General features: G+C 38.4%; 1 protein-coding gene across 7 annotated transcripts; it reads right to left on the reverse strand.

Annotated features, from left to right (window-relative positions):
• Positions 1-88,798: 88,798 nt before the first annotated feature.
• IKZF2 (IKAROS family zinc finger 2) lies at positions 88,799-234,673 on the reverse strand. Of its 7 annotated transcripts, none has more exons than XM_079783188.1 (8): positions 234,462-234,673; positions 230,725-230,773; positions 229,786-229,890; positions 138,476-138,742; positions 132,241-132,408; positions 107,795-107,932; positions 99,876-100,019; positions 88,799-97,184 (listed from the first exon to the last, which is right to left on the reverse strand). In XM_079783188.1, the coding sequence occupies exons 2-8, from the start codon at positions 230,756-230,758 to the stop codon at positions 96,460-96,462; spliced, it is 1,581 nt and encodes a 526-aa protein (XP_079639314.1). In that variant the 5' UTR covers positions 230,759-230,773; positions 234,462-234,673; the 3' UTR covers positions 88,799-96,459. The 7 variants fall into 7 exon arrangements, with proteins under 7 accessions (XP_079639314.1, XP_079639312.1, XP_079639308.1 ...); XM_079783186.1 differs by lacking the exon at positions 234,462-234,673 and adding an exon at positions 233,876-233,944 and having other exon boundaries at positions 138,554-138,742; XM_079783182.1 differs by lacking the exon at positions 234,462-234,673 and adding an exon at positions 233,876-233,944.
• Positions 234,674-288,358: the final 53,685 nt, after the last annotated feature.

The raw sequence follows: 288,358 nt of genomic DNA on the forward strand, positions 1-288,358 counted from the left end.
TAAGTTTGGTTTTCTTCTGTTTTTAAAGAAGAGTTATTTGCGATGGTTGAGTTGGGATCTTTCAATACCTGTTGCTTGATATATCAATATCTTTCCCCATTATTCTCACAATTGGCAATAATTACTGTTCATTAAAGTCTGCATCAATGGCTTACTTCGGAATCACCTATTGCTGATATGGAGCTTTACCTTTAAGTGACAAATTCCAACATATCTTAACTAGACAGGGACAGAATGCCATTACCATAGGGACAGAATGCCATTACTACAAAGAGAGAATATATCACCAGGATAAGTATGAAACTGACATTAAAAAAAACACAACAAAACCCACTGGGGTGGTCACATACAACTAGACAAACACAGAGATCCAAACGAAGGAACAGGGCTGTTTAGGAAATAATTGAGAGTCTACATTATGAAAACAAAGCAGATTTCCCCCCAACGTATACACCTTTAGAGGGGAAAAAATATCGTGACTTTTCTGAGACACCATGTGCCCATTGTAAACACAAAAGAACATTTTCAAACTTTGTACTGAGCTGTGATTTAATGCCCTTGCCTTCAGGGCTCAGTGACTGGCCTCTTTTGTAAAACTAAACTCAGATTTTTTTCTTGGCTTCACTGTTCTCTACACATCGGAGCAGGGTCACTAATGATTACACTTCTGTGTCATCTGAGCATAAATATTAAATTCACATATGACCAGAAGTAAATAAAGTTGGATGGCAAGTGTGTACTGGGCACGCTATCAAGATATTTAGATATTGACAACATGATATACCCAACTCGAAAAACAGACCAAACTTCAAGAGCAATTTTGTTCCGTGCCAGCATTTTCCAACCTGCTTTTCTTAAAATACACGAGATATTATTTGGTACTGCCAAATCGTTTTAAGTTTGAAAATTGCTGCTTATTCTACACAACCCTTTCTTGGAAATGCGTAATACATATTAGCCTGCTAATTACTCCAAAGTTATGTAGAAGGCAGTAACTTTAACTCCACCTTGCTCAGAAGTACTTAACGAAGGAACATCTATATTTTTTACTTCTCTGGGAATATCTAATAGAAGCTCTCAGACTCTCTGACATGGTTTGGAAAATACTATTCTATCCTTATTTGTCAATTCCTTTAAGGTAGGATTGAATTTCTGCCTCTGCTCCTGCATCTTTGATTCCTTCAACCTATTCTAAAGTATATTTATATTTTAAATACAAATAACTTCCCTATTAGCAGAGACCTATTTTAGGTGTGACCTGGGAAAGGATTAACTGCAATTCCCTTTTCTTCTGAATCTTCTTTTAGAGAATTTGTGGGCAGGCAGCTTCCTCATTTTGATGGTGAGCAAGCAGAAAGTATTTGTTTAACTGAATCAGATCTACCAGCATTAGAAACTTCTATTTTCTACAAGAAATATTATTCCAAAGGGCAAAAAAGAAAAAGTGGATTAGATTGTTTTTCCTTCATTTTTACATATCCTGTTTAAAGAGCATCTGCCGATGATTTAAAACAGGGGTTGGGGGGGGCGGGGTGGGGAGGAGGGGAAAGAATGAAGACAGTGAGGCTTCTTATCTGCAAGTCCCTGTGCGTTGAATGCTGATCTGTCCCAACCATGCAGGTGTCCCTGGAGATGTGACTTAACAGTCACATTTGGAGGCAGCAAAAGCTGGAATGTGGTCTAGCAATTCTCTTTAAAAAAAGAAAAAGAAAAGCACATCAAGTTCAGACATACTTTCCTTGATGAATATTAGTGGTTTTGTTCTTTTCTCACCCTTCCCCCCATTCTAGTCTCTTCCCTTTTCAGCACAATTTGAATTTCTCTTTTAGTTTTGTTGTGAGGTATGATTTTGCTTTCACTTTTTCAGCTAGGATCACAGAATCAGAGTGACAGAAATTTTTAAAAGTTTATTTTTCACATAAAATTTTCTACCCCAAACTCAAATCCTGCCTTCCAAGGAGGCACACACTTTACTATATGCCTCTCATGTATCTTGGAGATGTTAGTTGAGTACTGACATTCTCAAGTGTTCCCGTCCCCATTTTCAAGGTGGAGGACAGAACATAGAGAGCAGATGACTTATGCATTGTCACAGAGTGAGTCACCAATTTCCCTGGAAGAGGGAGCCATCTTTTTTATCCGCTGATCTAAACTCTCCCCCCCTTCCCTCTGCACCCCTGTTGTGGACCTGAACTTTGTATCCATTGTCTAGCATATGTAGATTATTTAGACACACACACACACACACACACACACACACACAGGCACCTTTGTATCACTGCAGCATTATCCTTGAATTTTTTCAACATTCAATTAGCATTTGTACCAGGTCAATGCTAGTTTCCCTGTTATGTAAACCCACACCCATGCTAAGAGTCTCTATGGTTAGGAACACAGTGATAATATGACTATTTGGTTTCGGTGTTTGTGTACAAGGAGCCCCAGGTCATTTCTAGGAAAAAAATTAAAGATTCTAAGGAGAGGTTCACCAATAAAAATGACTGTTCTCTCTCCTTCTCTTGACGAAGAAAAAAAGCAACTATGATAAAGGGTCAAGGAAATATCGAATATCAAAAATAGACAATGAATCAATTCACCAGGCAGTCAAGAAAGTGGTAAAGCTAAATTTGGAGTGCATCGAATAAGTGACTCCATGAGAACTCTGGATGCTTAGGGAGAGGAAGTACACACAGATTAGGAGACATACTAAATCCACGACAGCTGGGGCCACCCTGTCCCTTGAAATTTAGATGATGCTTGTGCAAACTCCCCCAATTCCAAGAACTGTACATTCAGGGCTGCTCCTATGATTTCTGCAACTTTGGACGGGGGTGGGGGGGTGGGGGGGTGGGGGCGGTCAGGGGACCAGAAGCTCTGTGGCTGTGTGGTCTAACTCTGAATTCTGGCTCTGCTTTTCCTACTGTATCACTTGGGGCGAGTCCTTAATCTCTAGGTGCCTCAGTTTCCTCATCTGTAAAACAGTAGAGCCCACCTTGGTCTACAGACTAGATAATATGCCTGGAGCTTTGAAAATGCCTGGCTCCTATCAGCATGAGCTAGTTTGTTTTAACTTGGACCAATGACAGAAGGCTAGGGAAGGGCTGGGCAGAGCACAGACAGACAGCAACAGAGGGTGTTTGGCACAACTCTTCCCCATGGGAGGTAGAAGAGATGGTTGATGTTGCTATTGTAAGAGCTTGGAAAACTCCACTCAGGAATTAATCCTCTTGGCAGGCTTTTTGGCTGTGACTGTTTGTAGCTTAAAATCCTGTAGAAAAGGTAGGGGTCTCTGCAGCCCCAGTATTTAACATCTGGGCCTTTAAAAAAAATAAACAGGGATTTAATTTATTAGAGATTTTGTATATTTTCGTAGAAATTGACCTCAGTTTCAAATGAAATGGATTTCTATATGTCTTGTGTAATAATCTTTCATTTTCTGAATAAAGAAAATTTCTGCGGGGAAAAATTAACTACATCAATTCATATGGTTAACATAGGGCTTCCTCACTATCTCTCTGATTAATGTCTCTCTTGTAATCGCATATTTCTGTAGTGCCTTTTCCATATAGTACACGCTCAATAATTGCCAGTTGGTTTGATTTTCATCTTTAAAAGACACTGAAAGAACTGTTTTAAAAGACTGGCAACTTCCACCCAGGTTCAGCGACAGCAGCAACAGCAGCAATTTAGGTAAGTTTTCCATCCAATTCTGGAGGGATTTAATCCCTTGGGTTCATATGTTAATTTCTGCACTTCTCGCCACCCACGAGTCTGAGATCTGTGAGTAACCAGTGAGGAAAGAATACACTTGTTCTCATTTTCAACTGTCCTTTGATATATTGTATTCTATTCACTGGTGCCAGAAAAAAATCAATACAAACCATAACAGTAAAAATATTCATTATTTGTAAAGGAGAAAAAAGAAAAAAAACACACACAAAACAACAACAGCAGCAAGATAAAAGAACAGGAGACTGGGGACGCACAGAGAGAAAGTCAGAGCCCACCAGAGTCCAGCTGCACAATTCCATGAGCACCATTTGCACAAAACATGTGAAATAGCCCATGGAATTATTCAAAAGGTGTTCTTGAAGAGTACCTTTGGTGCTTTAAATTTTAGGTGACCTGCTTTGTGGTCTTAAATAGTGCATTCGTTTTTCTGTGTCCCAGTGTTCATCAGGAGTGACCACATTTAAAATATGAATGTATATATTTAGCATTTACTGTGTGCCCTGCACCTGTCTAAGCAGTTTATGGACATTAATTGATATGATTTTTGCAAAATCCCATGAGATAGGTACTTTTATGCCCATTTTACAGATGAGAAAACTGAAGTAACTCACCCAGGGTTATACGGCCAGTGAGTAGTCAAATACATGTGGTCAGGGTCTAGAGTCTGAGGTTCCCCAATGCTGCCTGCTTAATTACGCCCTAGTGTATACCAGAGCAACCATGGTATTCATGGCCACTGTGATGGATGCCAACAGTTCCTGGTTGGATAGAATGAGCATGAGCTTTTTAAAATTAGGATTCTGGAGAGAATAATGCAAGAGACATCTTGTCACCAAAGACCACGGAGTGTCTGACTGAAACTGAGAGCTCCAAATAGTTACTCCCTGAACAAATTCAGAAAAATCAGATGTTAAACCTTCTTAACATCCACCTGGGCATTCTGGGAAAGCAGGAACAAAATATGTGGGCTGCTCAGGAAATCTATATTCTATCCAGAGCCATTAAGTGCTGAGAGTTGGGAACTCTTATAAGAACTGGAGTACCTCATATCTCCAGCAGACACACAAAAAAGTGAACCAAGGTGTGTATCCTTTTCTCCAGAGAGGAGGGCTCAGATGGCTTCAGATTCTACCAGGAATCCTTATTCAACATCCTGGATTTGAAGCCATCATATTCCTTGTCTCATCTCCCATGTCCCCTTTGTAGGACAATTAGAAAACAAGAGCCAGGCTTTTTAGGTGCTTTAAGATTCTCATTCTTATGCTTCCTTGTGAATGTGAGGCAGTCATTTTACTTTAGTCATTTGATTATTCCCAGATAAACAACTCTGTCCCATTACAAAATCTTTGATTTGTCATTTGTTTTTCTTCAAAGAGAGTAATTTCAAACAGAAAGTAGGTGAGGGAGTTATCACAAAATAGTTTGGATTATGGGATGGTTACTTTTAACCAAAAAGAATAGGGAAAGCAAAGGAATAAAGAAAGGGGTATTTTAGTTTTCTCAAAGACTAACAAAGCCCCACCTTAGAGAGTATCAGGTCAGAGTAGTTCGGAAAGGATTACCTGGCCTCAACCCTTGGGAATTCTCAGCTCTGTGGTGTTTGTTTTTGTCTCCCAACAGAGGTGTGGTATGAAGGGGTCACAGAGAAGGTGAGCAAGACATTAAATGCTCCACTTCCTCACTGTGAAGTAATACTCTTCAGTCAAACCAGGTGAGCTGAAATAACTGGATGTGCTTCTCCATGGAGCTAATACATTTTATTAAACGCTTCCTCAACAGTTCTTATTTCTTGACTGGAGCATTCTTTGCTACTGCCAATTATAGGAGGATGCAGATAGTCAAAATACCTCCAAAAAAGAAAATGGCAAAGAAGTCGAATAATTTATATTGTCTATAAAAGAGATAATTTGTAGTATATTATCTAGACCAGAATGAGTTAGAGATTTGCAGCTTGATCTAATAAAGAACTAGTATGAATGAGCTTTTAGTTTCTTAAAATCAGATTGGCTTAACAACCATTGGTGGTATGGAGTCAACTGTCACATATTTGCTGGAAAACACCTGTTTAGGAAATCAGGCAATGATCTTGAATAGATTCTAAATCACGATAAGACTGGGTTCCCTAATCTCAGAAATAGGGGACTAAACTAATTTATCTGTAAGAACAATTATCGTGCTGAAAACTGACTGGATCTGAGTATTCTTTAATTCATAAACATATACTATCTATTTAGTCACTGTGAATAAAAGCAATTGAGTAGTATTTATAGTTTACTAGAGTTGCTTTGACAACCTATCCTTGATTTGTTGGCAGCATACAGGAATCAGGGACTTCAAACACAACAGTGTATGGGCAGTGTAAGATCGACCCCAAAGCTTTTGGGGAAGTTCTCCTACATTTTCTCTCTACTTTACTAGAACTTTCTTAATGGCTATTTATTCTTTAGAAGTTTTCATATAAATTACAGACTATCCATAAAAAGATCACCATCATCATTTATTTCCAGTAGAACACTTTTATTTCCTCTATTAAGATAAGCCCAGAAACTCAAACAATCTAAGAAATGGGGACTACTTGGAGCTGCCAATGTAATCAAACCCCCCTTTGTAAGAGAAAACTTGCGTATTCTAAAAGGATTATATCAGTTGGCTGACAAGTTCTTGAGCAAAAAAACTCACTTACGCAGACCTAAATAGAGTGGAATCTATTGCTAAAAGGAATTGATTCACTCAACTCTTTCACCCCCACCCAGTTCACCTCCTACGCTTGCCACACCTTTTCAACCTTTTTTGAAGCTCCTCCAGTTCTAGTTAGGTTTCAAATAAATGTTGGCATCCTCATCCAACAGCTAGTACTGAGCATAATTGGAGCGCAGCCTGGTCCACTGGGAAGAACATGAGCTTTGTAGTAAAATAGATCTTCCTTTGAGTTCTCTACCATTTAATAGCTAGGTGACTTTGGACAAATTATTTACCTTCTCTAGTTCACCTTCTACATAACTGGAATAATAGCATCTCCTTTGCAGGGTTATTGTGAATTATCATTGATTTAATGTAAGTGAAGTATTTAGCATCACAATGGCATTCAATACATAAACTAATTCTAGCTGGAATTAAGAAAGTATCTTTAACAGAATTTTTGGGTAAACATATAATATGATCATGTTGCTTTCTACTTTTATTTTTATTGTTGATACCATTGCAGATGTTTCTGTTCCCCCACCCCAATGTTGCTGCCCCCACCCAGCCTCTGTCCCCCTTTCCCTCTGTCCATTTACACACTGTTGTTTGTGTCCATCAGTTATGCATTTGTTTTTAAACTAATCTCTTTATCTTTTCCACCCAGTCCCCAAACCCCCCATCCCCTCTGACAGCTGTCAGTCTGTTCTCTGTATTCATGAGCTTGTCTCCACTTTGTTTGTTAGTTTATTTTGTTCATTAGATTACACATATAAGTGAAATCATGTGGTACTTGTCTTTCTTTGACTGGCTTATTTCACTTAGCATAATAATCTCCAGGTCCATCTATGCAGTCACAAAAGTTAAGATTTACATGGCCATAAAAAAGAAAAAAAAATCTACTTGAAATTTTTAATGAGTTCTTGTTCTAAAAATGCCAAATTTCTTTAGGTGACTTACAATATCGTTTCTGTTCTGATTCTTATCTCTTCAGTTATGCTATGGGTCCCTATACCTTTCATTACACTCTAGGCTCCACCCATACTGAGGGCACTGTTGTGTTTTTTGTGCCATGCTAAGAGAAAATTTATGCATGCTCTTCCTTGAAACTCATGTTCCCTCCTTGGCCTAAAGCTAACTCCTCGTCACCTCTTGGCTTCATTTAGTCACTGCTACATTCAATGCCTTCAATAGAGTTCCTGAACAGCCTGGATTATGGGTTAGCATAACATCCTTAATTTCTTCTGCCATAGCACTTACCACACTATTTTAGTATTTCCTAGTCAGTTCTCTCCATCTCCTTACCCTATAAATTCATTGAGTGCGTCTGTCTTGTTATCTCACCATAGCTTAGCAACATACCTGGCATATATTATGCAATCACTAAATAAGGCTGAATAAACAAACAACTGATTGTGTAGTCTCCGATTTCCATTTCTCCATGTGGCCAGTTCCACGGCTTGAGGTAGCCATGAGAAAGAGATGAGCTCCCTGTTTCTGTTACCACTCCCAGCTCTCACAGGAAAGGAACATGCGGATTACACAGAATGCTTAATGGTTAAAAGAAATTCTGCAGATTGGCAGAAAACAGGGTAAGATATTCATTCCCAAGAGGTCAGTCTTGGAGATTCAGCCTTGATCAGTACAAAGAGGTGTTTTTTATAAAATTAATTCTTAAAAATATGTAGACACAGGGTGGGACAAAAGTAGGTTTACAGTTGTGAATATGGGAAGCACAGTTTATTTTTGTATTACTTGTTAATTATAGTATTAGTTTACATAGAAACAACTATACACCCACTTTTGCCCCACCCTATATGATATGCTTCCAATTATATAAGTATATATATATACTTATGCAGAGGAAAAATACTAGAAAGAAATTTTAAAAAAGTGGATTAGGCATCTCTATGTGTTTTTTATTTTCTTCCTCGTGTTTTTCTGTATAGGCAAATGTGCTACAATGTCCATGCATTAATGACATAATTTAAAAATTAATTAATGACGATAAAATCTTTTTTCAAAAAAACTCAACTTTTCATATGTGCCAGGTACAAGAAGAGAATTCTGGGAAAACATCCATTTTTCTTTTCTTTTCTTTTCAATCTGTTACTTGCTTAAGTTACTATTTCCCCCAGATGTTAGACTCAACTAGGCCTTATACAACTCCCTCTCAGAGAGCCCCTCTCAGGCAAACTCCATTTCACTGTCTTCAGGATTCATTTCCTTTACAAAGTCTCCCAGATAAGATACTCATCTAATGAGAAAGGTCTTTCTTCACTTCCAATGAAGTCCTTTAGAACTTAATTTGAGGTCTATTTTCTCTATTCCTTTATTGTTCTTTTGGGGGGCTCTTCTGTTCCCTGATTTTCCAACTATATTTTTTGCTCCCTAAAGTTAGGAGCTTGCTTCTTACAGATTTCATGACTTTTAGGATGGCACTGGACATAGAGAAGAATCTTCCAAAATACTATTGATGTAATGAATATTGCATAAGAAGATGCATTCTACAACACATTAGCAAGTCAGAATGCAGGTCTGTTAATTCCCGGCATGTAGGAGATCAGTTCCTAACTTTTTATTTTATTTTTATTTTTTGTTAATCCTCACCTGAGGATATTTTTTCCATTGATTTTCTAGAGAGAGTGGGTGGAAGGGGGGGGGGGGGGGGAGAGAGAGAGAGAGAGAGAGAGAGAGAGAGAGAGAGAGAGAGAGAAATGATGTGAGAGAGGCACATCAATTGGTTGCCTCCTGCATGTGGCCTGCCAGGGATCAAACCTGCAACCCAGGTACGTGCCCTTGACTGGGAATGGAACCCAAGATCTTTGGATGCTTGGACACTCTAACCACGTAGCAACACAGGCCAGGGCAATTCCTGACTTTTTGGGCCATTGTGGGATTTGGAACTCAAGTATGTTTGTGTGGTTTTTTTTTTTTTTTTTTTATGAAGTGCAATAAATGACAAATTTTAATTTAAAAAGCCAAGTTTTCCTTTTTAAAAAACAATTACCTAAAAATGGTCAACCAGATATCTCTGTAACCATTTGGAAATAGTCAGTATTTCTTGGTGCTATCCCTGGAGTCCTGAATTAACCTGAAATAACATGATCATATTTTTTTCTGAGTCTTAAAATGCTTCTTTACCTGAGCAAACTTGCAAAGATAGGAGAGAAAGTAAGTCAACACCACCACTCTGACCCTCATTCAAACCTCAAGGTTTTACAGACTGGCAAAGATTCAGAGTAGAAGTGGATTGTGCCCTGCACACAGTAGGCATTTCAATGTTTGTCTATGTCATACTAAGCAATTGAAAAGCTAACCATAGGAATCCAGCTAATCCAGCTTAACTCACTGCAGTCTAAGACTACAAGCAGCAATATCACTCAGAATAACCAGGAGAGATACTTAGCAATGTGCTCTCTTAGAAGAAAAAGAGAAAGAGGTATGAGAGTAATGTCAAAGGCTCAGATTTCTAGCTACAGATGTGCTCTCTTTTGTCTTTTCCCCTTTCCCTCTGAAAAATGGGAATAATGCCTGTGGTCATTGAGCCATGGGAATGTTGAGGAGACACTAAGTTAGCATTTGAAAAGGATTTAGGGTGAAAGGTACTTAAGTTCAAGGTGTTTGTTAATGTTATTACTCAATCCCTTCTGGCCCAATGTGGAAACAAAAGCAACTTCTATTACAAATAACACAAGTTGCTGAAATAACCTTAGGAAAGAATGAATGCATCTGCAAAGACAAATATTATAGCTATCAGACCTCATGTTGAGGTTGTAAGCTTTTAACACTAAAAAAAAATGTTCTTTTAATGTTCAAGAAGTAATCATTTTGAGAAGTATCTGTCTATGAAAAAATGACATTTCTAGGTGCATATCAACAAATATATTTACAAAGGCACTTTCTATTGAAAGACTATGTTAAGTAGAAGTCTCCTTTTTAAAAGAGGATATTTAAGGAAAGGTCCATGTGTGAAATAAGAAAATACTCAGGACTTAACTTCAGAGATTCATTTAGGATCTTAGAGTCAGAGCCCAAAGATAATATTTAACTTATTAAATATTTTATTAACATGTATAATTATTAAACATTATATATTTAAATATAGAACAGCTATGACATTACTATCTACCTTTATCAGTCTTCTAATCAACTTCTAAAGGCAGAATGCTACATTTCCTGCCCATGGATAGCTGATTATCTTGGGTTTGGGCCATCAGAAATGTCTCTTCCCCACTCCTAACATTTTCTACTATGCAGAGGGCTCTTATTTCTCTCCTCAGAAAAAGAAAGAATAATTCACTTTTATTGAGCCTCTTAATCCCCCAATTCTTCTGGGATCTAGGTGCCTCCAGAAAGCATACATTCCACTCTCCTATTTCAAACCCCAAGTTTGGGGGGAGGACTATGTAGTCCAATGCTGGGAATACAGCAGGTAAGTCTCTCTAAATCTGAAGTTCATTATTAGTAAACCCATTCAGGTTCACTAATGCAAAATCAGCTTATCAGTGAGGAAATTGATAATTTGTTCTTTATCTATTAGACTCTTTTATTTTTCAATGGTTTATAGTCAGCTGGGGAAGGGAGATGCCCTTTGCCTTGAGCCCCCTAGAAATCCCAACAATCCACAATACAATGGAAGGCATACCCAGGTCTTCTAGGCCAAAGGAAAGAAAGCTAAACCTAGGTTTCTAAAGGCTTAGAATAAAATATCATACATATAAGGTCAGGAAAGTTAAACTCAGTCATTAGAAAATGAGCTTAAGTATTTTTCCTTTGGTTGCTATAACAAATCACCATAAACTCAGTGACTTAGAACAACAGAAATTTATTCTCCCACAGTTCTAGAGAACAGAGGTCCAAAATCAGTTTCATTGGGCCTAAACAGGGAGTGGGCAGGGCCATTCTCCCACTCAAGGCTCTCAGGGAGAACCTGGTCCTTGCTTCTTCTAGCTTCTAGTGGCTGCCAGGTTTTCTTGGCTTGTGGCTACATCTTTCCAATTTGTTCCCCTGATCACATTTCTGCCTCCTCCTCTTCTTTGTGTGTCAAATCTCCCCCTGTCTTCCTCTTCAAAGGATCTATGTGACTGCATTTAGGGCCACTCTGATAATTGGAGGTAATCGCATCTCAAAATATTTAACTTAATCACACCTACAAAGATCATTATTTAATTTAAGGTAACATTTACAGATTCTAAAGATTAAGACCTGATATCTTTGGGAACCATGTTTCAACCTACCATACAAATTTAATAGTCACAAATAACTATCATTTATTTTTTTGCTGCTTCCACTATATTCTGGAATTCTACAGTGTAAGATATTAAAATATGTGGTTTGATAACATAGTCTTAGAGAATCAAGAAGATAAGTTCATCCTAGACTTAGACCAACCAAATGATATTGAGAAGGACTATATCATAAAGTGATCACCTTTTCTGTGTATATGGGTGACTCACCAAATTTTCAAATACATATATAATTTTTTACCTGGTCCAGTGGCAAAGTATAAATGTGATAAAATGCAAATGATCCTTACATATATGACTCATATTATAAACTCAGGACCATAGTTACCTAGAACTCTATCTTTAAAATCTGGTTAAAGTGTTTACTGAAACAGTTCAAAAATTAAGAATCAAATCTTTCATTCTTCATGTATATAGAGCATATGATGGAATTATTCATAGACTAATATAAAATTTATATGGCATTTTTAACTGTTAAATTGTAGAAAATATTCACCTTTTAGCTAAGAACCATTGCCTTCTTACATACATTCAATTTCATTTTTCTTTTTCTACCAACATTTAGTGATTTACTTTTGTCATGTCCCACCAATATTCAAAAGACTTGCCACTTGGCGAGAGTTACTGCTTGGCAAGAGTTACAGGGGACAGCAAGTCATGGTGAAGGGCAGGCACTCTGCTTCTACTAAGCACTCTCACTAGTTAAGAAATGCATCCTCAAGACCACACACACAGTGAGGACAGGCTATGCTGTGATGACAAATCCACCTCTAAATTCAACGTCTCAGTGAACAATACATTTATCTCTTCTCTCACATAACAAGCAAGGGTGGATGTGCCCAGCTCTGTGCAGTCCCTCAGAAGATTAGGATGACAAGGGCTTTATGGTCCTTTCAAGAGAGCTGTGGTTGACTCCTTCTCAGGAAGCCAGAAGGTGGACAGGCATGTCAGAGCACACAAGTGCAGAAACTCTAGCACCTGGCCACACCTAAACTGCAAGGGACACTGGGAAACATGGTGTCCTGTGTACTTAGGAAGAAGAGGAGAAGGGATCTTGGTGACCCGCTTGCAGGCTTTGTTGCCTGCTCTACACACATTTCTGTCTTGAAAAAAGTAAAGACGACTGCATATGTGATAATCATGGGCTTTAGGTCTGTCAAAAGGATTCACATATATAAACAGTAAGGATTCATTCTACATAAGCAACCACTTAGGCTTAATTCAGTAGAGGAGAGAAAAAATGGCATATCTATAATAATAAAAGTGTAATATGCAAATTGACCGAATGGCCAAACAGTGGAACGACCATTCAGACAACCTTCTGGAAGAAGCTGAGGCTTTGAGGGCCGAGGCAGCTGTGGCTGTGAAGACCTACTCTTGCACGAATTTTGTCCATCAGGCCTCTAAGTTTTATTATAATTATCTCATATATTAGCTTATATAAATTGTCTCAAATGATGGCAATGCAGAGGCTTATTTTTTTAAGTAAATTCTGTAATTATGTAGTATAGAGGGTGTGGCAAAAGGAGGTTTACAGTTGTGAGTAGGCAAAACTGTTTATTCTCATATTAGTATTTAATTACCGTACCATTTTCCATACAAACAACTGTAAACCTACGTTTGCCCCGCCCTGTATATTGAGAAGCTTTTCTCTATTCAGTTCTTCATTCTACTGAGGAAGAAAATAGGCCAAGGAAGTTAAACTTTTCTCAAGGGGCCTAACTATTGGCCCAGGCTGGGTTCCAAGAGCTGAAACAAGGGATGATAACTGGTGGGGCTGACCTTTTTCTGAAGAAAGAGAAGAAGAGAAGAATTCCAAGTCTGTTTCCCAGGCACAGGAAGGACCAGGAAGCAAGGAAATCCCCAATTTTCAAGTTCACTGAGCAGAATGCAAGAACAGGGTCAAAAACAAAGATTTCTCCATTGAGAACTGGGCGAGATGGAGCAATCAAGTCCTGCAGGCAGGCTGCGCCTGGACAGGAGCCCAGAGGCCAGGGCATGCTTGGAAGGAAGGTTGCTCAGACCCTTAAGAAGCTGAGGCTTTGACATCCCAGCCCTGCATTTTGCTTGAGGTCTGTCCACTCTCTCCATTTGGAGAAGAGTAATCTGAAGATAAGTCACTCGCATTATGGGAATGCTGATCAGTGACAAGTCATGAAGGGGAAACAAACCCAAAACTCGCCCAAAAAATCAGTAGAACTGCCTGCAGGACCTATGTGGAAAGAGAAATGAGCTGTCATGGAGAAGAGATGTTATGGCATGGCATGGAAATGAAGTACACTAGATTTGGATTAAAAAAAGAGTTTGATTAAATTCCTGCCCCAGGAACTAAGTAGCCTGTGACATTGGGCAAGTGATGTATACTCTTTAAATCTTAGTTTCTTTTCTGTAAACTGGGAAATAAAAATAATACCTAAGTCATATGCTTTAACTCCTTTTAATAAATTGTAGAACCTCAACATATTTCAAAGAATGGATTTTTTTTTCTGGGTATGAAACTGTCCCTTATATTTAAAAATCAATCAATCATTCAACCAAATCTTGCTCCCATGACCTCTTTGGCTCTATGGAATATAAGGTGGGGGTTAAGTTGTGACAACTGACATATGTAGCAAAATATGTTAATTTAGGACATTTTCTTTCAGACGTGAATGTCTCCTGCAAACCTAGGTATATTTTTTAAGATATAGACAATAAATACTATAAAAAATAGTATAGTCCAAGTCATGTGGAAGAAAATATCCACAAGGGGTATCTCTTAGCATTCTTTCATACGAGATGTATCATATGCTAAGAATCCATGATTACCTGTAATTTATTTAATATTTCCAAAACAGACCATCTTTTTTTTCATCAGGACTCTGTCCAGATCAGTATAAATGTTATTTCAAGGACTCCTGGTTTTCTTAGGGACCCATCAGCACTGGGCATGCCTGTACAACTTCTGGCAAAGTGTGAGAATGGAATTCGTTGGCAATTGCGAGAACAAAAGAAGATTTCTCCAAAGGTGACCAGGCAAAAAGGGAAAGCAGATGCCCCTGAGGCACAGGGACAAATGTCAAGGAAATCGATCTATCATCTCCGCACCCTAAGGCTGGAGGATGAGGGGGATGAGCCAGTTCATGGCCGCATGAAAAGCCAAGAGGGAAGGATCCAGCTGATTGCTCACTAACGATGACTTGGAAAGGGAACTTGCAAGCTTAGGGAAGAGGAGTTGCAACATAAATTCAGAGGAAGATAAGATTCACTGGTGTGATAAAGAGACCTCCCAAAAGTGCGGGACAAATTACTGGAATCTTTGGGTTATTGCAAAATCATTTTATAGTAATTTTATTAACGAACATTTATTCAGTATCTAGTATGTATCCAGTACTCTCTGCTAAAGTATTTCGCATGCTTTGCTTCAGTTCATGATGTCCCCCTAAGAGGCAGGTATCAATATTGTCCCCATTGAACAGATTGGGAAGCTGAGGTTTCCAGAGGTTAAGTCCTTAGTGTTCAGTAACGTTATGGAACGTACAGTACAGAGCCCAAATCACTTACTCAGAACTTAGCTAGGAAAAGAAGTCTGTTCAATAATGGACTTTTCAGCAGTACTTGAATTCTAAGAAAACGTGGCTCACATCCTTTTGGATGAATTGATAACTACTTTTGTGTCTGGAAAAGAATGTTTCTCTGAGGTCATATTGTAGCACTTTTAAAAGGGTTTCCCTCAGAGGCGTTTTGTCTATTAGTATCAGCGAAAGGATCTCACAGAATGACTAATTTTTAGTAATTGTGACCTGCAAGCCTCTGTTGAGTCATTCTCTTCAGAAATAACAACCTGATTCATCAGATCTGTTTATAACAGTAATTATATTTAACATCTGACATCTCCTTTACCCCTTCTCCACAGTCCTGAATACTAGGGAGAAAATAAGACAAGCCAAACCCAGGTTATGGTTAAAAAAAATAATTATTAGTGATTTCAAGTGAAAATTGAGTAACTTTAATACCTATGAGATAAAATAAAATAAAAAAAATCTTACATTTTATAAGGTAAAAAAGAACATTAAATACTTTTTCTTTTCTCTCAACTCAATAAGCATATCTCGGGTGAGGATTAAAAAACAAACAAAATAAACAAATAAATAAAATAAAATTAGCTGCTTTCCTAAACCCTGGTGAAACTGCAAAAGGACTTACAATGAACAGCTAGGCTTCTAAAAGTGTCACTAATGTTTCTATACTAAAAAGTGCCCTGACATGTAATTAAAAATGGTTAGTATTTGAACCCCTAATGTCGATGTGCAGAAAGTTCGCAGCAGCACTGAATCAGATAAACTTAGAAAGAACCCCCTTTTTTCCCTTAATAAAACCAAGTGCCCGTGGTGAACAGCTGTTCTTAGTGCCCGTCCAGCATCTATCTCTTCCCCTTGATAACACCCCTCTGATCTCTGGGAATCTGCCCATCCCCATCATGTACCACTCTGGTAGGAGCAGCAAGCTATGGAGCAAAGTGCAAGGGGGTGGACTGGCACTTCTCCCCCATTCCTACTCTCACTCGCCAAGACCAATCCCATAGAAATCCTAGAAATGTGGCCCAAGGACAGATCATGGTTGGAGCTGAGTTGATTACAACTCCCCAAAGAGAGTGTCCCTATTTCTTCACCCAGATCTCTGCCATGTTCCTGCCTCTCTGGAGTTCTGTTGGCACTTCCATTTCTTAAGTATTGGGACCTCCACATTCTCCTACTAACTTCTGCTCTTCTTTAAATTTGTCAGTTTCTGTTGCTTGCATTACAATGCAGGTAAATACTGTCATTAATCCCATCTTACCAAAATTTAGGAAGATTAAATAAGTCCCTGAAGATCATACAGCAAGTAGGTGAGAGATACTGTAGGTGAAGCCAAGTCGGTCTGAAATCTGAGTCAGAGCTCATACATAATTAACCTCCAGGGAACTAGGACTGAGTCCTTCTCCCTGATACGTTGTTTCTGAAGCAACCAGCACAGAGTTTGGTACATTTTAGATGTTCAGAAGTTTATAGTAGAGTGTATTTTAATGAAATCAAGACAGAAGGGCTCCAATGTAGTAAATGCTAACACTGACATTCAAATTAACATTCTGTTCATTGTTTCCATTAAACCCATCACTTGAGACGATTCACAGCACAAACACAGGCCCAGCTGTACTTCATCACCCCTTCTTTAGCACAGCTCAGCACTGAACCACAACAACCAAACACATGCACACACGCAGACTGAGATGAGCACACGCCTGTTGTGTATGCACGTGTGTTCTCTTTCCTGGAAACTCCTATTAATCACCCAGAGTCTTCTCTGCCTCCATTTCTCTTTAAAATTACAGTAGCTATACAATTTTACTATGATGCTCTGAATATTTTAATGTGGTCATACGTTGGCATTTAACCTCATTTTTCATTTCCTCATATTTACTATTTAATTTTTACTTTATATCTTATAATATCCTCTTTCTACAAATGGTATGGGTAGAGGACAGATTGTTTATTAAACAAAAGATTGTTTCCAAAGAGACAATCTCTGCTGGATCTCCCATTCACGTGTACTTTACTCTTTTTTTTAATTATTTTTATTTATTGATTTTAAAAAGAGGGAGGGAGGGAGGGAGGGAGGGAGGGAGGGAGGAAGGGAGAGAGCGAGAGAGAGCGAGAGAGAGCGAGAGAGAGCGAGAGAGAGCGAGAGAGAGCGAGAGAGAGAGAGAGAAGAGAGAAGAGAGAAGAGATTTGTTGTTTCACTTTCTTATGCAGTCATTGATTGATTCTTATACGTGCCCTGACCAGGGATGGAACCTGCAATCTTGGCATATCAGGACGATGCTCTAAGCAACTGAGCTGCCCAGCCAGGGCCTCTACCCAGTGTCTTTGTAGGAACACTGCAGCTCCTTATTAGAAAAGGCTTGCCACTTGGCTTCCTTGGAATTCCCATCTCCATGCTACCTCTCCCAAGAGAAAACCTGGTTGAAAGGTTCTGGTTGAATTACCTGAATGCCTTGACCTCTTCCTATCAAGCTTTTACTGAGGTCAATTAATATTAGAGTTTTATAAATAATTACATCAAATGCTTCTCAGAGTTCCCATTTGAACAAGCCATTTCTTTTAATGTTTGAAAAGTGGCTGTTCACATCGTCTCTGACAAACTCACCATACTTACCTCAAATGACATTTTCTGGATGAATATTGATTTCCTCTTAATTTTTGTCCTGTGATTTTGAAAATTATTGACAAGCCATTCCCAGAACAATAATTAGGAGGTAATATGCACAGAACAATTCAAAAACAATTCTGGAATGTACTGTACTCTTGTTTCCAGGCCAGGCCGTATATCTTCAGAGGCTAGGCAGTATTTCTTCAGTGCTCCTGGGTTCAAGCAGCATGACCTAAACAACAATGTTCCTTGCTCAAAGTGTCCTCACAGTAGCATCTGCACCACTTGGGAATACAGAGCTCAGCTCCACCCTGTGCCTCCTGAATCCAAATCTGCATTTTCACCAGATCCCCAGGTGATTTTAAAGGGTTGAATCTAGCCCTAGCCGGTTTGGCTCAGTGGATAGAGTGTCAGCCTGCGGACTCAAGGGTCCCGGGTTCGATTCCGGTCAAGGGCACGTACCTTGGTTGCGGGCACATCCCCAGTAGGGGGTGTGCAGGAGGCAGCTGATCGATGTTTCTCTCTCATCGGTGTTTCTAACTCTATCCCTCTCCCTTCCTCTCTGTAAAAAGTCAATAAAAAAATAAAAATAAAAAATAAAGGGTTGAATCTAGTATGTCTACATTAAATGATTGGTAGCGAGTACTTGAGGAAATAGTATTGGAGAGGAAATCTTTCAGATTTGGGCTCAATGGGAGGAGTGACAAAATGGACCAATGAGAGTGTGATTACCTTAGGCAAGGGGTATGCCCATTGCATTGCCAATCAAACCCTTCTTGCTAACTCTTCTGCATCTTCTACTCTATCAAATCAACTTGATCTTGAACATTTCCACATATATACTTTCTACTTTCTAATGTGGTCAAGCGAAATGTTGCATTATCCTGCAAAAGTTGTATATCTTCACTTATTGTATTATACGGGGTTCTCAAGGCAACAGAATGTATAGGATGAAGATATGGGCTCCGTGTAATTATGGAGGCTGACAAGTCTCCCAAGATCTGCAGGGTGAGTCAGTACTCTGGATACCTTAGTTTAGGTCTAGTCTGTGTATGAAGGCTGAGAACCAGAACTGATGGTGCGAGCTCCAGTCCTTAGGGTGGCAGGCTCAAGACCAGGAAGAGCTGAGGTTTCAGTTTGAATTTGAAGGCAGGAAAAACTCTCTTCCTCAGGGGAAGGTCGGCCTTTTCTTTCTAGTTAGGCCTTCAGCTAATTGGATAAGGCCCACTATTTTAGGGATGGTAATGACCTTTCTTCAGTCTACTGATTTAAATGTTAATCTCATCTAGAAACACCTAGAATGATGTTTGGCCAAATATCTGGGAACCCCTTGGCCCAGTGACATTGACGCTCAAAATTAACTATCACACTGATCATGTTCCCATTTTCTAGAATTCCCCACCCCCACCCCTTCCACCACACATCTTTCCATGCATAGATCAAGAACTGTGTTTTCCAAGAAGCTTTCCCTAACTTCCCTTTGTGAATTTCCTCTTTGTCTCAACTGCCTGTAGCATTTAAAGAGCCAATACCACATGCTAATCTAGGACTATTTACTCTTATTTTCTACTCTTGTTCTTGGTATATTATACTTGCTTCTATCTAACTGGCAACATCATAAAGACCTGAATGTTTTCCTATTTTACTACACCCTCACAGTATTCAGATGCTCCCCAAATCTGGGATAATTTATTTTTATTTATTCTCACAGTTAGAAAATACTAGAATATCCCTTCTACAGGAAGCACTTGCCACTGAAATGAACATTGTTGTCATGTATGCACTAATGGAGACCTCTTTGGAGATAGGCAGGATGTTGAATTTTTATTGCACCATTTTTGAGTACATAAAATGAAACCAATTTAGAATTTGTCTTAACTTGGATTTCCACCCTAACATAGGTTTTGCTGCAAAAGCCTCAGGAAATAGTGTGTTCATGTATGTAACCTGCATGATTTTGAGGAGGAAGCAATTATGTTGTAATGTCCTAGAGCTGGGCAGTTGGGAGAAGGAGGTTGATGACATGAGACAGAAAAGACCATGGTGTTGCCCAATGAAAAAGACAGCCCTGAATCTATGCAGAAAATGGCTATCCCCACCCAAAGGAGTTTAAAATGCCCATGGTTGGTTCCCTTCAGCAAATCACAGACTGCTCCTGGTAGAATAGATGAGGTTAGGGTGACACGAGAGCCCACAGCACTAAGGACCCTGTAATGCCTCCTTTAGGACAGTCTTCTTGAGCACACCTGGAGGAGAGTGAGGCATGCACAGAAGAATAAGGAGGCAGTGAGGAGAAATAAGAGGGTCTCTTCCCTGAAGACCAGACTGCTGCCATTGACGAGTGTTGCTGCTGCTCTGGGCATTGGAGTTTATATGTCCTCATGGCAGCTGCCAGGGCCAGGCTGGCCACAATCTTTCTGATACTAACGTTGGAGCATCAGCTTTCTATTCTTTTTTAAAAATATATATATTTTATTGATTTTTTACAGAGAGGAAGGGAGAGGGATAGAGAGTTAGAAACATTGATGAGAGAGAAACATCGATCAGCTGCCTCCTGCACACCTCCCACTGGGGATGTGCCCACAACCAAGGCACATGCCCTTGACCAGAATCAAACCTGGGACCTTTCAGTCTGCAGGCCGATGCTCTATCCACTGAGCCAAGCTGGTTAGGGCAGCTTTCTATTCTTGATAAGTTAATTCCCATGCCCATGCCTTTTTCTCGGGTACTTTTCCCTGTTAAAAACCTCATCCTTACTTGCCTCGACTGTCTACACTTTAAGGAAAAATGAGAACCTTTTTTAACCAGTTATTTGGAGAAGCCTGCTCTAATATTCACAGAGTCTGGTTCAAAAGTACAAATGAAGGTCCATATACTATATGTCTAAATATTTAAAAGTTAAAGCCAACAGATGTTTAATGAAATCTGTTCCAACCTATGTCCTTGCCTAGGAAGCCAGGTTCAAACTTAGGAGGCATCTTAGCCCTTAGGTATACTTCTATCCACACAAAAAAATCAGCCATTAACCACTAAGTTGTACACCCGAAACCAATACAAAGTAAAATTGGAAGAAAAAATAAAATTTTATAGGCCCAAACTTAAAAACAAAAAAACAAAAACCTCAACCAGCTACCCTTAATCAAAATCTTGGGATAGAATAGTTGACGCTTTGGAGAATGGGCAAGACAGAGAGGCTAATGCAGGTCCAATAGGCTCAGTGTCTCTGGCATCCAGATAGTGGGTTAAGAGGGGGCACAGACTCAGTGGAAAGGGCCACAGCCAGCAGGTAACCAGAGTCAAATGTCTAACACAGGAGCTCAGGGGAGGGAATTGTCTTCCCCCAGTAGGACTGAGACTGCGGTGGGAGCAGACAGAGGCTCTTGGGCATTAGTAAAAGAATTTGTCTCAGCACAGCAAAGAAAATGCAGAAAGTACAACGCAGTGGAAAATTCGCACACGTACGACTCGGGTCAGACAGTTAAAAGCTGCAGTCTCGGGAAATTTCCACACAAACAAATAGGCATCTGGGATTTTCAGCTGATATTGGAAGGAACTCAAGTCCTTCACATGGAGCAATTGGGGAAAACTCCATATATAAAAAGTATACTTGGTGTCAACTGTATAAATAAGAACTCAGGATTTCCTGTGACCTTTTTTTACTAAAGCCGCTGAGATAAGATGCAGACTCTGAGAATGATCAGGATAGGACATGGGGGGGAAAGGGTTGCTAGAATTTAGGAAAAGAAAAACCCAGACTATCCAAAGTCTGAAATCATGTTCCTGGTTAAAGACACTGTGGTATATTCTCATGGTTTACCAAATAGCAAAATCATATATAGTTCTCCTTTCAGAGTCAGGATTCATTCATTCTGAACATATCCCCTTGTTATCCATATGAGTCTTCTGAGTTGTATTATTTGTAGATACTAACATCCGTTCAGGAGAACCAATTGTGCCCATCTCTTCTCACCCCTGACTTCAGTGACTTCAGGATGGTGACTTGAAATTGGCCTTGGTGGGAGTGTTTATTAACACCATAGAAACTGGCAAACACTACAAATCAGGGCTTTCCTTCCCTGGGAGAGTCTCTTTTTAAATAAATTTACCAGCACACAACTCTACCAAGGCCAAAAGTGGGTAACAATATCAGAGCCCATCCAGCCTGGTTCAGTGGTTGAGTGTCAACATATGAACTAGGAGGTCAAGGTTCGATTCCTGGTCATGGCACATACCTGGGTTGAGGGCTCGATCCCCAGTGTGGGGCATGCAGGAGGCAGCTAATCAATGACTCTCATCATTGATATTTCTATTTCTCTCTCCCTCTCCCTTCCTCTCTGAAATCAATAAAAAAAAATGTGTTTTAAACAATCAGATAAATAGCTCTCTTACTTAATCATGCTAATTTCTGAATAGACTACATGTTTATGACACATGGAAGCATAATTTATATACTCGTATCTCAATTTTCAAATACTAATATTTCTTGCTCTTAACCTTTGAAAATAAAATCTAAAGTATGAGGGAGATATATCAGTATTTAAAAATATTAGCATTTTCTCCCAGATTATTTTATCCAAATGTGATTTATAAAACATGACTTATTGCCCAGAAAGGTAATACAATTTAGTTCTGTGTTTAGGAAAAAGAAAAAAAAATATTTCTGCACCTGGTCAGAAAGTGCTACTTAGCTTTTGAGAATAAATTGAACAGCACAAAGGCATTCTCATGTTGATGGTTTTCCTCTGGGGTTTGTTTTCTGGAAATGCCTAAAGCACCCAATCTCCCGCCCCCCCCCAAAAAAAAACAACAACAAAAAAAACCAAAATCAAAACACCCAGGTGTGTGTGCATTTCCAATGGGAGTCTGTCATCCCTTCAGTTCCCTTCTTCTGTAAGAAATTAAAAAAACAACAAAACAAAACAAGTTTCCTCCTTCCATTCTTGCTCCAACATGCCCAGGGCAGACACCGCACACCTGCTCCGCCTTGATCACACGTCACTCATCATCAACGGGAAGGAAGGCCTTGAGAGGGAACAGGGAAAGGAGGGTCACCCGCCACCTGAAGAGCTGGGCATGGACTTTGTTGATTTAGATGTCTGAGGGCATAAAGTTACAAAATCTGGAGAAGTCAGAACTGCAGGGTAAACTTACTACATGACTCCTTGAGCAAGGGTGGGAAGCAGTTTTTATGGTCTGTCAGCTTTCAGCACAGTTTGCAGAATGCTAAACACATATGCATGGCTCCATCCTCGTTCTGATTTATCTGCAACATCTGTGGGGAAATCCACAGACTGGGACGAAATGACCTCAACAACTTCTTTTACCCAAAGTGCTGTTGTATGTTCTCCATATTCTAGTCTACACTTGCTCCAAAAACACAATGGTGAAGTTGAATTGGAAAGTTTCTCATTTGAATTTCCTATAACAGTTCTGACCTGACTGGGTTGATTTATCCAATGAAAAGTAAATATTTTGATGTCTAATGAAATTTTAATGATTCAATATCTTCTTTACAGTAAGCGTTATATTGTAGACAACCATTAAATTACTGTGGAAGGATTAATAATGACCCCTCTCCTGGCCAGCGTGGCTCAATGGGTGAGTGATGACCTATGAACCAGGAGGTCACAGTTCCAATCCCAGTCAGGGCATATGCCCAGGTTGTGGGCTTGATCCCCAGTGTGGGGTGTGCAGGAGGCAGCTGATCAATGATTCTCTCTTATCATTGATGTTTCTATCTCTCTCACCTTCTCTCTTCCTCTCTGAAATCAATAAAAATATTTTAAAAATATAATGGCCCTTCAATCTGTCCACATTCTGATCTCTGGGAGCAGTGAATATGTGATGTTACATGACTCAAAGGACTTGGGAGGCGTGACTGAATTAAGGATCTGAAAGCAGAGAGAGTATTCCAGTTATCCAGGTGGGCCCAATGCAATCAGAGGGTCCGAAGGAGGAGAGGGGCCAGAGAGATGTAGATACTGTGCTGCTGTTTCTTAATAAAGAGCTGCAAAAGGCAAAGGAATGAATTTCCCCAGAGCCTCTGGAAAAACACAGCCTGCTGACATCTTGGTTTTAGCCTAGTGGAAGGCGATGTGGACTTCAGGTCTCCAGAACTGCACGAGAATAAGCCACTGACCCACACTGGCCAGGCAGATAATTTGACTTTTTGATGAGTGAACCCTCACATTCTATGGAAATGGATTATGTCTGTCTGTCTGTCTGTCTGTCTGTCTGTCTCTCTCTCTCTCTCTCTCTCTCTGTGTGTGTGTGTGTGTGTGTGTGTGTAGGGAGGATTGTGGGAAGCAAAAGAACCCATTTTAAGGAAGTTCACCCCCAAAAAGAGTGGAGGTGCCAAGGTGTACGAGGAGGGAATAGCCCAATAGTCACTGATTTGTAAGCTGTGAAGAGCGAAGCTGATCAGACACTGGCAGGGCAATGTCCCTACGAGACCACACAAGTGAGGTACAGCTCACAAATGAGCCAGAAACGTAAAGAAGAATAGAGGTTTTAACTAACTTTTCCCTTACAGGAGGAATCCTAAGACAAAAAAAGAAAAAAGAGTACTGTAATTAAGAGGCTTACCTTGGAGGGAAAGAAGCAGAGCCGGCCTCCTGGGGCAAAGCTGGGTGTTGTGATTTACACACGTGGGATGAATGTGGATCCACCTGGAGGAGTGAGCGCTAGTCAAATGTGCAGCACAGGTGGAACAAGGCATCTCTGATGTTCGCTTGCTGTGAAATAAGCAGAAATGAGGCAAAATCTTAGATGTTAGGTGGCCATTTCTGAAGTCGGCTACCTTGATGGGATTTGGGGAAACCACCCAGATTTGTGGCTGCAGCAGCACCAATCCTGACCCATCACTTTTTCCTGATTTAGTGAATACAGAGCTGTGCAGGGGTCTCTGGATATAAGGCATAGAACTGTGTGAGGAGCCAAGCATAATAGCAAAAAAGGCTGAACCCAGTTGCACCTGAGGTGGAATTGGTGCGTGAGATCCGGAGAGAAGCAGGAATTGCTCTCAGCCTTTCAATGAGCACCAACAGGTAGAAACTTTTGTCTAGGTGCATAGATGAGGGCCTCCTGATGCCCATTCTTGGAGGCGCTACATTAATTTTCTCTGCCTCCACTCAATTGCTCCCAACATACTATTCCTATTCTGCACCAGTGACCAGGGTGCCCTATCCCTTCCTTCCATGTCTACCTCGCTGGCTCTGCTTTTAAAAATTGTGGCTGGCAGCAGCATACACCACGCCAGTGACCTCTTTCCCCTTCCCCACCCACATTATTAAAGCTGCTCAGTTTAGACCCCAAAGTAGTAGTTTGCATTGTTTCACAGGCCCATTTTAAAATCTAATAAAAGATGTTCAGCCCTCCCATACCCCCCAAACAGAAGACTGTATGTATGACCATCATTATACGGCAAATGCCACATGTATTTGCAGGAGTTCATGAACCCCCCCAAAGGCCATTCATGGAAGCCCATGTGAAAAAGCCCTTGACTTAAAAGATGGTTTCACCCTTAGGGTTGCCAAGAGCTTTAGAAAGAGAGAGAGAGAGAAAGCGTGCAATGATGCGTGTGCCTTTTCCTTTTAGATAGCTTGGATCTCTCTACGAGCTGTTGAAGAGTTGAAAAGCAAATAAACGTCAACAGTTCTGAATCCCAACATTGTTTAATGACAACCTTCCCATGTTTGCCAACTTGCTGCTTAACAACAATCCTGTTGACACTGTAAAAAGCTTTCCAGGTCCTCCCAGGTAAATAACCCACTCCTACCGATCACTGGCCGCCCAACTGAATTCTTTCATACACAGAGAGCATGAAGATGAGTCATTCTCTTTGCCAAATGTACCTTGACATAGTATAGATTTTACTTCTTCATGAGATCTTTTTTTTTTGAAGATTTTTTTTTATTGTTTAAAGTATTACATATATTAGTACATATATCTCCTTTCCCCCCCCCCCCCCATTGACCATCCCCCACATGAGATCTTTTCATTTACTAACCTCAGTGAAGACAGTTATAAGAAAGCATTAACTTTCCGGGAAACTGTATAACTAAAATGAAATGAATTAAGTTTCCATATCTGTGAAAATCGTAAATATCAAATTTTTCTGAACCATCCTATTTTGTGTTCTAATATGTTTAGCACCTTACTCTTTGGACAGGTGAAAAGATTTTTAAAAATTTTTATTTGCTGCTGAAATCTCACCAAAAACTATGTGAAATTCAGTGAGTTGTTTGTATGTTACTGGGAATAAGGAGGTAAAATTATGTGATGGAAATTACTACAGGCATCCATTCATTATAAACAAATGGGAGATGTGGTAGGTTTCCTGAGGAAGAAAAAGAGCCACTAAGAGTCAAAGGAAGCAGAACTTTTGATGTAGAAAAGGCTAATACGGAGTGGACGGCAAATAAACAGCATTGTGCCCTTGCTGGCTCTACAGCAAAGGTAATTTAATCACTTAATTTGATCCTCTCAGTACAACCTGGCCGGCAGCCTGAGGCAGGAGCAGAGAGCAAACGCAGGGAAGCAGGGGGTGGGGTGCGGAATGTGTTGGGCTGGCTAACCAGGCCCTTCCCTAACAGCCAAGAAGGAAATGGATTACCTGTGGCTGTGACTAAGAGACCTGCGGCCAACAAGACCAGTTGCCCACATAGAATTCTGCCAAGAAGTATAAGAATAGTTCCAGCTTTCACGGTGGTTTTCCTCAAGTTTGGAAACAGGTGGAAATGTCTGAGAAAGTCAGGTGATAGTTTTAACTATAAATGGCAAAAGAAAATAGAAATATTTCCCCAAAGTCATACATGATTAAGTTGCTAGAAACAACCTTAAATGCCAGAGCTCAGAGTGGAGCTAGACAGATCATCAAGGGCAGGTTCCCAAGATAAGGTAAGAGGAGCTTGGATTGGAATATTGTATAATGAAATTTAGAGGAAGAGGCATGTTAGAAGTAATTGAATCCTCCCTGACTCTCATGTTTTACATATGAGGGGCTTCGCAGAGCTTCCACGCCATTAAATGAGTTACCTAGGGTCCTATAGTTAGTGGCAAACCAAATAGGTTCCAGAGTCCCTAAGGACTGGTTCAGGGACCCTGGAAATGGAGAAATGGATGCAAGAGGTAAGACAATGGAAAACTAGCTGTTGGTTAACAACTGAAGAAGTTACAAATTAGTAAGAAGACATCAATTGTAATTAGGTGTTAGCATAATTTAGAATGAATTTTAGTGCTTTTTGCCCATGGTTCTTTAAAACATTTTTGGAGGAGTTAGGAAACTTCTTTTTGAAAAACCACATTCTAATCACTCTTTCTGTAAGAAAGCCAAAGCAATCGTTTTAGTGAAGGGCTTTTACCACTACAAATGTCAAGAAAGTGACATGATCTATTTGTTCCTCTTATTTAAATAGAAAGTTCTTAGAAATATCATTCAATGATTTGACCATATTGTGAATGACTTCAAGTGAAGACTTCTAATTACTTCTATCTATAAATTGAGAACAAATTTTGAGCTAGGCAGCATTATTAGAATCTAATATCACCATGAACTTTAAGGAGCTGAAGGTCTATAAATGTGCAGTAAAAAACAAGGACACCTTGACTTTATTGTTAATATTTAAAAAAAAAACTCTTCTAGAACTTTCTTCACAGCTTTTTAATATCATATCACACAAAAGTATGAAAAAAAACCTTCTAGTAGTTTTCTGTGGCTTAAGAACCTTCATCACTTGCAATTATTTTTACTATATTACTTGAACCAGGAACAATTGACCAGGTCTCTTTTCTATACATGCAAAATTTACCTTAAATCATTATCTCAGATGTCATTTTCTTGCAATTTATAATAGTAAAAGCTTAGCACTGTAACTATTGTTTTTGGTGCTCTGGATACAGAAAGAGTGATTAAGATATATTTTTAAAAAATGGATCCTAACTCAATAAAAAGCTAAAGAACCATAAAATTAGTTCTGAAACATGGTTAGAATGTGGTGCTTATTTCATTAATTTGTAGTTTCAAATGTTGTTTATCTACAGGTGGGTTTTTTTTAGCCTTGGATTAAAACACATATGCATTTGGCCATCCATGTAATTATGCAAGGCCATGATAGAATTTGCTGGAACCCAAAGATATAACATCCTATTAGGTGACTCCAAAAAGAATGCATGAAAGAAGTGACACCTGTTCTTTTTATTGTCATAATTTTATCTTTATAAGAGACATTTAATTTTGCATGACTATTTAAGTATTTTAATAATAAAAGTAAACTATTTAAAAATAAGCCAGTTCTAGTACCTAAAAAGCATTTTGACACAAAGAGAAAAATGTCTAAAGGATGTTGAATTCCTCTAATTAGGAATATGATAAATGGCAAGTGTTATACCAGTATAATTTGTATTACTCTTAATCACCAAAGCCCATAGGATAAAAACCTTATCCAAGCACTATCTTCATACGAGTCGGAATGTAAAGAAATATCAATGGAATTCCTATAAGCTGTAAACTCAAAACTTCGAGTATTTTCAGAGAACAGCATAGCATACTATATCACTTATTTTTTAGAAATATCATGAGTAGAATATTCTATAAAGTTTGCAATGGGAGCATAGAGAAAGAGGAAGGTGTGCTGTGGAGTTAAGGACGAGGAGAGTAGCTATTTAAGGACTAGGCCCTGTTTCCTAAGCATGAAAAGGCAACAGCAATGACCAAGCAAGTGTTGAATTTGTTCTGCCAGGATTTAGGAATAAACTGATGAAGTTCCAAGCACAGTGACTCTGCATATCACTCCCATCCCCAAGAAACTGCCCCGGCCAAGTGTCTCAACTATGTTTCCAGTTGAATGATCAGAAAATAAGTGTTAATCAGAGCACTAACTTACCCTTCAGAGAACTTCCATATTACTCATGGTATTTAATCCATTTCAATTCCAAAAAAAAAAAAATGCGAAGAAGCCAGGAAGGAATCAGAGTTCACCTTCAGTTGCTGGACCTTGGAACTTGCTCAAGTCAACCTACAAATGCCAAGACCTTTTCTTTTGTCATCCTTCTTTTAAAAAATCATATTAATCTGCACTATTAAAAATCATATTAATCCTCTAAACACAGATTGAGTCTCTCTAAATTAACACAAGTATTTAGGATTTTTGTTTTAACTTGGTTAATGACATTCTAGTCTACATTTCTTGCATACATTAGAGTTCTATACCGTAAAGGCTTCTCTGAGCCTCCTGCTAATGTGGCCACACCAGCTGCAGGTCTGCTCTCTTCTGCTCTTATGTAGTTGTTCTTCTTGATGACAAATGGTCTAGCTGCATTTATTGCCGTAGTACCTAAAAAAAGGGGCAAACCCGCTCAGGGTTTAAAGTATAAATTTTAATAGAAATCTCAGTAATCTCCAGGCATTAATAACCTTAACATTTTATTCAGGTAATACAATGACTAATACCCACTATAATTCCCTTAATGCTATGTATAATTTCTTTTTCTAATTATAAAATAAAGAAATAGTACACATTTATAATACAATGTGAATTCAAGATTAGGACAAGGGTGCTGAAATTATTTCATTGCAAACACAAAGACCCATAAAGAACATAGTCTTTTGAAAGAAAGGAAGTAGTGAGAGAGGAAAAGATTTCCAGTAAAGTTACATAAATGTAATCTTGAATATCACTTTTGTGAGGAAACAGTAGTGTAAAAAGAGTAATGATAAAAGATGTGTCATTAAAAATCAATCTCAATTTTACAAAAATCATTTATAAAAAATGTTATAGTCATTTATAAAAATCATTTGGGATAGTTGAGAGAGCTCCGATGGAAGAGAGTAGTAGTCTGAGTTGAGCATTCACTCACTCACTCATTCCTTCCTTCATTCCTTCAATCACTCAGTCAATCAGTACTAACTAAACAAAGAGGAAGGCCCTTGAAGGGAAGAGTTTCCTTTCCCTTTCTTAGACTTCAACCTCCAAATCTAAGACTAGACCTCTAAAATATTTAGGTACCCACTTAAGTAGACAAACATTTATGCAAACACAATGTTGCCTAAACACACTGTGTGTGTTTCTGTGTTCTGTGTTTCTGTGTTCCCATGCATACTGTTGTGGTTGAGGCATAGAGTGGAACTGTTACCTATACATGCAAAAGCTGAAAGCATTAGGCCAATTCCTCTGAAATGTGGCCAACTCTCAATATGTTTATTAGTTCATTAATTTATTCAATATTTATTTCCTTCAAAGTATTTGCTGTGAATCTACCATATCCAAGCATTGCCCTTAACACGGCTATTCTCTCTTCAAAAAGCTACCAGGCTGGAAAATGAGTTACTGTAAGTCTACAGAGGAAATAACTCGGATATATCTACATTTATTTTACTAATATAAAAAGGATAACTTATAAAATAAATAAATAAAAATTAAAAATGAAAACCTACCGGCAAAGCCTGTCCATTCTAATTTCAAAATATATCCAGAGTTGACCATTTCTCATGATCTCCCCTGCCCTTAATCTGGTTCAAATGATCAACTCTTTCTTGAACAACTGGAGTAACTTTGAACTGATATCTCAGCTTCCACCTTGCTTCCTAAATTATTTTATCCACAGTGGTCCCTTTAAATTGTGACCCATTGTCATGGTACCTCTTTGCTCAAGACCCTGCAATCATCCTCCATCCCTTTCAGAGTAAAGCTTAAGACCTAGCACAACCCATCAGGCCTGCCCCCACACTACCCCTTACATTTCCTCTTTCCCCTCTTTGCTCTGCTCCAGCCACTTTAATGTCTTCCAAAGGCTTATGTACCATCCTGCTCTTGCTAGTTTGTCTTTCCACAAATATCAGGAAGGCTCGCCCCTTCCTTTCCTTCAGGTCTCTTATCAATCCGGCCTTCCTTCCCTGACCACCGTGTGGACATGGCATCCATGTCCCTCCTCACAGTACACTCTGTTTCTTACTTCACTTCACTTGTCTTCCTTGGACATATCACCACCTGATTGTTATCTAGTTATTTGTCTTTCTCCTCCAGATCAGGGACATTTTGTTCAGGCAGCATCCCTGGGGCCTGGAACAGTATCTGACACACAATGGGAGCTCAGTACACAGTGAATAAATGAATAAAATAACTAATGTGTCACTTTCTAAGGATGACTTTGTTGGAACCCTCATTTGAGTGACTGGATTTCCCACTGCAAATGGATTTGCATTTATTTTATGGATCTGAAACATTGTAAGACTGGGTTAAAGGGGCTTGCTTTTTTTTTTTTTTTTTCCTATCATATTTTCCTCCTGAGATTTGGATACTGTTTCTCTTACTCACTTGTTCAGAGCCAATCAATGTCACCCTTTAGTCTGCCAAAGTGGTTGCCGAGTGATGATGAGGCATTTCATCCCTCCGGGAGCTTCAAGCACCACCTGTGTAGCATGTACAGTTGCTGCTGGCTATGAGGGAAAATCTGAGAAAATCTCCTACCAGGGAGCATAGACAAGGAACATTCAGACTCTGGGTCAGCTCAGAGAGCTTTTCAAGTCTTCCCTTCAGTACTCGAGCCGATTTTTAGTGCTCATGAAAGCGCAGTACCCCAGGGAGTTCACTGCACTCTAATGCACTAAAGGATCCCCACAGAGCTCCCACCATTATTCTGCAGAGAGAGATCTAGTTCTCCCTGGTGACGAAGCTCATCATATACTTTTATAACTTAATTTCTAATAAAACGTTATTTGAACCAAGAGAAAAATCCCTTGTGGGTTTTAGCATTAGAACTGGAGCAGTAAAGAAATCAGCTTTTTCTCATGAAGGTGACATTTCTTTTTCATATGGTAGAAGCAATGTAATGATTTTTAGCAATGTGGTGGTATTGGTCTGCTGGGCTCCTATGACACAATACCGTAGACTGGGTGGTGTCAATAGGAGAAATTTAATTCTCTGCAGCCTGGGTAGTCCAAGATCAAGGATCCCACAGATTCGCTTCCTAACTTCTGGCTGTGTGCTCAGATGGCCTTTTCCTGGAGCATGCCTTGGAGAGAACAAAAAAGAGAGCAGCTGCCTTCCTCTTCTTAAAAGGCCACTAATCTCATCCTGAGGGTCCCACACTCATGACCAAATCTAAACCTAGACTTGTATTTCCCAAAGGCCCTACTTCCAAACATCATTACATTAGGGGATAGGGCTTCAACATATGATTTGGAGAGGAGAATGTGCAAACATTCAGCCCTTAACAGTGGACTCAAATCTTGGTTGAGATAATTAGTGAGTTTATGTAGGCGAGTTACTCCACTTTTCTAAGCCTCAGTTTTTGAAACCTTAAAATGGACAATCAATTCCCTCACTGCAGTCCTATTAGTAAAGTACTTAGCAAAGAATCTCCGTGGAGCTAGTTTTAGCTGATAGCTGTCATTTTTATATTTTAAATGCCCCCTTTCCCTTATGTAATCACTAAAAATATTCAGGAAGGTATTCTACTTATAATAAAGCATGGCATACTTTTTATTTCTGATTTATAGTGTATTAACATGTAAAATGTATTATCCCTCAAATGGAAAATGGCTTTATAGGTTCCTAAGCTCTTATTTTAAGGAGCCAATTTTCATATTATGTAAGAACTTTATCAAATATTATTTTACAAATATAAAAAGAAATAAGTATTACATTGTAAAAGTTCAACTGTATAATTATACATAAATACTAAAGCTTATTTATAATTTAATGTGAAAGTAGAAAGTGAACATTTGTTGACTAATATATATTATTTTTCTTTTATTTATAGGAAGAGTTCTAGGCATCCTATATAATAAAAGTCTAATATGCAAATTGTCCCCACAGGCGGTTGTTCGACTGGGAGACCGGGAGTTTGACTGCTCGCTATGACCTGCACTGACCACCAGGGGGTGGTGCAGAACACGGTGGGTGTTGGTGATATGGTGTTGTCAGTGGGCAGCAGTGGAGGTTCTGCTAGCCATGATGGGCCCCAATGAAAGCAGGACCGTGGTGGGATGGTGGAGCAGGTGAGGGGGTGGCGCCAGGCCAAAGCAGGGTGCCAGGCAAGGCTGCAGGGCTGTGAGGCTGGGGGTGCGAGCTGTAGCTACAAGGCTGGGGGCACGAACTGGGGCCCAATCTCTGCAGGCCACCCAGAGGGACCCCACCTGTGCATGAATTCGTGCACCGGGCCTCTACTATAAAATATGTTTAAGAAATTTTAACTCCCCCTCAGCCCTATATCTATGTAAACTTTAACATAATCTAAAATGTTAACATTTCAGTTTTTTAGATATTAGTTTATACTTTTAATATTATTGCTTTGTTCATCTACCTGACTTCTATAATTTCTAGTGCAGACAGTAAGAGGTGATTACCAATATTCTATTATCCAGAGTGGTCCCTGTAAGCTGTCAATCATTGTTATGTCACTCTTTTACTGTAATGTTCACTGCCTGCCAAGATTCAGCTATGCGTTGAGTCAATATTTATGAAGTGTCTGCTCTGTACCAGGTGCTGTTCTAGGTGGTGGACATATAGAAGTAAATAATACAGGTAGTGTCTTTCTCCTGAAGATGATTAAATCCCAGTTTAGAATACAAAAAAAAAAAAGCAAATAAACAACCAGGAAATTTTCATATTTTTAAAAGTGCTAGAAAGGGCTGAAAAATAAGGAATAAGGGTAGTGTATGTTCCTCTACATTACTGTTCAGTGAAAGCCTCCAGGGGTGATGCCATCTGAGCAAAACCCTGAAATTTGGGCTGAAGTAACCAGCCAGGTGAAGTAAGCCAAGGAAAAACATTGCGTTTATAGGAGAGAGCAAACCTACGGCCCCTGAGGCAGATAAGGGTTTAGCATGTTCAAGGACCAATAGACCAGTAGGGCTGGAGGCATAATGAATAAACACATCTGGAAGGAGATGGTGGTTGAAGTAGGCAGGGACCAGTGCTTTACAGTTCAAAGGAGAATGTTTAGCTTTTATTCTAAACTAGAGGCCTGGTGCACAAAATCCCTCAGCCCAGCCTGCACCCTCTCCAATCTGGGACTCCTCAAGGGATGTCCGACTGCCCGTTTAGGCCGATCCCACCTTGGGATCGGCCTAAACGGGCAGTCGGACATCTCTCTCACAATCCAGGACTGCTGGCTCCAAACCGCTCGCCTCCCTGCCTGCCTGATTGCCCCTAACCGCTTCTGCCTGGTGGCCTGATCACCCCCTAACCACTCCCCTGCCAGCCTAATTGATGCCTAACTGCTCCCCTGCCAGCCTGATTGCCCCTAACTGGCCTCCCCTGCAGGCCTGGTCCCCCACAACTGCCCTCCCCTGCAGGCCTGGTCCCCTCCAACTGCCCTCCCTCCCCTGCAGGCCTGGGTTCCCCCCAACTGCCCTCCTCTGCAGGCCTGCCCCCCCCCCCCCCGCAACTGCCCTCCTCTGCAGGCCCAGTCACCCCTAACTGCCCTCCCCTGCAGGCCTGATTGCCCCCAACTGCCCTCCCTTGCAGGCCTGGTCCCTCCCAACTTCCCTCCCCTGCTGGACTGGTCTCCCCCAACTGCCCTCCTCTGCTGGCCCAGTCACCCCTAACTGCCCTCCCCTGCTGGCCTGATCGCCCACAACTTCCCTCCCCTGCAGGCCATCTTGTGGTGGCCATCTTGTGTCTGCATGGGGGCAGCCATCTTTGACCACATAGGGGCGGCCATCTTATGTGTTGGAGTGATGGTCAATTTGCATATTACTCTTTCATTAGATAGGATTTAGTCAGAAGCCAAAGAAGATTTTAAGGAAGGGATGACATAATTTTACTACATATTAAAACTGAAAACTTGGCAATTGTGTGCTTAATCTGCTGCAGAGGGAAACAAAAATCTAGGAGTCTAGATTGGTGGCTATTTCCATAACCCAGGCTAGAGCTAATGTGGTTTATATGAAGGTGGTGGTAGTAGACATGAAGAGAAGGGGGCAAATCATAGACTCTTAGATATTCAACTTGAGCAAATGAAAAAACAAAACAAAACAGTGGAATGGGAAGCTTAGTATAAGATGAAGCATTATCAAGAATTTTATTTTTGAAAGTTAAACTTTATTATATGTTATACTATATAAGGAGAAATGTCAAATACACTGTTGGATATGGGTCAAGACTAAAGACACATTCAGGAGCTAATGGCATCTAGGTGAATGTAAATTCATTGGGCTAGGAGGAAGTATAGCCTCTTCAACATTGAGAGGTCTCATTTATAAGAAGAAACCAGCAAGGAAGAATAGAAATTGTCAGAAGTGGAAGAAAAACCAAAGAATGTGTAATAGAATAATAACAATGATTATTAACAATTCCTGTGCCAAATACTGCTTTAATTGCCTTAAACTAATTTAATTCTTACCATTGCAAGAGCAAGGTGCTATTGTTATACTATTTTATAAGCAGGGAAACTAAGGCACAGTGAATTAAACATTTTGCCCAAGTTCAATATTGCTCTCTGATTTGCAAAAGAAAAGTAGCTTTTCCATCCCCTTCCAAAAAAAAAAAAAAAGATGTCAAATTTTACTGAGAGACAAAATACAATGACAGGAAAGTAGTTGTTGTATTTGTAACATGGAGATGGGTTGTTTCAGTAGAGATAGCTTTCTCAGGGTAACATAGTAATGAAAGATAGATAGATGGAGATTAACAAGTAAGCAGAAAGTAGGAAGTAGAAACCATAGCCTTACACAGCTCTTGGGCACAGTACTATTACAGAGCAGAACAAAGAAATGGGGCTGTAGCAAGAGAGGGATTTGGGACTTACAGTGTGTTGGGTATGTCTGGAAGCAGATTTTAAAATGAAGATAGAAATAGAAGAGATTTGTTGGGGTGATTCCTTTGAAATATAATGGGGAGGGAGCAGGAGTAGGCAGGGAAAGCCTTTAGAAAATGGCACAGGTCTGATACCTGTGGAAGGGGAGGTGGAAGGAAGGGGATTAGGTGGGAAGAGACCATGTGCAGCTCTGAGAGTCTCAGCTAGCCCAGCCAGGGAACTCTGTTATAAAGATTGCTCATAGAGGAGTCCTTCATGAGGTGGAACCACCAGGATTTAGGAGCCTTGTCATGCTCAGTAATTGGCTAGAGTTGTCTGGAAAAAGCCTTGCCTTGGCTTAAATGCTGTGGTGGATCTCAAAGGTGCTGCAGCTTATGCTCTTGGTTAAGTGAACTCCTTGCAGTTGATCAGCAAGATCTTTCTTAAAGGTAGACATGAATGGCAAACCTCCATGCTCATGGCAGGGGGGTAATTTGTTTTGTATATGGGCTTAATAATGTTTGTATGATGATGGGAATCCTATCTAATAAAAGAGTAACATGCAAATTAGCCACCACTCTGCTACACCCACAAGCCACACCCACAAGCCAATCAGGAGCGAGTATGCAAATTAACCCAACCAAGATGGCTGTGACCATGGAACAAACAGGAGGCTTGGGTTTCCCTGGCAATGGAGGGAGCCAAGTTTTCCGCACACCCTGGTGGGCCCAGGCCTCCACTCAAGGCTACAAAGTTTCAATTATAGAAGATAAATAAATCCCAACAAAAATGGTGGCAGCCACAAAGCTGGAGAGAGCAGGAGGCTTGAGTTGCCCCTGGCAATGGAGGAAGCCAAGCTTCCACAGCCCTGGCCTGCTGTGGCCTCCACTCAAGGCTACAAAGTTTCAATTATAGAAGATAAATAAATCCCAGATACCAGGGCCTCCACTTGGGTCACTGGGGGGCGTGGCCGGCCTGCAAACCACCACAGGCCCCTCACCCAGGCTGCCCCATGCCCCAAGGGAACCCGCACCCTGATCCTGGACACCCTTCAGGGAAAACCAGCTGGCCCCCATCCATGCACCAGGCCTCTATCCTATCTAATAAAAGAGTAATATGCAAATTGACCATCACTCCAACACACAAGATGGCTGCCCCCATGTGGACATAAGATGGCTGCCACAAGATGGCCAGCAGGGGAGGGCAGTTGGGAGGGACCAGGCCTGCAAGGGAGGGCAGTTGGGGGCGATCAAGCCTGCAGGGGAGGGCAGTTAGGGGTAAATAGGTTGGCAGGGGAGCAGTTAGGCATCAATCAGGCTTGCAGGGGAGTGGCTAGGGGGTGATCAGGCTGGAAGGCAGAAGTGGTTAGGGGCAATCAGGAAGGGAGGCAGACGAGCAGTTGGGAGCCAGCAGTCCTGGATTGTAAGAGGGATGTCCGACTGCCCATTTAGGCCCAATAAATGGGCAGTCGGACATCCCTTGAGGAGTCCCAGATTAGAGAGGGTGCAGGCTGGGCTGAGGGACACGCCCCCCGCCCCCCGTGCACGAAATTCGTGTACCGGGCCTCTAGTTAAGATATAACAGAGATAACACAACTATTTAAAAATTCACACAGGCCTTAACTTTGCCTTATTGATGCCTCTAACACCAACATTCTGGGTCAAAAATTTTTTCTCAGTGTCCGTTTAAATGGCACCAACAAAAGTATTCTTTTTTTTTTTTTAATATATTTTATTGATTTTTTACAGAGAGGAAGAGAGTGGGATAGAGAGTTAGAAACATCGATGAGAGAGAAACATCGTTCAGCTGCCTCTTGCACACCCCCTACTGGGGATGTGCCCGCAACCAAGGTACATGCCCTTGACCCGAATCGAACCTGGGACCCTTGAGTCCGCAGGCCGACGCTCTATCGACTGAGCCAAACCGGTTTCGGCAGTATTCTTAAGTATATAAAAATCGCCGAAACCGGTTTGGCTCAGTGGATAGAGCATTGGCCTGCGGACTCAAGGGTCCCAGGTTCGATTCGGGTCAAGGGCATGTACCTTGGTTGCGGGCACATCCCCAGTAGGGGGTCTGCAAGAGGCAGCTGATCGATGTTTCTCTCTCATCGATGTTTCTAACTCTCTATCCTTCTCTCTTCTTCTCTGTAAAAAATCAATAAAATATATTTTTAAAAAAAAGTATATAAAAATCATTAACATAGGAGCTATCTATCTCATTGAATATCAAATCTGGACACTCAACTCCTCGAACTCATTAGCAAACAAACAAACAAAAACTCAATTAAGAAATAGGGCCTGGTCGGCTTAGGCAGCTCTTGGGCACAGTTCTATTACAGAGCAGAGCAAAGACATGGGGCTGTAGTAAGAGAGGGAGTTGGGACTCAAGAGAGGTGTGTTAGATATGGAGTCTGGGACCTATGAACCAGGAGGTCACAGTTCAATTCTTGGTCAGAGCACATGCCCAGGTTGCAGGCTCAATCCTCAATCCCCAAGAGGTGTGGGTGGCATGTAGGAGGCAGCTGATCAATGATTCTCTCTCATCATTGTTGTTTCTCTCTCTGTCCCTTCATCTCTGAAATCAATAAAATATATATATATTTTATTAAAATATATATATATATATAAAGAAATAGGCAAATGACTTGAGTGGACATTTTTCAAAAAAAAAAAAAAGACATAAATGAAAATATGTTCAGCAAGAAGGCCATGTAAATAAAAACCACAATGAGATATCACCTCACACCTGTTAGGATGCCTATATTTTTTAAAGTGTTGCGAAGGAATTTGCACACTTGTGTAGTATTGGTGGGAATATAAACATGATTCAGCCACTTTGGAAAATAATATGGAGATTCTTCAAAAATAAAAAAATAAAAAAACAGAATTGTAATCTATTAATCCCACTTCTGGATAGTTATTTAAAACTAGAGGCCTGATGCACGAAATTCATGCAAGGGGCTTGGCCCTCACAGCCCCGGCTGTGTCCGGAATGTCATCTGGAAGGACATCCGAAGGTTGTCCGGCTGTCTGGTCTAATTAGCATATTATGCTTTTATTATTATAGATAATTTAAATAAGGATGTCCATGAGATATGTTCATTGCAGCATATTTCCGGTATTCAAGATGTAGTAACAACCTATAGATGACTGGGTAAAGGCAAGGTGGCATATGCATAAAATGGAATATTATTCAGCCCCAAAGAAGACAATTCTGCCATAGGGACAACACAAGTTTGATGACATTATGCTAAGTGAAATAAGGTAGTCACAGAAGGACACATACTTTATGATTCCACTTATATGAAGATTATGAAATAGTCAAACTCATAGAAGCAGGGATGAGAATGGTGGTGGCCAGGGGCTGGAGGAGGGGGAAATAGTGAGTTGCTATTCAAAGGATATAAAGTGTCAGTTATACAAGATGAATATGTTCTGGAGAGCTGTACAGTATAATAGCTATAGTGAACAATACTGTACTGTACAGTTAAAGTGTTAAGAGAGTAGAACTCGTGTTCAGGTTTTAAAAAATCTGGATTCTCTTGAGAAAAAAAAATGAAGGTTTCTAAATCAGGATTCATCAGTTTGGGCCACCTGATTTGCATGGCCTAGTATATATGCAAAAATTAAAAATAAAAATAAATCCCAAAATAGAATCTGAAGTAGAGCATGTCTACAAACTTAACTCTGTCCCATCACAAAAGTTAGGCCAAATTATATAATCAAATACTAACTTAAAGCTCCTTGTGAATATTTAATTTTATCCAAAGAGTTCAAAACACTTGGTAAATAAATAAATGTTATTAACCCTTGTTGCTCACTGTGTTGCTTACTATGTCCATGAAATGGGATATAAAGATGCAAATGAAAATCTTGGGTTGTAAGAAACAAAAGCAAATTGTGTAAGAGTTCACTGAGCTAAACTATGCTTTAATAAATCTAGAAACTATAGTACTGAAATAATGATAAAGCAGTCATCAAACATGAATCAAAAGTATTGAGAGATTAACTGTACAAAACACTAGTTGCCTGCTCGGTTGAATACAGGGTCAGTTGGATAGGTTGCTAAAACGTTTTTTTTGGAGATTTGAGCTATGTGTGATTTCACTGGGCTGAAAGACTAAATTCCTTGATTGATTGATGTTATGGAACACACACACACACCAAAATTTTTAAATCCTCACAGATTACCAAAACAAGATTTTTCTATACTAGATCAAAGTATATACACATTTTTAAGTCAGCACAGCACTTGTGAAACAAGACTAACGTATTCTTTCTCAGGGGTAAAGGGCTTCTCATTAGAAGAAGAATAATTCCTGAGATATCAATTGTTTGGGGATTCTTGGTGAAAATCATTCTAGTAATCTGAGCGGCATTAAGGCAGTAATACAGCAAGCATACAAAAATATTCACAGCTACTCTCTGTTCCCTGGGAATTTAGATGGGTAATCCCATATGGTTAAAAGTACTTGTTATGCATGGCAGAGAGTGATTCCAAAACAATAGAAATCACTAAGGAATAGCCAAAGGGAGTTAAAAATGAAGGGAACCTTGCTTTTCTGATGAAAAGAGCTGCAGGCAATTTTTGGCCAGTGGTTGCCAGTGGTCCTCTTCACACCATCTTAGATGCTAATTTTGTGCAAGAACCTGACTATGGAAGAATTTAGTTTATTCAACTACTTGTTTCATCACAATAATAATCTCAGCAAATACATCTGACTTCTCTCTTTGCTGCCACGTATTATTCAGCTGCTGCAAGACGATCTGTATGGGAATTACTGGGAGTAGTTTGAGTGGAAACAGAGCGAGGATGAAAATCTCTTGAGTGGCATGGTTGCAGGTACAAGTTGTTGCCTCCATGCCCCTTAGGGGGAAATGACATTGCATGTAGCAGGAACAGCAGCACACTCCTCTTACTACCTTGCATTTGTAAAGGAATTCCTTTTGGGGGAGTACAGGGTGCTGGGCACTACGTCAGCCTCTAAGCAATGCTATGGGTGCTTCGTTTTTCATGAGGACCCTGAAAAGTAAGACAAAGTAAGTCTCAGACTCATAAACTGGGCACAATAACTTAGGGAGCAAAGCTGATTTTGTGCACTCAGGCAATGGGATTAAATGAATGCCATAAACTCTTCTCTGTGTGAAAGCTAAACTTCTCCTGGCTGAAGAGAACAGCCATAATTACTCAAAATTCCTGAAATAGGCCAATCATTTGTCCAGAGGGCGAAGAAATCCTGCTTGACTGGCTCCCACTTGAAACCAGTGTCAGGTTCCTGACCTTATGAACTCCCAGAACAGCATTAGATGGAAAAGGAGGAGCTGTTCTCTGTAACTTCTCTCTCTCTCTCTCTCTCTCTCTCTCTCTCTCTCTCTCTCTCTCTCTCGCTCTCTCTCTCTCTCTCTAAAGCAGGTAATGTGGTGGTTTGTATTGTCATTCACTGATTATCTCTCAGACGGAATTGAATTGTTTTATTTTATTATGGACTTTCATCCTTTGTAGATTGGACAATATTTTTTTAGGTTCCCTTTTTTAAAATGATACTCTTCATTAAGGGAAATCTTTTTTCTCTTACAGTGGGTGTTGCTGGTAGATGAGCATGTACATGACTATAGATGCACTCTAATAGTTCACTTTTAAGAAGACATTATTGTGTTCTTCGTGATCTACCACCTTTTTCTCTAAGTGTTTTCTGAGTGGGACTGGTGACAATAGGTCCCAGAAAACTGGAGAAAAGTGAGGAATGAGACTTCACTGTCTAAAGCAGTGACTCTTACAATGTGGGATTTTTTTTTTAACAGGAGAAAATTAAAGTTTAATACATGTGCATGTAGAATAGACATGAAACATTGGGTATACAAGAGATTTTTAGACAAAAGAGAAAGGGGGAGGGGACAGAGTATTAGATTTCAGTAGTGAGAATGGGCAATTTACAGGTAGTTGAGGAAGAGCAGAATACACATGACAAGGAAAATCCCTGCTGGGTGACTCAAAAACAATGAGACCTGGGGTACCTAGTAAGGGTAATTACTAATTTAATTCAAATTAGGCTAAGGTGACATTTTTAGTTTTTCTTCCTGAACCAGGTTTCTCTATCTAAATCTCTAGGGCAGGAAAAGGTGGGAGGGTCAAAGGTTGTGGGATGTCATAGGTTTCCTTGAAAACTGATAAAAAAAAATCCACAAAAAAACTAGAAAGGTACATTAGAGAGAAAAAAATGTTTATATGCTCACAAAAAAAATCCTATATAATAAAAGGCTAATATGCAAATCGCCCGAACAACTGACTGGAATGACTGGTTGCTATGATGCACACTGACCACCAGGGGGCAGACGCTCAATGCAGGAGCTGCCCCCTGGTGGTCAGTGTGCTCTCACAGGCCGGGCTCATGGCTGGCAAGTGCAGCGGCAGTGGCAGGAGCCTCTCCTGCCTATGCGGCAGCACTAAGGCTGTCTGCTGAGGGCTCCTGGACTGTGAGAGGGTGCAGGCTGGGCTGAGGGACCCCAGGAATTTCATACACTGGGCCTCTAGTATTATATAGGATCTTGGGAATTTCAGAATCCTGCTGACATGCATAATGGTCCCTCACCCAAAAGTTTATGAATATTAGCTAAGTCCTGTATAATGAAAGGGTATGAATATTTACTGAGTTTTGGAAGACTTTGCATGCCCCACTACATCTCAGCCTATGGCTGAAGTCTTTAGGGCTTCCTAGTTAGCCCTATTGCTCTGATCTCTACTATAAAAAAAATACAGGTCGGTCTTCAATAGCAAGGACTGGATTCTTCATAAGTGCTGGTCATGAAGCAAATGTTCTACTCTACCTTCCCCTAAAATTTGAGTTTTTAAAATTTCAACCACAGACCACACATTGCATAACTCACTTGGAGCACTCAGGGATTCACTTATGAGAAAGATGTACAAGATTTCAAAACTGGCTCTAGCTGGGTGGTTTTGCAGTTGCCTATATGAAATGATCTGTCAATTTTAGCTTTGATCTTAGAAAACACATACATTCTTCATAATAAGCAGCTTGGATAGTACTCCTACTCCTGAATTCAAAGATTAAAAGTATCTGGAGAAAGAACAAACCTCTCTCTTCTTGAGACACTTCCTCCAGGGCAGGCCGAAGGTATACTGGGAAAGCGAAGAGGGAAAGCTTGTCATTTTTCTATCCATAGTATCCTGAGCTGTCAATTCAGCAGCTTTCACAAGAACTAAACCAATTTTAAAAAGAGAGAGAGAGAGAGAACTTGAAAGTGTTGTACCATTAGCTATTCTGATTCTAGTCCATACCAGGAAGCAAAGGTTCTTATTATACCTTGTTCTATTTTTGATCTAATCCATATCAACAGCCCGAAGTCTCAGCATGGTAATGCTGGGGAAATTCTTTGATGATAATTGGAAAGTTCACTGCCATGCCCCTTAAGTTATACAATCCGACTGTCACTGGGAGTGTCACTTGGGCTATAAAGAGCCAGGGATAAGAAAAGTGGGCATCTGAAATCAATGTGGGGGCTACAGGAGTCAATGTGGGGGGGGTACAGGAGTCAATGTGGGGACTACAGGAGTCAATGTGGGGACTACAGGAGTCAATGTGGGGGCTACAGGAGTCAATGTGGGGACTACAGGAGTCAATGTGGGAGCTACAGGAGTCGATGTGGGGGTACAGGAGTCAATGTGGGGGCTACAGGAGTCAATGTGGGAGCTATAGGAGTTGATGTGGGGGTACAGGAGTCAGTGTGGGGGCTATAGGAGTCAATGTGGGGACTACAGGAGTCAATGTGGGGGGTACAGGAGTCAGTGTGGGGGCTATAGGAGTCAATGTGGGGGCTACAGGAGTTAATGTGGGGGGTACAGGAGTCAATGTGAGGGCTACAGGAATCAATGTGAGGGCTACAGGAATCAATGTGGGGGCTACAGGAGTCAATGTGGAGGCTACAGGAGTCAGTGTGGGGGGTACAGGAGTCAGTGTGGGGGGGTACAGGAGTCAGTGGGGGGGGGTCTATAGAAGTCAGTATGGGTTACAGGAATCAATATGAAGGCTATAGGAGTCAGTGTGGGGGGGTACAGGAGTCAGTGTGGAGGCTATAGGAGTCAATGAGGGGGCTACAGTGTCAATGTGGGGGCTACAGTGTCAATGTGGGGGCTATAGGAGCAAGTGAGAGCCTCTGTGGAAGTTTTCACATTGGTTAGGTTGGGATATGGAAGGAAGAAGGTGTACTTCCTGACCCTCATATTTTAGAGCCGCAAAAGAACTCAGTATACCATCATTCAAACACCCAGATAGCACTATCTTTACTCTTTGTGCAGACAACACGGTGTGGGAAGAAAAGTCACACTCCACAGCAGTTATTGAAGACAGTTAAATATTACACCAGGCGTTAAAACCTGGTACCTTCTTGTCATGATAAAGATTGTAACAAGAACAGGAAATGGCACAGCACAAATCCGTTTTCATGATAATGATCTCCTGAATGTAAAGAGCATAGGAAATGGAACAAATGTAACCCATTCCATTACCACCTTCAAACGGTAACCTCCTTGTCCTAGTCACATGCCCTACTTATGGTCCCAGCACAAAGGAAATCAAAAGGCTGACTGTGACATTGGGGAACAAAACCGCCCCCACTTTCTTGTGTGCATGTATGTGCTTGCACACACGTGTCTGTCCTCCTTTGACTGCTGATGCACTAGAGAATTCCTTACAGCTGATTCCCTGCCTTTGACCTGAATAAAGCAGGCGAGGCACTGGAGGGACAAAGAAACCTAAAAACCAAGAAGTCATCTGGGAATACGTGCTCTCCTCACCGCCCTTTATGGGATGAGGAAACCCTGACCTGCCCCTAAATAGAAGCAGTAAACAAAGAAGATGACTGAATGCCTTTCTTCCTTCCCAGCCTCAAAGCTTCTCAGCTTCTTGGGGAAAATGAAGCTTCTGTCTCTCTCCCCTATCTAAAGAGGCTGCAACTTGATTAGGGCTCATGTACAAGTACAAAGGGAGGTCTCAGAAACACAAGGAAGCCAGGACTTGAGGTCAGTCAGGCCAGGCCGGAGTCGGGCTGCCATCTATTCCTCTTGGACCTGGCGGTGTTCGGTAGGAGGACCTGCCTCCCTAGGAAAGCTCTTTAAGTCATACGATGTGAAATTCACAATAAATCATCTCATCCCAGGATGACTACTTCGGATAGGAGGGGGAGTAGCGAGGAGCGATGGCTGAGTTTGCCAAAGAAATACTGGAGAAAAGGAAAGCCAGATTGCCTGGAGCCCTGTGCCCACACCCCGCCCCAACCAAATGTCACTCACTCTGCTCAGCTGGCTAGTAACTCCTTCCATGGCATCCAAGCAACTAACTGCACTATACGTTTTCTCCTCCCGGGGATTTGTCCAGGCAAGCCAGCCTGAAGACACTTTACATTTCAGGCATCCTGGCTGGCTGTCCCTTCCAGAGGATATTCCAATTACAAAATGGCCCTGGCTGGTTAAGGAGGAATGCAATAATGTTCCTTGCCCTGGTTATGTGTCACTTGTCAAGTGATGTTGGGAGATTCCCAGGCGATTTCACATCTTAAGATCGCAATTGATGGCCTCCCTATCAGATGCCATGCAAAATTTTCCTGTGGGGCGCATCAGTTTCCTAAGTGTCATATCTTGATCCTCAAGACAGATTACACTGAAATCATATTTCCAAAGAAAAGAATGAAGCCCCAAGTTTCAAATGGTCTAAAATTAAAGTAGGTGATGAGCAACTGAAAAATAATCATTTGAGGACAATGCTACGTGAGAAAAATATACTGGGTAAGTAGTCTCTAACCTCCATTGCCTTCCTAGGAGGTTTTGATTGTATGTGACTTTGATGAATCACATGGGCTTGTTTAAAAACATGATCTTGCCCAGCCAGTGTGGCTCAGTGGTTGAGTGTCAATCTATGAACCAGTCAGGGCACATGCCTGGGTTGTGGGCTGGATGTTCCTGTCTCTCTCTTCTTTCTTCTCTGAAATCAATAAAACTATATTTTAAAAAATACTCTTTTGAAAAGTGATATGATTGAAATAACTAGAATCTAGGTTTAATTATTAAATATATCTCATCCTCTAATTTTTAAAACTGTTTTTATCCTGTCTTCTTCTTTTCCAAATGAGAGTTTATCTGTAGACATACGTTTACAGCACAACCATTTCATGCTTTCACTAGGCTATGGGAGACACTGTGGTTGCTTAAAAAGAGGAATGAAATAAGAGATGAATGAGGAGGCAGACCTCACTAGTTGTGTAGCCTGGAGGTGAACCGTAGGCATTTCTGAGCTTCGGTTCTCTCATTTGTAAAGTGGAAAGGTTGGTCTGTTTGATACTGACTATTCCCTCTAATTCCAAAATCTAAGAGGGGTTTCTATAAAATCTAAACCCATGACACAGACATCACCTGAATTTGTTATTGATGTTTTGCTGTGGATTTTTGATGAATGTATCGGAAGTCTTTCTTTTAGGAGGGCATTACCTTCTCCTTTCATGCCTATTAAAGCTCCAGCTTCCCCATTTCTTACCTGTAGTCCTTTATCTTTACAATGAGAGGTACTTCGTTGTCCTCGGTGTCAACTTGTGTGCTCAGTGTCTATTTCTAAGAGATAAATCCAAAGGAATAGAGAGGAGAATCCTGGAGTGAGTTTCATGGAAAGTTTGCAAAGCACAAGCAGGAGCTAGGTGAAGAAAGGAGGAGAAAGGTTATTTGTTAGGATGCTACATGTAAAACGTCCAAAGCAAGGGAATTATATCATTAAGAACTATAACTGATTAAAGGAGAAGATTAGTGTTTGCATACATGAAGTTCTAAACCATATTTGAGAAGCAGACTTTTAACTGCTGTTAGTACATCAGTTTTAGTTTAAAAATAACATTCTCTGGACATATAATTAGCAATAAAATGTTAGAAATAATTTTCCAATTCAGAAGCATGAGCCAGAAACATCTTTTCTCCTCCCTATAATGGCATCTATGGATAATCCTGAAATATCCCTAACAGAGCTGCCCAGCGGGCAGGGCTGACCCTGCGCTCTGCCGTCCCCTCGGCTCCGGCACTCTCTTGGGTAACTCAAGTCTATTTCAAAGGCTTTCTCACTGTGGGACCAGAGATAAGCCTTGTCTCAGGCTTGTGCAGACAATAAGCACTGACCACAGCAAGGTGCCATTTCCCATCCCAGAAGTGGTATCAACCGAAAAGGGAACTTTCTCTGATCTTATCCAGGGACTTCATGCCATTTTAAGTTACTCCACTTCAGCATCCTATTTCCCAATTCCACAGCCATTTTGGTCAGTTGTTTATTTGAACACTTGAGGCAATTCATTTGACATTATTTCCCCTCTAGAAAAATCAGCCAGGGATTCAGAGCACTCATTTTGTGGAGCACAAAACAACAACAACAAAAACAGGGTGATTGCCTGGTGTGTAAAGACAAACTGGTAACCAGATGTCATCTCTGTTAGCAGTTTGTGACCAGCGGCCTTTCTGTGAATCAAGTGATATCTTCTAATAAGACTTTAGACTCGTGGTTTTATCCTAAATTGGGTTTTAGGGCCAAAATGCCTTTGGCTGATCAAGCAGATGTGACTTTGTTACCAAAGATTAAGAAGACTATGGAAAAAAGTAAGCCAAACACTACAAAAACTGTAACATTACTACGAGTACAGAAATAACTAAAAGAGTACAAAAGAACATAGAAAAGTATTTCTCCCAAAGATAGTATTTTCACTGCCCCACTTGCCAATGTAAGTATCATCTTCCAACACATCTGGGAATCAGATAAATTCTTTAGAAAGATGGGAAACTGAATTACTGTGAGTTGCAGTGGTGATTAGAGAACTGTAGCCAAATAGGAGAAGATTGGTATTTGTATTTGCCAATTCAACTATGGATCTATGCACCTGATCATAGATCTACATAGACTTTATTTATGAACCACATGAAATATGTTTACGTGAGAGCTTGATATTTATATCAATGCATGTGAGTTGTGGTGAGAAGCTTAACATATGTGTTGTAATCTCTACCTTTGAGGTAATCTGAGAAAAGAAAAGTCAATTAATTATACATGATCATGCTCACATGATTGTACATAACAAATCTCTAACCTCATTTTGAGCAGGGAAAAGAGTGCATTGGTCAAGTTGGAAACAGGTGTGCACTGATATCTCTGAAAATGGCCTAAGGGCTCCATTTGCCTTTATAAAAATGAGAACGGTTTTATGACTAAAGTGGATTTTGAGCTGAGTATTAGAAAAAAGTTTAGAAATGAGTGCAGATGAGAGTATGGCTAAAGGCCAGGTCATGGAGAAGAAGCAGGTAGGAAAAATAGAGCAATAGCCAGGTATAACAATGGGAATGTTGATAGATGACCTCAAAACCCAATTCAGGCACTTAAGGGATTTTCAGCGAAGAATTATGTGATCCCAGCAATGGAAACTAGTTTGCAGCATTTAAATGAACAAATCTGTAGCAAAAATGGTCTTAAATATGAATAGTGAACTAAGAAACATCAAAGATAATCAAAACTGAGATGAGAAATGTGACTAAAACAATATAGAATAGCCAAGTATTATAAATGTGATAAACTCTGACATTATTACAAACTAGAGGCTCGATGCACACAATTTGTGCAAGGGGCTCGGCCCTCCCAGCCCCGGCTTCGTTCAGAAGGTCGTCCAGAAGGACATCCGGGAGGATGTCCAGTCTAATTAGCATATTACTCTTTTATTATTATAGATTGGAATTCACTAGGACCTGATATCTCTAAATTTTCTGGGGTCAAAGGCTGGCTCTGTCTACAGTTATCACAATAAAGTAGTCTTCTCCTTTTCCTCTTCTCCCCTACACATTTGCTAATGGATTTCATTCTAATTTTAAATAAGTAATGTATAACATACAAATTTGAATTATATGATATACAATCCTATATTTTTCTGATTCAAAAAGTACTTCAGTTTCTTATAATGCCTTAAGTTTATTATTAAAAATGTTGACAGGGCTGAGTAGGGAGAGTGCCAAATAATAATGTTTAATAATTATTAGGCATCTTAGAAGTTGAGTACTGTGCAAGGAGCTTTCTATGTTTTTCTACATATTGAATTATTGTTCTTTATAGATATTCCAGTGCATCTCTTTCTGTTTTAAATAAAATCTTTACTGCACATTGCATATAACATTGTTCATCAACTAAATTTTTTTGAAAGAAGGAACGATTTGAGACAAAAACTAGTGTGAAATGGTAGCCACATGAGAATGGAGATCTTAAGAAAAAAATAAGGAATTTAGGGATTTGTTGGACAAGTTTAACATTAAAGTATATAGGTAGCTATCTAGATAGCAATTTCATTTTGAAAAAAAAAAAAGAGAAAAAAAGAAAGGAAAGAAGAAAGAAAAGGATCCCACAAAGGATCCTTTTAATTTTAGAATCTAAAGTTCTATAGACATGCATGGTTGGATTTTAGTCACATTAGGGCAGAAAAGCTAATATTTTAAATCATTTGATGATGCAGTTTCCTAGGCATTACTGCAATAATTGTAATCTACTTCTGTTTCCACGGGTGATGAGTACATTTTTGTACGATTAGGAATCTTGAGCAATATTAGCATAGATGCAAGATAATCTTAAGCAAGACTCATATTTCTGTACATGACTGGAAAAGCTAGGCCTATATCTTTAGATATCTTGAACTATATTTTGAGTCCACAAACACATATTGAGTACATAGGTGTGTAGGTCATGGTGCACAGTCCCAAAGAAGCATCAAGTTGAAAGCCCTGAAGGTGCATTTAAAAAAAAAAAAACTTACATTTATTTTTAGAGAGAGAGGAAAGGAGAAAGAGATGCACTGGAATTTGTATAGAGAACAATAATTCAATATGTAGAAAAACATAGAAAGCCCCTTGCATAGTACTCAACTTCTAAGATGCCTAATAATTGTCAATTTCAATTGACAATTGAAATGTGTCAATTACTCCACATTCTCTAGCACTTTTTGAGAGGTCTCTTGATGTAGTTCATGGGATTAGAAAAAGTAATTCCAAGTCATATTAAGCAAGTAATAAACGTTTGCTGTCTTTCAAATTAAATAATAGAAGCTGCCCAATATTATGTTTTAATCTGTCTTAAGTAATAGAGCAAACTAAATTGGAATTTCTAAAATTGCCAAGTGTAAATAAATGGAAAAGAAAAATCATCTATTCTAGGTATATGATATTCTGGTATTTTATTACTATCTGTAGAGCAGGTGTTATATGCTGCCCATTTAGCAGAATATATAATATGGTAATAGGTGTGTAAGCAGGAAATCCCCTAAGGGAAGACTGCAGAGGGCTATGTGTTTACCGAAGTACTCTACATGGTGCATCAGAATCAATGGAGCAAAAATACAAGGAAACCTTGTAATTATTTCTGGTAACATCAAATGATATATTGTGTTGAGAATTACAGGCATATTGATAACAGTCAATATAATGCAGTTAAAAATAAAAACATAAAAACCAATGTAAATTCAGTCAAACCCTGAACTCAGGATACTCAAAACTATAAATGGCATCTGAAACAGGAATGGCCATCCAGAAAACTTCTGCATATCTGATCAAGCATTACCAATGCTTAGCAGTCAGATGAAAAGTCCTTTCTTCAAGTTTTCTTTATTCTAATGCATTCCAGTACCATTTCAACGATATCTCCCATAGTGCTTTCAAGTTTAATAGAGCTTAAATATACCACATTTAAGCACAGAACTCATGATTTGGAAATGCAGAAAAGCAGAAGTTCACAGAATGTGGAGAGAATAGAATATCACTTGGCATTTGTATAAAGGTGTTTTTCCTCCCTGTACTTGCAAACCATTACCTTGTTTTAGTTTGACAACATTCTTATGATATGGGTAAATGTGGCCTTTAGAATTAATCAAATTTCATTGTAGAAAATGAGCTTGCTACCTGCTTAAGGAGAGAAGTATGGAATTTGCATTCAGACAACAACTCTACCACTTTGGTGTTCTTTCAATGAAACTTGCTGCCTGCCTTTTAAAAGGAGAAGCAGGATGGACTTCAACAGAAAACTGGAAATGACCATGAAAAGAAGAAATTACTTTCAAAAGAGAGACAGACAGGTGGTTTGCCAGGTAACGATTATGCGGTTTTATAATACTTCAGGTTGATTTGGTTGGCATTCGTAATCCAACCCCTTACGCTTTGGAGAAATAACATTTTTTCTTACAGTATTTTTTTAATACATGTTACATGCTTTGAAAAGTATTCTTTACTACATACCTCAAAAAGAAGTTTAAAATATCTGAATTTCAAGGAATCATGATATAAATTCCTCCTGATCACAATCCTCACTCTTTTCCCCTAAAATCACCATTGTTATCATTTCCAGCCTGGAGGTATATAACATTTGATAAAATGAAGTGACTATATTTATAATGTCGATGTCCTTCTTAGAAATAGTCTATATGTGCCATGCCTTGTATGTGGCTGTGTCCTGTGAATTTACATCATCTTCTTCAAAAGTAATGGTCGCCAGGCCAGTTACAACAGATACTATTGTGAAAGAGTTCTTTTCGAGGAATTTTTGCTAAAGGTCATTTTAGTTTTTATTTCTCTAGAGAAATAAAATATTTGGTTCGTTACAAAATGTTTCAATCTAAAAAAACTGGTGAAGCCGTGGTGTATATACCAATTTTTGAGAGATGTGTTACTGTTTTGGTATGGGCACATAAACTTCTCTAGTGAGAATTGTACTAAAATTTCAACATGCAACACTTTTAATTTCTGTGTCAAAAATGTCAATTTATTGTTTGAAGTTCTAAAAAGGATGGCTATGTACATTGTTAAGATAAATAATAAATAAATAAATAAAACTCCTTCACTGGTTGCTGGTGTCTTCTAAATGATTCAAGTAATCAGGCAAGTTAAAACTAAGCTAAGCATAAAGATGGTGAACTTTCTAGTCAAGGTTCTAAACCTTTCAAAATTGCTTCATGCAGCAAAATTTTAAGTACTATAAGGGTTAGGAGTGATGCCACCTTCCATTTCTGTCACCCCTCCAACATCACCTATTACCATTCTGGACAAATACTAGATGCTCTACAGATGCCTGATTGTTTCAAACAAATGCTTAAATCACCTTCCTCTTCCTTGCCCTCTTAATGATTTATTTTTGCCAAACCACAGTGATGGGAAGTTATTGCAATGTTTGTCAATGAACACATTTAGAAATTAAACATTGAGTTTAATAGGGGAGGAGGATGCCAGCACTGGCTGATAGGAATAAGCGATTAATTCTGAAATAATGAAAGGGTGCAGCGCTAGCTGCAATCGTCAGTTTTATGCTTGCAAGGAAATGATGAGTGGGGAATTTGTGACACCTGACTAAAAATCAATGCTCCTGGAAGGTGATATAATAGCTTTAAGTTGGGGGAAAAATAAGTACAGGGGAAATCAAAGCTGACACAGTGAAACTGCACAGAGAGAAGTAGGTAGAATAATGACAATGTCAAGCAGCTAATGGAGCTAACGAGGCATAATGTGATGGCACTAAAGAGCTCACGTCTTCTGGAACAACTAGTTAATTTAGCTGGCTGATTTGCCTACTCACCTTTTCTACTTAATCTCTCTACCGACATCCGGTCAGTCCCCTAATATTAAACTTTGTATAGTTTCTTAGAAAATTCTCAAAATAATCTTTAATATAAGAAGGAAAAACGTGAAAAGAGGAAATGGATGTTAAAATTAAGGCCTTCAACTTACTTATTAAAGTGATGATTATTTAACGCCAAAACAAATCCCAAAGTTGTTTCTCTGCAAGTGAAAATATGAAGGAAAGAGACATGAAAATAAATGGCCAGCTCTATTTTTTTTTCTTCTGGCTCCAAGAGGAAAAAACATTAAAATGTAATAAGTTGCACTTTGTGGAGAGAAGCAAGCTTCATAGTTGTTGTGAAACGTCCGCACTTGTGCTATATTTTCTTTATGTTAAATTTGCTCCTGCATTTCTGTTTTGGTTGTAAGGAGACTCATCACATTCTTCTGTCTTGGTATTAGGAGATGGATGTAAAGGTAGCTAAAACAAAACAAAACAAAACAAAACAAAACAAAACAAAACAAAACAAAACAAAACAAAACAAAACAAAACCAGGAATTGAAAGGGATGCTAAAGATGATTGGATCCTGCCCAGCAAACTCCTTAAAATTGCAGTGGACTGTTTTCAAGGTAGCAATCAGCAGCCTTCTACACGATAGGCATCTCTTTTGGTGAGTTAGAGGGTCTCAAACAATGAGATATTTTATCTTGGTTAAGCTGATAATCTGTCCTACTTAAGCACGTAATGCAAATTTCCTTGCAAAGCTGTGTGCTCATTAGCTCATAATTAGGGTAATAAACATGGAATCACCAAACAGATCAGTGAAAACATCACAGAGCTGTATGTGAGAGTAAGTTTATTCTACCCTGCAGGAACTTTAGAGTGTTTACAGAAATCTATTCAAATTCTGAATGCAACCCTACAGGCAATTATCATAAATTTAACCCCTAGGAAGAAGAGGAAGAAACATAAAGCATGGAGACACTTTGGGAAGGGGTATGGATGAAAGAAGGTGAATGGATTAAGCAGGGGAAAAAGCCATATATCTAACACAGTCAGCAAAACAACACATATTGTATAATCACAGACAACAGTTTGGTGCTAGCCAGAAGGAAAGAGATATGGGAGGTTAGGCAGAGGTGCGAAAATGGGGACAGAGACTTTGCTTGGGGTGATGGGCAGTGTGCAGATGAGGTTTACACTCCAAATGCCAAAATTTTTGCTGTAGTGTTTTCATTTTTACATATGAACTTTATTCTGTCCATAGAAGAAAACCACAACTGTACTTCAATAGCATATTGTGAATGGCCCACTGGTAAGACGAAAAACTGGTAAAATGTGTTTAATCCATTAAAGACTATTTTATGTCTGTTCTCATAAAAAAACAAAAACAGTCCACATAAAAACTAAAACTTCTAAGTGTATTTCTGAATATAATGAATACGTGTAATTCTAAAACATGTTTATGAATGACCTTTAAGTGGGCCTTTCACACAATTTTCATGCATGGACATTTTTGCAAGTAAGCACTTACTATGCTGCTGGAAGGAACCGGTGGCCTGGAGGTACTGAGCAATTAGTGAGAATTCACACAGTGAGTCAAAATTCCATGTCAAGAAGACAGCCCAGTAGAAAGCACAGTCTACACTCCGCCCTCAGTATACAGAATTCCAGGGTGGATAGATAACTTGAACTACTCCAGAGGCAAGAGATGAAGTAATTCTGCTTTCTATTTCCTTTAGGACAAAAGGGTTAATTCCAAGCAGCTTATTTGTATGTGTATAGTACACCTTTCATTCTGTCTTGCTTGCAAATTGTCTGCAGCAATTTGCAATTTGTTTACAAATATGTCCCCTCCTCCCTCAAAGCTGATACCAGTCGCAATCACGCCTGTACCTGCTAAGTATTTTCTTTTCATTTCTGAGCTCCACCCAACTTGTTCGTTTTCCTCATTACTCAAGGTTTAGAAAAAGTTGACTCACGTCTTTACCGCACCACCTACATTGACCACGACTAACTTCAAGACAATAGGGTAGAAGTCTCTTCTCTATAGAAGAATCAGGAATTGCTCTTTGCCTCCCTGAGTTTGTCTGTGTCACACTTAAGTTAACAACTGAATTTCTTTGTGGTTGATGTTACCACTGAGAATATGCTTCTTTTTGCTTGGACAGTGGTATAAGGAGACAACTAAAGAACTTAGGAGTTAAATACAAAATAAAAATGCATTTGAGCCCACCTGCTTATTTGGTCTTCTACCTAATTTTCTCCAATCTTAGCAGAGGAGACAAGACAGACCCTTCAGTGATCTGTTTACTCCAAACCAATTGTCATCACTGAAGTAGAAATTCATATTCAATTATCTGTTTGGGTCTCTTTAGGGACTAAAATGCATACTTTTAACTAAAGTTTAACTATTCAATATTTAGAAAATTAGAACTAGGTGTCCTCTATTTGAAAAGACAACAAAAAGCTAAATAAAGCAAATACTACATCTCTTTATCTTTTGTTGTTGTTGTTATTTTTTGTTTTAAATGTATTTTTATTGATTTCAGAGAGGAAGGGAGAGGGAGAGAGAGAGCTGGAAACATCAATGATGAGAATCATTGATTGGCTGCATCCTGCACGTCCCTTACTGAGGATTGAGCCTGCAACCTGGGCATGTGCCTTTGACCAGAATCAAACTCTGGAACCTTCAGTCCACAGGCTGATACTCTATCCACTGAGCCAAGCAGGCTAGGGCCCTCTCTTTATCTTTTATCCTTATGAGGTAAGCTTGTGAAGAAAAGACCCCAGTGGGACCTTCTTGTATGCTAATAGGTAAACAGGAAGAGACTCATCAGGTAACATTAGCTAGAAGGCCAAATAAGCAGGTGGGCTCAAATGTATTTTTATGTTGGATTTAACTCTTAAGTTCTTTAGTTGTCTACCTGCGATTAAAATATTTAGAATGACATATGTAGTCATTGTTAATGAACCATGTTGGAACTTGAATTCTCCTCCAGCTGCTACCTCTTAAAACATCAAGTTAAATATGTCTTTGCTCCCTTCCCCTTTCTTTAATTATCAAAGACATACAGAACCATTATCCCATCTCTATATGTCATATTTAGCAGTAATTTTCATTTTTGCCAATATATTCCACTTTGACTTTTGGTGAAGTCAAAAACTGCTATAAAAGGTAGTATGCTCGTCCACAGCCTAGAAGTCTTCCCAGACAAACTCTATTTAATTTAAGAACCATCAGTTTTTCAAACTAGCAGCAATACCCTGACATTTAAAAAACAAACAAAAGAACAAAACAACAGTGGCAAGCAGCCATGATCCAGTGGTAAAGGGCTTAAGTCCAGAATGATCTTTAACTGGGGAGGCAGGACAAATACATGTTTCCCAGAGCTAATATAATGGAAGAGAGGAACTACCTTTGAATACTGAAGGTTAATTCATACACATAGCAGAAACACAAGTATAAAGGTGATGGAAATGAATTAAACCTTGTGTAGGTTGCTAGGGGGAAAAATGAAAAGGAAAATGGGAAGTAAGACAAGGGCTAACATAGAAGATACCAAGATATTGTGAAGCTTCTAACTTCAGGACTCATCTCCATGCCACTCAACCACACTGCAGGGGAGAGCATGCTGCTGCCAGCTTCATCCTTCCGCCCCTCAGGCGCACATCCCTGAGTTCCAAGGCCACAGTCCTCTCCATACTCCTGTCTTTCCTATGTGTTGTCAGCACCTTTGCTTAAACAAAACGAGGGGCTAAATCCTGAAAATAGACCCTCCTATCCCCAAATACCCACCCCCATCTCAAATGTTCTTTTCTATAGACTGTTTTCCTAGGATGTATTGTGTATCATAAAAAGGAGAACATACTGTGTGTTTTTCCCTCCCTAAATTTAGATGCTTCATATTTATTGCGGGAACTTGGACACGAAGTGAAGAATCATCTCGAGGCTTGTTACAGATTCAATCCATGGCTCTTTTGGCTGCCTCTTCGTTGTTATTTAAGATGGAAAATACTAAATGCATGGGATCCTTTTAGTTTGGTAAACACAAAGAATTGAGTACACTACCTCTGCTTTTAGATCTCAACCCCAATTCTGTCCTCTTTTCTCCTCTTGGGATCTCAGCTGGAAAACTCTCTGCCCCCTCCTCTCTCCTTTACACTTGCCTGGGAGTGTCTAGCAGTGTGCTGCTTTCGTCCGGGGCATTGGCATGTGAACCCTTGCATCCAGTTCTGCATTGTAAAGCTTTTTCCCGAAGACGTTTCAGTTATTGCATGATGTTAACTTAAGAGACTGGCTCTGAAAGTTAACTTCCTTCGTAGAGTCTAAGATAGAGGAAGTGGTAAGCGGAGGGTGATTTTTGCCCTCATCCCCACGTTCTATTTGCATTGGAGGCAGCACAAGAGGCTGCTCCCAGGGTCCCTGCTGCACCCCCAGCTGCAGGACGTACAGATAACAATGGAACTTGGGGCTGGTTTGAAAGTCTTCTGGTCAAAACTGAGACATGGAACTCTTGATGAACAAGCAGGATTTTATTCTGCTTCTAAAGCAGGCCTCACCCTTCTCCTTTTCCCAACATTTTTATTGGATTTATTGAGGTGACATTGGTTCCTAAAATTATATGTTTCAAGTGTACACTTCTATAATACATCCTCTGTATATTGTATTGTGTATTCGCCACCCAAAGTTAACTCTCCTTCTGTCACCGTTTATCACCCTTTTGCCCTCTTCTACCTCCCCACGCCCCCCCCCCCTCCCCAGACCTTACCTCTCTTTGCTCCCTGTCTGGTACCCATGGTCACTCAGATTCTGAAGCAGCTGGGAAAGATGTGGAATATGTGTATGTCCTACCAGGCTGGTGATGCAGAGGTCATGAGCTAGTGTAAGGGACAGAAATTGTCTTTGTCCTTTAGGCCAATTCAGGAAAAACTGTACAGGCCACTTAAACAATTCAATATGAGAATCGCTTCATTTGGTCTTTTGTGAGAGTAGGTGTAGTCACTCAATTTAGATGACTTATTTAATGTCAGTAACAAGAATGGGAGCCACTTTCAGTTACCAACATGTTATGTTTGTCATTATATGGGGCAATTTTCTAATTGCATACAGAAAATAGGTCCTCGATCACATGGAAAAGTCAGGAAGTTTGCAAACCTGAGTCAGGAGTTGCTCATCACGGCCCCGCAATCTGATCCTCTTGAAGGAAGTCATTCAAAAGCCCAGAACAATCAATGTCAGTATTTCTATGAAGGGAACACTCGTTCCTTTGGAAGTGAGGACAGAGTGCTTCAAGCTTGAGTCATGTGAGAAAAGTAGAAATTGAGGATGTGAACCTAACATTTAGTTTCTGACATGAGGGTAGATGTCAAGATTATCTCATTCAACCTCCCAGATTTTACAGACAAGGAACCAGATCGGTTACATAACTTCTCGAGACATTTCTTGGCAAATGCCTGGGAGTCAGACAACCTCAGTGTGATTACTGGCTCCAGCATTTTTCATTGGACGGGCATTAAGCATGTTTACCCCTCTTTGCCATAGCTTTCTGCCTACAGAATTGGGATGATTCGTTGCAAGGAATGCATGAATCTACTCATATATACAAACCACTGAAATCAGTACTTGCTGCTAATCTGCACTTAAAAAAATGATAAACTTCTTTCTGCAACTCTCCTTTTTGAGAGGCATTTTAGTTTTTCCTCGTGACTTTTAGAATCATTTAAAGAACATAGAGATATCTTCCAGGGGTTACAACATTCCTGAAAGAAAGATCATCGCTATAAATTTTAGAATTAAAATGTAAAACAAATCTAATCTTAGTTCTTGTTTGAAATTTCAGTGGGCCTTTAGCATGAGCTTAGACTTGAAAATGCAGTAACTCAGCATATTGGACAAGCATTTCAGATCTGGCTAAGCCTGGAGGAATGGGAAAAAAGGAAGTGAGTTAACCTCCCCCATTCAGAGATAACACCTCCCCACCCTGGTCTTAATTCAGACAGCTCTGCACTTTGAGGAGACAAGGACAAGGGATAAAAGGAAAGATAAGAAAAATATGACTTTTTTTTTTTTTTAACCCTGCCTTTCTTAGAATTCGTCTTTCCATGAATGTCTTCCTTTCTCTTTCTAGTTCCCTGATAATCACTCAGTGCCAAGCGCTTCATAAAAATTTCCCAAGGTCCCAGCCTTCAGTCGCCTCTTAGTCTCATAAAGTTCTGGCATTTGTTGTCATTCCATTTGTTTGAACATTAATCCCAAGCTACATTCTGAGAACTCCCCTGCTGCTTTAATATTTTGCTCTTACGTTTCCCATGTTAATATTTTGTTTCCCAAGTAGATTGTAAGTAGAGTCAAGGTTTTCTCATTTAATTGGTTGACCAAAGAAAGAAGAGGAAAGGTTAGGCAGAAAAAGAAAGTAAACACGGCAACTCTGAAGAATTTGCCAGAACAACTCAAATACCAGCTCCGCTCCACAAGCCCCACCCCAAAACTAAGCAGGATGGAATGGCCGAAACACAGTCATAACAAAGCTCAGTAAATATGAAGCTTGTCTTGGAATATTGCAATAGGTTCCTAACTAATCTTTTTACCTCCAATCTCTCCTGTCCAATACATTCCCCACGCGAAGGTTCAAATGATCTTAACCTATGTTAGGCACTCAATAACCAGTTGTTTTACTGAATTGATTAAGCATGTATTTTGTGCAAAGAAAGACAGATACCTTGGTGCTTCAAATGATTATATCAATCTTGTGCTGTAATAAGAAGGTAAAGCTTTGACAATTTAAAGAGTAAGAAACTCAATTTGGAAAACAAGGTTTGAGTATGAAGTATGTAGGTTGTCTCTAAATTCATCAGTATGACTACAAAGTAGAGCATGTGTTTTTATTCATGGCCAAATAATAATTATTTATCTATCTACACTATTCTATATACGACATACAATTGTGTTACTGGAATTAGACTGATGTTAGGAACTGTAATTCAGGAAATATTAGACATTACATAGATGCATTCCATCAATCAACAAGTAGATACTCAGTACCTACTACATTCCACACACTAAGACTGGAAAAAATGCAACAGGAGCTAAACAAATACGGGGTGTTGTGAGAGCTTTGCTTTTTGTTAACTGTGAAAAACTAAATGCTTACAGGTAAAAACCATACCTGTGGCATTAGTCAGGGTCCAAGCACAACACGGATGGCATATTTGAGCTAGGAAACTTTGAGAAGAGTGTCATGTCCCTTTTATGAGTTGGAAGAAGGGAGACACAGGGCCAGTGTGGTGCACTAGTCCCAGAGCCGGGCTCCCCACAGCCCATAGCCTGAGGGGCAATGGACAGAGGGGAGTTCTGGGACCTGGAGACAAACAGGATGTTCATGAAGAGGCAGCAGGACAGAGCTGAAACCTGGGAAATCCCATGGGGCTGGGACCTGAGTCATCCATATCCCTTCCCTCTCAGCATTCCCTCGCTCTCCTGTCGGGAAGTCAGAGAAGGCAGCTCACTGATGGAGCCCACACACTTCAGCCTTCCAGGCCATTGGCAGTGCTTAGAATGGAGCAGAGACCCTGAGGAGACGTTATTCAGCTCTCCTTTAATACCCTATCATAAAACGGTCAAAGGATGAAGAAGAAGAAACTACCCTGGTCCTTGTGGCTCAGTTGGTTGGGCATCACCCCAGGCACCAAAAGGTTGTTGGTTTGATTCCCTGTCAGGTTGCTGGCTCAGTTCCTAGTGGGGGACGTGCAGGAGGCAGCCAATCGATGTGCTCTCACATCAATGTTTCTCTTTCTCCCTCTCTTAATAAAAATCAATACAAATATTTTTTTTAAAAAGGAGTACAAACTGGTAGTTACAGAATAGTCAGGGGGTTGTAAAGTACAGCATTGGGAATATTGTCAGTGATATTGTATTAACTACATATGGTACCAGGTGTATACTGGAAATATCAGGGGAGGGGGGGACACTTTGTAAAGTATACGATCGTCTAACCACTAGGTACTCTGAAGCCAATACAAAATAATATCAAATGAAAACTGTAATTGAAAAATAAAATTTACATTAAAAAATACTTTTTACCATAATTATCTATGCAGCCAGGATGGGTTGGTGGGCAGCACAAACTCTTGGACGAGCGATTTAGAGTGAGCCCTTTTTAAACACAGCACAATAATATTCTACTGAGATCCCTAAGGCAAGGTGCCAAAGAAGCTGTCAGCGTCCATGCTATTTATGGAAAATGGAAAATTAATGAAGCACGAGGAAAAAGATCAATTCCAACTTGGTTTGTGTAAAACTTCTACTTTCAGCCATACATATGAATTGCTTACCATTTATGTCTAATTACCATGCAGCAGGACTATATGTGTCATTAAGTGGTGAAGTCCTGGTGTGGAGGGTAGGGCGGGCTAGGAGGGCTCAATAGGGGAAAAGGTGACATGTGTAATACTTTCAACAATAAAGATTTTAAAAAAGAAAACATGTGTCAAATTAACTTTAAATACCCACTTTGCAATGTTAACTTTATACAATTAGCTCAGTACAAGTTTGGACAGTTTTTATAGGTTTTTGACTCACGTAGGATAGTTTCCTCTCTTTTCACTCAAAGACAGTATTTGCTTCAATGATATTCTGCCCAATCACATAGTCTCGAGAGTCCCAGGAAAGGAATACAGCATGTTTTTGGTGGCAGAACCTCTAGCAGTAATAGGACTTAATTTAGTCGTGCCTAGCTAGAGCTAACCCAAAGCCCAGGATTGGGTTATCAACTAATTCTAGCCATGATAGAGCACAAGGAAAGGTTCATGCCAGACCCTTTATAGCTCTTAAGTCATAGGACTCAGTATGCAGCTAACTGCCACCAGGAGGATCAGATGGGCAAGGGGTGTGCTATCTTTAGCAGATGTATCCTGATCACCAAGACCACATTCCCTTTCGCACTTGAACTAATGCTTGTTGGTAGCTTCAAACTGGAACTAATTCTTGATGATAGCATAAAACTGACCCACGCTCCAACACCAGTGCTTAAGGTTGTCGTGATGTGTTCATGGTACATATTTGCATTTCCAGAAATGACTCAGAGGCCTGATTACCGAGTCTGTGCACTCACTCTAAGGATTTATCATACAATTTTTTTTTTCTTTTACTTTGGTGAATTGCGAAGAGATATAGTCCACAAATTCTAGATCCCTTAACTTGCCAGGCAGCGAATGCCTGAAATGTACTTCAAGTTGTTCTAAAAAGGCACAGTTCAATTATATCAAAAAGCCATAATTCAGCAGTGGGCCTAATGCTATAATTAAAGTATTTCAAGGTACTATGTGGTGTGCATTTAAAGGATTAATTTACTTTAAAGAGAGGTTCGCTTTGATCCCAGAGAACAGTTGAGTTCTGATCCTTCACTCTGGATCAGGCTCTTATACTCACAGATTGAAAAGTGTGAGCATAGGCCGGGACGTGAGCCGTATTTCATACCCTCACAAAATGTCAAGAACTTGAGGCGTCCACTCCTCCTTAGGGATTCAACTGCTGGGATCAGAGAACTCCCCACAGCTACTGTCCCCTCACTGCAGGGCTTCATTTGTAATAAGAAGGGAGAACGGCTTGCAGTAAGTCTTCGTATGCATCAAGAGAGAAAGCAACTTGGTGACATGGAGAAAGGCCAACTGTTTGCATCGACACTTCATCCTTGTGTGCTGATATGTTGTCTGACCTTTAGACAGTTTGCCACCATTGTTTGGAGAGACCTGCTAAATTAATCACGTAAACGTCAACAGGCATTAATGGACCCTCAATGGAAGACAAATGATAGAAATAAGACAGCTTGGGGTATTATTTTTATGGGTTCAGAACACTTACTATGTAATAGTATAAGAAATATAACTACCCTATATTGCTTGCCTGGTTTCTACTGAATACTTAAATCCAACTGGTTATTTAATTCTTTGAACAACCATGTAAGGTAAACAGTATGGCCAGTACGTAGATATAGATGAGGCAATGAGATGAATGGAAACAATAATATGTACCCATGTGATAGCATATCTAGGAGGAAGAGGCCGATTAGAGACCAAGTCTGTCTAGTTCTAAAGTTCATATCCCTTCCACTCTTCTGTAAGCCGCAGCAATGCCGTTCAGACATCCAGCGATGGCTGTGTTTTTCCTCCATGGAGATTTCCCCATTACCTCGTACACATACGCCCACAGTTTATCCCAGACTGTTTTCCTGCTCTCTGTTTCTTCTAAAACATCTGACTCAGAGTAATCTTCCCGAAGTAGCAAGGCACTGAGATTAGTGAAGTAGAAGCACTATGATGTCACATGGGACCGTGACCTAAGGGCTGTGGTCAGTAGATTACAGCCTGAAAAGGTCACATTTTGGGGGGTCAGAAGTGATGATTAATATAATGTCTTCTTTTATTGAGATCAATTTGAAGAAATGTCAGAAGGTCCAGTCATTCACGTTTTCTAAGAAATCTGCTGGCAAATATTTTTTTTTCCTCCAAGCTTAAAATAATGCACATAGGTGCTCTGTAACCCCTCATTTTGGGAGGCCTGTCAGGAGTTAACAATCACAGATTTCTTTCCAAGGCTCACTCTGGCACTTGTGCCTTAGATCCCGTCACTTCCAAATTCCTCGAGGAACTTGTTTCCACATGTTTTACCTCCATCTCTAGAATCTTCAGTTTTCTTCTTCATTCCCCTTTTATTTATTTTTTTCTGCCTTCAAACTTAACCCCTGCCCCCCACCCCCCCACCCCCCCCCAAAAAAAAAACAAACCAAAAATCTTTGAGTTTGTACTGCTGTCCCTTCTCTCATGCTCACGTGCTGACTTTTAAAACAAGTAGTTTCAATGCGCTACTGTCCTCTGCTTCATGCAGCCTCCCTTTGGGCTCTGACATTCTGGCTCCCACCCCACTCCCATGTCAGGTTCAGTGGCTTCCTCGTTGCCAAGTTCATTGGACAGTCTTCTTCCCTGCTATAGCTGTGTCATGTTGTTCTAACTGCCCACTCCTCTTTCAAACACCGGCTTTATTCTTGGTTTCCTCTTGTCTCTTCCTACAGCTTTGAGTAGCTACCTGTCCAATTTCCCTTGTGTTGTTTTGGCTTTTACATTTATTTTCTTCTATTTTAGAGCTACTATGTAGTGGTGACTTAATGAGTTTATTAATCTTTTTGGCAGCTTTATTAAGATATAAGTGATGTGCAATAAACTGAACACATTTAAAGTGTTCAACTTGATGTTTTGATATATGTATCTACCCATGAAACTATCATCACAGTAGAGTGAACCTTTCCATCACCCCAAAAGACCTCTCATGACCCTTGCGATCACTCTCTCCTCTCTCTCCTCTAACTGCCACCCACTTCATCCCTAAGCAATAATTAAGAGTGAAATGAATACATCACATGGTAGTATATTTACCTTTTAGAAAACTGGTAAACTGACCTCCAAAGTGCAGTACATTTTACATTCCCACCAGCAGTGCATGAGTTTCAGCTCCTCCACACCTTCCTAACACTTGCTATGGTCAGTATTTTAATTGTAACTATTCTAATGTATGTGAATTAGTATCTCAGTGTAGTTTTAATATGCATTTTTTTTCTAATGAATAATGATGTTGAACATCTTTTCATGCTTTTGCTATCTGTATATCTTCTTTGGTGACGTGTCTTTTTTAACCTTTACCAGATTTTTAAAATTGTTTTTGTTTTCTTATGTTGAGTTTGAGAAACTGTTATTTATTTTGGATAAATCATAAAGACATATGATTTTCAAATACTATTCTTCCAGTTTGTGACTTTCTTCTTAAGAACTTCTTTCAAAAAGTTTTTAATTCTGATGAACTCCAATTTATCAATGTTTTTTCTCTGCTGGGTCATGCTTTGGTGTTGTATCTAAGAAATCTTTGCCTAACCCAAAATAAAAATATTTTGTTTCTCTTTGGAAATTTTAATTTTAAATGTTACATTTAGGTCTGTGATCCAATTTTTAGATAAAATTTTTATTTAATATATGAGGTATGAGTCAATGGTCATTTTGTGGCATATGGAAATTCAACTGTTCCAACATCGTTTGTCAAAAAGACTACCCTTTCATCATTGAAATGCCCTAGTAATTAGATTAAAAATCAGTTGCCTGTATGTGAATGGATTTCTTTCTGTTTAATCTCATTGGCTTATTTGTCTATTATTACAGCAATATCACAGCATCTTCACTAATGTAGCTTATAATAAATCTGGAAATCAGGTAGTGTTAGCTTCCAACTTTGTTCTTCTTCTCCTTCCTTTTAAAATTCCCCAACTGTGGCTATTCCTGTTGGTACTATTGTTGGCTTAAACTTTTATCTCTAAATGTGACTAGCCTTAATGAATTCTGGAAACTTTCTCACAATTTCCATAAACACATTTGTTGTGTTTTTTTGCTAAAGCCTCTTAAAAAAAAAAAAAAGCAGAACTACTACTAGGCCTAGCTTCTCCTTTGGGTTCTAGGCTTGTAGCCCTTCCAGTTTACAGACAACTATAGATGAAATCTGATTTCTTCAAGCTCTGAACTTCTCATCTGACATTCCTCATGAGTTATCTCTCCCAGTTTCATACGTTAGCCCCTCCATGATTCTTCTCCTGCCACACAAACGTGAAATTTCATCTTTGAGTTACCTCTGTTCTACTTCCCTAATCTAATAAATCACCATGCACTGGCCTTTTTTTCATTCAAAATATATTTCATGAATCATATCAAGTATCTTCTTAGACCACAATGGTATGAAACTGGAAATCAATTACAAGGAAAAAAAAACCTGAAAAATGCACAAACACATGGAGGCTAAATAAGATGTGACAAAATAATACATGGGTTAACAATGAGAGCAAGAAAAAAACTGAAAGATATCTTGAGACAAAAGAGAATGAAAACACAACAACACAAAGTCTATGGGACACAGCAAAAGCAGTTCTAAGAGGGAAATTCATAGCCTACAACAAGAAACAAGAAAAATGTCTAAGAATCTAACTTTACACCTAAAATAACTATGAAAAAAACAACAAATAAAGCCCAGAGTAAGTAGAACAACAAACAAAGTCCAGAGCAAGTATATACAATAGAATCATATTTGGCCATAAAAAATAATGAAATCTTACCATTTGCAACAGCATAGATGGACCTAGAGGTTATTATGCTCAGTGAAGTAAGTCAGAAAAAGTCAAATACAGTAAGATTTCACTTACAGCCGGGCTGGTGTTGCTCAGTGGTTGAGCATCAATCGGTGAACCAGAAGGTCATGGTTTGATTCCTAGTCAGGGCACATGCCCAGGTTGTGTGCTTGATCCCCATTGTGGGGCATGCAGAAGGCAAGTGATCAATGATTCTCTCTCATCTATGTCTCCCTCCATCTTCCTTCCTCTCTGAAATCAATAAAAAAATTTTCACTTATATGTATAGTCTAAAGGGCAAAATAAATGAACAAACAAAATAGAAATGAACTCATAGATACAGAGATCAGATTGATGGTTGACATAGGGGAGGGGATTGGGAGACTGGGTGAAAAAGGTGAATGGATTAAGGAGTACAAATTGGTAGTTACAAAACAGTTATGGTGATGTAAATACAGCATAGGAAATATAATCAATAATATTGTAATAACTATGCATGGTGACAGATGGGTACTTGAAATATCAAGGGGTCCACATTGCAAAGTATATGATTATTCAACCACTATGCTGAATACCTGAAAATAATACAAAATAATATTGAATGTAAACTATAATTAAAAAATGAAATTAAAAAATATAGAATATATAAAAATATATATTTCATGCATAGTTTCTCTTCTCCATTCTCACAGTTAATGCATAGTCCCACTGTCTCATGCCTGAATGACTCACGGAAAGCCCAGCTGACCATCCCACTTCCAGACTCATCCTGCCCCAAGCCATTTCCTCAGACTTATCTCTCTAAAGCAAATTTGTTCTTGAGTCAAACTCCCACCCAGAAGTTTCCCTTTCTAGCTTTCTTTCCACTTAACTTTCTACTTCTAACTTGCTCCTGTCTAACTGGTTTTCTTTTCTTTCTTTTTTATATTTTGGTACTCTCATTTACACATAAAATTGGCTAGTTTTTTTAGAAAGTATTTTCTAAGTAGAAGGGGATTTTAAGTTACATCCATTTAAAAACTTCGTAGAAATGCTTTGAAATACAGGAACTATCACAGAATTTGATTCCTGGTGCTACTGCTCTATTTATAAACTGTCTTTCATTAGACTAAAAGACACCTGACCATTTGATCATGGATAATTTTATTTTTTAAACATGCCCCTTGCCCTATAGTCATATGAGAACCTACTATTGGTTAAAAAATAACAAAAAAGGTCTAGTAAAAATTATCTCATGTCCCTAAGACAAGAAGCAGACAAGTGGTGACTAGTGTTCTGTAGCAATGAGGACAAATTCCTATGACTGGAAGCAACTAAAGAAGACTTTTCGAAGTGAAAGGTTACTAACGATCCCCTTTCTTCATTTAAAAGTTCAACACATGTAGTTAAGCTCAACTTAGGTAAATGCCCAATTACTCCTTAGATTTCCCAGCCCTAACTGAAAGTCATGGGAGAGTAACATTTATCACAGTTGAAAATAAGCTTAAAAGTTTACTTTCTTATGATATTTTGTTGAAGCGCTGAGAAATAAAATATCTTTAAGAAAATTAATATTTGATTATCAATTATTTTGAGCATAAAAGAAACATTAGAAACTTGTTTGTGGACACAGAGGTACATGAATGAAAAATGTACCCTTTCCTTGTTTTCAATAATGTAGCATCCTGACCATGAGATCATTAATGTTATCAAAATAATGCCTTCTTGCTTAAGGAAGAATATCATACTTGGTTATTCTGGCAAAAAATTATAAAGTCTCTAAAGGCAGGTATTTATCTTTTTCCCATTAGCACCTAACAAAATACTTTATAAGCATACAATATGTATTTTAAAATTTGAATTCAATGATACTTTCCCCCCAATATTAATAATATTGACACAGCTAAAAAAAACTGGCTTCAAAGGATCAATTAGATTTCTAATTTGCTTGAAGAAAATGAAAAATGAAAAGAGGCAGTATATTTCCAGATTCGATCATTTCTAAACTAAGAAAGACCTAAATCAGAGCAGCTCACCTATGAGATAATTGTCTGATGTGTAATATAAATATTTTGTAAAGATTTAAAAAGTAAAAATTAAGAAAAAGGAACCATCAGCATAGCTGAAGTAGTAGCATGACTTTCTTCCAAGAATCACGAGTTCTTTTGGAGAGACTCGCAAGTTTCCAAGGACAGGCAGGTTCAGGTACAGGAGTCAGTGTGGGGTAAAGGTGTCATCACTGGAACATGGTGCTTACAACCCCGGGGCCTGTACAACCTCCCACAGTGCAACTCCACAGCTGTTTCACACTATAGAACTGACTTTCCTAGAATTCTCTGGAATAGAAGGAGACTAGCTTTTTTTTTCTTCTTTCCACTTCATGTATAGAAAAAAAGGGTCAAGAAGGGTAGTGCCCAGTTCACTTCACCTAGCAAGCTAGCCCAAACATCGCCTGACTACTCCAGATCTATACTGCATTAACTTTCACCTGCTCAGGAAAGAGCAGGAAAGTGCAATGCTTTGTTTGGATGAAAACACAGGAATTCAGGTAAGCCAAACCAAACAGCTTAGCCAAGATGATTCAGCTTAATAGGTAAGACTTGGGCAGGCAAATGGGGGGAAAAGGAAAGTAGAAAAATACCCCCACCAACTCTGCTATTCCTCTGACAATCCAACCCCCCTTCGCCAAAAAATCAACAGGAAATGTTAACTGAAACATATATGAGATGATGTGGAGTAGGAAGAGAAATGGTTGAAAAAGAGAGATTTGGAGATAAATTAAATTATATGCTGTCTATGCAACCTGGTTTCTGATCATTTTAGAAAGAGAATTTGAACATGAAGAGGTTTGAAGAGACTTTAAAAGGAACAGAGGGGACATAAGAGAGTGAAATTGTCCATTTAAGCATGTTTTTCCCCCAGTCCGTATTGCTCATCTGAAAACAAGAAGTAGAGCAGGTCAGGAAAGGGGTTATGGTTAACACTGCAAGATGAGAGATAAGCAGCCAGGCAGTTAGAAGCCAAAGCATTTTATCTAGAAGAGCAGGTCTGGCCTTGTTTCCATCTTGATAAGAATTAGATTGGAGAGCTTGTTTGTCTATAGACTAGGATGGGGTGACCGAGCTGAAGAAAGGGGACAGGGAAGTCGGGGGGCTTAGTTATGGAGTTGTGGCAAACCACTAATGTAGTGATAAATCCCTCCTGTGTGTTAAACATCCACCTGAACTTTGAAATTGTTCGACTTGACTGTTTAGATAACGTGGCTGTGTTTCTTTCAAATATGGAGACAGATATCTAGAGAGTTTAGGCGACCTGGAAAGGCTTATTATCCTGGGCTAAAATTTTAACACAGTGACTTACTGGTTGGGTCACTGACTCAAAACGTAAAGGAAGTTACATCTGAACTTAACTTCTCTTTAAATGGTACCTTGAACTTATATTCTGAAGCACACTATATTCTGAGTTTCTTTTTAAAGTTGCTTTCATTTCACTTCACGTCCTTTTTTTAAAAAACAAAACAAATTACAATTGTAGGAACTTCTAGTTTCATACTGCTCTAATTTGATGATAAAACTGGTTCAGACACAATTTTAAAAAAATATAATTATGAAGGCCCTGGCTGGGTAATTCCGTTGGTTAGAGTGTCATCCTGATTTGCCAAGGTTGCAGGTTCCATCTCCGGTCAGGGCACAGACAAGAATCAACCAATGAATAAATGAAACAAGAAATCTACATTTCTCTCTTTCATCAATCAATTAAAAAAACAAAAAATAAATAAATATAATTATTAAAATTGACAAAGTTCTAAGGTCACCAAGTTTTGTTCTTGGTATTCTTGGATGAGAACCATGGCTGCAGGTTTTTCTGAGATTTTATTACTACTTTTACTATCTCAGTTCATCATACAAACCAAGAAATCAGAAATTCAAAATTATATAATTTTTTAAAATATGCCTTCAAAATTATTTTAGTGGGTAATTGAAATGATTTTAATTGTATTAGGTTTATTGTGCTCATGCCATTAATTGCTTAACATGAGTTTCCGGACTATGTAAGATGGTTAGCATAGGAGGATGCATATAGGACGGATATAATCATAACCCTGTCAGGGTTTACAATCTATACTATCTGAGAGATAAAGCAGAACATTTGTAGTCCACGTGGTTAGATACAAAAACAAGTTTTTATAAATGACAGGTGGGAAGAAGGATCTTAAAGCAATTTTTCTTTCTTATCTTAGCTACTTTACAGGTCGTCTGGCAACTTGGATCTTATCTTCTCTGGTCCTGAGGCAGTCCCTATATATAATTAGCTCTGGACACCGCCCTGACCACCAGGAACATTGTCCAGAATGCTCTACTGAAGACTTTTTCCTAGAATGCTCCCTATTTAAAATTTTTCTTTTAGTTCTTGACCTTGGTGACTCAGTAGAGTTGAGTTGGTAGTCAAGACTGAGGCTGGAAAAAATTTTGATGATGATAATAATAACAGTAGTAGTAGTAATAGTAGTAGTAATAATAACAGGCCTCATTTATAGGAAGCCTCCCAGGTTGTTGCAGGACTCTGTTAAGCATTTTATATATGCTGTTTCTACATTGGTTATAATACTCTAGCTACTAAGCCCCTACTCTACTTCCTTTCACAGACAAAATTTACCAAAGAATAATTATCACTTGCTATTCTATATCCTGACCTCTAGCATGCTATTAATTATTTTTTTATCTTAAAAATGATCTCTTCTCTCTCTCTCTCTCTCTCTCTCTCTCTCTCTTTCTCTCTCTTTCTCTCTCTCTCTCGCAGGGGTGGGAACATTTTTCTGCCAAGGGCCATTTGGATATTTATAATGTCTGCAAGCCATACAAAACTATCAACTTAAAAATTAGCCTGCTATATTTGGTCAAACATTTAATTAACTCACTCCTAATGCCTTGGCAGGGCCAGACCAAATGATTTCTGATTTTGCAAGCTTTATACCTTATATGGCCTGTGGGCCAGATGTTCCCCACCCTTGTTCTAGAGTGTCATTCCATTCAGTTGGTTTATAACTTTTTTCTAATAAAAATCTGTTACTATCTTTCCATAATGTTAAATAGTTAACTACATAATTTTTCTTGGTTGCATGCTATCACAAGGCATGGATGCATAAGTTGTTTTAATCAACCTTACCATTGAATATTGATTATTTTTGTCTGTATTTCACAAATTCTCAATATAAATACTTCATAGTATTTGCTCACTTAATTCTTATAAAACATAATTAGGCTGTAATAACATTATTGATAATAGTAAATTGTTTTACTATTTTACAGCTAAAGAAACTGAGGCACAGAAAGGTTAAGTAACTTGCTTAAGGTCACAGCTAGTAAATGGCAGATTGCAACTCGGGTTGTCTGGCTCTGGAGTGAGTGCTCTTAACTACTGAGATATGGTTGCTGTCATAAGCAATGCTGCCATGAATGTCCCCATTTCTCATTTTTCCTTCGAAAAATCCCTGGGATGAAAATGCTGGCTTTTCAAATGCCTTGACAGTTGACCATCAAAACGTTGATACTTTTCTTTCCCACAAGTTGTATATTTCCAGACTATAGAGCAGGGGTGGGAATGTCCGGCCCGCGGGCCATAGAAGGCCTGAGAACTCATTTGGTCTGGCCCTGCCCAGGCATTAGGGGTGAGTTAATTAAATATTTGACCAAATAGAGCAGGCTGATTTTTTTAAGTTGATAATTTCGTATGGCCTGCGAATGATGGTGTAAGTAACAGATGGCCCTTGGCAGAAGAAAGGTTCCCCACCCCGCCATAGGCAATACTGGGTGTTAAACTTTAAAATTAAATCTCATGCTATTTTAACTTGTATTTCTCATTCACAATCCTCTTAATCTAGTGGACTTTTTCAGCCATCTTCCTTGCAACCATGGAAGCAGAGATGACTTGAGTACGCCAGAGCATTTGGTACTTTTGATCACTTCCTTCTCATGCTTTCCAACTCTCGCCTGATTCCGTGGGATTCACCCTGCCCTCTTGCCTTCTAACTTGAATTGCACTGATACCTCTCTCTGACCTCCTTTTTAATTTTAGTGTTTCTTAGCTCTCCACTTATTTCCCCTCTCATGTTACGGTCTACTCTATTCCCATGACTTGAACTATTTAAATGCTAATGCCTCAAAAACTATGCCCTCCCAGGCACCTCCCCTAAATTCTAGACTTATAAATGTGACTATCTACTAGACATCTTCACCAAGGATATTCTCCAGGCTTTTAAAAATAGAAAATGTTTAAAATGGCACTCACTATTTCCCCCTAAATGTGCTCATTTTATATTTATCATCGTAATTTGATGTTATCATCATGTGTAACCTAACGACTAAGGTAAGATGCATTCTAGACTTGGATGCAGTAAGGGTGATGATGAATAGTAATGACTGTGAATCAGTTAAATCTAGGTTTGAACCTTACCTGTGCACCTTAAAATGTGGATGACCTGGGGAAAGTTGCTTGAACTCTCTAACCTCCAGTTTCATTGTTTATAAAATGGGGGTGAAAATACCTGCTTTTCAAGGTTGTTGAGAAGAGCAAATGGGATGATGTAGTGTTCTTATTGGAGTTCCCAATATACTCAAAGCATTTAATACAGAGGATTGCTAGTTTGGGGGATAATGTCTCACCCTTCACATCAATCAGTTTCTGAATCCTGTTGCTTCTAACACAGCAACGTCGATCCCATGTCCTTTCTCTCATTACCATCCCTACTGATCATGCCTAATTAGGGTCCAGTCATCTCTGCTTCCCTGGTGGCAATTTTCTCTAACTTAATGATCCTCAGCTTTTCCCCCTGACATCATCAGGATGGATGATGTTCACATGTGAGTCACTCCCTCAGGCATAGTCAATGCTAAGTACAATTCTAGAGGTTTAATAACTCCGCCTCTTTCTTTCCCATGCTGCTAGAAAACACTGGAATAAAAGTAAGAGTGACATTATTGAAGAGGCTAACTTGAGTCTGCTCCCACTTATGTCTTTAAACCTCATGAAAATTTGGGTTCCTTATTTTTAGTAGCGCACTGCTTGGAGTACATCTGTGTGCCACTGCATCCTGGTCAAAAGCTTTGTGTTAACCAGCCTCCATTGCCAGTTGTCTCACCCCACGCTAATCCCAACCTCCTCACTATTGGCAAAGTGAGCTTGTTTCTATTATGTAGATTTTTACCACTTGCCCAGCGTCTTTTATGGGACAAAGTTCAACCTCCTTTTAGTGTGGCATCCAAGGCCTTCCAGACCTGGCTTTTTTAAGCTTCTTCAGGCATTTTTCTTTCTGTACTTCACCTCACAACAGCAAGTAATTTTCATTTCCCCTTTTTCATCTCCCTCTCCATCTTCATCCCACTATAGTCTGCCCTTTGGCTCCAGATGCACCCCTAAGTGTGCCCTTCATCCTGGGCACCCATGACCTACATCCTGCTAAATCTACTGCACATTCCTCACTCAGCAGCAATGGACAATTTGAACACTCTCCTTCCTCCTAATTCTTCAGCTGCATCTTTTTAAATCACACTTTTGGCTTCTTGTTTTTACCTTATCCAAATCTGTTAAGATAGCCCCTAATTTAAAAGCCTTCAAGGTAAAGTTCAGACTTAACATGATTTCTAAGGTTCTCCAATACCTGGGTCTGGTCCCATCTACCAGTCCAGACTACTTGCCATGTCCACGCTCACCACTCCATGGTCCAGCTACATTGGACTTTATTCAGGACCTCAGGTCTCTCTTGTCCCTGTTTTGCCTGCATGGCATGCTCTCCTGTCCCTACTCCCTTTCTTTTCCAGGCTTACTCTCACTCCAGAGTTCCTATTTTCTAAGATTGATTAGTCTCCCTACTATAGATTTCTAAGTACTTTCCATATCACGACATCGAATTTCTTTATTAGAAACTCTTACTTATATGATCATAATAATTAGAGCACATTAAAATCTATATAAAATGTTACCTATATTCATTAAACATTAAGGCCTTCACCACCTTACTGTCTGGGTTATGTATATATGCATACAAATTCATTGGTTGATCTCTTCTTGCTCACTCACCCTCCTCTGCTTTCCCTCTGAGGTTTGACAGTCTGTTCGGTGTTTCTATGTCTTTGGATCAAACAACAAAACCCCAATATATTTAAATACACAATTGTTCACTTATTTTTTAAATGTATGGCTATGGCCTTAAATTTGGAGATGGGTTCATTGAAGATCCATTCAGCCTTTCTTTACCATAGTGCACTATGTATAAGTTCTAGTTTCACTTTATTTAAAGTGTAATGAAAATGAAAAAAAAATTGCAAACCAATCTGAATGTAGAATTTTCTGGATTATTAAGAATTTTTTTTCTGGGACATTTCTGGTAGTAGCTCCTACATGTAATTTTGATAGAAACATTTTTAAAGATTCTCTTTCTAATATATTCAACTTAATTTTCAAGGAAACAACTCTTTCATTTTATACTCTATTTTATTAAATTATGTAAGCAATGTTTAATTATTATATGGTTATAGTAATAAGTTAACTGTCATAAGTTTGGGCATAAACACAACTAATTCTTGGCAAGCATGCAACTCACCCAGTGAGAGGAGAAGTGTGTAGGCTTACTGAAGTGTAGCCCACTGGCTGTGAGGTTTCACTGAGCTCTGAATATTTCTTTCTTTCTTTTTATTTTTTGTTAATCCTCACCAGAAAATATTTTTTCCATTGATTTTTTTTTTTTTTTTTTTTTTTTTTTTTTTTTAGAGAGCGGGTACAAGAAAGGGAGGGAGAGAGGGGAGAGAGAGAAAAACATCATCAATGTGAGAGAGATGCATCGATTGGTTGCCTCCCATATGCACCCTGTCTGGGGCCGGGGATGAACCTGTAACTCAGGTATGTGCCCTTGACTGGGAATCACCCCTGAGACCCTTTGGTGCTTGGGGCCCGAGCTCTAACCACTTACTACACTGGCCAGGGCTGAGCTCTGAATAGTAATCAGTTTGTTTTGCAGAGGAAAATGGTAGTATTGGTTAATTTTCCAAGTCAGTCAGTGTTAATGGTATTCTGTTAAACTTTGTTCTCTCTCTTCCACATTGACTCTCAGCAATGAAGACAGAAGAAGCATGCATGTCTTAAAAAAGGACCATCTCTCTTTTTATTCACCACTGTATTCTCCATCATAATAAATATTTGCTGAAGGATTGGACATATTATTAAATATGTAGACAGTCTACCCCTCCTATTCTGTTCTTCCTCCATGACAGCTGAAGTGTCAACTGCTCTAAACCGCCCGACTCTCCTGAGGGATCTCTCCATCCTCCAAAGTAAAATGCTTAACTTCCCTTTTCCTGCCCCACTGTACTCTACACCTGCTCCCAGCATACCACTTTAAAGTGCCCCTCCTCACATTCCTTTCTGTTTCTCTTTAATCCATTGCATATGAATGAATGAAGGCAGGAAATCATTTTTATTTGTATATTTTGTGTTTAATATATGAATGGCACATGCTATTTGTCCAAGGAAATGAATTAATCCTCTCTAATAAAATGGTAATATGCAAATTAACCATCACTCCGCTACATAAGCCACGCCCACAGCCAAGCCACGCCCACCAACCAATCAGGGCGAGTATGCAAATTAACCCCAATCCAAGATGGCTACAGCCACAGAGAGCAAGGTTTCCCAGGTAACAGAGGAAGCCAAGCTTTCCATAGCGGTTGCAGGCCTAAGCCTCCACTCAAGCTACAAAGTTTCAATTATAGAAGGTAAACAAATTCAAACAAATGGCGGCAGAATGGAGCTTGAGAGAGCAGGCCAGGGTTGCCGGCGGCAACAGGGGAAGCAAAGCTTTCCGCACACCCTGGCCGGGCTCACCCGCTTAAGGCTACAAAGTTTCAATTGTAGAAGGTGAATTAACTGCCACAGAAATGGCTGCCGCCCCAGAAATGGCTGCTGCCCCAGGCTACAAAGTTTCAATTGTAGAAGGAAAATAAATTCCAGATACCAGGGCCTCCCCTTGGGTTGCCAGGGGGCGTGGCCGGCCTGCAAACCACCACAGGCCCCTCGCTCAGGCCGCCCCACACCCCAAGGGAACCCCCACCCTTATCTGTGACACCCTTCAGGGAAAACCAGCTGGCCCCCACCCTGCACCAGGCCTCTATCCTATCTAATAAAAGAGTAATATACAGATTGATCATCACTGCAACACACAATATAGCTGCCCCCATGTGGTCAAAGATCCTGCCCCCATGTGGACACAAGATGGCCACCACAAGATGGCCAGCAGGAGAGGGCAGTTGGGAGGCACCCGGCCTGCAAGGGAGGGCAGTTGAGAGGGACCAAGCCTGCAAGGGAGGGCAGTTGGAGGTGATCAACCCTGCAGGAGAGGGCAGTTAGGGGTGACCAGGCCGGCAGAGGAGGGAAGTTGGGGGCAAACAGGCTGGCAGGGGAGCAGTTAAGCATCAACCAGGCTGGCAGCAGAGTGGTTAGGGGGTGATAGGCTGGCAGGCAGAAGCAGTTAGGGGCAATCAGGAAGGCAGGCAGGCAAGCAGTTGGGAGCCAGCAGTCCTGGATTGTGAGAGGGATGTCCGACTGCCCATTTAGGCCCGATCCCACCAGGATCGGGCCTAAATGGGCAGTCGGACATCCCTCCAGGAGTCCCAGATTGGAGAGGGTACAGGCTGGGCTGAGGGACAACCCCCTGCCGTGCACGAATTTCGTGCACCGGGCTTCTAGTAAATAAATGAATAAATAAAATAGCTCTTCCATGTAGGTATTCTTGCCACAACTGTCGATGAGGAAACTGAGGCCAGCGAGTTTAAGTATCTTAAGTAATGTTACACAGCAAATAAGTCGTGGGGTCTCCTTGGTCTGTGGACCCCAAAGCTCCTGCTGTCTTTCAACTATATTATGTCTCCTTCTATCACCCAGTAAGATAAAACCTCTTTTAGTAATGGAACTAACGCATTTCCTGGCTCCAATCAATTCTTACTTGCCAGCCATTTGTGAATATTAATATTTTCTCTGCTTGATGTTTTACAGACCCAGTAAACAGCAAGGAGGAAGGGCCGATGAAGAATGCTTAGGAAAAAGGATACAAACCTGAGCAATAAGGAAGAGTCTGTGGTTTGAATTAGAGGAATGAGGAGGCTGAGGTGGGACAGAGATTATAGAAAGCATACCAGACCCAAGTGTATAGATTGGCCCTATGGCAATACTTAACCCGGAGAATGAGAACATTTGTATAAATTACCATGCCATTGTTCCTCTCAGTGGAGGGTACAGTATTTCCCATGTGTGATTTGGGAAGGCTTCCTCGAGTAGATGGGTTCCAAGTGGGATCCCAAATGGTAGGGAAAAATTGAGCACGGTGTTTGCAAAAAGGGATTTAATCTGCAGGCTGAACGGCCAGTGATACTGAAGGATCTGACACAAATAAAAACTAGGTAGATTGTGAGGGTGGGCAGAGTGAAGAAAGAGCCATTGAAATATTGTAGTGAGCAGTGGAGAATCTCCATAGAGTCAAGAGAAGAACAGAACATCTTTTTATGAATGATTTTCCTTGACATCCAACTCCATACCACTGACCCTTCCGATCATCTTTGATTTTGCCCAAATTAGACTTATTTAATACACATAGTAGTTCTACAAACACCATATCTCATGCAAATGTCTTTGATCCCAAACTAGCAATTTCACATTTTAGAAAATTCAGACTTAAAAATCAATTTCCCGATTTTTAAAAAACATTTCTATAACTGATTTTCTTTGTGTCTGCTTAATAATGTAGAGGTTCAACTTTTTAGGTTTCACCACAAATTAATTCTGTTCCATCTGATGAACACACACCCAGGATATACTACTATCCTTCCTGCCTATACTCATTTTTAGTTTTGTCTGGCAAAGATATATGTCCCTGTGGTCACTGTATTCAATATCATCTCCGTAGCATCATCTCTTTTATTGCTCTTCACGAGTCACAAATTCCCTTAACCCACAAGCAAGATAGGTCAGTGGTCTCTCACTTTACCAACTCCCAAATTCACTTAAATCATTTTACCAGATTTTCTCCTCCTAAAACAAAACTGGCTGTCTTCACTTACAAATAAAAATACAAAATCATCTAAAAACACCAACTATAATTATTATTTCGATATTAGAGGCCCAGAGCACGAAATCGTGTGAGGAGGATCCCTATGGCCTAGCCTCCTGCGATCAGGGCCATCTTCTGCCCATTTGCCAGTCCCCAGGCCGCCTCCACCGCAGGGCTGTCAGGCCCTTGGGATCAGAGATGGTGAACGCGGGAATCGGCGTGGATGGCGGGAGGACTGGGCTGGCTGTCAGGCTGTTGGGATCACCAGCTCATCCCCGGCTGCTGGGGGGGGGGGGGGGGCGGGGGTCGGTGGGGGGGGTGGGTTTCAGGCCTGCTGGAAAGCAGGCGCTGGCGACTTCACCTCCATGCACGTGCGCTGGGCCGGCCGCTGATGCAATGCGCTGCCCACTCAGGGCCGCTCACACGGGAGCTGCCCCTGCTGCTGCTGCTGGGGCTTGAGGCGTTGACAGAATCTGCGGGGCACACCCTTGACCTACCCACCCCGGAGTGAGCGGCCCTGAGCGGGCAGTGCATTCATTCCAGCAGCTGCCTGCCTGTGCAAGGGCATGGAGGTGAAGTCGCTGGTGCCTGCTTTCCTGCAGGCCTGAGCCTCCCATCTGATCCATCAGAGCCTGCGGGCCGGGGCCAGGGACCAGGAGGTCAGCTGTTCAGCCCGCTCACCAGTCCCCAGTCCCACCTTGCCCCGCTTGTGGGCCAGGGGTTGGGGGGGAAGGAGGGGGGGAGGGAAGGGACCAAGAGGTGCTCAATGCACCTCATGGTGACCAGTCGTTTGGTTGTCATGGTCGTCACGGACACTGGTTTTATATATATCTACTAGAGGCCCAGTGCATGAAATTCGTGCATGGGGGTGTGTGTCCCTCAGCTCAGCCTGCACCCTCTCAATTCTAGGACCCCTCGAGGAATGTCTGACTGCCTGATCCCAACCTGGATCGGGCCTAAAATGGGCAGTCGGACATCCCTCTCACCATCCAGGACTGCTGGCTCCCAACTGCTCGCCTGCCTGCCTTCCTGATTGGCCCTAACTGTTTCTGCCTGCTAGCCTGATCACCCCTAACCACTCCCCTGCCAGCCTGTTTGCCCCTAACTGCCCTCCCCTGCAGGCCTGGTACTCCCCAACTGCCCTTCCCTGCAGGCTCGGTCACCCCCAACTTTCCTCCTCTGTCAGCCTGGTCACCCCTAACTGCCCTCCCCTGCAGGCCTGGTACCCCCCAACTGCTCTCCTCAGCAGGCCTGGGACACCCCCCCCCCCCAACTGCCCTTCCCCGCAGGCTTGGTCACCCCCAACTTCCCTCCTCTGCCAGCCTAGTCACCCCTCACTGCCCTCCCCTGCAGGCTTGATTGCCCCCAACTGCCCTCCCTTGCAGGCCTGGTCCCTCTCAACTACCCTCCCCTGCTGACCTGATCTCCCAGAATGGCCATCCCTTGCAGACCTGGTCCCTTCCAACTACCCTCCCCTGCTGGCCATCTTGTGGTGGCCATCTTGTGTCCACATGGGGGCAGCCATCTTGTGTGTTGGAGTGACGATCAATTTGCATATTATTCTTTTATATATATATATATATATATATTCTTTTAAAAATCTTCATGTTTGAATACTGGTCTGTCACTTGTTAACTTTGTAGATTTAAGCAAGCGACTGTGTCCTTTCAAGTCTCTTGTTACCCGTTTTAGTAAATGGGGTTGATAATGGCAACTGCATCATGTGACTGTTTGAGGATGAAATAAGGAAAACATGGAAATCACCTCAGTGACTGTGATATGATGAGGGCAGAAAGGGAAGCAGTGGTCATTATTACATAGTTGACTTCAATTACTGGGATGGATCATAAATCTGCTAGTGAGTCCTTGAAATGTAACTAGTATACAAACTGAGGTGCACTATAAACATAAAATACAAACTGGATTTCAAAGACTTTCTGAAAAATGAAGAAGGTGAACTGTTTCATATAATATTATATGCTTACATGTTGAAATGATAATAGTTTAGATATACCGGATGAAATAAAATACATTCAAATTAATTTCACTTGTTTAATGTGGCTATTAATGAATTACATTTGTAGCTTGCATTTGTGGCATATATGACATTTCTATTGCTATAATGATAATCACAAACTCATAAATGGGTTTAATTTTACTTAAAAGTCTGTCCTAACCTTTCTATCTCAGGTGAAATGTCACTCACAATGAGCTTTTATTATTATTTACAATATATATACACCTTTAAAATATTTTTGAAACCTTATATTATAAGATATATAGAAGATCATATCTTAGTATTATAGATTTTAAATGATAGATCAATAAACTATAATTTGAAATTCTTCTGATATCATATTTATCAAATGCCCTCCTTATATAGCCTATGAAAATAACCTGACCAAGTAAATTTAAGATTTACTTGGTCAGCATATATTTATATACACAATAAATTGTGGCTAACTGAAATCTGCATAATAATAAACGGGAAAACTTAGTTTATTTTATGACAAGGCATGCAGGTTACCAGAAGACCAGTAATAACTTTGGTTAAAATGTGGTCCCAGGGAAGCCTCTGTAAGTAACAGAGATTGTCTAAAAGCTGTGTGGAGGTATCGGGCTGTCCTGTGACAGTACATCCTGCCTCTTGGTGTGACCTTGTGCTTTATCTGACTGTGATGAAGCCCCAGTCCAGTCATGTGATTAACCAGTTGTGAAGAAAAAAGGCTCAGATAAATAAATTCACAAGAAGATTGCAATGCAGGCCTCAGTTTCTGTAAATAGAGGTGGTCTCCAATATCTTCTAGCTCAAAATAAGACGATACTACACGGCCTATTCAAATGAGTGTAAACAGACACCTGCTTTTACATTTTGTATGCCACAGATTTTTAAAGAATAATTTTAAATATCAGCCTGTCTTATAGATCACAAAGAGATTCAAGAAGCTCTTCAAATGTCCATGAGAGAAGAGGCAGCAGACTAAACCACCATCCCCCAGCTCGGCGGCGGGAGGGGGCCTCACTCTGTGGCCAAGCAGTGCTCTCTGTTTCTCTTTCTTAGACACATTCAGATTCAGAGGAACTGAAAATTGAAGTTCATTTCCCTTGAAATCCCTGTCACACAATTTCAACCTAACTTTATAGTTGCCTTTTGAAAACTTCCCAACAAAATTTCCAAAAACTCTTGCAAATACCACCTTTACTATGAGGTCATTCTTGGTCCCTAAACCTTCTCCCACTGTGATCCCCCAGGTTATCTGTACCTTTGTTTTGTCCCTTCGGTGATGGCTTTTCTTTATAGGCACTTTTATACATTTATATAGTCTTATTCCTTCCACTGTTTTGTGCTTTCCTTGATGGGATTCTTTTTATACTTTACACTTTACCCACTGTATATGAGTGTGTGTATATACACTGAGTGGCCATATTATTATGATCTCTTGAACACATAATAACCTGGCCACTCAGTCTAGACCGACCACAGAGTTGGGATTTTAAAATAAGGTTTTTCCATGTATAAGAACTGCATTGTGGGTAGTTAGAAGCAGAGGACGTACTAGCCAGAGGCTGGGGGCCACTATCTCCTGGTCCCTTGACATATCAAGATTTGCAAGCTTTCCCTTATACATAAGTACACTGAGTGGCCAGATTATTATGCGTTCAGAGATCATAATAATCTGGCCACTCAGTGTATATTTTAAATGAAATTTAAGTTTATATCCCTCTCCTGATATTAACCCAGTATCTCCAATTTCCTATCAGACATCTCCACTTGAATGCCATACTGGTATTTCAGTCAACATGTTCAATATATTCCTCATCTCTGTACCCTTCAAATCTATTTTGCCCCCTGAGGTCAGTAAATGGCAGCATCATACATCTACTTTTCCAATTCAGAAACTAGGATATTACCCTTATATATTCCTCTTCCTTACTACCTATCTACAATCAATCAACAGTCCAGCATATTCTACCTTTTTAATACCTTTGGGATCTAACCACTTCTCTCCATTTCCAGACCCACTACTGTAGCATGACTCACCCTTATCTTTTTCCTATATTTACTGAAGCAGCTGCTACCTCCAGTCTGCATCCATCCAAATTAATTCCATAGTACTTAGCGAAGTGGCTGCATGCACTAGGCCTCGTAGTCCCTTAAGTTATAGATTATTTTACCAGTGAACACTGGCACAGGAACCAATCATGTAGAAAGAGATAGTATAGAAAGTGGACCAATTTTTAATTTTGGAAACTAAATAATCTGTACATTCTATCCTCTTAAAGTCTCATTCCATAGGCTAATTCCGTAGACATTTGCTTAAACTTCTCCAAGGATACAAAGTGGCATTGCCAAGAATCCCAGAATAAATTAATGTTCACTGGGCCAGAATCCTATGTGAATATGTTGTTTCATACTTGTGAATATGTTGTTTCATACTTGTTTTTTATTCTTCTAGTATTATTTTTGTTTTTTATTCTTCTAGTATTATTTTTCTAGTATTATACTTGTTTAATACTTGTTTAATTAAACAAGTATAATACTTCTAGTATTATACTTGTTTAATTATTCTTCTAGTATTATACTTGTTTAATTTATTCTTCTAGTATTATACTTGTTTTTTATTCTTCTAGTATTATTTACCAAGAAATTTATCCAGGACCTTTAATAGAAAACACAAAAAAACATGTTCAACCTTCAAATGATAGCAATTTACTCCACTTAGCTTGACAGAATCAGGCTTAAATTTAGGTTTTAAATTGGGTATGTTCTTTCATAACTGTATCTTCTAAAACTCTAATATTATTCAATAAAATGATCAAGGGTATTTTTCAGGCTCAGACTCATATGTCGGCTTATTTTACTTGCTGTGTCATAAATTAGGTGTTACTGCATATAAATCAGGCCTGCTTTGTGCATTGTGATAAATGGGGTGGGATAAGTCATTCACTCATACTGTCATTCAGACAGCCAGTGATGTAGCTGTCCTTGTTTCTCCAAATTAGTTGTATTATGGAGTTCTGCCATAATAGCTGGACAAATGGGGTGAATTCAGATCTCACAGAGCAAAACAAATTCAGAAGCTAACGCTCTCTTCTCTTCCCAGACTATTGCATTTATAATTTACACGGTCTCAAAAAGTGAAAATAAGTCTAACTTAAAAATAAGAAAAGTAGAAAACGTTTTTGCTTCTGAAAAATACAAGGGATATTTACTAGTATAACTCAGCATCCAGGGAACTAAAGAACAAATAGCAGATAAACAGGAACCAGAGACTACAGATTTAAAATGTAGTAAGTGAATACATTTTATTAGTTGCATTTTAACCCTGGGCTGGTGTAGGTCACACTCACTGTCCAATAGCAGGCTGGCTGACCGCCATTGCTGACATATGATGGCTTCAGTGCGCTGGGTTTCCATGGGGCACTAAGATCGCCCAGAGCTACTTATATATAAACTTCGATGTGGTGACTCATAATTGTAGTTGTGTTATACACACATTGGAAACATGGCTGGCAAGGCCTACTGATATTAATGAGCCATATATCACAGAAAGGAAAACACATGCCCGTCCTTATCTTGGTCACTTTTGCTGGCAATATTTTTGAACTGGTCTAATTGCGCCACGTTTTCTGAGTCTGATACAAGAGTATAACATAACTAATCCCAAGCATATTGCAACCAAAGAACTTGTATGCATGTATGCATAATCCATGAACACAGACAATAGGGAGGTGAAGGCCTGGTGTGGGGGTAAGGGATGTGTTAGAAGGGGTCAATGGGAGAAAAAAGGGGACATCTGTAATACTATTAACAATAAAGATTTTTTAAAAAACATACTTCATCATAAAAAAAGAAACCACATCATTAAGATAGTTTACATTGATGGAACGATATGTTAGTAAATTTTCACATAGCCCCAAAGTCACCACACCATGTCAGGTTCTTTAATGGTAAATTTTCTGTAGGTTAGAAATGGTGAGCTACCATAAATTACTCTAAGACAGTGATTTTGAACCTTTTTCATCTCATGGCACTCATAAACTAATTACAAAAATGCTGCTGCACACCAAAAATATATTTTTTGCCAATGGAATAAAAAAGTTAGGTATAATTTTGACTCATTCACACCAGATGACTATTGTTGTGCGGGTTGTTGTCACTTTTTCTTTGACAATCTAAGGAAATAGAGGTCAGTGCTCCTGACTAAATAGTCAGGTATTGCATGTTTAAAAATTCTTGTGGCTCACCAGTTGAAAATGCTCTCGGAAGAATTCAAAATACATTAGCATAAATGAGCATTTTATTAAAGCTAAGAGATATCATATTGAGCATGATGGCTAGTCTCTCAAGATGATGATTAATATTTTTTAAAAAGCCAAACACATTTTTATAATTAAGGCAGAACATGTTTTTAAGCATACTATCATTTAAATAGATAATATCGTGTGTCCATTTTAGAGTTTCTATTAAGAGACATTATACCATACAGTTATCTTTGTTTTAAAAGAAGTAGGCCATGACCCACTTCATATCCCAGAGACCCAGGAAAGCTACTAGAATTCTTCTTGTCGAATAAAGTGCGGTCGTCCCTTCCCCCCGGCCTGAAGCAGAGCTGTTCCATGCTCATTAAGTGACCAAGTGACCACAGTTCTTAGCTATAATCAGACTTGTCAAAACACTGAAGAAGAAAGCAGAAGACTCTGGTAGCCTGGAAAATGCATCAGCATTCCAGTATAGCCAAACTGCCATTTGTTAGGATGACTACAAAGTGATTTGGCTAAGAGTTTGGAAAAACATGAGTCATTTGCTGTCCCAGTTTTTCTTTTTTCCCTTGAGTGTTATCAAAGCATAGTAATATCTATGCGTGTTACAATCTGAGGCAAATAAATAAATAAATAAATAAATAAATAAATAAATAAAAACAGTGAAGGAAGGTGGGGCAGGTGATATTTTAACCGAAAATATCAGGTTACTTACATTGTTGAAGTAAGACAAGGAGAATATGATGGCGGGCGTAACTACAGCAACCATCCCTTGAAGACTGGGGGAACTTGTTAGGTCAAAGCCAAGAAATTCCAAATAGTTGTACATGTCTCAGTCCTAAGGGTAGACAACATGAAGTCAGATTTTATTATAAACACTAGAAGCCCGATGCACAAAGATTTGTGCAAGAATGTGCCTTCCTTTCCCTGGCTGCCAGCACCGCCTTTCTGCTCCGGCCCCAGAGCTGCCTCTTTCCGCTCTGGCCCCACCTTCCCATGCTGCCCAGAGGCCCTGAGTGGCTGGGGTGGTGCTCGGCACCTGCATATGCAAAGTAATCCTCCATCTTTGTTGGGTCAATTTGCATACTCACTCCTGATTGGCTGATGGGCATCTCGAAGGTACGGTCAATTTGCATCTTTCTCATTTATTAGTGTAGATATCCCTTCACAATGGATAGAGTTGGAAATGCCCTTATGATACAGAAATAACAGTAAAAAGGTAAGCTAGTTCTGTCCAGGCCACTCACTGAATTGGGAAGATATAATAAAATGACAACAACTTATCATTGTGAACATTTGGCTATCATGTCTAGAGCTTCCAGTACTGATAACTTCATATTACTCATGATGAGTCAGCTCAAGGTTTTTAAATAGAAAGGAATCAGAAAACAAAGTATAAACCCTGAAAATTACATTCTGCAGTAAGAAAAGAAATGAGTATGAGAATACAGATAAAGTGTTTTAGAAATGGGTAAAGAATTCCATCAATTCTGAAGGAAATATTTTGAATAATCTGAAGTCCACACTTATTTAAAACAAGTATAAAAAGGAGTCCTTAGAAGATCTAGTTAGAATAACTTACCTATTTCTTAAAATTTCTGTAGAAAAACTTTAATTCCAGGTGATTTTTGCCCTGCTACTTAATGTTATATTCCTCATCCTTCCTGATTACGCAAATTAGTTTGTTGCTTTGGGATCATGCTGCTTAAAAATTAGAATAATCAAAACATTACTTGTAAGTTATGTCTCTGAAACACGATTTTTTGTTATCTACTACTTTATAATCTTTGCTGTCTTAGTGTGTTCAGGCTACTATAACAAAATACCACAGGCTAGGCAGCTTATAAACAACAGAACTTTATTTCTCACAGTTCTGGAGGCTGGAAGTCCAAGATCAAGAGGCCATCAGGGTCACGTTCTGGTGAAGGCCCTCTTGCTGGTTCATGGCTGGTGTCTTCTCCCTGTCAAAGGTGGAGGGGACCAGGGAGCTCTGTGGGGTCTGTTTTATAAAGGCATTAATCCCATTTATGAGGGCTTCACAACCTAAGAACCCCCAAAGGCCCCGCCACCTAAGATCATTAAACTGGCATTCAGATTTCAACACATGAATTTGGGTGTGGGGGATACAAACATTCAGACAATAGATTTGCTATTCCCCTGTATTAATGTGGTATGTCAATCAAATGCTGAATAAACGTCTTTAGAAAATAAAACACTGGACTAAGTATATTTGGAATTAGATTCTAGTTCTAGCCTTTTCACTTACTTGCAGTGTTCATGAACAAAATCACAACCAGCCTGAACCTGTTCCCTTATCAATAAAATAAAGTATCAGATATGCTACACATCCCATGAGAATTTTGAGAGTGAAGTAGATAAAGCCAGTAACAATTGTGCTGACTTGTCAAGTACCTGTGAAAAAGGGCAGAGTTAAAACTCACATTTATGTTTTGGTTGCATTAAATTACTTGTATTGAAAGAGACTGTATTTCAAATTAGTCCATCAGAATTGTGACAGGGTGAAGAAGAACAGATAGCAAGTGGTACAATAGGTATGTAGAAAAGGGTGGGGGGGAGAGGAGTAAAAGGGTTGATGTGGACACAGATGAGGAGGGGGTGAGAAAGGAGAGGGAAAGAAATGTAGTTACATGATCTGAGGGGGGGAAAAAAGGAGGAAATACAGGGAAGAAAAAAAGGCCACTCACTCGGAGACTGGGGTATTTCACTTCCAAGATATGGACCCACTTTTACTGCTCGAGTAGCCAACCACCCTAGGCCCTCTGCCCTATTTTTGAATGGGGGATTGTTAGAGTTGGAAACTTCTCCACATTTACAATAGCTGTCTTGGCCATAGCCTTTTAAGTTTTTAAATCTACCAACCCAGGGCACTGACATACTAAGAACGTTATTCCCATTCCCTCTTCGTTAAATTCTCCTACTCCCCCATCAAAGTATTTCTCGAAGCACTCCCAGTGCACACAGCTGATTCTGGTCCCAGTCTCCATTAGTCAAGGTAAAATGATAACACTGAATGACTCTTTAGTTATAAGCTTATCTAGGACCCAGGAGAACCCAACACACACACCCTTACCTTACGTCCTTTTTAACCCTCGGTTCTTCCTGAAGCACTTAAAAATCTTGTTTCTTTGCATATGTTTCATTTGGTCAGATGATCAGGGTCCTACAGCTCTTTTAAGGGATTTTAGAACAAACAACTGAACACCAATATGGGCAGGATCTGTTTTTACTGTTTGTTTTTAAACTATTTTTATTGATTTCAGAGAGGAAGGGAGAGGGAGCAAGAGATAGAAACATGGATGATGAGAGAGAATTAATCAGCTGCCTCCTGCATGCCCCTCACAATGGGGATGGAGCCGGCAACCCGGGCATGTGCTCTGACTGGGAATCTAACCACGACCTCCAGGTTCATAGGTCGATGTTCAACGACTGAGCCATACCAGCAGGGCATTTTTACTGCTTTGAGGGATCTGTCCTGTGCCTGACAAAATTTTAAGTTAGAGGTAGCTGGTCTGATCCAAGAATATTCTAGGATGATAGAGCAATAGTGAGGACAAAAAGAAAAAAGCTAATGGTTCCTTTTCTCAGACTGGGCATATTTTTACTTTCTAAGATGTCCCCGTACTTTTGCCCTTTTTTGTGTGGATTATGGCCACACTATCTTCTTAGTTAATTCCTCCTATCTCCCCGTTAGGTTAGGCTTGTTTATGGAAGAACTGTCCCTGCCCCCTCAGTTTTTGTGTCCAATTGGAGAAAAGCAGCAAAATTAAGCTTCATCAGTTGTATCCTAATTTGTATTTTAGTGAGAAGTTAAAAAAATCACACTGGGAACTATTAGTAGGGCTATTAACATAACATGAGGTTTTGTTGGAAGTTTAATGGGTCCATCTTAGAAACCCCTATAGTAAGAGGTAGAGTTGCTAAAATATTAAATGAATTGCCTTCACCAGGTGACTCACACACCAAGGACAACCCTTTGACTTGAGCACATTAATAAAAAGTCTAAAATCATATCAAGATTTCAATTATCTCATTCTCTGACCCTATTGCAATAGAAAAGTCGAGAACATATGGCATGTGTGTTTTTTTAAAAACCTTTTTTTATTTTGCTCTTGTCAATATTATGAACCAAGAAAATTTGATATTTCTTGCTGATCTTGAAAAGATCCCTCATAAACTTAATGCTAGAGAGTAATTTATTAAGCCCATCTTTTTTTTTGTTTTTTTTTTTTTTTTTGGGTCTTGTTAGTTCCTTTGTTTGCACTTTCCCCCCACATGTTAATATTTTGAATTAAAGATTGTCAGTGAAGTAAAATTTCATTTGAATTTGTAATATTTTTATTCTGTGTGGCTTGTGGAAGTAAAATTATTGGAAAATGTGATAAAGATCCATGAAATTCTGTGAATACTTATTGATGAAGAAAAATTCTAACAGCTCTCTCAAATGTGATGGTGGACTTAAAATTGGCATGGGATAAGCAAATAGCTAAAGCTAAAGGAAATGAGTTTGCTAATCCTAAGTGCCCTTTTACAAACTTCTCATGTTAAAACAAACTTCCTTTGTAAAATCTGAAGAGAATATCATGACTCGCCTAATTGTAGTATAACATGAAGCAGAACAGACAACCAGATTTTTGCCAGTGTGATTCAACAATCTCTGTGACTTACACTTTAATCTTGGTCTGAAACTAAGAAATGCTGGTTTCTAATGTGGATAGTGAGCATTACTTGGACAGCTTGTGTAATTCACTGTGTACTTTGGAGCAAGTCACAACCACCTTCCCCAGGTCTCACTTTTTTCTTCTCTAAGTAAGGGATGGCCTCTTAGGTTTGTTTAAGGATAAAATAAGATATAAACTTTCTGAAGAGGTGAGAGATGTCATCCTTCACAAATCATGGGACGAACAACTGAGCACCAATATGGGCAGAACCACTCGGTCCTCTGCTGTGGTGGGCTACACAGTAATGACGGGGGCTACTGAGGCCACACATATCCGAATCTCTGAGTCAGGCAACGTGATACACACACACAATGGCCATGGTCACGCCAACAAGCCAGGTGCCAGTCAACATTTTAATCTTCTGCACGTGCAAGATGTTTGTGAATAGAATTTTCACCAGAAAGTTTTTATAGCAAACTTTTATGTCAGAAGTTTATTTTATTGGTAAAATATTAAATAATATACAGAATTAAAAACTGCACTTACACTTCTGAGAAGAAATAAATCTTGGACAAATTATATGCTTGTTCCTGAGATTCCCTAAATTTATTCCAGTAGCTGTGCACTCAGACAGTACAAACCTTTATAATATAATCCTTTTCACAAAGTATTACAAAGTTTCTGCAGCTTTTTAGTGGTACACACATACAGACACACACTCACACATGCATGTACAACACTCATACACATATACACGGTACCCACATACATGCACAGAACATGTATGTGTGTGCATTAAAAACAAAGAAAATACAAGTCCCATAATTTAATCTGCAGTGACGTCGGAGGTCTCCAAATTGGTGTGTAGCAGAGTGCCTTCTCACACAGCTGCAAAGCCTGTTTCAGTATCTCCATAGTAAACCTCATTTTCTGAGGTATGGTAATTGAGCCTTAAAAAAACTACATTACACTGAGCAAACCTGACATACAAGGTCTGGAATTTCAATTTTACATATATATTTATATATATATTTCTTTTTTAAACAATAGCTTTATTTTCCCAAATTATTAGTTTGAAAAAAAATGAGGTTTACTGGTTTGACCTATTTTTATTTGTATTTTTTTGCTTCTACAACTCAAAATATCCTAGAAACTGTCAAGCAATTAGTTTTTAAAGTAGTCTAATTACCTTTGGTATTGTTAAAGAAAAAAAAATCTAAAATGGCCAAGACATATACTGTACAAATGCAGTAACTGCCTTTAAGAGAAATGCCAAAGAAATGTCATCTTTTAACAAAATATGTATTTACATTACAGCAGTTTCACTACAGGGACACAGGTATAAAAAAAGAAAACCAACAAATGGCATATAAATATGTATGATACGAAAAATACTTCTTACTTAAATTTGTATGAAAACAGGAGTGCTCCAAATATTTCTTAAAAATTTTATCCAATAAGTGATAGGCAAGTGTTTAAAATGGAGCTAAGTGCTTTGCTTTCATTTTAAAGTTCATTTTCAAAAGGAGAAAATTGAAATAAAAATATTATTTTCTTAATTTAAAACATCGAACAAGGGCCTAAGAAGAAAGTTCAGTCAACTCGAGGACACACTTCTCAGGCAAAAAGAGTACCAATTTCAATGGGAATTTAGCCTGAATTACGTGCCATGAGATTAGATCAATGGTTTGTACATTCTCTGATTTTTTTTTTGACTGAGGAGTGTTTTTCTCTTTGTTTCTTGTGTCCTTTAACTAACATACCATGGTTTTCAAGGGTTTCTTTTTTTTCATTAACTAAAGAAAGAATAGGTCAGAAAACAAACAAACAAAAAATAACCATAGTTTTTAAGACTTTAAGGAAAGTATTGCACTTGTACAGAAAGAAAAATATCTTTTAAACTAAAAGCAGAAGCAATCATCCTAGAATTGCAAATAACACATGGTCTAAAAGGTCTGAGTAGTAAGAGCAAATGTGGAGCCTGAAGTGTCCCCTCTAAACCTGGAATAATATTAGAGTACTGTTAAAGCATTTTCTCCCAACTGGGAAAGAGTTAAGACTTTTGCTTTAAATTTTTAACATCTCCCTAAATATTTGCAAAAATTGTTTCACCTCTCATAATATACACTTTGGAAGGAAAACCAAATCAGAATACAAAAATTCAACAAAAAAGGGAAGGCAAACATACCATATGATGATTACATAATCTCTGAAGTCATATTTTAGGTACCCAATATTTCAAAGGGAAAGTAACACAAAGGTTATATACCTTACTATTTTTATCCCAACTACTTTTTTTTAAAATATAAAACTACACTTGAGTATAAAAATATGTCAGCAGATCATACAGCCAACAGAAATCACGCACAAAAAAATTAAGACTTAAGAGACCCATGAATTAAAAATAGGAGTTGAGCTAATCTTCAAACTAGTAGGGGGAAAAGAGAGGCAGAGACATCCAAAGACAATGATGGGAGCGATAGGGACAGAGAGGAGAAAGGGGTGGAGGAGAGCAGACAAAATTGAAGAAGAGACAACAAGGAGAATTTGTTACACAGGAAGGGGACATGATTTATGTTCAAAATCTGAGGGTGCTTGACAGTCATTTTTTAAAAATCACAGTTTCAGAAATGGAACTACTTAAAAAAAATAAACACACAAAAGGATAAAACAACAAAAACAAAACCCAGAGTCCTTCCCTTATTACAGTGTATTCAATGTTCTAAATTCATTTCCAGTAAATTAAATTAAGTAGAATTCTGGTAAGTGCATAGAAGGGGATTCAGTGACCTCCACCCGTCGGAGAAGTTTTTCTTACTGGGTGTCACTTGAGGTAATGTGAAGGCCCAATTAACTGCAAACTGGCTTGTCTGTACCTATACGAAGTTATATGCCATACTTCACGTGGTTTAGCAGAGGGCCTCTATATTTTATAGTTTATTCACAATAAAAAGGACATCGTAGAAAACTAGGCATTCACACACTATTCTCTGTATGGGATAAAGGTTATTTCACAACAAATTTATACAGAAAATATACAAATGCAACGTTACGGGAGAAAAACCCCATAAACAGAATTAAGAACTTATTTCTAAGAGTGCCTGTGAAAAATATCCATAAACTTACAATACAGCAAGAGAAAACTAAAAAGCCAGAAATAGAATGTTACATGAAAACCTTATGGAAATTTCAAAATTTTAGGTTTCTGCAAAAAATGTAAAAATAGTTAAGGTGTCATCATTTGGCCTAGCAATACACTATGAATAAAGAAACACTAGCATATCACAGCTTCTTGGTCATATGACATTTGCTTTGTATAACAAGCAGCTTATTATTACTATTATTATTTTTATTTTTAAAAAGCTGTCATATCCTTGCATTCCTTGCAAGTAATACACAACCATGGCAGGAAACCATTTGAGATTATGCTTTGGAGAATAACAGTGTGATCTGACTGTTCAGTTTTGTTTTGTTCAAGGAGAATTAATTACCTGCTTCTTTATAATATTTCATTAAACATTAACAGATTAGAAGACTGAGGTTCTGAGACTAGCACAATGCTAGTCCTTAGACGAAATTCCAAACAATATACTCTGTTTTATTGAGCAAAAATCCCACTAATAATGCCTTGCATGATATCAGAACTTATTTTTCCTTAAAACAAAACAAAACACATACCATAATGCAATTCACAGCTAAAATTTCCATCTACCTGATATTTCACCAGCATAACCTTGTAATGGCTTTCAGAAATACTATTTAACTAAAAGGACAAAATCTGGTTTCAAAATTTTCTTTGACTTTGCACAGATGAGCTGAAAGTCTCTGTATTGAAAATTCTTTTAACATTGTTGCCTTAAAAATGTGAAGATAAATTATATAGTGCTCAATTTTCAGTGATTTTTAAATATACACAGTAAAAGTGTTGTAGAGGTACAACAGCTAATCAACACTCTCTCAATGCATTTTAAAAAGGCACCAATATAAAATTTTTTCTAAGTATTTAATACATTAAATTCAGGATCTTAAGAGACCAGTTACTGTATATTTTAATTATTTTGCAGAAACTGGAGGTTTAAAAACATTTCTGATACCTTTCCTATATACAAACTACAACTTCTCCACCACTCTTTTTTTCCTGTGCATTTGGGGAATTCCTGTTTTAGAATAGTCTTCATAAAATAGTATTTGCTGCAATAGTACATAAAATGTAGGTAAAGATGATCACAAACGCAACATCCCTTTTTGTAAAATGAACACTTTAAAGTTGAAAAATAACACAGCCAGTACCTTATAATCTAAGTTCTGTCTTGAAACTAAGGCCATACAGATTTTTTGTTTGTATTTTTGCAGCCTTTTCCTTTTCTACTTTAAGGAATGATTTTGGAGATAAAATGAATTAACAGTGGAAAATAAACCAATTTTCATTGAAATGCCTTCAGTGGTATAAATCTTGTGAAATATTTACATAAAATATCAGAAAGACTTCAGGGTGGTTGTGTGAGGTGTACAACACCGACACAAAACAATACCAAGATCACTAAAATATTCTTGTCTTTGTCCATCTGTCAACACATAGCAGTTGAGAATTTCTTTTTTCTCTATCTTCTTATCCAAAAGTAATTTGTTTCCTTCTCTTTGGAGATCGGCTTAAAATCTCTACTTTTTTTTTTTTTAACTGTTTTGATTTCTTCTGAAGTAGATAGTAAAGACCCAACTTTCAATAGTTGCCAAATAGTCCTAGAGACACACTAGTAACTTCTTTGATATTTCTTAATACGATCTGGTAAGAAGAAAGCTCAGGCATTAACAGTAGTTATCTCTCTATATGCTCTTGCAACACAGCCGACCATTCTAATTGCTTCTTTTCATAAATTTTCTTTAAAAGACTGTATGTGTGATACATAATTGCTTGTAGGTATATAGGAGACACTCTCCACTTCATAGCCAAATCTAAATCCTGGTCTCTTATTCTCCCATTTTGTACCCCAGAATATTCTCAATGGAATGTTTCAGCAACTCGAAATTGCTTCCGATCTGCTGATTGGTCACTTCCACTGTTGTAAAAAGTCAGGTTAGAATGGCTTTTTAAGTGATTGACCACCAATAGAGAGAGGCTGCAGATTTCTCCAGCAAGAGCTGGAGAGAAAATGCTGGGCAAAATTAGGGCAATGCAATATGATGAATTTCTGAATTTTTGCCAACATGGAAAACACAGAAACTAACCCATTTTCACGTCCCTTAAATACTCTGTATTGTAAAATCTCAACTGAATAAACTGGGCATAAAACTGTTCTATAAAACATGATTTATTTGGTGTCTGACCCCCATACTTATTTTTAGGTGCTACCACCTTGCTTATTTCCTTTAGTGAAGACGAGGCATGCAAATAGAGCAATCCAGGTTTCCCAGAAAGCACTGTGTCCACAGGAATTCTTCCTCACCTACACACTGGAATCGACCTTGTCCTCATTTGTCCCGGCCACACCCTGAGCCATCTTTACCTCTTTCTGTTCCTCAGATCATGAGGCTAAGAAAGTACAAGCACACACTTGTAGCAAATGCACTTGCATAATTACCAAGTCTCTTTGATAAAATAGATCCCTAAAAAGATAAACTCAGAAAAGGAGAGTGCATGAGTCTTGTCTTCATGGGGCACTATACAACTCGTTAGATCCTCCTAAATTCAGTTTCATCCCAGGACAGGAACATAATTGTTCACACATTTTTTTTTTTTTTAAATCGGAAGCAGGAAGAAAATTGAGACAATGCCAGCAGAAATTCACACACAGCCGAAGTTATGAACATACTGACGGCCATCCAAATGCTTCTTTAAATCGCGGTGAAACAGTTAATCACTAATTTAAATGATTTACCTACCACCGAAAGGCAAAAATAAAATTTCAATTACTCATGATTGGTTAGGGTGGAGGGGGGAGGGTCTCAAAGACAAGCTTTGAGCTGTATAGTAATGCACCCATGTACCAAAGCATGCAAGAGAAAAAAAAAAATGACAGTTGACATTCTATTTAAAACATTTCACATCTCTGTTTTTGTGCTTCTCTTAGATTGAAGGAAACAGTTTGGACATTTCTCCAAGAATAATTACAGCAGGGGCTAGTAAAGGAGGGCTGAATGGGAACCATTTTGCTTGGCTCTGGCTGACAGTGCTCAGAAGTTGCTTAAATAAGCAGATGGTAAACCAGCAAATGAGCAAAGAGCTGCGTCGAGACCAGAGGTGCTTATCTGTCCATCGATCTCTAGTCGTGCTAATTCTCACATCATTCTGTATTAAGACACATCGTTTCTGCATCCTATTTAATGATTTTTTTTTTTTAAAGCAGCTATCAGTGACTCCTAACAGAATGTCAGTATTCATAAATGGTTCTCGGGTAATCCAGTCACCGGCAGGCTTGCCCTCTCTGAACCCAAGCAGCGAGTCCTGCCTCCAAGTGTGTCCCCCACATGACCTGAATCAACCTCTCCAGGTGGCTTCCCTCAAATGCTGGAGGACTGCAAAGAACACACAGAGCACCCACACACGTGAAACTGAAGTCTGCACGTGGACTATGGTAACATGTACTGACTGAAGGAAGAGAAATTCTGTACTAAGGAGTTGAGATGCATTTCTGACAAGGACTGAACACAGAGTTGAAAGTTTTTGAGACCGAAAAAGTGCTGGAGACAGTCACTTTCCCTTGGAGGTGCAGTCACATTCTATACTCTGAGATGAAAGCTTTTTGTTTGTAAAAATAAGCTTTCTGTTTGTTTGTTTGATCTATATCGTCCAATGATAAGTGACACATAAGTTCCCTTTCCTTGCACCAAAAGTGGTAGATGTTATTATTGAAGAAATACTAGAATAAATAGCCCTAGCTCTATAACCTTTGGGGTTCAAGTTATACATTCAGATCGAATCGGGAATTGCTCCACGGAGAGTTTGAAAGACATAGCTTATAGTAAGGTATGTGAGATTTGCCGCTGGAAGAGTAAAAGATGAATGGACTATGGACAGAACACTGGGTGGTCACAGCTTGAAAAACACAAGTGAAAAGAGAAATATACCAGAAAAGGGATTTCTGAGTGGGTTTTTTCCCCCTACTGTTAGCCTAATTATATTTTTCTGCTGACTGGTTAACACTGATTAAATGCTGATAAAGTGATACTGGTAAGCACACTTTCAGAAACAAATATGTATACTATGCGGCCATCACATTACAACGTTAAAAGAAAACTCCCCAAACAAATTTATGAAAAAGTAGAGGTCCCTTCTGGAAACTACAGACTGCCTCGTAGCCACTCTTAGACCATATGTTATTCTGAAAACTAGATAAAAATACTATTCATTAAAGGTGTTAAAAGTAAGGCTGCCAGGGTGTCTATAAAATGCCAGTCATCAAAACTATGGAAAAACAGTGCTTAAGTTTAGAAAAATAAGATCCTAGGACCTCGGATGTATTGGAGGTGTCCTTGACTACCTGTAGTTTAAAAGTTTTGCTCTATGGTACAGTGTACCATCCTGTGTTATAAATTCCATAGGGGAAGTAAACATAGAACCCTCAACAACAACCCGTCCAAGGAGTTATCACCGAAAGTAACAATGTGTTTCTGATCCACGATCTCTAGAGGAAAAACAAAACAGTTTACATTTTAAAACAAATTTTTCTTTGAAGCATTAAATTACTTATACCATTTTAAACTGCGAGTGTCCCACCCAGAAAACTAAACTTTCCTGCCTTCAAACACAATCCTGAACATCAGTGGCAAATCAGAATCTCTTAGGTGAATCTATAGGAATCAATCGATTTTTTTTTTCCCCAAAGCACGATATGCCTTATATCTATGCATGGCAGAAAAGAACTGCTCTTAAAATCCCCACAAAACAAGCCAAGTAATCAAGATCCCCTGTCCCTGTCCCTTCTGTTTCTTCCTAATTGTAATTAGGCAGAGCAAAGACACTGCGTTCACAAAATAAGAATTAATGACAGTAATAATATTTAAAAAAAAAAGGTATGTCAACATCTTAGGGAAGGTGGGACTGTAAGTGCAGTATTTCTTCATGTGCAGTTTGTTACTTCATAGGGGTCCCCTTTGGAATGAAAAGGCCTAGTGGAATGTGTGTTCCCCTCGAACAATGTGTGATGAAAACTCATAACGGTCCTGGCTCCTGTAGCCACAGATGTTGCATTCCAGTGGGTCCCGGTAGCCATGGCAACCCATGTGAATGGTGTACATGACATGGTCTAGGAAAAGGACGCGGCAGTGCTCACACTTGAAGGCCCTAATCTGTTCTCCTTCTCCATTGAAGACTTTGTAGATGTCCTTCAGAGAGCCCTTGGGGGCCTTGGTGGTATCCAGAGCCTTGACATCCTCCTTCATGTAGGCTGGGCTTGGTTTCCTCTTGGGATTTAAGGCAGGGTTTCCTTGGTAGGACTGGTGGTCATCGTGGCTGCTTTCTGAGTCAGTAGAATCCAGGCAGCTATTGCTGGGGGAGGCCTCTCTTTCCTGGGGTCGACTCTTTGGTCTGATGAGAGAGATGGGGCCATCCATGTTGTTCTCATGACTATCTGAGGTTTCCCTGCTAATGGGTCTTTCTATCCTGTTGGGATGATAGACCTGAGAATAAGCTGAGCTCATCACTGGGGCCACCTCAGCGATGGTGCTTGGCGGGTGCTGCATCAGAGGGTGAAGGGCCTCAGCTCCAAGGTAGGTGATTGCATTGTTGATGGCTTGGTCCATCATGTGAGACTGCATCAGCTCAGCCTCCTTCTCATATGTCAAGTTCATATCAAAGTGAATGTCTGGGTAGCTGAATCGCATGAGCTTTTCCCCTGAAAGGGAGGGGAAGGAAAGCAAAAAGGAAAAAAAAAAAGAAGGACACAATGAAATTAGTGGTTGGGTTAAAAATATACAAGTACAAATCAACTAATCAAATCCATGTTTCAGAACATGGTATATCATATTCTTTAGACCAAGGATGTAGGCTCTTTCATTCTGCTGAGATTCATAGACACTCTAAACCTGCAAAGGGGAGTAGTAATAAAAATGGCACAAGCCATTTGTATTTGTTCTAATGCCATCGTGAAAATGCATCCAGCCTGAGAAGTATAAGTGAGTGTTTAATCTTATTTTCATTCAATATTAAAATTTCCACTTGTCTAGAGCTCAGCAAATATAGGAGAAAGAAAAATCTACCTGGTGAAAATAAGTCAGAGACTATGCTTGTTTTTGCATATTTTAAACATCAGTGACCAAGTCACAAAGATAAAAAAAACTAGACTGATCTGGTTATAAAATCTGTCACCTCACTATTATATAGGGCTAATTTGGTTGATTTAGCTATATATTAAAAAACAATTTATATTTTTGTTAATCCTCACTTGAGAATATTTTTTCATTGATTTTTAGGAGGAATGGAAGAGAGAGAGGGAAAGACAGAGAGAAACATTGATGTGAGAGAAACACATCGATTGGTTGCCTCCTTCACGAGCCCTGACCAGGGCCCGGGCCACGTAGGGGCCCGCAACCAAGGTCCATGCCCTTGACCAGAATTGAACCCGGGACCCTTTAGTCTGCAGGCCAATGCTCTATCCACTGAGCCAAACCGGATAGGGTGTGAGATCAGTTATTAATATATTTATTGTGACACCAGTTTGTAAGGCTGTTAGATTTTCCCCAAAGTACTAGCAGCTATGTAGATATGGCTTCACTAGACAGTGGGGTTTTACCAGGAGAAAGAGATAGAAGAATAACAAATCAGGAGAGTCAAGAATATTGGCAACAGAGTAGAAAAAGCGATGAGCCAATGGAATAGAATTTGGATGAGAGGAGACTAACATATATGCAGAAAGCTCAGGGACCACTGGCTGAGAGGGCTTGGCAAGGTCAAAGAACAGTATTGAACTGGGGGACATAGTAAAAAGGAATTTATATTAAGTGTGGAATGATGAAGTCTTCATTTCAGACATGGAAACAGTTAGTAGGCAATTGTTATATATGACTACTAAGGCAGAATACAAATAAAGAAAAAAAAACCCCATCAAATTCCTAATAAAAATCTGAAGTCATTACTTTAGAATCAAAATGTAAATTAAAAAATCTGTCCCTCCTTTCTAAGGAATGTAATAAAATCAAATCGAGAATAGCATTTCTAAGTCATAAAAATGAAAATGTTTCAAAAAGCAAAGCTAAATAAATTCAGAAGACAGAAAAACTAGTAACATATTTCATATTTTCCCAACTATACTAGTGTGTAGTTGAGATATAGGCTTTTAATGGACATCCATCAAATTAGTCAATTTTAAAAATAGATGAACTTCCATTTAAATAAAGAGAAAGAGACAGAAAGGAAAGTCCCTGAGGGCCCATGGCAGGCCTCTGAATATACTCTCAAGGGCTTCACACTGACCTACTATGAACTGTGGTCCTTAGGACTACCCTCAGCCTTCTCTCAATAAGCTCTGTCATTAATCTCTCCAGCTTCCTTAAAGCGATATTTTGGTGATTTGTTAGTTCTCCAATTTTAGAGTGAAAGGAAACCTTCTCTGTGCTTATTGGAGTCATAGAATTTATTACCCTTTCCTCCCTGAAATAACCAAGATTTTCTCCCAATCAACATTCAACTCACATAAGATATTCCACATGATTTTTACAATAGAATGTGAGGACCCATTAGCGTATTTTTCATTTCTTCTAATTTCTACCCTGTATAAGGTTTATAAAAATAGATATTACATATACAATCAATGACAAGTCTTCACTTTGAATCTCTATTATTCACACAGTCTTTAAAAATTAGATACTTTTTGTATCCTCAGAGATACTTTATGACTTACAATATGCAGAATCATGCCCACTCTGAGTATATCAAAGAATATCTATGGGCTTGGAAATGAAAAAGAGAAGTCTAATACATCATATTTAATCTTTTCAGTTCAAAATCATAGGCTGGGTGAAAACAAAGATCCAAATATGAAACATCTTGAATGTAGGTTGCTGCATTATTTTTCTAGTGCAAAATTAAAAAAAAAGAGAGAGGCTTCTCTTTATCCTAGATCAAATACTAAACACATTAACATCATGTACAGAAACAGTTTAAAGAGCTGGTGCTGAAGAAAATTTTAAAACACAATGCAAAACTGGCTAACAGCCTACATCATTTCCCTTAAACATTATTTTTAATTTAAGTGAACATTTTATTTTTACATGCTATGTCAATTTATGTATCATTTCATTTTGAGATAGCAATTTACTACTATCAGTCTTTCCTTTATTTCTCTTTCTTCAGCTCATATACTTAAGTCTGAGTGTGTGTCTGTGTGTGTGTGTGTGTGTGTGTGTGTGTGCACGTGCAAGTATGATACACATGGAGTGGCATAAAGTAGAAAAGAATAATGGAGAAAAGAGACTAACGTTTATTTTATGAACTGAAATACATCATAGATACTTCCAATACACGGGAACATGTCTTTGCCCATTAAAAATCACCTTTTTAAAGAAATAAAAGCATTTGTAATGCTTACCCACAAACTTTTGTGGAGTGGAGCTTTTACGTTTTCCCATATTCCCCGTGAGCTTCTCTATGACAGCAGGTCTCTCAAAAGGCACCAGAGAAATATTGTTGTCCATAATAGGCTCTTGTTCCTTACAATCTTCTATAGGAGGTACTATATAAAACCATACAAAAAATGCAATCTGATAATTTCTTCAACACTTTAAGGGTATAAAGCTGAATTTGCCATCTCAACATGTGTTATACAAACATAAGCTGGTATGCTTGAGTAAAAACAAGTAGAAAGATAACCTCCAGTGTTCAAGTCCCCGGTAGTTTTACTCTCACACACAGAGGATTTCTTTTTATCTGAGTCTCTCTCAGATCAATAGCATAAACTGTTGCCACTATTATGGGTGGCAAACATGTTCATCTCGCTTCTCATCTTATGCCCCTGAAAGTGTTTTTTAACAGTGATTAAAATCAATACTACTTTAAGACTGCACTATTCTCAAGGCTTTTGGAGTTTATTTTTGTAAAACAATTTAAGTCCACTAGTTTGCAGAAAAACTTCAACAGACACACAGAATAACATCACAATATTTGACCAGGTGGTTTTTTTTTTTCATCCATGTATTTTCTTGTAACAATTTTTCTATTTGATGAGCTGAGTGAGCTGGTAGCCCCATGGAGCCTTCTGAAGGAGATTCCATTCTGAACATGCCCTCTAAACTGGCTGCTTCATGATTGTAATTTATCTTAACAAGAGCTCTTCAGCAGGTTAAAAGAATCCATTTCCAAACTGGCATATTTGCTCACTAACCTGCTCTAATGCATTCGGCATAAACTTTCCAATGCTGCTCCCTCTTCATCCCATTTCGTTAAGCTGCTATGGGCTAATATACTAGCTCATAGGTTATACATTGACATGCATCGTGTAGACACAGAACTTGTAAAAAGTTGTTTTTGAATAAAAATATTGTGAAAAAACATTTAACCAAGGACAGATTTAACTAGGTAACATCTGAGGACAGACTGAGATCAGCTGATTAAAACCATGTTGATAGGAAAGACCGTAACTTATTGCTTCTTGATTACTGTTGCTTTCTCCAATTGTACCTGTGCCAATACTGTTTGGAAACCGAAGGGTTTCATATCTTAGGATATCGTTACTTGTTCAGCATGCACTGTATAGTGATTTATTCTGCTCCTTGCATTTGCAAAGGATAGTTCACTGTGCGAAACACAATGCGTTCTCATTTATAAGGGCGGAAGCTAAAATAAAGTGAGAAAGCGAGAGATGAAAGTTAAGAAAATCCAGTGCACAATTCAGGTGACCTAGTTAATAAGCAATACAGGTTGCATATTTTGAAAAAATGAAAAATAGCATCATAAAATTGTTTTCCTAAATTGGATATGTTTAAAGAGTCTGACATTCAATCTAAAGTTTGGGATTAACCTAATGTAGTCTGGTAGATGGGCCAGAAAAATTTAATCTTAAATCTCTGTTTTATAACAGATCCTCCGGTTACTAATGACAAGGGATTCTACAATTATTGGATGTTAGTTTGGAAAAAAAAATTCCAAGAATAGATTCAGAAACAAGGAAATGCTTTGCTCGTTTGTTATACTGATTATAATTAATAATATTACCAGGTGGAAAAAGTATGTCCTACATTATGTATGTCCTATCTTAGAAACAACTAAAATTGAAAAAGAAAAAAAGAACTTAAAAAGTAAAGCAAAGAGAGGATTCAAATATGGGGGTACAAGGAGGATGGAATGGCAGTGGTGACGTGGTGAGGAACCATGCAATTAGCTGCAGATTATTGGCAAAATCTTAACTTTTGTTTTGGGTGGATTCTCAGGCACTTACTATATTATTTAGAAAGTACTTATAAACCAAATAACTATAAATCAAAGATGAAAATATGTCACAGACCAAGATCCCAAATCAAAGGAGAAAAGAAAAAAAAGTTTGTTGTAAATTTTGCTAAAAAACAGCAAAACTGGTTAACAGGGTTTGTCCCAAAATTGAATATACTAATTAGTTTTGAAATGAGTAGTCTAAAATTTAGCAGTTTTGCTCTAAGTCTCACCTTGAATTTTCATATTTGCACACATTTAATATTCAAAACGAAACCTGGGTGTGGGAACTGTCCCACACCACATCCACCTCAATTCAGATGATTTGTCCCAAGTTCAATGAAGCTCGTGTGAACTGAAAACAATGACTTTGGCAGAGCTCTGGTCTAAATTGTGCTTTGCAAAAGTCCTTTACAGATCAGATGTTGATCCTGTTTCTACCATATTGACAACAATAATAACAACAATAATAAGAGCTGACATGTGTTAAGGATTTGCATTTAATAATTCATTTAATGCTTTCAATAACCCCCTGAGATACAACTGCATTCTCCATTTTACAGGTGGGGAAACAAAGACCCAGAAATGTGATGTTTTTTCTTCAGGGTCTACATCTAGTTAGTAAGGAATATGGTATATGAATTGAACCTACGTGGTCTAGTTCCAGGGACTGGGCTCTTAGCCACTATGCTGTAGTATTCTTTTTATTTTTTTATTTTTTTTCCTTTTTAGACATAATTTGAATTTTGACTTTATATAAACAAGATCAACATGTTTTTATGGTCTGCTATTGGAGAAATATCTGATACATTTTCTCAATTACGTAACTAACCTGAACTTTTTGCTTTCACGAATCTGTGCACCTCATCAACATGTTTCTGGATACACAGGGTGGTGGGCAAAAGTAGGTTTACACATGGATATATATTTAGTTAACTCAATGATGTGTTACTCCCATAGTGAGACATTCATCTAGGCTAAGAAAATACCAATATGCTAACTTCACTTGTTGGAGCAAACTTCATAACCAAATATCTTCTTTAGAGTTATTTTTAAAGATATAACCAGGATAAAAGTAGATTTATACTTGCATTATTTTATTATCTCATTTCATTGATAAATCATAAAGACAGAACCATGGTATTCCCAATACAGAGCTCCTGTACTGAACAATCCACTTAAATTTCAAATTCCAAGAATACACAATCTGAGAGACCTAGATTAGGCCATGTGTCCATCCCGTGGCCAGAAGCAGGCCTGGCACCTAGACCAACAGTCCCGCCATGGCTTCCTGCAATGGGAGACAGTTCTCTAAAGGGAAATGAAAGTCTTGTTATCAAAAGAAGGAAGGTATGTAGGGCAGGCAAAAACAACAGATGTCTTCTATATTCTCACACATTTTCTCCATGTTGCTGAAGCTAAAACAAACTTTTCAGTTATCCGAGCTATTTTCTTGAGAACATTGGGCAGTGCTAATACTTGCTTTGGCTTCTGTCAAATCACTCTTTCCATTTTCAAGCCTTCTGCTCTTACTCATCTTTATGGCCTTTTCTTTTTTTTTAAATTTTTTATTCCTGATGTGTTCTTGACCTTCTAGATGTCTCACTATATTCTTAGCTATATAATTTTATAAAACTTGTTACTTCAGGCTACTATCTATGTAATGATGGCTCCCACAACTTTATTTCCTACCCACCCCTCTCTCCAGATCTTTTAAAAAATATTTTTATTGATTTCAGAGAAGAAGGGAGAGGGAGAGAGAGATAGAAACATCAATGATGAGAGAGAATCATTGATTGGCTGCTTCCTGCACACCCCCTACTGGGGATTGAGCCTGCAACCCAAGCATGTGCCCTTGACTGGAATTGAACCTGGGACCCTTCAGTTCGCAGGCCGAGGCTCTATTCACTGAGCCAAACCAGCTAGGGCTCTCTCCAGATCTTGATATACATGCATATATCAAGAATATATATACATATATCTATATCTAATATATATCTATACATACAATATTTGACTTCTTCTTAGATTCACTTGGCTATCTCTAATAGGTACTTAAAGGATAATGTGCGGAAAAACTGAAATCTCCATTTCCCTCCCCCAACTTTCTCTTATTTCTCTAATTTCCAACTCTGTGAATCGCACTACCTAGCTGGTCATCCATGCTAGATAATTATGGCAGATTCTAGATTTCGTCCTTTCACCCAGTCTCCTCTTCCCTACCAGCTCTCCATATATATGGAGAAAGAGGAGGGAGGGAAGGAGGGAGGGAGGGAGGGAGGGGGAGAGAGAGAGAGAGAGAGAGAGAGAGAGAGAGAGAGAGAGAGAGAGAGAGAGAGATCAAGTGTTTTAGATTGTACATCTACAGTTGCTCCCAATTACCTGACTTTTCTGGATATTGCAGGCCTCTAAGCACAACTAATCAGTAGACTGTTGCAATGGTCTACTTGCCTCTATGTCAACTCTTCTGATCTATCTTCCATATTTCTAGTAATGAAATTTTGATGCAATAATGTTTTTTTTTTAGGATAAATTACAATTCTTCACTTAGTACATAGGCCCTTAAATTCCCTGTTCATTGCCTAAATATCTCTTAGCCTTACCACCTTCAAATGCTTCTTGCCCTTACAAACTGGGCTCTAATTATACATGGCTGCTCCTAGGTCCTTAACCTACCCTGCTCTTTTAGATTTATATGTCTTCACACATGCTGTTCTTTCTGCATGAAACACCCTCCTCCACTTATTCAGCTGTCTATATCTCCTTTCAAAAGTCAACTCAAACATAACTTGCCCTAGAAATTCCTCTTGGATACTCAGAGGTGTGCCCCCGTAATGCTTATCACAGTGTTCTCACTAGGTTTACAGGTCAAATCCTTCCAAGTGTTTGTAAATGACCTTAGGGTAGAGACTGCTTTTTATTTGACTTTGTATCTGTAGTACCTTTTATGATGTGAGACAAATATACTAGTCAATGGATGTTTCCTAAGTGACTTAATGAAGGAAATGTTACCCAATGAAAATAGGGTGAAAAAGTGTACTAGAAGGTTTACAGGTTCCCAATATGTCTCCATACTTGCGATAAAGAAATTCTCTTTACCAAATAATCCAAATCATAAATTTAAAAAGCTATATTTTTTCTTTAAAGTCAGCTATCTTTCCAGTTTACACTTCCATTTTTGTCTTTGGGCAAGGGGAAAACTTAATTATATACTTTGGTTTCTAAAGCTTTTTCTTTAAGCTAAATAAACTTGAAAAATGAGCATAAAATAACTTTCAAATAAGATAATGTGCCATAAAACCAAATTCATTATTATCTTTAAAACTATAAGTCATTATTTTTCCCTTTCCATCAAACTAAATAACTTTTTATTCTACCTGCTGAATATGTCTTCAGCGTTTCCCCGTCCTCATCTCCGGCTACTGCCTATTCCTCTTCTCTGTGGCATTCTCACTTCCTTTCTCTCCTAACATGCCAGTAAGGCATCCATCCTATATGCTATCTGGGTGCCATTTTTCTTTAGAAGACACAGATGAAGTTAAAGAATGCTGCTCTGACTTCAGACACTTCCTCGCTAGAAGAGCCAACATGGAAAGAACATGTTTTGGGAAAGAGAGGCTAGGAAATATAATTATGTCAGATATGAAAATAAAAGAATAGTAATTAATTTCAAGGTACTAATGGCAACCATAAGTATAGCAACTGCCATACATACCATAAGAAGAAAAGACCTAAAAAAATAGAGAAGATGTAACAAGATAGTAAGAGAGGGAAGGGGATACAAAGGATTTCATTGTGGCTCTGTTAAAAGGAGACACATGCCAAGCAATGCATATGAGACAAGGTTCATGATCAATTCTAGCAGCATTCACCCATATTTCTCTCTCCTATGGTATTTATTAATTCCTACCTCATACATTCAATTCCCCACTAAGTATGCTAACAGTTATTATTACAATACACCTTGAAAAAGTACTGCAGTAAGTGTCATCAATGTAATCTTAGGTGGTGAAATCAATATCCAATATTGAAGAACAAATATTTGGGACTATAAATGATATTGACACCTCCCTCCACCCCCTCCTTCTTGGCTTTGCTCCTGGTCTTCCCAGTACCTGAGGGTCTCCCTCAACCCCCACTCCCTTCTCCAGTACACTTTCAGAGCCACCTGCAAAGGGCCTTTGCCGTGAAGACATAAGCAAGCTGGAAAGTGGGGCTGATGCTGAGGCTGCAGCTGTTTAGAAAAAAGTCTTTCCCCTTTCCAAAATACACCTGTTTAAACTGCTTGTCAGCACTTACTCTGCAACTGGTTAATCTGCCAACAGATAGTTAAATGTCGACTATATTTATGTAGACCGATCTCCCTATAACAATATAAAGTCTTCTGGAGAGATTCCCTCTCATTCAGATGTGCGTGCGACCTAGAGTTTCATAAATAACTATGATCAGAAAAGTGAATTAATAGAATCACTAACCCAATCAAATGTCAAAACTGTAATAAGAGACCATTAAATGGCGAAAGTAGTAGAGCATAAGGTGTCTTTGGAAATTTGTGGCAAGCTTTGGCATGCACCCAAGCCTCTATAAGCTATCCTGCCTCAAGCCACCTCTACAACCAATACTTCAAACAGAAATAGTGTGCTTCATAGGCAAATGAAACCTCCAATGCCCAAATTAATGCCAGTAAGTAACATAACTTTAAAGGGGATTGAACATTTACTACTTCTTAATATTTAATGCGCAGAAATGTACTAGTAAAAAGAACTATTTATTGGGTGTTTATTGCACACCCAATAACATTTAATTCTCATGCCAAGCCGATGAGTAACATACTCAGACATCACATAGCCAGACCAGGTTTGCTGGACTCACACCTCTTTAACCTCTTTGCTCTGGAAACTATGCTACCCTCATAAGCCCAGGTAATCCAAGCTTGCAATATCAAATTTGGTAAGACTTAAAACAGAGAGGCTTTAAATTGTTTTAGTTAGTAATGATAACAATATAATAAAAAATGGACTTGCAACCATGCACAGATCCTTTATATTATATAAACTAGCCTCAATGCAAAGACATGCTTCAATTATTCACGATAACAGAATATTTTAATTAAAAGGAATTCCCAACAACATATAATCACTAGCTATCCAATAAACACAGTTTCATAGTATGTACCATATAAAACAAACAAAAACCCACAAATAATCTCAGAGCGGTCTATAAATCACTCAATAGATATTTATACTTTAAAGGTGACTATAGCAATCTCCAATTATTCTGTTTAATTTTGGCCAAATCTTTTTATATAACAGATATAAAAATACCAATAAGTTAAGATTTTTATATGTTCTTGTATGGATAATAAGATAAAAAATATAATTAATAGGACAAAACAAGATGCCTCCAAATCTAAAGAAGTGAACTTAATAACTTTCTTGTGTAAGGCTGATTTACTCACATGAATTTTTAGAGTTATTAACTGATAAATCTTAGAGACTGCCTCCCATCTGCTACTGTGTATTCTGGAGATAAGGATGATTTGCTTGGGTTTTGATTTCTGTGCATGGAAGTGGTACCTAATTTTGATCTAGTTTGTGCCCCACCCTTGCAGAAAGAAAATCAATAATTTCAAAGATAATTCACAAGACATTTTGGAGAAAATTCCAATTATATCCACAATCACTTACCTAAGAGAAAGGCGCAAATAGCTAATTAAATCTTTCAGGAAGCCTGTAGACTTATGTGGAACCATCTCTAGCTATTGGAATAAATACTACCTTCCTTTGGCCTATTCAAGGTCACCTGCCATTTATTATGTTAATTCAAACACATGTTATGATAACTAATTGGGGAGTATCACAAAAATTCCATATAGTTTGTTTGCAAAGGGTCCCAAAGCTCAACTCTTTTCAAATGCTTAAGAAGAGAATGCCATACAAAGCTAATGTGATCTAAAATTGTTTTAAACAAGTAAGATTTTTTTTTTCTCTTCATGCTGAAGGGTAGACAGAACTGTTTAACCCATACAAAACTCTAAAAGCAGTAGAGAGGGGTATGAACACTGTGAGTGCCGGTTCTACCCACCGTGGTGACTCATGACCTGCCCCGCGGCCTCCATGCTGACATTCTGGAGATAGTTGTGGCAGCGTTCCTTGTGCTCCTCCAGCGAACTGCGCTGCTTGTAGCTTCGTCCACAGTAGTTGCACTTGTGAGGTTTACCCACTGCGAAGAGAAGTCGAGATGAGTGTGCTGCCAGTCTCCTCCAGAGCAAAATTAATAGCTAGCTCCTGGTGGTGTGGAGGAAGCATTTATAGGCTTTTCAGACTTAAATCTCTTCCTCCTCCACACTCTTAGATAATAAAATCTCCACCAAGACTAAAAGACAGAAAGAAGATAAGGCGGATCGTACCTTCGGCGATAGGGGAAACACTGAATCAAATTCATGCTCTGACTGTATGCTACATGATCCATCTTCAAATTATCTGACTCTTAACACTAACAGTGACTCTCACACAATCCTCTCAGCTTTGACTCATTCACGAGACAAATCAGGAATGCCCTAGATACATGACGAGAATTATCTTTTATTTTTTTGGGGGGTGGTGGTGATAAGGACAGAGAATCTTACTGAAGCAAACTAAAATGTGACAACTCAAAATGTCATTGTTTAATGAGGAAATTATTCATGGGTACCAAGAAGACTAAAAGGAATTCAAGTGATGAGAAAAAGTACAGATAAAAGCAAGGTTTCTCTTTTCTTTCCACCTTGGTAATAGCTATTCACACATGCAAAACTTTGCAGCAGATAAAGCGTATTCTCCCACATCATCACTGTTCTTATATTACCAAGAATTAACCTACTAGGCGCTTTCAGTTAGGATTAACAATAACCACTGAAGCCCTAACACAGTTAGTTATACAATGATAGTAAGTAATATTTTCCAACACATTTCACATTCAGGAAGTAACTTATTTCCTAATAGCCAGAGAGCTGTATTTCAGTATACCTGGTAAAATACTGCGATGACCACAAAAACACACACAACAAAAACAACACTTTACAATATTGATCAAGAAGAAAAAAAAAAAAACACATGGATGGGAAGAGGCATGTTTTGATGTATGACTATTCACCTGGATATCACAGAGCACTCTGATTCTTGGTTTTGAATCGTAAGGAGAAAAACATATGCCCCCAGGTGGTCTGTGCCTAGGCCCTCAGGAGTAAAGGCTGTGAGTCAGGTCAGGAGCTCTCATTGACTCCCATAGGAGTTACTCTGTTTTGCCCACAGGACGCTCTTGTTCATGGCCAAATAGAGCATTCCTGAGTCCAGCCACCTTACGCACCAACGCTAGACACTGGTTATCAGTGGGGTTAAGATACTGTAACAAGGCCAGGTATTCATAGGTAGATAAAAGTGGCACTGTGCTGATTTTTGTTTTAAACAAAACAGATTGTATTTGAGATGCACATAAACTAAAATAAGTTGTTTCATTATTATACTTTTTTTTTTGGTAAACTACCTTAAATAAAAAAGAGTTTCAAAGGCATGATCACTCATTTCTAAAAATACTAGCCAATGTAACTTCTATTATTCAGAACCAAGGATTTCTGAGAAGTCGAAACCAGGTAGCTGTGTATGTCGTGAAGAATTGGTATCACTGTGTAAGAGTTATTTAAAAAATACAAGAAAACGCTTTCAGTAAAAAATATTTCATGCAAATAATACAAATACATGTGCATGTAATTATATTCTAAGACAAGGGGCTACACATAATAAAATGCCTTTGTTTGCTGTAACTGCTACTCAGCTTTGGGTTCTTTAGTGCTGCTTCTTTAGAAATAAGTGAGGGATTTGTACCAAGAAAATCCATCAAGCAATGAATACTTATTAAGCATATGCACTGAAATTAGTTGTCCACTGCAAACGAGTTCTGTCATCTTATTCTTCCTCTTTATTATTCCTATCGCACTGCATCCTATGATACCTGTGTTACTGTGAACATAACCTACTATACTTCCCCTTATTTATATAAGCAAATTTGATACCTTTTCAACTTAACTAAAATGTACTTCCCTTTTACTCCCCCTGGCTCACAATCCTCTATAAACTCCCAATACACCTGACAAGGAGAAAAAGATGACACTTTATACTGCTCTCAAGACTCACTTTATTACTCCCCTCATTTCTGAAGTCTACCCATTTGCTTTATTTCAGCCCCTCCCATTTTGTCCTGTGCTTTAAAACATCACTCTCTAGCCGGTTTGGCTCAGTGGACCAAAGAGTCCAGGGATCAATTTCAGTCAAGGGCACATACATCAGTTGCAGGCTCCTCCCCGGTCCAGGCCTTGGTCAGAGTGTGTGCAGGAGGCAACCAATTGATGTATTTCTCTCACATGGATATTTCTCTCTGTCTTTCCCTTTCTCTTCCACTCTCCCTAAAAATCAATGGAAAAACATCCTTGGGTGAAGATTAAAAAAACATAACTAAAACATCACTCTTGCCCGGCCAGCATGGCTCAGTGGTTGAGCATAGACTGATGAACCAGGAGGTCATGGTTCGATTCCTGGTCAGGATATATGCCCAGGTTGCGGGCTCGATCCCCAGTATGAGACGTGCCAGAGGCAGCTGTTCAATGATTCTCTCTAACCATTGATGCTTCTATCTCTCTCCCTCTCCCTTCTTCTCTGAAATCAACAGAGGTATATTTAAAAATAAATCAAACATCACTCATTCCTCTTCATCCCATCTTTGTTCTTGATGAGTCCAAGGAATTAGAGTAAACTTTTCTAAAAACAGTAACCCCACATTTCCTAATTCTTCAACTACACCCCACTCCAGCAATCCCCATACCGGGTGACACGTTGGACTTTGACAGCTCATAACTATTTTGCTTTGGAAATGCTCCACTTTCCCCCTCTCATTTACTACGCATTGATGAAGAGCTTACTGTGCACCAACACTGTGATGAGGCTGGGTTGTAAAATGGAAAACAAATCTCAAGGTGGCTATCCTCATGCAACTGACAGCTGGCTGAGGGAGGCGGGCATTTAGGAAATACACAGTGTATTACAAATTGTGGTAGACTCTGCAGAACAAGAGAATGCTGTGCTGGTCTAACATAAGGAACTTAATTTAGTCTGTGAAGGCTGAGGAGGGAGGTCTCCTGAGGCAGGAGCATTCAGGCTGATAACTGAAGAATAAGCAGCAGCTAGATAATGGGGGGGAGAGGGTGGAGTGGAGGAGAGGCAGTGTTTCAGAATGTCCCGGAACTGCCTTCATCTCTTTCTATTTGCTCTCACATTCTTAGCGCCTTCAAAGTCTAGATCATGTCCTTACAGGTCTTTTGAACACTATTTTCAAACATCATTAACCATCCCGGCCAAATCTAATGGCACGACTACCTCCACAAGACCATATCCTGTCATCTCTTTGATATTTCTTAAAAATCAAGTCCATAAAAACATTTTTAATATTTATTCTCTACACATGATGAGTTTATCTGTGCAATGCTTACTTACAAACTTATGAATTAATATGTAAGCATGTGTACTCATTGAAGAGGACCAGTATTTTGCTACTTTCATTTTTATAAATATTATTATATATGCTCCCCATCTGTAACATCTTCATTCTGTTATTACTGAAGCATTTTAAAAAGTCATCAATAGCCTGAATCACTAAGTAGAGGGGACTTGAATCAATCCTAAATCTGACTAATTTCTTGGTCCTTATAAACTTGTGTGTGTCTTGAATCTCCTGTTTTATTCAGCGTCTGGGATCAGATGCTGTGGGCTTCTCAACCTCTTCCTTCTGGCTGTCCCCCAAAATGTATACACACAGTTTGAATAATTATAAAGGTAGTGTTTATTAAAGTACCTTTCATTTTCAAAATTGAGCTATCAGCTATTAAAGTGCGTAAACATATTTTGGGGACACCCTGGATATGTACCTCTAGATTTTGTATCTAGTCTCTTTTCCCTCTAGATCAAACCCTCGTTTCTATGAAACATCCAAATTATGCCTAGAATAATTTCCCATAGTTGTAAGCTCCTACTTGTCATTTAAACTTTTTAAAGAATGACCTTGGTGACCCCAAAGACATAGTTCTCTCCTCTGTGTTTTCACAGCATTTTGTTCATGCTCTGTTGATACATATGCTAATTGCTTTGTAATTATCCATTGGGCAACTATTTATTTCCCTGATCCAGACAATGAGCTCTGTCATAGGCACAGGGGCCATGTTTTACCCAATTGTGAACTGACAGTGCTTAGGACAGTTATTAAACATAGGAGATACTCAATATGTATTTGCTGAGTGACTGCACTTGAAACTCCAAATACCTTCCAAGTACTGCCTCATGCATATTCCTCTGAAATCTAAAATGCAACATATCCATTTTAGAATTGTCTTTATTGATGTATAAATAAAAGTAAAAATTTACATAAAATAAAATCCACCCACTTGAAGTGTATTTTCAAGGAGTTTAGAGTGTATAGTTGTGTAACCACAACTAAAATAGAGAACATTTCTATCACTCTGAAAAAATCTCTCTTGCTCCTTTGCACCATTTCCCTTCCCCACACTCAATCCATGGCAACCACAGCTCTGCTTCTGTCACTACGGTTTTGCCTTTTAAGGATTTCACATAAACCGAATCAGGCAGCATGTAGTATTTTGTGTTTGGCTTGTTTCACTCAACATAATGATTTTGAGATTCATCTATGGTGTTGCATGTATTGATAGTTGGCTACTTTTTTATTGCTGAGCAGTATTTCATCCTATGAATATACCACAGTTTGCTTATTTATTCATTAGCTTGGGCTGACTCTTGTTTATAGCTATTAGGAATAAAGCTTCCACTAACATTTGCAGGCAAGCCTGTGTTTTCATTTCTTTCAATTGCTGGGTCATATGGTAGGTATCTGATTAACTTCATAAGAAACTGCCTGTTTTCCAAAATGGCTATATCACTGTGCATCTCCTCAAGCAATATGTATATTAGAGTTAATAATATTCCAACATGGTATTGCCAATCTTTGTATTTTATTTTACCTGTTCCAGTGGGTATATAGTGGTACATAAGAGTGTTTTTGTGTTGTCCTAATATCTCATGAGACTAGTCTTTTGCCATTCACATTTCACATATTTTATTTGGTGAATTATCTGTTCCAATCTTTTGCCTTTTTTACTATGCTATTTCTAATTTTATTATTAAGTTGCAAGAGTTCTTTACGTATTCTACATACAATTCTTTCATTAGGTATATGCTTTGCAAATATTTTCTGTAAGTGTGTTTTGCTTTTTTATTTTTGAGTTTCTGTTTTAATTTTGAATAAGTCCAATTTATCAGTATTTTCTTCAGTGTTTTGTGTTTCTTTGTGCTCTATTCAAGAGATCTTTGACTAACCAAATGTCAGAATAATTTCCTCCTTTGTTTTCTTCTAGAAGTTGTATGTTTAGCTCTTATATTTAGGTCTCTGACTCATTTCAACTTAATTTTTGTATATGATGTAACGTAAAACCGACTGTTCTAGCTCCTTTTATAAAAATTAGCTTTTTTTTCTTTAAATTATCTCAGTACCTTTGTTGAAAATCAATTGATCATATATTTTTGCATATATTTCTGGACTCTCCATCCCATTCCATTAATCTCTATGTGTATTCTTTACCACAAAGTAGGTCTTACAGTTAGTACTCGTAATGTAGTCATCCAACTCTGGTTTTTGTTTATTTTTTTTTCCAAAATTATTTTGGCTATTTTAGGTCTTTTGTACTTCCAAACTGTTTTTTTGAATCAGTTATTCAATTTCTACAAAAATGGCTGCTAGGATTTTTATTGGGATTACATTGAACCAATAGGCCAAAATTCAGGAGAATTAACATCTTAATAGTACTGAATTATTTAAACAATGATCATGCTATTATTACAACATTTATTTAGGTCTTCTTTAATTTCTCTCAGCAGTTTTAAAACTTTTCTTGCATATACTGAAATAAATAAAGCTATTCAGAGTATTTCTATTTGAGGGACCATCAATGATTTCTATGCTTCAATGAATTCCTGTAGTATACTTCCAATGGTTATAGGTGTTTTAGTGAAGCCCGGTTCGTTTCTGATATTGGTAAACTGAGTGTTCCCTATTAGTATTGATTAATCCTGTCTAGAGGTTTATCCATTTTATTGATCTTTTCACAGATTCAGTCTTTGATTTCATTGTGTTTTTTTCTATTATTTTGTCTTCTCTTTATTGACCTCAGCCTTTATCATTCTGATTTTATACACTCTAGATTAAATTTGCTTTCCTTTTGTAATTTCTTAAGAAGGGAGCTTAGTTAATTAGTTTGAGATCTCTCTGTTTTTCTAATATAAACAATACTATACATTTCTATCCAAATACCACTTCTATTTTCATGTTCATGTTTTCCTTTATAGTCTTAAACATATGGAGTGTATTTACAATAGCTGTTTTATCAACTTTGTCTGCTATTTTCATCATTTAGTAATTTCTAGGTCTGCTTCTATTGATTTTTCTGCTGATTATGGGTAATATTTTCCACCTTCTTTGCATAGTTGTTAATTTTTAAATGAGATTCTGGATATTGAGAATTTTACTTCAGTGGGTTCTAAATTTCTTTAATTTGTTGTAGCTCTTTAAAGTGTATTTTTTCCTGCTATGCTGTTATATTTCTTGCAATCATTTTGATCCTTTTGATATTTGCTTTTATGCTTTAAGACAATCCAGAGCATGCTTTAATATAAAGGCTAATTTAGCCTCAGAACTAAGATAATAACCTTCTGAAGACTTTACTCAATGCCCTACATGTTACAAAATCTTTCCATACTGGCTGGTGATAATTAACTATTCCTAGTCCTGCCTAAAGTCCAGGAATTGTTTGACCTTATGCTTTCTGTTGTTCCTTTTCCTAAGCAGTTTCCTCATACATGTAAGTACATAAGTGTTTTGTGAAAGATTTAAGGGGCACTCTGCAAAACTCCAGAGCTTTTTCTGTGCAGCTACTTCCTGTCTGATACTCTGCCTCCCACACTGTAAGCATATAGGTCTCCCTGGATTCCTCAATTCAGCAAAACTGCCTGTTCTATTTGGGTTTGCTGGTCCTGAACTGCGGCCTGGACACTGGCTTCCAGAAGGAAGTTGGGGGTAATCATAGAACTCACCAGCTTTGCTTTCTTCTCTCATGGGTCACAGTCCTACAGTGGCTATTGTTCAACGTCTAAATGTCACTGAATATACTTTGGTATTCTAGTTGTTCAAGGCAGGAGGGTTAATCTGATCCCAAATATTTCATTATGATTGGAAGCAAAAGCCATATTTTTTAATTATTTAATACCAAGAAAGTCACACTAACTTTGTAAGTACCCACACAGTTCAGGTAACTGAAATAAAGTTTCTTAAAAATATAATTCTAAGAATATGTAACACTAAAGACTCTATGACATAGAAGATCAGGGTCAGTGTTCCCAATTATCTCAAAGTTAACTTACAGTCTTTTCTTTGACATATTGTACCTCACAAAATCCAACACCTGTACCTCACAAAAAAAGGAAGAACTACCAGTATAATCTGTCAGCGATGTAGTTGCAGATTGCTGACCTGAGTACTGAATTGTACATTGAAAATGATGTAAAGAAAATGTGACAATCCTGAAGACTATTAAATTAAAAAGATTTGCCAGCATTAACTAGGATTATCTCCATCCGTCATTATAAGGAATTAAAAAATAAGAAATACCTGCCCCTATACTCCTAAGAACTCCACATACCTACCCAAAAGGAAAAATAAATTTAAAAAGCCATAAATAATTTTAAAGTAGGAATGTTTACCATAAATTCATAGGGAGTTATGAAGATAAATAGCACAACCAAGTCTTGTTCACTTATGTTTCCTTGAAATATGTGACTTCAAGAGTTATCCTAGTGAAACCTACAAAACAAATTACAATAGCACTAATATAGGTGGTAAAGGTTTTATTCTTTATATAGATATATAAAGCACATCTATATAAAGAAAATATATTACCATTTACATATTTACCATAACACATATAAAATCAGCAACTGAGCAGTATGCATATATCTATCACATTCATTTTCCTTTAATAACATTAAGTGCACTCACTTTCCTTTATATACTGTACTTACTAGAGGCCCAGTGCATGAAAATTCGTGCACTTGGGAGGCGGGGGTGGGGGGGGGTGGGCGGTCCCTCAGCCTGGCCTGTGCCCTCTCTGGGAGCGGGCCTAAGCCGCAGTCTGGCCTCCCTCTGCTGGAGCCCCTGCAAGTGGCCGACCCCATGCCCCGCCGCCACCACTGGCGGTGGCCTCCCTTTGAGGGAGGCAACCCAGGCAGGCCTATCTGAGGATGGTGCTGGCTGGTGAGCAGCCGGCCCCACCCTTCCCCCAAGACCCCTCCACAGCTGGTTGCTGCTGCCCCCCCGCCCCCCCACCAGTCACCGTCCCCTCCCTCTGCCCACTGGCATGTGCCTTGGTTGGCCTGGCGCCGCCTACTCGCCTGCCCCGCCTCCTGCCAACTGGTCCTTCTGCCATTCGGTCGATTTGCATATTACGCTTGTATTATATAGGATAATGCAAAAAATGGAAACTTGAATATCTGATAGTACTTGGCAGTTGCTTACAGAATTATAAACTAATCTGAAGAAAGATGAGCACTGAAATGTGTAAACGACATTTAACTTTTTGCTGTTTTTAGTACCCATAACTCATACTTTGTCTGAGTTAGTGGTCTGTTTTATTGTATGAACCCACTATACAATTTTGATGTTCTTGATCACTATTGTTATATTGCTGCCTCAAAGAAGGTTTTGCCAATTCATATTCACCCCATTAGCATTCATCACCTTCTAACATACCACACAATTTACTTATTATGTTTGCTGTTGATTGCCTGTCTCCCTTCATTAGAATGTGAGTTCCATAGAGCAAGATCTTTTTTCCTTCACTGCTATATCTCAAGTGCCTAGAAAAATGCCTGTCATGAAGATACTCAAGAAATATGTGTTGAATGAATAAATGTCACTTCATTACTAGAGCTTTTTCAGGCTTCTTCACCTGGTACCAAGAATTTTCAACTGGAAGAGGCCATCAACCATGTATGTTATGCCTACTTTCCAGGTGTGAGTGAAAAGAGCACTCTGAACTACATCTAATTTCACACAAAAAATACCCAAATGTATTATTTATTTTCTGTGATTCACAAACTTGGAAAATATGCATGAGCTGACCTTACAGAAATGAGAACAGCTCAGTGATTTCCTTCCCTTTCCTACTATGGAATTTTTTTAGAACAAGTACATTATACCATAAGACTCTCCTCATTCAATTAATCAACAATTTTTTTTATTACCGAATACGTGCCAAGCACCATTCAAGGAGTTGGAGAATACATTAATAAGACAGAGGAGGCCCCCATCTCGTGGAGCTTACAATAGAATGGCGGGGGTTGGAGGGTGACAGGGTAGAGACAAACAACAGATGCATGAACAAGAAGCCAAGAAAACCGCAGGTTCGGATGGAAGTTTTTAAAAATATATATTTTTATTGATTTCAGAGAGAAAGGGAGAGGGAGAGAGATAGAAACATCAATGATGAGAGAGAATCACTGATAGGCTGCCTCCCGCACGCCCCCTACTGGAGATTGAGCCTGCAACCCGGGCATGTGTCCTTGACTGGAATTGAACCTGGTACCCTTCAGTCTGCAGGCCGACACTCTATCTATTGAACCAAACCGGCCAGGGCTCGGATGGAAGCTTTACATGACCTTATGATAGGGCCAGGAAGCCCTAGCCAGCTTGGCTCAGTGGATAGAGCATCAGCCTATAAATTGAAGGGTCCCAGGTCCGATTTTGGTCAAGGGCATATATCTCAGTTGCAGGCTCAATCCCCAGCCCTGGTCAGGGTGCATGCAAGAGGCAACCAACTGATTTGTCTCTCTTACATGGATGTTTCTCTCTCTGTCTCTCCTTTTCCCTTCCACTCTCTCTAAAAACATCAATGGAAAATATCCTCTAGTGAGGATAAAAAAAAAAAGAGCCAGGAAAATAGTAACAGAGAATGGTTTATAGAAGGCCACTATCTCCAAGGAAATGGTAGTTTAACGCAAATATCTGAAGGATAAGGAGGTAATCATGCCAAACTCTGGGGAAAGAGCTGAAGGGAAAGACTTCTAGGATCATCAGTGCAAGATCCCAAGAGTTGGCAAAGAATAAAAGAACCTGTGTGGCAAAGAAGAGTGAGGGTAGAGTGGTATATGACTGGATAGGTGGGCAGAACTTCCATTGGCCATGATAAACAGTTCGATTTTTTTTTCATTAGAATGATGGAAAGCCATTAAGATATTTTAAGTGGAGGAACCATATTTTATTTATTTATTTATTTATTTATTTATTTATTTATTTATCCTCACCTCAGGATATTTTTCCATTGCTTTTTAGAGAGAGTGGAAGAGAGAGGGAAAGACAGAGAGAAATATGGATGTGAGACAAACACATCGATGGGTTGCCTCCTGCACGTGCCCTGACCAGGGCCCAGGCCAGGGAGGAGCCTGCAACTGAGGTACACATCCTTGACCAGAGTCGAACCCAGGACCCTTCCATCTGCAGGCTGACGTTTTATTCACTGAGCCAAAGCAGCTAGGGTGGAACCACATGTTTTAAAATGGGTTTTTAAATAACTTTCTGGCAGCTCTATAATGAATAAATTGGAAAGTAAGAGTATGGTGACTGACAGCACAGGCTATAGAGTCAGGCAAAGCGGAGTTTGTATCACAGCTTTTCCTGAGTATGTTGGAAAATGTACATAATACACATATATAGTTATAACAGAAAGTTTTACTCTATCAGAGCGTAATTTTTAAAAAGTACTCTCACAAGGGTAATTTATACTATTCTTTTTAGTTTTTATTTTATTCTAAATTTCTATATGTGATCAAGCACTGTGGAACATTTGTATATTTGTGCATGATATGATCTTTAGTTTTATTATGCTGAGCACTTGTGTGTGTGTTTAAAATCTAATCCAAATAATACATTGTTGGCACAATATAAACAAAAAAATAAGGTGAAAATATAATAACCTTAATAAGATAAAGCTTTATATACAGGACCACACACATAATATTTAAAACTCTAGGTTGTGGGGATATTAGTTAGCACTTTCCTCTTTAAATTTGCTTTAAAAATAGTGCTTGTCACAGAATAAGAGACTATTAAGTGTTAGCCATTAACTTTTATTTTTATAATGAATTGAGATTTATCCTCTACTAGAAAATACATATAACCACCACTGACCTCCACTAATATTAAAAAACTAACTTTCTAGTTAATGCAAACATGTTCAACTGAAAGCATCCACAGATTCATCATTCATTCAATTGATACAGCATAAGGGATGTTGATGCAAAATAGAATATAATAAGATCTCTTATTTCAAAATGCTGAATTTAGGCTCTTTCATTATCTATTTGCTTATTATCATCATATTTCTGCACAATGTAAAGGGATACCACTCTGATAGATGATATATACACCTTAAATAAAAATTTAATTTTCTCTCTATACATTTTATATTGTTACTAGAGGCCCGGTGCATGAAATCATGCAGGGGGGAGGTAGCAGGGGAGGGTCCCCTCAGCCCAGTCTGCACCCTCTCCAATCCAGGATCCCTCCCACAATCCTGGACCGCTGGCTTCTAATCGCTCACCTGCCTGCCTGCCTGGTTGCTCCTAACTGCCCCCCACCTCGGCTGGCCTGATCACCTCCAACTGGCCCCCCCCACGCCAGCCTGGTCACCCCACACAGCCTGCTGGTCAGTCGTTTGGTCATCCCTCACTAACCCCCTGCCGGCCTGGTTGCCCCACACAGCCTGCTTGTTCAGTCATTTGGTCATCCCTCACTAACCCCCCTGCTGGCCTGGTCGTAGGCAGCCATACTGTGAGGGTGTGAGGGTTAATTTGCATATTACCTCTTTATTATATAGGATAATGAATGATATTGGTTTTTATGTACCTCCTTTGTATGACTTTCTAATATTTGGGAGTTTACTTACAAGATCTGGCAAGATAGTACAGGTTGTGGATGAACAGGTTTCCTTGACTCACATACAAGGATCAAGTAGGGAAATAGAAGGAGGGTGGAGGTTAGTTTACCCCCATCCCCCACCACAAAAACCAGTGTGATGTGCCTTTTGGACACTAAGTGAGTAATGAAGTTGGCATGCTGCCCTTCCACTTCTGACCTAGAGTTTCAAAGAAGCCAGGCCCGCAGACTCAGCGATGTGAAAGGGAAAATGTGAACTGGCCACAAGTTCAGACTGTCCACCCCAACATCCATGTAGGGTGTAAAACAGTGACAGCCAACTTAGGAATGAGAACCATGTCTGCAGAAGACTGAGAAGGATGAGAAACAGGGCCATGATTCCTGCCCTTTTCTTTAGAACTCCTGAGAACAGGAAAAGGCAAGGAGGAAAGTTTCCAGCAGTAACCTGATCTAATGAATGTTGTTGCACCAAAGTGAAGAGCTGCATCGATGAATACACGCTACAGAAGAAAGGCTTATCTTCAATAACTCCTTCTAGAAATAAGTGTCTGAAATTTAAAGGAGTTTGACTATTGTTATTTGAAAAAATTCCATTTAAAATATACTACCGTATGCTATTTTAAATTTTTATTTTATTTTTTAAATAAGGAACATAGGGTAGACTGTAAACTGATTATTTGTTTGGAAAAAATAAAGTGCTCTACTGGGCCCTGATTGGTTTGGCTCAGTGGATAGAGTGTCGGCCTGCGGCCTGCGGACTCATTGGGTCCCAGGTTCGATTCCGGTCAAGGGCATGTACCTTGGTTGCGGGCACATACCCAGTAGGGAGTGTGCAGGAGGCAGCTGATCGGTGTTTCTCTCTCATCGATGTTTCTGACTCTCTATCCCTCTCCCTTCCTCTCTGTAAAAAAATCAATAAAATATATTACAAAAACAAAAGTGCTCTACTGGGTGCAAATCCCATGTTTTACCTGTTGACCTGACTGACAGTGGCTCTTCCCTCCTGATCACCGTCCAATGGCAGGGCCTTAAGTGTAAGCTTTAAGAGTCAGGAATGAAGATACTAATTCCATCTCCTCTCTTCGGTATTTATTGCAAAGCATATAGAGAAGGCACCATGGGCATCTATTGGGACTCAAGGGGGAAATCAGCATAGCACAGTTATGTAAATCATGTGTGCAACTGACACAGCTTGTGTAATTATCAGTGTAATCCAGGAAGCAAAGGAGGGGGTAGAGGGTGAAGCAAGTTCACACTTGGGAGATCATCCAGAAAGTGGGCCAGGTGCCAGGTCTACAATCAGGTGAGAACAGTTCCTTCCCCTGGGAAGCATACACTTAATGCACCATCGCTATCATGAATGAGTTGCACTAGATTCAACTTCTGAACCTGCATCATATAATCCAGTATGTCTATCAATATATACTGGCCCATGAATTAGTTATTTTTTAAGTGGATCTCTTTGGCAAATCTGGTAGAAAAGTCAAGGTGATCCGGTTTTAAAATACTATCAATATGAATATAACTGATGATAATCTTTTGGCCAAATACCTAATTTTCAGACACTGTTTTTGCTCCCCACCCATTTCACAAAATAACCAGTACTGTTAGTGTCTAGAACCTGTAGTAATTTCACGTTATACAAATAATTTTGTATTTAATATAAACTAAAGGTACTTTTTATGTACTTTTTTTTTTTCAGGCCATCTCCTTAAAAAATAAAGTGAAGTAATAGTGAAGTGAACCTTGAAGGACTGGGGGGAAAATCTATGAGAAAGATGAAAGAGTAGAAGGCAAAAGTAGAGAAAAGAAGGAAGATAATTTAAATAAAACCAGATGGAAAGAGGGGGTGTTAGGAAAGAAGAGTGAGTGATTACAAATGCTCCATGCACTTTAGAACACCTTTTAGTTTAATGGAATTCCTGATCAGCAACAGTCAGCAACTTCAGGAAGCAATGTAGCTGTGGTAGTGAATCCTTTAGTAAGAAGCCACAGTATATTTGAGGGTACTTCATTCTCATGAGGAATTAACAGACTTGCCCATATGAGACTTAAAACTAGAATATGTGACATTAAATCGCTTCTTTAACAATGCAGTCAAAGGTTTGTCCTACCTCAATCCAGGTTAGATGCTACTTTTAACTTTATTTTCAAGAAATTTGAATATGAGGAGAAAGCTATCTCTTCTTACTGGCTTCCTTAGGAGCATGTAGTTTATACTTTTAAAATGCCTGTTGGTTGGTTTAACATTCTACTAGAGGTGAACATCCACGTATATTCAAGAGGAGGTGAGTCACAATATTTTATTTTATGGGTAAGGGCATAACTGAACAAGGCAACTAGAGTTTAAAATAAAATGGAAACTTCTAAGTGAGTTTGCAGCAGTGCCCTGTTTAACTGACACATTTTTAAAAGAATCAATATTAGCAACAAATATAAGCAATCAATATCTCTGGGCTCTTTTTTTATGGATAAAATAAAGTCCTTGGAATTATAGGGTCTTGAAAAATAAAAAGGGAGTCCTTATAAAGAGAACTAAAAATGTACAACGAGGAGAGAGTTGTTGTTTTAACAGATGGACATTTACGTGGTACATCTGGTCCAGTCCCTTTTTTATAGGACAAAATAGCTTTAAACCAACAATAAGACATAAAGAACAAACTTCTTAAGCTGAAAACTATCAAAACACTGAACAGGTTATAAAGCAGTATTGTAAAATTCAACATTCCTGAGGTGTTTGAAAATAAACTAGATATTTGTTCAGAAATGTAGACTTAGTGACCCTAAGTCAAGAAAGTTCCTCAAAGAGCTATTACTCCAGAGTTTTCTGATACATACAGTCCCGCACAGCATGATGTTTCAGTCAATGATGGACCACATGTATGATGTAAGATTATAATGGAGTTGAAAAATTCCAATCACCTAGTGATGTCGTAGCCACTGTAATTTTGCAGTGCAGTGCATTCCTCACAGGTCTGATGTGGTGTAAATGAGCCTGTGCTGCCAGTGGTATAAAAGGATGCACATGAAGTTACAGAGGTAGGCTATACCTTCTAGGTTTGTGGAAGTGCACTCTGTGATGTTTGCACAACTCAATGGCCTAACAACACATTTCTCAGGATGCATCCCTTGTTGTTAAGTGGCACAAGACTGTATAAGATAAACAATTTTTACAAAGTATTTACTTTTAAGTGACATAACCAAATAAAAAATTATATCATGTACCGGTTTCATGGAAAGCAAAGGTTTTACTTTGAATTTTATAGAAAATCTTATTAAAAACATGAAGTAATTCTTATTTTCTTAAAATGAGATGAACAAAAAAGATATATATGAAAAAATTCCTGAACTGATCTGCTTATGCAAGGATATTTTATTTATATATTAGAGGCCTGGTGCATGAAACTTGTGCACTCGAGGGGGTCTCTCAGCCCGGCCTGCACCCTCTCTCAGTCCAGGAGCCCTCGGGAGGTGTCCCACTGATGGCTCTGCACTCGCCAGCCGTGAGCCCAGCTCAGGGCTTCTAGCTGAGAAGCGCTCCCCCTGTGGGACTGCACTGACCACCAGGGGGCAACTCCTGATTTGATCGTCTGCCCCCTGGTGGTCAGTGTGCGTCATACGGACTGGTTGTTCCGCCATTCGGTTGATTTGCATATTAGCCTTTTATTATATAGGATCTTGGTACAATATATTAGTGTTAAAACAAACAAACATCTTAAAAATATGCAAGTGTTAAGGAATATTTGCTTTTTGTTGAATATGAGACAATGAACAAATTTCTTTGAAACAAACATTAGGACTTTTCAATTTTAAATGTTTCTAAAAGATTTCATTTTTATGCAATACATACTTTTTTATAATAATCTGAATCCAGTACAACCCAATGATAACAAATGAGTTTTAGATATGACATAACAACATTTGAGACGGTGTGAGAAACATACTTACTGTTTCTTTTTATAATGTATACAAAGGAATTTATAACTCATGTATATCATGTACGTTTCCATATATTAAAAATACATACTCGTCTATGCTGTTTAACTATTTAATTTAGGCACAGCATTAGTGTATGTGAGAAAAACCTGAAATGCTAATTAGGAAGAAATATTCAATTCTGTTCTTCCTAGATTTAAAAGATAAGGGGTATGTTAATATTACTTTGATTAATAGGAGTCCAGGGCTGCATGGAAAAACCATGTCCCCAGTGCATTGCGTATAATGAAGACAAAAGGAATACCATATCATATGAAGCAAACTAATCAAACTTATAGGAATGAAAAGAACTATAATCACTTGTTAAACTAAAAATCCAAGAGACAAAACTTATTGAAAATCATTTTTAGCAGACACACTATGCTAGGTTACAAATTTATATAAAGCAAATTAGATGATTTGTGTTGTAAATCTTAAGATTAAGGAATAGTTTAAACTAGATACTAATACCTTTTACTTTCTCACAGCCTTATATAATGTACAAAGTTGGGGAATGTTTATAAAAGTGTAGTTTATTTTCTCACCAGACTAAAATTCTCCAGCAGATATACTATTGATGATACATTTCAATTCTTTATTTCTCTTGCCTTTCCCTCTCCTCCCACTCCCTCTTAAAATGTCATTTAAATTTCACATGTAAAAAGATATTTTTACCTCTTTCTCAGCCACTTATTTTGTTTTGAGTGTGGCAAAGGGGCAAAGTAGAAAGAGGGTTGCGATTTCTAGATATATTTAATTTAGCCAACACAATTTCAATAAAATAAAGGAATTCTAATACAATGCTAAGCATCAAGACAAATAAATAACTCTAAATAACCCATAATAAATGAAAATACTTTAAAAATCAAATACTGATGATCACCGTACAAATAAAACCTAGATTGTATCATTTTACATTTTTTACTTCCTGAATGGGAAATATTACAGGATTAAGATACAGCAGTGCCATAACCAAAGCCAGAAAGGTTACGATATCTTCCGTCATCATAGTAAAGAAATGGGGAATAAAATATAGGAGTTGTTGACAGGAATTATCTGCTACTGAAAAAACATCTGGTATTGGTTTGATATATTTCCAGAAATAATAAAATTATACTCTTAAAAAAATATTGCTAGAAAACAAACTTGTCCATGGCAAATACTGGTAAATACTATCAAAGATTTTTTTTTTTTTTTTTTGCTCTTTAAAGGCCTCTGCTGCTTTATTTGGAAAACTGGGCATCCTTTCAAAATTTAAAAATGGTATCAATGAAAATCTAAAACATGCAAACAGCCTAAGTAATCAGGACTTGTACACTTAAACCCATTTTCTATGAGAGGAGGAAAATTCAACACTGTTTGATACTTCTGCTGGTTTTCAGCAAGACAAAGGGAGCTTTAAACACTTATTAAAAGGGACTATATTTTGAGTGAACAAACTATCTGGAACCACAAGTGAAAAACCAGAAACTCTCTGTATCAAGGATCTCTCTTAGATTTAGGTTAGCAGATAGTAGCAGAGAAATCATATTTGCCCTGGGAAGATCATCTGAAAACATCGACTTATTCCATGTAAAGCAAATTTATTTTAAAAGTTAAACTACAGCAAATAAAAAAGTGGGGCATGGGGACTACTCGCTTTAAGGTTTGCTCACAGAGACTGATCAGCAAAGTCATGGGGGAAAAGATAACACTTTGTATTTAGCTTCATATAATATTAGTAGCACAGGGAGACTGAAGATTAAATTGAGTGATTTGTCAAAGTCACAGAGCTCATTTGCAGCGAGCCCATTCTACAACCTAGAAGTCAACATCTTGACTTCCAGATAGTATTCTTTTTTCTTTACCATTTGAATTGATTCAATCGAGTTAGAGTTTTAGAGAATAAACATGGAGCTGTTATTTATCCTGTAGCATAAAGTTCAGAGTTTGGAGTGTGAATCCAGGCTCTGCCTGCATGACCTGTGAAACAGGAGTAGTGATAGTGAGAATCTCTCTTGACTGATGTCTCTCCATGCCCTTTGAGAAGCACACAGATGGGGGGCCTGAGACACTGACTTCCTAATACTCAGCGGCACCTCTCTGGTGTGCCCACATATATACTTCTGGCAGTTGAACTGGATATTAAGGGTTGGTCATGATTCTACCCACACCTATTCATGCCAGCTGAATCTGTTATTATAATTATGTTAATTATTAAAATATCCATATTCTGATAAAATAAGTATAAAAAGAAAGTTCTTTATATAAAAACTAATTTTATCACTTTAGAAAAATTCAATAAAGGTGAGTTGATAAAAACAAATACTAAAGACTTGGAGGTGGGCAAAGATAATAAAAACATTATACAGTATGTCATATACTAGTATTTTTTCTAAGTTTTTTTCATTGTTAAACTGAGAAGTATAAAATCTTACAAAAACTTAAGTGCCCACCAACTCTGGGCTCATTGAAACCAACCTACCAGATGGAAGTTTTCAAATCTAAAATACAGGTTACATAGAACACAGTAGCTAAATAAAACAAAACAATGAACCAGCAAACAGTCATTGCCCATAGTGAGGGGGGTGGAGCAAAATACCTTCTACTACTAATAATATTCACAAAAAGTTAAAATCATTACATTACACTTAGTACCCTATACTAGCTATTTTAAGCACTCGTTCTTAAAGTTTAGTCAATCTGTGGCATATTGATTTGCCTCCATAGCCATTTTCACTCTTCTTTGCTCTGCTCTGCTCCTACAGAAAGCTAATTTCTATTGGATCCTTCAATGGGATCCTTTGTCCTCTGGCTTTTGTTTAGGGTCAGTTAATGTGAGGCACCAGCAAGAGTTAATGTGGAAAGAGTGAGGTCAAGGTGTTTATTCCTCAGTCACAGGTTAACAGATGTGCACTCCCCTACTGAAGGTCAGTGTTCACAACGTGTCCTACCTCGCTTCATTCCAGTGACCTCTCTATTCCCTTGCCTCTTCAGATGTGGGGCTGCTATTTACTTCTTGCTATTGCTAGCCTCTGAGCGCGTCAATCATCCCTTGTTGGTTTCCTTTACGCCTAACCAATTCTCTTGTAAAAATTAGTCCTTTCAAGGGATGTCTCCAGATTTTTCCCATTTGAGTGTCTCCCTGCTTTGCTGTCAGAACCCTGATTGATAGCTTTAGGGAGCAGGAGTGGCCCAAGGCCAAAGTCCATCAAAATGACATTGTGCCAGTGGGTTGTTCATGTTTGAAGAGAACACGATGGTCTCCTTACCAGGGAAATAATAGAATCCTAGTAAGTCTAGGCATGTGTTGGCAGCATGATTACTCAGATTACCACTGGTGGTGGCATGGAATGCAGTGCAGAGGCCAGGCCAGGCATTAGGTGCTGTGGCCTCCATTTTCTGAAGTGTGAAGACTATAGTGTGGCATAACTACGATGACCCTAAGAAAAATATAGAGGAGAAAGAACAAAACGAAGGCCTTGACTGCTCAAATCAGACCAGAGGTAAAATATCAGAAAGTTTCTCAGTCAGCTCTAAGAGAGCCCATATTTACATAAGCCTCAGGGCAAATAAAGCTGCAGATCAACTCCAGAATCTGATTTGAAAGCTTATGGAATTGCCATGCTAAATAAAATGGGTAAAACCAATATCACTGGTCTTGGTAATGGGGTACTGATGAGGAAAGGGTGGAACAGGGGATGGTATTATCTGATCAAATACTGAAGGACTTGCTCCTATTACCTCTCATTGACCCCAGGCTCACAACAAGTTAGATCCTAATATAGCCAAAAACCAAGGCCTGATCCATAAGGTGATGGCCTATACACTGAAGATTTAGGAAACTTTGCTGATTTGTATCAGCAGCAGTCTAGCCAGCATGTAAGGGAATGTAATGGATTGATTCTAAGGGTTTTATACCAAGAAGGTAAACTAAGATGCTAGATCAGGCCAAACTGATCAATAGATGAGCATTCATCTGGGATTTGGGATTTAGCATATTGCCTTGAGCAGGTGGGAGTGACTAATTAATTGATCCTTGATTCAATGATGGCTTACATAGAAAAAAAGTTGAAATGCCAAAATTTTCCTGGCAGAGCAAAGTGGAAGAAGTTCAAAAGCTCAAGTCAGTAAGAATATTGAAAAGGATCTATTATGAATCATCCTGTTCAGCCTGTCCTTTACCGTAGCCCTGGAGGGGCATGTGGGACACTCCCTTCACCAAATAATTACCTGGGTGAGCCAAGAACCTGCGTGTGTGAAAAGCTGGATGGTAACTGTCTTCTCTGGCTGGAGAGAACAGCAATAGATGTACAAATAGGTCTGGGCACCCTGAGTTAAATGTACAGGGGTGGGCAAATGTAGGCTTACAGTTGTTCAGATGGAATGAGACACCCAGATTCTGATTATTACCACAGCTTTATTAACTGTTTCCCATACTCACAACTGTAAACCTACTTTTGCCAACCCCTGTATTTTATTTAAGCAGAACTATTTCAGCATGTGGCACCAGCATATTGAGGTGTTTAATAGCCATGTGTGGCTAGTGGCTACCACATCGGAGAGCATAGCCCCGAGAACTACCACATCTCCCAAGATACTAGCAGTCACTGAAACTGAAAGACTGGGGTGGCGGTCCCTACCCCATCCCCCTGGAAGCTGTGTTTTTAGGCTAATGTGAGACCTAGATGGTTCTGTGGGTGAATGCAGACTTAATCACCTCATGAATGCCAACGGCAAGTGCATTTCTAGGTGCATTATCTTCACTGGATCACATTAAAATAGCCCCTGACACCAGGTATGAAGGTATGAACCATTTTTAAAAAAAATAATTCCTTATCAACAAAGATAATCAGAAGCAGTTTGCCTTCACATTGCAGGAACAGCATACTTTCACTATCTTACCTGAAGGTTAGGTCAACTCTCCTCTCTTTGTCATAATATAGTCCAAAGAAATCTTGTCCATCTTGACATCCCACAGAACATCAAGCTGGAACATTACATTCATGGTATTATACTGATTGGACTTGATGAGCAGGAAGTAGTAAATACCTAAGATACCTGAATAAGATATATGCTAGAGGGTAGGAGATAATCTCCATGAAAAGTTCAGAGACTTGTAGCCTTGGAGAAATGGTACGGGCCCAGTGGTCTGGACGTGTTGAAATTGATCCTCTATAGCAAATGACAAATTGCTGCATCTTGCATGTGTCATCATGAAGAAGGCACAAACATGGTGCTCTCTTGGATTTTGGAAAAGTAAATTCCACATTGGATACGCTGCTCTGAGGCATGTACCAGGAATTCACGGGGCTGTAGGTGTTGAAAGAGGAACTGGGGCAGGAAAAGGATCTGCAGCATACCTCTGCTGTGATGAAAGCTGCCCTATACCTTTGGCTCCAAGCTCTAGCAATGCAATGATTTTTTGGAAATGGCTGTGGTTTTAAAACATCTCTGTCATTAGAAGTATAAGAGTACAGATCTTTTTTTTTTTAAAGTAAAGACATGCAATCTTGTACCAATAACTATTCTCATTTTAAGAACTCCTCCTATCTTAGTACTGGACTCTGTTTAAGACTGAGAGTACTGGGCCACCAGACTCTAAATGACTATGTGGCCCAAACTACAAAAAAATGAACTAGGTATTAGCTGACTCAATAATAACATTGAATCAGAGGTACATAAGAGCATTTCATTGTTAAATGAAACTGGGACCATGCAGGTTTGGGAAGCCAGGTGTATTTCATGAGCAATAGCTCAAGTGTCCCTGATACCTGCTACTACTGCTTCACAATCTCTCCTCAAGCCACATGTGTGACTTCATGGGGTGTCTTTAGTGCCAAGTAAAAATGGAGGGTGATACTGTGAATCTAGTTCATGAATGGAATGCATGGTATTTGGTATGAGTTGTGACCACTGTGTTACAGGCCCACTAAGGGGGGCTAGCCCTGAAATACCATAGTGACAGGATATTCCCCTCGCAGAATTTCAGACTGTGCACTTTGCATGGAAGGAGATACATCTGAGGTAATGATACATGGTACAATCACGGACTTGGAAGAACAAGACTGGAAAATTGGTGATAGAAGGTCTGGGGGAGAGTTGTGTGAATAAACCTCTCAGAATTGGTACCAAGTGTGATGACATGCCCTATGTGAATTCTCTCTAGAAGGTGTCCACTGTGGAGATGGCTTTTAGTAATCTGGACAAGAGTATCTGATGGGTGACCCAATCCAATCAGACAATCTATTCTGTGAATATTGGTTAGATTCTTTACCTAGCTACTCTTGTGCCTGTACAAAGTGGCAGGACCACCAGTGTTGTGAACTTCTAGAAATAAGGTTTGGGTCACCCATCAGATAATGAAACCTGTCCAGCCCAGGTGCTACAAAGAGGGTGAGGGGAAGATAGAATTGGTACTGGAAGAACACTATGATGAGCAACTTGAGCTTTCTGACCATTTAGAAACTTGGACTTTAGCAGTTTTGCTTCATGTTTCCTTTATTATGAAAAGCATTGGTGAAGACTAATATTTTAGAGTCCAATTGGAAGATGACTGAATTGATAATACCCCTTGATGATGCAGTAACATCACTCCAGTAAACTCTCTTTTATTCGCCAGTTTGAGTATGCTATATATTTATAGCTGCAAAAATCATGCCTTGATATAGCAATACCAACATGATTGTAGTTAGTAAAACCACAGTTTTGGTTTCTTTGGAACCTCAAAGTAGCAACATATTTATTTGTAAATATACAGTTTCACAGAAACAGCTTCAATTTATACACACAAACTTGACAATTACACAGAACCATGTACATAATGTTAAGGGTCTGGCCTGGCCAAAGCTAATGAGTGGCCTACTTCTGGAGTGACATCTTTCCCCCCCTTCACTTTATCACCCACCAACCAGGTGCATCAGATGGACCATGCCTAATTTGCATAAAGAAGCTAAGTGCAGATGCCCAGCTCAGTCTAACACAAAAACCAAGATGTCTTGACTTGTGAGACACCACCTACAGGGATAGAGCTGTTAAGAGAACAAACATGAAATCAAGGAAACAGGAATTGAGATGAATATCGAATGTCTCCCAGAGGTGTCCCCAGGCATCAAACCTTCTGAGAATATAGCACATGCCAGGTAAAGAAAATGTGTACACTAAACCACAGTATTAAAAGCAACACAATATTTATAAAGAATAAAACAGGTGTTTAAAATTATTTTTGCTTCAATTTCATGCAATAGATATGTGCACAAAAAGCTATGTCTTATATAACCCTTGGTCAACTTAACCACACTTTAATAAGCCAGAATACATGGCTAGCTTAAGAAAATAACTCATGTCTTAAAAATATTTCCATAAAGAATACTTTATAATAAAAACACCACTTTAAGATCTAGTTTTCATAGCATGATTTCAAAATAAAATATTAAGTGCCATAGTTGGAAATAAGTGAATTACTTTGAGTCAGGAGGAAACGAAAATATATAAAGTATGTTGTTTTAATGTTTGCATTAATTTAATTTTTCTATAACTGCCCCAACTTTGAGTTAATATCTAAATAGTTTTACATATTTCAGACTCATGTTAAAAAACTAGGTAAAGCCTGAAGACTTAACAGGAAAAAATGTAAAGAAAGATAATACAAACATTACCTCACAATCCATAGCACTCTCTAATACAATTTGTCAAAGTAGATGAAAACATCACTTCCATCTTATCTTTATATTAAAATTAAACTTTAATATGCCTCTAGGAATAGAAGGAGCATCTAAAACTAACTTAAGAGAATATTAATTTTCACCTTTAACTTCTTGGTTATGGCAATTCATGCTAAAAGTCAAATGAGACTCATTCAGATTTCTAAGCATTCCTTTTCTTTCCAGTACTACATTCTAGCATTTAAAAAAAAAAATCAAAGTTCTTCAAGATTTTTAATGATGATTTATGAAGTAGAGAAAAGTTCCAGAGAGCATCCAATGACTATAGTTTGAGAGATAAACAGGAGCTAAAAAGGAAATAAAATATACTCTAATAGCCAGTTTTCTAATGAGCATAGTTTCAAGTTTAAAAATAGCAATATCTGACTTCCCACGGAGGCCCCAGCCTGGGTGTTGTAATCAGTCAAAAAAAAAAAAAAATCACAGCTTCCATCTCTTTTATAATATGAGCATGTAACTATAATATTTCCCATTATCCTGGATTAACCATAATTATTATGTTAATAATTAAAAAAATTAAAAAATCATAGAAAACTTATGTAACAGCTGTTTTCTTACTCCGGCGATTTAAAATAAGAGACTTCAGTTAACAGTGCTCCTTTCAGCCCAGTCTATAAGAAGGGCAAGATTTATCAGTTATTCAATGCACACTAATAAAAATACTGTCTAGGTCGTTCCTCGCGATGGGCCAAAGCTGTAAGTTCCTCTGTGTTATTTATGGCTCTCTCCGGCAGTCTGTTTTAGCTCTCTTCTCAAAGAGCTGCTGACACTTACCAGAGTGGGTCCTGAGGTGTCCTGTGAGGGCGTCCCTTCTTCTACACGCATAGCTACAGAAAGGACATTTGAACGGCTTCTCTCCCGAGTGTAGCTTTATGTGTCTCAGAAGATTGCCCTTCTGAGTAAAAGACGCTCCACACTGGTTACAGTGGAAGGGCCGCTCACCTGCGGGAAGAAACAGCGAAGAGAAAGGTCAGGCAGGTTATGTGCAAGTGACCAACTCGCCATCTACTGTTAGCTAGAGCCAGTCCTCATGCAGAGACTATTCACCTCGCTTCTAAGCCCTCCAAACTCTTACCTCCCTAAAGTCTCAAACTTTAGGTCAAGTGTCCCCCTTCATATAACCTTTGCAGGATTTCTGTCATGGACTCAAAAGAATAGCAGTCCTGGGACTGACAGCTGGTGGAACAACGAGATGTCATCACTTTATTGCTGTTACTGGTCGTTTTACATATAATATTTCAGTACTCATAATGACATAATCAGGCATTTTAAATTTATAAATGAAGAAACTGAAGTGCAAGTATCAAAGTATCTGATGAGAGTCACAGAGCTAATAAGTACTCCAGCTGAAAACCGAATCTCGGTCAGTGTGACTATATCTTGCTCTCTTCACTGTACCATGCTTTCTTTAAAAATCACATCAATTTTGAGTTGAAAGCCGTCTTTAGTCTAACTCTCTCATTTAGCTGATAATTTTCTTAACAGGGGACAAGAGAGTTACAGTGAATGAACCAGGTTACTAAGCTCATTACCACAAAATCTCCAAATATAGCTCAGGTCTCTCAATTCTCCTACTCACTAATAGTAAAAGCTTTGGCAAAACTTCCTTACATAATAAGAGCAAGTCCAAAAAATTATTCATTCAGACATTTCTTATTTATTCTCTTTTTATTATGAAAATCATTTGTTTGATAGGAGTCTTTTATTCTATTACTGATATTGCTATAAGACCTTTGAAGCCATAATTATCAGTTCAGTCTGTTGCCATCAACTGTCTGTCATCAATGTCATCAAACATAAAGACATATAGTTGATGAAGTAAAATGGACAAGTGGAACAAACTAATATCATTAATGAAATCATGAAGAAATATTATTTTAATACTGTTATTTTAAGCTTGTCTATTTTCTAGAGATATATATGAAACATATACATTAATACATAAAAGTATAAATACATCATATTAAAGCTCAAAGTTTAGAATAAAATTAAAAAAAAATTCCCTTTTGGATAAACTGGGCCATTTCTGTGCTTGAAGTTAGATAATGATTACAATTTTAATAGTTTAAAAAATTTTTGAACTGAATCATCATGTTTCATAACTTTAACTGAAACAGTCATAATAATAGTGAATGATAAAACCTCGATATTTGGGGGTACCTTTAATATAATTCAAACAGTCATTCTTTTAATTTAAATCATCTAGAAAGCATAAAAAAATAAACTCGCCCTTTCTAGCAGCTGCCACTGAACATTAGATCATAATGATATAAATGCTAAAGAAATTGAGAATTGATAGATCAAGTGTATCTTGAATTCTATAGTACTTGCTCATTTTGAAATTTAATAAAGTTCATACCAAAAATGTGTAATCTGTGGCTGTGTATAGCAAGGGTTAAGGTTTTTTCTTAAGAATTCTGGAGACCTTAGAGCTGTTTACAAAATGTCCAAACTGCTGTATTAGGTTGAAGTTGCCTTATATTTAATTTTAGTTACTTTTTTTAATTCATTTGATAAAACTAACAAATTAAATCAACACTAAATACAGTTTAAAAGAGAAATACTTGACCTAAAACCTCTCATATGCAGTCTTACAAAATAGTCAACAATTTAAATCTAATTTGCTAATATTTATTTTACACACACATGCACACACTTGCACACAAATATAAACTTAACTTGATTCTTTGACTTTTTTTTCCAATGGAATGGCATTCTACAACTTTTTAAAATCAGGGTTTTCTATTACCCACCCCTACCATGGAAATCATAATAAAAAGGAAGAAGGAGGCACTTTCTTTATGAAATTAACTTTTCAGACAGTAGGAAAATAGCAAATTATTTTAAATCATAAGTTTTTACTCCAAATATTTCATTTTTACACTTGAAATCTATCTATGTAGAATTTCCCAAGCAAGTAACAAATCAGTATGCAATAACTTTAAAATGAATTAAATTAGGGTGGTGAACAAAAACATCAGAAATCATGTTTGCCTTTGGAAAACACTCCACTAGCATGTTAATTAAATTTTTCTTGAAGCCTCCCACAATTGAAGTATTTTAAAATCCTGATTGTAGAGAACTAAATTTATCATTTAATATCATGCTTATCTAAAAAAAATAATAATACGGTAACTCTTTTCAAAACAATTTTTAAATTTATCTAATTGAGCCCATGGGTCTTATAGCAGGGTTATTTAGTTTTGTGTTTTTTTTAAATATTTTAAAATTTATTTTTAGAGTGAGAGGAAGGGAGAGGGAGAGAGAGAAATACTGATATGAGAGCAAAACACTCATTGGCTGCCTCCTGCACAACCCCTACCAGGGATCCAGTCTGCAGCCCAGGCATGTGCCCTGAGTGGGAATTGAACCAGAAACTTTTCGGTTCACGGGACAATGCCCAGACAACTGAGCCACGCCAGTCTTAAAGGAGTAGGAGAAACAAAAAAGCGACCTAGGCATATTGGGAAATATTGCCATATTGCCGAGTGTGTAAGTCTTAGCGTGGAGGCATTTGCTATGCTCCCATAGCCATGAGACGTGAAGAAAGATGCATCATGAAAGTGAGTAGTCAGGCTTCCATTTGGGATAAGAGGGAAGAGGCAATGTCAGTAATGCACACTGATTTCAATCACATGAACCTTTGAAGAATACAGATCTGTTTTACATGAATTACCTTGATTTTCTTTTTAATTATCAGATACTAATCATCCTGCATGTGGGTATAAAAGTCTGGATGAACAACTCTGGATCCATTCTGGGTCCATTCTCATTATGTTTTGTTTTTGTTTTTAATCTACTAATCTATTCAAGGACCATATTTAGTTATTCACTGGATGAAGTTATCTATTATTCTTATGGAATAAATAGATTATATTTCAATATTTTATGTACTTTCGTAAATATAATTCTAGTTCTCTGTTTAAATATTCAATTAAACTGCAAGTGTACATGTATCAATTTGCTTTGGTGCATCAAAGACAGAGGGTGTTCCTGTGTTGGATGGCACAATAACCCATAAATAGTAAAAATCAGCACCTGGAGACTGGGCCTTAGAGCAGGAGAAGGGCTCCACAAAGCTGCAATGCACAGAATATTGTGTGGAAAACTTGAAGCTACAAAGATGAGAGTACTTTCCCCCAAAGAGGGGCAAGGTTAAGGATATTCTGTATTTATAATGTTTACACGAGTACATGTTTATGCATGAATTTATTTACTGCCCCTACTTTTTTTCTTCTCCCTGTATTCCCAATGAAGAGTGCCTGGTGTATCCGATGACAATATTACCTGATTGCCTACCAAAGTGGCAATGCCAAAGAAATAACACTAACCCATTAATAAGATACTGGAATTGGCACTTTAGTAGAGCATGAAAGAGAAAGAAGCGAATTTGACCTGATACTCCATGTCATTTACTGAGTTGGGTGGTTGTATATCTTTATTCACTATCAATTTTATATTAGATATTTTATAAGCTAAAACACAGAAACATATGTTTCCAAAAAGCTGTATAAAGATTTAAGGCAGTACATGTTACACTAGCTCTAAATTATTGGTGAGAGGTGGACGTTCTAAAATGAATATAGTAGTTCATGGTATCAAGGAGAAAACCTTTGGTGAGTAGCTAAATTTTGACTGCATTTTTTTCAATCAAATTTAAATAAAAGACATTCAAGTAGACATTCTATTCTAGTACTAAAATGGAATAGAAAATGTCATGACCCACTCAGATGCATAAACCGGGTCAGCAGAAATACAAACAAAAATTGCTATTTAAAAAATATATCATAATTTCAAGGTCAACAATGTGGCAAGTATCCCAGGCTCCTCCATGAATGACTGTTACTTTAACAAAACCTTCCATATCTCAGGAAAGTGTAAGAAGGTTTACAGTACTCTGATAAACATTCATTAACAGTAAAAGTTCATACAATTGCAGAGTACTTTAAATGGTTTATTTAGTCCATTCTCCTTGCCTTTACTAGCTGAGTGAATCTCCTATTTCTAGGACTTGTGGAAATCTATATAACTATTTAGAAACATTTTCCATGTCAATGAGAAGATTTCAGAATCAAAATAACTCAACTCTACTACAGTAGTAAATACCAAATAGACAGAATAGGTATGTAATTATTACTGTTAAACCCAACAATCCTCATGAAAATCACTACAGAAGTGAAACATTGATTAACCTACATTTTCAAGAGAGCATACTCTGTGAATTTTCTTAACTCAGACCAAAAATTTTATAAAAATTGATTTTAGTATCATTTTCAGCCTTAAAATGAACACTATAGGCAATTTAACTGAAAAGTCCTTAGATGGGGTTTTGTTTTGTTTCTGTGTTGCTAGAAATTTGAATGAGTGTCATGTTCTTTAACATGATCAATCTGCGATAATGAATACATTATAACTTTGTGCAACTCGTCTTTTAGAACTGCAGTTAGAATTATTTCATGAGCATCGAAGGTAAGTAGACCCATTATTTTATAGTCTTTCCCTTTTTTATCTTATCAAATATGGTATCCAAGCTTGATCTTTTAACTTTTCCAGGATATTTTTTTAAATTAAAGGGGGAAAAATGTGCACTAGTAATATAAATATTACTATAAATTTTTAAATATAAATATTTAAAAATATAATGCTATTTGAAGGGAAATTCAAAACAAAACATAAAGTAAAAATGTTACTGCCTGTATGTTTGGAGTAATTTTAAACCCTTATAAAGTTGATGATATTAACCTAACACTGATTTTAACATATTAACTTCTCATTATAATTAGAAAAAATATCAGACATATTATAGTAGTACTTCATCATAAATGTAGGTATATTGATATACCAAGCATTGTATATTTGAACACAGCCACTCTGGGCATCATGGAACCTTGGCTCTGGCCTCATAATGCCCTTAACTACATGAGGGATAATGGATAAGTCACAACTGTTTTGGGCTTCAGTTTCTTCCTGTATAAATGAGAGGTTTAGACTAAAAACTTCAATGTACCTTGAATCTATCATGTTTTAAGCACCTACAAGTCATTTACAAATCAACATTTTAAATCAATTTCTTTATTATAATTTATCTCTCTTCTAGAAGACTGTCATATTTAAAGTTCTGGTTGTATTAGTTATTGGTATTTTGCTAAATAACACTAGTTTGCATTACCTTTAAATAAATTTTTATGTGAATTGGCAACTTTTCTTAAGAGTCAGTTATGTGCCACAATCACATTTCTTTTCTGTGTGGTGTGTGTTTTTTTTTGCCAAAGGATTTGAAGAGATTTCAATAAGGCCTTTTCATTGGGCTTGTGTTTCACAATACTCAAATCTCTAAAAGTATATATTAAATTAAACTAAGGTCTTTTTCCTCATCCTATTTCACAATTACAGATTCCTACCTCCACACTCACCACCCTTTACTATACCCCACCCTAGATATTTCCTTGTAGGATTTATGGTAAAAAAAAAAAAATAACATGAAGTTGGTAAAATCCTCAAACTGGGGAAAATAAATATCTGCCTACTACAGAGACCCATGGTATGCAAAGATTGATTGGAAATTGTATTCCAAGAAATTAACTAGATAAGGTGAAAATGATCTACCCTTATATAAATGCATGAGTACCATTTTAGAGTATCAACTCTTTGCTAGCAAACTATATTACCTGCCCATGGGTATGGTAAAAATGTATAGAAATACAAAAAGATTAAGTTACACAATGGAATTCTCCTCTACCTTTTGAACCCTTATCATATTATTGCTATATTAAGAACTGTGGAAACTGAATCCCAAACTTCTTTTCTGATATGCTATTCAGATTTGAAGGCTGGAAGTCAAGACCCAGGGCTACTCTCTGCTGCTTTTCAGCAATCCAATACTAGCAGAATTCTGAAAAGGTAGTTTCACCATTGCCACCCCTGAATAAAAAGGAAAGAGAATAGATGTCAGGTAATATCAACATCAGATGTCACAGGCAGTCATCAGGTTATTCTTTCAGCTGCTTACCAGTGTGACTCCTTTTATGTACCATAAGCACATTGGGCCCAATGCAAACCATGCCACAGACGTCACATTTCAGTTTACCATTCGGAAGCCGGATTCCTCCCTCGCCTTGAAGCTCCTGGACTTTCCTGTTGTCTGCCACCTCGCTGCTCTCAATTAGGGGTTCTTCTAGGCTGCTACCCTCATCATGGCCCCTGATCTCGTCTTCGCGGCTCAGGGGTTTCCTGTCACACTCTTCATCACTCTGCATTTCTAGCTTTACTGAATTTGCTGTAATTTAAAAAGAAGCAAGAAGATATTTTAGATGCATGCGATGTGCCGTCACCTACATCTCTCTCCTACCTACTGCCATTCTATTACCATGGTTGGAAATGCTGTATTAAGTAGAATACAATCCATCACCAATGCAATGTTAGCACACACGGTACTCTATGATCTTTTCATAAAGCTTTGACATGAAAGTGAAGATGGCTCAGGAAAGCTCTGAGTCCAGAATGACACTTTATTTCTGCACACATTTCTTTCTCTTTTTTAAAAAAATTAAATGTATTGGGGTGACAGTGGTTAATAAGATTATATGGGTTTCAAGTATATAATTCTCTGATACATCATCTGTACATCTCAATTTGTGCCCACCACCGGAAGTCAAACCTTCTTCCGTCCCCATATATTTGACCCCGTTACCCTTTACTATCCCCCATTCCTCTTCCCTCTTAGAACCACCATACTATTGTTTGTGTCTATAAGTTTTCATTTGTTTTTTTCTTGTTTGTTCATTTGTTGCTTTCAGTTTTATATTCCACATATGAATGAAATAAGTTTTATACTTTTAAAAAATATATATTTTATTGATTTTTTACAGAGAGAAGGGAGAGGGATAGAGAGTCAGAAACATCGATGAGAGAGAAACATCGATCAGCTGCCTCCTGAACACCCTCTACTGGCGATGTGCCCGCAACCAAGATACATGCCCTTGACCAGAATTGAACCTGGGACCCTTCAGTCCACAGGCCGAAGCTCTATTCACTGAGCCAAACCCGTCAGGGCAGTTTTATACTTTTAAAGCAAGTTTCTAAATAATTCTGATATTGGCTGTTGAGTAGGTCATTAAGGCTCCTGAGACTGAGGTAGGATAATAGAAAAGATTAGATACTGTTTAATACACTGAGCCATACCTCTTCTTAATTTAACAATCATTACACACACACACACACACACACACACACACACACACACACACACACGTATGCGCACATAGACACACTACATGGTCTGTGTTTCACATCAGAGTACTTGTGTAAATCTACCTGTGAACTGAGCAAGAGAAACAACTCAGGATATTAATCTAGCAAATGTCTTAGACATATGAAGGCACACTGTCAAGGCAAATACCCTAAAATCAGACTAAACACATACATTCAGTTAAGACCTGTATAAATGTGTGTAGAGAACATAGACCTCACATGCTCTTAAGCTACTCTGCTTTTATTTCCTATATTCTCCATGGAATACATTAGCCTGCAAGTCAAAGTATTTCAACTTGAAAATGTGCACACTGAAAAGCAATGAATGACAGAAATGGCATCGCCTGCATGTACACACTTGTGACTGTTAAGAAATGCAATACCTTCTGTTTGCTGGTTTTGGATCATCCCACAGAAAAGTTGGAATTTTGTTAGCATGGCCCTCATTCTGGAATGCCAACAGAGTCATTTCACAGAGCAGAAGCAAGTTTTAAATAAATACCAGTTATTTATCTAGTAATCTTGAAAAATTTTTAAGAAATCATATCCAAGTTACTGAGCAAAACAAATTATTTGGTATTACTTGAATAGAGGAAATCTTTTCACAAAAAGGAAGTTCTCTGCACTGCAATGGTTTTCTTAGAGAAACCACACATTCTGTGATTTGTCATTAGCACTGATGATGGGTCGTGCTATCAAATGGCTCCTCCCCTGTTTTCTACTCAGGACTCTCCTACCAACTAGAGGAGATCACTGGATTTAGTCAGGAGAATGTGGCCCTAGCACTGGCTTTGACATTTACTGCAGTGTAATCTTGAATTAATTCTTTAACCTTTGAATCTTATGTCTTTCATTTGCAAAGAGGAGATACATTCAGACTACAGAATAAAGTCTGAATAGACTGGTTGAGCTAATCAGACTCTGGGTCCTATAACCTGGGTTTGAACATTAGCAATGGCACTTAGTACAAGGAGTGACAACTTCTGCAAGTCACTTAGTTCTCTTCGTCCTCTTTTAAACTGGGATGACAGTGGTACTCACTTCCTAGTACTGATGTGAGCATTCAATGAGTAAATACAAAAATGGACTTGGCTGTTGTTGTTTTCTGGACAGTGTTCTATTCCATAAGGTTTTGTGCAGATTAATTAACTTATAGGATGTAAAACTACTCTGAGGTCTACAAGGGATATATAGCCTTTCTGGCCGCATCTCTAATAGAATATCTACTATGTTGACTTTTACCCTATTTACAAATTAGTACTGCTTTACTGATTTTTCAGAAGAGTAGGGACAATATTTTATCCATCTTAATATCCCCAACAAAATCAAGAAAGTTGTGGCATATAGGAGGTATTTCAGGCAGTATTCAGTTAGATGTTTTACTTCATTGAATGAAAAATTTCTTTTCTTTAAATTTGTTTTATATGTTTTTAGAAACTATGAACATAAAAAGAAAATGTAAACATAAAAAATGAAGCCCTTTTTTAGCCCTCCCTTAGTTCCTTAGTCTCAAATGCAACCATTATCCTCATTTTCTAATTCAGTATTATGTGTACATATGTGAATGTATAGTCTCTCTTGTAAAAATTAGACTGTATAATTCACATCATTTTAAGTTTGCTTTTTTTCATTTAACAATATCTGTTTAATATTTCCCATATTAGTACTCAGAAACCTACATTATTCTTTTTCAATACCTGCATATATTCCAGTTACAAATGCAATTTATTCATCTACGTTCTATCAATAGAAATGTAAGATTATTGCTTATTAATTACTACTATAGATATTATTATATAATACCTCAAAGAACTAGCAATCTGATAAATAACCATTGGCATTTTTACTCTAGTAGTTAATCTGCATTTTTTATTATGAGTTGTGCATCTTTTCCTATGTTTAAATTTTGGTGTCATTATTTTTAGAACTATTAAAGTTCTTTGGCCCATTTTTCTAGGTTGTCAGCCTTATTTCACTGTACTTAAATGCTATACAGTATATACTAAGGAACTTAGTTCTGTTTGATACATCTTGAAAATATTTTGGTTCATCTTTTTACTCAAGGGTATGTTTTAGCATATATGCTAATTGTAAATTTTGAATTTTTAGGGTTTCAATTATGGCTTCTGGATTTTGTATCTTGCTTTAATATTTTTTTACATACTTCAATAAATTCTTCTATGATACCTTTTTCTGATTAGTGTAAAACATTATTTGGTTACATTTGTAATCCTATATTTCACTCATAATTGTCATTTAAAGAAAAAACAGAAGAAAGAAAACAAATGAAAAGTATGAGTTTATATAGCCTTACTTCATATACCAACCTATGAGCAAACATCCCATACATTCATTTTAAGTGATATACTAAAGATTACAAATGTCATAGAATTTCCATCATTTATATTTCTGAAGTAGTCAATATCTGATAAGATGTATTTAATGAGTATAACGTCTATCAGCATTCCAGTTCAGGAACTGAAGAAATGTATATCTTAAAGAATAGCTTTTGAGTCTAAAACTATGGGCCTCTTAAATTTCAAAACAACATTCCCAATGCTGAGAAGTAAAAAGACTTAGAAGCTCTTGTTTTGAATGACTCTCACGTTAAACTATTTTCAATTTCAAAGTTTCCTCAGTAGCCATAGTGGGCTTTCACACGAAAAGGCTTCACAATAATCATAGTTTTGAGATACATAATACTGAATGGGTAAAGTTACACTCGACTTGCCTTTAATTCACTATTATGGTATTAAATAAAGAGATAACAAAGTAAGGGTATTTAAACAGGCAAACAGATATAGATCACTGTAAAAAATGAGGTAAGGGTGTAGAAACCAAATGGTGAAAAAAATGTTATTTTGTGAAGCTGTTAAAAACAAATTATTTTAATCCAGTCTACTTTTGTTGTTGTCGTTGTTAATCCTCACCCGAGGAGATTTTTCCATTGATTTTTAGAAAGAGTGGAAGAGAGAGGGAAAGACAGAGAGAAACATATATGTGAAAGAGACACATTGATTGGTTGCCTCCTGCAGGAGCCCCAACCAGGGCCCAGACTGGGGAGGAGCCTGTAACCGAGGTATGTGCCCTTGACCAGAATCGAACCCTGGACCCTTTGGTCTGCAGGCCGACGCTTTATCCACTGAGCCAAACCAGCCGGGGCTAATTCAGTCTACATTTTAATGAAAATTGTCTTTACCATTATTATACTTGGAAAATTTAAAACAATAATTTAAAATCCAAATGTATACCATTTAAAGATAAAGTGAAAAATAAAATATATAATGTTGCTGCATACCGTCATAGACCTCACACTCGTAGAAGCCATCTACCTCAACCAATAAGAAACAAAGACCCAAACTGAATTTGCTTAATAAATATCAGCTGGCTCAGTGATTTTTAAAGCCCCTGCTGCTCATGTAATACTTTGCTGTGATTATGAAGGTTTAAGACAAAAAGCTGAAGATTAAATTAAATAAGGAACCCATATGAACAGGATAGTATATACTCAGCTAAAGGTCATAACACAGTTCATGAATAAGTAGAGCACAGGAAATATTTCAATAACATATATAATTTGGTTACATAATAAATTTATTGACCTGGACAGTACTTAAAAGTAAAACGGTTTTTCCTTAGAAATTGGGCATTTACTCCTTTTACTCTATACCTTCACCAAGTTATCCATCCATGCGATACAGCAAAGATTTTGCAATGTCTGTCAAATGATGTCATCAAATAATGAAAGTCTGAACTTCTAAGATTTGGGAGGAAAAGATAATTTTTATATGCATGATAAAATATAGTCAATTAATTCTAAGTGATCAAATTGAAGGAATAAATTCTAGCCTCATCCTTAGCATTTGGTTTTCATAGATAACCTTATCATTTCTAAATGTCAAGTTTTAGAAATATCATAGTAACCTGATCCTAAAGTATCATTTAAATATTTTTAATACCTAAATTAAACTTTCTACAATTTGAAATTTTATTTTTAGTATGACTTGATTCTATTAACCCATAAACAGACTATTCAAATTTCCTAGCCAAGAGAATGATAGAAAAGTATTATGATTTGTTTGCTCTATTGAAAAGGATGCAATATTGATTGATCTTATAGAATATAGAAAAGGCTTTCTAGGTTAATTATGATAAATTTTGTGATTTATTTCTGTGTAGTTTCCAAAATGTTTTTTATTTTTATTTTTAAAGGGAATTAATAAAATATTCGTTTCACAGTACTGAATAAAAGATAACTAAAATGCCATTCTTTACTTACCAAATTGTGCTGGGGGAGAGGAGGGAATCTTTTAGGTGTGGTGTTTACTAGTAAGTGGATTTTTATATGCTTGGTTTCTGTTGTGTGAGAATTCAAGAGGACACTTACGGGTAGTTATTACTTACCAGCATCAATTTCCCCCTGTCTATGTCAGATACTTGAAATGGTTTTATACACACTAATTGGATCAATATGTCTATCTAATAATCTGTTGAAGTTGCTTCTGAGCTAATATATCTTTCTCTCATTTAAACTTTCAAAACAGAAACACTAAACATGATGAAATCCATGTTAACAGCCAGCAGCTGTTTAAATAATGTGTTAGAAAAACAAACTGCCTTCAAAACTCTTATGGAAAACACAATTATTTACTAAGAACTTATGAACAGTCTAAACAATTAAAGCAAAATCACCACAACCAGAACGATTTTAAGATATGTGCAGTTTTTTTTTAAATTTCCTCAAACAAGTTTCACACAATATAAAACCTTTATTTAACTGTGAATAAAGAAATAAATGGGTAAGTCTCACAAAATGGCTCTATCACAACATCCTTGACATTTTCATTTTATAAATGGTTGCACAAGTCCAGACACTGGCTGTTACTGATCTGCAGCTGAGCCACTTGTGGGTAGCATTCTACGTCTGTACATCACCTCGCCTCACCTCATCTATTTCTTCTCCTCTCTCTTCTCTCTCCAGTATAGTTAGATCATGTATTTTTAAAACCCATTAGAAAAGCTAGATTAAGAGAGTGCTGATTTCTGAAGTACTATCATTACTCTGAGAACAGTGTAGAAAGTTACCCTGCACCTGAAGGCAGGATACCAGGGTCTTGACCTCTTATTCTACCACTTAACTCAGTAAGGCACTTGGGAAATTTATTTTGACTTAGTCAGCTGCATTATCTGAAACATGGAAAGTAACAGTTGATGTTCCTAAAAATATTAGATTAGATAAAATAGTCTTTTTACACTAAGGATTTAGAATCTTAATAATAATAATAATAGTAATAATAGAAAATAGCAATTTATATTATTATTTACTAGAGGCCTGGTGCACGAATTCATGCATGGGTGGGGTCCCTCAGCCTGGCTGGCAATCAGGGCCCAGTCAGGGCCAATCGGGGCTGGCAGGCTGCTGGGAGGGACCGTGGGAGGTTGGCTATGGGAGCACACTGACCACCAGGGGGCAGCTCCTGCATTGAGCGTCTGCCCTCCTGGTGGTCAGTGCATGTCATAGAGACCGGTCCACAGGTTGTTCGGTCGACAGGTTTTAATAGTCGCTTAGGCTTTTATATACATATAGATTTTATAATTTAAAAAATACATATTCTGTCTCATTTGATAATCAAACAACAGTAACTTTTAGGTAGGGCTGGCACAGATAAATAGAGTCATAGTTGTTAAGTGACTTTCCCAAGTATACAAAGTTAGTAAATGTGCCTGATATCAACTCAAGATCTGCCTCTTAGCCTAGCCATCTTTCTATGACATGATAATGGCTCTCCAATTAAAACAAATAACTAATATTAGTATTATAGTTAGGACAAATATCAGTCATGGGCGAATAGATCTCTCAGGTGCTATAAAACTATGTCCATCAGTTGAAGAGGATACCAGGGATTCCAGTCCACCATGGTCACAAAGAATAAAGATACTTAAAGTTTCCATAAACTTGCCTACTGAATTAATACTTTATATTAAGTCTGAGGTACATATACCCACTCAAAACAACCACCTCTTAATTTGAAAATCTCCTTTGGTCTTAAGGAAGTGATAGGTCTATGTAGCACAACTAGTTCCTGAAGAATTATTCAATAGTTAATCCTCTCCCTGATCCCCCCCCCCCCAACACACTTTTTTAATATTCTTTTGTCATACTATGACTTATCCGTGGTAGGTTAAGACAGCTATATGAAGAATAAGTCAATATTATCCATTTTAATCTCTAAACCAACAGTATATGAAGTATGACATTTTAGGACTTCCTTTGTGGTCAAGTTTGACAGTCTTATGTCAATTATTGTTATAGAGATAAATCATACCTATGAGCAGCTCATGTAGCATTTCGTTTGCATTTAAAGAGATCTTCACAACAAAATAAATCCAAAAAATTGTCCTTTCTACCTCCTTAAATAAAAGTAGAACAAAGAAGGGCATAACCTCCGATTCCCTGATGGTCTCCCACAATATATGAAACCGCATACAGCATGCTCATCAGCAGACACAAACACAGTGCAGCCCAAGAATGACATTTCTATTATTTTGGCAGACAACTACTTCATGACAAATGTACAATTTGTAGAAAAGAAGCCTAGTTTAAATAGAAATGCCACAGGCAAAAAATAGGCTATCCCTTTTTTCATCCTTTAAATGAATGATTTTATTTGCCAAGTTCTAAAGATTCAATAACTCTTGCATATCCAACTCCTTTTTGCACCTTCATGGGCAACACAAACCTTCTTTGAGATTCCTCATGACCTCTTACCTGGAACAATCTCAACAGCTTTCTAACTAGCCCCTTTCTTTGGTCTTTGGCCACATTCCACTCCCTCAACTCATCCTATGTTCAGCTGTTAGATTACTATTCCTAAAGCAAAGCTATTACTTTTTTTAAAAACATCCTGAATGACTGCCTGCTATCAACAAATTAAATCCGAAGGTCTTGGTGTGGAATTTAGGGTCATCCACAGTGTAACTCCATCATAACCCCTGGCCATATGTCCTACCCGTCCCTTCGTTATTCATACCTTTTCCAGTCACTTTCTAGTCATCCTTCCTGGAACTCATCCTGTACATCTCTACTTACTCTTTTTCCTTGGCTCTTATTATTATTTACTGGAATCCTTCCTGTTTCTATCACCATTAGCATATTATTCAAGACTCACTTATCTGCTCCCTTTTTTTCCGGAAGTGTTTCCTGAGCACAGACACATTACAGTGATTTTATTAGTATACTAGTATTTGCCTTAACTCTAGACTCCCTACAGTATAAGGCTCTTATTCCCTAGAGTGTAAGTAAGATCCTGGAAAGGAAATATATTTATTCACGGTTTTAAAAGTGTCTCACCTTTACATCTCACCTGGGTGCTCAATATGTGTTTGTTGAACTGCTGTCGCTAATTTTCTATTACATTTCTCTTTTTAGGTTACAGAGATTGTGCATAAAATAACAACAGGTGACAAATAAATGTAACAACACAGAGTTAGGTTTTAATCACAAAGCATCATCACCATAATGCCAAGTAAAGGACTACGAGATGACACATTATTAGGCACATTTTCTGTGTTGCCTGACATAATGACAGCCACTCTGTGAGGAAAATGCTATCCTCAGTTTACAGATGAGAAAACTAAAGCTCAGGATGGGTGACACCAATGACATGTCCGAGTCACACATCGATTCAGAGCCAGATCTGAGACTGGAACCCAGAAGTAACCTATGCCCAAATTCTTGCTACTCGTTCTTTGTCACCAAAAGTACTTCTCGAGGTACTAATAAAGAAGAAAAAAAAGTCAATATGCTAAAGAAAAATAACTTTGAATCAATGTGTGTCATCTGACATGTGTTTTATTGCATGGCTAATACAGGTGGAATAGTTTGCCAGCTTTGAGTAAAGAGAAATTTGTCTGAGAGCCGGTCTTGGAAGAAGACCAGCTTACACTGCCAGGTTTTCTGAGCATGGATTTTATTTCATAGAAGAGCAATCTACTTTGAACTGGTGTTTGGAAACCATCTCCTTAATACTACTGTGGAAAGTTTATGAAGCAAATTACATTGTGAAATTATCTCTTTAATATGGGAAGTGTAAAAATTTTAAGCAAACTTCTCTAAAAAGTAAAATCATTACTATACAATCCAGCTGAGTGGGCATATTCCCGAAGGGACCCACACACTGCTTTGCCAGAGGTCACTAAGGACGCTCAAACCAGGTCAGAAGGCAGTGCTGCCGGCACGCTAAAGAGAAAGAGATAAGAAATAGAGCAGGGTTTCTATTACCGGGCAACAGCAACGGAGGGAAGAACTGAAGCCGTGAGAAGCATTTCAGCAGCTTCACTGAGTCTCTGAGCTAAAGTGACAAGGAACTCAACAGCTTCCCATACCCTGGGGTTCAAATATGGTAATGCTGGTTGCCCAATCTGGACCATGCTTCCTGACAATCAAGGCTACAGACTTTCCTTCCCTGGTGTTCTCCCATACTTCACTGATTGTATAAAACAGTCAACGTCTGGCCAGGATGTAAGATGGGTCAGTTAAAAATGTACAATCAATAGCCCAGCCGGCGTGGCTCAGAGATTGAGCATGGACCTATGAAACAGGACATGGTTCGATTCCCGGTTGGGGCATATGCCTGGGTTGTGGGTTTGATCCCCAGTGCTGGGTGTATAGGAGGCAGCCAGTCAATGATTCTCTCTCATCAGTAATGTTTCCGTCTCTCTCTCCCTCTCTTTTCCTCTCTTTATATACAATTGTATATAAAACCCTCTTAGAGCTATTTTATGTCTTATTACTAGATCTACCATATGAAAGCTTATCATAATATATATCAATACAATATATATTTAAAAATGTATAACCAATAAAATGTATGAAGTAGTAACAAAGAAGAAAAAACTTTTGGTGATAATTAAGGAAATTAAATCTGGACAATCACTCCATAAATTTTAAGAGATCAGTGCCAGATATTTCTTTTCCACAATGTAGTAGCTGCATTTTTAATGTCAATGCTCATATCTAGTTTCCTACCCCTACTGAAGAGACACTTCAGAGAATCATATAGAATACATATTAAATGGTAGAAAATAAGTACAAAGCACCTAGGTGAATAATAGAAACAGTGGGTTAGACTACCTATGTTTAAGTTCCTTCCATGTGCAAGTATTAAGAAGTCACTTAATATCTACCTGATTCCTACTAGGTAACGTGAGGATAATATTGTTTACATAACAGTCTTAAGGTTGGGAAAGCATGCAGTCACTTCGCGCTGGCAGTGCAGCTCGTGGTTAGGAATAATGTTTAAGGCCAGGTGCTTTCATTCATTAGCCACCTGACCTTACAAAACCTCTCTAAGTCTCATTTTTCTCATCTATAAAATCAAGATAATGATCACACCTCCCTCCTCAGGGCTGTTCTGAGTATTTAATACAATTGTATATAAAACCCTCTTAGAGCTATTTTATGTCTTATTACTAGATCTACCATATGAAAGCTTATCATAAAATGAAGAATATCAAACAATATAACTGTAGGGATAGGTTTACTACAGGGAAGTACCTGGACGCTACGGAAAGCTTCCTAAAGAAGACAGATGGCACTGAAGACTGGGGACAGCCAGGAAGAGAGGAGAGGCATGATGAGTCTATGTTGTTTTTGAGTGCCACCATTCCTTCTGGGAGGCATACGTTCAACAGGTAACATAAATAGAAAAGATCCTAAAATCAAAGAGAGTTTAAAATAGAATAACACATAAGAGAATTAATGCCTGTAGGGCAGTGGTTTCAAAGATGAGTGCTGTCAGCTTATTAACAAACTTGTGTTTTAAGAAACAGTATGAAGGAGGAAACTCCTTAGAATTTTTTCATTCATCCATTCAAATTTACTCACTGAGTAGCTGCTCTGTACCAGGAACCACAGCGCATTAGTAAGACAAATACAGTGCCTGCTCCCATGGAACCTGTGAAATGTTTGCATATATGTACATATATGTATGTATATATGTATATGTACATCTGTATTTTGCTTTTATAAATGAGCAACTAAGCACAGTAAAATACTGTGGTGAGAAATACAACGATGTAGGGGCCCTAATCCCAGAACACGTTACTCCTATAAAATCTCCGCAAAATGTAGAGCATAAATAATCAAGGAATGCTCTCATAAGATCACTATTTCAAAAAAGTTAGCTTCTTCTGAATTGTAGGTAGTTCCTTTAAGCATGTCATCTATCTGTGAACTGAAGTTTTGATTATTCAATGAGGAGTCTGTCTCCATTTCTAGAACATTTTTTAGCCAGCTTTCTAAAACTTATAACTAAAGTATATGAGATATTCTTATGACATACTTTCACGTGTCATAGAAAGCAAATTGAACAAACATGTCCAATATAGTTAAAGGGCACACAAATAACTTTAAAAAACAAACAAACTTGTAAAGGTAACTTATTACATTTATCAGATGTCAGAGAATTCCTTATTCATTTAAAAATATTTCTTTTAAACTTGATGTTTTCTGGTCAGATCATAAGTAGACTAAGTGTATACAAACTGTGTTTTAGTTCTCCTTCTATTAACTTAAGGTATAGTGCTGCTATTGCATCTTGGTCACCTACAAAGGGGCAAGTTACCTTCTAAGAGACTCAGTTTCTTTACCTGTGAAATGGAGATAATTCTACTTGTTCACGCAGGTAAAATAATTAAAGACATGCTCAAATGTGAATGCGCATTTATACACAGTACATACACTGGCAACCTAGTTGGTATGTGTGCGGGATATTCTTTACTAAGCAGAAGATGGTGCCATGTGATTAATGTGTCATCCCCATGTGATTCCTTCAAACAAACAAATAAAATGAGTGCTAGCACCATCTTCACAAAAACCATACAGTCTTTAACTCAATTAATATTATGAAGACGCTTGAATTTCCCTTTTTTTCTGCCCCTGTAAGGATGTGCACCCTGGCATCATGGATGGATTGTGATGCTTGCAAGTTTCCTCCCTATCTGGGACTAAGAGGCAAATTGCAGGTTTCCGGGGAGGGGGTGCTGTTATAGTAGAGATTGTCTCAGCTCCTCACATGGATTATGCCAAGCCCAGGGATACCAGCTACCTCGCTGCTGTGACAACCGGCCGCCAGGTTTTGTACTTTAAGTGACTGAAAATATATAAGTTGTACATCTCAGAAGCCTAGAATTTCCTTTGTTTGAAGACAATAAACACATGAACCAATATAAGTCATTTTACTTCTTTTCCACTTTCAAAATTAATTTAATTATCTCAGGGGCACAAGAATGCCCAAATCTACATTTTTTTTGTCAGATTCCTCTCAGGAAGCTCACTGTCCTTGTCCAGGCGCCTGGAAGGCTGCCTTTCTTCAAGGCAGCACCTGGTTACTAAAGGCCCCTCATTCTGTGGAAGCTGTCAGCAATTACTGCAATGAACTCAAATCTCTTTTCTCTAACTACTGTGGTATTCTAGAAATAATGACACAACTTCTCCCTGCTTTAAAATGTCAAGCTGACCACTCAGAAATTCAAACGAGGTTTCTGCAGGAAGGCCCAAATGATAAGACATTTGATGAGCCTTCCGTTTTAGCTCCTGTCCCATTACTACGCTGCCTAACACCTTCACAGGGTAGCAACACCTTCTGGGACAAGCTAAAGCTAAAACAAACCACAAAAGGTACCACCTGAAAACAGTTAACAATATCTGCCTGGGAAGCATTAGCCGTAGATACATATATTTTTTATCTGAAACTATCATTTGAATTAATTTCATTTTTTTCCTTGTGGTGCTATTTGTAAGTAGTTTAAACATGTTGCATGACAACTTTACCTAATGGCCAGGAAGCCTTCCTTTAATTGTGCAACAAGATTTTTAAATTATATGCCCAGAACATTCTATTTGAGATAAATTTACTTTCAAATGTCTGGTTCAACTGTTATATTCTGAGGGAAAAATAAAATACATCTCCAAAATTTGAACTACCTTAAACTCATAAAGCTAGAAACTCCTAGCTGACCCCAGAATCACAGATTTACAGGCCAATAAAAACACAATAAAATCTTGATAGAGTTTTTCAGATAATATAGACAGCATATGACTTATAATTTTAACTATGCCCAATCCTGGCAAAGAGACACATTAAAAAAAGAAATGTGTATAAATCAAGTAAAGTTTGAATTGCGTATCTTCAATAGTACAAAGCAAAAACCAATTAAAGCACGGGGTCCTGATGAGTAGATTTTACAGACAGAAAAGGTAGCTTCTTTCTTCAGATATCAAAACTCTTGTTATTGCTTTCTAATACATAGGGTGTACTTGGGATCGCATTGGGTTGTACTCAAGATCAGGGAATTCACTGGCTTTCACGATGCCTCCTTCACATCCTCCCTTTCCCATAAAAAATTGAGAGATAAATAAGCAAATCTATTGGTTCACTCAGTATGTATTTACAGCATACAATCTATACACTAGACTGCTGAGTCCTGGTGATACAGGGGTTAACAAGACAAGCTTGGCTTCTAGTCTGGTTGGAGATGGAGTGGATCCCGACAATGGAAGTAGTTCTCTGGCAGGAACAGAGTGGCAGGGGAACACAGGACTCAGTGACAAAATATATGGAGCTCCAGAGGAAGGACAGACAGGAGAGCCAATGATGGTGTCCGGACCTCTCACAATAGTAACACTAAAAAATAATGATTTTAAGGTTCTTAAAGGTTAAATCCAGTGCCACTGGGACCACAGGGATTCATTCATTCATGTGGGCCAGTTTGAAATGACTAGAAATGGAAGGAGTAGATGAAAGACGGGGAGAAGAACTAACATTTAGTGAAGCTCATTTTGTGGGTGTTCTTCACTGTTAGCCATTTAATTTCCAAACAAATCTTTTCTTCATCATAATGCTGAATAATACCGTGCCTCTGAACCAGCCAAATACCCTCATAATGTAAATAGTTGGTTACAAAGAGAACCAAATGGCGTTGGGGACCCAATTTCCACAAATAGGGAAATTCAACATTCATTTTCTATTGATGGTGCCATCTTAAGATATTCATATTTTACTAGTTACCAAACAAATATTTATTAGTAACTCGGTAACATGCAAATAAATGAAATGCAACGTAATAAAGATGAAAGTGCAAAAAATGTGCAGAGAAAAGAAACTAAATGAAATGAGTGGGTCCAAGGACTAAACTTTTATGGCTGCTTTTAATGTGGCAAAAGTGTGAGTGTTCGTTCAGACTGCAAATACATCTGGAGTACCCTTTTGTACCCGATATTCTGCTACACACTAAAGACACATGGAATCAAATCAGACATAGTCTTTGCTCATATTCTGCTCATATCAGGTGACGACAAGGAGAGACAGCAACCCTGCAAAAGCCTGTTTTTTTGTGGAGAGAGGATGTAGTGAATTTGGAACAAGGAAGGCTCAGAGCAATTCACTAAAATCCCTGGAACTAAGAACTTGTAGCCCTACCACATACCCTTTTATCAGAAATAACCTGGTTTCATTACTGTTTTACTGATGTGAATTTTTGTTTGAGTATGTGAAAAACTAACACAGCAATTGACATTTTTCACTAATTCCTGCACTGTCTCCACCACACATATAAACGAATTATCTAACTGCCTTTTTTCACCATGAAGGTAGCCCCACAATGTGAGCAAACACCCCCAAACTAAAATAAAACATACACACACACACAAAATTTGAAAGAGAACTTAACATGAAACCTCTTCAATCCATTCTATTCACCATCATTAAATACAAGATCACTCTGATAAGTAATAGAACATTTGGTCAAAAAGTAATAGCTTGTTTAAAATTTCTAAAGGCTGGTACATTGCAAGATTTCACTGTGCTGCCATATTATTAGTCTTAATGAAATTCACTTGTCAGTTCCATTTTGAAACAGTGAATTCTTGCTCTGCATGAGGAGGATAAAATTAAAATCTCCTTTCTTTTCAGAATCAAATCAAATAATGATATAAAATATAAAAGAAACTTCTGTCACTGATTGATAAAAAAAAAAACAGTTTTAGATTCCTTTCCTTTGTTTTTTTTTTCTTCTGTTACCACAGGAGACCTCTTAAAATATTACCAGTGAGCTGCTTTTTTTTTTTTTTTAACTCATCTGTCCCTAGCAAATACGATGAATAAAACTGGCCAAAGTATGTTGAATTATACAATGGTAAGAAATAATACAGTAGATAGTCTAAAATTTACTTCTACCCCAGATGCAGGTTTTATTTCTTTATAATTCATTGGTTATTGAACCTGACCTATGGTGGAATATGTCACCATGCAGCTCATTCTGAAATACAGAAGGCAAATATGCCTGTTTACATATCTTAACTTTAATTCTGAACTTCTATAAGCCTCAGTGAATTTCAACACTCTGAAAGAAAGCCCAGTGAGAGAGGGGTCATATTTATTTATTTTTTATCCCCATTTATATGGTACCTTTGCAAGCCAGTATATTAGGCTCATTACACTTTATATTTTCTAGTGTTCTTGTTTTAAACCTTTGCTGAAAAGTATTAAACACAGCAAACCAATGAAAATTAAATGTGGTCTAGAAGATAAGAAAATTCAACTGAAATGACACATGAACCTGATAAAGTCTATCATACTAAATCCATCCAGTTGGACCCTGAATTTATGTTGTATTCTATACATTTTATTCTACTTAATGGTCTTCTATCCTCTCAAATGATGTCCAGTTAATGTTTCACTTATTCATTCATTTAATAATGTATAAATCATAAATTTAACAAATATTAGAACACTTATCATCTAGTACAAGTACAGTATTGTCCTTGTGCAAGAAGGCAGAATACATAAAGAGTTGGATATAAATAATTTCCTTAAAAACCTTAAAACCTACTTAAACAATAATATGTTATTAAGTCCATACTCTTCATGATTTGAGGGAAGAGGAAAGTGAAAACTGTTTTTTCCAAACCTTGAGAAACATCACAAATAAAGGTTAATAAAGGAAACGAATGTAATTAATGTAATACTAGGAAGTGATACACAATAAACCAACCACAGAAATAGAGGCAAGATGCCTAAATTTTACTGCTGGCTAGTAATGACTTCAATGAGTAAAAGTGAAGGTAAACATTATGTATCTCAGTTTCCCAATGAGTAAATGGAAATAAACGAACTCCATATTTACCATAGAAGAACTTTACAGAAGTCAAGCAGAAAACAATTCTAGGGAAGTATTATACAAATGTTTTCTCATAACCTTAAAGTGCTTTTGAGTTATGACAAAGAATTCATTATTCAACACTGGATGGGCAATTGATAGAGAGCATGTTACACCCTTGAAGGATGTACCTCTTATATCACACACACACAAAAAAACACAAACCCAGCAGAAAATCAACTTACTCTTTTATCTTTCCAAAATGCAAAGGTCAAATTAAATATATAAAATTCAAATCAGAGAAGTGAAAACCACATTAGCTTCTAAAGAACCAGAGGTCGGTACAAACTTATAAATAACATAAATTACAGAAATTCAGAATGATATAAACAATCTCTAAAACAAAGAAAATCTAGAGGTTGAGAAAAAGTGAACTTCAATTTCATTTATTAATCTTAGGAATTCTGAAACTTGTACCTATTTAATTCAATTTCTATAACCATATTTCTCCAGTTTTTTGAATGTACGTGTTTTAACATCCTCTCAAAATTGATAAAATAACAATTTTTATTATTTTGTTGCAGGTGTCTAGAGCATTGATCTAAATATCAGACTAATTATGACATTTATAATAAAATAGTAAAAAGTAAGAAAAAGATAACTTTAAGGAGACAGATCCATCATTAATTAAAAACAGGAGAGTAATAGTAATTATTTCTCATGGTTTCTTTCCTAGTAATGAAATATAAAACTAAATACAAAGAAATACATTTATTCTGATATGTTTATAAGTATTATAAACAAATATTTATGTAAAAGATTAAAATTCGACTGAACACTACTTAGAATTGACAAAAGCACAACAAATCTTGTTTTTTAAAAGACTAATATAGCATTAATCACCACATAGAAGCTAACATTAAACTTCATCTGGAATCTTGTTTCTGTGCTATACTTCAATATCTACTAAGTTTTGCGAGAGAAATAGTAGAACAAAATTTATGGAACTATTCTAATTAGAAAAAAAATTTCTCATATAGTTGGTAAAATTTTCACTCATCAAAAGTTTTAGCCTATTAATAGAGTGATATAGAAAGCTATTATAACTTTATTTAAAGGCTCACTAAGTTTAAGCCTAATTTACTCAGTCCAGATTGACAGGCATGAGTTCTGATCATAAAATAGCAGTTTGTTTTCTTAAAACTAACTTTTTTTATTTCAGATTTAACTATGTGTATACTTTTCTAGGGAACAATTCTAAAGTGGCATGCAAATTAACTGTTTCTCAGCCATTTACCATACAGAGATACCTCGTTATTAACATGATATAGACAGTCAATTCATATAACATATTTTAAAACACATAGACACAATAATAATTATGTTTTTAAATCACTATTTGTAAAAATTGATATAGGTTTTCTTTTTCCCAAGACTTTTCTACACATGAAATCATTTAAACTAAAACTAGACTTTTGTAAACAGTCAGAAAAAAAAATTAATTAAGCCTCATAAAGCCTCATTACTAAACTTAAAATATTTCCAAGGATGAAGTTGTCATATGGATTACTGCATAGTTTATCACTTATATAGGAAAAAACCTCCTTGCAGATATTTTAGTTCTTCCAAAACATTGAACCAGTATATAGTTCCCACTGTATAAAGTTATTTCTAAAAATAATAATAACTCTAAATAGAAGATATAACTAAGATACAAATAAGACAGAGGATTACTTGAATGCAAATAATGTGCATCAGGCACATAATGCTAATATGAAAATTAAATATGATGGTTTGCAATGTAATTATACTGTCATAGCATCCACCTACGGATCAGGCATTTCTACTTTGTCCTTACTTAAATTAAATGAAATAATGTGTATGCAGTGATTTTTAATTCTAAAGTTAAATAGCTGTGTTAACTACAATTATTATGTTTTAGAATTAAATATTTAATATGTAAATGAGAGTAAATTGGATATCCATTTGCTTGTATTTGACACTATGGAATAATAATTCGTTTTCAATTGTTCAAGAAAATTTCTATATGTTATTTTAAATTAAAAGGAGCCTGAGAGGTGCTCCAACTTTTACATCCAAATTTTGTAATTTACTATGAAAAATCAAAGCATATGAACTTAGAAAATCAGAAAGTACAAAACTAATATAAAATATTGTCTCAAGGAAAATATGGTTACCTTAAAACAAAACATTGCTACAAATTGGCAGGAATTTACCAAAAGGTCTCTGGAACATCTTTAGATAAGGTTGCTTAAGAATGACAGAATATCCATCTTACATATTTAAAGTCACCAAATCTGGTGTACAAAAGTCTTGTTATAATGATTTCCTAGTGATTTAATTTTCCAATTTCAGATTTCTAACATCAGATGAATATAATAACGGAGGGCTAATATGTATACTAATTTGTCATTTGTTGATATTTTTTATGATGTACTGAAAAGCACAGTTTCCAGATGTTAAGTCGAAGTATTCCACAACTAAAGTAAAGTAATACTGGTCTTTTCCTATCACAGAAAGTCAATTTCTAGAACTTTCCAATTTTAAATTTTTATAAGAATTTATATTAAACCACTATTAACTACCTTTTATCTAAAGTGAATGTAGTAAACACAAAATATATGAAAACAACAATTAACATGAATGACAAAATGAGACAATATCTAGCATCTTTAGTTTGTCAGGGTTGTTGTTTTTTTTTAACTGACCTTTTGGCTTCCGCTTGCGATTTCCTCCTTTGTATTTATAAGGGGGGGAAAAAGACCATGTTCACAGCTACTTTGAATGACAGAGTTACTCTTTATTTCTCCCTGAAATCTAGTTTGTTTTTGTTTTTACCTATACCGTGTGCTGGAGGAGGAGATCTAATATTCCGTTTTAGCTTAAAAGCTTTCTGATCCCAGGAGGAATCCCACTGGTACATCTACATATTCTTGTATCCTCAAATCTTTAAGTGTAAACAGACTACCCATGTGTCCTTTAAAAAAGCAATTCATGAATACATGAATTTATGTTTAGTTATGTGAATTTTAGAAATTGCTAAGGAAATTTGAATATAAGATAGCAATATTTTACACTGTTAAAACGTTAAAAGAAAAATACACTTTAAAAAAACACACAGAAGGTTCCTCCCCGCTCCCCCTTTATGTTACATTTGTTCCTTGATCCACAGCAACAACTATTATGTTCTTTTGAGAAACAAATTTGGCTTACAGAGAATGAGTCTACTATGTCTGAGTTTATATTATGAGTTTATATACTACCTCATACTTAGGTAGTTCCATATAGCTCCCAAGCATTGTCAAATCTGCCATCTCGTTAGCTCTTCACACTACAATATAAGGTACTATATGTATTTCCTGTATATATAAAAAGAGTGAACCCCAAAACATCAACTGACATGCTTAAAATCACATAACTACTAAGTCCAAGAACCAGGGCTTTGATTTTGTTAGTTTGGTGTTTTTGTTTTTAGTCCAAATGCTGTACTTTTTCTTCCCTTTGAAATGTGAGGCCAGAGAAGGAATTTTACATTTTAGTGAAATAAAGTGAGTGGCTACCTAATTTTGACCATTAAATTCTCAATTATCTGCCTCATAAACATGGGACAGACGAACAACCTGCCAAACAGAAGGAACTCAGAGACACCAAGTTCATTCTTCTCTCTTATGTCAACCTCACAGCCTAACAGCCTTCTCTGAGAGGATTTTGTTTCCAGATCTATGAGGAGCCAGCTGCCCGGTGGGTACTAATTTCTGAAACATCAGTTGGCATGAAAGGAGTAGCCCACCATCATAAGGTTTAACTCTATTAAAAAACTGCAAATACTGCATTTGTTGTGTTTGTTTCCCATACTTTTCTTTTTTTTGAGGGTGAAAATGTCCATCAATAAACCACTATCCTAACTTTCTTGTACATTACCAATGGAGGAAGCTCATATTGCCTCACCAGAGTTGGGCAGAATTAGTTTGCCAGTCCACGTAAAACTGTGTAAAGTGTGAATAAAAAAGGCAAAGTTACGTCATTTCCTCCATTTTTATTTTTGCAGTCACTTCCATTTTTCCCAAAGTACTAACACCTTTAAGGCATCTAATTAGCGTCCATATGTTTTTCCAGTCTCTAGTCTGTCCTTTCCATAACATATTCTGAAAGAACTCTCTGTATATGCTTTCCTATGACCAGCGAAATCAAAACTCACCTATCATTTCCCTATTCTTTGGAACCCTTCCAAAAGCTCTTAAGAAACCAATTACCTAATGTGATAAACTGATGAGCTATTTCTAGCATAAAACTTAATTAACACTTACAAAGCATGTGCACGCCAATTCCACATCATATAACTTACAAATAAAAAGTTCAAAGGAACAAAAGGAAATAAAAATAGGAGAAAAAGTAATAAGCATCAAGCTTGGGCTACTATATACCCTCGTGTGTGTGTGTGTGTGTGTGTGTGTGTGTGTGTGTGTGTGTATGTGTTTGTGTGTGTGTGTGTATTCATGTATACACACACAAACATAAATATATATGGTATATTCCGTTCGCATGTGGAACATAAAGTCTTTTGCTCACCCAGTAACTTATAAACTCTATATTAGTGAACTTCCAAAGAAGTTAGAGATTTGCTTTAAAATAATCTGTGAGGGAAAGTGGCTTGGGGTATAGCTAAACGAAGACTAACAATGAATTAATAAGTACTAAATCTGAGTGATGGATACATGAGAGTTCACTAAACATCTACTTCTTCACATATTCAAATTTTCCCATTAAAAGTTAAAAAAGAGAGAGAGAAGAAAAATTCAATCAATTGATCAATCAGTCCAGATATAACAGTTATGAAAAGAACCTTGAAAATTGTTCAAATACAAATAAAAAAGTGATCAAAAAGAAAAAAAAAGTATTATGGGGTAAAATGCAAGTAATTAAGGCTATACATAAAATCTGAGAGAACTCAATGTTTAGAAAATGCTTTCAAAGAATTTCTTAAATCTAGTAAATTTTCATAGATCTGATGAATACTTTTTAAAAGAACAGCATTAATTTTCAAAACAGTGACAAATTCAAGATGAAATATATGCATTAGGATGGAAAGAAATGGTTTGAAACTATATGGTAGCAAACATATCAATGAATCAAAATCCTAACTCTAATAGCCTTAATAATTGCAACACATAGGGGGTGGAAAGGCCACTTACTAAGTTCTCTCCAGAATCTATTTAAATAAGAGATGGGATGTTTGGCACAGTCTTGACTTACTCTTAAATTAGTTCTAATCATTAAAAATCCTTTTTATAAACAATGATTTTAGTGTTAGGCTTGGATTTGTTTTAGTTTGAATCTATTAAAGCTATAAAAAGCAATTAGAGTTTTGTTGATTTGCCCCACATTTATTGAGTTAGGCACAGGCATAAGCCCATAAGCTAGAAAGATGAATGAAGCAGAACCGTTGCCCACAAAACTCAAGTGGAGACATATCAGGCCCGGGAAGAGCACCAGGGGTAGTTCAGAAAGACACGCAGCCCAGGGAGCTAGCTGTCCAGTGGTTGTCCTAGCAATCAACAAACTGCAACATGGCCCAAAGGTACACTGACTTCAAGATATTATCCAGAATGGATGGGACAAAGGACAGGTATATGAGCATGTCATTGTTTGATTCTACTCAGCTAGTATCCACACTACCCTCAAAACAGATGCAGGACAGGAGGCTGGCAAAGATCCAAAATGAAGTAATAGAAGTCATTCATTCTTTTAAATATTTATTGAACTACGAAGTCCAGTAGAGACAGAAAGTCAACAAATAATGAGACTATGGAGTGATTAGTACATTAAGAGAGCCATGGACATAGGTATAGGAAGAAGTATAAAGGAGGGGATGACTAGAGAAGTTTAGGTGGATTAAGGAAGGCTTCAAACTCTACTTTTTAAAATTGATTTGAGAGAGATGCAGGGAGGGGGGGGGGCAGAGAGAGAGAAACATCGATTTGTTGTTCCACTTATTTGTACATTCAATGTTGACTCTTGTATGTGTCAAGACTGGGGATGGAACCCACAACCATGGCATATCCGGATGATGTTCTAACCAACCAAGCTACCCAGCCAGGGAGCATTTTTCCTTTCAATGGCTATTTTAAAATGCCCTCCAAAAAGCTTCTACCAGTTTATACTTCCACCCAGCCAGAGCCCAAACTTCAACTTAAGTTGGCCAGTAAACTGAGTGGAGGACACCCAGGCACAGGAAATAATATCTATAAGTGCAGTGACTATGAAAAAAAGGAGTGCAAACAGGGGTGGTCAGGAACTAGTCATAAGGAAAGTGGGGTTTAAGGGCAACAAACTCAAACCCTAGCAGCAAACCACAAACTAAGGCCCTGACCACACAGCTTCTAATTTCTCTCTGTTTAAGAATCCGGAATCTGAGGCCATTAAGGATATTCAGCTGTTGAGGTCAGAGGCCAGGCTGCCAAGTTAGGCAGGTAACAAAATATATTTTTAAAAAGAACTAAAGCAAAACTAAATTATAGAGATAATAAAGGTCTATAAAGAACCAGTGAAACACATGATCAGGTAACAGGTAAATGAAGCTGATTACATAATTATGAGAAATATAGGATTTTTGGCAACATGTCAAATAAGAATTAATTTTTCTAGTTTTATTCTATTCATTGTTGTGCACTATATTGAAACAACTTACCATGAGCTCCAGGAAAAATAACTATAGACTAAAGGCTTACTATATAAAAATTGTGCTAAGTTTGGAGAATAAAAGAAATGATAATGAATGATCCTTACACTAAAAAATTTTGTAGCCATATTAAAGAAATAAAGCAGCTGCCTAAACATATGAACACACACACACACACATACATATTATACACACACACACACACACACACACACACACACACACACACACACACACTAGAGGCCCAATGCATGAAATTCATGCAAGAGTAGGCCTTCCTTCCCCTGGCTGCTGGCACCGGCTTCCCTCTGGCACCGGGGACCTGGGCTTCCCTTGCAGCCCCAGCTTCGTCTGGAAGGTTGTCCGGAAGGACATCTGCTCTAATTAGCATATTATGCTTTTATTATTATAGATTTCTTTTATTTGCCAGTGTACTTTTTAAGCAGCTTATCCTGTAATGTTATATCCATGCAATAAGTGGTAAGATTTATAATAACAATACTGAAAAAAAGGATTAGAATCCTGGTAATGATGGTAATGAAGCAAATCCTGTGTCCAGTCAGTTCTAAAACTCTAAGTCTATAGGGTTGGCTCATATACACATTTGGTCAATATCCCAAGGTAATTCAAATTACTCAAAGCCCTCAGTATATGAGATGTGAAGGAATATTTAGATCACCTGAATTTACCTATTATGAAGCAAGAGTTAATAATGTCCTACTTCAAAGTTGGGTCAATACATGAATAAAAAATATCTGCTGTAAACTCTGCACTAATACTAAAAGGACTCATAAATTTTACTGACAATTGTTTTGGATGACATTTTCAGCAAATTAAGGTAATATGTCCATGAAAGCTGGGGACATTTTCACTACCTTTGATTATTCAAGTTTTCCATCTTCTTTCTAAAATATGTTTGCAAAATATAATTTGAGAGATTTTGTTTTGTTTTGTTTTGTTTCGCAAGTATTTTAGCAATTCATTTAAAGTCCCAGAAAAGCATTTTACATTTTCTTTCATGTATCTGCTTATAGCATAGTAATTTTATACTTTTGATACAAGACAAGGAATTTTCTACTTCGGTTAAAATGAATCATATAGGTGAAAAATGATTAAAAACTATAGCATAGAAGGCAAAACAGAGTAAAATTAAGTAATGAAAACATTCTGCTTTTACAATGTTTGAAGTTTAAATAACTTGTATAAACTCTAGTGGAAAGATTAAGTTTTGGAGTAAGCCCGGCTTTGGTTTAAATACCCAAATGGATACTTATCATTTACTAGTTATACAAGTCTGTCTGAGCCATAACAAAGTGAGAACCAGCTGTGGAACCCAACCATCTTGATTTCAAATCCAAAGGCCACTTATCAGCCATGTATCATAGAGCAAATTAGTTGGCCTCAGTTGCCCTCTTCTAAGACTGTTTTCCTTGTTTGAAAAATTGATATAATAACAGCTGCTTCCCAGAGGTACTTTAAGCATTAAATGGCATAAACTACATGAAATTTTCTCATATAGGTTCTAGCACACAGTGGTCCTCAATAAACGTTAATTCTGTTCCCCACTCTTTCTCCAAAGGTTTCTCCTAAACTACAGTTTGCTCACAAAATATTAGTTTAGTTCCTTTGGTCAGTGTTAGGAAAATGCTTAGTAATTCATTTTATTATAGCTTGGGACAAGGAAATGAATATATATGAGCTCTTAGAGAAGTAACAAAGTATATGAAACAAATTTTCTGAAACAATCATAAAATGATAAAATGGATGACTGAAAAATCATTTAGGTCATTCTAAACCAGGGATATAATTGAGCAGAAAAAAATCATGACATTTCCCTTACCTTAAAGTTCTAGGATAGCAGATAACACGTCTATCTCAGTCACCTGGTATCTTCCTAACACCATGGACTGTGCTAGGACTCATAGTAGACGTATGCATTGAGAAATGACTAAAGGAATGGGCAAATGACATTATAATACACTTTCCCATAAAAAATTGAGGAGTTTCAATCTCAGGAATTTCTCTTTGTTACTCATTTGAAATCTCTGCCGTTTATATCTTTTAAAGTAAAATAAGTACCCTCAACTGTCTATTTTCTAAGGTGCTACAAACTCCCAAGATCTTGTTGGGATGAGCATTATTAGAAGGCATTTCACACGAGAAAAATGTTATATGACTTCCATAATTTCAAAAGTACAAACATTAAACTCTGTCGAGTCCTATCTTGCAATCTTTGCAGCTCTTCCCAGTTTCCCCACCACACACTGTAATTGCATTGCTTGCTCATGGGGTACATATTGCTTTTCCTTAAATGTCCTTGTCCTCATTTCCCTGTTTTCATCATTCCAGGTCCAACCCAACATTATTTCCTGAAAGAAATCCCTTTCTGGAGCAGTTCTGACAAAATTAATGGCTGCTAGCAGCGTAGTGAATCTACACCCTGTCTGTTCTATTAAACTGTGTACTGTGCCCTCAGAACAATCTCATTCATTTCTGCATCCCAAGCACTTAACACAGTCGCAGGCACATGGTAATATTCAGAAAATGTTCACTGAATCCCTTGCAACATTATCTTTCTGATTTGTTATAAGAACATTTAAAAGCAGGCGATGTTAAAAGCAATTTTTAGTAAGCATTACAAATATTAAAAATAAATGAGCTCCTTTTTATTATTAAAAGGTGTTAAAGAGCAACTAAATATTTTCCAGATTATGTGTTATCAAATAGAAAGACTTTTGGACACATGCTCATGTTACCAGCCAAATTCGCCAGTCAGTTTAGTGACATGTTTGACATCTTAGAGGATGAATGCCACGCATATGAGCGTATTAACATTAAATATTCACACACTTCCATGTGATTTCATTTAAATGGGGCTTTATTTTAAAAATCTGGTTTAGAAATTTTTTCATCGAATTCTGATTCCAGAAACTCTTCTTATTTACAAAAGCCAGTAAAACTGGAGTTTATTCATCAACCCATGGGAGTCAGCGTGCTGGTTTCACTGTGGTGTAATAAAAGAATGAGAGAGTGGATATCTACTCGGCAGAGGTGTTGCAGCATTAATGATAGGGAAACCGACCTGAGAAAAACACCTGAAACCCACAACATAATCGTAGAATGAAGGAGGTGACATGATGTTGGGTCAGCCTGCCAGTTAATACAGTGCGCTCTGTTTAAGAATTACCCTGATGTATAACTTTAATGTTTTGTGAAATATACAGAAGAGCAGGTCTCTGTGCTTGATATCCTTAAGGAGGTTGCACTCTTGTTAATGATAGGTGTCAAGATCTCCAAAAGAGATGGACTTTACTCACTGGAAAATGTTGAGACTTTCCGGGATCGCTCTGGCCAAGTTCTTAAACTTGAGAAGGTGGTGATTAAAAGTTAGCGAGTGGCTCTGTAGTGGTGAGATGTGAGGTGAAGAATAATTGCTAACCCAAACTGCAGGCAACACCAAATATTAACTTCACTGAATTACAGAACACAAAACTGCTCAGTACAGGAATCATTGCCCACTAAGCACAGGAATTACTTGGAGACTTAGGGAAACTTTTGAACGTTTACTTAAACACTAGTCTAATGAATCTTGCCTGCTTCGGTATTCGGCAATACTCAGAGCTTAAATATAACTCTGAAACGTAAGCATGTTGAATCCAGGGGGAAAAAATCTCTGGAATGCTGTAACTGTTTGAATAGCTTCTATCCTGCAAATACCTGCATCCAGAAAAAAAAAAAAAGTCTGGAAGAAAGCTGCAAATGTTACTAACTTACTCAAGGCACTAAGCTCCTCGAATATATAGTTTTTACAAACTAAAATAATATAGGACCCAAGGTGTGATTCACAAAAAAATACACACACACACCAAAAAAACCCACACAGATGGAAATAGCTCTAAATTTCCATAGACAAGAATGTCACCTGAGACTGTGGGGAGGCAGGAATGATCTTGATGTGATATTAAGTTAGTCCAGGTGACTGACAGGAGTCCAGTTATTTTTCACACATAAACACTAGCCACAGTGGGGGCAGCTCCCCTTTCTTCCATGTCCCTACCGATGTTTAGAGATTTCTGGACTTCCTCAGCAGAAAGCACTGAGACTAATGATTCTTTCAGAGAGACACCCCCCACCCCTTATCCAATAAGGCACCAGTCCAGCAGCCCCTGGCTGTGCTCAAGCAAGGAATTTTAGGAATGGGGAAAGGAATGGCATATTCCCTAGAGAGGTTAGGCTGGAATGGGGATGGAGGGGGGAGGAAAAGAGGGCACCCTTCACATCCCTGTCAGTCAACTATTATTAACTATTATGCTGATGGAATGGAATCTAACCTTATACTAGCCACGCCTGGCTTTCTTCCAGGTTCAACAGGATAGCCCAAGAAGAGACTAGTTGTATTAAGTGATCTAGCCTTTGCTCCTTAAGGATGGCTTTGTTAACACGATAGGAAGAGTCTAAAGGTAATATTCGCCAGTATGCATTTACTCTTTAAAAAAAATAATTCATAATAACAGTACACTTAAAGTAGTAATCTTAGGTTTTAAAACAAAGGGTAGGGGAGGTGAAATCAACAGAAAACCTGAGCAAATAAAAGGCCTTGGTACACAATGTATGATAAGGTTAATCCTAACAGAACAGAGAGAAAATGTGATCTAAACACTACCCGTGACTCATTCTTCTGTGTGAATTTTGATTTGCATAAAATTATGGCAGTTCTTATGATGCACCAAATACTAACTTACATCACTAAACATTATTTGCAATTCAGACAATCCCCCACATGTGCTTATAAAATGCAAGATACTTATTTTAATATTTTATAGTTCTCTGAGGTATAAAAATACAACTCATTTAAATAAGAAAAAATTACTATGTGTGTGCAAATGATGACCCATTATTATTTATTGACTAGAGGCCCGTTGCACGAAATTTGTGCCCTGGAGGGGTCCCTCAGCCCGGCCTGCGCCCTCTCGCAGTCCAGGAGCCCTTGGGGGATGTCCGACTGACAGCTTAGGCCCGCTCCCCAGCCGTCAGTCGGACATCCTTACTGCTGCCACAGAGGCGGGAGAGGCTCCCGCCACTGCCGCTGCACTTGCCAGCTGTGAGCCCCGGCTCAGGGCTTCTGACTGAGCGGTGCTCGCCCTGTGCACCGACCACCAGGGGGCAGCTCCTGAGTTGAGTGTCTGCCCCCTGGCGGTCAGTGCATGTCATAGCGACAGGTTGTTCCACCATTCAGTTGATTTGCATATCAGCCTTTTATTATATAGGATATGCTACCTCATTCCATATTAGTTAAAATTGGCTTTAAGAATAATATTCATTTTGCAAAAACAATAATAACAATAACTGAAGATATTTAATAGGTTCTAATTACATGTTAGCGGCTGTTGCAGGAGTTCACAAGCATTATATAATGTAATCAGCAAACAACCCACTGATATATATATAACATTATCTCCATTTACAGATAAAGACACTTAAGCCTTAAAAAATTAACTTAGGCAATTCTTATAATTAGTAAGTAGCCAACTCTTGGAGAGTAAAGATTTGGAAAGAAGAAAAACATAAAGATGGGGGAAGGGGGAGAGTATCACACATAAAAGATCTGCCATATATGTCAGCAGGAAAGTTCATACATGCTGTTCAAATGTCTGGCAGCTTGGACCTCGATTACACTGTAAGGAGGTTCATAATTGCTCTACCCTGCAAGAGCATCCTGACTCTCCAGTCCTTTTGGTTAAGAGTCAAGATCTCTATCTGCATGTCATAGAAAAGCATCTCAAACTTCAGCTGTTCAAACGAGAGCTCTTCACTTCAATCCCCAAATCAACTCTTCCCCCAAGTCTTCCTATGTCAGTAAATGACACGATTATTCACTGTGTTGCTTATGCCAAAAACCAGCAAGCATTCTTGACACCTCTTTTTCCATCACATGCCACTTCTAATCCATCAGCAAATCACACAGGTTCTACTTACACAACACATCTGAGCCTTCCCACCATCTCCACTGCTCCTGTTCTGGTTGGATCCGCCACCATCCTTCACATAGATCACGTCTACACAGGCTTCCTTAACATCACTTTGCTTCCACTACGGCTCCCTTTGTCTACACTCCAGAGTATTCAGAGTGGCCTTTTTCAATATATCTCACTCCTACTATTCTTCTCATTCACACCACTATAATCACACTTGCTGCTTCTCAAATACACCAAATATGCAAAGTTTTACAATTCTCAAGGATGATGCTAACTCATCTTAATTTAGTAAATCTAGTGCTTTATGTAACAGAACATTTTTGGCTAACAGATATGGGGCCTGAAAGTAATCTCCATTCTTCAGCTCCAAATCTGTTTGTAACTGTCCACATTCATGAGAACCTTTATTTTGTAAAGGCCAGAAGAGGTAGGAAAATGAACTAAAGTAACATAATTACAGAGGTGAAAGGACAATCTGGTATCTATTGGTCATGGGTCAACTTACATGAGATTAACTGCTTATAATACAGGGTCAAAATATGAAAAGAGACTAGTTTATTAAGTGATCTAGCCTTTGCTCCTTAAAGATGTCTCTGTTAATGCAATAGGAAGAGTCTAAACGTAACATTTTCCAGTATGCATTTATTCTTTTTTTAAAAAAAATTCATAATACCAGTACACTTAAAGTAGTAACCTTAGGTTTTAAAACAAAGGGTAAGGGAAGTGAAATCAATGGAAAACCTGAGCAAATAAAAGGTCCTGGTACACAACGTATGGATGGAATTGTGTTTCACAAGATGGAACTGTGTTTCACAAGAAATGAAAATCTGGAAAAGAGATTATGGTCTGAAACTGTATGGAGGCACTATCAGAGTTTGATTACTATTAAGACCCAGATGAGCCCTAGCCATTTGACTCGGTGGATAGAGCGTCAGCCTGTGGACCAAAGGGTCCCAGAGTTGATTCTGGTCAAGGGCAAGTAGTTCAGTTGCAGGCTCCTCCCCAGCCAGGGCCCTTCCACTCTCTCTAAAATCAATGGAAATATGCTCGGGTGAGGATTAAAAAAAAAAAAAAAGACCCAGATGACTGGCATGGCTCAGAAAAATCTCAGAAACCCCGTATGGCATCCTTGACATGAGCACTGGCTTTCTCCTTATAGGTAATGACAACAGAGGGTCTTTGTCAATGAACTTCTTGAGCTGTAGATGTGAGAATTTGGAAGTCAGAGGAGGAATGGCAGGCAGTTGGTTGCAGTGACACCTGAGAGTATGACTCCCAGACATATGTGAGGTGATATAGACTTCCAGAGACAACTAGGAACGGGGAAAACTAAGAGAGATAATTTCCTTGTAGGGCTGCTATTAGGGAGCATCAACTACCTTCATCTGCTCACTAGAATATACGTGTCTTTATATGGAAGTCACAGGCTTGTCAGGTAGAAGTACATGAGTTCACTTATAGTCATTTAGGTTCTGCCTAGAGGTGAAGCCCATCTTTTTCACTTATTCTAAGCTTTCTAATGGAGACTAAACCAACATGATCTTCTGTATCACCAGCTCTAGGCTAATTTGCTTTGGCATTCATACTTTTATTTGATGCTCTGGCCATACACAGAGGGAATTTTATCATGAAAGGTTTTATATCATAACTAGGGGCCCGGTGCATGAAGATTCATGCACAGGAGGTGGGTCCCTCAGCCCGACCTGCACCCTCTCAAATCTGGGAGCCCTCTTCAATCTGGGAGTTTCTGTCTGTCTCTGCAATCATATGAGAGAATAGTCTGAGACCCCAACCCAGTTGGGTTTGTTGCTCACAGAATAATAGAGGCTTTTTTTTTTTTCTTTGCTTCATTGGTGGAGATTTCCTGGAAGTTTTAGTATATCTTCCCTTTAATTTTTCCTAGACACTCTGATTTTACTTATGTCTCTCACCTTTGCTTTCCCTCCATTTCCCACTGCAACAGTAACTTGCTACAGACTCACTTTGCTCTAGTGTCTAGGAGATCTGTCTGCCACCAGAACTATGAGTCCCAGAATTCCTGGTGCTCCCTGCACTCTGGGTTTTCCCTTCCTGCTCTGTCTCCGTCCCACGGCCTCCCGCTCTGCCAATTCCTCCAAACCGCCAGCTCTCCCTCTCTGCTCTCTGTCTGGTGGCTTGGGAAGTGAAGTTCCCCAAGTCGCTCCACTCTCCACTGGCTCTACTACTCTGCTCTCCGCCCAGCACCTGTGTGTGCAAATTAACCTGCCACGGCGGCAGCGGCAGCGGCGGCGGCGGACCTGCCGGGGCGTGCGGCTGGGTCTTTGACAGCCCCACGCCCCGGCCGGTCCGCCCGCGCGGGCGGCGGCGGCGGCGGCGGGGGCGGCCGGTCCCCCTCGGACGGCGGCGGCGGCGGGGGACCGGCCGGTGCGTGGGGCTTGATCATTTGCGTAGGAGCGCGAGTGCCTCCCAGCCGGACTGTGGGACTCTGGAGGGGCTGGACTGGGGTACTCTGGCGGGGTTGGACTGGGGGACTCTGGCGGGGCCGAGAACACTGGGCGCCGCCATTTTGTGGCTATGGGCGCCGCCATTTTTGTAGCGGAGTGACGTCTAATTTGCATATTACCCTTTTATTAGATAGGATTCATTCATACCAAGAAATAAACTAACTTAAAAATTAAATACCGTATTTTCCGACGTATAAGACGACTTTTTAACCCAGGAATATATTCTATAAGCCCAGTCGTCTTATACACCGGAAAATACGGTATTCTTTAAAATTGCAGATGCAATCAGTTAAGGTAAGGTTTGAATGGTATCCTTCTAAAGAGGGGAAAGAGGGGAAATTTGAATGCAGATATGCACGTAGGAAGAAAGGTGTGAACATGAAGGCAAAGATCAGGGTGATGCACCTACAAGCCAAAGGATGGCAAAGATGACCAGCAAACCACAAGCAGCTAGTGAGGAGGCATGGAAGAGTCTCCTGCACAGGCCTCCGAAGGAACCAACACTGCTTACACCTTGGCCCGAGAGTTCTAGCCTCCAGACTGTGAAACAATAAACTTTCAGGGTTTAATCATCCCAGTCTGTGGTACTCCAGCTCACATGACATATATCCAATTGACTTAAAAGGATATGTAGAAATGATCAAGAAACTACTTCAAGAACCAATTAAAATACTTCTGAGAAGAAGAAAAAAGATGCCAGAGGTGGATTAATATTATAATTTTTTAAAGGTAAAGGACGTGAATTCTGCAAATCTCAGATAAGTAAGCTTATAATGAACCCCTTAAAATTAGGCAAATGTTTGTGTAAAAACCTTAATAAAGGTTCCAATAGGGTTCACTAAGAATATTATTATTGTTGATTCAACTATTAGATTGGGAGATAAAGAAAATGTGGACTTTGTTCATCCTGAACTTAATTACACATTTGAAAAAAACCTCTCATGATATTTCTGAGGTCAAAATGGTGAAATATGCAGGAAATAATATGAATTAAGTACATTCATAACAAGTTGAACAACCACGCCCAAAGAATGTTGATTCATGAAAAGATATTAACTTAAAAGAGAGGTCTCAAGTTGTAAACCATAGGACTACTTTAACCAGATTAGAAAAAAAAGCATGCAAGGCACGTTAATCAAACCTGTGGATGACACACAGATGATAAGAAAACCTGATCCTCTAAATAGCTGAGTCGGGATTCTAGAAATCATCTGAGGAATCAATGGAGAAATTACAGATGTTTAACTAGCAGAGAAAGAATAGGAAAGTAGATATGAAAGCTCAAGGCTAGATCTGTGGAAGATGTCAGATCAATGAAGGTCTTGCTGAAAAGACCTGCGATCTTAACAAAAGAAAAAAATACTTCACTTATATCTATCACTATCACTCTAGTTCCAATCAATATATTTTACTGAACTATTACTGGCTTCCTCATGTCCACTGGTTTCCCCATTTTCCCCCTTGCATTTCCAATCTCTTTTCTAAAAAAGCAGGTTGAGCCATCTTCTATAAACTATAACATTCATGACATGTTCCATCATTTCAAGGTGCAATTGTGGTCATATTTAAATGTTTACTTTAAATATAACTGGTTAGAGCCCTCGTTTGCCCTAGAAGTACATTCTACATGCCATACTTCAAGAAGGAGTAGGAAGCACTAATTAGTTTGCTACTCCCAAGGCTACTGGTCCCTTACCACCCATCAGTGTTGTCCTATTTGGCTCCGTGTTCAAGCCACACAAGCTTGATGATCTGGTTTCACTTGGTGCCTCGCTCAGGCATGGATTCTCTAACTCTACAGTTTGCACTATTTCCAGCTGCTCTTCCCCAGCACACAAACTACCCTGATGACATTGATATAACTTTCCAGCATCAGCCCCAAGCGCTCAAAAACTTTCCTGAGTGTTGGTTCTGCCCCGAGTTCCCCCTTTCGTCCTCAAGTACATTTTTCCTAAGTTAATTTTTTCCCAGCACTCATTGCTTTTTTCCGAGACTGTTTTTGTGGGGATTTTTTGGTCAGGGCCACACAGCTCCATCCAAAAAACAAACAAACAAACAAAAAAAACCCCAAAAAACAAAACAAAACAACAACAACAACAACAGGTATTAGTTTCTTTTCTCCCCCCAAACCCCGAGCATCTTATGTAAAGTGTGGCCTCCTCCTCTTCAGGAACCAGCTTCCCTGAGCAGAACACACCTGCATTCTCAGGGAGTGGCAGCCTTTTATTAATGAAGTCAGAAAACTTTCTATTGAAAAAAAAGTGGCTATGTACTTGCTCTACATTTCCACAGCTAAGAAAGTCATTCAAGTAGTACAGAAAATAAGCCTTTCTAAATTTAATAACCTGCCCCCTGCCAGGAAAAAATAAATTCAGCCAAGTCAGTGTTCAAAATTTTCCAATAGCTGCTCAATGCATTAGCATAAAAAGTCAAACTTCCTTCTATGATCTACAAGAAAGTATTCTATAAAATAAAGAGGTAATATGCAAATTAACCCTCACGCCCTCACAAAGATGGCTGCCTACGACCAGACCAGCAGAGGGGTTAGTGAGGGACGACCAAACGACTGAACAAGCAGGCTGCATGGGGCAACCAGGCCAGCAGGGGGGTTAGTGAGGGATGACCAAACGACTGAATAGCAGGCTGCATGGGGCGACAAGGCTGGTGGGGGGGCCGTGAGGGGCAACCAGGCCGGCGGGGGGGAGGGCAGTTGTGGGTGACCAGGCCAGCACGGGAGGCAGTAAGGGGTGACCAGGCTGGCGGGGGTTGGGGGAGTAGTTAGGAGTGACCAGGCTGGCAGGGAGGGGGGCAGTTAGGGGCGACCAGGCTGGCAGGGGGGGCAGTTAGGGGTGATCAGGCTGGCACACAGAAGCAGTGAGGGGCAATCAGGCCTGAAGGCAGAGGCAGTTAGGGGTGATCTGGCTGGCAGGGAGGGCAGTTAGGGGTGACCAGGCAGGCAGGCAGCTGAGCGATTAGGAGCCAGTGGTCCAGTATTGTGAGGGGGATGTCCAACTGCCGGTTTAGGCTTGATCCTAGGGATCGGGCCTAAACCAGCAGTCAGACATCCCCCAAGGGGTCCCGGATTGGAGAGGGGGCAGGCTGGGCTGAAGGGAACCCCCCCCCCCCCCGGCAAGAATTTCATGCACCGGGCCTCTAGTATATCATATGGCTCCTTTCTACATTTTCAGTCACGTGTCCCAACCTTCATCTTTTTCTCATATACCAGGCCCACCTGCCTTCTTTCACTTTAAGAAAGACAACATTCTCCTAACTTAGGGCCTTTGCACACATACATATATTAGTCTCTCATACACCAGGGCTCTGTGAGTTTCACCTCCTTCCTTCCTCTTCAGATTAAACGTTACCTCTTTTAAATAGTCACTATAAACTAAGGCCCTAATGTTCTTTTTCTTTGTCCCCTGTTCTTCTCCTTCACAGCACTTACTGTAAGTCATTATTACACTTTCCTAAGTTAGAAAGAAACATCAATTACATTAACTTTCTCTTTCTGGAATACTTTATAAGAGATAGGCTGCTATGTGGATTCTAAGAATAAAAGGTCATTATAAACTGGGATGTTGGCAGACATTCATGAGGAATTATCTCAAGATAGAATTGACAGACCTTAAAGGAAATATTTGACTTGGAATGGCACAAGACAGAGAATCCAAAGGCGTGAAAATGAGCAAAGGTAAACTTAAAAATGGAAAGGAGAACATCTTATATGAGAAGATCAATCTGACTTCACTTGAGAGAGGCATGGAACAACAGGTGAAGCAGCAACGGTAAGGTGAGTAATAAAGGATCTGAACTGAGATCCATCTCTTAGACGGAGGCATAATGGCATGAGGAAGGGCATTTAGATATGATGAATATGTTAGAGGAAAAAGTAGCTTAAAGGGTCAGCAAGAGGTTACTTTACTAATCTACCATAATAATTATGAAGCTTGAAGTAGAGACAGGAGAGCTATTCTACGTATTTAATTATTACATAAATTGGTGCACTACAGAGAGACTACAGTTCCCATGGGCAACAGCAGGGGAGAGCTGGCAAAGGAAGCCCACAGTTTCAGGAGCCCAGCTGGGCACTCAGTGTTTCCTGGTGAAGAAGGGATACTCAAGAGTCTTGGGGGAAACGCTATTTCTTGAACCTATAAAAAAAGCATTTTAAGTATTTTAGTAACCAGAACAACTATACCTGAGAGTGATGGGTGGATATCAGCCCAAGGTAAAGGAAGCCTAGATGAGACAAGGAGCCGTCGGATGGAAGAGAACGGATCTCATTGAAAGAAATCTTAAGAAAAAAATATAAGAAACCAGAGAAGTGACTACATATGAGAAACAAAGAATATTAAGTAAGTAATGATGTCAAGATTTCAAGCCTGAAGAGTGATAGAAGTAGAGTTATATTAATAACAAAGGTAAGATATTTTGGAATGAGAATAAGTTTGAGCGAAGTGGTGTGTGAGGTTTCTGAATTTTCAATCTGCTGAGCTTAAAATGTGTAGTCATAATCATTTCTAAACATTCTAAAGGCAGCTACAAACATAGATTTTAAATTTAGAACTGAACTCAAAGTTGCAGACTTGGGGAAAATCATATAAATATGATTACTTTAAATAAGCTCTTTAAGTAACTGAACATTATAATGAATGACTGATAGAGTTCGTTTTTAGGATAAATTAAAATTGACCAAATTATACCATTAACTTAAAGAGTAGAATGTTATATAATATTGCAATACACAAAACATTCAATAAGCCCAAGATTTGCTTAGAACAGTGATCCTCAATCCAGGATGCACAGTAGAATCATTTGGGTAATTTAAAAACATATAGTGATGGCTATGGACTGAATTGCATCTGTCCCAAATTTTTTGGTTGAAGTCTTAACCCCCAATGTAATGCTATTTGATGGGGCCTATTGAAGACCATTAGGATTAGATGAGGTTAAGTGTCCTTTTAAGAAGGGGCACCAAGGAGTTTGCATGCACAGCTAGCTGCGTGTCCGGCCTCACAGCTCACCCTCCCTCCCTCCATTGTGAGGGCACAGTGAGAAGGTGGCTGTATGCAGCTTGAAGAGTCCTCAGCAGACCCAACCATGCTGGCAGCATGACCACAGACTTCCAACCTCCAGAATTTTGAGAAAATAATTTACTGTTATTAAAATCAATCAGCTTATGGTGTTTTGTTATGGCAGCCCGAGCAGACTAATACACTGATGCTTGATCAATTAAATGATTACCAATGAATTGAAACATATTCTAATTTTGCAAAAATAACTATATCCAATTTAGTCACCCAACTAATTTCACTGAAATATTCTACTAGAAAGATTTGTGACCTAAGTCCTTTATATAGTAAACACCCTATAACTTGTTAAATGAACAAACATGTGAATGAGAAATGCATGCATGTCTGACTGAATGAAATTTTGTCAGAGAACATATAAAGTCAACATAACAAGCTGAGAAAATATAAAAATGTAAGTATTCTTCAATAAAGATTTATCTAGATAATAAATATACTTTAAACACTGAAGAGTCAAAAATGCTAAACCATGCTTATATTACTTATTTCAATTATACAATGAACTCTTTAGCTGTTAAATGGTGTACAATAAACCCTTCAAACATTAAATCTTTAAACATATTTTTATAAAAACACAACATAGAAATTGCTTTTTATCTAGTTTTACTGAATTGTCTTATGATAAAAACATGTTTATGAAAGGGGGAAGAACAAACTGACATTTCAATTTAGCCACAAAGTATATTTTGCTATTTCACCAAATCTAAAGAAAAATAAGTTATTGCATGTATTTCAGCAGAAGCAAAGCTCAGGAAAAAATTCTAATTTAGTATGTCTAGTTCATCTAAGGATATTGCTTCCATTTACTAAAGAGAAAATTATAGATATTTAAAGTAAAATGCAAATTAGATTAAAATAATCCCATTTGCAATTTTCTTAATAATTAGTTGATATTCCTAAGGAACCTATCTCTGGGTTACCATGAAATATTAGACAGTTTATGAGAAGATAATCTGAAAAACAGGCCCAAAATAGCCTAGAAGATGTACTGGAGAAGAATGTATACCTGAAATCTCAAAAAACAGAATCTGTTCTCTGAGGGTGGGTAATCATACTCTATACTTGACACAAATTTTACAAACAATAGCAAATCAAGCTTGCCCCCCCAAATAAAACAGCTGAAAATTATATGTAAACTTTAACTGTAACATTTTTCTCTGATTATCAGAGCTATAAGTCATTATTAAATAAAATTGGTATATATCTGTGGAATCATTTTTTTAAAGTCTTTGCCCTAGGAATGCTTGATTTTAGGGGGGGGGGGAGAGAGAGAGAGAGAGAGAGAGAGAGAGAGAGAGAGAGAGAGAGAGAGAGAGAGAGAGAGAGATATCATTGTGAGAAACATTGATCAGTTGCCTCCCATAGGCACCCTGACCAGGAATCAAACCTGAGACCCTTTGGTGCACAGGACTAAGCTCTAACCAACTGAGCCACCGTGACCAGGACAACTGTGGAATCATTTTAGATATTCAAGTTAACTATGTAGTAGTTCTAAAACTATGCAATAGTTCAAAATAATCAGATTTATAAATTGATACACAATGTTTTAAAACATCTTAATAGTGAATAATCATATCTAAAGAGTTCAAGTAAAATTCCATCTCTGCTATAATTATCAAATAGTCTCTAAAAACCACAAAACAAACAAACAAATAAACAAACTCCACAATTAAGCAAATAGTTAGACCAATAAGCTGAATGGTACCAATTCTCTTTCTCAGGACATTTTTTTTCCTTTTACTATGTTTACTTTTGCCTACAGAAAATGTTTTAAATCACAAGGTTCATGCCTGATTTCATATTTTTAAGAGCCTAGAAACTTCCACACTTAGCCTTTACGTACAATAAATGACTTACTTAGATTACATTTAGGATCAATCATATCCATGATATTCTATGAGTTAATGAACTATAATTAAATTTAACTAGCAAATGCTTTAAGTCCTGATTTTCTTCACGTATAAGTGGGTTATTGTACTATAGAACGTGGCACAGAGCACACAGATATGCTCAGTTAACGTTATTCCCTCTCCCTCCACTCGTTGCTTTCCCATCCTTCCCTCTATCAGTATATAGTTGCTGGCAAATCAATTATTTATTTGTAAGTAAGCATGTGATACAATATGATACAATTTTTTATCCATTTAACAAAATGCACTAACAAGCAAAACAGAGACAGACTCAGAGATAGAGAAGAGGCTGACAGATGGGGAAGGGCGTTGAGGGCCTGGGGGAGGGGGTTGGAGGAGGATATAGCGGGGATAAATGGTGATGGAAGGAGACTTGATTTGGGGTGGTCAACACCTAATCCAGTGCACAGTGACGTGTGGTGGAATGGTGCCCCTGAAACCTGTATAATTTTGTTAACCAGTGTCAGCCCAATAAATTCAATAAAGAAGAAAAAAAAAAGAGCCCTGGCCAGTGTGGCTCGGTTGGTAGTATTATTCCATACACTGAAAGGTCGTGGGCTGGTTTCCGGTCAGGGCACATACCTAGGTTGTGGTTATATCCCCAGCCCCAATCAGGGTGTGTGAAGGAGGCAGCTGATCATTGTTTCTCTTTCACATTGATGTTCATTTCTCGGTCTCTCTCTCCTTTCCCCTCTCCAAACAAATCAATAAAAATGTCCTCCAGGGAGGATTTTTTTAAAAGAAAAAAATATATATAATTACATATTTATGATACCCATCACAAACATGTTTATACCTTCTTTTGGGTTAAATGTAATCTGCTCAAATATAGGAGCATATCAAAACACCCTTTTCCAATTCAATATTGAAAAACAAAAGACACTATGTATTAAAGAGTTCTTTTTGCAAAGGTACAGCTAATATATATTCATTAACTTTAGAAAATCCTAAAAGATAGGTCAGCTATACCATTCTATATCTGTGGTTCTATACCTTCACTGGGAAGCAAATTTACTTAGGGGAATTAAAGAATCATTACAGATGCCTGAGCCCCACCCCTGAAGATTTTGATTAATTTGGTCTGAGGTGGAAGCCAGTGATGAAGCTGAATCTAGAATCCAAATCTCCACTTTTAGAAAATATAAGACAATCTCACTCTAGAGTCAATAGAGGTTTCAGTGTATGATATTAGATAACCTGGAAATATTTAAACACAATATTGAGCACATTTAATCTACATCCAACCTTGCACAAAATGCTGATAGTCAACAAAAGGCCGTCCTTCCTATTGCCACAAATGGCCTTTCCATCACAATCCCTAATTATAGAACTAGTATTTCCCTTGCTTCTTCCTCTGAAGAAAATAAAAAGACCTCAAAGTCTAATGTGAAAACGAGCAATTACTTCTGCTACGTAAAGAGAAATAAGTCTTCATAACTAATCTATTTGGTGTATAAATGAACAGAAGCAGAAAAAGATGTGAACAGAACCACTGCCTCAGGTGATGTGCAAAGTCCCTAAAGCAAAGCGCTCTGTGTCCTGGTTAAAACCTGTTTGTCTGGGGATTGGCTCAGCTGCTCCAGTTCCAGCTTCCCAGCCTTCCAAGGTGTTGACATGACCTCAGTTGTCTCTTTGCTGGAGCTGGATCCAATTAACAAAATCCAACACATGCAGGCACTTGTTTCTCCATTATCCAGTGCCTTCGAGGGCAGCAGAGAATCATAGAGTCAGTCACCTCGTCTAGTCTTGCCCTTGATAGTTTTATCCTTAATCTTTCAACACTGTTTAAAGGCTATCAGGCAGATGGACACATCAATGATCAATGGTAGAACTGACTAAATGAAGACAAACAAAATATAAACCCAAATGAATATTAGCTGGTTGCATTATAGTATTTTAGAGAAGGAAAACAAAATCTAGTAAACCAACTGAGGGCTTACTTGGTTGAGGACTCTACATAAGGGAAGTCACCCTTCCTCTCTTTACCACCATCCCTCCGATCCTCCCTTCCTTCCTTTCTTCCTTTTTCTCACTTGCCAATATAAAAAGAAAACAGATTATCAAAGAAGTTTGAGGAGAAAAATATCGTAAGAATTACTTTATTAGCTGCAAGTATTATATACATGATTCCTAAGAGTTGAGTAACTATGACCACATGAAGAGTAGGAATGCATTAAAAAATCAAATAGCTTCTCCTTTTTGGAAAGAAGGGTTCCACCTTACAAACAGTATCAACTATAACTTGAACACATTATTCCTAAAAGTTTGCATTTGTCCATAATTGGTAGTAACAGACTCTGAGGTCAAAATCAACATGTGTGATGAAGTGTCATCTTCATCTCTCTACCAACTTCCCACTGGAGACTGGCAAATACTTCAACCTTCCTCTTCTACCTCCAACTAGCTCCTGGTTTTAGAGAGTAATACATATAAAACTACTAAAATCTACTCAAATATAATATTTTCCCTCCTTCTATTACTAAAAAAAAAAATGAACTGCTAAAAAATCTAGAATGAAAATTAGGAAACACCTTCTCCTATCCTAACATAAGAGGACAGGCTGGGAGAGGTCAATGGGGGCAAAAAGGGGACCTATGTAATACTTTCAAAAATAAAAATTAAAAAAATGTACAAGTATAAGAACCCCTCCCCATCTCATCTTTAAAAAGAGCCTAAGGCAGAACCAACCCCCTTGCACTTTTATAGCAATAAGTGAGATAAAGCCAACCCGTTGTACGTGGAACAGAGGAAGCACTTAATAAATGATATTCAGGCATAGGAGTAAAAGCTGTGCTGCTTTAGAGAATATGAAGTGTTGGCTTTCATTTTCACTTTAGTTTCCTTTATAAAAATCATATGGTTATTTATGTAAATATAAGTTGATTAGTAATATACGCTGGCTTGGGATATGTTTATATTATAAGGTATAGCATTTAAGACACTAAGCACATAGATGACTCTCCTTAGGTCTTCTAAAGCAATTGCTTGTCAAACAATCTGTGGGGGAAAAAAATCCCATTTTAATCTAATTTCCAATTTGTTAAAAATAACCTTTGTATAGTACAATAAAAGTGAACTTTGAAAAACATAAAACACAAGCTCCCAATTTTCATTACTGTCACATTTTTATGAAAGTTTTAAATATTTGCCTGGCTGGTGTGGCTCAGTGGTTGAGCATCGACCCAGGAACCAAGAGGTCACTCGTTGGATTCCTGCTCAGGGCACAAGCCCAGGTTGCAGGCTTGATGCCCAGTAGCAGGTATGCAGGAGTCAGCAGAACAACTATTCTCTCTCATCGTCGATGTTTCTCTCTCTCCTACTCTCCTTTCCCCTCTCTGAAATTAATAAAAACACATTTATTAAAGTTTTAAATATTTAATAAATTTCTATATTTATCTCAAGGCAGACAGGTAATAAAACACTATCCAGTCCACAGACATTTTTAACACTGTTACAAAGAATGCTTGATTTTAGGAATGAATGGAGAGTGGCTGTTTTGTAATAAATTGAAATTAAAAACTAAAAATCATTCTCTTACTAGTGATGTTCCACTTACATTGATCTCAACTCAAATTATATATTAATTTAAAAATACACAGGAGTCCTGGCCAGGTGGCTCAGTTGGTTGGAGCATATCCCTTACACTAAAAGGATGCAGGTTTGATTCTTGGTCAGGGCATATAACTAGGTTACAGGTTCAATCCCCAGTGAAGGTGCATATGGGAGACAACCTCTCTCTCGCTCTCTCTTTCTCCTCTCTCCTCTCCCTCTCTCTCTCCTTTTGGTGAGGATAAAAATATACACAGGAAAATAGCCAGTATGCCATATTAACCTCTCATAAAAACCACATATTTGATACACTATATTAAAAGGTTATTGAATGAAGTGACTGGATTTTAACTTAATACTGATTTAGTACAGAATAACTTCTATACTGTAGAGAAGTCACTAAATAAACTATGAAAACCAAATAATAAAAGTAACCTCACAGGTTTACATTTAAATTATTAATGAAGTCCGTCATACTACTAAAACTATTTTGGAACACTTGGCTACTTTAACAGAACCTTTTGCTACTTCAGGTAGTATTAAAAACACTGCTATGTTCCTGTATAGAGTTATTAAAGAGAAACCCCAATAGTATAAAGCCAACAAAGTGTATAATATATTAAAAAGAATAAAAATGCTTATTATGTGTTTTATTTTATGGTTTCAACACAACCTCTTATCAGTTTTGGCATTAATGCAATAATTTAGCAATACAGACCCTACCTACACAGTTGAACTTTATATATATATATCCCTAATAATGCATTTACTGATATAAAGAAGAATAAGAAGAAAGTACTACAATAAAAAAAAAGTGAGATGGAACAAATACATTCCTGTGTCTATAATGATAAAGTTTGGTATATCAGTAAAACACTTCATACCTTTCAAGACTCCCTTAAAAGAAATCTCAGAAACCATGAAATGTTTTCATTGGTTATTTATAACACCATATAGTGACTGAAATGGAGAGAAAGATAAGAGGCAGTCTCTAAAGTAGCATTATTCATTACTAGAGGCCTGGTGCACGAAATGCATGCATGGGTGCGGTCCCTAGGCCTGGCCAGCGATTGAAGTGTGAGCGTCTAGCATGGAAGGGCAGGTCCCAGCTGACCTCTGAGCCCTGGGCAGCATCTGGGCCCCTGGGCCCCCATGTGCCCCCCTCCGCCTTAGTCACAGCGCCCGAGTCCCCACGTGGAGATGTGGTGAGCGCAGCCAGACGCCATAGGTCAGGGTGCAGCGTGGGCCTCTAGGCCACCCAGCGGCGCCGCACGGAAGCTGGGTGGGCAGCGTGCTCTCTCCTGGCTGGCCTTGCAGACTGGCTCCTGCGCAAACCCACGGGGAGCCAGGCACCCAGCACCTGAGCATGGGGGGCTTCCCCAGTGCGTAAGCCCTAGCGTCCCGGGGGGAGGGTAGCAGGGGGAGTGAGAGCAAGCTCGGTGGACACCCCACATTCTCACTGCACCTCCATCCCCATCACCCGTCCCTCCCGCCCCCCCCCCCCCCCCCAAGTAGCCTGGCGAGAGGTCACAGCGCATCACCGATGCCTACCATGTTCCGCGCCACCCCCTGGTGGTCAGTGCACATCATAGCAGCACACATCATAGCAAGCAATCGAATGACCAACTGAGGGGACAATTTGCATATTAGGCTTTTATTATATAGGACTCCTCCAATCTAAAAGAGTTTTTCTTCTTCCAGAAGTCAAATTAAAAGTGTCTTTAACCAAGGTAGTCTAGGAAAGGCACTAGAAATGAAATGAGTGGATACCTTCACTCCAATCTGCCTTAAGAATGCACTAGGAAAAGGACTTACAATTAATAAATAAGCTCTCTTCACATGGAGGTTTTCCTGGTGATAGGCACTACCTGCTATAGAAATTATTCTGGGATTACAAAAACAAATTAGTTTCAAATGGAGAAAAGTCTTTCCCAGGCCCAAATTAAATTTACATTTCATCTCAAAGGCAATGATTAAAAATGTTTAATGGCCACAAATGAAAACAACGATAAGACACTCCATGTTTAATAAGGCCGCAGTCAGCTATCAAATGAATAATCCGGTGCCTTTCACAGTATTTTAATCAGTCTCTGCATTCCAACATACATGAAATACAGCACAGTGTGTTCCATGTTTGGTCCAAGATGCTAATGATAGTAGCTGTTGCAATCAAATCAGTAGCACAAACGGTAGTACATTCACACCTAAGGTGCAGAGGAACATTCGTACCACTTTATTCTCACTTCAGCTCTGTGTAAAGGACAGGAAATAATGTCATTCCTCCCTCAACAAATAAACCTGCCATTTCAGATAACTGATCCATGACCAGTTGCTAGTATTCAAACTGGCACTTGGAAGAACAGTGTCACCATGCAAGCCAACAGGAAGTGATTCCCAGGCTTAGACCTGAATCTGCTACCTAGGTTTTTTTCTTTCCTTTTTTAGTACACAATTGGGAAAGGGGCATATACAGTGCACACATATTTTCAAAGTTATGACAACTTCATTGTTTCAATTACAATATATTTTATTGGAATTTGTGAGTGGCATCTTTCAGATGGGACAGGTGTTTCACCCCCGAAATAAGTGACTCCTTTCTGTACCTAGGAAAGCCAAGGTGTGGTACTGTTAGCAGTTGTCAAGGTGTCTGTTTACTCAACTTTTATCCAGCGGGAGCAAAGGTATTAAGCTCTTGAGGCATAAAGGGAAAGTGGAAAAGGACAAAAATTTAAAACTGGACTTTCAATAGTGAATTACAATGTACAGGGTAGCACAGTACTTGACCATTAAATGCAGTACAGAAATAACTAAACCAGAGCAGCTCTCAATTCACCGGGACAAGTTCGGAAGTTGTTTTTGCGCCTTTTCTTTGTTTCCAACATACAAACAATAAGGGATTGCAAAAATAAACAAGATGTCAATCTCTCAAGATTTCAATAGCTGAGTCTTGGAAACTAACAAAATAATGAAGTATTTCACACTTTCTGTCCCACTCCCAGCCATCAGGAGGAAGGGAGGGGCAAAGCAGTGCCTCCCTAGCATTGCTCCGCTGTTGTGCAAGAGCATGAAGGCATCGCGATGGGATCAAGTGTGAAAATAATTTTATTCTAGAATATTGTAAGGTAGCCAGTAGTGAAAACAGAGAGAGAGAGAAAACAGCACGGAGGCAAGGAATCATGGAATGCTTGAGTCCATATAGTGATCACAATAATGATAATAGAAATAATAACAATAAGTAACTGAGTGATAATAATGTTTAAAGAAACTGAGCACCTATATATTCCAAATATATAGGGGGCTTAAAAATACATGTAATTATAACAATCTTCACAACTATAAGTGTTATCACTTCTGTTTTTATAGGTATGACAACTGAGGCTCCGACCTACTGACTTATTCATACAAGGTCACTCAGTATGCAGTTATTCTTTTGAGTAAATAACAACAGATCATATTAAATGATGATGGCTAGACATATAGACATGTTTGTCACAGTTAACCAAACACATGGGGTTTTAACCTAAGACTAATAATTTTAAAAATTATATTGTACCAGATTTACTAATAAAAATATTTTATTAATGATTACGAAAGATAATCTTATGATTTATCAAATCAACAGACTAAAAAAGAAACAATATAAGTTTGATGGGCACTTACTATATGTACTACATTGGCTTAAAGAATGAATGACTATGATTACAAGATAACAAAGGATAAATAGGCTTTGTTTTTTAAGGAAAGAATGGGAAATCTCCTTAACCTTTTTTGTTGTTGCATCCATCCCATGAAAGGAAATTACTTCTTACAATAAAATTACATCTTGATCTTCAATAAATGTTTATTTTGTAAACTCTGGACAATTAGTAAAAATAAAAATGTAATACAATATTTGAAGAGAGCTTAATAATAAGCTGTTTTACAATGTACATGGATTTGCTAAAAATGTTAATTATTATAAATTTTACAGAAATACTTTAAAATTTAAAAATACTGTATAATTATTTATTAATCACAAATATAGTTATCCTATTTATAATAAAAAGCTAAAATTAATTTGAATTTTCTAAGAATACAGTATTCTGAAATGTACTGAATAAAAGGAATGCTAATTATGCCATGTAAATGGTACATTCAGAAGATGCATATATTTTCTGCATAAAAATTAAGCAGTTTTCTTTATTTTCATGCTCACACACTTCAGATTCTATTTATAATATAGATAAAATGGGGAAAAAAGAGAGAGTTAACTATTCCACAGATACTGCAAACTCTCAGAAAAATATTATTTCACTGTTAAAACAGAATCTCTTGGTCTCTTAGGCTACCACACGTGTTTGAAAAGTTTTGTTTCGCTGTGGTTTTAAAGCTTAGTGCAATCTCTCTACCACTGCTTCCAACGGACGAAAAAACAAAGAGTTAAAACTCAAATGCAACAGTAAACCACAGGGCAGCGAGGAGGCTCTCTCAGCCCATTCCTTAACAGACTTGTTGCCAGTCCTGTCTGCACCATCCTAACTCCTATGTTTCTCTGGCCTCCAGCCAAGAGTATCATTTTACTGCGCGTGAAGAAAAAGACTTTCATTCTTCCAATCTTGTACTACTTTCACCCCGACCTTGTAATCTTGTTTTTCCACATTTCTAACTGCTCAAACAAAAGCCTTCCCTCTAAAATATTCATAAATGACAGGGAAGAGAAGAGAATGGGAAGGAGATGTTCTCTTTATAGATAGCACTCGTAGTCCTGGGCACTATTTTAAACACCGATAAGGACAAGCCTGGAAGCAGGGACTCTGCTTGCACCCAGTGAATTCAGGTAATGTCTCCATTGTTCCACACTGCCATGGTCTGGTGACAGGAACCCCAACTAGAACAAGCTTGCCCTGCATTTTCCTCTGCATTTAGATGCCAACTCTGATAAAGTCACGCCTTAAAATATCCACACAGCATGCAGCATACAGATAGCAATGAAGCCTTCAGCCCTTCCCAGACGCAGATAAGATGGTAAAAAGGAGAGGAAATCGGAACAAGACTTACATGCACAAGTAGACATACACAGCCAACCCATTTGTAACTACGGCTATCGAGATCCTTCCTCCCACTAGGGACCTACGTGGATCCAACAACAAAAATAGTGGGGAGAGTCCATCCCTCCCCCACCCCGGCTTCAAGCTCAGAATTTTCTCAGAGGAACCCATTGCTTTCTGTCACTAGTCTCCTTCGAGGGGTGTCCAAATGCAGTCCTCATTGCTCTTTTTCTTTCAATTCCAGGGACTCCCTGAAATGTCTAATTCCTGACTCTTTATTCCCCTGTACCTCCCACAAGATTTGACTTCTCTCCTATGGCAGAGCTCTCTCCCCTGAGCTACCCATAGAAACCAATTCCCCCACTGCCTTCCCTCCCAACATTCCCCAAAGATCCAATCCTCTTCTCTCCTGCTATTTTCCTGTCCAGCTGTTCCCTGAAGAACCTGACATCACTATTAGTGAAAATACAGAAGAGGTCTGGGAAGGAAAAGAGAGAATACCACTGTAGCAAAGAAGTGCGCACACACACACACTGAAGGAATGATACTTAATTCCCGAACTGTCTTTTCCCTTATCTCTAAGTTTTGTTTATACACATTACATCATATCACCTCTAATAGACTCAAATTTTCCTAAATGCCTTGATGAAATAATTGTATCTACAAAAACAACAACACAACATATAGAAAGCTTGCCAACTTATAAAACTGTAACCGAAGTTCAAAGACTAAAGTGCAAAGATCATTTTTTACCTCCAATCAAACATTGGAAATCAGAATTCTGGGGTGGGGAGTGGGAGGAGGAGGAAGCCTTAGCCAAACTATTGACAGATTGGCACCATGCTCGAAAGCTCTGTTGCTCACAATTTAACTAAATTCTATTTCAGAAAACTATTTTGCTGAAATGTTTGCATTAAGATTTACGAGTTTTGAAACAACTTTTACACTGTTTAATTTTCGCCTTCTTCAGATAATAAAACATCTCTGGGGCAAAAGATAATTATGTATAATATTTTTGATAACATTTCTTCATTCTATATATTTTTATAACCAGAAATTTTTATAATTGTTATATATTTTTATAACAATTATAAGACTTACCCTTTTTTTTTCTTTTTTCAGATATAAAATCCCTAAATTTACTTTATTTAAATTGATAAACTTCACAATCAGCTATTTCTGTTGGAGGGGGGGGAAGGCATTATTATAATAACTGAAAATAATGACCCAAATAATTAGAATTTAAATATTGTTGACACCGAACCTATTTCCTCTGTGGTTTCTAAACAAATAATATACAGAAAGAGAGAATCAAACTCTTTTCCTGTTTAACTTAGGACACTCTTGTTTTTCTAAATGAAAAGATGGTCTAACAACTTTTAAGAAAAAAAAAATTGTTCTTTGTAGGTTTTCCATTTGATACAAAGTATCTAACAGCCCTTTGACACTAAGAAAAATCTAAAAGTGAAGTATGTCAAGTCTCACTTTCATATATCTTGTTCATATTTAGTAGTATGATGAACATATTAAATAATTCATGTATTTAAGATGTAATTAATATGTAATACATAGACAACAGTACTAAAAAGTGTCTCTCTAATTTAAATGCTTTAGAGGTAAAAGATTTTAAAATTTTTAATGTAATTTCCATTCAAAGTACCTATCGTTGCACCTATCAATTCATCATATGGTAAAGAACAGATATATCCTCGACCTTTCTTGACAATATATTAAAGAATTAAAAAAAATAACTGCAACATCCTAAATTGGAAGTGAAAAGACTCCAAGTTCATCTACCTGAGTAGCCTTGGACAATTCCTTAACTTTTCTTAGTTTGTTTCACACCTCTAAAATGCAAGGGGCTGAAATATCTCTTAAAAGCTCTGATGAAATGAAATGAAAAGAATCAAGGGCATGATCCTAAATTAGACAAAAGGTAGCATAAAGACAACAGAGACACTAAATGAATGTTCAGGAGGATGGATTGACTATAAATCAAGGAAAAATGATTGAAATTACTAAATAGAAACCGACAAGACATCATTTTCAGTATTTAGGTCACTGACTATTCTCCGAAGTATTTAAAATGGGTGTTATGCTTGATGTCAACTAGAATATATCACCAGCTGCTAAGAAATGGGATAATGAAGACTATAAGATGTATAATTATTACATAGGGGATTTTTTTAAAGTAAACAGAAATACAGAAGAACTTTACACAGGTCTTTTACATTTTTTTCCAGTTACAGAGCACAAAGTAACTTCCTTACAGTAGCCTAATGTGCTACTTTCACCAATACCCTGTGATCTGTATTTGATCTCAATAAGCACAATGACATGCATGAAAGACTTGGGGGGTTAATATACAATACAATATACAGATGATGTATTATAGAACTGCACACCCAAAACCTATATAATTTTATTAGCCAAGTCACCCCATTGAAGTCAATAAAATAAAAATTAAAAAAAAAACACCTTAGTGTGGCCCACAACTTCAGAGAGCTGAGCTCCAGGCTGAGCTAATGAACTGATGTGACCTGAGATCTGATCCCACTGCAGTAGCCACCAGGCTCCAGTGGTAGTGTTACTTTACCAAAATAAACCCCTCCTCAACGCGCAAGAGTGCCAGGGGCACTTCCAGGTGCCAACTTCTACTTTTCTGGAAGAAGATTCCACTAACAAAGTGAGCAGAGCTTCGAACTGTTTTTCTTTCGTAGGTACATAAATTTAGATTCCACTCATCCTAAAATCCATTTTCAAAGTATAAACACACTGCATTACATGTTCATTGTAGAAAATCTGGAAATCTAGAAAATAACATAGAACCAATAATTATAATTCCAACACACAAAGATGACCACTACACTGGATGTGTATTCTTCCTATCTTTTCTCTATGAAATACTCATACAGCAGTGAGTTTTTATTTACCAATTTGAGATCCTACTAAATAACCTTGTGCAGCCTTTTAAATTTCTTTATTTTGTAAATTTCCTATGCCATCATAATGTTTGTGCACCCAGTTTTTAATAACTGCATCTTATTTCTTCCAGTGGGTATGCCATTAAAAAAAAATCAGCCATACCCTAAAGCATTTTTAAAAACTTAAATGTGAAAGTTAATTTTCAATATCAAATATTCAAGTTGAGATTATTTTAAAGGTGATTTTTAAAAATATATTTTTATTGATTTCAGAGAGGAAGGGAGAGGGAGAGAGAGAGATAGAAAAATCAATGATGAGAGGGAATCATTGATTGGCTGCCTCCTGAACACCTCCACGGGGATTGAGCCTGCAACCTGGGCATATGGCCTTGACTTCCTGGTTTATAGGTCAATGCTCAACCACTGAGCCATGTAGGTCTGGCAAAAAGTTATTTTAACAGTTGATCTATCAGGCTCTTAGTAAACAAAAAATGCAAGCAGACCCAAATTTACACCATTGAAAATTTTGTGATCAACTCCCCTTTTATTTTATTCAAATACTAGGGGCCCAGTGCACGAATTCATGCACCTTGAAAGGAACTGTGGGCTGCGAGGCTACGGTGCGCACAGGGGCGGGTCTCGGCCCATCCTTCTGTGCCCCCCCAGGCCCCTCCTGCCGTGGCCCCTGGACCCCTGTCTGCCAGCAGCCCTGCTCCCTCCGCTGCTGCTCCCACGCGCTGATGGCGCTGGCCCAGCTCGCACCTGCTGATGGCGCAGAGCGATTGGGGCCAGTGCCAGCAGTGGGTGCGAGAGATGGCTGCTGGCCCCAATCTCCCCTCAGGAGCAGGGGGAGGTGGAGAAGCCCTGAGGGGCAATTGGGGCCAGCAGCCGCCGCTCGCACCCGCTGATGGCACCGAGTGATCGGGGCCGGTGCTGGGTGCCAGCAGCAGGTGCAAGCACCAGGCGGGACTGCGGTGCGTGGGAACAAAGAATTTTCAGTAACCACCAGAGGCTCGCCCCGATAGCAGTGACTGGTGCCTCGCCTTGGTCTGGTGCCTCGCCTGCTCACCTGCTCCACCATCCTGCCACAGCCAATGCCCATCATGTCCCATGCACACCCCCCTGGTGGTCAGCACACATCATAGCGACTGGTTGTTCGGTTGTTCCGCCATTTGGTCTATTTGCATATTAGCCTTTTATTATATAGGATATCAAATACTGTAAGTAGGTACAAGCTGTGCATTTTGGTTTGTCAAAACTCACCTTAGAACTTTAAGGTTGTACATCATAATTAACATAATCACAGGCATAATACATGCTTGTATTCAGTATTCACTATGCTAAGTGTTTTATAAAGACATTCACTCTAATCTTGACCACAACTCTATGAGGTAAGTATTGGTATCTTTTTTACAAATTAAGAGATCAACTTTCTGTAATGTTAAATAATTCACAGAACTAATAAATAAATCCCACCAAAACTTAAGATGTAGCTCTTGAATCCCACATTGAACAGATGTTCAATGTTCTCATTGGTGTTTATGTACTATATATTTCTAATTATTAACTGAATTTTAACACTAATGAAAACAAACACCCAACACTACCACTATTACCGTCATGTTATAACATGGCAATTTGACAATGTTATGTACTACAAGGAGATTAGCATAAGCAAAGTAAAATATAATACAGATATTTTAAATATTATAATTTTCAGATGTGCATGTTATGTAAAAATGTCCAGTAATTTTAAAAATGAATTCCAATCCTATTTTTTTTTCAATTTGTTATTAACATTGAGTGGTGTGGTTCATTTGTTACTTTTAGTGTTTATCTTTTTTTTTTTTTTCCTTTTTGGGTTGACTAGATATATATTTACATGTTTTTAAAAAATTAAGGTATATAGTGAAAATTCTTGCTTTAAAAAAAGTATATAATGAAAAGTCTTAAACAGATCCAGAGACAGAGAAGCATCGATCAGACCGTCAAACCTCAGAGGGAAGGTAGGGGAGGGTGGGGGTAAGAGGGAGAGATAAACCAAAGGACTTGTATGCATGCATATAAGCCTAACCAATGGACACAGATACCAGGGGGGTGAAGGCATGAGTGGGAGGGTGGGGAGGGGCAATGGGGTGATAAGGACACATATGTAATACCTTAATCAATAAAGAAAAAAAAAGTCTTGCCTGTATCCCAATCCCCTATCTGCTCAGCTATGAACGCTCAACCTACATACCCCCAAAACAAATAACCAGTTTATTGCTTTCTTGTATTTTTTCCAATCTTTTTAACACAAGTACCAATAATTTATCCTTTTTTTACACAAATGTAACTTATTTTATTCTGCCTTTGCTTTTTTTAACTTAGCAATACATTTTGGAAATCTTTCATAAGGTTCCTCAATTTTTTATGTCTATATACATTCCATTATTGATGTACCTAATTTATTTCATCAGAATTCTAAGATTTTCCCATGTTTTGCTATTAAAGACAATTTCAGAGCGGTGGGGGGGGGGGCGGGGGGAGAGATTAACCAAAGAACTTATATGCATACATGTATAACCCATGGACAGATAATAGTGCAGTGAAGGCCTGGGGAGGGGTAAGGATTAGGGTAGAGGGAGTGAATGGGGGTAAAAGGGGTCATCTGTATTCCGTATTCACTATGCTAAGTGAAGATAAATTAAAAACAGTAAAGATAAATTAAAACAAAACAAAAAGGTGGCCATGAATTTGTATGCTTAATATTTTACAAATATACTGTAAGATAAATTTGTTGCTATAATAGGACGACTAAATCAAAGCTCATATGCATTTGTTCCAATTTACATTTATAAAAACTCCTACTCCCCTCAACAATGTATGAAAATCATAGTTTCCTTGTAGCCTTGTCAACAGGGTATGCCATTACACATTTTGATTTTTGCTAATGTACTGCATTAAAAAAAATTAACTGATTTTAGGGAGAGGAAGAGATGGGGCGGGGGAGAGAGAGAAAACATCAACTGGCTGCCTCTCACATGCATCCCAACAAGGGATAGAACCACAACTTGCCTATGTGCCCTAACCAGGAGTCGAACCCACCACCTTTTGGTGTACTGAGTGACAATTCAAGCAACCAAGCCACACCAGCCAAAGCTAATGCACTGCACTTTTTTAAAATGTTGTCTGTGTACTCTTAGATTTCTTCTATTTGGAAAGAAGTTGAGGAACTCTTTATATGTGTGAAAGTCAGTGGTAATTTTCTGTGACCAATGTGCTAATATAACCAGATTTACGTTAGGTCTTCTTTGTCAATTACTTGGAGTTGCTATGTATTAGGGAGATTAGAGCTTATTCATAATGAGTTGTAATTTTTACCTCCAACCTATTTATATTTTGCTTTTGCTCATAGTTGTTGTCATGTAGAAGTTTTAAAGTTTTATAAATTTAAATACATTAATCATTTTAATGTATTGGAGTTTTAAAAGGCCTTCTCCATTCTCAGACCATAATAAATTAATAGTTTTTTCTACTACTTTTATGGTTTCATCTTTCACATTTAAATCTTTGTTCCAATTCCTGATGTTCAGTATGAGATATGGATGATGAGTCTACCTGCCAAAGAATATAGTATCTCTTCCCATTTTAAGTATTCTTTGGTATATTCTTTAATGTGAATATTATGCAATTAAATAAAATAAATTTTGAGCTTCCCTATTACTGAATTAATATGTTGTGTGTGATCATTTTTCAACTGATTCTATGAGGGTTGTGGATATAAAATCTTATAAAATAATAACAATTATTTTACCACTTCCTTTCTAGTTTTTATACCCTATTCTCTTCCTTTTATTTAATGACATTAGCAATTTCCTCCAGCACAACAGTAAATAACAGTGAAGGAAATAAGCCAAGTTTTTTCTTATTTCTGATGTTAGTGAGTATGCCTCACGTGTTTTCCCATCAATCATGATAGCTTTGGGATGATGTAAATATATATTTATCCCACTGAAGAAGTCTCCTTTAAACACTATTTTATTGAGTGTGAAGAATGGCTATTAATTTTTATCATATGTCTTTTCAGTGTCCTTAGAAATAATGCTATTATTCTTATACTTAGGTTAATATGATAACTATTAGGAAATTGCCTACTATTGAGCCATCTTTGCACTGCTGAAATAAACACCACTTGTTGATAATGTATCATTATTTTAATGGAATATATATTATTGTTATTTTTAGAAATTGTCATTTATTTGGACTGTTATTATTATTTGATAGTATTAAACTACAAGAGGCCAAGTCTTAAAGCAATAAAACATTACCAACCAGAAAATTGGGGGGAGGAAGACTTGAATTTAGATTGGGAATTGGATATAAACATTATCAGGCAGCTACAGTTCTATTGCTAAGAACTATGGGGTATTATTTTGGGTCCTATACCACAGGGAAATTATACATTCAGCAGAAACCTTTTAGCCTAACACTGTATGAGGGTTTCTTTAAATTCAATAATACATTCATTCAACTTAATAAAGATTTATTGAACTCTTATTTTCAAGGCACTGAATGGCTCTATAGTGTAGTTCAGTGACTTGCAAATGTTTTTTACCTAGATACACAATCAGAAATACATTTTCTATTACAACTCAATATATATGTACATCTATGAGTATCTAAAAATAGATGCATGTTTATAAAATGGTTTCATAAAACAATACTATACTACATATAATATATACACATGATGATCTATTTTTATTCCATATCATTTTTTATTAAAAGCTAGTTGAAACACACTATATTTACTTCCAGCCAAGAATAAATTACAATATGTATTTTAATCATTAATCATTTTAAATGGACTTTTGGATTTTTGGAGTTTTATTTAATACTAGCTAAGAACAAAGATTCTGGAGTGACACAACCTAGGTTTGTGTCACTGCCTTTTAATGGCTTTTGTATATTCATGTCTCATCTATAAGACGAGGGCAACAGTGTCCACCTCATAGGATTTTATGAAGATTAAATAAGTCAATACTTACAAATGTGTGTTTCAATAGTAAATTTGACTGGTTTAAAAAAATATTTCCCTTGACCCTACAGTTGCCAAAAGAAAAATATTATCCCTATAATACAGAAGCTGAGGGAACAAATCATTAAAAATATAAACTTTCTATCATCTATTAGAAATAATTATGAACATTCCAATATGATCCAAATGTCTGATCTGGACCACGTCTTCCCTTCCAAAACCTTAGAGATAATTAATAAATATGCATTAAGGCCTTCATTTTATTCTTTCTTTGTATACAGATGCACATAAGGGAAACCCCTAAAAGTCCTTTTAGCGGCTTTATGAACCAATAAGTATGCTAAAAAATTATAATTTATCAAAATTATAATTTATACATTATAAAGAAGTCACCATATGTATGACTCTCAATTATATACTTTTTAAATATTTCACAATAACATATAAATATCTCTGGCAGATGTCATATGCTCCAGATTTTCATATCTGTAAACTGGATAAGAAACATTTCTTATGTCACATTTCTTAAATATAATTATGAAAAATGTCTGGGTTATTGCCGATCCCCTACTCCTTACTGCTTCTGATTGAGTAGTGAAAGCGGCAACAGTGCACTCAACATAACTACAGATATGACATAAGGACCAAGTCCTGGAATCCATGGCCTCAATGTCTTTTATCCAGAACTTCTATGGAGAAATTGGTGGCACTAAGGGAGTTGGAATGAACAAACATCCTCCTAAGGAATACAGAGAACTTTTTTCTTCAAATTTATGTGCAAATTATTTTGTAAGTTTTATTTTTCAATTACAGTTTACATTCAGTATTATTTTGTATTAGTTTCAGGAGTATAGCATAGTGGTTAGACAATCATACTTTACATAGTGGTCCCCCTGATATTTCCAGTACTCACCTGGCACCATATGTAATTATTACAATATTATTGATTAGACTAGAGGCCCGATGCACGACATTCATGCACTCGGGGGAGGGGAGCCCTCAGCCCGGCCTGTGCCCTTTCACAGGAGCCCTCGGGGGATGTCCAACTGACGGTTTAGGCCCACTCCTCATGGGGAGTGGGCCTAAGCCTCAGTCAGATATCCTTAGCACTGCTGCTGAGGCGGGAGAGGCTCCTGCCACCTCCGCTGCACACACCAGCCCTCAGCCCGGCTTCTGGCTGAGCAGCGCTCCCCATGGGAGCACACTGACCACCAGGGGCCAGCTCCTGCATTGAGCATTTGCCCCCTGGTGGTCAGTGTGCATCAAAGCAACTGGTCGTTCCGACGTTTGGTCGATTTGCATATTACCCTTTTATTATATAGGATTCCCTATGTTGTACTTTGCATCCCAGGACCATTTTGTGACTACCAATTTGTAGTTCTTAATCCCCTGGCAACCATCAGTCTGTTCTCTCTATAAGTCTATTTCTATTGTATTTTTGTTTATTTTATATGCAAATTCTTAGGGGATTCAAGATGAAGTGGAGATAGGTATATGATAAAGATATGTATGAAGGGCATAAGTATCCAGTGATCATTCCCACAATAATAATAATAATAATAATAATAATAATAATAATAAATGAGTCATTCTATCTTATCCACCAAGACTATTCTTCACCCACACTGGCTCTTGGTATAGCTGCAGAAGGGACAATCCAGGAAATATATGAAAGTACAACTCTAAAGTGGTCTGAAATGGTAGGCAGGAAGTACCCTAATCTTTACAGTATTTAGGTGTATAAACATCTTAAATCCAGCCTGGAGGGAAGAATAATCTCTTTCCCTCCTTAACTTCCAGTATTGCAAGGCCTCTCCAAGGTGAACTTGTGAGCTAATAGAGAATAGGTATTTATGAGACATACTTTCACTGTTCCATCTACTTTTAGAATCTATCCACTATACATATCAAATGATATTAATATTTAGGCTCCTGCTGGTAAACATGCTACATTAATTTCAAGTACAATCTCAAGAAATCCCCTAAGTGCCTATTTCTCAAACAAAACAAAACAAACAAAACAAAAAACAAAACAAAACAAAACAAAAACCACAAGAGAGAGTCATGTTTGAAAGGTCGTTTATTGTTGGAGTAAAGAGATTTGCTTTTTCTCTTCTCTCTTTCTCCAGTTTATCTAGTGACATTGGGTACATTTTTTTTTTTCCTAATTGTGGCAGAAGGATGGAGAAAGGTGTGTGTTTTGTTTAGTTTTAGCATCCTCCTTAAATCTTACTAGGATTATATACTTAAATTTGGCATTTATTCAGCAAGGAGGAGCAGGATGCATGCGTTTGATAGAAATAAAGCTAAATGGATAATTTTATGCTTATCACATGGATGGCAAGTGCTAGCAGGCTAACAGAACACCTATCTCCCACTGAAACTACACCACCACCCTCCTCCCAATATACCTACAGCAATCAGTCCTGCTTAATGCAGCCTGTTCCCTGCCCTTAAATGACTTTCTGAATTCCTTCAACTCTGATAACCAACTCCATAGTTCAGTTTCAAATAACAGCTGATTGAAAATTTTAAATATATTTTCAGTGCTCGTCTACGCTAATGATGACAATAAGGTTTCTTGAAAAACGACTGTATCTTTAGTTTCTTCTAATCTTCCTCTAAAATAAAAAGGTATGTGTGTGTGTGTGTCCATGTGTATTCTAAGTACAAAGGTGTTTCTTTAGTCTGATAAGTACACTGATAGTTTTACTTTGATAGATCCTAAATATAATTGAAAATGTAAAAGAGCATTTTGATAAAATAAAATATTTAGTGAGAAAAACTAGGTGTTGTGTTTTTTATTTTTTATTTTGTTTTTGTTTCTTTTGTGTTTACCCACTGATTCACTGTTGGGTGGAATTGACAAATGTAGTTATTAATGATCAGATTACTTAACTATGTGATGTACATCACTATACAAAATGAACACAATCATGATATAAAGTATATGAAAGAATATGTGAAAAACAGGTAAGGAATTCCTCATAGCCCCCCTCCCCAAAGTGTGAAGATCTGATCCCCCCAAAGGAATCCAATGTAATGACTTTGATCAAAGCATAAGCCTCTTAAGAAACAGAAACATAAACCTATTCAAAGAATGCTTTCTAGAATTCAAGCAAATGCACATTAATTCTTAAAAACTGTAAACGAGCAGTTTCAATTACGTTCTACAAAGGCAAAATCACAGCCAAATTAGATAGTGCTGCTCTCAGTAGCTGTGAAAAAGCTGTATAATAAATATATACAATCACTTGCTATTCAATAAACGTATTGAACTTTTAGTTTTTGCAAGACACTAGCCTAGGAAAATAAGATTATACATGTTTATGCCTTACATATGAACTGGCCCTGATTTGAAGTAGGAGGAAGGGAAATGGTCACTGGAGAGGAAAATAAGACTTCTAGAAACCTCCTGTTATAAACACGCTATCCTATTAAATAAAATTCTATAGGCTTGAAACAATAGAAGAATGAAACCTCTGATGGAACACTTCCTTTAACTTCTCAGCCACCCTGGGAAAACGTCTGTGTTCATGGTGAGGCCTCTCAGTATGATAGCAGACTAATCGGTACAGGTTCTTGAGATAATAGAAGCTCACCTGGCTAAGCAGGCAGCCTGCCCATCAACTTCAGATCCACATATCTCCCGAATTACAATCAGAGACTGTGTTCACACCCTGAAACCAATCCATCACTCTCATCTCCTGCCTTAAAAATAAATTAAAGGGATAGGTGAGGGCACTGCATGACTCAAACCACATGGATCTCAACAAGTATGTCCTATTTACAATTAGGGAATAGTCATAATTGGCATTAGACCAAGTGTTTTTCCATCAAAATGAAAAGATAAATTTCTATACTACACGCCAACTGTCAGTAACCCAAAACGTCTCATCATTTACACAGTATCATTAATTCTTAGATGTTATTTTACTTTAAAACATTTTAGAACAGAAAGAGCTATCTCAGAATCACATAGTTTGGGTGTACGACAGAAAAGAAATAGCTGTGTAACAGCAGAGCTTTCTCATTTTCCAGAGCAGGTACACAGAAGCAGGGTAAAACTCTTAGATACACCAAAGCACTGCCTGAAACTCTTTTAATATTAAAGAAAGAATAACAGACGATGCATTGTTGACTTCCTGCTTAAAAACACTATTTGTAGGAAAAGCAAATCGTATTATCAACATCTTAAGTGACAAACTCTCCTTTGGTTACAGGAACACAAAGAGATGAGCCAGTAGGTTCATTACCACAGATTATAATACTCGGTAGCTATTAAAAAAAAAATATATATATATATATATATATATATATATATATATATATATATGTACTTAGTGACATAAAACAGTGTTTAGAAGTATACTATTGGGAAAAATAATCGTATAATGAACAATTTTTTTCAGGTCGGTAACTTACCAATTTATGTACAATTAGATACAAATGCCCTCGTATATGTTAGTGACCCCCACAGGGCAACGCCCGTTCACTTCTTCCTCGTGACACAAATCCCTAAAGACCCTCCTGAAGTAACATGTTTTCCTATTTCTTTCTCTTTTTTTTTTAAATTATCTTTATTGTTGAAAGCAGTACAGATGTTCCCCTTTCCCCCCATTGACCCCCTCCACCCTGCCCCTGCCCCCGCCCAGGCCTTCACCACACTATTATCTGTGTCCATGGGTTATGCATATATGCATATGAATTCTTTGGTTAATCTCTCCCCATCTCCCATCCCCACCCTGCCTTCAGTCTCTTCCATGCTTCTATGTCTCTGGATGTACCGTGTTCATTAGTTTATTAGGTTCCATGTATGAGTGAGATCATGTGAGACAGCATGGAGAGACCTAGAGATTGTTATGCTAAATAATTTTTATTATAAGATCCAAGCCATTCCTGTGTTTACATGGAAATAGAAAATGACCTGGATAGAAATCCTTTGAATTGCTAAATAAATTATATACAAAGTGCTTAGAACAATGCCTGATACACAGTAAATGCTATATAAGAATCTCTGGTATTATTATTTTGCATAGTAATTGGCTCTGATTGTGAGATTATGAATGCTTTTCCTTTTTTTTACTTATGCATATTTTCTTTTTCTCCTTAATTAACTTGTATTCATTCAATTAAAATCATTTGCAATAAAATATGTATAATTAAAATATACTTTATTAAAATTATTATTTTCACATCCAATAATCACAATCCAGGAAGATTTAAACATATTATAATTCCTTCAAATAACTGGGATACTCCATAATATTTACACAATGGCATTTAAGGTACAATTCATTATGAAAAAAGCTCAGAATAAAAGGTTTATAGGAAAGGAAAGGAACATTAAAAGTGTAGACATCTGAGTTTTTTGTGTTCTACTATGAAAAAATATAATTTCACAAAAGCTCCGACCCCAACAAAGAAACCAAAGTGTAAAACAAGCCATCCATCGTTATTCAGTACGGTCTGCCTAACTCAGAAAGCAGCAGAAGCCACTGCCATTCATCCAACAGTTACTTAATAACAGCATTTCACATTTACGGGATCCCTTCTAAGTGCCCCAAATTATGCTAAGAGTTTCAGACTTCATCTCATTTAATCCTCCCAGCAGCCTTATGAGAGAGGTGCTCTTCCCAATCTTTAAGGCAGAGGGAGATGAAGCACAGAGAGGTTAAGTATCTTATCCAAGGTCACACAGCTGGTTAGTGAAGTCAGGATTTGAACCTAGGCAGATCCTAGGTCCCAGCTTCCAGCACTAATTACTGAGCATCTTCTATGTGCAAAATGATAGGCACATCAAGGAACTCATGACTGCCCAAAGTCTAGACCCCTGATCTGCTAAAGCCAGGGCCTCTTAACAATTACTCTCAGTCAACCCTCTTCCCACTTTCAACCAGAGCCCCTTCAGAAACACAGTCACTGTAACTGCAATGATCACGACTACCAACAGAACTCGAATTGCCAGAGCTCTGTTCCCACTCCCGGCTCTACAAGAAGAAATGTGTTCCTCAACTTCTAATTTGTAATTTAAAATGTATTTCCTCATAAAAGGTAGTGTGCATAATGCTCTTAATACTACCCATCACATAGCCCTAGCTGGATTGGCTCAGTGGATAGAGCGTCGGCCTGCAGACTGAAGGGTCCCAGGTTTGATTCCAGTCAAGGGCATATACCCTGGTTGCAGGCTCGATCCCCAGTAGGGGGTGTGCAGGAGGCAGCTGATCAATGATTCATCATTGATGTTTCTTTCTCTCTCTCTCTCTCTCTCTCTCTCTCTCTCTCTCTCTCTCTCTCTTCCTTCTTCTCTGAAATCATTAAAAATATATTTAAAAAAACAAACGACAAACAAAAAAAATCAGATAGATGTTACATTAACTGAGCCTTTTCATTCATTATTCAGGAAATTTAACCACAATTTTACCATAGTTTTAAATAAAAAGTGCATTCCTTTACTGCATCATTTTATGTTTAATATTATCATACAGAAAAATTGAGCTTTTCTCCGCACTTCAGTGTACAGTTCTACAAGTATAGATTCATGTGACCATCACCATATTCAGGACATGGAACAAAAATATAATCTTAATAAAAAAGAAAAGAGGCTTATCAATGAACTTAAAGGCACCCCCTGTTACAATACATGTAGTTCTTGCCTTGTGTCTCCAACTGGTCAGGCCCCCCCGCCCCCCCGCCGCCCCCAGGACAAATGCAGTGAATACCGAAATAGAAAGGCTTGGTATATTTTTACAAAACATAGTTTTACAGCTGTAGCATTTTATTCTTTACAGATATTTAGCAGCTGAGGTTTTTATGGGGGATTTATCAAAACAGTTGCAATTCTTTCCATGGCAGAGTTTCGACAAGAGTGGGAATTATGAAATGGGCACACCTTGCCCACACTGTGCATGCCTGGACACCTCTGGTCCACGGCCAAGGGCTGGGTGGAGGTCTCGGGGCTGAGATTATCAAGTGTGTATTTATACAGTATTCAAAGACACTGGGAAATGCGTTCTTTATTTATACAACTAAAACCAGAAGTTCCTCATGTTAACACTAAAGTAAATAATACCAACTCCAACAAACTCAAAAAGGTAGTTTCAAATCTTATAATTAGCTCAAGCTTTGTATGGGTTATAAATGCCACCTAAGGCTTTCTCCCTCTCCCCCCAAAAATTATTTGGCATGGGGCCAAAAAAATGGCAAAAGAGTCACTTCCAGATCCTAATATTCTCTTTTCTAACCACAAAGTTAGTGCTAATATTCTGTACTCATGAAAAAATAAGTATCAGCTCAGGTTTGGTACCACCTGTGGGCTGAGAGCAGTTACTTCAATGTTATTAATGTGATAGAAAGTAAATAAATAATATGCATGGTCCTAAACTTCTCCATAACCTCCAGTGCGATCCAGTGCTTGAAATTCCCGTTATTAGGAACCTACTGCAATGGCTTGAGACTTTTTCTATTTCTAGAAAAACCTCAACTAAAGCATATATGCTACTCTAAAACAGCAATAACCTATTAAACCATGTCACTCTAAAAAATACCAGCTTTAAATTTACTTGAATTGTTCTATGATAAAACAGAACGTACAAGTTCGTCGTGCCGTAGACAGGTATTGACTTGGGTGAAGAGGGATTGTGGAGACACAACAGAATCACGCAACCCTGAAGGGAAGCCGGGACGGAGAGGAACAGCGAAGCAGCAAGAACGTACCACAAGGGAAGTGGGTTTCTAAAGGGGAGTGTGAAGAAAGAAGAGAGAATAGCAAAAGGGGCCCAAGACAATCCGTGTGCTTCACGAAAGCCAGCCTTATCTGCATAACCTTTGCTGGGGCATCGGTGGCATGCCCCTTCCTGAGTTCTAAGTACTCTTCACACCACAACCTCATTTTTTTTTTTAATGAAATAGGTCAACTTGACAAAGGGCAAATGACTGAGCTGAAACAAATTTCCCGAGGTTTAGCCAGAGGAAGTTTCATTAGAACACTAAAAGCATGAGCCAGCACAAACAGGACCGATGAAAGTGTGGGAGAGAAGAAATATGAGAAGGACAAAGAAAGGGTGCACCGCTGTTATTATTCTGTTACAGATGACACATATAAGGAAGTCCATAGGAATTTGCTTATTAATAGTCCCAGCCTACTATAAGGCCCCAGCTACCGACGTTCCATCTTGGCCGGCTCCAGATTACAAGAATAACCATGAAGCAAGACCTGAACAGGCTTAAGTGCTGGGTGTATGGCTATCTCTACAGATCTGGATTCACAGGTCGCCATCCTGTATGGATCTCTACTGCATCCTGTTCACATAAGGACAGGTGCAATCGGATCAGATTTGGCCTTTACTGCTTCATCTCTCCCCCGGCCCCGCTAAAGGAGACACCTCCACCTGTCTTTCTTCAAAGGCAGCCCCCACTCCCATCTACTTCATCTAAGGCCATTTACTCTCCCTACTTATATGGTCCTAAAACACTGCGGAGAGGTGTACCTACTCTGTTGCAGGTACAGCAAGCTTACAGGCATAGAGCTGAACAAGACACACTCTCTGCCCTGGAGGATGTTGAAGTCTAATACGGGAGACAGTTATAAAACAATAACGACCGAATGTGGCAAATACTATAATAGAAACACGTACATAATCAGTGCTAGAATACAGGGGAGTCACTAAAGTTTTAAAGAGACAGTAACCTTTGATCTTTAAGAAGGATTGGGGAGGAGCTTGCCTGGTGGAGAAAAAGGGACAGAAATTCAAGGAAAAAGATTATGCAAAGACAAAGCAACATCCAAGATCATATGTTCAAGACATGGCAAGTGGCTGTGGCTGAAATATGTTATTTGTGAAAGGGAATTTAAGGAGATGAAAATAAAAGGATAGATTGTTTTGTATGATAAAATCCTAAAGAGCTTATTAGTTCTTTATAGGTAATATAACTTTTTGTAGCTCTGCATAGGTAAGGGGAGTCATGAAGGTTTTTAGGAATGGGAATGACAAATTTATATTATAGAAATAAGTGACAAGACACAGAAAAGAAATTATTAATTATATGAATATAACTAGAAGGTAGATGATCTCCATATCTTCCTAAGAAACTGGAGTACCTTCTGCCTTAATCATATGGATATAATCGGAAAACTCTGTTATGTTTGCCTGGATGTATCAAACTTCCATCTAAAATATCCAACAGATATTTGGTTTTTTAATTTACTTGATTTCTCTATGCTAAACTTCATTCTCCATAAAGGAAGCATACATTCCAAAGTATTCAATCAACACTCCCTAGCTGATTTAGATAATTATCCTATAGGGTCTATTCTAGAAATCAGTTATCTGCTTTCTTATTCTATTTCTATCTATTCTATTATTTCTATCGACTCCATGGTGTCCTCTGATTCTATTTCTCCTCTATTTCCACAGACTATTAGGGAAATATAAGGCCAACCAGGTAAGTGTTTGCACAAGCACACTTAAAACGCGCATCTCTTCTTTCCTTTTGGCTCCAGCTCCTGGGGATATGGCTTTCCTATCTTATAGGCAAATCAGTACTTGGGTGCCACGCTGATACCATTAGCTATATTTCTTACATTCGGTAGTAATTCAATGTGGAAGTTGGAGTCTCTGGAAAATTGTTTAGCAGATCGTATAGGACAGTCCTGGAATTCCACCAATCTCTCTCTAACGTTCAGGGTTGCTTTAAGTAAAAGGAACCTAAGGAAATTTTTGTGATTATTCTCGGAATAACTGCTCTTGGAAGACTGGTCACCAAATGTTTTGATAGTTTCTTTGAGGCACAATAAAGAAAAATGTAACTATAGCAAAAGCTTTTTATAACCACAGCATGGCTTAAATATGATCATTATTACATTGTTGTACAGGCGGCTAAGTCCAGTAACATGTTAACATTCTGAAGAGTTCCTTCTCCGTTTGGTTAGAACTGAGCACTAATCAGCTGTTGAAATCTAAACTGATTATTTCTGAAGTGTCAACAGATGCACCAGCTCCCTGGCTGAAACAGGAACATGCCCCTATTTTTTGTAAACAGCTGAAGGAACACGACTGGGAGAGAGGTGGAGAGAGAAAATATCCAGTCCCATAAAATTCAGTGTGAAAATGTTGCACATGGTTTTAGAAAACGTCCCAAACAAAATAACCTGGAAGGCCAAGAAAAAGGAAAATGACCAAATGTGGGTAGAGGAAAAGTAACGAGAGAAGAGGAGTAAAGAACTTTTGCCTACTGCAATAAAAAAAATGTCATATATCTTTGCATATTCGTTTTGGGGTGTTTTTTTTTTTTTAAAGAGCAAACTCTGGCCCTCCCTGGTTTGGCTCAGTGGACAGAGCGTTGGCCTAAAGGACTAAAGGATCCCAGGTTCGATTCTGGCCAAGGGCACATGCCTAGGTTGTGGGCTCAGTCCCCGGTGGGGAGCGTGCAGGAGGCAGCCGATCAATGATTCTCTCTCATCATTGATGTTTCGATCTCTCCCTCCCTCTCCCTTCCTCTCCGAAATCAATAATTAAAAAAAAAATTAAAAACAAAAAGAACAAACTCTGCCTTCCCTCCATACCCTGCAGACTCTCAAGACACAGCTCAGTCATATGTTTACACCATCATTGAAAAGAAAGGGACATTTCACGGTTTGTTGGTTCATGGTGCAATTCCGTAGTTCCTTGAAGCAACCACTATCATCTACCCCAATGCAGTCCTTTCCAGTCCCCTGCATATGCACCGCAGGCATATGTTGGAGATGTTGCAGGTTCAGTTCCAGCTGATGCAGGGACAGCAATAAAGGGTGAACCATAATAACGACAGTCATCATCTTTTTGCTGGCCGAGTGCCTTCCCTCGGTGTGCAAAAAATGCCACATCTGTGAAGCGCACTAAAGCGAAGCCCAATAAAATGAGGTATGCCTGTATTTCAGTGTTCCCTAAATTTGCCCGATCATCAAAATCACAGGTTCCTTCCTTGAAGGTTTTGGTTCTGTACCTCTAGGGTGAGTGAGGTGTGGGACTCTATTTTTACAAGCATCCCAGAATGATTCTTGTGATCAAGCAAGCTTGGGAAACAAGGCTCTATGACATCACTACTTTTATAATAATTTGCTTGTAAAGACTATCCTTTTCTGAGAATTCCATAACATCCCCTGCGATAATGGTACTCTGTTGGACTTGTGGAAGTACCCTGATCAAATCTGCAGTCACATAAATGAACGTGCTAACACCTCTCCTATAAAGATATCCACTCATTTACTAGCCTGTGAATTCCCTAGTTAGATGATTCTCCAACATAGAGAAAAATGTGTCTGGTAAAACCCAGCCTGGCTAAATCAAGAGACTCCCGCCCTGCCACAGGTGATCTGGAACTCTGGCATATCTCTGCAGCCAGTGAGTGTCAGCTCCCCCGCAAATGTTCACACAAGACAAAGCCAGCTAATTTCCCTGTTAAATGTGAGTCACCGTCCTAATGACTTAGATTGCTTAGGTGCACATATTGAAATATATGCTTCCCGGCACAATTCCATATCCAATTACAATAGTAAATCCAATAAAGGCACAGTTAAACTGCAGCTCGGGCAAGGGAGAAATACAAAGTTATGAGCCAGTGCAAACGTTCCCAGGGGAACCAAGGTGGATGCCCAGAACCCTTCTCAGAGAGCTCCATATACTAGAAATCATTTTCATCTAGGAATTTTTCATAAGAAATTTCAGCTGGAAAATTTTGGTAAGTTCCCACATCCTGAACTAAATTAATCCCTGAAAGATTATTCCATTTTCTTCATGTAAATTTCAACACCTCTCTACATCCCTCTTCACTTTTAAATCCCACTTTTGTCTCAAAGCATCAAAGAACAAAACCAACATTTTTCATTGCATTTGAAATGGAAACTTTTAAATTTTTATTTATTGATTTGAGAGAGAGAGAGAGAGAGAGAGAGAGAGAGAGAGAGAGATAGATCAATTTATTGTTCCACTTATTTATGCATTCATTGGTTGATTCGTATGTACCCTGACTGGGTACATGGAATCCCAACTTTGGTATACTGGGACAATGCTCTAACCAACTGAACTACTCAGCTAGGGCCTGAAATGGAAACTTAATCAATGGATTTCAAAAAATGCATAGTTTCCAGGCAAATCAGCATTTTAAATATAATTCAATCTGAACTTTTATTTTTCTTGTTAAATAAAAGAAAGTTATTTGAGGGTAAAAGAACAAAGTAACATTAGTAAGATGTAAATTACTGAAAATAAAGTCAGAGTTTTTGTTGTGATTTTTGTTTGTTTGTTATTTAACCACATTTAGATGGCTTACTTATTCTGTTTGGGTACAGATGTAAAGAGACAGGATATATATGTTAAGCATAACACCTGTTGCATTGTCCTGGAAAAAAAAAAGATGATAATCTTTTAAAGACAAGGGCCAACACAAAACCCTAAAAAACCCACATGAAATCCTTAATCCACAAGCACTAATATAGAACAAAGCATCTGAAACTCCTCTTAGGTATTTAGTTTGTGTCTTTGTAAAAGCAGAAACATTCCAGAGAGGCAGATCAGGGCTCAATATAAAGAAGAACCTTCTAAGAATGAGAGCAGATCAACAATGCACCAGTGAGCTTCCTCTTCCTCCCGCCCTGGACCTGCGGAGCACAATCCCAGAGACCACCTGCCACGTGTGCTGCCAAGGATAGGCTAGCTTTGTAGAGGAAGTTGTTCTAATCGACCTCTGGGGTCACTTCCAAGTCGTGCTCGGATTCACCAGGGTCATTCTCAGTGGTGAGAAGCATGATAAGAGTACGCATACACACAGCACCAGAAGGGAACCTGGAAGTCTAATGTTTTCAAATGTGATTTTATAGGCAAAAAGCAAAGGATGAATCAGCTACAGCCTCACACTGACACTTTAGAGAAGCGAGAAAGGGAAAGAGATACAATTTTGTTCTACCTCAAAATTCTCTTTGAGTCAAAGAACGAGCCCAGGTCCTTAGTGACCGCAGGCATACTCCTGAACAGGCCCCCGGCAATCTAGTTCTTGGAGAGACTGGGTGCTACGAAACGGCAGGACGGATCCAGATGCATAATTTCTCAGGAAAAACATGTTTGTCATGCAAAGAACCTTCTCGGCTCTCCAGCCTATTTCTGTTTCCCGTGTGAGCAAAACACAGGGCAAGTCCCAACCTAGTACTTTCCTGAAAAAGTATACAAGAAAACAAACAAAAGGAGGACTGACTAGACGTCAGCTTCTCTCAGGAGTAGGCTCAGCCTGGGAGTTTCCAGGCCGTTCAACTTGCTCATCAATTGACAGTTTATCCATCTACCCGTCTTGAAATAGGAAGGAGACATCAGTGCGACACAGGCAACTCCCTTACGCCTTCTACAAGGTATCCCCTGGAATCTCACCTAGCCCTTAAATGTAATCAATCAAATATTTTTTTTTAACGCAGAGCCTTATTTCTCTTTCTGTATTCTCTGCTTGCTACTTTACTCTTTAAACACATTATTTTCTCCTTAAAAGAACTACTGCTACATAAATAGCCAGGTTTCATAATATAAAAATTAAGATTTCATTAACCTCTGACCTTTATTGAAGTTCTGTGCTAAATACCTTGGAAGGGTTTGTTATGGGATGAATCAAAATGAACCAGAAAATAAAAGCAGATACATCTTCTGCGGCAGAGTAGTTAACATTTGGAAGTTTTTACTTCACATCGAACAATCAGTACCGTCCCATTTAATTTTCCTCTATAGATAGACCCCAAATAAAACTTTTCCTTCCTTTTCCTAGTTCTTAGTAAGGTTTTTAAGTATAATTTCTCCTGTATGCCGAAGTAGAAAGGTTCTCCCGGGACAGAAATTAAACACAGACATTTCTGACAATTAAACATATGAACTAATGTTTAAGTAACCATATTTAAGAAATGTCAAATATACGTAGATACCATTTTCCCTGCTCTCAGATTAACCAAAACTGATAAAATGAAGTGTTGTCAAAGGTAACAGAACAGGGACTCACAAACTACTTGGAGTGGGAATTGGTAAGCTTTTCGAAGGGCAATGTGACCGTACTTCATCCACCAAAATGGTCACCGCACAGATTTCTTGGCAGAGTGAATAGACAGTCGAGTTATCCTAAGGATATATGCTAAGGTTAATGGATGGACAAGGACATTCACGCTCAACACCGTTAATAGCAAAAACCTAGAAACTAAATGCTTCTCAGTGAAAGACTAGCTAAATAAACACAATGTATCCTCAATAGATAATGGAATTATATGTGCTGATATTGTTTTTGTGCTGATATTTTTTAAAAAATTGAAAATTCAAGCCATAAGTCAGTATGCACATAGTAATCCTATCTGTATCAAAATAAAATTAAAAATATGTATGTAGATATGGTAGTCTATGTACTAGCTGATCTAGCACTAGACGGAACCTGCTGGTAAAAATTGAATAACTACGGAAGGACAATGAGGAAACTGGTAACAGGAGAAATTGAGGACTGGGATTATCTGGCCAGTAGATCTTTTACTTTTCATTTTACATCTGTTTCTCCTGTTTTAACTTCATACTCTGTTCCTACACCATTTTTATGTCTAATCTTCCATTAGGCTACTCTCCAGCCCCAGACCATGGCAGGCTTTTGTAACACTGGCCACATCCCCTGTGGGGTGAGGCTCACCACCCACATCCCATCATCCCCAGCGCTATCACCCCATAACACTGAAGTTCCAGATGGGAACTTACGTAACGGATGGTTTCAGAGCCCACATTTCTCCCCACCACTTTTCTTCTTTCTTCACATCCTTATATTACTTGTGCTGATTTCTGTCTCTGTCTCTAAAACAAACTCATCTGAGTGGGGGATCAAGGTTATCAAAATCTTTCTTTCCCCCAATGGCATCTAGCACAGTGCTTAGTAGGTACCAGGAATAAATACATGTTAGATTTGTGTGTGTGTTTTTTTTAATGAGATTATAGCTTTAAGGTTAAGATTTTATTTTAAAAGGAAGAACCTACCACTCTCCCAATCATGTAGATTTAGTAAAAAAAAAAAAAAAAAAAATCGCCTCCATGTTACAGGGAAAAAAAAAAAAAAAGACCGAGGTACTTTAAACTTATAAGTGATTTGCCATTAAACAACTAATTAAAAGACAGAGAAAAGTAGACAGAAACATTAAAAGAGGTCTTGAATTTATATGCATATATGCATAACCCATAGACAGACAATAGTGCAGCAGTGTGGAAGGGGTCAATGGGGGATGGGCTGGAGAAGGGGGACATGTGTAATACTTTCAACCATAAAGATAAATTTTTTAAATTAAAAAAAGAGAGAGATTTAAATAAAATTTGTTAATGTTAAGAAAATACGCAGTTTTTATTAGGTATGCCATATGGGGCAAGAGAAAACAGGCACACACACACACACACAAAAAGAATCTGATTGAATTAAAAAAATAGTTATAAATCCCTTCATTTCCAATAGTGTCAACTACAATTTTTTTTAAAAAGGCCTTGGTTTCAGCTCTGGGTACACATTTATAACAGTGAATAGGAACTACACATCAGAATGGAATGATTATTGATTTCTTAATGGATTACTGCTGCACAAATTTACACTCACCAAGAAACCATCAATCTTTGGGTAATAATTATAAACCTATCACAGTACATACAGCATTCTGACTGAATTGAAACTTACTGCTATCTGCCGGGAAATGACCAATTTTCTATTTCTCCAGCTCCAACCACAATACAGAATGGTGAGCAGCTACTTACATCAAATGCTATTATAGGACATGGTTTGTAACGGCCACAGCATGCACCATCTGTAAATTGCTATTAGAGAGGTAAACAATCGGGTCCTAGTGGACATGTGTCTTAGTATTCATTAGCTATGAAAACTGTAAATAAAATGGGCATAAGGCAGTTACCCTTGTCAAAGCCCTATCATTACTGGCAGGCTGTGGAGCAGGGTCAAGGGCAAACAGTACACGAGCTGAAGTCACGCTGACTTGACTTTACATTCTAATTTCAAACCGCTCCCAAAATGTGCACCAGAAGTGCCAAACCACTAAGCTACAGAGGTTAGGCCTTTTTCTAAACCCCATGTATGTTCTCAGTGAATTGCATTTTTACCACGTGGAACACCATTACAATTAAGATATCATTTTCCAAAAAGAAAGTCACGTTCCATCAGTCCTACCTAGTAGTCTTTAATCACTGGGTAATAGTGTGATCCAGTATTAATCAATTTAGTTTTTAATCCTCACGTTTTCCAGCTGTAGGCTTTAGATTGCACCATTTCCTTCCAGATAGTTAATCCCATTCTGAACACCTAATTGATCTTTACTATGCCTATAGAGTCATGGAATGAAGACAATTAGTCCATCCAAATAAAGGTAATCTGGAATGGATAGTATAGTTGTTTTCCTTTTTTCTTTGGTTATATCTAACCAAAAAAATCTATCATCAGATTTTTTGATTAGATATATCAATTTTCTTTTCTAAAAAGTTATAACTTGCAATTTTTCCACACAATTAACTAACTTAAAAAATACGTATTTCCAAAACATCCCAGGAAATAAAGAAATGAGATATGATTGGTTTTATAAAGCGTTCTCTTTCTTAAGTACTAAGAGAGTATTAAATTACAAGGATAATCAGTCATAATAATTAAAATACTATTAAGTGTAATATAAAATTAAATGGAAAAGCTAAATAAAGTTACCATTATAAAATAAAATAGATTTGTGAAGCACCATAATGGCTTTGTGAAACAGTGAAATTTGCAGATGGTAAATTTGGTGGTTTTCATTTGTTTAATGAAAAAGAATATCCTCTATGTATAACAAATCAGAAAAATAAACATTCTCTAGAAGTCAAGAGATAACTTTAGACTGAGTTGACTTTACTTATATTTCAAATAGAAACCATATATAAGAAGTATTAAAACCATATGTAAATATTTACACTCTACAAATAATAACAATTGTGCAAGAAAATTAGCTAAGTGTTTTATGCTAGTTATTGCATTTATTTCTTAAAATCTTCTGATAGGCATTGTTATTTATAGATGAGGGAACTGAGTGCAAAAAGCCCAAGGTCACATAGTTGAAAAACAATTCCCTAAAATTCAACCTTAACATAAAAGAGCAGAACCAGTACTTGACCCCAGGTCTAGGTAAATTGAAAGTCGGTACTCTTAACCACTTCCACTGGATTTCACGCCAAAACCTGGGAACAGCTTCACTCACAGGTATGTTCCAGAGCAGACAGATGCCCATATTTTTAATAAGTGAAGTAAATAACAAATGTACGAAAAAAAGTAATGAGCATATTATGTAGGTAAAGTAACACCAGGCCAAGAGCCAGAAGACAAAAGTTTAAATCATTATTCTGCTATACTCTCCCCATGTGTCCTTTAGCCTGGATATACAGATTTCTAAAATAGAGACTTTGAAATGGATATTACAGCATAAACTATGTTGAAAATACAAGTACACACACACACACACACACACACACACACACACACACACACAATTCTATTGATAGAAGGGAAAGGATGAGGATTTAATCTATCCTTAGATCCACATTTATTATCTACCATGTTTCTGGCCCTATTCTGGGTGTTCGGGCTGCATCAGTGACCAAGACAGATGTGCTTCAAGTGTGTGTTGGAAGAAGAGATAAATAAATAAATGATTAATTTCAGATACTATTAAGTATAACAAAGAAAAGAAAATAGGGTAATTTAATAGAATGCTTAAGAGAGACTTATTTACATAGGGTGCTAGTAAAAGCTTATCTAAGGGTCTACAATTGAGTTGAGATAACAAAAGAAGGAGGCTTTCATGAAATTTTATGAAGGATGAGTGTTCCAACCAGAAGGAACGGAAAGTACCAACACCTTCAAATGGAAATAAACTTGCCATGTCCAAGGAGAAGAGAGATGGAAGATGTGTTGAGAGTTTAGTGACCAAGAAGAATGTTGGAAGGGGAGGTCAGAGATGGAGGCAGCAGCCACATCCTTTAGGATCTTGTAGACGTTAGAAAGGAATTTTAATTTTATTCTAGTTTTAATAGAAAACTTTTGTGTTTAAGAAGTGGATTGTTAAGATCTGATTTAGATTTTAGAAAGTCCAGCTCTGCCTTATGGGTGGATTATGGGGGATGGAGGGGCGAGAGTGAAGGAAGGAAGACCAGGTGTAAGTTTTTATAATAAATTAGGCTTAAGGGACCAGAAAATGATGGTAGCTCATAAAGTTGTAGGAGTGAACATGGTGAGAATTATAAATTCAGGTTGTATTTTAGAAGTTGAGCCAATGGTATCTTATGGACTGGATGTGGAGTTTGAGGAAAGGAAAAGTACCAAATAGTACTTTTAAATAGATTTAAAATTCAAAGCATCAGCAGTATCTAAAGAAATAAACTCACAAAGTGAGGAAAGGACCTGTAGATTGAGATATAAGGGCCGCTAATAGATGAAGGGGATTTCCTTTAACTCAATAGCCAGCAATCTAGATTCAAAACCAGTGGTAAAAAGAGACACTTGGAAATAAATGCTAATTAACAAGTCCAGGGTCCCTCAAGCAACAAAGAAATTAAAACTCCAAATTCAAAGCATGAGAACATTTTATTTTTTTAAGTTTTAATATATTTTTATTCATTTCAGAGATGAAGGGAGAGAGAAGCATCAATGATGAGAGAGAATCACTGATCGGCTGCCTCCTGCACACCCCACACTGGGGATGGAGCCTGCAATCAGGGTATGTGTCCTGACTCGGAATTAAACCATGACCTCCTGGTTCCTAGGTCAACACTCAACCACTAAGCCACGCCGGCCGGGCACATGAGAGCATTAAGCAATAAAGTCGCATGCCCTCATCCCACCGCCCCCCCCAGTGTCTTGAGGGCATGCGACAGGGCTAGGGGAGGCTGGGGGAAGGTCAATGGGGGGGGGGGGAAGGTATGTACTACTATATGTAATACTTTAAACAATAAAATAAAATAAAATAAAATAAAATAAAATAAAAATAAAATAAAAATAATAAAAATTAAAAACAAAGCAATAAAGTGCTTTATTATAAAGTAATTATGATTAATAGGCATCAATCACCAGAGTTGTACCCAACCAGGTACATGATCCTGAAGATATATTTATATCCAAAATATCCATGAACTCTTCACTTAAAAAGAAAAATATTAGGGGGAGTGTGAAAGTTCCCTACCATCTTGAAGAACCACCAGAGTAGGTAACAATGCACTTTGATTGATTAAAAACACCTTATTAGTAGCTAAAAGTGTTTTATAGTAATTCAACTCCAACCACTCACCCAATAAAGAAGAAAATGGCAAACAGAAAATTACAGATTACCACAAAAGGTTCTTTTCCACATAAAAATGCAGATGACCTGTTATCATTAAATGCTACTATACAGATGCAAGCACTTTCAGTTCAGTAAGGATTTAGGTGCAGTGCTTTCCTATATATGCCAGTTAAATATTATGGGTTTAATGTATATAATCTTATGCTAAGCAAACTACATTTCATTAGTTTCCAAATAACATACAATTTTGTTGTAACATTAAAAATACAACCTGGGAGGAATTGGAGAACATTATGTTAAGTGAAATAAGTCAGTCAATGAAAGAAAAATACCACATGATCTCACTCATTTATGGATAATAAAGAACATTATAATCTTGAACTAAAAGATAGATACAGAGACAGTAAAGCATCAAACAGACTGTCAAATTACAAGGGGAAGGTTAGGGAGAGGTGGGGGAGATAAGAGATCAATCAAAGGACTTGTATGCATGCATATAAGCATAACCAATGGATGCAAAACTCTGGGGGGTGGGGGCATATATGGGAGGGGGGTGTGGGGAGGGCAATGGTAAGATATGTACACATATAATACCTTAATAAAAAAAATTGAAAAAATAAAATAAAAAAAAAAATAAAATAAAAATAATAAAGGGAAACCAAAGAAGAGAAGCAATAAAAAGATTACTTCTTAAGAAGATGATCTCTTACCTGTGTCAACAATAAAAAGATTTGGTATTCTCCAAGCTATTAAATACACTGCCTTATTTCTTATAGCTATAGGAATGACTACAAAAAAATGTTTGTATAACTAGATAATGATTGCTGACCTAAAATTTCTTGGACACATTTAAATAATATTTCAAGAAAATATTCAGATTAAAAACTGGGTGGTGGGCGGGGAACCTTTGTAAAGGTTGTGTATCTGATCCTTTTTACTGTTATAATAATTATACCATGGACAAATGTGATAATTATCACAATCGCTCTAAGAAAATTGAGGTCTGGTCTCCCAAGCTAGCATAAGCAGAACCGTGTACAATTCCAAGGAAGAGGTATTTGATTGGTGAGCTTTGGGATTTAGCTACTGGATAAGAGTTAACTAAAAGCAAAAGCACTATTACATCCCATTTTCATGTGTGTCTATTAAGTGGCCAGGTTATGATTTGAGAGATCTTGAATCATGAAGATTAGAAATCTTCATTAGTCAAAATAATAATAAATTTAAAATTGTAAACTTTCTGAACAACATTTCTTGCCTCATACTTCTTACCAACAAATAAAATGATCAAAGTGAATTTCAATTATATATATATATATATATATATATATATATACACACACATACATACATACATACATGTATGTATATATAAAGATTCTCTATACTTTTTTTAAAGTTTTCTGTAAAATCTCTCTCTGTATTCTGGAGTGGCAATGGCCTGAAAAGATCTATTTTTATGAAGCCATGTGCTGTTCTCAGTACTTGAAGCTTTTAGTGCAGCAAAGCATTCTGCTTGAATGAGTGTTGAGAACAGTTAAGAGTCTAAGCTAGCACTAACTTTGGAGCATTTATTTTGTAACTGCTTTGTGGGTAAAAAGACTAGCTGGTCTTGGACTCGGGTATCCTCAGCACACATAGTGCTGAAATGATCACATCTGTGGGGTTAATCTGAGTAGTAACATCCTGGAATACTGAGATATGTCTCCAATGTGTCCAGTCAGATAACCAACACAGGGCAACTCATAAGATATTTAAGCTCAATAGGCAACCTTCTTAATTGAGAGACTAGTATGTTGAAGGCACTGTGCTAGCTAGCTTCTGTGGAAAAGAGAAACTAATATTTATTGAAGTATTTCCTGGAATGTATTAGGCACTGTGACAGAAGGTTCATTCAAGTTATTTCATTGGTCCCCACAACAACTTTAAGAGAAAACCACTAACGTCCCTTGCTTTACAAATGAGGGAATGAAGACTCATACCGTACATGACACAGCCTAGGTATGAAGCCAAGTCTGGTCAACTCTCAAGTCAACCTCTGCCTGCTACCCTCGGGCTGCAGAGACTAGAGTCACTTTCCCTGCCCTCAGGAGATCCCAGTCATACAGGGGAGATAAGATGCACACACGTCAAGGAGTCCTGGTAAATTAGGATAGGAAGTAATAAAGGTTTCCGAGATTTTTAGAGAAGAAACTACTCTTAGGTAAAAAGGACCATTTGGTTTTAAAGACCCACTGCACTGTCACCATGTTAATAGTAACTCTGACCAAGAAAAGGTAAATTTCAGACATGCAAAGCAAAATGTGAATCTTTAAATGATCTCATTGAGATTGACAAAGATTTCTGCTCTTTGAACCAAATGACCTATGGGTGGCCTGTTTATATCCAGTCTGTTGTGAAATCTTTTTAAACCAATATCCACTTTCTCCTTGACTGTTCATAGGGTAAAAGGAAATAATGGACATTAGTGTGGTCTAATACATAGTTCTCAGAATTCAGATATTAAACAGAGAAATGCATTATGATGGAGGCGAAAAGCATGTCCTTCTGAGGACAACATGTTGGTGAGATCTGTTTCTTAGTTGTTTGATTCGAGTTTTTTCTCATACTCATTTTATCTAAAAAAATAATAATAATAGCTACTGCCCTGGCCGGTTTGGCTCAGTGGCTATGGCATTGGCCCTCAGACCAACAGTTCGTGAGTTTGATTCCCAGTCAAGGGCAAGGGCCTCTGTTACAGATTCCCCAGGCCTGGCAGAGACGCTTGCAGGAGGCAACTAACTGATGTGTCTCTCTCACGTGGATGTTCCTCTCTCTCTCCTCCCCTCCTCCCGTTCTTCTTCCTTCTCTAGAAATCAATAGAAAAATATCCTCTGGTGAGGATTTAAAAAAAATAATAATAACAATAATAATAATAACAACAGCTATCATCTGGTTAAATCACCACATGCTAGTCACCATTCCAGAGACTTTACATATATCATTTCCAGTTCTTGCCACTCTTCTGACAAGGCCAGTATTAACGTCTCTGTTCCACAAACAGAGACTCCAAGAGATGACGTGTCTAAGTGTCACACACTTGATATATATGAAGGGCTCGCTTTTAGATACTGCAGAGGGCAGGGAAGAGGAAAATGCAATTATTTAATCTTTAAAAATATATACGTTTATTATTTTCTAGTAACAAATAAAACGTGTTCGTAATGCCAGGCAGAGTAGATTTCCTCTGAGACTGTTTAAATAAATATCAAGGTTAAGTTGTAATGAGCACATTGTATGTTAGATATGAAAGCATTTCAAATAATAGGAAGTAGCTTGCAAATAAAATGCTACTTTTAACAAGCTGATAAAAAGTTTGTTTTCTTAAGCAAGTTAAACATATTCTCTGAACTTGTTTTTGTTACTTATGGGCTTTCCGCTAACAACGATACATATGTAAACGTCACCTCATGTCTAATAAATGTGCACTGCCGTATTATCACAAGGCTAATTGTGAGGAGTGTTCTAATGGGGAAAGGCCAACCTGGGATTTCTAAATCTCTGACAGAGTAGGACCTCCAGAAAGTCTTTTGAAACACTCAGGGCTCAGGGCTCCTGTGTCAGGTACTTCAGAAGGAAAATGAAAAAAACAAACAAACAACAGACCAGAGAACAAAAACTGGATGCAAAACCTCTTCCCATCGGCTCCGTCTCAAGCTCCTTTTTCGTGGCCACCTCCCAAGAGGAGAAAACAAGGACAGAGAAAGTTCTTACTGTGTCTGGCCGGCTTATGGTCTCCTAACGCCCCAACACTCTTTCCCGCTGAAATGAAGTAAAAAGCCAGTTGAAGAACAAGACCCAAGTTTACTGCATTAGTGATCATTAGGATCACAACCAGGTAGGCTCTCTCTCCCACGCTGTATATATCTCACAGTCACTGTCACACAGTATAAGAGCAACAGATTAGTCCAAGGGGTCGTCGATAGCACCATTATTTCCGACAGCAAACGATCTCTACTTGATACAACAACTTTTATACAGCTCCAGTCTTCTAGTCTCTCTAGTCTGGAAGCCTTAGGACTCCCGTTTGTTCAGAACACCAGTCTACCCCAATGTCCACTCCCTGGCTTTCACATATCTGAAGAAGTTCGCTTCTTTCTATTGAACCTCAATATTTATCATTTATCTTCTACCAGAAACCATTCTAATCTTGCTGCCACATTCCTCACCCTTCAACCAGGTAAGCTTCTTTAATTAACTTAAAAATTCACATTTCTCTTGCCCGGCCAATGTGGCTTAGTGGTTGAGTGTCCACTATGACACTCATGGTTCCATTCCTGGTCAGGGCATATGCCCGGGTTGTGGGCTCGATCCCCAGAAGAAACATCATTGATGTTTCCATCTCTCCCTCTCTTAACCTCTCAGAAATCAATAAAAAATATATTTTTAAAAAATTCAGATTTTTCTTTATTTATCCTTTCAAAAAGAAGAAAAGGGATGAGGGAAAGATCCTATTATTCATTTGCCCTACTCCTGCCTCCACATCTACTAACTAGTGGATTCTGTGGCTTATCCCTCATTTTTAGACTCACCCTTTTTATCCTTGCTTTCTTTTTAAACTAGGTCTCTTCTATGTTCTCTATACTTCACATCTCTACTTTTTCCTTTCAGATGAATTAAGTTATTTTTCACAGGTCCTCCTACTACCACTAGCAACATACCATAACTGTCTTGCTAAAAACAATGTATCTTTATAAGTTTTAACATAAAAAATTAGCAATACTGAGTGGAGTTTTTAATGGATGATCATGAAAAAGAGACTAAATCTCTTTTTAAAAAGGAAACATGATTTCCTTCTTCATTATTATTTTTTTTTACAACCGAGTAGTACTCCATTGTGTAAATGTACTATATAGCTTTTTGATCCACTCATCAACTGATGGACACTGGATGGACCTGGGAAGCATTATACTAAGTGAAATAAGCCAGTCAGAGAAAGACAAATACAATATGATTTCACTTACATAGAATCTAAACAAAATAAACTAACAAAATAGAACAAGTTCATAGATAGAGAACAGACTGACAGCTGTCAGAGGAGAGGCGGGTTGTGGGGCTGGGTGAAAAAGGTAAAGGGATTAAGCGAAACAACAACGAACAAACAAAACCTCATAGACACAAGACAACAGTATGATGATTATCAGAGGGGAAGGGAATGGGGGTGGTAGAAGAGGTCATAGGGGGGATCAATGGTGATGGAAGGAGACTTGACTTGGGGTGGTGACACACAATACAATATACAGATAATACACTATAGAATTGTAGCCCTGAAACCTATAAACTTTTATTAACCAATGCCACCCCAATAAATCCAATAAAAGAAAAAAAGTAAACATTATTATCATAGACAATGTAGAACAGAGAATCTAAATGTAAGTTTTAACTTGTTCTACTCAGATTTCTTCTGGCATCATAATGCTACAGTGTTTCCTTACCACAGCCAGAGATACATATATGTATATTGTTTACCACATCTCATGCTACCAATGAATATCATTCAAAAAATAGTGTCTAACTTTATTATAGCCATTAAGAAAATACCTTATATTCAGACTAAATCTAAAAAAATATTGAGGAATTCTGCAGACAACATTGGTATATGACAACACTCCTGACCAGTATTTATCACCAATGGCAGTAATCCATTTTGATGAGTCTGTAATACCACTGAAATTTCAAGGTTAGACATATATTATCAGAGATATCATCATCGGCTCTCTTACAGAATAATTCCATACTTTATTCATTTGAGAAGATGGTTGACTATTTTAGTTTTTTTGTGTTTTATTTTTTTTAACTACACAAGTCAAAGATCTTTTGGGGGAAAAAAGATAATGCAGATCTATTTGGATCAAGCGATTAAGTACCTGGTTTACCCTCACATATCTCAAGGTAAACTCTATCAATAGTTCAACATTCCCTTCTTGTACCTAGTTATCCTTTGCATTTATAAACATACGCATGGGCATACACAACACACACACACACACACACACACACACACACACACACACGTGCGCGCGTGCGCTTTTGAAACATAAATGGCACTTTCTCCATACATCCAGTTGTATGAAAGCAACTGTTTAGTCAACTATAACTTCTCTGATTTGCTGAAAATATATCTCTACAAATTTGCTACCAGCTATTGGATTCAATCTGTGAGACCAACTAAAACTGCTCAAATTCATCAAAAATGTTTTATGCAAACAGCCTTACTGTAATAACAATTTATGTATAATAATTTATTTTAAATTGTGTTTTGTTGGGGGACAGAGGGTGCTTCTTTTTTGTTTGTTTTTGTTTTCAAGAAACTGAATCCAAAAACTGTCATTAGGTCATTAATCTGTCATAGTTCAGACAGATGGTGATGTGTAATTCATATTTTCAGAGTTTAAAAACAGCAGACTCTGAAAAATATCTCAGATTTCTTTTTCTAGTTCTCAGTTATATCCAAACAAAATCTATTACTCCTCTCAAATATTTTGCAAACATAATTTCTTTTATATTTCAAAATATTATATTAGAATCAGTGTTTTTAAAGCTTTTGTAATTTTAAAGCAGTACCTAAAATGATCATGTACAATTTCCTATTTTAAATACCTAAAAATATTTAGTCCAGTTTCTAATGATCTAAGTAATTGTTTCTAATACAAACAAATGGACCTATTTTAATTAGTAATTAAACATATATCTTCAAGCCTAAAAGGTATAGATAAAAATGGTTCTTTTCTCAGTCAAAAAGGTAACATATATTGAAAATAAGGCAATCTACATCTGACTATCCACATGTTAAAGATATTTACATTTCTGATTAAAAGACTTGTAAGACATGTCTTACAAAAGAAATAGATTTCCATATGTAACTATTACTTGTTAGTGTTTGTTTTAAACAACAAAAACAAAGCATGAAGGGTCTTCAGAAAACATGACTGTAGCAGAAAATGTTTTACATAGTTGTAGAAGAAGTGGTACCTATTTAGAACTAAACCAAAAATTCTTAAAGTTAATTCAAGGGAAACAGAGCAATGCAGGTCCCCGGCACTTCAAAATAGGACCAAGCCCTGCATACTGATGTCTTAGTAAGAAGCATGTAAAGTTGATATAGTCAGGGGTAAGAAGAGTTACAGCTACCATGATAATATGAGAGCAATGACAAAAACTTCAAAGGTGCAGACACCCGGAATGTTCATTTATTAGAACGTGACTTTACACTGATTAATTATGTGCTCCTCAAAATATCTGCAGTGCATGAGAAACGTTAATTGGAGCATTTCATTTTGTACATGCTACTAAAAGTAGTTTAAAAAAGTGATAAAGAACTGATTTTAAAATTATAAGCATACAGACTACAAATTCTAAATTTGCTATATAAAGTTATTAGTAATGAGATGATGATAATAACTATAAAATATTCACAGAAACATTTACATTAACTTGGATTCTATTGAATATGATTGTATAGAATCGGAAAACTTAAGAGCTGTTCAGAATCTTAGAGATCATTTTTTGGGGCTGATCATTTTAGGAGTAACACATGCTTAAAATAAATGCATACCCAAACAGAGAAAATAACAAGTAAATTGGGATGTCAGAATTATTTCAACATCAAAGAAATCAAGTTTCCAAATTTCCTCAAATGGCCAGAAGCGCATCATTTAAATACAGATGTGCAGCATGCTAATCATAAATAGTTCCTTAATTCAATAAATGATGACTGGGTTTCTACAATGCACCAGTATGACACTGTATACTGGAGATGAAGTGAGAAATGAGGCATGAACATTGTCCTCAAAGGCACACATCTGTGAAATTGCCAATGAACTTCTTTGTAATCAATGTGTGGACCAAAATGAAGCTGTATGTTTTGAAAAATATTCTTAAGTTCACACTCAGTCATTAAGATAGCCTTCCCTATTTGCTAACCTAAAACACTATAATTTTCTATAAAATCTCTTTGCTGTAGTCAGACTACTTCAATGATTTCTGATTTCATGAAACTGGTGAGACGTTTGCTCCGGTTGACCTATAAACTAACTCTTCGGAATCCCCAGCCAACTTAAGGTGTCTTTCTCAGGTGGCAGTGCTATTTTCCACCTTCATCTATAATAGATATTAATACCTCTTAAACCACATCACCCATCAACATTTCTGTGAATGGAAGTCTGACGTAATGGTAATAGTTGGGATATTCTTTGTAGGTGTTATAAGATTGTTTTCATAAAGTTAATCTACGAAATCAACATTTAATAAGTATAAAATTACATTAAAGAAAGTGAATGGATCCCAGGCCTGCAAGAATGGTTGTAACCTGGTTATATATAGTAATATGTTAAAGACTGAAACTAGAGGATTTAGCCAAGGAAGCTGAGAAGAAGAAAAAAGAAAAAGGAAAAGAAGTATTTTGTCTGAGCTTCCTTAGGGGATCTAAATCCATGTCCATCCAGGGAAGAAGGAAATGGACAAAGGACTTGATCCAAATGGTAAGGTACATCTAATGTGATGCTGAACATATTAGGCTCTTTTAGTTTGATGCCATTAAATATTTGAATTATATAACTAACTTCCTTTGTGCTGATTTCTTGCTACCAAATGCCCTTCACTGATTACCCATATAGATGGGTTCGTAATAACAAACCGATCTGGTCAAGCCAACTGGAGTGATTGGTTGGGGTTAATTGGTTGGGGTGTTTAGTTTGTTGTTTATTTGTAGTCAAAATATAGATATAAATTGGCATTTTGGTTTTAAAGATCAATTTTGTAGAATTGTTTAATGCAAGCCAACCCTGAGATATGGGTCTACTCTAAATGTGCTGCCAGTCAAGTTGAGAAACTTGTACGACTGAGCACCAAATCTTGCATTACAAAAAAGTTCTTAGGGAAATGTTATCCTGTGGGAACCTATCCAAAAGCTGGTTGTATTTTTGTTTGTTTCATTGTGTATTTTCAAATTTATTTATTTTTAAAGAACTCTTGATGGTGAAAGGCAAGAAGGAACTCATTCATCTATAATGGATATGAATCATGATGAGCACATCACACTTATTTGCTTCTAAATGCAAAAGGGTTATCTCAAATACATATCTCCAAAGAAAGCTTTAAAAACATCTCAAATAAGAAATGAATTCATTTGGACCCTGAAAAATAATGTCCTTCTCTACCAAACACACTTACATATTTTTTGTGCCCCAGCATCAGCAGTGCATCACACAAAGTAAGTGCTTAATAAATGTTGGCTGGATCAATGTTTGAAAGATGAAAAATACCTCTCTAGAGATTTCTGAATCTCCACATACAGGAAATCTCAGATGAAGTATTTCCATCATTAACATTCATTTGGAATCCCATGGTGTCGCAGGTAATCAAAGCTTACATTTTTAAGATGAAGTTCCATAACAGATATTTTTGAGGCAAATAAGTATGCTAGTTACAATGTGTTTTTTTTTATATTACACTTTTCCCTCTAGGTAATTTTACCCCTGGGGGGGGGACAGTATTATAAGTTTTCTTTTCATTAAGTATATAGCAAACCATTTTCAAATATATATCATGTATGTATATTTATCTCAAAGCTTTCAAAAAAGCTCGGGATAAAATTATTAAATTCTTGACAACTAATGTGGCAGATCTGGTCAGTATTTAGTTAACAAATCATTCCTTACATATTTGAAATTATATATTTATTTATAAAGAGAAATCATTATAGTAGAGACATTGAAGTATGTACCATACATTAGCCTCATGATTTTTTAAAATGTATAACCATAAAAGGTACGATATTTAATATATCATAAAATTTTAAGGAGAAGGGCTGGCATATTTTGTTTAAAAATTAGTAAGTCAATCACATCAACTAATCCAACTTCTGAGACCAGCATAAAAGGACTCCATTAAGCAAAGAGAGTTCATTAAAACCTGTGCTCATACATTTCAATATAGAATTTTGATTTAATGGGGCCGTGAGGGAAGTAAGGTCACTGATCAAAAGCTAAGAATTACTTAGGATAGAATTTTTAAGAAATACTAAACTATTGTTAAAGTAATACAGGAGAGAAAGAAACCAAGTCACAAGATACATATTAGATTTCTCTAATTTGGAAAATTCACACTTGAGTCTAATCTATCCACCTGCCTGATTGCTATCCTCTCCCAAATTCTACAGGTACTTCAACCTCTCTGTATCCAGAATTAAACTCAACTAAATATTTTCCTGGAAACCTACTCCAATATTCCCTGTCTGCCCTCATGGAAACTATCACTATCTGTCTAATAATTTAGGGGTCATGAACTTCCTCCTCTCCTTTATCCTACTATCTAAGTCCAGTCCACTTTAAGCTATTATGTACTTCCCAAATCCTTCTCTTTCTTATTATCCCCATCACCACCAGCTCTCATGACTCCTCACTCAATCCCTACCACAGTCTGTTAAAGAAGCCCTGCCTCTCGACTGGTCCCCATGCAAATCTTTCCCCCCACATTGCAGCCACCGTGGTCCAAGTCAGTCAAAAGGCAAGTCATCTGCTTTGGCTTTCTTGAAAACGAAATCCACATTTCTTCTTATACAAGATATGTATTATCTTGCCCTGGTGAATTCTCCAGAGTTATCTCTGGCTTCCGATACCTCGACTCCAACTTGACAAATCTAGACATACCAACCTGCTTGTATTTCCCAGAACATGTCTGTTATGTCCCAGCTACCATTGTGGGTGAGTTCACTGAAAAGCCTTCTACTTCTCTCCTAAGACCTATTCATTTAATAAGTCTCAGCTCAAGCTGCCTCTCCTTCTAGGAAGTCTTCGGAATTAGTACCCTCCCTGCTCCATTCCCCATAATAAATAGATCGCTGGCTTACCACAGTATAATGCCCTGTTTAGATGACTATCTTTCAAACTCTAGTGTGGGCTCCTGGCGGACAAGGATGGTGTACTGTTCACCTTTGGATTCACCATACAGTGCCTGGCACATAAAAGCCTATCAGTACTTGCTGAATCAGTCAACTAGAACAACGCAGCAACATGTCAAATGCATGTAAGTGATCTTTATATGCTAAGCTTACTTCAAATTTGAAACACCTAGACCATTACTCCCAACATGCACAATGAGCAACAATCGGGCCTACCACTTGATTAGTATTATCAAATTGAGAATTTATGGTACGACCAGAGGCATCAATCAAGCGAAATTTTAGACGCAAACTTTCTAAGAAAGAATTGATTCTAGATATGGATAGGTTACTCGATTAAGAGGACTTTTTTTTTTTCTTTTTCCATTCTTAATTGCTGGTGTCTTTGGAGCACTGATAGTAAATAATGCTTTTTCTTTACATGTAACCAAAAACATAAAACTAAGAAACATTGAAATCCAATAAGAACAGCTTCTAATATAAAGACAAACTCTACTTTTTTCTTAACCGAAGTCTTCATAGATGCTTGCAGTAAAATAAGGGTTTTTTTTCCTTCCAATTTTTACCCTAAATTATTAGCAGTGCCTGCCTCTGTTCCACAGACCTATGTTGTAAAAAGGAAAGAACAAAAGACCTGACTTTCAAACAGATCTGGATTTGACAACACTCTTTCCTTATGAATCATGGGACAATGAAAAAGTAACGCGGCTGCTCTGATAGCAGCAGTGATTATTTATTGGATAAGCCAGAAACTGTGCTAAGCATTTTGAATATATTGACTCATTCCAAATCTCACAAAAGTCCACTGAGGTAGGGATTGCTTATCCCCATTCTACAGATAAGGAAACTGGAGCTCAGCGATGTGAAGTAACATGCCTAAGGTCACACAGTAAGCTCTTGGGCAAACTAAGAATTCTAGCACAGGTCCATATAATTCCAAAGCCCATATTTTTAGCCACTTACAATCTGCTGCTACTGAGCCTCCGTTTTCTGTATTGTAAAACAGAGGAACTATTAATCTCACAGAGCTGTTGTGGAAACTAAGTGAAATGGTATGGATGCATATAGCGTAATGCTAGGAGCATCCTATGTATACTCAGAAATTATGCCCCCCTTCCCTTCTCTCATTCCAGTAGTGATTAAACATTTGTAATAAGGGAAATAGTTCCTAAATATTCCTTACCTATTTCAAAGCAGAAATATTCTCAGTATTGATTAATTCACAAAAGGAAAAGACTCCCAGATCAATAAGTGTATTTGATATAAACGGATATAAAGGAAAAAGGAAAGAAAAACAAACATATTTTACTGTGACTGTGACGCTACTATTGATCTTTCAGAATAAGATCAACATATATCAATATTCAAAATTAGGGAAGAAGGGCATTAGACCCAGAGATCCCAAAACACTAGGGCTTGAAGGAAGGCTCCCAATAGATCCTAATTAATCTGGTTCCATTTTTAAAAAACTGTTCTTCCAGTGGGGAAGACTTGGAAAAATATAGAGGCAATATGGATAATGTTTCTACAATAAATCGTTTTGTTTCTCAAAGACAGATCTTTATCCTTACTCTGAAACAGCCTAAAAATGGGGGGGGAAGGGAGAAATTAGGTACAAAGAAAAAAATACAGCATTTTTTGCTGTTAATTCCCTGCATATACTTCCTTTGGTTCCTTTTTTTTTTTCTTTTGGTACATAGCCATAACACTTAGCTTTCATAAGGTGTAAATAAATAAAATCAAACTTAAAAAAATTTTCTAACAAGTAAAAACTAAGATAATTTTTTAACACAAACCTCAGTATTACACAATTCAAAACAGTGAGTTTTTACATCAAGTCCACCTGATGTTATATTAGGGTGTATCCTCTGGGAATCCAACCAAGAGTGACTGCCAAACTAAGCTACAGAAGACAACTTGGAAAGCTGGTGAGCCCCCCAAATAAGTTACTTTTTAAAAGAGCACTAGAGCAAGATTATCTGATGTTACTCCACCCTCATAACAACCCTCTTCTACTTCTGTAATACTGCTTTTGTCACTAAAACCTGGGTCAGTACTGGGCATGGTGGGCATCCTGTGATAATGACATTACAGAGAAACAGCAGTTAAGTAATCCAACTAACCTACAAGGTAACATCACAGTTTTATGTCCCAATCCTGATAACTTCTTCCTTTTGCCAAGGGACCTAAAAGGCCGACTGATTTCTTTAAGCTTCCATTTCCACATATGAAGAGTGGAAATCATAATATACGTCTGCTGCTAAAAATGGAAACTAGCTAAGAAAAAAAGAAATAATTGTGAAGCACTCTGAAAAGGATAAACTGGATTCCGTAACCTGGTTATTGGTCAGAGTGAAACAAGAATTACTAGAATGACTACTTCTCCCAATTCCATACGTGCCATCTGGCCATCAAACTGATAAATAATATTGACTGCGAACTTGATCCATGTAAAGTAAAGATTTTAAAGTCATAGAAACAAAGTTTGTGTCAGGCTGTATTTTCCTACCATTTAACTAAATCCAAATGAAATTTACTCACTGGCATTATAATAGTAGATGATAAGAAAAAATATAATTAATTACAATTTCTTGAACCTTAAAACTGTTTTCCAATATAGTCAGCAGCAGGTATAGAAACCAATACTGAAGCGACTTTGCAAGAATTGGAAATGCGCTAACCCAGAAACAGAAGGAATCACAAAGCAAGACTCATCTGAGAGGCCGAAATACAATATGGATTATTTTTATATTGTTCTGTCTGAGTTGTCTGTCTCAGATTCTTAACTTCCAGAAGCTATTTTTAAAATAACTTAACACTGTGTATTTCCAGTAGCCATCAAGGCATATACTGTCATCCCTGACACCGAAGGTTGTCAGCAGACTCGACATGTACACTAATGATCTCAGGCAACAATGCTCATCTTCCTATCAAAGAGATCCTTATTCCAGAAGAAAAAGTCTAAAGTTCTCTAAGAAAATTCATTCTACAACATAGGACGCAGTCATTATAAAATGTTAAGATCAACTAATACTTCTGACTTCTTTTTAAGATTATCTTATTTGCTGAATTTTAAAACCCCAAACTGTCAGGCATGGTAACATTTTTAGTTCTCTCCCAAGTCGCTGATGCTCTCTTCTAGCCCTGTCAAATAATGATAGCTGCTGTCATTATTTATTATACAATAGCTGGCAGCAAGTTGTACATATACTCTTCATCTCAAATAGCAAAAACAAATGATTACGACCTTATTGTCAAACTGACCACTTTCCTAAAGCCAAAATAAGGTGGCTATCATATCTTATCAACACTTTACTGCCAGAATAGAAGTTATTTTATTAAAATAAAAGGTTTTAATTATTTTATTTTTTTTTCTAAACTGTTTTAAAATAACTTTTTCTCTTACACGTATACTCCTGTCCTCTCCTGTTTGCTACTAGAGGCTGTCTATCTGAGAGATTTCCACATTTACTTTTGGCTTTAATACTTTCAATCAAAACTGCAATTCTGTTTTTGGAAGCAACAGCCCTTCAGGAAGTATATATGAAAATATTAACAAATGCAGAAAATAAATAAATTCTTTTCACTTAATGAAGGCAAGAATGTGTGTAAAGGCATTTACGAAAACCAGTGATCTCAGACACAAGTGATTTGACAGGTCAGACACACACACACACACACACACACACACACACACAAATTATTTCAAGTTATAGAAAAATATGAGTGACAGATTCTAAGTCTCTTGTTCAAATTAGACAAGAGTCTCTCTCTACCACTTTTTGCTTTGGCAATCTCAAATGCTGATATTCTCCTAGATCTAACAGAAAGGAAAAAATGGGTATCTTCTCCATCTAACACCTAAGTGGGTAACCTAGATACTGTAAATAGAGGCTACATAAAGGATGCAAGACAGCTCTGAAGTGAGAGCCAACATATTTAACCTGCAAGGCTTTGGAAAAGAACTTGAAAACACGTGCAGCTTCGCCAGAAACCATACTAACGTGAAATTGCCACGGGCTAGTAAGTTAAAAACAACAACAACAAAAAAACCTCTTTACCAAACCTAACTTAACTGTTAATGGGTGTAAAAAGCCCACACGTCAAAAGCACAACTCTTATTTGTTCAAACTGATCACGTCTGCACGCTGCACTATATATTTAAAATAAATGGGTGAACTACCTGTTTGAAGCCAGTACTTGCTAAACCAGAATCAAATTCACAAATAAAGGAGGCAATTAACAAAAAACATTTTCCTGCTGATGTTATAGTGGTGGCTAGGGGATATCAGTAAAGTCTATGATTAACATTAATATTTATCCCCTTATATTCAATGCTTCTAAGGCCAACTGTTAAATAGCTGGCTAACAGAAATTGCAAATTCATCTGTTTTTACCCTTCAGAAATCATACAAAGATTATCTGAGAAGTAAAAACCTATTCTACCAAAGAACTAGTAAGATTGTAAAAACGTTAAAATGTAAAAACTGTAGTGCCTACATTATATTAATAGTGTAACTTTTATCAAATCAATAGCCAACTAGCAAAAAAATAAAATAAGTTAATGCTACAAGATCCATTATAAGACATTAGCACTATAATTTAATATGTATTCACTCACTACCTATTAATTTTTCTTTCTACATGATAAAGGAATTTCAATGACTGCTTCTAGAATGAAATCTTCCCATTAATAAAAAGAAAGAAAACTATTAAATAAGTAAGTTCACATAGTTTAATAAAAAATTCAAGTCAATAGCTAGAATCACTTAAAGTTAATGAGTTGCAAAATGTATTCAATAGTACTCTATATACTTTTGCTTATAATTCAGTAGTCTTTACTACTTACAAAGCTAGTAGGTTTATAGTAACCTTAAGTTTTGAGAACTGAAAGAGGGAATTGGAAAGGAAATTTTGTTCTGTTCAGATAATGAGAATTAACTTAGGGATATGCTCTCATAATTCAGTAGGTGATTCAGTTTTCTTTAGTTATTAAACCTTCACTTTTTTTAAAAAAGGAAAGAAAATGCCTTTCCTTCACATATCAACCAAATAGAAAACGTCTAATTAAATAAAGTTAAATATAAGTCAGACATCATTTCTATACGAGAATATAACATATACCGACACTATAAGGGAAACACAAGATTTCAAATAATGTTTGAGTAGGAATATCAGAGCATTTTCACTTGATAACTAAACTGATAAAACATTATAAGAGAAAACAAACCATATTCTTAAAGTGTTTTATCTCTGTCCCCGATAGCATATAAGTTGTTCTTTCCTTACACAAAAGTGTTTACTACATCAATGAATGACTCTTCATCAAAACAGTAGCCAAAACTGTCTATGCCTATAAGTTCAAAACATCCTTCCAAGTTTTCTCAGTTCTTCTCTGGACAATCCTAAACAAAAAGCTCTCACTTTATTAGAGAAATGGATGTAAATGAGTTCTACAAATTTTCAATTACACTTCACTTCCAACACTCTGGAGGAAAAACTTGCACGTTTAAAAAAATAAAATAAAATAAAAGCAACACTGCAATTCTACCACTGATGGACTAGCTTTGTACCAAAGCAATATAATATTATTTCATTTTTTTACTGTGAAGAGTCCTTTGGAAGTGACGTGTTTCCATCTTTTTTTTTTAAAAAAAAAAAAATCCAACAACAACAACAAATCTAGTCATAAACCTGACAAGTCAAAACAATAACCAGAAAAGCCTAACATTTCTTACCTGATACAGGTAAGCACCAGCTCCCAAATGCCACCTTGGGATAGTTCAGACTAGTAAGCAGACTCATGTTTTATGATACTAGAATGAACAGGAATAAATCTCTGTTGTTCTTTCTTTAGCAAAATCTATAACAGCAGCTACACCACAATGTGAGAGGACCCCACAGACCTAACAAATTCAAGGCTGTTGCTAGAGAAATAGGGGGAAAAACATAAAAAGAAGACTTACTGCTTGTCATGTGACTTGGTGAGGCATGCTGTCCATTGGGTGTGCTTGAGGTGAGGTCAATTGCCATATTGGAGTGCTCCCTTTCAGGTGAAAGCTCATTGTCACCTGCTTCCACAAAATAAAATCTTTTGGTCTCTGTTCATTGTCACAGAAAATCTAATTACCAACTTTGTCTTATGCAGTAGCACGAATAGCCTTGAAATTGTAATGTAATATGCTTTTCCTTAAAAGAAACTGTAAGGCAATATAATTTAGAAATATACAGTAAATGAATGAAATGACAAAAAGCAACAACCAGCCCCCCCCCCCAAAAAAAAAGACAAAATTTCACTATCACAATAATCGTAACTGTAAAATAAGAGGAATTGGGACGAGTTGATTTCTAAAGTATTCTTTAGTTTAAAAAACTAAATTTCTTTTAAAACCTAATTTAATCCTTGAACATACAGTATTTATAATGAGCATTTTCTAAAATGCTGGCTCGCAGAAAGTTGGATGTTTGAAAGGAGAGTTGGCTAAAAACATGTCAACTTGTTTGTTTTGAGCCAAACAGGTTGAGAATTTAGAAGCGAATTCTCTTTCAGAATCTGAGTCCAATAACGTAAGCTATCCAGAGCAATACATATTTAGTACACGCCATATTAGTAGACATATATGTAACCTGACCTATTGTCAACTCAGGCAAAGTAATCAGCCAGGAAAGCGTGGATCTGCTAAGCTCTACTGATTTACCTGTTATCTTTAATACAGTAAGTATATTTCTATTTCACTGTATGCTGTTATTTTATCAAACTCACTTTAAGGGTGAAGTTGTGAACAGACAGAAAAGAAGAGCATAGAATCCGTGATAAAGACTTACAGTTGAGAAGTTCAAGTACAGGTAATACAGAAGCAGAACTTTGTTAGCAATAAAGAAAATTCATGGAAATGAATACTTACACGTTATATAGCCATCGATAGCCTCTGTTTCCATAGTCAAAGTGCAGTGCTGCAACACAAAAGATTAGACCCTTAACACAAGGATTCCTTTCAGTCCTGCCCTTAAATGCTTAACTTATTTGAAGCTCCAAGCAGTTAGCCCATGTTGCTGCGGCTGCAACCTGTGCCTAGGAAACATACTACAGTGTACTGTATGTGCTCATTTGCAAGTCACTGAACTCTTTCTGCAAATGATCTGATTCCTGCTGGAGATAGGATAGGAAAGATAAGTGTGCTGTGAGATGGGCTGCAGCAAGAAAGGAATGACTCTCTTAATCAGAATTTACTTGGTTCAAAGAGAAACCACCACCACCACCACAACAACAACAAAATCTAGGGGGCCATCTCCAACTTTAAAGGGGACTTAAGTATTTTACCACTCACTACTTCCCACAAGCGCACTGCAGTTTGAGGACTTCCCTGGTATACAGATAGCTCTATTCACAATTGTTGCAAGTTGGTTCATCATGTTCTAAGAGGGAGGGGTGGGGAGGACAAACATACACAAGAAAACAAAACAAAACTAAAAAAACTTCGTGCCCAAGTGTGTCTCTAAGATTTCTGCAGCCGTTACCCAACTCCTGAACTTGTATTGGCGTTTTAGCCTACCCCAAGTTCTGGGTAAGCACCTGTTCAATGTAACCTTCATTTCCTGCCAGACCGTGGTTGGACACAAATGCCAAGCTTACTTAATACAGTCTGATTTTGAAAATTTCATAAACTTTTCGCTGTTGGGAGAAGGGAATCACTTTTTTTTTTTTTTAAAGTTTGGGGAATTATTCTCATGCACCAATGACGCAAAACACGAACTTAATTCTCAGAAACAAAAGTAAGCTGTATGAGATGACACCCCCTAGCTTTGATTTCACATCACGAAAAGATCGATAAGCTAACTGTATTCTTTGAAAGAAAAAAGTTTAAAGAATTGACATGTCCTGAGGAGATTTTTTTTACTTATTTTTTTTTCCCCCTTTGGCCCTGGTCCTTTTTGCCTTTAGTTTCAAAACTCTCACTGCACCAGCAGCTAAATTATTCACAATGAGCCATTTCTGTATTGATCGCCAAGTATATTTAGCCCTGGCTCCTGGAATTTCTCCATTACTTACTGGAAAACAGGCAGCTTCACTTGTCTCCAAAACCACTTCCCTTCTCCCTCCCCTCCCCTTCTTCACCACCACCCTCCCTACCCACCCCCTCCACCCCCCCAAAAAAACAACTTTTCTTTCTTTATGGAATAATCAGATCAAATTCCCAACTCAGCCACTACATAGCACTTAAATTTCAACCTGCTGTACTGTTATCAAATTCTTTCAAATTATGATTACATAAGGCGTTAAAGAAAGGCATCCGTAAAGTTTAAAAGGGGCCCAGTTTCTTCAGCTATTTTACAAATGAGTTTATCTCTTTAAAAATGTACACATTTAAACACACACACACACACATTAAAAAAGAAAGAAACGTCAGGGAGAAGCGAAAGAAAGTCTGCCCCATCAATGAAATGGTTATTAACCCTCAGAGAAGGAAAGCAAGGAAAAAGAAAAGGAGAAAGAGAAACGAAATGTACATACAAAAGGAATTGTCCCCTTGATTAAAAAAGATTCATCACCATTTCCAGCTCTGTCGGGAGATCTCAGCTTCTTCTAACCCCTCCAGGAGGAGGTGACAATGTCGGGCTGAAGATACACGGAGGGAGAAAGAAAGAAGTTTTTTGTGGTTCCCCCCCCCCCCCCCCCCCCGCCTCTCTCTCTCTCTTTCCCTCCCCGGCCCCCTCCAAGCCAAGCCCCCTGCAGAGTTCAAGGCGAGGAGGAAGGAAAAGCACTTTACAGGTGGGTCATTCCGAGCCCAAATCCAGCAAACAGATCGGCTGATAAACAAAACCAAGAAATGAGAGAGAAGGAACACCCCCCTTCTCCTCCTCCTCCTCCTCCTCCTCCTCCTCCTCCTCCTCCTCCTCCTCCTCCCACCCCTCCCCCTCGTCCCTTTGGGATGGTCTAGTAGGAAAAGTCACTCTGGAATGGCACCACGTACTTTCAGGAAAGAGGAAAAAAAAAAGAGAGAGAGAAAGAGAGAGAGGTCAGTCAGTGCTACAGCAATGCGATTAACGAGAAGAGAAAAAACTTGATCCACCGGTTCTTTAAGAATCGACCAAAAGCTAAGACAAGAAAACTGAAAGAAAAGGTGGGGGGGGGGGGTGGGGGGGGGGGGAGGTTAGAGGGGAGGGACGGTCAGGCAGAACCCAGCAAGGAACCTAGGCCAACTTCCCAAGACTGCTCTTTTGGCAAAGAAAGAAAGAAAGAAAGGAAGGAAGAAATCTTAAATCCATCCCTTTCGCCCATCGTGGAACCTGTCAAAGTGATTTAACTGCTGCCTTTTTGCATGTGTCATACCTGTTTTGTTTTGTTTGCTCTTTATTAAATTCCAACAGGATCTGGGCATTACCTCCTCTCTGGACAGCTGCAACCCACGCCAAGCTACCCGACCTTTCTTGGAATTCAAGTTAAAAACAAAGCAAAACAAGCCCAAACCCATGACAGCGAAGAGAGATGAGAACTGATTAATCGATGAACACCCCAGAAACAGAGCTCCAGGAGGGGACCGGCTACGTGCAGGCGGAGGGCACCGCCGCCCACCCGGTTCCCTGCGCGTCCTTTCCCAGACACGCTGACCCTGCTCATCGCCACCAGCCATGCCTCCCGGAGAGGAAAAATATCTACATTATGGTTATCACCACTGGTCAACAGCAACAAGTCATTTGATCGCCTTACCGTGCAAAACCGAGAGGCTACATCATGACGCTTAACTTTGAAAACACTCCCCCCACCCCCCCCCCCCACACACACCTTTGCAAACCGAGACACACATATTTATAGATCCTCTAGGAACCAGAAGACAAATACAAACAAGAGCTGCTCTTCCCCACGCCAAAGCCAAACGCAGATTTACCTCAGCAGTGCATGCAGTACAATAATCCCATCACCCTTTTGTTTGTGTTTACTGTTAAGTGTGTCCTCTCCCTTGCTTGCCTTCCCGTGCCTAACGTGTGTTTGTGCACTGCGGTGGGCGGTGGGAACTAAGGCAGTGGATCTGTAGCTAAGGGTAATCCTGTTTTTACTTCCTCCATCTTCAGCGAGGAGCAGGGTTAGCCCGGGACAGCTGGTCAAACCCCGAGAAACCGATCCGCCGCCGCCGGAGCACATCTCCCCCGCCGGCCGGGCTCGCGCAGACGCCCGCGGGCGGAGGGCGGGCGGGCGGGCGGGCAGGCGGCGGCGGCGGCGGGCAGGGGGCGCGGGCAGGCGGGCGGCCGTGCGTGCGTGCGCGCGCGCGTGCGTGCGTGTGTGCGGGCCCCCGGGCGCCCGTGCGTGTGGGAGTGGGGGAGGGCGCGCGCGCGCGGGCGGGCGGGCTGGGGAGGGCGCGGAGTGCGCGGGTCTGCGCGCCGGGCCGCTCGGCGCGCTCGGCAATCGATTACAGGACAAGTGCGGCCCCGGCGGCGCGGCGGCCCCGGCGGCGCGCGCAACTGCCTCGCGCCCACCCGCGCGCGCGCGCGCGCGCCCGGCCTCGCCGCCCCCCGCCCCCCCCCTTCCCCCGGCGGACCCCGCCCCCCCAGGGCCACCAGGTAACCAGCTTTCCTAGAGTCCCACGGCGACCCCGACCCACTCATTCCACCCGTCCCCCCCGCGCCCCGTCATAATAAAGCTCACGTTCTCTGCCGGCCGGGAAGGAAGGACCGCCAGGGAGAGGGGAGGCTCATTGCGGCCGCGGGAAGTTTTCTTTCCAAAGCGGGTTTGTGGCGAGGCCGGGCGACCGGAGCGGCGGCGATCCCGGCGCCCGACGCGGAGCTCGGGGCTGGCCGTCCTGGCCCGAGTCGGGCGGCGCGCGCGGACCCACCCACTTGGGCTTCGCAATGAACTCCGCGGTGCAGTTCCAGCGGACGGCGCCCGACGGGCCGGGGCCCGGGGGTCCTCGGGGAGGGACCGGGAGGGAAAAAGTCGGGTCTGAGATGCGGCCCCAGCCCTGACTATTTTGGAAGCGCTTTCCGGGGCAAGTGTGAAATTAGAGTGTTTGCCTGCGCCTTCTTCCCCGGGCAACGGCCACATCCACCCACCCAAGTCCAAGGCACGCGGGAGGGTCCGAGAAGTTGTGGGAGTCAGGTGCCGCCCCTCAGGACCAGCCATTCGGGGCCGCACAGCTTTTGGAAACGGATTTGGGGACGGCTTCAGTGGATCGCCCTGTTAGACGCGTGTTCTGGCTGCACGTAGCAGCCTTGGGCGTTTTTCTTGACCACATTGGCAAAGAGAGGGGATAGAGACTTCTGTAATTAAAGGGAAAAGGAACACGAAAGGACCTGAAAACACTGAACTGTGTGGCTGGCGTTTGAAAAACACGCGAAAGTCTTAGGACGACCACCAAACAGCGTTTCTGAGAAACCGTATCGCAGATTGGGAGGAAAATCGATGCTGAAAGAGGAGGCGCAGGCACCGAACTCCTCCTTCCAAGAATCCCAGAAATAGTTGCTGAGTTGCTTTTTTTTTTCTTTTTTCTTTTCTTTTCTGCTGAGGATAGAAAACGACACGTTGAAAATAAAATCATTAACTATTAACTATATCGTAAGCACTACTCTATGTCTGGGAAATTTTGGATGACGTCTTTCCTTTAGATTTTGTGGTGGAGGAATTCATTCACGCTGGTGCACACTATGTAATGGATGCCGTATATAGCTTGTATAATACTAAATGTACCTTTTATAGTGAATTACTTTTTAAAAGTTTATTAGACAAGTGTAATCAGTCGGCTGGTTACTAAGTTAGGAAACTTTATAGTTTGGTGCCATACTGAAAAATAAGATTACCCAATATTCATTGGAGAGCAAGTCATTTGGGCTCAGGCTATCAATGACTTTAAGACAATTTTGAGAGAAATTGCAGTTCCGACGAGTTACACGTTTTGTTTTTCTTAACCTGTCAATTCGGTAAATAAAAGTAATTTTCTTGATGACATATTTTAGGAAAGGCAACAGAATTCCACAAATCGTTTTAATCATCCCAATAGGTAGCAAATATTTTAACCTTAAATTACCTTAGAAAAGTGGAATGTTGGTTCCCAGTATATAAATGGTAACATAACTTCTCTAAATTGCCATAACTCCCTCCTAAAAAAACTAAGCCTAAGTGTTTAAGTATCTACAAAGTTATGGAGGTCCTCAGGAAAGATGACTTAACACTGAAAATTAAGAGGAAATGTCTGGATAAACATTTTAATGCTTTAATAGAAGAGTAATCAATATGAAGTTTTAAGGAATTAACTAAAGTTACTCAAAGTTACCACAGTTGATCAAGTCCTTGCCCCCTGGCTGATTAGAGCTTAATTTAGCTCCCTTGAAAGACTATCCTTCTCACAAGTTGCTTTCATTGGCTTCCTAATCACCAGAGGCACACTCTCTCCCTCTAGTGGCTAAGCATTCAGACATTTTACATTTGGTGACTCTGTCTCCCCAAGAATTGGGGTGGGGGGGGGGGGGGGTGAGGGTAAATTGGCTCCCAGATTTTAGGACGGTAAATGATCACTTGTGAGAATTAGACCATTTGGGGAAACTTGTTCCTCTTTTTAACATCCTATGTTCCTTTCTAATTTGCAGATCCTGGCATATCCAATTTATCCCAAAGACATCAAGATTATGTTTACATATTACAGCTCAGGGTTCTATTTCATCCTCTGCAGTTCAATAGTCCTGGCTCTGAGACTCAGGGTTCCACTTGTGGGAAGAAACCTTTTATAAACTGTAGTAATTCACTTTGTTCATAGTTTTTCTCAACAGTATTTTTATAATGGTTAGAAAACATATTTCCACTTTTTACCCTAACTACACTGCACACATTTTTTTAAGTACACCTATAGTTAGCCTGTGCATAAAAATGCACTACCAGGGAAGTACAGTACCATCCTATTTGCCCATTGTATCCAGTTGGATAGTTAAATTTCCACTTTGGGGATGGGGGTGAGGAGGTGGGGAGAAAAGATACCCCACCCCCACCACACTTCACACAGCTGGTTCTTCCTGATCCTGCCTGTCCCATTCTGCTGAAACTATGCCTTCCCAGCACCAACTCACCTATTAGCGCCTTGCACATTTCCTTCATTATACGATTTGTAATTATTTTATTCACTATAATGTCATCTTTTTAAGGGCAGGGATTATGTCTATCCTACTAACAACTGTTTTCTTAGAACCGTGGTCGGCAAACTGCGGCTTTCGAGCCACGTGCGGCTCTTTGGCCCCTTGAGTGTGGCTCTTCCACAAAAGACCACGGCCTGGGCGAGTCTATTTTGAAGAAGTAGCGTTAGAAGAAGTTTAAGTTTAAAAAATTTGGCTCTCAAAAGAAATTTCAATCGTTGTACTGTTAATATTTGGCTCTGTTGACTAATGAGTTTGCCGACCACTGTGACTTAGAACTAGCAAAATATTTGGCCTGAGTTGTTACTCAAAAACATTTGCTGAATGGATGAATATAAAGCTAATCACATACCTAGTTCCATGTGTTTAAGTGTTTTCAAGGGACAAAATGCATAGATATCGAAGATACATTCTTATCCCATAAATAATTTGGTCACTGGACAATGTGGCTCAGTTGGTTATTGTCCAGTACATCAAAAGGTTGCTGGTTCAATTACTGGTCAGGGTACATACCTAGGTTGCAGCTCAATCCCGGTAGGGGCCATGCAGGAGGTAGTTTCACTCTCATATCCATGTTTCTCCCTCTCCCTTCCTCTCTTTCTCTAAAAATCTATAAAAAAATATTTTTAAAAAGGAACTTGTTCAAATCTTAGATCATAAGTCATGTTATAAATATAGTATACTTAGTTCTGGCTTATGGTTCATGTGAAGAATGTGATATAAATTGGTAGATATAAAACTTACAAGTGTAAATAGTAAAAGTGATTAAAACTGTATATCAAATGTAATTTTGGTTAAGTACATTTATGTCCCCTCTGTTTCATAAATAAATAATTTCATGTTCATACCTGATTATTCATGAACGAGGTTGACCATTAAGAAATGCAACAGATTTAATTCTATAACCACTAAGTGCAATTAGCAAAATAAAATTTTTAAAGGTAGTGTAGCTAAAAGGGATGTTATGGAGTATTACTTTTGTTTTCTTTGGATGGTTTATTTTATCTGTTTTGGATTTAGAAGCCCTAGTACCCTTTAAAGGAATTTGATTAAAAGTGCATTTTTCTTTGTTCAAGGAATTAACTCTATTTTTAAGTTTGGGTTTTGTTTTTAGCAGAGGGTAGGAGGGGGCAATTCAGAACATTACAGTACTTTGCTAATATTAAAGGGGAAATTTTGGAAATTGATTATATATTGAAGTTTTATTTAGATGGTTCTAGTGTTCTAGCTATAGGAACATAATCATTCAGAGTAGGTGCCCTAAAATAACTCGAATCCCTGAAAGAGTTGAGATGGACATGCACACCTAGGCACAATGCTTTAAAGCTGATAACTTGTTTCATTTTTGTCAGGTGGTGGTGATCTCCTCTTTGAAGTGGTGTTCTCTTAAGTGAGATGTGGAACAATGGGCTCACTCTCTCCTGTCGACCTAGATTGGCACTAGGAAGAAGCAAGGAAGCCAGAATGGGAAACATAGTTTCAAAGGAAACATCCTAAGATACCAAATCCGGTTCATAAACCAAGCATGTTAATACCTCACAGCTTTGCCTTCCTGATACATTTTACGGTCTGGGGTCTGTCTCGGTGGCACGTTGAGTTGGACCTGGTCAGGGTCTTCTCTTTCTCTCCATCTTGAACAATAGTTTCTTTGAGCAGCCCTTAAGAGTGTCACTTTGCAATCAGAGATAAGGCTCTTGTACCTAGAAAAGGTAACATTATGACTTAAATTCACACTTGGATAGGATAATATCAGATTTCTTCCAGAGAACACATTTTGGTATTGATGTAGAGCAGATGATAAGCTATCTCTATCACAAATGAGAATTATAAGTTGTGGGAGTTAAGCTTAGACCAAGGGGGTGAAGTCTAGAGAGGTTTCTGAATAAAAAGGAAAGCACACATTTTTAAAGATGTCACTAAAAGCTGCCATAGTTGCTTTAAAATGTAGATGTAGTTCAGCATTTGAGGAAATGAGTTCCATTAATGCAGAAATGAAAGAACTTTGAGCTGGGTCAAGTGCAGATAGCTGATGCTCAAAAAAAAAAAAAAAAAAAACCAACTCTAAAAGGAATTGGGAAAATCATTCTTCTTAGAAACCCTAAAATTATTAAATGCAAAAAAAAAGAGAGTGTAATAAGGTTATTGAAACCTCCAATAAAGTGTTAGTACAAGGAAAGAAAAAAAGAAAGGCTAACAGTAAAAGGAGAATACATTATCTAGTGTGTGTTAATTTAGACCCAGTATAATAACACCCATGAGGAAAAGAAGGAAAACCAAAAATGGTTATTTGGAATTGGGAGGTGAAAATAGGGCAGACTAGCCTAAAAATCTGTAATGCCAGTGGTTGGACTCTGCTGGAGATAACCATAATCTAAAGCAGTGATGGGCAACCTTTTGAGCTTGGTGTGTCAAACTTCGCCAAAAAACTGAGCATAACTCGGGTAGTGTGTCACTTTGAGGAAAAAACTAACTCCAAGACTCTAGTCGCAAATGTTTCATCCTCAGGAGCAGCAAATGTTTCATTCTCGGCATGCGGCCGCGTGTCATCAGAAATGGCTACGCGTGTCAGTGCTGACACGCGTGTCATAGGTTCGCCATCACTGGTCTAAAGCAAGGTGATGGCTAGTTGCATCTCAAGGAGAATATTTAGTATATAAGCTAGTGCCAGTAGGAGTATGATCCTATTTTTTTAATCCTGTGAAAATCTCATGGAATTACATGTCCAGTGTTTGTAAGAAGCCTCAATTCTTTGTAAGCCAAAATCCTTTCACAGTACAGCAGAGTCTAATCACATGTTTAAACAATTCTGAATAGACTGAGAAAAATAGAAGGAAGCATTACAAACAGAAAGCAGCAACCTAGGGAATTAGAAGCTACACAGGAATAGAAATGGAGAACCATTTCCTGCTTGACAACTCTGAGAGGGGGCCTGCGGTGTGGCAGAGGGGAATGAATCAAAGAAAGGTCATTTATAGGTAGTAAAGTCAAATGTCACCTCCTCCAAGTCTCATGACTTGTGGTTTAGAGAAAGGTTAGCTTAATATAGAGACTAGTGTGGCATTCTGAACTGTCTTAAGACAAGATGTGTGAATATGATATAACATCATCAGTATCTCTCCCCCTAGCAGTTATGTTCAAAAAGGTACTTAAAAACACACAAAAAAACTTGACGACATGGTGAGGTACTAGACACCTGGGAAAGTCCCACTTGGTAGACGAAGGCTATCATCATCCAAAGTCCTATAAACTATATTCCAGAAACTGCTTCATTGGAATATTATTTTTGAAATATACCGTTATGGAGAAATAAATCCTATGCAGTATCTATAGCACTTTAGATTGATGATATAACTGGTTTCAGGAAGTTGGAGCATCAGTGGACTGGGAAAGCCATATGTATCATCATCATTATAGGCATTTATTTTATGCCAGGTGTCATGATAAGCATGTTACATACATTACCTCTTTTAGCCCTCACAGCTATTTTTAAGAGGTAATATTAACACCATTTTCACATGGAAAAATTGAATCTTGGAGATATTATTTTTATTATTTTATTTTTCTTTATTGATTAAGGTATTACATATGTGTGGAGATATTATTATCTTGCCCAAGGTCTCACAATGTCAGAGCTGGACTCAAAGGCATGTGTTAAGTTCTAGAAAGCCCATAAAATAACCACCATGTTATGCTGTCTCCTTAATAGCCAAATATATTTGTTAATCATATGAACCTGTTACTGTAGTTAAGTCCAGCACTTTGATTAACAACCTGGTGGGTAACATATCAATATTAAACCACTTGAAAGGAAAACTGAATGTCCACGATCTTCTAGAAAGTTCATCAAATGTGTTATCAGCACAGAACTCTACCAAATCCAGTGCCTGTCTGTGTGTGGAACATGACCTATTTGACGTCTAATGCTTTAACATCAGATATTCATCTGTACCTTCTTTGACCTCATCCATCAAGTGAGTGACATGAGAGAACCACTGAGAGAGAATTAAATGATAACCATCCTATAAAGAATTGAGTAATAGTTAATTGTGACAAATCTAGACAAGAACTTAAATTAAAATTCTAGATATCCAAACATAATTGCACATTTTGTTTGAAGGGGATCATTTCTGGTTCATTGCTCTCAGAAACAGGTGCATCACACTTCTCCCTTTTGTAAACTTCACCTATATGTCATTCAAAGAATGAATTACTGATTTTCTGTGGTGAACATTGGGATTAAATGGCTATGGTATTCTTAAGTGACATTTTGGATTTCAAGAAACAGAGTTTTTTCTAGTGGAGAGTAGCTCTCAGTTGTAGTGAAGGTCAATGTGTACATTTTTCTAGGATCTATTAAGTGAAGCCTGGGATGTTAGGGCTTTTCTCTCCGTTTTAATTTACAAACACAGTGAATACTGGAGTAGAGAAGTAAAACTGTACTATTTTAGGTTTTTTTCTGTCCCAGTTTGGACAGATACGAAAGTTACATATTTATTCTCTCATAGCAGGTTTTTTTTACCCTAGAAACAAAAATAAGTAATATTTTTATTTGATACCAGAAATACTATATATGAAATTGATCAATGGCTTTGGGGGAACTTTGCTTTAGAGCATTTAAATAGCCTTCCCCGAGAGACAAGAGCTTCCCCAGAGATTAGGAAATAGTCAACAGATAAAATGAACATGGGAACTGGTGTACTTATAATCTTAAAAATAATTTAACATATCCCGATATTATGTTAGAGAGTGAATGCTTAACAGAAAACCAGTTAAGTATTTTTTTTTTAATTTCTTTATTGATTAAGGTAATACATATGTGTCCTTATCCCCCCATTTCCCCCCTTCCCCCCCACTCATACCCTCACCCCCCTGTTGTCTGTGTCCATTGGTTAGGCTTATATGCATGCATACAAGTCCTTTGGTTGACCAGTTAAGTATTTAAACAGCAGTCATCTTTCTTCCTAATCTAACATAGTGAGGGAGGGCACCTCTCTCCCAAGTCTTTAGGATTATTGCTTTGAGGGGTCCCACCTGATGTGGAGGTGGACCCTGCAGTCTGGGAGGCCTGGCACCATTAGACAGTCTGTCATGCATAGAACCCCTTGATGGATTCAAATCCAACAGAAGCAACTTTGTGATAGTTTTACTTCCCATGTTATTTTCCTATATGGAGAGAATATACTTGAAAATTATGTTTCTTTATAAATAAAAGGTGTTTGGGGGATTTTGTACAGCTATTTCTTATGAGTTTACACATTTTTTCTTGTCCTTTTTAAGAACAATAATGGATCTATGAACTTGAGTTTCTTTCCAGGAGTGGGGAATGCCCGGCCCGAGGGCCATATATGGCCCAGGAAATCATTTGGTCTGGCCCTGCCAAGGCATTAGGGGAGAGTTAATGAAATGTTTGACCAAATATAGCAGGCTAATTTTTAAGTTGATAGTTGAATATGGCCCGCAAATGACGTTATAAATATCCAAATGGCCATTGGCAGAAAAAAGATTCCCCAACCTTGCACCCCATGAGGCTAAAGGCCAGGATCTGGACAGTGAAGCTCACTAAGGTCATGCCATTCTGTGTATGACCCTTGTCATCTGGCCAGACTTTCTTTTGACTCTGGAGAGTATCATCAACTCATTCTTTTGCTTGCTTTAGAACTTCAGTGACTCATTCAACCTCAATCAAGCCAGCCTGCTTAAGGAGATTCATTGGGCCAGCAGTACTTTTCAGATAGGCTGTCTAAGGGAGACATTTAGAGGTCTGAGGGAAAACCAGGAGGTCTAAGAAGGAGAAAAGATTAACAGCAACAAATACTGCCTGTTAGAGATAGCATAAAACCATTAGAGTTGTTGAGAAGAGAATAAAAAGTTAGGAAGTAAAGGCTGTACATACAGACACTAATTTCAATTTTATCTATACTAATAAAGGGGTAATATGCTAATTAGACCAAATAGACCAGATGTCTTCTGGACGTCCTTCTGGACATCCTTCCGGACAAAGCCATGGTGGCGGGGGCCGAGGCAGAGGTGGTTAGGGGTGATCAGGTTGGCAGGGGAGAGCAGTTAGGGGCAATCAGGCAGGCAGGCAGAGTGGTTAGGGGTGATCAGGCAGGCAGGCAGGTGAGGGGTTAAGGAGCCAGCAGTCCCAGATTGCGAGAGGGATGTCCTACTGCCGGTTTAGGGTACAGGCCGGGCTGAGGGATCCCCCCCAGCCCCCTCCCCGCCCCCCCCGTGCATGAATTTCATGCATTGGGCCTCTAGTTTAGCTATAAAAGGAAAGGCAGAAGCTAGAAGCTGGAGGAGAATATGGGGGTGGGAACTTTAGGGAATTTTTGTTTCTAAGTAAAATTTTAGCATGTTCCAAATGCTGATAAGAAGGTGTCAAGAGCAAGTAAAATATTGAGGATAGAAGAAAATTGGTCCCTGAGGGGACAAAGGATCTAGAGCACAAGTGAAATAACTATCTTCAGGTCGGAGAGGGGATACCTCTTGTACTAAAGAGAAGCAAGAAAGGATGGGTACAAATGCAAGTAAGTACTTGACATGATGGGAAGTTGAAGAGGGTTTGAAGAAGGTGTCAGTGTTATTTCTGAGAGTAAAGGGGAAAATGACTGCATTGAACATTTAAGAAGAGTGAATAAACCCAGCTGGCGTGGCTCAGTGGTTGAACGTCGACCTATGAACCAGGAGGTCACGGTTTGATTCCTAGTCAGGGCACATACCTGGGTTGAGTGCTCAATTCCCAGTAGGGGGCATGCAGGGAACAGCTGATCAATGAGTCTCTCTCATCAATGATGTTTCTAGCTCTCCCTTCTTCTCCCTTCCTCTCTGAAATCAATAATTAAAAAATAGAAGAGTGAATAAGCTTGAAATAGTTGCTATGAAGAAATGTGAAAGAATTTAAAAAAATGGAAAAGTTGATGAGCAGAATAGAAATACCAGTTGAGGCTAGTGACCACATATAATCCATCAATAGTCTCAATACTATAACTGAATTCACAGTCCAGCTTTAGTCTTGGAAAACATGAAAGGATTGATCCAGTATAGAAAGTGGGGAGCTGGAAGACACGGATCAAAGTTTAGTTTAATTGAAAGAATTAAATTTCAGTAGTGGGCAATTGAGTAAGCTACACAGAGAAGGATAGGGTACTGATGGATTGGTACCGATAAATGGGAAAACGTAGAAGGATATGGATACCTTGGATCACAGTCAGGTTGAAGAACTTGTCTAAGAAGGAATACTGAGTGAGAGATATGAACATATAGAGGGCTGTGAGAAAAAAAACTTGATATTTCTGATGGAGTACAAGATGCCAGGATCCAGAATAGAGGGCAAGAAATCATGGCTTTTAGGAGTTGGATTACCAGGATAATGATAGGTTAATCAGGAGATTATCTTGTGTCTTGGAAAATAGAGGAAGATACTAAACTAGTTGCTGAAGCTGTTAAAGAATGATTCCCTAGGAAACTGATAAATAATAGCTAGGAGGAAGGGTAGTAACAGGTAGCTGGGAACAAGGAGCATCAGAAGAGTTTCATACAAAAGTGTAAATCGTGTGAAAAAATGGTTTTGGATTGTAAGGGTGATGCTAACCCCATTTTCTCACATGAGCTAGGTAAATCATAGGAAAACGAGTTGCCTTCACTTGTGAGGACTATAAGTAGGGTGAACATATCATCAGATTTTCCAATAACAACCCTGTCTGACATAATTATTATTTATTTTTATTTATTTATTTATTTTCTGCAGAAAGCTTTATTGTTTCATTTGGTCCAATGCATGGGAGAGGCTTCAGTTTGGTTAAAAGAATGGCTAGCAGTTTCGGGAAGAGGCTTAGGTAAAAGCCAGACACCAGGGGATGCAGAGGGGCCCTCCAAGGCCTCTGGGCTCCATAGGCTCCTAGTCGTGCTTGAGGGTGAGTCTTTCGAAGATACTCGCCCAGCCCAGCCTGGGGGCCCAGCCAGCCTGCGGATGTTAGTCAGATGTCGCCCATCTTGTTGATGAGTTCCACCTCCTCACCCCGGAAGTGGTTCTCCATGAAGTCACGGAGCTGAGGGTCTGCGCGGTAGAACCAGGGCAGGCAGCTCCACAAGGGCCTGGGTCACGCTCCTCTCCAAGGCCATGGTGCCTTCCATGGCACCCTGAGATTTGCCCACTCATCTTGGGAAGGCTCCGGCACGTCCTGGAGAGAATGCGGCCACAGAGCTGGTTTTGCATCTTTAACAGACGCTCAGCGCCCTCGAGCTTCTTCTCCACCACCTCTCGGAAGAAGTGGCCCACGTCCTGGAGAGTCACAGCGTCAAGGTTGAAATAGAAGCCCAGAGAGAGGTAGGTGTGGGAGCCCGCAGATGCAGGTTGGCCAGGTGGAATAATTCTGAGGAGTTTGGGAGCTCATGGTTGTTCCGCAATAAGGAGTTAAGGTGGAAAAAAACCCCGGTATGTTGGCTGGTCCTGGGAGGTGGTTTTGAAGGTGGAGACTGGATAAGATGCAGAAGTGTGTCTGGAGGCTGGAAGAAGAGGGCGTCCCTGGGTCTGTTATGTCCAAACACTGTTGAAGTGTGAGACAGATCCCGGACCACCAAGGGCACTGCAGTGACATAATTATTAATAGTACCCCCATTTACTCTTAAAAGTGTTCTGGTTTCTTTAAGTTATGCGTTCATCCCACTTTGAGGGGGAGTGGCCTCAAGGAAGAGCACTTTAATTTAGGAAATACTTTTGTTTGTTTGTTATTAAGTGAAAGGATACAGGATGCATTTGCTTGCTCATTTGTTTTACTCGAGAGAGGAATTTCAAGGACTATAGTAAGAAAGGTTTGGGAAGGGATGGAGCAGTGGGATACTGGATCAGTGGAGAGGAGACAGCAAGTAATGTTTGAATTGAGAGTATGGAAGAGCCCTGACCAGTTTTGCTCGGTAGATAGAGTGTTGGCCCATGGACTGAAGGGTCTTGGGTTCCATTTCTGTCAAGGGTATCTTGGTTGTAGGCTCGATCCCTGGGCAGAAGTCAACCAATCTATGTCTCTCTCTCTCACAAAAATGTTTCTTTCTCTGTCTCTCCTCCTCCCTTCCACTCTCTCTAAAAAAAAATCAATGAAAAATATCCTTGGGTGAAGATTAACCAAAAAAAAAAATTAAAAATTTGTGGGTATGGAAGAGGTGAGTGACTTCACCTGGAGCTCCAGTCTGTAATTTCAATCTTTCTGTCAAACTTGCTGCTTCCTTTAATCTGGAAACAGATGGAGAGTCATGACTTCAGAGTTCAAATATGCCTATTATTATTTATATCTTTGCACTGTAGCCAGAGATTGCAGCAGTTGCTGTATCACAAGGTGAAAGATTCAAGAGTCCAGTTCCTGCAGATCCGTTGCCATAAAATGGCTCCTAATTGGGCTGATGGCTTCCTGACACTTCCTCCCCCCTCATTTAGGTTCTGAGTGCTCTTTCTTCCGAATTTTGGCAGGTTTGGCTTTCTCTCTGCCAACTCAACTCCAGTACTTCCTTCAAAATCAGGGTAAGGAAACAAGGCAGCTTAAGCGTCTGGATCATATGGAGACTGGTTTATGCATGGAAGTCACTAGCCATTGCCAAGCATTGTACACTGAGAGCTGATGAGTAAAGGAAGAGTGAAGTCAGATGATAATGCCCAAAAGCAAATAGAAATTAACAACCTTGCTAAAAGCAAAATACTCTTATGTCTCTAGTCATGGCCATAGGCTAAAATGCACCTTCAGAGACCAATATAACATGCAGTCATATTGGAACTGTAGATTCTTTTTTTTTTTTTTTAAATAAATAATCCCACCCACTTCCATTAAACAGAGAAATTCTCATTACAGCATCTTCAAAGGAGACCTTTATGTCAATGAAGTCATTTGTATTTAAGTCTGCAAATATATACTGCAATACAACTGAGACATAAAGTTTACCGATGTAGTTTATGGAAATATAGATAAAGCCATTTTCCCGAGCTATGGACATTCATCTATCGCCATGACAAATAAATGTATAAGTTAAAATGAGTGGTTTTCAGTCACATTCTAAAAAGATTCAATCCTACTTACAAATAGATTGTTCATAGGGATCCTGAAAGTAGTAAGCTTGCAGCATCAATTAAACATATGAATCACTTATTCTAAAATCTATACCCAATTTTTCAGAATGACTTCATGATAAGAAATCATCTTCACTGCCTAAAACAGTGGTTCACATACTTCTTTTCTGTACCTAAGCTCTCCACATATTTAATATAGTCCTATTTAGTTACATATTTCATTGCCTAAAAACCTTCTAAGCTGGACTCACTCACCCACCCCTAGATTCCCACTCCATCCTAGGGAATATCAGAGTGTTGGGAGTGTTGTAGCAGTTTGAAAATTATTCTGTAGAACAGTGTTTTTCAAATGTCAGGTTGTAACTCATCAGCAGACTATATATTTAGTATGTCATAACCAGTATTTTTAAAAAATGAAATAGAATGGAATAAAGTATGTCACATATAAAAGGGATAAATAAAAAGGCATACTTTGATTTCACAGATACACATATCTACTGGGTCACTCATAAAATGTGAGCATTGACCTATGAACCAAGAGGTCATGGTTGGATTCCTAGTCAGGGCTCGATCCCCAGGTGGGGGGGAGGGGGCATGCAGGAGACAGCCAATCAATGATTCTCTCTCATCATTGATGTTTCTATCTCTCTTTCCCTTCCCCTCTCTGAAATAAAAATAATAAAAGCCCAGTGACCATAACGGCAGAACCACCAGAACGACTGCTTGACTAGTCACTATGAGGTGCACTGACTCCCTCTTGGTTCCTCCACCACGATCAACAGGCTCCGATCACCGGATGGCAAACAGGGAACCGGGTGGGTGGCAGCAGGGGGGGTGGGACTGTGGAGCAGCCTAAGGGCCGACCTCTTGGTCCCGCCCCCCTGCCCGCAGGATCCCAGCGCCGGATGGTGGAAGGGGAACTGGGGTGAGTGGTGGGGGATGTGGGAGGCGCCAGGCCAAGGCCCCCGCCCCCTGGTCGCCCAACACACAGAGGGCTATCTGCGGCAGGGGCGGGGCCACAAGCAGGCAGGAATGGCAGGCCTCTTGGTCTTCCACCTCCCTCCCCCAACTGTCAGGCTCCCATCACCTGATGGCAAACTGGGAACCCGGGTGGGTGGCGGCAGGGGGCAAGGCCAGCTGCACTCAGCCGGGGAAGATGGCCCTGATCGCAGGCTAGGCCTAGGGACCGTACCCATGCACGATTTCGTGCGCCGGGCCTCTAGTATAGGATAAAAGGATAATATCAGAGAGTGATCAGTGTCCATCTACTAGTAGAAGGAGGGGTGAAATTGTGTAATGAAGATGTATTTTAATCATATAATACTCAACCCATAAAACTTAAATGATTTCTTAATGTTAATTAGCTCCTTGGTGGTAGCAGTCAGACTAGATAGCAACAAGTCATCTAGAATCACAGTCTTTTATTCTCTACCATTTAACCCTGCTTTTGATGAAAGATAGAAGGACATGGCATCATTTTATCTCTAATGATAAAGTAAAGAGGTCACCACTATCAACATGTTCACCATATAAAGTGGGCCTACCTAACAATGGTTCTGCTAGTGTCATTGAAGGAAAGAATGAACCCTTTGAAAAAGCCAAATTTAATTAAATTATTCATGTTTTTATTGTTAAATATTAAAAGAAGTTAAGACCACTGGTTTCAGGTGACCTTCCAATTGAGTTTAGCCATGCCTTATCTTAAATGATTGCTAGTAGCCATGTCTGGTTTCCTGTAGCTCTTTTATTTACAAATTGGAAAATGAGCTGGTGTTCTCTTCAAAACTGATTTGTGGTTACTGTTAGAAGTTGATTATTTTTTAAAATATATTGTATTGATTTTTTACACAGAGGAAGGGAGAGGGATAGAGAGTTAGAAAATCGATGAGAGAGAGACATTGATCAGCTGCCTCCTGCACACTCCCCACTGGGGATGTGCCCGCAACCAAGGTACATGTCTTTGACTGGAATCGAACCTAGGACTCTTCCATCCACAGGCCAATGCTCTATCCACTAAGCCAAACTGGTTAGGGCTAGAAGTTTATTATTGATACTTCCTAAAAGAGTTTACAGTCCCAGCAAATTTAGAGAACAATAAGGTGAAAAACTCTATGTAACATAAGAGAGGCCAAGAAGCAAAGGAGAAAGAAAAAGCATCAAGAAATTCTGGTTATGAAAAAGCCACACTTGAACACAATGCTCAGTTCTGAACTCACAATCACACCACCTGGCAGAAGACTAATTGCTCGAGTTTCTAGGAAGCCTGACAAACCATCAGCCCAAAGACAGACACAACATATCCCAGTTCAGAGATCCAAGAAGAACTTGCCCCAGCTGATACTGAGAGAAATGTTCTTGATCCCCGGGTGACTAAAAGCCTTCAATCCATAAGGCCTGTGGGTCAAATCCCAGCTACCCCACTTAATTGTTACTTCACAGTTGGACAAATTTGTTACTCTCTCAGTTTCCTCACCTGTTAAACGAATATAGTAATAATAGAATTTACCTCACAAGGTTTTCTAATTAAATGAAGATTAAATGAGTTAATATTTGTACAGCTCTGTACCTGGTTAGGATTATATTGCGTTTCTTTAATAAATTTAGCAACCAAATATCCTGAAATGCAGTTTTGCAAAGGACATTCTTAAATTAGTGTGATTGTAGTTGTACAGTTAATTATCATAGTGTCATAAAAGGGGACCATTGGCCCTAGCTGGTTTGGTTCAGTGGATGGAGCGTCAGCCTGTGGAATGAAGGGTCCTGGGTTCGATTTGGTGCAGGGCACATGCCCGTGTTGTGGGCTCGATCTTCAGTGGGGGGCATGCAGGAGGCAGCCGATCAGTGGTTCTCTCTCTCTCTCTCTCTCTCTCTCCTCCCTTCCTCTCTGAAATCAATAATATATATATATATATATATATATATATATATATATATATATATATATATATATATATAGCAGACCATTGCTTCATACCTAATTTTTCTATTTCCTTCCTAATTTTTAAAATATTTCCCCATTTTTAGAAAAGAAAAAGATATTCTCTCCTACATGGATTGGATACCCATTCCTCATGCTTGCTCTTCAAAATGTTATCCTCCTAATACAATAGGTCAGATTTCGATTTTTTTATACAGATAGCCAACTGTAAGTTACAGCATCTGTTTCACTGCCAAGAAAAACCTTGCATAGCAGCAAAAGCTAAATTAACCCTCTGTCATGTAGGGGTGCAAGGTGTACAGTAATTTGCAAACTGAGATATCTCTCCCAGTATTTGTTTGTTCACCCTCATTGGGAGTCATTAAAATAAAAAAAAATTGATTTAAACATTTTTAATGAACGTTACAACCCCCCCACCTAATTATAGATAGAAACCTTTTAATATAAAAAGACAACATTTTCTTTCACCGTTATAAGTAGCTTTAGTCCTCTTGACTCATTAAACCATGTTTTATGATATTTGTATCCCTGAACTATGTTGCTACCAAGTATTATAAATGCATGCATTGTAATTCCACTTAGGTTAACTTAGTATATACTATCTACATGGTTTTATTTAGCTCAGAATAAAATATATGTTTTCATATGTCTTATCTCCCTTATAATCTTTGAGCAATTTTAGAGAAAGACTGGGTCATTATTTTTTATAACGTTCTTATTTCTTAACACAGTGACTTATACAGATTTAGTATTATCTTTACTAATAAAATTATTATAGAGATGGAATCCTTCATCAGTAAAGTGGTGTAAAATATTCCAATGCTGTATAGTCATTCATTCATTAAAAAGCTCATTAATGCATTTCCCTTTCTCTTTTTTTATTTTCAAATATCAATACTATTTTTTTATTTAGGTCTTCACAATTTGTCTAAATCAACTAAACTATTATTGTCTTTTTCACTTATTAAACAAACATTTCTTTGGTTTCTCCTAAATCTTTGAAAAAAGTGTTTCTATTTTTAGATCTCTTTTTTAGAAGTTATGTTATCATAGTATTTCAGTTCTCACTATACAATTCAAACATTGGTGTCCATTAAGAGTACTGTATTCATATTATGTACTTTTAAATAAGTTAGTTTGACGGGAGAGTAACAAATTTGCCCAATTTTGGGAAAGTGGAGGAAAGTATAGGGGGGATAAATACTGATGAAAGGAGACTAGACTTGGGGTAGTGAACACACAATACAGTGTACAGATGATGTGTTGTGGAATTGTGTACCTGAAACCTGTATAATTTGGTTAATCAGTGTCACCCCAATAAGTTCAATAAAAAGGGGGAGAAAGGATTTGACATTAGAAACAACCCATCTGGGCTCCAGCCTGGAATTCTTTTTAAAAAAGAAAAGTTTAAATAGGATAACAAAGGAGCAGAATGAAACAGAGGATTGTCCAGATGCTCCCATAAATCACTAGTCCCTTTCATTGTTCATTTCCAAGGACTGTAGTGGTCTAACTTATGTAATCTTTTGCCCCAAGAACTTTTCATCAAGTGAATTCTTCCACCCTCCAAAAAAAAAAAAGTGTATGACTTCAATATGATCACAGAACTAAAACTAAGATTAAAGTCTATGTTTCAGAAGCACATGTTACTTAATTTCAAAATTTTTAAACTCAGGCTAGAGAATTTAGTGAACTTTTAATTTTTATTCCTTATTTTATTTGTTTTCCTTTTATGTAATTCTAGCATTTTGCATTTCTCAATGATGTTAACAAATTCAATTTTTATTTTAATAAAAATAAATTTTTAATTTGGACATCAAATTGAAAGTAAAATTAATGTATATGCTACTACTTAATAGTAATGCAGAATTCTAGCCCAATGTATCTTACCCTTATATTTATGTTTTCATTTAAAAGATTGTTCAGTAAAATCTACTATTGATTTCTTTAGAAATTGTCAGAATTGTTAGTTTATCTCCTTTCCCCTCAGTTCATTTAGCTATATAAGATTTCTAAATTTTTATTGACAAACTAGAGGCCTGGTGCACAAATTCGTGCACCAGTGGGGTCCCTCGGCCTGGCCTGTGCCCTCTTGCAATCCAGGACTCCTCGGGGGATGTCAGACTGTCGGTTTCAGCCCTATCCCTGCAGGCCAGACCAAGGGACCCCACTGGTGCATGAATTCGTGCACCGGGCCTCTAGTATGCATAAGATCTTTGGTTAATCTCTTCCCTCTCTCTCCCCTCACCCCTTCCCTCTGAGATTCATAGTCTGTTCCATGTTTCCATGCCTGTGCATTGAGCTTCTGCCTCCTGGTGGTCAGTGTGCGTCATAGCTATTGGTTGAATGGTTGAATGGTCAGACAGTTACTTAGGCTTTTATAGATATAGATGTATGTTGCAAATTAGATGGAGGTTTCTTTCTTTTTTTTTTTTTTTTTCCTTGCAGGGAGTGAGAACTTTATTATAATTTTATTATTTAACTTTAATAAATTCTAAGAAATATTTGAGGTTTTGGTGGGTGATATTTTAGAATCTGAAGACTTACCTTAGGAGGGCATCATCAAATGAGCATCAAAGTATAGGATTAAGTTTAAAGTGATGTAATGGAAGCATTGTAATATATTTTGACACAACCCATTCATTTGATATATTGTTTATCCTATCTATGCATGTCAGAAGATCAGAGTCATAAACTTTGAATATCCTCTTTAAAAATCTCCAATAATTGTAGTAAACTTAATTGTGGTGTGAAATAATAAAATTGTAAAAGGAAATACTATAGCTTGCAGATTATTAATTGTTACTGAGCTTTTGATTCTTTACTAACAGTTGATATGTTGCTACCCATCTCCATGGACAGAATGTGTTTTTGAAAAATTATCCAATACATCTTATAATAAAAGCCAAAAAATCTTTTCAATGGAATTAATAAATTATTGCTTAGATTTACTTTTAATAAAGCAATTTTATCAAGCTTTATCTAGCTCAGTACAATAACAACAATGGAAGGAAAATCAGAATCTCTCTCATTACCTGCTTCTGTAATGGGGCATGCATAAAGTAAGCTTGGAGCCTTTGAAAGGAGAGACTGTACAACCTGAATACTAATTTTGTGAGTACTGTAATTTCACGTCTGCTATCCATGTTCAAGCTGGTTGTGCTTTGAGGAGCAGCTGAGTCTTTACGGAAAACGTTGTAAAACATTCTATTTAGAAGCAATTCTTTTTCTTTACAATATGTGCTCTGGGTATTTTTTCTTCTTTTGTGTTTTATTTTGAGAGCGTTTGTATGAAAACAAGTTCATTGTTTCTTACAAGCACATCTGCTCTTGCTTCTTGTAGATGATGAGAAGTCATCATCCTCTGTGACATCATAATCATTTCCATGGCAACCACCTTGGCTTACTTTTCTTGAAACTATAATAAAAAGTTACAGAATGTCAGCAGCGACAAAGTGTTTTTCTCAAAACACATATAATAATTTCCCAGTTTTCTGCACCCACTGCGTGTGGCCTGTTCATTTCAAAGCCCCAAATCTTTAGCCTAATGCATTTAATTCCCTTAAAATTCATGAGACCATCAATTCCAATTACCCACAATTTAGACAAAGGATAGAATTCTTGAGGACACAAATTTTGAGTGACCAACCTTATGCCCCGTCACATAGCTTGCCTAGTGTTAAGTTCAATGAGGGAGGAAATATATGAGACCTTGGTGTTTTATGTTTTACAGTAAATGATAATATAGATTTGAATAACAGCTGAAAGGATCTTGAAGCCCTTTACTTGAAATGATTTTATGAACAGGCACTACATTTACTCAACCACTTCAATGCTGTCACAACTGTGATGAAATGTGGCTATGAGAGACCTCAGAACACAATCATTTGGATGGTGAGCCAGGGCTGCTAAAGAGAACTGGAACTTGGGACAGACTTTGTGGCATGTTCTACTACATCAATATTTGTCAAAATTATGAAGTTTTAGTCACAACCACCAAACAGCCCATAAAGAAATATTTATTGAATACTTGCTATGCATCACTTATTGGGGGTTGTGTGTGATATAAGGTAGTACACACACAATCCCTGACTTCCCAAGTCCTTCCTTGATATTAATGCCTCATTATTGGTATCACCGTTTACTTCAGCACTAAAATATTTTTATTTAAATCACTTTCCTTGTGCTTAAACAGTTTTATTTTACTTTTAAAGATGTGCATGTTTGCCCTAGCCGGTTTGGCTCAGTGGATAAGCATCAGCCTGCAGACTGAAGGATCCTGGGTTTGATTCCGGTCAAGTGCATATGCCTGGGTTGTGGGCTCAATCCCCAGTAGGGGGCATGCAGGAGGCAACCAATTGATGATTCTCTTTCATCATTGATGTTTCTCTCTCTCTCTCCCTCTCCCTTCCTCTCTGAAATCAATAAACACACACACACAAACACACACATCTAATCTAATAATAGACAAATATGCAAATTGACTGCACCTTCGCCATGCCCAAGCCACGCCCACTAGCCAAGCCACGCCCACCAACCAATCAGGACGGATATGCAAATTATCCCAACAAAGATGGCAGCTAATTTGCATATCGCGACAGTGTAGAAAGAAGCCAAGAGCTGCAGAAGGGAGCAAAGCTGCAGAGAAGCAAGCAAGCCGGGGGGAGGAGAAGGGAGGAGCGGAGGCGGGGCCGGGGGAGAAGGAAGTTGAGCAGGCGGGGCCGGGGGAGAAGGGGCGGGGCCGGGGGAGAAGGGAGGAGCAGAGGTGGGGCCGGGGGAGAAGGGAGGGGCGAAGGCGGGGCCAGGGGAGAAGGGAGGAGCGGAGGCGGGGCCTGGGGAGAAGGAAAGAGCGGAGGCGGGGCCGTGGGAGAAGGAAGGAGAGCGGGCTGGCGGAGAAGGCGGGGCGGGGGAGAAGGGAGGAGTGAAGGCGGGGCCGGGGGAGAAGGGAAGAGCGGAGGCTGGGCTGGGGGAGAAGGGAAGAGCGGAGGCGGGGCCGGGGGAGAAGGGAAAAGCAGTCGGGCTGGTAGAGAAGGCGGGCCGAGGGAGAAGGGAGGAGCGGAGGCGGGGCCAGGGGAGAAGGAAGGAGAGCTGGCTGGCGGAGAAGTTAGAAAAGCAGGGGGGCTGGCGGAGAACGCGGGGCGGGGGACAAGGGAGGAGAGCAGGCAGGGTGGGGTAGAGTGCAGCAGGAAACCCTATTGCAGGATTTTTCCTGCAATGGGAACGCTAGTCTATACTAATAAAAGGGTAATATGCTAATTAGACCGGGAGACCAGACATCTTCCTACCATCCAACTTCCTTTTGGACAAAGCCATGGTGGTGGGGGCTGAGGCAGAGGCGGTGAAGGGCGATCAGGCCAGGAGGGGAGGGCAGTTGGAGGCCATGAGGCTGGCCAGGGAGGGCAGTTGGGGGCCCTGAGGCCAGCCAGGGAGGGCAGTTTGGGGCCATGAGGCCAGCCAGGGAGGGCAGTTGGGGGCCCTGAGGCCAGCCGGGGAGGGCAGGGCCTCCCTGTGAGTGGGGTTCAATGGTGGAGCCCAGGCCAGGTGGTCCCAGACTGAGAGAGTGGTCCCAGACTGAGAGAGGGCACAGGCCGGGCTTAGGAAACACACCCAGTGCACGAATTTCGTGCACCAGACCTCTAATATATATATATATATATATATATATATATATATATATATATATATATATATATGTGCATGTTTGGCCCAGGATGAGTGGCTCAGTTGGTTGAGTGTCCTGTGTGCCGAAATGTCACCCGTTCCACCCTTCACTCTCAGCTATCATGGCCCACCAACTTTAAAACTAACTATAGCTATTTAACATAAACATCCATTATTAGCCTTATTCCCAGGTTTTGTAATCAGCCCGTGGGCTCTCCGGAACCAGTGATTGCCACCAACAAAATCTTCACATCCCTGAATTATGCCGTATGTCTGTTTCTTCTATTTGAAAAAGGCTAACATTTGTAACAAACAAGCCCAAATATCACATTAGAAGTTTGTGTGTTGTTCAAAACATTTGGTGAGATTCAGGACCTCTCTGAGCTTGCTCAGCCATCCTTTGGGAGACTGGAGTCTTCTGCCAGCTTTACAGCATTTGCCTGGCAGACCAGGGAAGGAAGGGAGGGAGGATCATGGGGGAAGTTTTTACTGTCTAGGCACAGAACTGCTGTACATCCTTCTGCCCACCTTCCCCTGGACAGAACTCAGTCATACGGCATACCAAACTAAGAGGATAGTCTAACTTTTTTTTTCCGTATGAAAGAAGAAATAACAGGCTTTGGTGATCACAATAATGCATCCTTTTATTCACCCAAAACTCCATTTCACTCTTTTTCCACCAACAAAGGCCTTACTCATCCTCTCCCCAAGTGAGATCACCCAAGGCCCCATCCCTGTCACAGAATGGAGCTCCACGTCCAGGATCTCCAGGCTCCTGTCTGCTGAGACCCTCTCGCGTCCAGGCAGGACTGGCCTCACGGGTGTGTGACCTGTGTAGTTGCACAGGTTCCCACACTCAGATGGGGCTCTGCAATTGGTTTAATGCTCTGTTCTCACTGTCATGACATTACTAACCAATGGATCTTTAAACTTGTGTTTTGGAAGTGAAGAACAATGGGATAATGGAGCATGCACATGAGCAGAGTAGATACGTGCAATATGTGTGTACTCCACCCCTTGCTACCCCAATCTCATATAGTATTTGTGTTGAAATATGAACATAGAACCTAGTTGATTTGTGATGCTTGGGAATTTAGCAAAACTCGGTTTGAGTACAGGTACACAGGTTGTGTCTACGGTTGAGTAAGCAGGGCACTGACAGCCCAGAGAGGTCATGCTTCCCATTTGAACCAAAAACTTGCTTCCAACACAGAAAGGAAGTAATGGTCTTTTAAGAAACATAAAAGACCAAGAAACTTTATTATACCCTTTTTTTTTCTCTTGTGCTGTCTTTCCTTGGATTAGTAAACCACTTGTACTGAAATGATGTCATAGTTGGAAAGGGAAAGATAGAGCAACCATAGTCCCTTCTTTCATTCCTTCCTTACTCATCTGTAAGCCAAAGGTAGTGAGTATTTAAAGGATATGCACACATCGAGAAGCAAAATAAAAACAGTCAAATTAGTTGTATGTCACATCTCCACTGTTTTGATAAGAACAAATGATGTTCAAGTCACAAAACAAGAATTGTGTAATTTCAACAACTCCACATTTGAGTTCAGTGCTGTTGTAGTTCATTTAAAACTGGCAATGAACAATAAAAACATGAATAATAAGATTAAATATTTATTTAGAGTGACATTAAGTAGCAAATATAAAATACTATGATAAGTCAAACATACTGTAAAAGAAAGGCTAATGCTTTATATTTTAGTGTCTTTAATAGCACATTTTCCCTACCTATTGAACAAGGGCCCCCCCCCCCCATTTTGCATTGGTCCCCACAAATTATGTAGCCTTCCCTGGGTCCGGTGCTCTATGTCTTTTCCCCAGTATTACTGCAATAAAAGCTTCCAATCAAAAGAGGGAAGAATGAAATACACAGCCAATTCGCCATAGAAATTATTAAATCTTTCTGGGAAGACACTGTGAAGGGTGACTACCCGCGATGTAGACAGTTTCTTGTTCTGTCTCTGATTCTTTTTCTGTGGTCTTGGCTCCTCTCTCTGAATTTCTTCCTTTCCCATAATTCTCCCCAGAAATATAGAATGATTGTTGAGGAATAGTCTCTCCTTGTGGACTGTGCAGCATTCATATCTCCCTGACCAAGGGTAGTGATAAGCCCCGCCCCCCCACACACACCCTTTAAGCCCTGGCTTATTGTTTCTTTGGCACTACTATTTCTTTTAAACTTTTTTTTAGTAAGTTCCTGATCTATTTGCTTTTAGTCAGTTCCATGTGCCAAGGTGTTTTGTTTTATTTTGTTTTTTTTTAATGGTTTTTAAACTTGCCTTATTCTTTGTTTCCTTGTCCCCCTGTTTTCCCTTCAATTTAATGGCAGGTACCTTGAGGCAATATGAAACAATATGTTAAGGTGAAAAAGTACCTCTCCTAATCTGCTACTTCCGAAGGGCTGAGTTGTTTGAGAAATATCACTGGCCCTTTTGTCATTCAGGTCCCAAAGCTATGAGAGGCCCTTGATCCTTGAACTTTCTACAGTTTCTGCTTGAAAAACCTCCCAAACTTATCTGAGTGTGTCTTTCTTGCTCAAGTGGTGGCCAGCACACTGTTGCACTGACGGTTCCAACAACTTCCCCTAGACCCACAGACTCAGTAGATATGTTGTCTGCCTTGCAGGTTCTCCCAGGGCAGCTTTACTGAACATTCGCTGAGGAACAGCAGAACTCTCCAGACGGCCAACTGCTATATTGTATTTTCACCTTCTGCTGGCCAGTCACTAAACCAATGCCACTTATTTTGGGGTTTTGTTACAACTGCAGCACATGTGAAAGTACCAACTTCTGGACTTAGCAAGGTAGGATAAGTAAACACTAAACACTAAAATCTCAGTGCCTTAATATACTAAGACTTACTTTTATTTGCATAATATATTACTGAGGGCTTATGATGAGTGACATACCATGCAGTGATTAAGAGAACCAACCAGGTTCCTTCCATCTTTATTTTGTATTACCAAACCTTATATTATTAAATTCTTGGTTTAAATTTTTTTAATGTATTTTTATTGATTTCAGAGAAGAAGGGAGAAGGAGAGAGAGATAGAAACATCAATGATGAGAGAGAATCATTGATTGGCTGCTTCCTACACACCCCACACTGGGGACTGAGTCTGCAACCCAGGCATATGCCCTGGTCAGGAATTGAACCATGACCTCCTGGTTCATAGGTTTAAGCTCAACCACTGAGCCACACCAGCTGGGCTTGGTTTAAATTTTTTATTGAAGCAATTAAAAGTTCTGTTTAAAAGTTTAGTTTATTTTATTACTTGCATTTAGCAGTTGTCACTATTTGAAAAAGAGCCCTCACAACCAGAGGTAGAATCAAATGAAAGAAATGTTTATTTGCCTGCACTAAAAAATACTGAGCTCTGGCATTGTTCTAAGCACCAAAAGGTTGCTGGTTCTGTTCCCAGTCAGAGCACATGCCCAGATTGTGGGCTTGATCCCCAGTAGAGGGCATGCAGGAGGAGGCAGGTCAATGTTTCACTCTCACATTGATGTTTCTCTCTCTCCCTCTCTCTTCCTCTCTCTTTCTCTCTAAATCAATTTTAGAATATTTTAAAAATAATAATGATACTGAATTTTTAATCCTGTTTACAAATTTACACAAAAATGTAGTTAATTTTTTTTTGGTAAATTTAAATTTCCATGTTCCCGGATACCAATTAGTAGTTCTTTCAAAGCAATAAAAGAATTGACCATTTCATTTATGACAAATGCACTTCAAACCCACTGAAGTAATATTAAGCATGTCAGAAAATTATGCTTTTAATTTTTCTAGATATCAGCATATGAGGGTTAATTTTATAGATGTCAGTTACTGCCCTGCCTGTGTAGCTCAGTCCCTATATGCTAAGGTTGCAGGTTTGATCCCCCTCAGGGCACATACAAGAATCAACCAATTAGCACATTTACCCAGTTGAGGCATTGCTAGACTGGATAAGACTGACAGCATTGGGTTGAGTGGTAGAGAGACAAAGGGTTTGACTAGGAAAGCCCCTTCTCATAGAGGCAAAGTATGAAAAAACAATGTGCCCTTCTACCAAAAAGATACTTAACAAATAGTCAAATAGTTCTGGTGAGGATGCCAGGGTTAACTGATATATTAAATATCAGTGCATTTTAATGTGTTTCTTTTTAGATAATGTATTTCTTTTTAGAGACCCGGTGCACGAATTTGTGCACGGGTGGGGTCCCTCGGCTTGGCTGGCAAGGGGGGAGAGGGGTCACGGGAGGTTGGCTGTGCACTGACCACCAGGGGGCAGCTCCTGTGTTGAGCGTCTACCCCCTAGTGGTCAGTGCACGTCATAGTGACCGGTCGTTCAGTCGACCAGTCCTAATCCTACATAATAAAAGAGTAATACGCTAATTGACTGTACATTCGCTACATCCACAGCCAATCAGGGGTGCTATGCAAATTAACCCAGCAAAGATGGCAGGGGGAGGGAGCAGTGCCCGCCGCAGCCGTTGGGACCCAAGTCCCGATTGCGGACCTGGGCAGGCGGTGTGGGTCAGTGCCCGCCGCCGCTGGCAGGCGCTGACCCAAGCCCCAATCGCGGACCCAAGCCCCGATCACGAACCCAAGCCCCGATTGCGGACCCAAGCCCCGATTGCGGACCCAAGCCCTGATCGTGCCCAAGGCCGGGAAAGCCTCCGGTGGAGGCTTTCCCGGCCTTGGGCATGAGCGGGGAGCCTGCGATGGATCGCAGGGATCTGGGGGTCTGCTTCTGTGAGGGGGTCTGCTCCTGTGGTGGATTGCAGGGAGCTGGGGTCCCCTGCCCAATGGGCAGTGTCTGCGATCACAGGGAGCTGGAGGTCCCCTGCCCAGGTCTAAAGCTTTGGCCAGAGGCTTTAGGCCTGGGCAGGGCATAGCCCGTGATTTGTGTGAACTATAGAGAAAACACCTTTTCTGACTGCATGTTGGCTAAGCTTCCTGTATGCCACTGGTAATATTCTTACTAACTTGGGTAATAAGAATCCAAAAAGGTGATCTAGGGTTTTTCCACCACACTTCTGGAGAAAAAAACAAAGGTCCACTGCTGGAGGGCTAAGAAATGTCATATCCTGCCCTAGCCGGTTTGACTCAGTGGATAGAGCCTTGGCCTGCGACAGCAGGGTCTGGGTTGATTCTGATCAAGGGCATGCACCTAGGTTGCAGGCTCCTCCCTGGCCGGGTCCCAGATCAGGGCTCATGCAGGAGGCAACCAATCAAAGTGTTCCTCTCACTTTGATGTTTCTGTCTTTCCCTTTCTCTTCCACATTCTCTAAAAGTCAATGGAAACATATCCTTAGGCGAGGATAAAAAGAAAAAAAAAGAAAAAAAGAAAGAAATGCATATCCTATGAAAGACACATCTTGAAAATGCCTAAAGAAAGTTGTCATTTTTTTCTTGGTGAAGGGACTGGAGTCGTGTTGATGAAAACACCTTGGTGGCTGTGGTGACTGGCAGTGGCTGCAGCAGCGGGGTGATGGGGCTGGTGCCTTCCCCTGATCAGCCTGGTTGCCTCCCACAAAGGGAGGCCAGATTGTGGCTTAGGCCCGCTTCCTGTGGGGATTGGGCCTAAGCCATCAGTAGGACATCCCCTGAGGGCTCCCAGTATGTGAGAGTGGGCAGGTTGGGCTGAGGGACCCCCCACCCCCAGTGCACGAATTTTGTGCACCAGGCCCCTAGTATATATATAAAAACCTAAGCGACCACTTGACCATTCCACTGGTAGCTATGATGTGCACTGACCACTGGGGGCAAACTCTCAAGGCACAGGGATGGAAACATGGAACAGACTGATGAATCTCAAAGGGAAGGTGCGAGGGGGAGGGCGGGAAGAGATTAACCAAAGATCTTCTGCATACTAGAGGCCCAGTGCACGAATGGGGTCCCTTGTCCTGGCCTGCAGGGATCAGGCCAAATCTGTGCACCAGGCCTCTGACATCCCCCGAGGGGTTCCGGAATGCAAGAGGGTGCAGGCCAGGCCGAGGGACCCCACCAGTGCATGAATCCGTGCACCAGGCCTCTAATATATATATATGTATGTACACACACACACACACACACACACACACACAAGTTCTAATACTTTGTTACTTTAAACCCAAGAGATTTTCCTCTAGAACCCTTTTGACACCATTGGACTAAAAAAAGTTCACTATTGGGCCACTATTAGACTGATGGACCTAGCTCACATGGTTAGTCCTAGTTCCCAGTAAACATCCTGGCCAAAAGCAGGAAGAATTTCATGTCTTGTGCTTAGTTTCCCAAAATGATGTTGACTGTCATCAAGGTGCACCAGAATCAGCTTAGCCCAGTCCCCTCCCAGCCAAACTTCAGGCCCATCTTCCACTGACCATGTTCTCTGGGTCTTTGTGGATAGCTCAGCATCCACCTGTCACCACTGCTAAGCTCTAAGCTGAGTGGTATTGATAGTATGTCAGCCTTATAGTTATATATGAAGTCCAATACATTATGTCAATGCACTTAGGTCTTTTCTTTATGTGGAATGAAGGTTAGAATGACCTTTATTTATTTTATATCTGCTTAACTCTCAGCAAATCAGGCCACTGATTTTAAAAAGAGATAGAAGGAACATTTTATAATGTAGTTTATACAATGAATAGGAGTTTATGTTTATATCCAATGGCTTCAGAGTAAAGAGAAGATCTGAAGTAAAAGACTAAATTGAGAACTCAAATGATAGATACACGCTCTTCTACCTATATATTTTTTTGGCCATAAACCATTTTAAAAATAACTTTCATTTTAGAATAGTTTTAGATTTATGGAAAAATAGTTGTAAAGATAGTATGAGTGGAATGTAGAATTTGCACTCAGTTCTGAACCCATTTTTAAAATATCGTGTTTGGCCGAAACCGGTTTAGCTCAGTGGATAGAGCGTCGGCCTGCGGACTCAAGGGTCCCAGGTTCGATTCAGGTCAAGGGCACGTACCTTGGTTGCGGGCACATCCCCAGTAGGGGGTGTGCAGGAGGCGGCTGATCGATGTTTCTAACTCTCTATCCCTCTCTCTTCCTCTCTGTAAAAAATCAATAAAATATATTTTAAAAAAAATAAAAAATCGTGTTTGTTTATTTGGTTGGATCAGTTTGCCTTTCATTTTTTAAAATTATGTGCATTTAATGTTACTTTAATAGCTCAGGGCCAATAATTCCAAGATTTGAGTAAAACATATCTATATTTCAGAAACTTAGTTAAGAATTCTGCTTAATTAGAATAAGAATTCAGAGCTATGGCCTCTGGCCTTAACTAGATTTAGGAGTTTAAAACTGTCCCTCTGGGGAAATATTTTAGGATCTGATAAACACTCAACTTCATTTAAGGTACAGCTTGTCATCAATATACCCCAGAGAGTGACAATGTCTATTTATTTTTTAATGAGAATGAACCTGGACTCTACTGGAGTTCCTTGTTGTCCCCAGAAGAAGAAAGGCTAGGAAAGTCATCAGTTTTTTGATAAGTCTGAAGTAGCTTAGAAGCTGTCTGCCCAATAACCCAAAGAAGAGAATGAATGAACTCAAAACGAGGGAGTGTGACCACCCCTTTGCCACTCAAGCTGATGCCATTGTAATGATCTAGTTATTAATAATAGAAAAGGAATGAAGGGAGGCTAGACATTATAGACATACCACTTGGGCATCTTCACCAGGAAGCTGCAATTTCACACTCCCCAGGGAACCACTGGCCCATTCCCCACAGATCACTGGGCTCCAACAAAGGAGAGATTGATGCAGGCCCAGTGAAGCTGGGGTAACATAAGGAAAATAGTTGTCTGTCAATCTAGCTTGGGGAACTATAGATTGGCCAGAATGAGCGTGCCACTGCAAGCCCACTAAAATTTTTAAAACATGCAATACCTGAGTATTTAGTTAGGGTCACTAACCTCCTTTCCTTAGATTGTCAAATTGAAAAATGATAATAGGCAATACAATAATAGCTGTCTGGTGTGACTGAATCAAAATCATACCTACTTTATTTGTCAGATATATATATTTTGCTACAGAATTATAGTGATTAGCTTATGTGCGCCATGACATGAAAAGGGTTGAAAATCACTTAGAGAGTGAGTAAATTTGTGTAAATATAGAAGTATAAATTGCCTACTTCTCACCTACTTCTTGCCACTAGGAAAGAGAGTGAACAAGATTAAAAGGTACTGATAATCACTGATGTATCTGTGGGGTAATAAACCAGTTTAACTAGAATATATAATTTGTATTGGGGAACAGTGAGAGAGAAACTGAAAATTAGAATTATGTAAGGCAAATCTTGAAGGTCCAGCCAAATCTTAACCCTTGTGGGGCAGGGGAAGGGATTTGGGACTTAGAAGGGCCAACTAGATTACAAGGGACCAGATTTATTTACAAATGATCATGTTCTTCTGATGGGAATTTCCCTAAGCAACACTCATTAACAGTATTTTTGTGAATATTCATACATTTCTCTAACATCTCCACATTTTTACTATACTTTTCTGTCCAGAATAGAATTGAGTATAAGAACTCATTAATTTATTTACATCACACTCAATTGTCTTTTATTTAAACTACAGGGATCTATCTACTCAATATTATTAACCTCAAACCAATAACTTTGCTATCTGGTTTAACCAACTCAAACTCTTATGTCAATTGTTATGCACAGAATTTTATCCATGTTTATCAGATATATAGTACATGACATTAAAGTCCATTTATGAAAAATATAAAAATACAAATTCATGCTATTTTTGGATTTTAAATAGAAAAATATGTTTCATGTATTTTAACATAAACTATTAAAAGTAAAAATTATACTAGGTGATCATTATCCTTTAAGAGCAAAATTATAATCAGAAATACCTATAGACCAATAAATACATTGATCAGGTATAAAAATGATAGGACCCTTGAAATTTATGGCAGCAAGAAGGATATATAGGCAGATGAACTAAGATGGTGTGCTGTGAACCCTGTAAATGACTTCAGTGCAGAGAAACTAGGCATTCAGGAACACTTTGGAGAATACTTGCCTGGCCGTGTTCCTTCCCAGGCATCGGTCTGTCAGCTGAGGCAATCTCTTGAGGTGTTTTCACCAGGAAGTGGAAATAAGCCCATCATTTGTAAGAGATTAAATATTGATCATAATTTTATAGTTATTTCATATTAAAATCTATATGTAAGTGCTTCATTATTGAGTTCACTCTGTAGGATTGTTCAGTTCAAAAACTAACACAAAAGAATTTGCTTCTACTGCCATCATAAAAAAAAATATTAATACTGAATCACAAAATGATGGGGATAACGTTCTGTGTCATTTTGTGAGGGACAGAGGTTTAGCTCTCATCCGGAAAGAATGATAAGTGGATGGTCGACACGATGAAATACTGGAGGGAAAATAATGGAAACAGGCCTGGGTGCCATGGTCAGGCTGCCAGAGTTCATGGCTCTGCCACGGCACAAGCAAAACTCAAACCCTCAGTGCCTCAGCTTCCTCATTTGTAAGATAGCAATGATAACATAGCAACAACAGCAATAATAAAAGTAATAAATTCTACTTAAAGAGTTTTGCGCAGGTTCAATTAGTTGACACATGTATAGCACTTAAAAGACTTCCAAGTATATATTAATCGCTCAACAAATGAGCTGTGACTAAACAAGACATATTTATAAAAGTAATCTCAGCTTTTATTCTGCGTTCTTAATTATGTAAAATGATACTGAAAATGGTGTTTATGATTGTTAAGAACGCAATCTCAGAGATCTTGCAATAATACTCTGAAACTATCATTGAGAATTGGCTGATTTTGCTATTAGAATTACTACTTTATTGCCAGAAAACCCAATTAAAGTTTCCTCATTCTCCTCCATATGTTGCTAAGGAGAAATCTCCAGAGATTTCAGAGTATTGCAAAATTTTACAAGTAAACAATGAGTGTAGTAGGAACACTGTGTTAGAATGAGTAGACAGGCTGTTAGCCTTGATATGATATTTCATTTCTCTTTCTTTATTTCCTCTGTCATTTCTCTACTAGACATTTCCCAGCACCTTGCTAAACGTTATTGCTTATTTATCATATACCATACTTAATACCATGCATGACATTGTATTGATCAACCCATTATGTCTTTCCAGCTGGTCCATTTACCCTGTTCTGATGGTTTTACACATTATATTTTTTGAATGATGGTGTAATTTGATTCAAAGTCTCCTGGCACATACTACTTCTTGAGAACATATTAGGCACTTCAAGAAGCTGTTTTGCCCAGTAAGTTCTCTCTGGGCAAACAGTAGGTTTTGCCTTTATCCACCGATCACGCCTTCTTTTCCCTTTGCAAACTTTTCTTCCTTTGCCTTCCTTTTACATGTTTTTCTTCGTGTTTATATTCTACATTCTTTTCAAATACTAATTTTCATGGTCTGCTTGGATGATCTCTTCTTCAGTAGTTCCAATTATAATCTATATAGTAAAAGACTCCAAAATCTAAACCACTAGGCTAATCCTCTCTATTAGTGGCCTTATGATAATTACATATGGATGTCCCACAAAAATTTAAACTTAGCATGACCACACTGAATTAATTGCCCCCTAAACCAACCTATTATAGAAAATGACATAAACATATAAATTATCCTTAGCTTCTCACTACACTGAACTCTCACAGTTAATCAGTCACCAGGCCCCAATGAATCCATCTTATAAAAACGGTCTAATTAGTCCTTTTCTCTCCATCTCTATTGCCACTACCCTATTCCAGGCCACCAACTTAGATTATTGCAAATCTTCCCCAATGGTTTTTTCTTTGGGGATGCTGTCAGGTAATCTGCCTTATGTGTGAATCTAGTGATGTCATCCTTCCATTGTAAACCCTTCAATAACTTTTTGAATAGAATTGAAATTATTTGTTTGACTCCTAAGGCCCTTCATGACCTGACACATATAGGAGTCAAGATGTTTAATGGTAAAAGCATAAGCTTCGAGCCCTGACTGGTGACTAAGTGGTTAGAGCATCGGCCCATGCACCTAAGGGTCTTGGTTTTGATTCCTGGTCAAGAGCACCTACCTGGGTTGGAGGTTCACCTTGGCCCCAGTCGGTGTGTATGCAGAATGCAACCAATTGATGTGTCTCTCTCACATCGATGTTTCTCTCTCTCTTTCTCCCTCTCCCTTCTTCCCACTCCATCTAAAAAAACAATGGAAAAATATCCTCAGGTGAGGATTGACAAACAAAACAAACAAACAAAAGCTAATCTTTGAGATTATATGTCTGGATTTGGATTTTAACTATTTCTTTATCCATTCTTCCATCTATCCATCTATCCATCCATCCATTATTGAGAAATCACCATGTGCCTAGTACAGCTCTTGCCTCTGTGAATACAGCAGTGAAGAAAATAGACATTGGTGGTGAAATCGTGTCATTAGACCCAGCTTCCTTAGATCCAGACCAGTGTCAGCTGTGACAGCAAAAGGACAAGTCAGAAATATTACACTTTCTAAGTATGTTTTTCAATGCATGTGAAGATTATTTTTCATTGCCTTGAAATTCCTTAATTTCTTCATGTTGAACTTAAAGTTGGTACACTGTATGTAGCTATTGGGGTATGGGTGGTTCAGGAGTTATGTTTTCAAGAGAAATTACCAGGCTGCCATGTATACATAATATACATGTTTTGGGGTTTTGGGTAGGACAATAATGGTATAGAAGGAATATCAATACATTACTTTTGATAAGTTCTCAAAGTTGAGACCAATAGGTTGAAAGAGATATCTAAAAATCCTTTCCAAAATATGGTAAAGAAGACTCATTTTACCTTAAACTTTTAAGCAAAGCAATAATTTCATATATAATAAAAAGAGCCACGAAGGTAATTTACTATGGAAATGATTCAGTGTAGAAAACTTATATTCCAAATTGTCATAAATCAGATTTGTCAGTAGGTGAATGAAAGGATCACAGGGTTACAATTGGATGCTAAGCACTGCCTGAATTAATTGCTCTCTTACTGAGGGCATAAGGTTAGCTTTCAGCCATAGGCCATAATTTTTTAAGTGATTTTTTTTCTTGTCTGGACGATGTATAACTAGAAAGCAATGGAAAATATTTCACATTAAAACCAGAATCATTACTCTATATCAAATAGAGACCATCATTTTCTCTTTTTACATTTTTATCCCTCTGTCTTGTTCTCTCTGCTCCACCTACTTTTCCTTTCATGGGTTGACGTATATTGTGATATTTTTCTTTTTCCTGCAGAGCACAGATATAATTTCCCACGTGGCACTCAATTGCTCTAAGACCTAGGATGTTCCCTGAGAGGTATGGTACTATTTTGAGATAAGTTGTAGCATAAAACTGCATTAGCTACCTCATTTGTGAAAATCATACAATTCCCAGATATGTGGTCAGCAGTTGCTGGTAGAAACACAATCCTAATGGTTTTCATAATTGATGTTTTCAAAACCAGAAATAATTCTGACTATGTTGCATCCCCTTTTAGGACTTTGGTGGTTAGAAAGAATTCTGTGTTTTATGAGTTTTAGTAGTATTGTATTTAGACATTTTTACTGCTACATTTTTATAGCAGAACAACTTAAATTTATTTTCTTGGAATAGTTTGTGAAACACTAATGAAACATACATGTGTTTGTGAGTCTGTGTATTTCTGTGTTTTTTTTTAAATCCTCACCTAAGGATATTTTCCCATTGATTTTTAGAGAGAGTGGAAGGGAGGGGGAAGAGACACACAGAGAGAAACATCAATGTGAGAAAGACACATCAATTGGCTGCCTCCTGCACCTGCCCCGACCAGGGCTGGGGATTGAGCCTGCAACTGAGGTACATGCCCTTGACTGGAATTGGACTCAGGACCCTTCAGTCCATGGGCCGACGCTCTATCCACTGAGCCAAAGTGGCTAGGGCAATATTTCTACTATTATTAATAAACACCAGGAATGTTGATTTTTTGTTTGTTTGTTTGTTTTGTGGCAGATCAGCCCACATAGAATATAAGAATTTTTGTAGCTAATACTTGACAACACCTTTAAAAGAAGACATCATTACACCATTCTATTTACATTTTTCAATAAAATGTAAGATTCAACGAGGGTTCTCCCAGTTAATTTTAAAATTATTTTTCTCCCACTTGAGAATAACCTTTGGAATTAAACTTTCTGCTGTGCTTATTGGTCTACACATTAATTATAAACCGCTTAACCTTAATCAATTTCTCTTGTATCTATTAGTCCAAATTCATGCTTAGTTTTTAAATAACTTAAGGAACATGATCTGATTCCTGAAAAATTTCCATCGACATTTACTGGAGTTGGTGAAATTTTGTCAGACATCCAGAATCTAATTCATTGTTACATCCCAGAATACAAACTACAAACGAGAAACGGGTGAACTTTGTGCCATAGAGCAGGTTAATGTTCTTTTAATGTTTTTTCCTGGTCTCAATGGGATTTTTTGATAAATACATAACATTTATAATGACATTTAGGTTCCTGGTAGATAAGTACTAATTTATAATATACATATATACATATAGTTAATGATTGTATTATATAAAATATTAACACCACCATTTATTATCATCATTATTGTTATTTTTTAGCATTCGTTCCTAGGCACCCTAGTTAAATGGAGTCTGGGTACAGAAACAATCAATTCTTGATGGTTCATTCCTAAAATATTTAGGCATAATTTTAATGATGATCCTGGGTAGCTGAGACCTCTTCTTCATGCAGATGGAAATGAATTAAAGATGACCTCAACTAGGATGAATCAAAAGGAAGTTAATGATTCTATTATGATTGGTGGCATAAGAGCACCCATTCCATCCCACTCAAAAAAGGACTTCTGTGAGCAAAGTAAAGCAACCACAGGGGTAAGGTGGAGTGGGAAAGGGGTGGGGAATCCTTATTTTGGAAATGATAGCAAACACAGACCACAGAAGTCAGAGAATTACTTCGGAACAGAGTGGAGTTTAGAAGCCAATGGGAGGAAGATGCCATTTAAGCGAGGGTAGTAGTCTTATGGGAAGCGGAGGAAAGTCTGTCCAGCCCTGCTAGTATTTGAGGGACCCAGAGGGGAGTTGCAGGCCACTCTGAGGAAGGATGGGGACTGAGAGCCTCTTTCCCACCACAGCTCAACAGCATTCCTAGGCCAGGCTGGCATCCCTGGAATGTAAAGCAGCATCCAGCTCCTCCTCACTTTGTTTCTCTGGTCTGGCTTCTTGAAAGTCTCCTGAGTTCCCTCAGATGAAGGAGGGGATCTCCCTCATATGAAGGGGTAGGTCTCAGATGGAGAGGGACAGGAATAAGGGGACCAGTGGAAGTGGTGAAGTATTGATCACAGGGCAAAAAAAAAAAAAAAAAAAGAAGAAAAAAAAAAGAGGAAGCAGTGTAAACTATAGAAAACTGAAACTAAGATGACAGGAACAGCTTGCTCTACAGTCAGTTACCCCAGTTCCAATCCTGAACCACCGATTACTAGGTGTGTGCCATTGAGCAAGTGTCTTACCCTTTATGAGCCTCAGTTTCTTCATCTAGCATATGAAGATAATAAACACCCTACATGTAAGGATAAAATGATAACATATCATTTATATAAAGTGTCTATAACAGTACCTAGCACATACTAAATGTCCCATAAGTGCTGATTGCTTGTATTAAATAATTTAATACATTTAAAGTATTACATTAAATATTGCTATTATTAAATGAAAATGGGCTAAAATAATTCTTTATTTAAAAGATAAACCTTCAAATTAGGTTGAAAACAGTCTCTGGGGCCCTGCCAACGTGGCTCAGTGGTTGAGCTTTGACCTATGAGCCAGGAGGTCATGATTCAATTCCTGGTCAGGGTGCATGCCCAGGTTGTGGGCTCCATCCCCAGAGTGGGGCATGCAGGAGGCAGCCGAATGATGATTCTCCCTCATCATTGATGTTTCTATCTCTCTCTCTCTCTCTCTCCTTTCCTCTCTGAAATCAATAAAAATATATTTGAAAAATAAGAAAAGTCTCCGGGGTGTTTAAAAGAGAGACATCTAAAACAAGTGACTCCAAGTGAAAAGGGAAAGGACAGTAGAACAGAGAAGCTCATTCCTGTTACCTAGGCTCATTCGCTCTGTGGAATAGTATCCCAACCACAGGATAAAGGCCATACTGCTCATCTCATCTCTTGATTTTACCCGTCCCCGCTCCGCCGCCCCCCCCCCCCCCCCCACACACCCCCCTTCCGCTACATCTTTCCAAAGCCCTGGTCTGGCTAGTGGCCTGTGCTTTGTGTCCTGGCTGAAAGGCTATGGACGGGATCAGATTCATTTCTTAAATTGGCGAGATTAGAGCTGAGTGGAAGGGTACTGATGGAGTCCATTGGTAAATCTTTGTGCCTCAAAGGAAGTAGGGTGGGAAAAGGGCACAGGGAAGGAGGCGTGGCCTCCTGGGAAACGCCGGATAGTGTGTCCCCGTGGCAGAAAGTGGTGGCTGCCCCTGCTTCAGGCTCTGAGACCACGAAGCGATGAGAGTTCCCTGTCACCCTGTTTCTTCGGCTGTGCTTGGCTCCCGACAGGGAATAATGTTATCCTGGAGAATGAGGGAGCGGGGATTTTTGGCACCCAGTGCTGGTCCCCTCCCAGGTGTGATGAGCGTTCCTTTTATCAATCTATCCTGTGACCAAAGCTTGGAATGCAGGAGGGGCTTTTGGAAGTCAGTGAAGGCAGATTAAGGAAGAAAGGCCCTTCACTGTGACTTCTGTGTTTTCTTCAGGGCCCTGAGGCTTAAGCCTTTATTTCCAGAAGAATGGGGAGAGGAGGAGCTAGTTCCATTTGTTGCTAAGCAACGGAAGCTTTGCCAGCCCTGTTCTCAGGTCACGTTTGCAGCTATTGAGAATCAGTGACAAGGTGATGTAGCAGTGCAGGGAGAAGCCTCTCGTTTCTAAATTTCTGGCTCTGTATTTTGTTCTCAGAACAAAATGGATTGCAAGCCTATCAAAGTTTTTCTTAATGGTATTTTTAGAAATAAGCCAGTCCCCAGAAGGAGGGGCAAATTTCAGACTCAAACCAATACAACAAGGCATCTTATCTTCCCATGCAAAGTGCAGGCCCAGGACAAAGGCTACCAAGACTAAACTTAACAAGAAATATATACAACCTGTATGAAGAAAAAAAGACAAACCAATCAACCAAATGAAGGACATGAAGGATGTCAGGATGACTGGAGAGACATTGTATGTTCTTGTTGGGAAGACAGGTATTATAAAGGTGTGAATTTTCTATAAATGTGTTTGTAAATATAACAGAGAGATCCCTCTTTTTTGACATGACAACATAATCTTCATTTATTTGGAAAACTACGTATGTGGGGTTGTTTAGAAACATTCTGAGAAAGAAGAGTAATCAGTAGGAATTTACCAAAAATATATAACAAACCATATTGTTAACATGTGACAATTGAAACAGTGTAATACTGTGTGATACCAGCACAGAAATAAATAGGCAGTTCAATGGATGAGATCAGAGTCCAGGGGGAATTTAGCAAACACTGTAGGTGACATTTCAAATCAGTGTATTGAATGGATTTTCAACAAACGTATTTTGGAACAAATGGCTTAGCATTTGCAAAAATGTAAAGTTGAGATTCTACCCCCTATTTGCACCAAAATAAATCCTAATTTTATTTTGAGATGTAAAGTTAGAGATTTAATTGAAAAAAAAAAACCATAATAAATTATGAGAAGAAAATTTGGATTAATAGTTTTATAAACACGAGGTGGGAAATTTTATTGGTCTGTTCAAGCTATAGTAACAGAATACCACAGACTGTGTGACTTCAACTACAGACATTCATTTCTCACTGTACTGGAGGCTGGAAGTCCAAAAGCAAGTTGTCAGCAGGGTTTGTTTCTTTGGAGGCTTCTTGGCTTGCAGATGGCCAGCCCCCGTTTCCCTGTGTCCTCAAAACTCGCATGTTGAAGCCCTAACTCCCAAATGTGACCATATTTGAAGACAGGATCTTTACAGAGATATTTAGGTTGAGGATATGAGGATGGGGTTCTTATCCAATCTGATTAGTGTCCTTATAAGAAGAGAGACACCAGAAATGTGTGTGCACAGAGAAAGGCCTGTGAGGAAATAACAGAAAATACTTTCTAAGTATTATCTCAAAGGCAGATAAAAATCATTAATTTCACTAGAAAAAAATAATAAAAATCTCATTTTTCATTGATTTGACTTGTTTTTGAAAATTGGTAAGTCCCAGCACAGTGAGAGTATGGGACTGTAAATACTCTACAACTAGGAGCTCACAGTGTTGATGGGAGAATAATGTGATATAAATACAGAACAGGGTAATTTGCAACATATTAAAAGAATGTGTATGCTTCTCCATATCTTAGACTTTATCTTAAAGTCTTCATCCCACGAAGTATTGGCCCTAAGGGTTCCCAGAAATCTCTAGTCCGATGGGTGAGTAAAAATATATGTGTAGGAATGTAAGATTGTTGCAGGTAATGAAAACAGAAAACAAATTTGATTTAGCAAATAGGGAGTTGGGTGAACCAATTAAAATACCAGTCATACAATGGCATACTCTTCCGTCATTAAGAAATATGTAGTGAATCAGTTGTCTGGATGTGGATCTGTACTGTCTAAGATGCAATTCTAAGTGAAAAAAAAAGCAGTTTATAGTATGTTTCCCTTTTTGTAAAAAAATATAAATGGTCGTACATATGATGAAAAGTGGCAGATAATCTGAATTGTTTAAGTTGGAGGCAATGACACATTTCAAGGGCAGGTCTTACATCACCTTGAAAGACACCAGCCTCAGGATGTGTCTTACATCACCTTGAAAGATGCCGGCCGCAGTTTCTCCAGGCAAGGGAAGTGACCTCTGTTTTGGCAAAGAGATTGTTTCAGCAAAATGGTGAGTTCAGGAGAATGTGAGGATTAGTGACTCTCAAGCATTTCCATCCAAATGTTCTCATTTCAGTTCTCAAGTCCAATTCTTTGCCTATATGGGCCCTAACTCTGATATGGAAGATATGCCCAGACAGTACCTCATAATCCTGTGTAAACTCTGCCACCCTTACAATTGTATCTTGAGCCTGACATTCAGCCACGTGGGCCCTGTAGCTGGAGGAGATGAGATTGTCCATCAAAGTGACTGAATTTCAGTTTGTGAGCGTTGCGACTTCATTTTATTTTTTTCAAGGTTTCCAACACAGTTAACAAAAGGTAGCTTATACCACAGTCCTTATAATTATAATAATTATAGTTGCCCTTACCCCATTCAGATGTCTTACTTCTTCTACTTTTACCACAATCAACCTAAGGAGGAAGCCTTAGTAATTGTGATGCCATTGCATAACAGGGTGTTGTTGTTTTTTTGCCGTGTGTGTGTGTGTGTGTGTGTGTGTGTGTGTGTGTGTGTCCTCATTGATGTCTGAGTAATCTAGCTCTAAGTTCTCATTTTGAGGATATGATTTCTAAGATTATTCCCAATACCATCTTTCTTGATTTGTTCCCCAGCGAGCATACCTAAAACAAAGGCTAATGTATATGTGCTTTACTTGGAGAAGCTTGGTCAAGGGAAGCAAAGGAAAAAAAAGGAGAAAAAAAAGAGAAAAATCACTATGGATAGCTGGTTGCTAAATCCTGTAGGGCCATCTGAGAAACCTTATAAAATGTTTATCTGTTCTGTTCATTGTGGGAGAGAAGGATGATAAGCATCTATTCCCAATTTTCATTTCTATTGGTTAAAACTTCATCCCAAGAAGTGTGGGCCCCAAGGGGTTCCCAGAAATCTCCTGCCTTAGAGCCAATGAAGAATCCCTGGGATGGGAGGTGAGACTCATCACATGTACCTGAGGCAAATGCTATCTGCTCACACCTGTGTGAAGGTGGCCAGAGCCTGTGTAGCATTGGCTGCCACAGAAGTGTCTGGAATAAAGACAGGTCAGAATGAAAGGATTTAAAGTAGTGTGCAGGAGGTGTCCAACACTATAGCCAGAAGGACATTCATCATATCATTAAAGAAGCAAAAACAATATAAATTCCCATTATTTTCAGATTTGTTAAATAAATGGTGGTATGGACATTAAATGAAACACTGTGAATCCCTAACAAAAAACACAATAGTAGCAGTACATGTGATAATGTGAAAATATTCACAATAAATTTTAAATGGGAAAATATGCTTATATTAACAGTGCATATGACCTGATTTAATAAAATAAATTCTGTTTTGTCTAATTTTCTCATTTTGGGGAGTGACTAAGATTTATGAACTTTTGTGGTTTCATACACACACACACACACACACACACACACACACACACACACACACTAGAGGCCCAGTGCACGGAATTTGTGCACTTGGGTGATCCCTCAGCCCGACCTGCGCCCTCTCGCAGTACAGGAGCCCTTGGGGGATGTCTGACTGACAGCTTAGGCCCGCTCCCCAGGGAGCGGGCCTAAGCTGTCAGTCAGAAACCCTTAGCTCTGTCACGGAGGTGAGAGAGGCTCCTGCCACCGCTGCTGTGCTCACCAACCGTGAGCCCGACTTCTGGCTGAGTGGCACTCTCCCTCTGATATTGGGCCAAAACTGGCTCTCGGAGGGGTCTCAGATTGCAAGAGGGCTCAGGCCAGGCCGAGAGACCCCACTTGTGCATGATTGAGGCCAGGAAGAGATGCGGGAGGTTGGCCACCTGGGGAGGGACCGTGAGAGGGCTCCAGGGCATGTCTGGCCCCTCTTGCTCAGTCCCGATTGGCTGAACCCTAGCAGCAAATTAACTTACTGGTCAGAGCATCTGCCCCCTGTGGTCAGTTGAGCAGTTGAGCAGCTTTAGCATGTCATTAGCATATTATGCTTTGATTGGTTGAACAGCTGACCGGTCAACCGGACACTTAGCATATTAGGCTTTTATTATATAGGATATCTTGCTATATATCCTGTGGTATCTACTCAGGTTCCAGAAGGCCTTACCTTCTCCCTATAAATTATTTCTAACTTCCTATAACTAGAGAATTTAAATAATAATAATAATAATTTTTCTTCTCTTCTGTTTCTCCCCATTCTTCTGTTCTTTACCGTAGATATTGCAACTGCAGGATAGAGGATAATTAATTAATGTTTCTTTTGGACATAAGTTTCCTTTTCTGAAACTTCAGTTACTTTACCCATAATATTATTCAGCTTGGGCTGACAAAACAAAATATCATAGTATGGGTGGACTAAACAATAGAAATTTATTTCTCACAATTCTGGAGGCTGGGAAGTCCAAGATTAAATTAGATTTGCCATTCAATTAGATTCCCTCGGCAGGGCTCTCTTCCTGGCCTGCAGATGGACACTTTCTTGCTGTGTCCTCCAATGGTAGAGAGAGAATGAGGAAGCAACTCTCTGGTATCTCCTTATAAGGACACTAATCCTAAACCTAATTACCTCTCAAAGGCCCCATCTCCAAATGCCATCACATTAATATAAACATTTGGGGGAGAGAGCACCTATTATAATTGATTTTATAGAATCATAGATTCTTAGACTGCAATGGAATTTAGAGGGAACTCAATTCAAACTTTTACTCAAAAGTAGGGATCCTGGCTATAAATTTTCTGAGAAATGATGGTGGTAATTTATATTTTATTTACTAGTCCTTAGGCTAATAAATAGAAAGTTTAATAGCCCATGAGATTCTTCTCAAATGAAATATTTGTCTCTTAGATTGAGAATAATCCTGAGGAAAAATAATTTTAAAATCTTTTTTAAAATCTATTTTTTTATTGATTTCAGAGAAGAATGGAGAGGGAGGGAGAGATAGAAACATCAATGATGAGAGAGAATCATTGATTGAGCAGCTGCCTCCTGTATGTCCCCCACTGGGAATTGAGCCCACAACCTGGGCATGTGTTCCAACCGAGAATCAAACTGTGACCTCCTGATTCATAGGTCGATGCTTAACCACTAAACCATGCTGGCCGGGCTAATTTTAAAATCTGAATACTAAAAATAATACTGAGCACTTATATTGCTCTCACAATGTGCTGTGCACAGTTCCAAGCACTTTTCAAATGTTAACACACTTAATCCTCACCATAACCCGATAATATAAATGCTCTTAGTACCCTCATCTTACAGATGAAGAAACTGAGGCACATAAAGTTTAAATAACTTGTCCAAGGTCACATGGTGAGTAAGCGGAGGAATTGGGATTTAATTTCTAGTCATCTGGCTCCCGAGTCTGTACTCTCGAACGTTACATAAAGAAAATAATTTCCAAAGCTTCTACTTTTATTTCCTTCCATCTCATTTCCCATTGCTCCTTTATTTTTCATAAGGTTTCTCTGATCTCTAGGCCAAATGAGATTCCAAAAATAACAATTTTAATTTTCAAATCGAGGGCATGATTTGTAAATGGACCAAGTTATTTTTGTGAACCCTACATAAAATTCAGGAGCAGAACTTCGGGAAGGAACTTCCAGATGGCAGTAAATCTTCACAGTTCAGTAATTAAGCCTTTTGAGAATGTTACTGGGTTATGGAGCCACTGCCTGATTAACTGTACAATATCAATTATATCAAATGGTGCTACTTTAATTCTGTCAAAATTCAGAGAAATCTGACATGCTGACAGGAGACTCTGTGAAGTGTGATAATGAGCTGCCAAGTGTCATAAAGTGCCACGGGAGGGGGGAAACATCCTTGCTTTCAGACTAAAGGTTTTTTTTTCCCTTTATTCATTTTAGAGCATGCTTTATTAAACAGCATGGACATCCAGGTACATACACTTCTCCTGTTTGAAATGAACAGCCTAATCTTTTTTAGTTTTTATGAATGAAGGTAAAGTGATATAAGCCAATCTTATAGAAGAAAATACATATAACATTACTTTTTGGCTAAGAATAATTACCTATCTAGAAAATTAGAGCCTTAAACCTTTGTTGCTCGATTCCTGTGAAAAATCGTTCTCAGAAAGTTAACTTGAACTTTCCAAAAGTGAAAAGTTTGACTTGCCTAATTTTACAGTGGTAGACACTTGTCTGGTCATTAAGGACAAATCCAGCCTGTTTAAATAGCAAAGCTGGGGTTGTTAAGTGACAGGATCTTTCACCAAAGTTTGGTGTTCTTTAAAAGAAAGGTATGCCCTTTTCACACACACAAAAAAAAAAATAGAAGAGAAATTATTAGAAATACAATATCATCAAAGGTAAGAGCTTAAGGTTTCATCAATAAAGTAATGTGTAGTTAAAAACCACAAGCCACTCTGTTGTGATTTTTCCATCATTACTTTGATGCAATGTTCAAATATTTAAATTTTCTCCTGTGTCCTGAAGTAGACAAAAGAAGCTCTTCAATGTGACTCAGAGAGATGGCCTTTAATGAGCACTCTACCATGGAAAATTCAGTCCCTTTCATGTAGGTGGTGATCATCTCTTTCTGAACAACTACCATATATGTACTTCTTGACCTCCTTTTTACCTTCATTTACAGTTAATTTCTGGAAATTTCCATTCCAAAATACCAGCACCCCAAACCCTACATTCAACTGAAATGTCTAAAACCCAATCCATCAGATTTTCCACCCCTTCCCAACTGGCTGTCTCCCTCTCTTTCCTTTCGTCAGGACAATCATCATTTTCCAAGTTGCCCAAAGTTGAACCATCACGGTCTTCTTTATTTCTTCTTGTCTTACCCCACTCTTAGTATCCTACTGATTTGTAACCTATTTATTGAACCTTTTGAACTCATCGGATACAAACCTAAAGAAAGGTTTTGTTTTTCTTGAATCACTGTTTTCAACCAACAGTCAAAACTTTGCCATCTCTTAATAACATTTGGAGAAGATTCCAGTCTCCTGGAACTCCCTACTATCATTGGTCAGGTCTCTCCTCTTTCAGAATGCTTCATCTCCTGTGGTTATCCTTTCTGCAACTCTCTGCTGATCATCTCCTGACCTGGCAGCCTTTCTCCTTAGGTACCAGCAAGATGGATTAAACCTTTCATTTGTGGTTCTTGGCTCACAAGAAACATAGGCAGTCCTGCAAGGACAAATGGTAGAGTACCTGGCTGATACATTACCCTCCTGTCTTTGTCCTGTTATCATTTTCCAAGTATATATTTTTCTTGGCTCTGGTAGGCTCAGGCTAAAACAAACAAAAAAAATCCATTGGCTGAACTGGATGATGTTACTCTCTACTGCTGGAAGGCACTTTTAATTTTTTTTATGAGTGATTTTCTTGAAGTTCTTCTCTTGTTGGTCTTTGGTAAGGAAAGCACCCTCCCATCCCACTGTCTTCTTCCATCTATGGTGGGCCAGGGGCTGGGGGTTGGGGGTGGGTATGGTAAATAAAAATCACAGCACTTCACATTTCCTGTGTATTCTGTTTATGTAGTCAGTAAGGCAGGGTACACCTGAGATAATAGCTGTCTACTAGGTAATTGTACCTACTTATATTTGATACCTCAAGATCTCATCATATTCCTAGAAATCAGGAAGTCTCTTACCACGATGGCACATACCAACTTCCCTGGCCTACATGGGTCGGATTTTACAGAGCTATTCAAAGATGCTAGTGGCCTCTTCTCATGCATTTCCCAATATTTTAAAAAAAGGAGCTTACTCTGAGCCCTCCTGTGAGACATGATAAAAAGGACATATATGATATATACAGTTTGACATTTCCATCTTCCTAGGCTTTTGAATTTTTTCCTCTACATTATGCAGGGAAAATTCTGGACTCATACCTTCATTAGCCATCATTCACCACTGAATCCATGTTTCAGTTAAGCAAACAAACCAACTTAGATTCAGGTACTGGAGCTTACACATTGAACTCAAAAATTTTTGACGAACACATCATATTGATAACTTTGGTCTGATCCAAAGTCTATTCCATCCACTTGATCTAACATTGATAGCATCACATTCTTCAGAAATTTGTCTTTATCCATTAGCAAAATCTCACAGTTCATTAGGTATGGTCAGATTTTGTGCATTAGGTATGTTTGGATTTGACTCTGGGGACAGCCATGGAATCAGTGAAGTGTTCTGGAGGGTGTTTAGAAAGGTAAGCTTTACTTTGCAAGGTAACTGTGCTAGTGAAGTTGGTTGTATGGGGTCCTTACGTGAGGAAATGGTTGTCTTTTCAGATAGCAGAGAAATAATTACTTCTGTTGGCAAGGGAGGTTCAGGGGGATTTGACAGCTCCATGTTTTTATACTTGTCAGAGTACACTCTGATGTGCTCATTCCTTGTTTTAATGTCCATATATTTCCAATCAAATTCTAAGTTTTATACAAAAGATTTGGCAGAGCTGTGAATCCAAGTTATATTTTAATATGGTACAATACTCAGTTGTTGAGTCTAAATTCCAGCCATTTCTGCTCGATACCTAGCTAAGTAATCATTCAACACACATTTGTAAACAAAGACAATGAATGTTTAATCTTTGAGGACCTTGCTGAGAGAACCATGTACTAAGATATCAACTGTTAACTACTAGTAAGTATGAAAGAATAAAATGAAAGGAACAATGTTGGGCCATAAATTGGTACAGACTTAAGCAAATCAAATTAAATACTGAATATTAAAGAGAGACTAATTTGAGGGCCTTTCAAAGTAAAGAAGAGCTAAAATATTAGGTGTGACAGGTTTTATGATTATTCAATAAATATTCACTTACTACTCTCCATCCTCCACATGCATGGGAGGAATATACTTCTCCACCAAATTGATGTTGAGCTTAGACTTGAAACCTTTTTAAAAAATATATTTTTATTGATTTCAGAGAAGACGGGAGAGGGAAGGATAAAAACATCAAAGATGAGAGGGAATCATCCATCTGCCGCCTCCTGCACCTCCCCCCCCACCCCCCCCCCCCCCGCCACTGGGGATAGAGCCTGAAACCCAGGCATGTGCCCTTGACAGGAATCAAACCCAAGACCCTTCAGTCTGCAGGCTGACACTCTATCCACTGAGACAAACCAGATAGGACGAAACTTCTTTTGGTCAATAAAATGCTAACAGTCATGATGAGAAAAAAAGGCTTGAAATGTGCATTCTTGTTACTCTTGTTCTCCTGCTTTTTGCAATGAGAAGAGTTTGCTTTCAGGTAGTCACAGGTTCAAGGAAGATGAGAGACACCTGGAGCAGATATGGATCCATTGCCCAGTATGGACCCAAGGTTCAGTCCAGCCTAGCTCAGCCATACCCAGATGACCCAGACACTTGAGTGAGAAATAGTCACTTATTGTTGAGGATTCCTGGGATTTAGTAGATGTCAATTAAGCAGCAATACCTGATACATTAGATACTAACAGATATGTTAGATGTAAAAGCAGGGAAATTGAATTTAAACTATTCTTAGTTCCTTGCATTCTTTGGGAGAAGAGGTATTGGCTCACATATTTCAAATTATTACTGTTTTTTTTGAAAATGTGATATATGGATATACAAAATTCAAAATGTACGAAGGTTATTCAGTGAAAAGTATTTTTCTTCCCTCAGTTATTTCACATGGGCCTATCTCTTCTTTACAGAGTCAACCACTGTTACCAGTTTCTTAGGTATGCTTCCAGAGATATTTTGTATATGTTCATTTATTTGCCTAACTGTGTATGCAAAAATAGCAACATGTCATAAACACACATAGCTATCCCTTGTATTTTCTTATTAAACTGCATAATTGGAGATTGTTCTGTATCAGTACACATAGGAATGCCTTTATTTTGAATGCCTATTTTTTTTAATCTTTATTATAACCTATTGCTTGAAGTAAATAATTATTTGATTAGTTCTCTTTATATAGTGATTACCTTTAAATTTTGTTAATCAAGTAAGTGTGTTATTTAGTAAGAATAATCACTAAAAATGTAAAAATAGAACACATAAATTTCTAAATTAGTTAAGAAAAAAAGGGAAGAAAGAAAAATCATCTGCCCATTAGAAGGAAGAAACAGTGGTAAAAATATATTTTAAAAAACATGGTAAATGCAAAGTTCAAATAATATGGTAGAAATAATCCAAATGCTCCAGATACAATCAGCACAATTTCTATTATTAGTAAGACTAGTTAAAATACAAAGATTTACAAACAAAGTTTATACATGGCACAACATATTCACTTAAAACATGATTGAATGTATAAAGATATAAGAAGAAATATCACAAAATAATCACCAAAAGTATTAATACAATAAAAAATAGACCTTAAGAAAATAATTATTAGTGCTAATAAGAGTATGTATTTAATCATAAAGCTTCAATCCCCCAGAAAAATAAAACATTTCAGAGACTGTAGCATACAACAAGATGTCTCAAATATATAAGGTAAATGCACAGAATAATAAGAAATTTTAAAATCCATCATATTTGAATAATTTAACACCTTGCTCAAAAGTTAATAAATTCAAGCTAAGCAAAAAGTGGTAATGATTTTAATAACACATTTAAAACTCAATTTATTGGTCAATATGTACCTTCAAAACAAATAGAATATACATTCTTTTTAATAGCATATGAATTATTTATCAAGATAAACCATATATTAGGCTTGGAGCAAACCTCTATAAATTATATAAATTTATAAAATAGATAAGGAAAGAAAGCTCCTAGTCCTATCTTGGCATACCAGGAGACTAAATTCTAAATAATTGTGAGTCAAAAAATAAATAATAATATAAACTATGAGTTTAAAACTGGATATCAGTAAAGGCATTATAATACAAATTTGTGGGACACAGTTATAGAAGTTCTTAGACTTTTTTAACTTTATATATATCTAAGGGAAAACAAGAAAGATAAAAAAATAATGAGGTAAAATAAACTTTGAACTTAGGGAGTTAGAATAAGAACAACAGAATAAAAGCAAGAAAGTAGAAAATAATAAGCAAATGCCAAGATTAGTAAAATAAAATATAAACAAAGAAGATCAATAAAATAGTTAAGACTGAAAGAATTTATCGAGAACAAAAAGAGATTGTATAAATAACCCATATTAGGAAGGAAAATGGATACATAACTACAATAAATTAATGATGTATATTTCTTGGTCTACTACATATGCTACAGTTGAAAAATAATCTTTTATCTTATACTAGATTCTTCTATGCTGTTCATTTGATTCATGCTTAGTTTGAAGCTATGAAGAACTGTCAGATTCTTTTTAAACAGCACTGTATCAGTGGCCATGACAAACAATCACAGAGGTTTTTTTGGATGCACATATTAGTGCTGATTTCTGCTATACCTTCAAATACAACTTTAATGTGGTATAGTTGTGTGGGGTTCTGTAATGGCCTAGGGACAATTGTGAGAGGATTGATTTTCCTGTGTGTGTGTGTGTGTGTGTGTGTGTGTGTGTGTGTGTGCAGCAGGTCCTACTCATCCTTTGGGGTCTATATAATCTTTCATGATTCCATTTTTCTAGTGTTGAAAGACTAATCCATTGACAGCCATTCTCAGATTATTTTTTTGCTTTCAGTATTTTCCTCCATTTACCAAAGACGTATCTTGAAGAATTGCATAGTTGGAAAGAAAACAATAAACTAAATTGTTTATAACTCAGATAAATTATATTTTAATGGAATTATAGGCATTAAACAGTGAAATGGGAAAAGTATTTTTATTTTTTAAATTCTTTATTGTTTAAAGTATTACATGTCTCCCTTTTCCCCCATTGACCTCTCCCTGGCCACTCTCACCCCCCAGCACATGCCCTCACCCCCATACTGTCTGTGTCCATGGGTTATACTTATATATGCATGCATACAAGTCCTTTGGTTGATCTCTCACCTTCCCCGCTGCCTGCCTCTGAGGTTGGATGGTCTGTTTGATGCTTCTATGTCTCTGGATCTATTTTAGTTCACCAGTTTATGTTCATTATATTCCACAAATGAGTGAGTTCCTGTGATATTTATCTTTCTCTGACTGGCTTATTTTGCTTAACATAATGCTCACCAGGTCCATCCATGCTGCTGCAAATACTAAGAGTTTCTTCTTTTTTACAGCAGCATAATATTCCATTGTGTAGATGTACCATAGTTTTTTTTTTTAGATTCAATGCAATCCCCACTAAAATACCAATGGCCTATTTTAAAGACCTAGAATAAACTCTCCAAAAATTCATATGGAATAAAAAAAAGACCCCGAATAGCTGCAGTAATCCCGAGAAAGAACAAAATTGGAGGGATTACAATACCAGATATCAATCTATATTACAAAGCCACTGTTATCAAAACTGCCTTATACTGGCACAAGAACAGACATATAGACCAATGGAACAGAACAGAGGACCTAGAAGTCAACCCAAGCCATTATGCTCAATTAATTTTTGACAAAGGAGGCAAAAGCATACAATGGAGTCAAGACAGTCTCTTCAATAAATGGTGTTGGGACAGATAAATGCAAAAAAAAATGAAACTAGACCACCAATTTACACCATTCACAGAAATATGCTCAGAATGAATAAAGAACTTAAAGTAAGATGGGAAACCATAAAAATCTTAGAAGAATCCATAGGCAGCAAAATATCAGACATATGTCTTAGCAGTATCTTTACCAATACAGCTCCTATGGCAATGGAAACTAAGGAGAAAAAAAAATGGGACTACATAAAAATAAAAAGCTTCTGCACAGTAAAAGAAACCATTAACAAAACAACAAGAGAGCCCACTGCATGGGAGAACATATTTGCCAGTGTTATATCCAATAAGGATTTTTTTCCCAGTAAGGATTTCATCTTCAAAATTTATAGGGGACTCATACAACTTAACAAAAGGAAGATAAACAATCCAATCAAAAAATGGGCAAAGGACCTAAATAGACCCCTTTTGAAAGAGGACATACAGGAGGCCAAGAGACATATGAAAACATGCTCAAAGTCACTAATCATCCAAGAGATGCAAATCAAAATGACAATGAATTACCATCTCACACCTGTCAGAATGGCTATCATCAACAAATCAACAAATGACAATTGCTGGCGAGGATGTGGAGAAAAAGGAACCCTCGTGCACTGCTGGTGGGAATGCAGCCTGGTGCAGCCACTGTGGAAAACAGTATGGAGTTTCCTCAAATAATTAAAAATGGAACTCCCATTTGACCCAGTAATCTCATTTCTAGAAATACTATATCTCAAGAAACTGGAAACACCAACCAGAAAGGATATATGCACCCCTATGTTCATAGCAGCACAATTTACAATAGCTAAGATTTGGAAACAGCCTAAGTGCCCATCAGCAGATGGGCAAAGTATTTTCAAATGTATAAGGGTTTTAGGTACTCGGAAACATCATGAATGTTGTTTTCACTTGAGGCTGGCCTTGCAAAACTGATATTGTGAAGTTCTAGTGTTTCTAACTCACCCCAGTTCAGATTTTTTATACTTACAAATGCATAGAATTTGTTCTTGGAAGAAATTATAGATAAATGAGTTCAATTTTACCTATATAACTAAAAAAAAGTAAGAGGTTTAGTCCGTGTTAAAAATCAAAGCCAGCTCACTTTGGATAACCTTTTGGCTGGATGGCTAATGCAGAGAAAGGAACAGCCAGAACCAGTTTGAGCAAGTCCAACTTCTAAGTGAGTCACCAGAAGCTACAAGCTAATCTTTTTTTTTTTTTTACATACCTGATTGTTTTTCATTCAGGTTTCCTCCAGGGTCAAATAGAGTTTCAGCATTCCAAGAAGAAAGATGGAACTACCTTCTTGTTGCAGAACATTTTGTCTTTATGTCACAAATATTGATGCATATATTCAACCAACTACTATTTCCTGGCAGGAATGTATCAAGTTGATCTCTTCTATTTACATTTCACATGAAGAAAAGAGTATTGTCCCTTAAGAAAGCTATTTCTTCATTAGTGTAGGTTCCATATCTGACCATTTGGCCAACTCTGAAAGTAAAGAACAAGACTATATATGAAGCAATTTTTGTGTGGTAAACTATCACACATTTCATTAGGAGTCCATGACAGAACTGAAATTAGAACTCGAGAATCTGCATATAAAATATTCCATAGCTTGAGCATCAGATCCCCTACTTTTTCTAATCTATAATACAGTGGTTCTCAACCTTTCTAATGCCGTGACCCTTTAATACAGTTCCTCATGCCGCGACCCTGCTAGCAGTTCTCAACCTGAGAACCACTGCTATAATACATTGCTACTTCTTCTGTGTTAACTAAGGAATCTTATCAATATACTAGAGGCCCAGTGTACGTATTCGTGCATGGAGGTGGGGGGGGGTCCCTCAGCCTGGTCTGCACTCTCTCACAATCTGGGAACCCTCGGGGGCTGTCCGACTGCCAGTTTAGGTCCGATCCCCGCAGGCAGGGCCTGGCCTGCGGTGGTTGGGCCTAAACCAGCAGCTGGACATCCCCTGAGGGATGTAGCAGTGTGCCAAGTGGCAGGCAGCCAGGGAGGAGCCCGAGCCAGGGCTGGACACTGCTTGAACTCATCCCAAGCACTGCACCTGCTGCCGCTGCTTGGTAGCACTGCCGCGGCATCAGGAGAGGCTCCCGACGCCACTGCAGTTGCACTTGTGAGCCAGGAGCCCGGCTTCTGAGTAAATGGTGCCCCCCCTTTGGGAGCGCACTAACTACCAGGGGGTAGCTCCTGTGTTGAGCGTCTACCCCCTGGTGGTCAATGCGCATCTAGTCGACCAGTTGTTTGGGTCGTTCGATCATAATGGTCACTTAGGCTTTTACACTGATTATTATGATCTCTTAATGCATAATAATCTGGCCATTCAGTGTACTTGTCTTGAGTACCTCATTTATTTGATATCAAAGATACTATAAATCATGCACCTGATCAGTTTTCCCCTTTGCACTGGCTGATAGAAGCTCAGGGCAAATAGGTGGTTGATCTCCAGCAAAAGTCTAGAATGCTTTTGGTACGCATTTGAGATACAAATACATTGAGTGGCCAGATTATTATGCGTTCAGAGATCATAATAATCTGGCCACTCAGTGTATATATATATACTAGGGGCCTAGTGCACGAATTTGTGCACCTTAAAAGAAACTGTGGGCTGCGAGGCTGTGGTAAGCACAGGGGCAGGTCTTGGCCCCTCCTGCGCACCCCAACCCAGCTCCTCCCGCCACGGCCATTGGTCCCTGTCTGCTGGCAGCCCCACTCCCACCGCTGCCACTCCCAAGTGCTGATGGTGCTGGCCCCGCTCACATCCGCTGACAGCCCTGAGTGATTGGGGCTGGTGCCAGCAGTGGGTGCGAGCAGGTCTGGCACTGTCAGTGGGTGCAAGCAGCAACTGCTGCCCTGACCGCCTCTCAGGAGCAGGGGGAGGTGGAGAAGCCCTTTTGGAAAATTGGGCTGGCACCAGGTGCTGGCAGCAGGTGTGAGTGGTACCAGCACCAGCAGCACGTGAGAGTGCCGGGCCGGACTTTGGTGCACGGGAGCAAAGAATTTTCAGTAACCACCAGTGGCTCACCCTGATGACAGTGACCAGCGCCCCGCCTTGGTCTGACGCCCTCACTCACCTGCTCCACCATCCCGCGTGACCAACGCCTTCCATGTTCCATGCCCCCTGTGGTCAGTGCACGTCATAGCGACCAGTTGTTTGGTTGTTTGGTTGTTCCAGTTGTTCTGCCATTTGGTCTATTTGCATATTAGCCTTTTATTATATAGGATATAGATAAATATTTAAAGTAGAAGAATATGTTTTTCTAGTTGCAGATAACTTTTTACAAGTATTTAGTATGTCCCATCCCTAAAAAAAAAAAAAAAAATCAAGTCCTTATACAACCATTATCGTCATCTCCATGTTACAGATGAGGAAAAGGAGGTTTAAAGAGGTGTGAGAGTAGGACTTCCAGAATGATAAGAACTCTCCCTTTGGCAAAAAAAATTAACTGGTAAAAATTAAGAAAAGCATTCATGTAAGACTTGGGAAATTGTTCTAAGGGGAACAATTGGGAAATGGGAAAGCATTCATTCAATAAAATCTACCATATCGCTGTAAAAAACATGAGAGTCTGTAGCATTTGACCATGACTCACTCCATTATTCTCTTGGTGTTGTGTAAACTCAGTTCCAGTGTGTGCATCTAAGAGGTAGTGCCCTAGATTCCCAGCTTCTTGCCTGGGGCTCCGATATCTTCCATAAATTCCTATTTTCTCCAGATCCATGGTGTAGAAGTGGTCATGGACGAGAGGATTTCCTTACCCATTCAACCACCATTTGTAAGGTAGAAGCTCTGCTCCCATCATAAGAAACCAAGAATATTGAAGCTCTGATTGTAACCCTCAGCTCCGTTCTTCTATATCACTGATAGGGTTGCAATTCCATGTTGAGAAGGTCAACTCAAGAAGCCTGGGGCAGCTATCCCTTGCCCCCATGACCACCTGTAGGATGGAAGTATCAGTCTGGAAAAGCAGACCTCCACCCCCAGCTCTGTGCAGTGGCGCAGGGGTTTCTCCCAGGGCATAAGCCACTCTTCCTGAGGGGATTGATCTTGATCTAAAACAGAAAGTGGCGAACTCCGTGCCTAAGGGTGTTGTCATGAACATCAGAGATCTTTGTGGAGATCAATCAAGAGGGGGCTGGTAGCTCTAATACAAGCAAAATTGCAAAGTAGTCAGAAGTTTAATAGACAGAACAGTGAAAGAGACAGCTAAGAAAAGCCCTTCTAGGAACCTTTCTGGGAGTTAGAAAGGTTGTGCACATAATGTAGGTTGCACGTAGGCAAGAATATTCAGTCTCAATTGCTTGAGACTGGTGGCTTCTTTTTTCCTTCATTGATTAC

Source organism: Cnephaeus nilssonii (assembly GCF_951640355.1).
Source record: "Cnephaeus nilssonii genome assembly, chromosome: 10".
In the NCBI taxonomy this organism is placed as follows: domain Eukaryota; kingdom Metazoa; phylum Chordata; class Mammalia; order Chiroptera; family Vespertilionidae; genus Cnephaeus; species Cnephaeus nilssonii.

Excerpts from the sequence above, each read along its gene's own strand:
- IKZF2 (XM_079783182.1), bottom strand. Across the intron at positions 107,933-132,240 it reads ACACCTCAGGACCCACTCTG|TGGGTAAACCTCACAAGTGC; the intron begins GTAAGTGTCAGC and ends TTCTCTTCGCAG. Across the intron at positions 100,020-107,794 it reads GCAGGTCATGAGTCACCACG|TACCTCCTATAGAAGATTGT; the intron begins GTGGGTAGAACC and ends GGTTTTATATAG.